General features: G+C 38.8%; 3 protein-coding genes across 6 annotated transcripts; all 3 read right to left on the minus strand.

Annotated features, from left to right (window-relative positions):
• Positions 1–24,134: 24,134 nt before the first annotated feature.
• On the minus strand, positions 24,135–150,906 carry Fyb1 (FYN binding protein 1). Of its 3 annotated transcripts, none has more exons than XM_042690558.1 (19): positions 150,810–150,906; positions 102,378–103,524; positions 67,560–67,716; positions 58,569–58,615; positions 56,784–56,803; positions 56,273–56,307; positions 54,823–54,943; positions 52,842–53,001; positions 52,056–52,200; positions 46,308–46,330; positions 45,083–45,149; positions 43,881–44,018; positions 42,176–42,201; positions 38,918–38,984; positions 32,526–32,625; positions 31,564–31,726; positions 27,883–27,916; positions 26,092–26,123; positions 24,135–25,301 (listed from the first exon to the last, which is right to left on the minus strand). In XM_042690558.1, the coding sequence occupies exons 1-19, from the start codon at positions 150,810–150,812 to the stop codon at positions 25,279–25,281; spliced, it is 2,508 nt and encodes an 835-aa protein (XP_042546492.1). In that variant the 5' UTR covers positions 150,813–150,906; the 3' UTR covers positions 24,135–25,278. The 3 variants fall into 3 exon arrangements, with proteins under 3 accessions (XP_042546492.1, XP_042546491.1, XP_042546493.1); XM_042690557.1 differs by lacking the exon at positions 150,810–150,906 and adding an exon at positions 111,228–111,410; XM_042690559.1 differs by lacking the exons at positions 43,881–44,018; positions 150,810–150,906 and adding an exon at positions 111,228–111,410.
• Positions 150,907–164,537: 13,631 nt separating this feature from the next.
• On the minus strand, positions 164,538–184,586 carry C9 (complement C9). Its single transcript, XM_042690599.1, has 9 exons — positions 184,490–184,586; positions 183,944–184,088; positions 183,570–183,717; positions 177,423–177,561; positions 173,240–173,500; positions 171,196–171,436; positions 169,665–169,805; positions 167,940–168,118; positions 164,538–164,765 (listed from the first exon to the last, which is right to left on the minus strand). The coding sequence occupies exons 1-9, from the start codon at positions 184,538–184,540 to the stop codon at positions 164,538–164,540; spliced, it is 1,533 nt and encodes a 510-aa protein (XP_042546533.1). The 5' UTR covers positions 184,541–184,586.
• A 23,203-nt stretch (positions 184,587–207,789) lies between these two features.
• Positions 207,790–259,309, minus strand: Dab2 (DAB adaptor protein 2). 2 transcript variants are annotated; one of them, XM_042690497.1, is made up of 15 exons: positions 259,050–259,309; positions 230,612–230,804; positions 229,398–229,537; positions 228,179–228,277; positions 225,797–225,928; positions 225,174–225,254; positions 224,776–224,802; positions 224,504–224,557; positions 223,827–223,889; positions 217,714–218,352; positions 216,545–216,707; positions 211,511–212,134; positions 210,842–210,951; positions 210,085–210,151; positions 207,790–209,515 (listed from the first exon to the last, which is right to left on the minus strand). In XM_042690497.1, coding segments are annotated over exons 2-15 (2,292 nt in total). In that variant the 5' UTR covers positions 230,703–230,804; positions 259,050–259,309; the 3' UTR covers positions 207,790–209,513. The 2 variants fall into 2 exon arrangements, with proteins under 2 accessions (XP_042546431.1, XP_042546432.1); XM_042690498.1 differs by lacking the exon at positions 217,714–218,352 and having other exon boundaries at positions 259,050–259,301.
• Positions 259,310–288,358: the final 29,049 nt, after the last annotated feature.

Genomic DNA, 288,358 nt, shown 5'->3' on the forward strand with positions numbered 1-288,358 from the left:
TCTGCCAAGGGCCATTTGGATATTTATAGCATCATTTATATGAGTCATACAAAATAATTAATTTAGGCAGGCCACAGACAGCTGATAAAAAGCATACATGTCTATCTCATTATTTACTAAATGACTTACAGGGCCTTATACAACCCATGGGGCAAACTTTTCCCACTCTTGCTAAATCTAAGCCATGTGTACATTTTGTGAAAGAGTTTATAACTCTTTAAATTCACTTAACTAAATATATAATATATAGTCATATGCTAAAGTGGTAAGAATCCTTCTAGAACTGATTTGTACAACTCCCCATTTTCTTTCACTATACCTTAGATAACTCATGCCAGTGTAACCTACTGGCCTAAGGAAACTCTATTGTCAATTAGTGAATGCTGATTTGGGGGAGGAATGGAGGGTTACCAAAAAAGTTTCCTTCAAACTCCACTGTGCTGGGGATGTAGCTCAGTGGGAGAGTGCTCTCTAGGGATATAAGCAAAGCCCTGAGTTGATCCCCAGCACCAGGAGCTGAGAGCCAGGAGAAGAGATTCTGACATCAAAGTGAGGAAAAGGGGAAACTGGAAAAATTAATCTCAAGGACAAATGTCAGTAGCATACCTGAGATCAGAAGATTAAGCCAGGACTACTAGGCAGAGAAATAGAACACAAGACATTCATTATGCTCAAGATCATGAGGTGTATCAATGTGGACCCAGGTTGGTAGCGCCCCCTGGCATCCATCAGTAGCAATTACAAATCCTTTGAGAAAAGCATAGAGGTTACACCAACTCCTAGAATCTAATAAGAGTTCACATCCAAAGGTTGTTAAACATTCCAGGGAAAAGTGATTGGGCATAAGAATCAATAGATAAGAAATGTACTCATTACTCATGTAACTGTAACCCCTCTGTACAGTATCTTTACAATAAAATAAAATTTTAAAACAGTCAAAAAAAACCCATTAAAAGTTCCAGTACATTTTTTAAAAAAGAATCAATAGACTTAAAAATTGACAAATTATATCCTAAGAACTTGACACACTAATGATCAGAACCAGAAATAGAATATGAAGTACATTGTATGTGAAGTGATTTTACAATGCTATGAAATGGAAATGATGAAAAAATGAGTATTGGACTTAAATTTCTACAAAACACAATTGTTATTCAAGGTAAGTATAAGAAATGGGTTTAGGTTTGGATAATAGATAGAATGCCACTGTGACTTTCAGGTAAAAGAAACTGAGTTCTACATTCGCTCTGGCTTTCTGCATGGAAACCCTTTTCAAAGTCCACTGCAAAGTTGTGAAAAACCAAACAACAGCAATTTCACTAGATGGATGAAAATGGCTGAAGTACAGAGATAATGAAACAATTGCTATTGGAAGAGAAGAACACTAGAGAGGAGAGTGCTTTTCAGAGCAGGAGCTGCAAAAATCTGCACATGATCCTCTTGCTGATTTAGCTGAATTGAAAGCTGTACAAGCATTTGGTTTGGATCTGTGAGACCTGGCACAGAACAGCTCTTAGGGGCTGTAAACTGAACCAAGATTCTGGAGATGACAGATTGCTGAAAAATATTACGGTTTCAAACAGCAAGTAAAGACACTTTGGTGAACACGCTGGGCATTTGATTAAGACTCTCCAAAGGCTGTAATTTAGAAAAGAGTTGCACTGAAGCCTCCCAGATGGGCATAAGTCAGGGAAAAGGATACCTTAGCCCTGGAAGAATACAGGCTACTACAGACATACCCAAATCACTGCCTGAAAGCAAGTCTCAGCAGGATCAGGGTGATCTGCCAATTAATTTACTAACAGGGAAAAACTAAGCCCATTAAAAAGAAAACATTATACCAGCTCTCAATATAGCACTTATAATGTATAACTTGTACATTGTATAATTATACATTGTATAATTTGTAACAACAAAATTATTCAATATTACTCATCCTCGTGAAAACAAAATAGTTGATAAAACATATCCAGGGAGAACAGACAATAGAATCAGCAGAATGTCAGAAATATGATGAAAGATGTGAATGTAATGCTGGACAAAAATGAGTGAGCAGATGGGGCTCTCACAATTGCTACGCATTCTATAAAAAGGAACTGATGGAAAAAAATTAGACATGAAAAAAATACAGTATCAGAAATGTTCATTTTTATGATGTAATCCAATATTCACGAGATCTTATACAGAATAAAGCATAAAAAAGATAATGAGCAAAAAAAAGAAAGTAGAATCTCAATGTCCCATTTTTTTTTTTTTTATCAAGCAGTCTAAGATATAGAATTGGAGTCCCAGAAGCAGTGGAGAGATACATTAGGGAAGAAAAATATTTGAACTAATAATGACTAAAATGTTTCAGATTTGATACAAATATAATGATCTAATGATATAATCCAAAAAATCCAAATGAATCACAGGCAGGATAAACATAAATAAAACCAATCCTAGGAATATAATGATTAACTTTTCAATATCAAAGATAAAATCTTGAAAGTAATTAAGACAACTATAGACAATCTGGCTATTGGACAAAGTAAGGGGCTACTGATGCCTTCTATTCAGAAACAACACACTCAATGTAGGCATACATAAAATGCCAAAGGAAAAAAGTATCTGAATCTAGAATCTTGTAACTAGGAAAATAATAATAATTCAAAACTGGGGTTCAAAAACACATATTCGCACATCTTTAAAAAAAATTAAGAGAATTTGACACAAGATGTGCACATACAAATGTTAATGAAATTGCTGCAAACTGAAAGGAAATTATAATACTGTATGGAAATTCAGACCTATGTGAAAAAATGTCAAAAAAGTTTAATATTTGGATAAGTAAAAAAGATTTTTTCTTATTTTGATCACTTTAAAAATATCTAAAGCAAAGACAATAATAAACACGAAATGGATCTAGTTGTTTAAAGAATAGAAATACCAATTTTCATTATATGAGGATATGTATTATATATACAAAATGATTCTAAACTTTGGTGAAATAGCAACACAAAGGTGAAGAATAGCAGAGCTGGAGAACGTGTCCTATCTAACTTCAAGCTACAGTGAAAAAAAGATAATTTTATTCTTCTTTTGTTTTGCTTATTTTTAATTTTTTGTCTTTTTGTGATTTGTTTTTTATGTTTTAAGTAATTGCATAAAGGGGTTTCATTTCAGCATGTACAATGCATCTTGATCAATATAAAGCCTTACATCATAAATTTACAGAAAAGAAACATGTAAGTTAATATAACAGAAATAAAGAGCTCAGAAAAAATATATGCAGAATTATTTTTCTGACAAATTTCAAAAGCAATCCATTGGAGAAAGAATAGCCTTTTCAACAGTGTTAGCTGAAATGAATTTCCATATATCAATAACAAATCTTTGTTTCCTACACTCTATTAAAAAAATTTCGCTCAAATGGATCATAAACCTAAGTATAAAACTTAGAACAACAAAACTTCTAAAGGGAAACAAAGGAGACAATATCTCTAGCCTCATTTGAGAAAAGGATTTCGTAGCTATGACATTAGAGCAAATAAGCACTTGAAAAGCTACACAATATATAAGATTGGTTAAGAAAATGTTGTACCACTATTGATCATATATTTAAAGGAATGTAAAGTAATATATGAGGCTTATCTACATAATCATGTTTAGTGACATTCTGTTTACAATAACCTAACTATGCAATCAGCCTAGGTGCCCAACAAATGAATAATGGAGAAAGAAAATATGGTACCTGTATACCAAGTAATTCTACACAGCTATAAATAAAGTTGTATCATCTTCAGGAAAGTGGACAGAACCAGAGACCATTATGTTGAGTGAGATAAGCCAAGCTCAGAATGCCATATATTGTATTGTTTTGTTTATTTGTGGAACTGTGCACCATGTAAGTGTAACTATAGGACTCTGTGGGATGCAGGGGAGAAGGAGAAGGAAAAAGGATGAAGGAGGATAAATAATACTAAAATACCTCATATGCACAAATGAATATGAAAAGAATTTCACTGAAAGTTATTATATATTAAGGGGGTGGGAGGATGGAAAAGAAAGAACAATGGAAGGAGTTAATCTAACTAAGTTATAATGTAGCACTACAGCATGGCATGTGACATGCCATACTAAAACCCTTTGTACAATTACTATATTCTAAAAAATGAAAAAAAATCAATGACATGAAAGTAACATAATCTGTGTGGAGAGCAAGTACCAGCCAGGTGGGAGGGTCAATGGAGAGGGTGAATGAATGTGAAGAATAAGTACTTTTTGAGAAGGGAAGAGGGGTGAGAGAAAGAGAGAGGAGTGAGTTTGATGGAGTACCTTGTATACGTGCATAGAGCTGTCACGTGGAGTACGTTGTATACGTGCATAGAGCTGTCAGGTGGAGTACCTTGCATACGTGCATAGAGCTGTCACGTGGAGTACGTTGTATACGTGCATAGAGCTGTCACGTGGAGTACCTTGCATACGTGCATAGAACTGTCACGTGGAGTACGTTGTATACGTGCATAGAGCTGTCACGTGGAGTACCTTGCATACGTGCATAGAGCTGTCACGTGGAGTACCTTGCATACGTGCATAGAGCTGTCACGTGGAGTACCTTGCATACGTGCATAGAACTGTCACGTGGAGTACCTTGCATACGTGCATAGAGCTGTCACGTGGAGTACGTTGTATACGTGCATAGAGCTGTCACGTGGAGTACCTTGTATACGTGCATAGAACTGTCACGTGGAGTACCTTGCATACGTGCATAGAGCTGTCACGTGGAGTACCTTGCATACGTGCATAGAGCTGTCACGTGGAGTACCTTGCATACGTGCATAGAGCTGTCACGTGGAGTACGTTGTATACGTGCATAGAGCTGTCACGTGCAGTACCTTGTATACGTGCATAGAGCTGTCACGTGGAGTACCTTGCATACGTGCATAGAGCTGTCACGTGGAGTACCTTGCATACGTGCATAGAGCTGTCACGTGGAGTACCTTGTATACGTGCATAGAGCTGTCACGTGGAGTACGTTGCATACGTGCATAGAGCTGTCACGTGGAGTACCTTGTATACGTGCATAGAGCTGTCACGTGGAGTACCTTGTATACGTGCATAGAGCTGTCACGTGGAGTACCTTGTATACGTGCATAGAACTGTCCCGTGGAGTACCCTGTATACGTGCATAGAGCTGTCACGTGGAGTACGTTGTATACGTGCATAGAACTGTCACGTGGAGTACCTTGCATACGTGCATAGAGCTGTCACGTGGAGTACCTTGCATACGTGCATAGAGCTGTCACGTGGAGTACCTTGCATACGTGCATAGAGCTGTCACGTGGAGTACCTTGCATACGTGCATAGAACTGTCACGTGGAGTACCTTGTATACGTGCATAGAGCTGTCACGTGGAGTACCTTGTATACGTGCATAGAGCTGTCACGTGTAGTACGTTGTATACGTGCATAGAGCTGTCACGTGGAGTACGTTGTATACGTGCATAGAGCTGTCACGTGGAGTACGTTGCATACGTGCATAGAGCTGTCACGTGGAGTACGTTGCATACGTGCATAGAGCTGTCACGTGGAGTACCTTGCATACGTGCATAGAGCTGTCACGTGGAGTACCTTGCATACGTGCATAGAGCTGTCACGTGGAGTACCTTGCATACGGGCATAGAGCTGTCACGTGGAGTACCTTGCATACGTGCATAGAGCTGTCACGTGGAGTACGTTGCATACGTGCATAGAGCTGTCACGTGGAGTACCTTGTATACGTGCATAGAGCTGTCACGTGGAGTACCTTGTATACGTGCATAGAGCTGTCACGTGGAGTACGTTGTATACGTGCATAGAGCTGTCACGTGGAGTACCTTGCATACGTGCATAGAACTGTCACGTGGAGTACCTTGTATACGTGCATAGAACTGTCATGTGGAGTACCCTGTATACGTGCATAGAGCTGTCACGTGGAGTACGTTGTATACGTGCATAGAACTGTCACGTGGAGTACCTTGCATACGTGCATAGAACTGTCACGTGGAGTACGTTGCATACGTGCATAGAGCTGTCACGTGGAGTACCTTGCATACGTGCATAGAGCTGTCACGTGGAGTACCTTGTATACGTGCATAGAACTGTCACGTGGAGTACCTTGTATACGTGCATAGAGCTGTCACGTGGAGTACCTTGCATACGTGCATAGAGCTGTCACGTGGAGTACCTTGTATACGTGCATAGAACTGTCACGTGGAGTACCCTGTATACGTGCATAGAGCTGTCACGTGGAGTACGTTGTATACGTGCATAGAGCTGTCACGTGGAGTACCTTGCATACGTGCATAGAGCTGTCACGTGGAGTACGTTGTATACGTGCATAGAGCTGTCAGGTGGAGTACCTTGCATACGTGCATAGAGCTGTCACGTGGAGTACGTTGTATACGTGCATAGAGCTGTCACGTGGAGTACCTTGCATACGTGCATAGAACTGTCACGTGGAGTACGTTGTATACGTGCATAGAGCTGTCACGTGGAGTACCTTGCATACGTGCATAGAGCTGTCACGTGGAGTACCTTGCATACGTGCATAGAGCTGTCACGTGGAGTACCTTGCATACGTGCATAGAGCTGTCACGTGGAGTACCTTGCATACGTGCATAGAGCTGTCACGTGGAGTACCTTGTATACGTGCATAGAACTGTCACGTGGAGTACGTTGTATACGTGCATAGAGCTGTCACGTGGAGTACCTTGTATACGTGCATAGAGCTGTCACGTGGAGTACCTTGCATACGTGCATAGAGCTGTCACGTGGAGTACCTTGCATACGTGCATAGAGCTGTCACGTGGAGTACCTTGCATACGTGCATAGAGCTGTCACGTGGAGTACCTTGCATACGTGCATAGAGCTGTCACGTGGAGTACCTTGCATACGTGCATAGAGCTGTCACGTGGAGTACCTTGCATACGTGCATAGAGCTGTCACGTGGAGTACCTTGCATACGTGCATAGAGCTGTCACGTGGAGTACGTTGCATACGTGCATAGAGCTGTCACGTGGAGTACGTTGTATACGTGCATAGAGCTGTCACGTGGAGTACCTTGCATACGTGCATAGAGCTGTCACGTGGAGTACCTTGTATACGTGCATAGAGCCGTTACGTGGAGTACCTTGCATACGTGCATAGAAATGCCACAATGAACACCCATCGTGAAACTGGTAATAATAAAAAATTTTTAATTGTGAAAATACCATATAGAGGGGTTACAATTACATGGGCAAGATAATGAGTACATTTCTTATCAAGCATTGTTGCCTCCTCCTTTGTTTCCCCTTCCCATCCCTTCCCATCTCCACCCCCTCCCACACCCCCCCTAAAAAATTTTTTTTGATAAAGTATGAAGAAGCCAGGCACTAGTAGCTCATGCCTGTAATCCTAGCTACTAGGGAGGATGAGATCTGAGAATTCGGGTTCAAAGCTAGCCCAGGAAAACAATTCTGAGGAATTCTTTATTTTTTGTCAGTCATGGGACTTGAAATTCTGGGCTTGGGTGCTCTCCCTTCACTCTTCAGCTCAAGGCTAGCGCTCTCCATTTGAGCCACAGCGCCACTTCCAGCTTTTTCTGCTTATGTGGTGCTGAGGAATCGAACCCAGGGCCTCATGCACGCTAGGCAAGCACTGTACCAGTAAGGCAACTTCCCAGGCCAGCACCACTTGTAATTCTGAGGATTTCTTATCTTTAATTAACCAGCAAAAACCTGGAATTGGAGGAGGAGGAGGAGGAGGAGGAGGAGGAGGAGGAGGAGGAGGAGGAGGAGGAGGAGGAGGAGGAGGAGGAGGAGGAGGAGGAGGAGGAGGAGGAGGAGGAGGAGGAGGAGGAGGAGGAGGAGGAGGAGGAGGAGGAGGAGGAGGAGGAGGAGGAGGAGGAGGAGGAGGAGGAGGAGGAGGAGGAGGAGGAGGAGGAGGAGGAGGAGGAGGAGGAGGAGGAGGAGGAGGAGGAGGAGGAGGAGGAGGAGGAGGAGGAGGAGGAGGAGGAGGAGGAGGAGGAGGAGGAGGAGGAGGAGGAGGAGGAGGAGGAGGAGGAGGAGGAGGAGGAGGAGGAGGAGGAGGAGGAGGAGGAGGAGGAGGAGGAGGAGGAGGAGGAGGAGGAGGAGGAGGAGGAGGAGGAGGAGGAGGAGGAGGAGGAGGAGGAGGAGGAGGAGGAGGAGGAGGAGGAAATGTTTATTAAAATGACCATGATTTACTACTGCATATCTATTGAAATGATTTAAAAAATAAAGGAAAATACTCTTACATGGTTGGTAGATTGGGCAAGTAAAACAATTCAATGACTTGGGATGGAGTTGGGCAGTTGGTGCTGAAGTTAACATGCTTTACATACAGCCCAGCAATCTCAAGTCTAGATGTTTACAAAGTAAAGTTTTTTGTTGTTGTTATTGTTGTTATTGGGTCTGGTCATGGGGCCTGAACTCTGGGCCTGGGCGCTGTCCCTCAGCTCTTCAGCTCAAGGCTAGCACTCTACCACTTAAGCCACAGCGCCACTTCCGGCTTTTTTCTTTTTGCTTATGTGGTGCTGAGGAATCGAACCCAGGGCCTTGAGCATGCAAGGCAAGCGCTCTACCACTGAGCCACCTTCCCAGCCCCGAAGTAAAGTTCTCACAGGTGTAATTTTGTGTTTATAATTGCCCCAAACTAGAAACAACCCAATTATTCTTTGACTGTGGTATCAATAGACAATTTATGGAGTATTCGTTCAATTGAATACTATTCAGCATACACACGTGTATGCGTGCATGCTCGCGCGCGCACGCACACACACACACACACATACACACACACACCAGTGATCACAAAGCAACAAGGATGAATCTCAAATGCATTATCCTAAGCAAAAGAATTAGGATTTTAAAAAGAATGTCTATTTATAATTCCATTTGCTTGGCATTCTGGAAAAAGGCAAATTAACATGATAGAAAAGACATCAGCATTTGCTAACACCAAGAGTGGGAAAAGCGCTGACTACACCAGGACACAGGGTCATTTTTAGGAATGATGGAACGGTACTACTTCTTGTTCATATTAGTGACTCTATGACTGTGTTTGTTAAGCTTAGACAACCATGGTTGCAGCTCGGTGGTGGCATGCATGTCTCCTATGGGTGGAGCCTTGGGTTCAGTCCTTAAAAGGTAAAAGGAAAGAAGCAAAACAAAACTAAAGATAGACAATGGGAATTTTATATCAGGTAGGCAAGAAAGCTGGAGTAGTACTATGAGGGAAAATAGACCAAGTGGAAAAAATATAACGAGGGACTTAAAAGTGCTCCTAACCTAGTAAAATAATGTAAGGAAAACTTAAAAGTATAAATGCTTCTTTATTTAATAAAGCAGTCTCATATCTCAAACATAAAATGAAAGAAATACATAAAATGACTAGCGCAGCTACCAGTAGGAGTTTCCAGTACATTTCTTTAGTTATTGTGTATCTGGCAGAACCCTTTCCTGATGCATATTGTTCAAACTTGATTTCCATAGAAATCAAGACAACAACAACAAAATCAAACAACAACAAAAGAAAAAAACAAGCACAGAAGAGAAAGCAAATGGAATTCCCTAGCAAAGATTTCCAAAGAATTTGCTCAACTGCTGGCATCTCATATCTAGAATTCTAGCTACTTTGGAAGGCTGAGATCTGGGGTATCATGGCTTGAAGCTAGCACACAGAAAAGTTTTCTTAGATTCCATTTTCAAAATAACCAGCAAAAAGCAAGGCTGGAGGTATGGTTCAAGTGGTAGAGCATCAGCCTAATAAGTAAGCCAAGCAACTATGAGGCCTTGACTTCAAACTTAGTATGACCAAAATAATGGTGATAATGATGATGTTACTGATGATGATAAAATGGATTTCATCACAGACACATCAACTTTTAATCAGGATAGGAGATATGAGACCATGACTCAGTCAGCATTGGAAAACAAAGGTCACATTCTACCTATGCTTTCAAAACAAGGAAAAATTCTCACATAAAGTCTTCAAATGGTTTGGAAATTTCCTGAAAGTCCCATTATACTATATCTTCATGGCAATTTTCTGTGATGTAATAATATTGCTTAAAAAAACAGATACAACATTGTGAAAGTATTCCTTACTTAACGTACATAAACTACTACTTCATTTGTTGACATAGTCATGAAGCTTTAATATTATTGGTTTTCATTTAGTAATATATCTGTGTTGTTGAATTCTTTAAATTTTCTGTAAAGGGCGCTTAGAAAATTCACATTAGCTCACCAAATAGCAAGCAATGCTTACTATGAAAATAGTTACTTACTATGAAAAATATAGTCTTGGGACTTAATACTTAATGCTCCAACACTTAATGGTTATAAAATATAATAAATATTTGTTGCCACTGCATGTGTAAACATTCAATTGTTTTCTCTTAAATCTATAGTATATTTTCAAATATTACTCTCTGCTTTTTACTTCTTCTGCCTCTACTCTGGGATCCACACCCTTACTTGGTTTTTTTGCTCAAAGCTAGTACCACTTAAGCTACACCTCCAGTTCTTCTTTTTTATTTTTCTAAATATAACATGTTGTTTTGAATGAAGCAATAGACAGGCTTTTTTGTTATTGCCTTATTGTATAAATATTTCTATTACTAAATTGAACTTTGTAATTTAGACTTGCTCCGCAGATTATATTAATGGGATCTACAACCATTTCTATATCAGGAAATATTAATAACTTCCAAAGTCCAATTTGCATCTTTCAGTAATAGGATGTCACATATAGCTTACCATCAAGAATAAAGACAGTAATTACTAGCCTCCCTTGCAATTCACTGTGGTCATTGATTGAATTCTGAGTGTTTGTGAATTATTGTTTAGAATTTTCAGAAAATGTCCTTAAAGTAAGGAGCTTATATGTCCACTTTCATACTTCTTCCTTCTGGATGGAATATGCACCATGAAGTTAAGTTTGGATTTCATCCCTCAGAAGCAGTTTGTGGCAACAATATAGGGAAGCTTATTAATGCAGTGACCAAGGTTTTTTATTGGTGGATAGTCATATAGGTACCCTTTGCCTACCATGAACCAAAATTTCAACAATAGAAGATGTTCGTCATAAGCCATATTGATTATGCAAACAGTCTAGGTGCAGTATGCCACTCTTACCAGTTCTAGAAAAAGGTAGAAATTCCCCCAGATCCAAGTCTCCTGATACTGGTCCCATGTCAATTTTCTTATTTTAAGGTTATCAGTCTCAGGCCTGAGATTTAACTATTTTTCTACACACAGCCTTACACTGGAACTTTGCTGTCATGTTGATAACAGACAACTCAACATATGGTGCTAAGAAAAAGACAGATTGAATGCTTAGAGGCCAAAAATATCAAATATTCACTATCGCAGCAATTCTTATACCCATTACAGTTTAAGAGGATTGGCTAACTGCCATAGATTTCATCCTGAATTTCTAAGGGATACATCATTTTCAGGAGGAAATACTTCTTCCTCTTAAAAGGACCTTCTCACCTGCCTGCTAGGCAAGGAAACACAATTTAGAGATATTGCTGCAAAAGTTGATGCAACAACTATATAACAGTTATACACACCTGCTCTACCTCTCAGTGTGCAGTGATTGAAGCAGATCCTTTAGTGTGCAGGGAGTAGTGTAAGTGTTGGTAATCCACTTGTGTGTGTGTGTGTGTGTGTGTGTGGATATTTGATATACTACCAGCAAAACAAGATGGTGACTTTGTATTGTTATGACTATGTATTGTTATATTAATCATTCAATTAAAAATATTTTCTTCTTCCAAAGCTGATATAAGTTCACTGAAGCCCAAAATACCTTTCATAAAAATGAGTACTGTTTTTTAAAATTTGGAAGTGTAATCTTTTTTAAAACTCAACAAGCACTGGATTCTTTGATGACCACAAATCAATATATATGTTATATATAATATATCTTACATATCTTAAGATATATATAATGGCATATGATATAATATATGGCATATAATATATAATTAAATATAAATATATAAATGGCAATATACTATAGTCTTGATTTGGAGCCTAGTCTTTGTAATGTCTCTGACAAGTCACTTAAAAACAATTTTTTCCACCATTATTGGGATTTGAACACAAAGCCTCATGCTTGCTAGACAGATACTCTATCACTTGAGCATATCTTGATTTTTTGCTGGTTAATTGAAGACAAAGTATTATGAACTTTCCTGCCCAGGCTGGTTTTAAACCATGATCCTCAGATCTCAGCTAACTGAGTAGCTAAGATTACAGGCGTGAGCCACCATCATCTAGCATGCAACTTTTCTGCATGCTTTTATATTCCTGATGGAACTTGATTTGATGGAAATTGCCTTTTATTTCCTTTTTAAAGGGAGAATGCTAACTACTCTTTAAAATGTTCTCAAAGCAACATTATTACATTTAAAAGGTTATTTAAAAAACCAGCTGTTGGTGGGGCTGGGAAGGTGGCTCAGTGGTAGAGCACTTGCCTTGCATGCATGAGGCCCTGGGTTTGATTCCTCAGCACCACATTAGCAAAAAGAAAAAAGCCGGAAGTGGCACTGTGGCTCTAGTGGTAGAGTGCTAGCCTTGAGCTGAAGAGCTGAGGGTCAGCGCCCACTTCAGGCCCCAGGAGCGGACCCAAAAAAAACCCAAAAACCAAAAAAAAACAGCTGTTGGTAGCTCATGCCCAGCTAAGATCAGCTCTTCAGGAGGCAGAGACTGAGAGGGTTCAAACCAACCTGGGAAGAGAGTTTACTAGACTCCATCTCCAAAAAAATCAGCAAAAAATAAGGCTAGAGACATGGCTTTAATGATAGTGCAGCAGCGTAGCAAAGAAGCTTAAGTTCCAATACTAGTACTGCAAAAAGTAAAAAGGTGTTTAAAAATTAACTTAGTCATTGAAAACAGACCTTAAAGTATCAGAGTATCTAGTATCTAGCCCCCAGAAGGCTAGACTGGAATTTCATTCTTCTTTTTGGCTGTACTGAGGATTGAGGTCCAGGCCTCATGTCTGTTAGGCAGTTGTTCTTACACTTAAGCTAAACCTTCAGCCTTCTCATTTTTCTTAAATTTGGGCGATCATGTTGATGACTAACTTTATGCTATAATAATAACTTATGAACTTGTCAGAGTTGCAAAGTTAAATACTTGTGACAAAAGGATTGGAAAGAATAAAGGATATTGCACCATCTGAATCTCTACTTCGGTGGAAGGGGTAGGTAGAAGAGCCTTGGGCATAGCACACATCTAGCAATTCAGAAGATGAGATAAGAAGTGTTTCTTTGAATACAGAGTTAATCTTTTAGACAAGTAAAGGAAGTCTTCAGGGATCCAAAGATGAAAAATCTAGACACCAAAGTGGCCAGCTGCAGCAGACACAAGGATTTCTGCCCCCTTTGACAATATGGACAGCCAAGACCTTTGTACAAATGTATTTTGTAAATTAATTAATTACATGCTTCATTAAAGAGAAAATGTTGCTATGCTGCTCAGAATGGCGTACATACTCAATCTTCAGGCAATCTTCCTGTTCTAGCCATCAGGGTAGGTAGAACTACAAGAATAGGCCAATATACCCAGCGAAGGAACTGGAGTTTTAAAGGTAATTTGGGAAACATAAAATTTCAAGGCTGTGCAAAAGTGAGAAATTAACACAGATACTGTCCTTTAACAGACACACATACAATGTTGTTGTTTACTGAAACAAGTTTTTACTTCATAGCCCAGTCTGGTCTCAAACTCTCGATCCTTCCTGCCTCAACCTCCCAAGTACTGGAATTGCATACCAACAGGCCCTGCTGACCCAATATAAATTTTGTTACTTAGGAAATGTTAATGTTGCAAGCTACAATAATTTGGGATGCTGACAGGATGCTAGTAAGCCAGGATGGTACCATAATTATATGGAGGATCACTTTAGGGTCTGTTCCATAACATATGCTATTTGGGATCATTTCTTATTGAATCCTTGGAGAAAATTTACTTCTAATTTATTCCTGAAGATATCCTTGGTATGTCCCTAATCTCTTTGACAATGGAACCCAGGTAAAGGTGTCATTTTTGTTCTAGCATGGGTTCTGGAAACAGAAAGATGCTGGACCTAGGTGGAACCATCATTTCTTCCTAACCACTTCCTGAATTGCTTCTACTTCCTCGCTCTTTAGTGAAGCGTTTTTTCCCTCTTCCTTCCTTCCTCCCTCTCTCCCTCCCCCTCTCTTTCTTTTTCTTCCTTCCTTCCTTCCTTCCTTCCCTTTCTTTCTTTCTTTCTTTCTTTCTTTCTTTCTTTCTTTCTTTCTTTCTTTTTTCTTTCTTCCTTTCTCTCTCTCTTTCTCTTTCTTTCTTTCTTTCTTCCTTTTTTTTCTTTCTTTCTTAGAATACTCCTTCAATAAATCTCTCATAGAGAGATAGACTGAATACTTGTGATTCCCTCAAAATCATATATGGAAAGCCAGGCTTCCTGTGGCTTCTGCCTACCTCCTAGCTACTTACAAGGCTAAGATCAGAGGATTGCAGTTTGAAGCCAGCTGGGACAGGAAAGTTGATGAGTCTCTTAACTTCAATTAACCACCAAATAAAACTAGAAATGGAGCCATGGCTTAAGTGGGAAAACATCAGCCTTGAGCAAAGAGCCAAAGGAGAGTGGTCAGGTCTTGAATTCAAGCTCCAGTATCAGAGCACGCATGTGCACACACACATACACACATGTTGAGACAAAATGATGGTATTTGGAGAGGGGGGCTTTTAGGAGACTGTGAAGTAGAACCATCACAATCAGTAATAGGGTTTATAAAAAGCCAGAGTGCTTAGCTCAATCTTTTTCTACCAAGTGAGGGTACAAGAAGCTGGCAATCTGAACCCTAGAAAGGAGTTCTTGCTGGAGCTTGACCATACTGTCATGAATGCCAAATGGCTATAGTATTGTGAACCATGGGAAAGTAAATTTCTATTATTAGCCACATTATCTATGGTGCTTTATTACAGTAGCTTCACCTTCAGTTCTTTACTACCATGTCTACTTCTACATTACAAATAGAGGCTTTTAAAAAATTATTTCTCCTCTGGATGATTAAAAAATGGAAGTGTCCTTTGTGTGACCTAGTTTTCTTATTTTACATATTTCTTTAGATCTTGGAGGTTAGGTAACTACCAGAGCTGAATAAATCTCTTTTAAATCTATATAGATTAAAAATGAGAAACCAAAAGAAAACTCTAGTCCCCTGAGGTGTGTAGGAGGAAATGGGGATTCAGTGCTTTACTTAACACAGCTTCTACCATTTATGGTAACGCTCTGACAAGCATATTGTATTCACTAAAGTATAATAACTTAATTTCAGTCAAACTTTAAAAAGGATTGCTTTCAATACTGCTGCTGGAAGACTCGACAGAGAGTTTAATGTTTCATGTCTGATCGCAGATGTACTAAGATTCCTACATAAAATTTTTCGTCAATTTAATAAAAAGTTTCTTAAATGTATTGTATTATCTCAAAAACCTATTTCTAGGAACTTAGATGGAAGGGTTGCTACTGGTGTTCATAGAAGTATTTCTTTGTTCTCCTTTGCTAGAAACCTGGTCCAACAGTCTACATTAGCTACTGAGTTTTGTTCTCAGTTGGGCATGTCCCAAACCACAGTTTGACTTTAGAACTCTATCTAGATTTGAGCTAGTGTTTGTAACATCGGAGCTGCTGCAGAATGCATGTTCAATAGCATTACTTTTTATGATCATTTTCTCATAATGGCTTTCAATGGCACTTGGAACTAAGAAACATGGAATCTGTCTCTCCCAGACATGAAGTACATTTTGTCCATCACTTAATATGAAAAGGCTTGGATGTTGCAAGAGTTAGATTGCTAGGATAACCTGTGTTTCATCTGATCTGTTTCTCGATAGAAATGGCAGAGGTTGCATACTAAGTACATGGGCCAGGTCTGGTTTTTAGGAATGTTTTGTTGGATCTGAATACCACAGTTAGGAAAAAAATTAAAGGACTGAGGAGTGTGGCTCCCGTGGTAGAGTGCCTGTCTAACAAGCACAAGACTTTAAAAACAGTACTATGAAAAAAGAAGAAGGGACAATTAAATCAACAGTTAAAAAATGGGCATTTTAAGAAATAAACCTTAGCCAGGCGCCAGTGGCTCACGCCTGTAATCCTAGCTACTCAGGAGGCTGAGATCTGAGGATCACAGTTCAAAGCCAGCCTGGGCAAGAAAGTCCGTGAGACTCTTATCTCCAATAAACCACTAGAAAACTGGAAGTGATGCTGTGGCTCAAGTGGTAGAGCGATTGCCTTGTTGAGCTGAAGAGCTGAGGTACAGTGCCCAAGCCCAGATTTCAAGCCCTATGACCGACAAAAAAAAAAAAAAGAAAAAAGAAATGAACCTTGATATCAAGCTTCTTTTGAAAAACTGGAAAATCTTACCCACAAAGGACCTATAATTTATCTAAGCTGAGTCATATGTGTGTAAGACCTCAATAGGAAACATGGCTAACTCAAATTGAGAAGCTGAATGAAGGAGCTGTTTACAGATGCCTATACCACTTTTCTGAAAACCACAAGGTAAAGAGTTATATACCTTAGGGTTTGTAATCCTAGGGGTTATTTGTAAGGGATGATCCCTAGAGTTCAGAGAGCCAGTACCCATACGGAGAAACCTGTTGGACAAAGCTGGAACCTTGGAGTGAAGAACACAGCTTGTGGTGACCCCTCTGGAAAGATACTGAAGAAACATCCAAATCTCCTATTATGTGTCTTTGCTAATGCTCCTGCTGAGCCAAATGGACACCAGAAGTTGAGAGCCTCATCAGGTGACCATAAAGTTTAGTCCTAAAAGGCACAGAACAGGTTCTGGTAGAGGAGGATCTGTGGGGCCAAATAGGAGGCATGCCAGCATAGGCTGCAACTGACCTCTTTAGACAGAACTCACATTCTATAGTTTGTCTCAATCCCCACCATTCTCTACTGTGTCCATATCAGAGTTGAATATTGGTTGCCATTGGGTTCATCATAAACACAAGTGTTATTTTGTAGGCAATATCTTTATCAAAATTGAGTGGGAAATGATACAGGGCCACATTCTTCAAGAAAACAGAGGAAAAGATATATGAGAAATATTACCTCATGTTTACAGAAGATATCTTACTACAAATAAAAAATGTACTCTGACTTGGTCTGGGAAGGTGGCTCAGTGGTAGAGTGCTTGCGTCGCATGCATGAAGCCTTGGGTTCAATTCCTCAGCACCACATAAACAGAAAAAGCCAGAAGTAGTGCTATGGCTCAAGTGGTAGAGCACTAGCCTTGAGTTGGAGAGCTGAGGGACAGTGACTAGGCCCAGAGTTCAAGCCCCATGGCTGACAAAAAAAAAAAATACCCTGACTATATCACTCATGAGGTCAAGTTCATTTCTTTTGATTGCTTTTTTGAGTTTTGTGTTGGGAAATTATCTTTCTACCCTTAAGTGTTACCTTGTTTGAGAATATATAGTTCTAGGTAAGTTATTGTTGCTCTGGGAGCTGAAGCTTTAAGACCTTCTCTCCCAAGTGAGCAGGCACATGGTTTTAGTAAGTCAAAGCAATTCTTTCTCTGAAACTTTTACTTGAGCTCCTCATAGGCAATTGCTAATTCCTGTTGCCTGTAGTCAAGAATTCTGCCTGCATTATTGTCTAAACTGAGCAGGAAGACCATACATAGACTGCTGTTTAAACAGGCCTTTTGACATTTGAAAAACTTCTTACTCAGGTGATGAAAAAAGTTATAGATGAATTGCTTACTATGAATTAACCCCCAAAGATGACCTGTTAAGTATGTATTATTTTACCACACTTAAAGACAAAGATGAAGGTTGTGTCTATGTTCCATCCTAATTTAGAAGAATGTGCATACAGTGGGGTCTGGTGGTACACACCAAAAATCCCGGTAGTTGGGATGCTGAGACAGGGATTATGAGTTTGAGACAAGCCTAGGCTAAATAGTGAGGCACTGTTACAAAAAAGAAAAGAGAATGTACACATAGACAATTATTCTCCCCCAGAGAAACAGAATGAACTTTCACTGTTACAGAATAGATTTCTGTATTAGGAAAGCCATGATGATTTTTATCTATAATGTAGCTATAGGAAATGTCACACACAAAATCAATGGGCCATACTATAAGCTAATACTCATATGTAGGAAGATCTGATTATTTTATTTATTGCTTTATGTTTGTTTTTAATTTAGGTGTTTTTACATTACTCTCCATTATCAGCAGACAAATAAATGAAAGGAACAAAACTATCGAGTGGATACAGAATGTAGAATAGTGAACTAGCAAGCAGGCTGATGCTAATAATAGAGATCTGAGGATCCAGCTCAAAGCTAGCCTGGGAAAACAAATCCAAAACACACTTATCTCCAATTAACTAGCAAAAAGCCAGAAGTGGAGGTCTGGCTCAAGTGATAGATCTTCAATCTTGAGTAAAAAAGCTAAGGGAGAACATGCTAGTACTGAGTTCAAGCTCCAGTACTGGCACAAAAATGTAATAATAATAATAATAGATAATATTGGAGTCCTTAAGACATGGTCCAGCTTAGCATTTAGCAAATATAATGTGACTGAGTTAGAAAACATACTTGAATTTATAGTGTATTTCTGTCTAAACCTATTCTTTCAAGATCCTCTATTCTCTCAAATCTCTCATATTTTTTTTTCATCTTTCCATCTCAACTGGTTCTTTCCCATCACCTTTTGAATAAGCTTGTCCTCTTGACTTTAGAAAGTAAACATTTTCTCAGGACAACCTAATTTTCCCATATGCCCATCACTCACCTCATATTCCTCATAATCTGTGGGAGGATTTCTAACAAGAAGTGTCCAATTGCATCTCAGTTTTCTAACCTCCCATTCCCCTCACCATCCATTTGAGGAGATGTGCTCAAGGACTGTTTTCAAGGATGGATTTGCTGCAGCAGAGGGAGGAAAGTCTATAGCCAGCTTTTATCAGACTGAGCCGTCCAGGTGTGCCACAGCTGTAATCATTCCTGGGTGGTCCACATGTTAGGATGAGTAGGATGGGCTGGGTACAGTCTTTCCATTTTACCCTGAAGGAAGATAACTGATACGCATTTATGCCAGAAGCCCTATTTGGTTGGCTGAGCTTTGTCATTCTTGCATTGTGGTTAACAATTTTTTCCATTCAACTTTGCTTCCTCTGCTTCTTTTCACTGATATTAATGCTAAGATAGATGTTGTACTTCAAACTCTATCCCAGCATTTGCTTTGAAAGTCCAGCTAGGATAACAATTATGATCAACTTGGTCTTGATTGTGTCAATAAATCTAAGATAATCATTGACTTTCATGGTGATAAATCTAACAGATTAGCAATCAGACTAAGTAGCATTTGAAACAGCAATTAAGAAAAAACTTTGGACAGGCACAGGTGACTCATGCCTGTAATCCTAGCTACTCAGGAGGATGAGATCTGAGGATCACGGTTCAAAGCCAGCCCAGGCAGGAAAGGCCATGAGACTCTCATCTCCAATAAAGCACCAGAAAACTGGAAGTGATGCTGTGGCTCAAGTGGTAGAGCGCTCGCCTTGAGCTGAAGAGCTGAGGGACAGTGCCCAGGCCCAGAGTTCAAGCCCCATGACTGACAAAAAGAAAAAAGAAAAAAAAAAAAGGAAGACTCGTAAGTGCTGACAGGATCAGCAATCCTTATACATACTACTCATTTGTTTTTCATTATCAATTGAATAATTAAAGGCTTAACATATTATGTAAAGTATAAGAATATAAAAACAAATAAGACCGACTCCTTGTTTTTGTGGAAGCTCTGTTTAATGACATCTGATTGGATGTAAAGAATGAAAAACCAGAAACAGAGCAGGTTCTGTGTTTCAGGCTTGGGTAATGGGATGATAGAGATATTCCTGAGTGGCCTGGGCCATGGTGGAGGGGTGGGGAGGAGGGAAAGTTCCTTTAACAGGCAAGGAGGAAGATTACAGTTGGTAGTTTTATGGATTTGTGATGCTTGTGGAATATCATGTAGAAATAACTTTAGAGTAATCGCGCCAGAAACCAAATTACAGTAAGAAGATGGTTAACTACAATTTGGGAATATGGTGATGGATTCATAGAGATGGAAGATTCCCAAGTTTGGCTGTGTATAAAAAATTGAAACTCATTAAAAATGGATTCTGAAGTTTCTCCCCTAAATTCCAGTTCCTTTGACTCTGGAAGAAGCTGGATATTTTGGGTTCTCTAGATGGTACATATCAAGATGGGATGAAATTACAGGGGCTGCCTTTTGGTGGACAGGGAGGAATATATGTGTGAGAAGAAATGGGGGAAGAGCCAGGGAGGGTGTATTGGAGGGAGCCACGTGACCTGTGATGCAGCTCTGCCCCCAGTGAAGACAGAAGACAGCTCACACGGTGCTGTGGAAGGCAAGGAAAGTTTAGCAAACCGCTGTTGGGAAAGTTCTCAGAATAAAGTTGCCCCCGGGGACTTCTACATCATTTAGCATCGTGCCCTGTGCCAGCATTGGTTAGAACATCCTGTAGGAAGCCTGGTGCAAACATGGTGGTGGCTTTCAGAAAACAAGAATCTGGAGCCTTTGGTCCATTAAATTTCTCATAGCTGTAGATCTCTGGGATGTCTTTTTTTTTTTTTTTTGGTCGGTTGTGGGGCTTGAACTCTGGTCCTGGGCGCTGTCCCTGCACTCTTCAGCTCAAGGTGAGCACACTACCACTTGAGCTGTGGCGCTACTTCCGGTTTTCTAGTGGTTTTATTGGAGATAAGAGTCTCAAGGACTTTCCTGCCCAGGCTGGCTTTGAACCGAGATCCTCAGATCTCATTCTCCTGAGTAGCTAGGATTACAGCCATGAGCCACCAGCGCCCGGCTTGGGATGTGTTCTTTTAGCTGCCACACATGTGCTACAATTTCGAGACAGTGGGATAGAAAAGTAAGTTTGAAATGGGTTGGAATTGGAGAGATATTTGGGTTCAAGGGAAGGTTTCATTTTTTCATGTGAGATAGGTTTTCAAAATATTTTTGTAAGCCTACAGAGGGGACTACTTACAGTCCAAAAATTTAAAAAAGACAGGAAGGAAGGAGATTGAGTAGAAGAGAGGGTGGGAGGGTGTGTGTGTGTGTGTGTGTGTGTGTGTGTATGTGTGTGAGAGAGGGGGGGGAGAGAGAGGGAGAGGGAGAGGGAGACACACAGACAGAGACAGACAGAGAGACAGAGAGACAGAGACAGTAAGACAGAGAGAATGGGAAAGAAGATGGGAAGAAATGAGGTTAAGGGATATGGCTTTGAATTTGAGGTATGATATTTTATTCTTCTCAGTGTCTGGACATGAGTTAAGATTGAAAGCTGAAGGGTTAATCAAGATTGTACACTAAAAGGAAGTGCACTTAGTTTTCTTGGTGAACACAAATATGCGGCAGAGCATGAGAGGCAATGGTGGAAAGTTTGGTCTTGGATAAGAAGTACCTCAGATGCTGAGGCTGAAAAAAACCCCAAGTGAGAAGGGGTGCAAAATGCACTTCTGTAGGCATGGGATCAAGTCAAGGAGAGAAAAGCTGACGGCTTCAACACTTTTGCAAGTAAAAGACACAGTTATTGGAAGAGATTCTTTTATTGTTGTTTTCTTCATATGACAAATTTTGCACACAACCGATAACTAATCCTCTATTGTACATTTTAATATTTAAAATATTTTAAATTAAAATATTTCATAAGTCATTCATAGCTATTTACCCATTTCCTCCATAGACATATAAATAAGAATTCTACAATAGTCTCTTTTTAATTTGGAATTTTATAAAGTGGACATTGAATTTAATTCATATACTTTCAATCAGGTAAAAATTAAAGAAAATATACTCCAGCAGATTCCATAATATTTATTACCAAATTGAACATATAAGAAACATTTAGAGGACTGGGAAGGTGGCTCAGTAGAGCGCTTGCCTTGAATGCATGAGGCACTGGGTTCAATTCCTTAGCACCACATAAGCAAAAGGAAAAAAGCCAGAAGTGGTGCTGTGGCTCAAGTGGTAGAGCGCCAGCCTTGAGCTGAAGAGCTGAGGGACAGCGCCCAGGCCCAGAGTTCAGGTCCCACGACCGGACCCCCCCCCCCCAAAAAAAAATTTAGAATCACATAATTTTAATCTAGCAATAAAAGAAATTCACCAAAGGGTAGATGCTGACTAACCCTATTAAAAAATAGACATCAGCCGGGAGCTGGTGGCTCACGCCTGTAATCCTAGCTACTCAGGAGGCTAAGATCTGAGGATCGAGGTTCAAAGCCAGCCCGGGCAGCAAAGTCCACAAGACTCTTATCTCCAATAAAAACCATTAGAAAACCGGAAGTGGCACTGTGGCTCAAGGGGTAGAGTGCTCACCTTGAGCTGAAGAGTGCAGGGACAGCGCCCAAGCCCAGAGTTCAAGCCCCACAACTGAACAACAACAACAAAAATAGACATCAAAGTAGTTTTCAGTTGGAGGGAATTATTGAGATGAATAATTTTTTTCCAGTCCTAGGGCTTGAATTCAGGGCCTGGGCACTGTCTCTAAGCTTCTTTTGCTCAAGGCTAGCACTCTACCACTTGAAACACAGTACTACTTCTGTTTTTTTCTGTGTATGTGGTACTGAGGAATCAAACCCAGGGTTCATGCATTCTGGCAAGCACTCTACCACTAAGCCATACTCCCAGCACCAGAGATGAATAATTTTTTAATGTAGAGAATTTTGTAAATTAATTAGTATAAATTTGCTCTATTTTCTAATTTCAAAGCACTTAATGGAAATCCCACTTTACTCCTATGGAAGTTTTGAGCTATCTGAAGAAGGGCTTTGGCCTAGCTAGCTCTATCTTGTCCCTTTTGCTACTTTAATCTTTTATTTTCCAAAGTTTTCATACCTACAGTCACCTTGGGACACCCTGAAGGACAAGATAACAAATAAACATCTTGAGAGAAAGTCAGAACTGCTGCTCAGATAGGCAACGCCCTTTGCACAACATGACCTGATGTCTCCCATGTACTGGACAATAATGAACTACTGGAGCATATCTTTGATCAGAGAAACCTAAGTACATACTCTGTGGCCATGGAATCCAGGGAGAATGAGATTACTTGCTAGGTGTCAATGACTCCTACTATCACAAAGTTGTAATCGTCCAATTCTGTGACTGTTGTCTGTCACCCATTACCATACAACATCATTGTGACTGCAATGATTTATAGGTATTTCTTACTCTCTTGCCAAGATTGTCCCTCTGTCTTCCTGTTGGAGCCATGTTCAATTAAGTCTTTTTTCTCTGCTGTTCCCCAATGGGCAACTCTTTAAACTGTCATGTAGGGACTAGTAGTTGAACCTAACTTGGTTGGTACACTTGGATGGGGCTTTTCACCAAAACTCTGGGCTCAACTTTAGAATTATCCTTTTTTGTGTGTACTGGTCCTGGGTCTTGAACTCAGAGCCTGAGTGCTATCCCTGAGCTTTTGTGCTCAAGGTTTGTGCTCTACCACTTAAGTCACAGCTTCACTCCTGGCTTTTTGCTTGTTAATTGGAGATAAAAGAGTCACAGATTTGGAGCTGGGAAGATGGCTCAGTGGTAGATCGCTTGCCTTGCATGCCTGAGGCCGTGGGCTCGATTCCTTAGCATCACATAAGCAAAAAGAAAAAAAGCCGGAAGTGGCGCTGTGGCTCAAGTGGTAGAGTGCTAACTTTGAGCTGAAGAGCTGAGGGACAGAGCCCAGGCCAAGAGTTCAGGCCCCACGACTGGACCGCCCCCACCCCCTGTCCCCAGCCCAAAAAAAAAAAAGAGTCACAGATTTTCCTGCCCTGGCTGGCTCTGAACCATGATCCACAGATCTCAGCCTTCTGAGTAGCTAGGATTACAGATATGAGCCACAGATACCCAGAAAGAATTTTCCATTAGAAAAAAAAATTTAGTTGAGTCATCTTTTAGAAACGCCAATGGGTCTTTGTAATATTAAAACCCAGAGAATGTATTAATTATCATTTAACCAATATGCTATAAAGATAGAAGCTTCTGAACCACAGATCCAGAGTTGGGAGAGAATGATAAAAGCATGACATAAGTAGAAGTGAAAAATGTTGAGAAACCCTTAGTTTAATCCTGTAATTTATAGATGAGGACATAGGATCAATAACATATTTAATGTTACATCCTGGTTTAATAATAGAGAAAAGCAGTTTCAAATTCATTAATTTCATATCTTAGAAGTTGTGAAAATTCATTCATATTATTTATTCTTAGAGTTTTGTGTTTTATGTTATGGTGTTAAGTGTTCTAAGCACTTGAAACCTAATGTCTCCTATATGGTGTCTGCTTTGAGGATGAGTTGGTTTGAAAGGGGTAGCCTAGCTCAAATACATGGATCTATCTTTTGCTGACCAGCTTACTAGTAAAGAGGTTAAACCACATTTTAACCTCTGTAGAAGTAACTGAAAACCAAGCAACAATATTTAAGAGTTTTCATAAAAAAGAAGTGCTATAAAAAAAGCTAGAGCAGTTCCAAGTTTCATTCTTCACTTCTTCATAGATATAGGGAGTTCCTCATCTGTGTCAATTCTAATTACAATAAGGACATGTGTTTAAACAGAGCACATAATTAGATGTTAGCACATGGATCCACAAAAATAACACTTTTCTATACTTAATCTTAGATGTACACACAGCATGGATAACATTCTTATGAAATAATTAACATTTTCACAACGAACGCCTAGGGACAAACTATATGCAATAATTTTACTGCTAGAAGTTGTAAAAAAAATTAACCCACCAGCAGGAGAGGAGACAGATAATTTGAATAGATATTTTAAGATTAAATGATAGGTTTTTTTTTTCTTCTCGAAGAATGTTTTTAAAATTTCCTTCCTGATTTTTTTCATATATTTTTGACAGTACATTTTTCCCTCTTTTTTTCTTTTACTTTGGAAGGTTTGTAAGAGAGATAGTCTAACAGTATTGTAAGGGAGTGTCTTTATAATCATCGCCAAACTGAAATAATTCTTACCTGCCATTAATATAATCTTTTGAGATACTGATTAAGATGTCATTTTCTAAAATTAAAAAAAATTCAAAGCCTTATAAAGGTAAGCAGAATTTCACAGCAAATGGCAATACATCATTTGTGGATTTGTTTCCCATAATACCAGAAACATATATCAATTTAAACCAGACTTTGTGTTGGCACCTGATGAAGACAGCAGAGTGAACAGAGCTGAGGGCTAGTCATTGTCATAGATGCAACCTGGAAGAAAAAGGCACAGATTCAAGTATACAGCTGTATGAAATGCGCATGTTTCTCAGCGTCCTAACTGATTAGAATTGCAAGCAATATATACTCTGGTGTACTTTTTGAAAAAGAAGCTAGATGAAAGCCTATGTATTTAAGTTTCATTGTCTGGTATTCAATTCCAATAACTTTTCTGGACAGCTTTATTCTTCATCAGAATAAGAAATCTAAGATTATTTTATCTGTCACAAATCATATTTTGATAGTCATGCTAAATAAGACTGATTAAATATTAGCAAGTATCCTACATTTAATAGATTAAAGGATAAAGTGATTAGCAAATAGAAGGGCATTGGTGGCTCATGCCTATAATCCTAGTTACTCAGGAGCCTGAGATCTGAGGATCATGGTTTGAATCCAGTATGGGCATGAGATTCTGATCTCCAAGTAATCATTTAAGAGAGCCAGAGTAGAGGTGTGTCTCAAGTGGAGAGTGCCAACATTGAATGAAAATGCCAAGGGAGGGTACCCTGGCCTAGTATTCAAGCCTCAGTATTCAGCATAAAATTTCACCAAACAGTTGTACACTGTTTAAATAAAATAATGCAAGGCTTTTCCTCTTAATTTTCAACTCTGTGAAAATATTTTTTTCCCTTATGATACTAGGTCATTTGCTTTTCCTAACATGTTTAAGTGACTGAAACTCTTATCAGATGGGATGGCTCCAATTAGTCAAACAAGCCCTTATCAGTGTTTGTATAAACAATCAACTCACTGTTACTGCTCTCTGTGCTGGCTGACTTACCATCAGCAATGTCATCATAGATCTCTCCATCACTGTAAAGATGGAAAATAATTTCGATGTTAAAAGATGCCTTCCCAATATTAAAGTCATGTTATACGGAAAGGACAATTATTATTATTATAGAATGTAGACTTCTAAAGAAAGAAATTGTACAGTATGCATTTATAAGTGGAAAGAAATTTCATACTCCTTTCAACCTTTTCTTTCATTGGTTTTGTCTAATCCTGTTTCATTTTTCTAAGAATAAATGAAACATGCTTAAAGAGCATAGACTGCCTCACTCACTCCTCCTTAGACCTTACTTTGGGCAGAACACACAGCTGTGCTCACTAAGAAAACTGTAATGAGCTACCAAATGAATAGTCATGTGCAAAAATCTATCATGAATTTTATATCTATTGATATTAGATCTATGCTTTTACTTGCATTCATGATGAAGGAAATATAATACATTACATTGATATTTTCACATTCTAACTATCCCTTGCAAATACCAATTTTAGAGTCTGTAAATGTTATTTGTAGAACAAGTAGCCAAGATAGAGTTATCCTGGAGACTCTTAACGCCGTATGAATTAAAGACACACTTCCGAATTTCAGAACTGTGAGGTGGCTTCTTCACTTAGGCCAGACTCATTCTTGGTGTCTGTCTGATCTCTGTGCTTTCTCACAGAGCAGCATCAGGCCCTTCAAATGTCTGCCAACTGTGGCAGATGCTGTGAGTTCCCTATGTCTTCTGTTTGGATCCTTTCTTTGAGACTGGGGGAGGATTTGGCTAATATAAATTTGACGCAAATGCAAATGGGACAGATTTTCCTGTCATTCCTTTCATACATGTTTAGACATTCATTCAAGTAGGTGGTGAACCGATAATGACTTAGACAATGTATTGTCTATATTTTTTTCTTAATCTGTAATAATCAGCAAAGAAGAGGTTGTCCTAATTGCTGCACATTCTTTCCATACAATCTGTACCTTCCACAGAACAATGCCTATCCTTGTGATTAATGTTCTAAGGGAAAATAAAGTGCGATTCTTTTCTTTATTGAGTGTTGACTAGTTTTCTGATAGAACTCTTAATACTGACTTGCCATTTTCTGATTGGCATCAGGCTGCGTAAAGATAAATGATACATGAATCTTTGTTGTATTATGATAAATTCCATAAACTTTTGTATTGATAGATTAGGCTTCCTGGAGTAAAATCTTAAAGTGTTTTGGAGGGCTGCATTGACACACTAGTACCAGATTGTGGCAGACTGTGACAATGACTTCTTCATAAGAATAGAGGAATCATTGACTGCTATCTTCTTCTTTTTTCTGTCATGCTTCCAATAAAGACAACATAATAGTCTACTATGCATGGTATATAGATAGGAATAACCTTAGCCAGGAGCTAAACTATAAACTGTTGGTGAGTGATATTAGTTTCTACTGTATAGACATTATTTGGACTGTAATTAATTCATTTCCATCACTAGATTAAACATTAAATAAAATGCAAAACATTAGTGATAAGGTGTGGCTTTGACCAGAATGCCTTCAGTGTTTGATGAGTATACAAAATGATAATCTATATAATCATGGGCCAGAAGAACTTTTTGCTTAATCCAGAGTGGCATTTTATGCAAATCTCAACTGTATAATCAATAATACCATACTAGTGTAACATGGTTTTAATATAGCTATGATGATGTAGTAGTTTGCATTATTTGATTCTATTAGAAAACTTTCAGAAAGACAAGCACAAGATTCTTTTAACCAGAATAGTAATAGGAGGAAAGAGGCTTACTTGTCTACCAGATGACTCCGAAGGACAAAACCATCTATAAAGAAAAATACAAATAAGTTTTATTTACAGATGTAGGTTTGAAAAATCATTATTTCAGTTAATGTTCCAAATAAAATGTAACCACCACTTTTAAAAGTTAAAGTTTAAAAAAATTTCTAGGCTTTTAGATAATTTACTTTCTAAAAGTTACTTATACTAAAATGTCAGGGATTATTATTAAGGGCACTAAAATAATCCTTTATTTGACCTATGTTCTAATTAATAATGTACAGTTTATTTACCTTGATTTCATGAACTAATTCTTAAAAATATATTTTTAGGGTTCTGTAACACCTAATGCATTGTTCCCTCTATCTTCCCTATTCAACAAGTCTAAGGAACTTTTGTTGATGATTTTTGTTTTTTTTCCATTGTGGGGCTTGAACTCTGGGCCTGGGTGCTGTCCCTCAGCTCTTCAGCTCAAGGCGAGTGCTCTATCACTTGAGCCACAGCGCCACTTCCAGCTTTTTCTGCTTATGTGGTGCTGAGGAATGGAACCCAGGGCCTCATGCAAGCACTCTACCACTTAGCCACCTTTCCAGCCCCATGAGCTACCTTCCCAGCCCCAATGATTTCTTTTTTGATGATGCTTTTGCTCTTTTTGTTTCTCTGATACATAGATTTCAGTGATTATGAGTATTGTTTAAGAAATAATAAAATTTAATAAGAAAACAATAAGAAGAATATGAAGAAAAAAGATCAAGGAGATGGGAATGTGGGATGGTACTGTGCTACTGTATTTCAGTTCCCTGATTATGTGATAATTTAGGGCTTATTAGCTTACATTACATTTGAAGGAATACTGGCTTTAAATATAACATTTTTTTCTGTTTAATAGCTTTAAAAGCTTCAAAAACTTCATTCTATTAAAGACATGATTCATGGCAATGTCAAACAAGTGACTTACCATGCTTATTTAAAGTCTCCCCATTATAGTTCCTAGAAATAATGTGTGTTTTTATTTTACTTTTTTGCAATAGGACTATGATCCATTTTTCTTGTGTGGTTCATGTACATTCATTATAGGGGATTTCAAGCCCCCCAAACCAAAATTACCATGGCTCTGTATCATGAAGTAGGTGTGCTGTGTTTAGTTAGCCCTATAATATTTTGACTATGGACACACTAGAAAGTCTCACATATAAAATTATTATTTAGAAGCTTCCAATTCAGAGAGGAGAACACAGTGACCTGAAACAAATGTCTTGAAATATGCAGTAGGGACAGTAAGTTAGGAAAGTAACACCCCCCACCCCATGTGTCAGCTAAAAATTTTCCCCCAGTGTTTGCTTACCACAGTGCAGATGCGACTCAGGACTAATGAGTGACTCACCTTTTAGAAGGATATTGTGAATATAAAGTTGCCAAGAAAGCAGAATATCTTGGGAAAGTCATAAATTAACTTTATTTTCAGCTTTTTTATATTAAATAAAAAATAATGATGTACAACCTCCTCATCATTTCACTTGTGTTCAGAAACAAAATAAAGTTACTCAATTTGATTTCATTAAGCTTAAAAACCATAAAATCCTATTTATAAGATGATTTCTTTGTTGCTTTGTATGTCCCTTCCCCACGGTATAACCCTTGTTCTCACTGTATTTGATGTTGGTATACTTTGTAGAAAGGAAGGGAAAAAGCAAATTGATTAAATAGGGATACAGGTGGACCCATTGCAACAATGAGATGTACAAGACGTTATGTCGAAAAATGAACTTTACAACTTTGGTGGGGGTGGGGGTGGAGTTGGGGTGGGGGGTTGGAGGGTGGAGGGGTGAGGGGATGGAAAGGGATGGAAGGGGAAACAAAGGAGGAGGCAACAATGCTTGATAAGAAATGTACTCATTACCTTGCCCATGTAATTGAAACCCCTCTGTACAGTATTTTCACAATTAAAAAAATGATATATACTTAAAAAAAACAAAATCACATCATATATATTTACCCAGGTATTAATTTGAAGAGAAAATACTAACACAATAGAAAGAAACAACATGTGGTATATCATATTTAATATAAATTATGATTTGGGGTTTATGAAAATATTCTCTCTATAGTCTTTAGCTTTTGGTGTTTAATATGAGTGACTTTAGAAATGTTTTAATTGGGGCTGGGAAGGTGACTCAGTGGTAGAGTGCTTGCCTTGCATGCATGAGGCCCTGGGTTCGAGTCCTCAGCACCACATAAACAGAAAAAGCCGGAAGTGGCGCTATGGCTCAATGGGTAGAGTCCTAGCCTTGAGCTGAAGAGCTGAGGGACAGTGCCCAGGCCCAGAGTTTAGGCCCCATGACCGACAAAAAAAAAAAGAAAAGAAATGTTTTAACTTTCATTGAGACAGGCTCACATTATTTAGGTCAGGCTTGCCTTACTAGGCTACCCTGACTCAAATTGCTGAGTGCTGGAATTAATGACATGTATCACCGCATATGACTAGTGGAGCTTCTCTTCCCTTTTTTACTCCTCCCTCAGTCCCTCTCCTCCAGTTTCCTTCCCTTCTTCCTTCCCTGTCCCCTCCTCTTCCCTCCAAGCCTCCCCCTCTCTCGCTCCTTCTCTTTTTTCTCTTTCTCTTTTGTGGTGGAGCTAGGGCATGAAATCAGGGCCTGGGCATTGTCCCTTAGGTTTTTCATAGACTTCCCTGCTTGGGCTGGCTTTGAACCTTATCCGCAGGGATCTCAGCCTCCTAAGTGGCTAGGATTATAGGTCTTAGCCATCACCACCAGATCTGAGTCTCAAATCTTAATATACACTGCTCCTGGCTTTTTTCTTCTGTACCCACATTCCATGTTTTCTTTGAAAAGCCAAACCACACCTCCTCTATCTTAACTTTGTATTAATTTTCCCCCATGCTGGAGTCACTGTGCATTATTCTTGAAGCCATTTTAGTTTCTGTCCCTGAGTCACCTTCCTCCCATTAAAATTAAATTCAGAGCTCAAGTTTATATGGCAACCATGTTGGTTATCTAATTTCAAATATAGGAGAACATAATTTTAGATTACTCATTCCTCAGTTTTAAAAGAGCTTCCTTTTAAAATTCAACAAGGCAATTTCCATTCGTCAATTCTCATAGCTGATAAAGCTGAAGGGGACGGGGATTATCTTGTGTTTATTTAGAACAATATGTTGCATCAAGAACATCCAAAGAGGAAATGAAAACAAATGGTCATGCAAGGTAAGTAAACTATAAATTCTAGGTGTGATATATGTCATAAGATTTTCAAAATCAGGGCAGAGCAAGTACCACTCACTGCTTGGACAGACTTGTTCTTATGTGTACACGTAAACAAGTGAAGGAAGAAGTACTGGTCACAAAAGCCACCTCCTCACCAGAGCTCATGATTTACCCATTCCAAGACATACTCGCTAACTTCAATTTCAATACACACACTAGGATTTTCAGATGCTGGTGAATTCTAAAACACTATTTTATGAATATTTGCATTTGACACCCATTATATAACTAGCAGTTGGTAAATGAAAAGACAAAAATAAAACCTACTGACTTCAGTAGAACAAAAATCTCATTAAAAATATTTCCTATAATAAACCACAGAGCAAAATCAGCAAAACAAGGTGATTACTAGAGTTTGTTTGGATAGTAAATTCTGGGATGCCATGAATATAGAGCATGAAGAGTAACTTACATTTCCCTTCTTCATTCCTGCAGAGAACTTTTATATCATCTGTGCTTTGTATAACTTCAAGGGATTCCCCAGGTTTTATCTGTAGATCCTTCGCTCCCCATTTTTTAGAAGTTAAGGAGGGCACAACTTTGGTTGAATATAGAACTCTAATTTCACCATCATACTGGAAAAACAAATACATTAAAATGATTGATGTGTACTATTATAGTAACTCATTTACTGACAAATATATTAAGATCTTTACTAAATAAATAGTTCAGTGTTTTCAAATGGTAATATGAGAACATTGAAGAAAATTGGAAAAAATCAGGGGAAGTAGTTTATCTTAACCTTACCAACTTTGAATATCAAATGGGGTTGAGAGGGATGGGGGAAAATGATGAAAGAGGTGAAACTGATCATGATGGTATTATATTCACAATCAGCCTGGTTGAATGGCAACTCTCCCGTACAATTACTTAAAGCTACTGAACATAAATTAAAATAGTAAAAATACTTTTAGATTATCATTTTGTCAAAGTTCCGAGACATCTATAGTTAGATGATTGCAACATAATTTCCATCAATAAATTAAAATCTAAAGTAAGTTTTGAGGGAAATAAAGGAACTGTGATAGATAATTGTAGCATGTATTTTGATATTTAAAGTTAATTGAATTCTTTTATTAGTGCTTATAACATTGAATATACTGGGTACTAGTGGCTCACACCTGTAATTCTAGCTAAGGAGGCTGAGATCTGAGGATCAGGGTTCAAATCTAGCCTGGGCAGGAACATCTGTGAGACTCTCTCTCTCCAATATTCTCTCCAATTAACCATTAGAAAATTGGAAGTAAAGCTATAGTTGAAAGTGGTAGGCTAGCCTTGCGAAAGAGCTCAGCAACAGCAACCAGGCCCTAAGTTCAAGTCCTACGACCCACAAACAAAAACAAAAACAAAAAACAAAAATTGAATATGATATACCTTAAATTTTTTCCGGAGGTCTTTTTCTTCCTTTTCCTGCTTTTTTAGCTTCTTAAGGTCCTTTTCTTCAGTCTTGGGCTTTCCAGTGTTGATTGCTTGACTTGGGTAGCACATAAAAACATAAACAAAATTTTGTAGAGATTTAACTAAATATTCAGGTCTTGCTCAACATTATTTTAATTATTCTTAGAAACCCAGTACCATTCATTATAATAAATAATGACCCTTCATAATATGGAAAGGATTTAAAAGATAATACTAATTATGAGTCACAATGGAAGTAAGAGATTCTCTTAATGAATCCTATAAAATATCTGTGCAGTACACAGTGGTTTTGTGATTTAATCTATACTTAAACTTCCTATATATTCAAACTTTCCTAAAGGAGTAAATCCAAAATTAATTGGCTAATGCCAATTAATGCTGGGAGAACTTTTGGGCATTTACCCAAATGATCACAAACAAGGCCATTCTGAAGCTACCAGTACAACTATTTTTATTGCAGCATTATTTACTATACTAAGATATGGAACTAACCAGATGCCCCTCAGTAGATGAATGGATCAAGAAAATGTGATAGATATATATAATATATCTATATCTATATCTATCTATATATCTACTATAGATATAGATATGGAATTCTATGCCTCCATCAGAAATAATGACACTGCCTCATTTGTTAGGAAATGGAAAGACTTGGAAAAAATTATATTAAGTGAAGTAAGCCAGGTCCAAAGAAACATAGGTCCCATGGTTTCCCTTATTTGCAATAACTAGTATATGTCTAGAAAAGGTCAAAAGCTATTTGTATATGACCATATAAGATGATGCTAAGAAAAATGAACCCCAAGATAGGGACACAAGAGGTTTTATCTTTGTTGCTGTTGTTTTTAATGTACTTATAATGTACTGTGTGATTTTTTTGTTTCTCTTGTATGTTCTTCCCCCATGGTATAATCCCTATTTTGACTGTATTTGATTCCAGTGTCCTGCATCTTGTATATACATTTTTCTAATTTGGGGAGGGGAAGGGAAATAACAAAATGTTAAAATAAGGATACAGGTTGATCCATTGTAACAATGAGATATACAAGATACTATGTTGAAAACGAACTTTACAGCTTAGGGGGTGGGAGTGGGGGGAGGGAGAAGCTGGGGAGGTGAGGAGGGAAGAGATGGTAGGGGAAAAACAAAGGAGGGGTAACTATGCTCGGTAAGAAATGTACTCATAACCTTACTCATGTAACTGTAACCCCTTTATACAGTATCTTTGCAACTATAAATGTGTGTGTGTGTGTGTGTGTGTGTGTGTGTGTATACATATATATATATATATAAAAGAATATTAGGGAAGTGGCGCTGAGGCTCAAGTGGTAGAGCACTCGCCTTGAGCTGAAGAGCTGAGGGACAGCGCCCAGGCCCAGAGTTCAAGCCCCACGACTGACAAAAAAAAAAAAAAATTAGGAGGGGATAAAAAAGAAAATGCTGGGAGACGTAGTTCAAATAGAATGGTACATATTAAGTGATTTATGTAACTGTAACCCCTCTCTATATCAATGTACAATACAAATAAAAATAAATTAAAAATTGATTTTAAGGCTTCTAAACCATATTGGTGGTTAACATTTTCATATCTATTTAAAGTAGATCCAGCAAGGTAAAGATTGTAGCTTGATGGTAGAGTGCTTGTCTCATTTGTATAGAGCACTGGGTTTGGCTCCTAGAAACAGAATAAATAAACAGACAACTAAGCAAGTAAATACACTAAATGGAGTCAGAGTAAGAGGAAAGAATTGTTGGTTAATAAAAAAAACAAACAAACTTAGGAGCAGGGCATTGACGGCTCACACCTCTAATCCTAGCTATTCAGGAGGCTGAGATCTGAGGATCCAGGTTTAAAGCCAGCCTGGGCAGAAAGTCCATGAGACTCTTATCTCCAATAAACCATCTGAAAACCAGAAGTGGTGCTGTGGCTCAAGTGGTAGAGCGCTGGCCTTGAGCTGAAGAGCTGAGGGACAGCCCAGAGTTCAGGTCCCACGACTGACAAAAACAAAACAAAACAAACAAACAAACAAAAAAACCTAGGTAAAATTAAGATCTTAAATACTGCATACGAGATATTTCTTCAAGAATATAGCTAATGCTCATTCTTATCTTAATTGCTTTATTAAATTATCCACTTGAATGTGTGTATGAGAAAGCTACATTCTTTTTCTTAAAATTTTTATTTATTTTTTATTGTGAAAATACTGTACAGAGGGTTTACAATTACATGGGCAAGATAATGAGTACATTTCTTATCAAGCATTGTAGCCTCCTCCTTTGTTTCCCCTTCCCATCCCTTCCCATCCCCCCCACCTCCCTACCCAATCCTCCCCCCCCCCCCACACACCAAAGTTGTAAAGTTCATTTTCCACATAACGACTTGTACTTCTCTTTGCTGCAACGGGTCCACCTGTATCCTTATTTAAACAACTTGTTTTCCCTTTCCCCTCCACAAATTATACTGACATCAAATACAGTGAAAGCAGGGGTTATACTGTGGGGGAGGGACATACAAAACAACAAAGAAATTATCTTATAAATGCGTTAGAAACAATCGCATGAAAGAAGAAAAAAACATTTGAATACATATCGTAGGGTTCATTTCCCTAACATCACCTTATCTGACCTTTTCTGCTTAAGGGAAACCATGGGACCTATGTTTCTTTGGGCTTGGCTTACTTCACTTAATATAATTTTTTCCAAGCCTTTCCATTTCCTAACAAATGAGGCAATGTCATTCTTTCTGATGGAGGCATAGAATTCCATTGTGTATATATACCACATTTTCTTGATCCATTCATCTACTGAGGGGCATCTGGGTTGGTTCCATATCTTAGCTATAGTAAATAATGCTGCAATAAACATAGTTGTGCTGGTAGCTTTAGTGTGGTCTTGTTTGTAAACATTTGAGAAAACGCCCAAAAGTGGGATTGCTGGGTCATAGGGGAGTCTTTTGAGGAACCTCCATACTACTTTCCAAAGTGGTTGTACAAGTTTACACTCCCACCAACAATGAAGTAAAGTTCCCTTCTGTCCACATCCCCTCCAGCATCTGTTGTTATTAGAGTTCTTGATTTTTGCCATTCTAACTGGGGTGAGGTGGTATCTTAATGTTGTTTTGATTTGCATTTCTCTTATGGCTAGGGAGGTTGAGCATTTCTTCATGTGTCTATTGGCAGCTACATTCTTTTTTAAAATTATATTTTTATTACCTTTAAGTAGTTGTACAAAGGAGTTGCCATTCAACAAACCAGTTTCTAAATACAATGCATCTTGATTAATATCATCCCAAGAAAAATATATTCTAAGTGCTTTACTCAATTAACGGATTTAAAATTTGAAAAATGATGCCTCAGTCTAGACACTGACTGCATCTCACCATGTCAAATGGACTATAAATGATCGCAACAGAAATGAACAAGCCAAGTTAGTACTTCTGCAGCCTGTTTCACCAAGGGTCATCTGAGAAAGAGCTTTTTCAAATATAATGCCCTTGCCTAGTTCCTAGAAATTCTAGTTTAATTACGATTAGTTGATTTTAAATTCTAGATTGAACATTTTCAGTGCATACATACATATTTAAGAATCTTTCCAAGCTGGGCACTGGCGGCATATGCTTATAATCCTAGTTCCTCATGAGGATGAGATCTGAGAATCAAAGTTTGAAACCAATCCAGGAAGAAATATCCAAGATACTCTATATTCAATTAGCTACAAAGAGCCTGAAAATCTAGCTATAACTCAAGTGGTAGAACCCCAGTTTTAGGCAAAAAAGCTGAGGGACAGTGCCTAGGTCTTGAGTTCAAGCCTCAGTACCGGCACACACAGACAAAATTAAATTTTCTCTATTGTCACTAATTTATAACTAGAGTTGATATCTATTCCCTAGGGTTAGGGATGGATGTCAGAGAAAGGCTGTGAATCCATGGAGAAGGGGTTTTAACAAACAAACAAATTAGAATATACAAACTAAAACACTTGTGAATAGGATACAAGTTAAATAGTGATTTTTAAGAAGATTATCTAAGATGAAGCTTTATTTGTGGTTTATTTAACATGTGCAATATGACATTTTTGATCCTCACTATTCACTTTGCTCACTGTGAAAAGAATGAGCACACTGCCTTTTCCCAGGTTCTGATTCTGCTCTCAGGACCTCCTGCCCTAGAGGGTTCTGGGACTTGGGCAATTGCTAACTCAGATTAGCTCTTTGAGACTAGCAGATGATATATGAATGTTAAAAATGCTCCACAAGCTATCTGTGAAAATAACTTATTGAAAGTGATAGAATACACTGATAATAAACAAATGGTTTCTATCAGATCCAGTTCAATCAGTTGGAATTTGTTTTGCTAGGAGAAAAGGTCCTGTGAGTGAGGGGGTTCTGGTAGAGCTGGTTTAGAGGATGTGGTAGTATTTCTACAATAATGTAAATCAGAAAAAGGCATCAGAAACTATCAGAGATAAGAACAGCTTCCTGATGGTGAGGAATATTAAAATGGGAAGGTGTTACTGAACAGTCTATTTTTCTCTCTTGAAGACCTGAAATGGGGGCGGGGGACGGGAATCTCTTTCCAATTTTTTTGTTTTGTCTGTAGAAATTGACCTTCATATATGAATGACTGTGGAGTTTGTCCTCAGGTTCTTTCCTGGTGAAACTGTGTGGATAGCTCAGTAAAAATAAATACTTGGAGTTCTCTCAGGCATTCCTTATTTCCCTTCATCACCCCACCCCACTCCCTAACCCTCTCCTGCATTCTTTTTTTTTTTTTTTGGTCGGTTGTGGGGCCTGAACTCTGGGCCTGGGCACTGCTCCTCAGCTGAAGGCTCAAGGCTAGTGCTCCACCACATGAGCCACAGCACCACTTCCGGCTTTTTCTGCTTATGTGGTGCTAAAGAATCGAACCCAGGGCCTCATGCATGCAAGGCAAGCACTCTACCACTGAGCCACCTTCCCAGCCCCTCTCCTGCATTCTTAAAGTATAGCTCAGAAGGCTCTACTGCCTGTGTCCCTTTGTGTTACCTTTGTCCTATAACAGTTAAATACACCATAATTTTTTATTCTTTTCTTTTTTCAAGTTACAGGAGTGTTCCTACTTTTATACACAGTATATAGCAACCACCTCATGTATTTATTGGAATATGAGAAAACATCCTACGATATTATGTTCCACCTGAAAGACTTTTCAATACTGTTTTATTAACCAATGTTAACAAATTTTAAGCGAGAATTAAGTTGAAATGTCAGGTCAGCTGAAGAAAGTTACTGTCAACTTAGAAAATTTGAATGAAATTGATGAGAATCTGATACTTTTGTGAGAAAAATTACACTGTAAATTCCTTTAAAACCACAAAAAGGTGGAGATGGAGCTGTGGCTCAAGTGGTAGAGTGCCAGCTTTCAGTGGAAAAGCTAAGGGACAGCGTCTAGGTCCTGAGTTCAAGCTCCCATATCAGCATTAAAAACAACAACAAAAACCATGAAAACAAACTCCAAATCCTTCCTTCTTCCACAAAGAAAACCAATGTAGTAGAGATTGAGGTGCTTTGAACAGGAAGATGAGGGCTGAGATATAAAAGAAGTATACTGAAGACAGAAATTGCTTGAGGAAAAGGATAAGAATAAAAAGGGGAGATGATTCACTGAGATCTTTTGTGACCAGATTATCATATATAGTTTGCCAATGAGTGAGTAAACTAATGAATGCAGACAATAGTGAATCCCTAGCAGGGGTTACTCAGGGAACAAGGATCAGTACTAGAAAACCAAGGGAAGGGGACTGAGGCGAGCAGGAAGAAGGGTTGTGGTAGAGAGGAGATTTAGGACAATTGGCTCATACATGTAGCAGAAAAGTTAGAGCTGGGTTCACAAAGAGTCACATTTGGCCAAGTGAGGTCGTTCATGTCTGCTATCAGGAGGTAAAGATCAGAAGGATAGTAGTTCAGGTGAGCCCAGGTAAAACAAACAAACAAGTAAACAAAGATTTCATCTTAAGCTGGGAGTGGTGGTATGTATCTATCAACTAAGGTATGCAGGAGTTATAAATAGGAAGACCACTGGCCAGGCAGAAACATGAGACCCTATCCAAATAAAGAATGAAAGACTGGGAAGGCATGGTGGGAAAGTATTTGCTGAGTAAGCACCCAACAGTACTGTCAACAACAACAGCAGCAGCAACAAAAGCCTCTGGAAAAAAAGAAAGTCAAAAGAAAAATAATATTAGAAGGAAGAAAGAACAAAATGGTTGCATACATAGACAAGTGTCCCATAAGGTTGTTATGTTGGTTGCAATTTCCTGTATAATCTCATGTTAATACTTCATTGTAATGAAAGCATTTTAATTACCATATCTCTGCTGGTGGAGGAGGAAAATCAGAGGCATCCACGTCATCATAAACTTCTTCTCCAATGTCTAGCAAAAGATAAAATATCAAAGCTTGAGATACAGTCAATTTAATTAATTAATTAATTTTTTATTTTTTGTTGGTCATGGGGCCTGAACTCTGGGCCTGGGCAATGTCCCTCAGCTCTTTAGCTACCACTCAGCCACCTTCCCAGGCCCTAATTTTTTTTTTTTTTTTTTTTGAGACAGCATTTCTTCTATGTAGTTTGGTATTGTCACAAACTCACTATAAACCCAGACTGGCCTTGAACTCACGATCCTCCTTTCCCTGACTCCCGAGTGCTGGGATTATGTATAGTATAACCAGATTAAATTTTTTTCCTTTTTTCTTTTTATTGTGAAATACTGTACAGAGGGGTTACAATTACATGGGCAAGATAATGAGTACATTTCTTTCCCTTGGGTCAGGTCGTGGGGCCTGAACTCTGGGCCTAGGTGCTGTCCCTCAGCTCTTCGGCTCAAGGCTAGCGCTCTACCACTTGAGCCACAGCACCACTTCCAGCTTTTTTTTTTTTTTTGCTTATGTGGTGCTGAGGAATTGAACCCAGGGCTTCATGCATGCAAGGCAAGTGCTCTACCTCTGAGCCATCTTCCCAGCCCAATGAGTACATTTCTTATCAAGCATTGTAGCCTCCTCCTTTGCTCCTTTGTTTCCCCATCCCATCCCTTCCCATCCTCCCCTTCCTCACCCCCCTCCACCCAATACTCCTCCCCCCCACCAAAGTTGTACAGTTCGTTTTCGACATAACGACTTGTACATCTCATTGTTGCAATGAGTCCACCTGTATCTCTATTTAAACGATTTGTTTTTTCCCAATTTTGATGTGAACAGTCACTGATGTTTTTAATACAAAGCTGCCTCTTGGACAGTAAGGAAGATTTCCTGGAATCTACATACATTTCTCTGAGAACCATGGTTTCTCACAGGGAGAGGTTTTCATTTCTAGGTATGTTCAATTTCTCTCAAAACCAAAAAAATCAAATCATGGCCATGATTATAACAATCAATATCTAGAAGAAAAAAACAAATCATGGAGCATGACTGATGATATGAACATGCACAGGGGTGAGGAATGGATAGGATGGATGGATGAATTGGTGGTGGCAGCATTAGTAAATTGTAGATAAAGTGTCTGAAGACAGAAACTGCTTGAAGAAAAGGATAAGAATAAAAAGGGGAGATGATTCACTGAGATCCTCAGATAGTATTGACCTTACCAGTGGAAAGTGGAGATTGAAGTTCAAATTCATTTGGGGTTTGGAATATTGTGATAACATATACCATCCTGTTTATCTATCTATATCTTCCTCTTTCTTTCTTTTTCTCCTTCCTTCCTTCCTTCCTTTCTTTTTCTTTCTTTCTCCCTCTCTCTCTCTTTCTTCCTTCCTTCCTTTCCTTCTTCCCTTCCTTTGTTCTTTTTTCCTTTCCCTCCCTCTATCCCTTCCTTCCTATATTCTGTTTTACTTGTTGATCTCTTTCTCACTGATTTTAATATTACCGTGATATTAAGACTACATTGCTTTCAAACTCCCTCCCTTCCTTCATCCCTTTATCTCTACATTCTTTTTTGTCATTCTGCTCCTCATTAATTTTAATATTACAGGGATATTAAGACTGTATCACTTTCAGACCAAAAGATTATTTCTACAGATATTTCAGAGACCAGTAGGTGATGAGATACAGTTTTGGCAGAAAACCCACTCAATGATCTTTTCAGTGTGTAGATATGTTTCTTTCTTCTAGACTTCTTATAAAGTTAGGAAGAATGTTCCCTCTCTATGCTCAATATGCTCCACAACAAACTAAGTTGAACAATAAGTTTTAAAAAATTGCAAAAAATTTAGGAACGATTATCAGAAAATTTAAATGCTCTCTAGTGTACAACGAATCACTGTATTTCTCTTTCTGTGAATAAATTCCTTAATTTCACAAGTTTTAACTTTTCTGAGCTATATGAAAAATTTGTAATATTTCAAAAGGGTAAAAATTGCCATTTCATTCAAATACACTTGAAACACATTTGAGAACAACAGAAACAACAAACCACAAAACCCACATTAAAAAAATGAATTGAGTACATTTGTTCTACTTCTTGACTGCTCTTTGCAGCATCAGTTTGTATTGATTATGTGTTATATTGATTATGATGCAAGCATACCATCAGGCATAGATCAACTTAAGTTAGTAGGTCCTTACATTTTTTTTTTCAAACTCATAAATGCAAACCAAGTTCTGATGTCAGTTAATGACTGAAAGAATAGATGACCTCGGTGTTTACTTGATCTTTTAGTATATTTATAAATACGAAAAAATAAGCTCTTTGAAAGCCCTTGAATATTCTTGGCTGACAAATATTTTAGTTTGTTCAGATTAAAGTTAAAAATAGTCTTTGGAAGATCTGTCTCAGCAGAGGTGAAAAGGAAGCTGCCTGAAACTATACAAAGAAAAAAAAAGCATTGCTATATTAAACATCTCCAAGTACAATCTGAACTAGATTTGTGAAAAATGAATGAGTTTGGGTGGGAGCCATGGTGGGTGTTGATGTTCTTCATTTGCCACATATCCATAATACCATAATAGTTGCTGGAAGAACACTTTTAAAGCCATATGTCTTTAAAAAGTTTTCTCATTCTGCTTTATTATGAGCAATGGTGGCCATCCATGGTGAAGCGACTTGCCTAAAGTAGCATTGTTTTTTGAATCAAGCCAGGTTCTGGTGGATCTGAGGATTGTGATTCAAAGCCAGCCTGGGCAGGAAACTCTGGGAGACTATTATCTTCAATAAACTGGAAATGGTGCTATAGCTCAAAGTGGTAAAGCACTAGCCCTGGGCAAAAAAAGCTCAGGGACAGTGCCCTGGCCCAGAGTTCAAGCCCCATGGCCAGTTTTTTTTTTTTTTAAAGACATATTTCAACCATGTCCAGTGCTTCCTACTATCCTACCTTCAAGAAGTAAAGATGTAAGATATACAATCTGTTTTTTAAAATTACTTACTCGGGCTGGGAAGGTGGCCTAGTGGTAGAGTGCTTGCCTAGCATGCATGAAGCCCTGGGTTTGATTCCTTAGTACCATATACACAGAAAAAGCTGGAAATGGTGCTGGGGCTCAAGTGGTAGAGCGCTAACCTTGAGCAAAAGAAGCTTAGGCACTGAGTTCAAGCCTCAGGCCTGGAAAAAAATAAATAAAAGAAATTACTTACCCAGTTGTTTAGGAGGAGATGGGAAACTAGAAAGAAAATGAGAATAAAATTATAATCAGAGTAATATAAACCTGAAAATGAATTCCTTTATGTAGGCTAGGTATAAATGGGCAATAGCCCAGAGGCATAAAGTGGTGGTTAATTATCTATTGATCAGCATTCCTTTCTTATCCTCCACTTTCCACTCAGTTAGTTTCTTTCCATCAGTTTGGTATTGGGCAGACTATTTCTTGAATCCCAATGCTGACTCCCCCAAATATCAAGAGTCAAGAAATTACTCAGTTGGTTTATTTTTCTCACAGCCATTAAGCCAATGTTTTTCAGATCTGTTCTGAAGTTTGGGAATCTTCTCACAGCAGAGTAAATTAAATGGATTCTTTATTTTGGAGTTCTTGTACCATATACAGGTCTGGCTGGAAACTGCTCATTTGTACTGAAAGAGGTCATAGGAATATGACCAAGTTTTTCCATATGCACATAGTTACCCTGAACAAGGAAAATGGAGAATAGGAAAGGAATAACCACCTAGGGTGAAAGCTTATGGACAGAGTCATATGAAACTAGGATTAAGTGGAATTTAGTTGCCACAGAAAAAGACCATTGTATTTGTTACTTCCTGAGTTATGACTGCTAACTATACACACATACAGAAACACAAAACACACCTCTGAACACAGGACAAGAATGACGGGTTAAAGTAGAGTTTGAAGGATCATTAATCCAAGTGACTCAAAACCAGAATTAGATGGTGTGAAACTGAAGCAGAAAAGAACAACCTTCTTTCCAAGTCAAGATTATGTGTTATATGTGATGTTCAAGAAGACCTGGTGTGGTGTTTCCTTAAAATTTCCAGTATATCATTTACTGACTGCTATTTACAAAAGGGTTAGAAATGAGGAATGCTATTTGAAATGAAAAACTTACAAAAACCCTTTTTTAAAATGTGGTGACATTAAGTACACATAAAAGAGAAAGTTTTGAGTTTTTTTGTCATGAAACATGATTCAGATCTTTTCAACTCATATGAAAGGAATTTGTGCCAGAGGGTAAATTCGAGGGGGGGGGGTGTAGGGGAAAGAATGGAAAAAGAAAGTTCAATCTCAGTTTTTATTTAGACAAATGAGATACTGAGAATAATTTTAGCATAGGGGAAGTGTAATTCGAATGGAATTAATGTATCATTATAATGGAACAGTTAGAAAAACTGTAGGTACTATGTTCCAGGAAAATGAAAACTCTTGTCCTACATTTCTAGTGGGGTGTTTTGTTTTTGTAAGCAAATCTGTGGTTTAAAGCATACTCACAGTAAAATACTATGCAGTTGCATATAGTACTGGAATTAAAACTGTAACATTTAGATGTGATATTGAAGTTAAGAAAGTCCTACTCAAGGGGCAGTGTTTGTGAATGAATGTGTGTCTGAATGTATGAGAAACAGTAAGCCTATGTATACATGGGTGTTTTCACACAAGTTCATGGGAAAAGAAAAAAATATTGAAACACATGATGCTTCTTAAATAATTGGGGTCCTTTATGCAACGAATGCATGGGTTTAAAATCAATCTAAGATGATTAATAGAAAAAGAACATTAAGATGGTCTCAGCCTACTAGGATTTGATTATTGGTTATAAAATATTAGTAGTATTAAATTAAATTAATGTTAGTAGAGCTATTGTGCACTGAATTTGGTTGGTTGGCTCTTACGATGAACCTTCATTATTGTCTGACTCAGAGACTTTAGGTTTCTTTCGAATACTTTTCTTTGTGTCATCTTTTCCCTTTAACTTCTTCAAAATCCCCCAGGACCACATGCTAATCTTCTCTTCATCCTGTAGTGTGGAACTTCGGAGCATGCAGGCATTGATCAGAATGTAATAATCAGTAGAATGGGAAAACATTGTGTGGACATTCAGATTTTTAATAATTCAAGTGCATGGATCATTCAGGCAGTAAATTATTCAGAGAATTAAACAAAATGGTGCTATTAAGCTCATATATCACAACTTCTGAATACTGTTGTTACTAGGAGAGTTTTGTTTGTAATACTTAGGGAGATTTTTTTGGTTCTTAAAATATGAAGTTAAGTCAGGAGTCAATTTCAAATAACAACTCAGTATTGCTTATGATTACAATCAAGCTAATTGGTACATCTTAAAAATATAAATGTGAGAAGAGAAATTTTATTATTAATCTAAAAGACTATTTTATAAATTATTCTTACAAATATAAAGAGATTTCATTTTAAGGTAGACGATTACATATTCAGTATCAGTTCTGTCACTTATAACAACAGGTCTCTGTGGTAGAGAAAACAAATAGCAATTGTGTTGTTATATAAGAAATAGCCATATAAGTGACAAATTCTCTAGAGATTTTTATAAAAATAAACGACTGGCCGAACACTAGTGGCTATAATCGCACATACTCAGGCAGCTGAGAGCTGACGATGATGGTTCAAAGCCAGCAGACAAGTCTCTGAGACTCTTTAATTAACCAGCAAAAAGGGAGAAGCAGGCCTGTGGCTTAAGTGGTAGAATACCAGCCTTGAGAAAAAAAGCTATGGAATAGTGCCAAGGCCCTGTGTTGTCGCCCAGCAAAAAATAGACCAAAACTACTGTTTGATAAAGAAATTATTGGAAAATTTTTGGGAAAATAGCTGCAACCCCTATACCTTATTCCTTCTTCCTATTGCTTCTTTTGCCTTAGTGACATTCTTGCAAACAATGCACCATTTCATTTGAAGTGTGCTGCAGTCACACACTTAATTTACTATTGTTATTAAAAACACAGAAATCATTTTGGAATGTAATTAAAAGCACCTTTTTTACTTTTTAATCTAGCTGGAAATCAAAACTAAATATATGTATATTCTATTTTGCAGAATAGTGATTCAGTATTATTCTCACCCATCGTGAGCATCTTGGTCTTCTATTCCATCATAAATGTCATCATCTGGTTCCACTGGGAATATCCCTTCATTTGAAGTAAGGAGAAAAATCTTCTGTTAATTTTATAAATCAGTCACATAGAGGTCACAGATTTGGATAATAATCTTGCTATTTGATTTCTTAGTAAATATTTAAATAAACCTTCTATTCCTCCACTCTCAGAACATAGGTAAAATAATTGTTTTAAAATCATTTTGTAAAAATTTTAGAGCTGAAATTATAAAAAAGGAACTAGGTAGGCACCCTGGACTTATGATGGGAAAGGGCAAAATAGGCATTAGACAAGGTAAAACTGCACAGTAGATAGACTAGATATTTACCATGGAAAAAAAGAAGTGAGGAAGTGATAAGAAAGCTTTAGTTAAGGGGGCTGGGAAGGTGGCTCAGTGGTAGAGTGCTTGACTCCTCAGCACCACATAAGCAGAAAAAGCTGTAAGTGGCGCTGTGGCTCAAGTGGTAGAGTGCTAGCCTTGAGCTGAAGAGCTAAGGGACAGTGCCCAGGCCCAGAGTTCAAGCCCTAATCCTCTCTCCCTCCCTTCCCCCCAAATTAGTTAACAATGAGTGAGTAGATAGAAAATGATAGTAATCAAGATAGTGAAGAAAATCAAATGGGATGAAAAGTAATCTGTAAACATCAATGATAGATGAAGAAATAAAAGGTGACATTTAGTATATCCAGTTTCAGATTAAAAAACTCTTGCTTCCTTTCATTCCTTATGCTATGCTCTTCAGGAATCCTGCTGTTTGACAAACATTTATTGATCAAATATTTATTGTGCACCTCCCATGAGGAATATGTATAGTGACCTTGAAATTTATTTTTTAGTAGAAAAATTTGAGCCTTTGAAAAGATTGGTTCAAATTCCTCAAATTATTGCTGGAAATCTAGCTATGGTCAGGGCAGTCTTGTAAACTGTCATCCATACAAGGACATTTCAGAATGTGACACAGATACTTAGGATACATGGGATGTGGGGTCAGTCCAGGATCCATAACAGACTCAGAATAAAAAGGTGACTCTGCTCATCAGGTCTAACCAGAATACAGGCCGTTGACTCATAGACCCATAATTTTTATCCACTGAGTTTCCCCTCATTTTTGACAAACAAAAATGTCATAATATACTCATAAATGGGAAAGACTTGTGAAGAAACTTGTAAGCAATAATGAGTGCATGGCTTACCTCCACTCCCACTGTGACTGTGGCTAGGAAAAAAAAATCAGAAATATTTAATATATTTAATATATATAGCTCTCAGAAGGACAGTGTATAAAAGATGAATGACATTCTAAGTAAAAGTTATTAGGTGAAGAGAACGATTTTTTTTTTTTGTTAGTTGTGGGGCTTGAACTCTGGGCTTGGGCACTGTTGCTGCGCTCTTCAGATCAAGGCGAGCGCTCTACCACTTGAGCCACAGCACCACTTCCAGTTTTCTATTGGTTTATGGGAGATAAGAGTCTCACCAACTTTCCTGCCCAGGCTGGCTTTGAACAGCGATTCTCAGATCTCAGCCTCTTGAGTAGCTAGGATTACAGGCGTGAGCCACCGGCGCCGGCTAAATGGTTTTTTGTTTTTTTTTTTTTAAATCACAATAGAAGCTCAACACCAAGGCAACATGATAAACAATTGAAAAAGGAATCAAGTTATAGCACTACTTATAATACTCAAAACAACAATTTTACTGTTTGCTTTTAACACTTTCCCATGAAGCAGTTTTCAAATTCTATGTTACATCATTCCTAGATAGACCACTAAAATACCAGCAGAGTCATATTGTGCAATTACCATTGCATTAAATTCAATTATCTCCCATTATCTTATAGCCACACTATTTTAATCTGAGTCTGATTTCTATTTAAAATAGAAATCTTCATTTTTTTTTTAATATAGCATGGTTCATGGTTCCTAATTCTAGAAAGCTAGTTTATTTATATTTTTATTTACTTCCATAATATTCTGTATTTTTACTGTTTCCATTTTTTTGTTTGTTTTTGTTGGCAGTGGGGCTTTAACTCTGGGCCTTGGCGCTATCCCTGAGCTCTTCAGCATAAGGCTAGTGCTCTACCACTTGAGCCACAGTGCCACTCTGGTTTTCTGGTGGTTTATTGGCGATAAGAGTCTCACAGACTTTTCTGCCCAGGCTGGCTTTGAATGGTGATCCTCAGATCTTAGCCTCCTGAATAGCTAGGATTATGGGCGTGAGATACCAGTACCCAGCTAAGTATTTCAGTTTTAATAACAATCTGTTTTAGCCCTTATCTCCTGCTTCAGAGTCAGTTCTCTGAGAAGAAGGAACACACGGATGATGAGGAAATATCTCAGGAGTCATCTATCTGCTCAAGGCTCTCATTTTACAGAAAAGAAAGTCACATTCTAAAAAATTCAGTGACATGACCAGAATTGCCCAGATCCTCGGCTGCACCCCTCTAATTTTGGCCTTTGCATCATACATGAGCAACAGATACCAGTTTGATGTTACAACCATCCAGGAAAATTATGTATTCATACCTGATTCCTTAATGTTAAAAGCCAAGCAGAAAAGACTTATCTGATACAAATTTTCAGTTAATAAAACCATAGTGTGGCCAAAGAAGCTTTGTAGAAAAGTATGCTATGGACATTGTGTTTAATAAAGAGGAAATTTGTGAATAAATGGAAGTACAGTTTCTTCTTGCTTATGTGACCATTTTATATCCATTTTCCCTGGGACCTCTCTCTGTGCATATATACATATATATGATGTGTACATATGTGTATATAAGTGCACACATATAATATGGCAATAAACAAAATCAAGAACAAAAAAAAAAAAAAAAAAAAAAGAAGTCGGTATTAGAATTAGTTACATCTCAGATGGTTATTTTCCTGGCAAGTATGATTCCTTTTGGAGGGTCTCATACCCAAACTCTATTTATTTTTAGTTTTATTATTTAGTAGATGTACAAAGAGGTCGCAATTTCATAAGTCATATTATGAGTACACTGCTTATTGGTCAAGGTCACTCTTCATCATGTCCCCTCTTTCATTCTTTGTTTTTTTTTGGGTCCGGTCGTGGGGCCTGAACTCTGGGCCTGGGCGCTGTCCCTCAGCTCTTCAGCTCAAGGCTAGCGCTCTACCACTTGAGCCACAGCACCACTTCCGGCTTTTTTCTTTTTGCTTATGTGGTGCTGAGGAATTGAACCCAGGGCCTCATACACGCAAGGCAAGCGCTCTACCACTGAGCCACCTTCCCAGCCCCCCCTCTTTCCTTCTTACCCTCAAGTTATGTGGTTTATTTTTACACAGTGTACATTAAATATAATGACTGCATTTGCTCACCTGTCCTCCCTCTATTTGTATGCCTCCCCTCACTTGCTCCTCCCCCAACACGTGTCTGCTTCCTTGTATTCATTTGGATAAACAATTAATTGTTCAGAGGCATTACACCTTTGGATTCCTCCTCTAAGTATATCATCCTTCAGTCAGTTTGTCTGTATGTATATGAATATGATCCTGTACACATTATAAATCTAGCTTGTAGAGAAGCATGAGCCGTTTGTCTCTCTGAGTCTGAGTTACTTCACTTTATATTTTTTTTCTATTAAAGCCATTTTTTAAAATGCTATCCTGGGGCTTGAACTCATGGCCTGGGCACCTGTCCCCAAGCCTCTTTGTGCTCAAGACTAGCACTCTACCACTTGAGCCACCGTGCCACTTCCAGCTTTTTCTGGGTAGTTTATTGAAGATAAAGAGTCTTGTAGACTTTTCTGCCTGGGTTGGCTTGGAATCACCACCTGCAGATCTCAGACTCCTGAGTAGCTAGGATTGCAGGTGTGAGCCACTGGAGCCTGGATCACACTCAAATCTTAAAGAACAAAGTTGTCAAGAAAAAATAAGATACAAAACTGTCACCCATTTATTATTTTTTTGTAAAGCAATTCTTCAACTTCCTTATACAGTTTATCTATAGTGTAAAACATTTGACAGGTAATAGCAAAGTGATTAGAGGAAAAAATCTGGGTGGGGACAGTATGTGTTTGTTGAGAGAGGAGAGAGAGAGAGGGGAGGGGAGAGAGAGGAAAGCTTGCTGTGTGGTAGAAGAGAGATCCTTGCAGATATAATTTCCTTTCTTACCATGTTTCACAGTCATTACAGGTACTTTCATTAAGAAGAAAGAGGGAAGTATAGCTATCAGGGTCCACAAGTTTTTGTAAATTTTTAACATTGTTATTATAAAAGCAATGTACAGAGGGGTAACATGAGTAGGTAATGAGTTCATTTCTTTTTGGACAGTGCTATCTCTTCCCATACTCTCTCCCAGTTTTTCCCCCATATCCTTGCCCGCAAGTTGTATAGTTCATTTTCAACACATTGTATAGTGAATACTACTTCTGCATTTGCTCATCCATTGTCTCTCTTATTTCCATTTCCTAGGCCTGGCATTTTTTAAGCCTTATTCTGCTCTCAGATTTGAAGCACACATCATTTCTCTCATGCTAGGGGAATTGGGAAAGAGCAGGTGGGGAATTTGAGGGTGCAGGTGGCATAAGAAGAGGACAGAGACAAGATGGAACCTTTTCTTATTCCTGCCAGGTAAAGCAGCTGGCTACGTTTGCCATCTACTCTGTCTACTAAGAACAAGATCTGTTTGTGATGAGTACTGTTCTGGCAGCAGCTGTTGGTTTTTAAGCCAAACATGTATAGAAGCAGTTTCCTTCTTAATTTTCTTATTAAATATGAGCCCAAGAAGATGGATGTTAGCCAGAATTATGACACTATGCTTCTCATTAAGTAAAACATTGTCTTTTTTGTGCTCCATGTTTATGAGTTATGATATATATGGGCTTTATAAAATTGAAAAAGGTAATAGCAACAGTTCTGGGTTATGTTAAATATCAGTTATGGTTAAGTAATTTTTTAAAAAAGAATGTTGTTCCTACCAGTAGCTCCGGTCTATAATCTTAGTTACTCCGAGGTTGAGATCTGAGGATCAAGTTTTAAGATCGGCCTGAGTAGGAAAGTCCAGGAGACTTTCATGTCAAATTAATCAGCAAAGGGCTGATTAAAGGTGGCTCAGTGGTAGAGCTCTTGCCTTGCATGCATGAGGCCCTGGGTTCGATTCCTCAGGACCACATAAGCAAAAAGAAAAAAGCCAGAAGTGGCGCTGTGGCTCAAGTGGTAGAGCATTGGCCTTGAGCAAAAAAGCTAAAGGACTCTGCCCAGACCCTGAGTGTAAACCACAGAACACACACACACACACACACACACACACACACACACACACACACACACACACACACAAGAAATGTAATTTCTTTTTGTAAGTTTATTTTTACTCGTACACATACCAGTACAAATCTGTCTTTATTAATACAAGTGGAACTCTTTAAGCCCTCCAAAAGGAATAAATGAAAAATAAAGTATATTAAAATGAAGTCAACATTTCTGGACATACTGACATCCAGAAAATTCTGTAAATTGTAGAATATAACTGCTTAGAATTTCATCTGAACCCTTATAACTGGAATTTACTAACTCTTAGGAACTTCAGACTCAGGGGCATGCATTGAATATTTTGATATACATTGCTCACTTCATATTTAGAAGATGATAAGAAGGCATAGCAAGATTTTATTCACTTTAACAAGATACAATTGCCAGGAAGAATGCAATAAGCTTAACTGATAACATAAGGTAAAAGATCATGAGAGAAATTTAATTCTTCATATGACTTATAAGAAGCATAATACATTTTAAACTTTAAGAACATTACTAGCTTGGTGGTTCTGCATTTGTAAATGGTTGGTAATTTTAAGATTCTTCTTTATATTTGCATCATAAAGTGTGCAAGTATACTTTTAAGCAAAAAGATTACATGTTTACGATCACAATAGGAGGGTTTCTCAATTTAGAAAGCAGGCAGTGAGGATTCTTAACATAGCTGGACATTTTTTTCTTCTTCTATTTCCTTCTAGTAGAGAAAATTATGCCTTTTACTATAAAGAGACTACTGGAAGAAGAGGGACAAAAATTCATGGAAATAAAAAAAAAAAAGAAAGAAAAAAAATTCATGGAAATGTATAAAAGAGGGAAAAAAATGAAAATGAAAATCTGAGTTAGACCAGAGAGACAGAAGAGAAGAAATGGAGAGCAAGGAAGCTGAAGAGTGAGAAATGAAAGAAGGAAAGTTGTTAATGGCTTGAATTTGAACAGTGGCCCCCAAATTGGTGGTGGTAGTAGTGAATTTTCCTGGTGGATGTCTTACTCTTTTTGGAGGAGAAGTCATTCTAATAAAACAGAGCAATGTACAATGGGAAGTTGGACATGGAGTTGATACCCAGGGATCATAAGGAAATGTGTTTTTACTTCTAAAGAATACATTGGAACTGTAGTAAAAATGCATCTCTATTCTGTTATATTTTCGAAGAACAAGAAATTTATTTGGCCTCAGATTTCATAGCAAAAACCCCCCAAAAAACGAGATCTACCTTTCTATTTTATGCATCGTATTTTACCAAATCATTTTTGCCTTTGGTTTATCCCTAAGATCAAACCATAATGTTATAAAAGTATTTTATAATAACAATACATATGACATAACCTAGAAAATGGCCTGTTAGAACATTTGATTTATGTAAGTAAAATAACAGAGTAGGGAGTTTCAAATGACCTTTCATTCATATTGAGGTTATTCTAAGTGATGATTTACTGTGGTTTAAAATTGCATTTTTTTCAAGGTCTTCTGAATAGTAAAGAAACTCTGAATTTTATCTTATCTTACATTTGTTTTATTGTTCTCATTGTAGCAACAGGCCTATTCAAGTCATTCATCAAGCAAAAGCCTGACAGAGAACACTAGGGAATATGGAAGGGTTGTAGTCAATCAAGACAGACACCTAATCTCTGGCAAGGAGATAGTTGAGTCTGGGATACAGAATGTAGGACACGTACCTGTTAATAGCATCCTGTTCTGCCACATCATCATACACTTCCTGGTCATCTTCAATAGGTCGTGATGAAAGAGGACCCAGAGAGTTCTTTTTCTGTCTCAAAGAATCATAGTCAATCTCCACTGCGGTTGTTTTAATGTAACCATCTACCATAAAAGGAAAAGACGGGGGTTTAGGTAATTGTAACTTAAAACATTTTAATGCTATAAATATAGTATCAGTTGTGCACATGTTTCCCCCTGCCCCTTTACTACTAAAAATAGAGCTCAATAGTAGAATACTTGCCTAGGTGCCCAAGGCTCTGGGTTTAATCTAAAGTAACACACACACACACACACACACACACACACACACACACACACACACACACTAAGGTGGCAGTTTAATAAACATTAGAAAGGATTTCCACTTAGTTATTTGCTTGCAATTCTGATATATAGACCGCCTATATGGTCTCTATTTTGCTGTACTCTATTTGTACTTACCAATTATACTTTAGGGTAAGCTTATTGTCTATTTTAAAGATTCAAAAGTGATTCATATGGACCTTTATTTTCTTTTAATACAAATGAAGAATTTAATGACCTTTGATCTTTCCTGGAGGAATATTTAACTTTCTATTGCTTTGCATGCAAAAATACAGATGAGGTAAAGAAAGAACTATACTTGTCATTTTAGATTGTCCTATGTCTATCCACTCCAGGAACATATTCCTAACTTGAGGCTTACAGTTTTGTAAGAGTATTTAAAAGAAAACCTTTTGAGACTATAGGCGAGTTAGACTCACATGACCCTCTTGTAGTTCTGCCCAGCCACTTTCCTTCAGGGTTGTCTGTGATGCGGATTATTTCAATTTCCTCTCCTTGCTTGAAGCTTAGTTCATTCTTCCCCCCTTTGACATCACAGCAGGCCCTTGCTTGATGGATGACTTGAACAGGGCCTGTTAGCTACAATGAGAAAATGAAAGCAAAAATGAAACAAAACACAAAAACAAAAACAGGCTTACTTATCATTCCGGAAACCTTTAAGGAGTGCAATTTTGAAAGATAAACTCACAACTTGATAGCTTGTTTATATCCAACATGTAAAGGTTTCAACTAGGAATTGAGAATGTCATTCCTAGTGAATGTTTTTATAGAGAGAGTTAGAAAAAACCAGAGAGTCCAAACAGAACCAGGACATAATAGGTTCTCTGCATTCAGGAAAGAATAGCACAAGAACCCTGCATGAGAACTGCAAAGGCAGCCTATACTGTTTATGTACAGTCCATGCTGAGTGCTATGTGTTTTACTGGGATATGTGGAGGTCTCATTGGTAGATGGAGATCCTCCTTTAAGTTATATAGTCATAAATTCACTTTTCAACTCTTATCAAGGTAATACAGTTGGACAAGCTTCTAGAATTTTTTCTAGTGATTTGAGTTCTACACTTTTTTCTTAATAAAGATGTAATTTGAGTGAAAAAGTAAAATAATGTAAAACTTACTTCTCCCAAAGATATGAAGAAGGACCTCACAATTCCTTGAAAATTGTAAACAATTTCTCAAGAAGTATGTTATATAGAGTTTATTTAAATAATTAATTTTTTACTTAAAATATAAACTTTGATAGACCTGTATTGTGTGTTAGTAAAATATTTCACTATCCACACTGTAATTATACTTTTGCTTTTATATAGTGAGTTATTTCCAATACTTAATGAGAAGCTACAATAGGTACAATAATCCCTGTGCAATATTTTAATACAATAAAGAACTTTCTAGAAAGATAACCTGTTTCTTATTTTAAAGAACAGAATATGAGTCTCAGCAAAGTTAAATGATAACTGCAAGATTACATAACTCCTATGAGGGGCTAGCATTTAATTTACATCTACCCAACTGATTCTTAGCTGGATATTTTCCTTGTAACTGCTTCTGAACTCCCATTTTTTTTTGTATCAGTGCATTGAGAAGACATAAACAAATCACATTCTTATCATTTCTATGGAGGAATATTTAAAGCAAACATGCTATGAATTCTTCTTAAAGTGAACTAGTTTTGTGATTTAGATAATCACCCTAAGTGTATCTGAGATGCTAGACACATATAAAATTGGATATGTCATCAAAGATGGCAAAGGTAGGGAGTCTTACCTGGGAGTAGAGACTTTAGCTGCAGTAATATTAGAAGTTGCACAGTTATGGAGATCAAGGAGGACAGAGTTCAGAAATTGAGATCCATAAAAGGAGTACAAAGCAGCAGGTATTGGAAGTTAATAAAGGCAAACATGAAGATCAGTTTCAGATACCAGCAACTGAAGTAACTCAAAGAAGTGTTACCCTGGATAGGTCTGGTTCTTCCAGGAGACACTGTGTCACTTACCTGACTAAATTATGTGCTTACAGGCCACCCATCCTCATGTGTAATTCTATACTCATGGCATAAATAGGCCACTAGGAAATGCATAACTAGGTGAACTAAGTTGAAGTTCAGTAATTGAATATTCATTCATTTAATCAACAAAAGTTTCTGGATACCCAGTAACTATATACCCTCAAAATATATTTTAGTTGGATTTTATTATATATATATATTACATATATGTACACATACATATATATTTTAGTAAAGGATAAGGTAGCATATTGGACAAAGAAAGAACTGTCACAAAGATCGGTCTTGTTTCAAAAAGAATGGTTAACTATTTCTCTAAGTATGTATGTTTTTAAGTATGCTGCCATTTTTGTGTGAAAGTTACAAAAAGGTATTACTTCAAGGAAGCCTTACTTTAAATTTCTTCTTTAACTCTTGTTCTTTCTTTTCTTTTTCTTTCTGCTCCTTCTTCTCCAGTTCTAATCTTTTCTTTTCTTCCTTCTCTCGTTTCTTCTCCCGTTCTTTGGAAGCTTCTCTGTGAACATAAATTGTCAGGAGTCTCTGTACGTGCAAGTGTGGATGAATGGATCAGGTTTCACTATTTTATCCTCCACAAAAGGGGACCTTGCAGTGTAGGTGAAGGTGGGCTTTTAAAATCCTAGGTATGTGAGATTATTTTCAAAGGTAATAGAAGGCAACAGTTGAGGATGCCTTCTAGGGACACCCCCAAGAATATCCCCCTTTCAACTTGTGCCAATAAGTGGAAGTCACTGTGCAGAAAGGGTCCATCCTTGCTGCATGCGGGTGTGTATTTCTCTCTTTCATGGGCACACATGAGCATGCATTCACAGGCATTCATGCAAACTTTGATTCCAAACCTTTAGCTAGAATTGGTTGAATAAGAATGAAGTACAGGGGCTGGAAAGGTGGTTCAGTGGTAGAGCGCTTGCCTTGCATGCATGAGGCCCTGGGTTCGATTCTTCAGCACCACATAAGCAGGAAAAAAAAAAAGCCAGAAGTGGTGCGGTGGCCCAAGTGGTAGAGTGCTAGCCTTGAGCTGAAGAGCTAGCGCCCAGGCCCAGAGTTCAGGCCCACGACCCCCGCCCCCCAAAAAAAGAATGAAGTAGAAAGCCGGGTGCCCATGGCTCATGCCTGTAATCCTAGCTACCCAGGAGGCTAAGATCTGAGGATTGAGGTTCAAAGCCAGCCTGGGCAGGAAAGTCCGTGAGACTCTTATCTCTAATAAACCACCAGAAAACTGGAAGTGGCACTGTAGCTCAAGTGGTAGAGCGCTCGCCTTGAGCTGAAGAGCTGAGGGACACGCCCAGGCCCAGAGTTCAGGCCCCATGACTGACAAAAAAAAAAAAAAAGAATTAAGTAGAGAAAATGAAGATATCTAAGCTGAACATACAATTTAAAATATTCATTTCTACTTTTACCCCCTTTCTCAGGTATTTCTTAGTCCATCTAGAAACCTGTTTGGAGCCATTTTTTCCCATACATTGTTCAGGAAGCTGGAACTTGGCATCTGAGTGATGTGTTAAACTATATCTCATAGTACCCTGTGCCCAGGGGAAGAACATAATAAATTCATGTGCTCAGGGCATACTAAGAGCAAGAACTATTGATTCCCATGTCTGACTCCCTCTCTTGAGTCTTTCTACTAGTCTTCCTTCCTAGAATCCTCAAAGAAGTAAAACAACACAGGAGTCTCCTCTGTTTAGATAATGGGTTGTTACTACATGCCAATCATATGAACACAAGTTTTTCTTTCTAGTATTGTTTTAAGCCATCACTTCCTCTTACAAAATCTCATGTTCATCTTATAAGAAACATGTTCTGGTTAGAAAAATAGAATTCATACATGTCTTCATATGTTTCTCCTTCACTCTCTTGTTCCTGTCAAGAAAAACACGGAGACTAATTAGATTAGATTGTTCTGAAAGGTAACAAAGATACACATATTGAATTGATACGATATTTTGTTAAGCCGTATTTGTGAACTTGTATAATTTGCATATACAAATATAATTTGTATAACTTGTATATATATACACATGATTGTCTCTTTTTTTTTTGTCTTGTGAGATAGACTAAGAAAGCAGGTACAAAAGACTGTGTCTTTCATGTCATGTCATCCAGATACAGCAAGACATGAGTTCAACACTGATTACTGAGTCAGTGTACTGACTGGTGTCTTATGTCTCAAGCAAGTTACATAAAATAAGATTGTAATTGGCAACTGTCACCATTACATGTATAATTTTTTTAGTTGTTTGGTTTGTATCTGTAGGAAATAAGTCACAAATAATTGTTCAATAGTTCTTAAACTTAGCCATATAATTTAAGAAGAGAAATTAAAAAAACAATCTGACCTCTTCTAGGTTTCCAGTACCTAAAGGATTAAAATAGAATAAACTTAATATACTGCAATTAAGAAACACTTTAATGTATGATTATTAAATATGACATTATTTAAAACAGTTGAAAATCCAATGTTTTATAGTTGGCGGAGAGGTACAAAGTAGAATATGTGCCTTAGATCCTCATTGTGATTCTTTTGATACCTGTAACCTGGTACAAACCTTTTTATACATTTTTATAAAATAAAGCAAAAGCTCCAAAAAATTAACACACTTATTCTTACCCTATTTATAAGGCAAATACATTGTTTCTATGAGCTTTCATGGAACAAAGTATTACCAAAAAAATCAAAAGTAATACATACTCTAGATTTGCTTTCATGTATGAAACAAATCTAATTACATTTTAAAATATTTTACTACTCAAGAGTTTATTGTAATACCAACTGTACCAGATATCAAGACATATTTTCTTTTTTTAAAATAAAATTATTATCAAGGTGATGTACAGTGGGGTTACAATTACCTAAGTAAGGTGATGATTACATTTTGTGTCTAACTTGTTACCCCTTCCCTCATTTTTCTCCTTCTTTCCCTCTTCCAGATCCCCCTCCAAGTTATATAGATCATTTCCAACATATTGTTTTGTGAATATTGCTATTGCATAGGTTCCTCCTTTTCTTTGTCTCACCATTAAGACATATTTTCTTATTAAGAGCAATAATATATTAAGAACAATTATAAAGTTCGTTTTCAACATAGTGTCTTGTACATCTCATTGTTACAATGGGTCAACCTGAATCCTTATTTTCAGCATTATGTTACTTCCCTTCCCCTCCCCAAATTAGGAAAATGGGAGGAGGGAGGGAAGGGATGGTAGGGGAAAAACAAAGGAGGAGGTAACAATGCTCGATAGGAAATGTACTCATTACCTTACTCATGTAACTGTAACCCCTCTGTACAGTATTTCTACAATAAAAAAATTAAAAAAAAAAAGAACAATTATAAAGCTAGGCGCCAGTGGCTCACGCCTGTAATACTAGCTGCTCAGGAGGCCGAGATCTGAAGATCACAGTTCAAAGCCAGCCCAGCCAAGAAAGTCCATGAGACTCTTGTCTCCAATAAACCAATAAAAAACCAGAAGTGGTGCTGTGGCTCAAGTGGTAGAGTGCTAGTCTTGAGCTGAAGCTAAGGGATGGCGCCCAGGCCCAGAGTTCAAGCCCCACGACAGACAAATAAATAAAATAAAAAAGAATAATTATAATAAAAATGTACTGTTGGTATAAGAATGACAACAGGAACAGACTAAGGACCTTAATAACACATCAAACAGACATATGCATATTCTATACACACACATATAGAAACCATATGGTATAAGAGTGGCACTGAAAATTAGTGAAAAACAATGAACTATTGAGAGTATGGCAAAGAAAAACCTGGCTCCATATTCAAGGTAACAAATCTAGATTCCTATGATGTTGTCAAAGGGGATTGCAAAAAACTCAAAGGCCCAAATATAAGTGATAGAATTCATAGGAAATAATATGAGAAAACAAAAAATAGAGTAGCCAATAACGTACTGTTCATGTAGATTATGTATATGTATGCTCATGACATGCACAGTAAATACATGAGAATATTAACTCATGTTAAGGGAGAAAAAGTAAGGCAACAAGTCATGGAGATTCAAGAGAATAAAAGAAGGGTCTTGAATGTTGTATCATTAATGACATTATGAGAGTGATTGATTTAAAGTTGTATACCAGAGATTAAAAAGAAAAGATTGCCCCTTACCATCAAAGTGCACGATGCCATCTTGATTTTCCTCATTTACAGGGCTTCTAAAATAAAAGAAGAAAAAGTGAAATTGAAACAAATAAAGGTTCACTGTAAAATGAAGAAGAGAAAATAAAACATTATTGTTGGAACTCTCCTCCCTTCCCTTTCTCTCTCCTCTCCCTCCCCTCTGATCTTTCTTTTTCCTCTTCAAACTCACTCTAAACTACTTAACTCCAATTGGTCTTTTTGTTTTTTTGGGTCGGTCGTGGGGCTTGAACTCTGGGCTTGGGCGCTGTCTCTGTGCTCTTCAGCTCAAGGCAAGTGCTCTACTGCTTGAGCCACAGGGCCACTTCCCATTTTCTAGTGGTTTATTGGAGATAAGAGTCTCAGGGACTTTCCTGCCCGGGCTGGCTTTGAACTGCAGTTCTCAGATCTCAGCTTCCTGAGTAGCTAGGATTACAGGCGTGAGCCACGGGCACCCAGCTTTCAATTGCTCTTAATAGCACAATCAATACTCAATCAATAACCCACAAATCCTTAATGATTTATGCAACCCTCCATTTTCCATCCTTATTTTTAGACTGATTGGCATAGTTGGAGAAAATTACTAATTTTTTAGTCCTCTGGACATTACAAATAATTGGTATCTTCAACTTTACCCTCCAGTCTATTCTATAATCTCATTACTCTTCTAATCAACCTTCTATCACATCATTCCTTTCGATACTTATTCAAAACCCTTACACTTTCCTAAATCTGTGATCCTTTCTTTTCCCCTATAGTCAGATAGCTTGTTTTTTATTTCACTGATAAAAAAAAGCCAGGATTGGATATGAATTCTCTTAAGAAAATAATCCCCATAACCTGCAAACTTGTTTTTAGTTATAGTACTCCTTACTGTCTCTCTTCCAAAGTTCTCCCCTTCTGTGTTCTCAATTGCACCTGAATTCTCAGCAATTGTGTTTCTTCAACTATACCTTTTCTTCCATGTGCTGTTATTTATATTCTCCTTCCTTCTTGTCTTAGCGCTAAAGTTATTCTCAGCTATTAACAATAAACATTTCTCTTTGCCTTTCTGTATCCTCTATGTTACAAGACAATAATCCCCTTTTCCACAATCAGGCTAAAAAACCCCTACTATACTCATTGACTCTCCTTGCTCTCCTTTCCCTCATTTCTTCTTTGGCCATAATCTGTCTGATATTGCCACTTCTAATTACTCTAAAAAAATCTTAAATCATCTTAATTATCTCCTACATGCCTCTCGGTTCCTTTCATTTCATTGCATTGGTAGCCCTTGTCAGTGTTGGTCATTTTGTCCTTCAACTTCTTTGGTTTGTTTAAAAAAAAAAATCTCTTGTCTCACTTCTTGTCTCTCTGGCCACTGTCCCACAATTTCCTTTGTGGCTTATGGTGTGTGTGTGTGTGTGTGTGTGTGTGTGTGTGTGTGTGTGTGTGTGTGTGTGTGTGTGCGCGCGTGTGTGTGTGTGTGTTTGTGTGTGTGTATGTGTATCTTCTTTTTTTCAACTCAAGAACTGTCCTTGAATCGTTTCATACAGTCCGGCACTTTCATAGATTATCTTAATGTTGATTTCTGTTGAAATTTCTATCCCAGGCCTTTCTTCTGAATTTCAAATATATATATAGATATATATGTATATATCTATATATATATGCATCTATATCTATATTTACATACATATATACATATATTTATTTGAATGTTCTTTAGCTAGTTCCATATCAACATTTCAGAAACTAAGTTCTCCCTTTTCCATGATGGCTTAAACCTGTTCTGCAAAGTACTTTTACAAAATTCATGAATGTACTTAAATTTTCAATATATAATTTATCTAAATTTGCAGATAAAACCATTGATTTGTGTTTAGTCTGAGCCATTTGTGTTGTCAAATCATTAATCAAAGATTCTTCTTGGAAATAATTCTTATTTAAATCAAATTACAAGATGTACAAGTAGAAAAAGTTATAGAGTGGAAAGTTAAGTTCCCTTTTTTTTTTTTTTTGCCAGTCCTGGGGCTTGAAAGAGCTTGGGCACTGTCTCTGAGCTTCTTTTGCTCAAGGTTAGCACTCTGTTATTTGATCCATAGTGCCACTTCCAGCTTTTTCTGTGTATGTGGTATTGAAGAATAGAACCTAGGGCTTCATGCATGCTAGGCCACTAAGCCATATTCCCAGCCTACAATGGAAACTTAAGTTCTTAAAGCAAATTAGGTCTTTGCATTACTAACTTCAACGAAATACATGTTAGTTTAAAAGATGTAAATACTTTGGATATCAAGATTAACTGACAGACTACTGACTGAAGTCTATTGTTGTTTTCATAGCGTATATGTTTTATACAATCAGCACTTACTATTTACAGTTTTATTTCTCATTTTCCCTCTTTTTGGATCATGATCTCACCTATTAATATTGAGAGCACTCTCTGGTTTTCTGCTTCTGCAAGCTTAGTCTAGGCTTCCCTTCAGTGGACTAATTCACCCTTCTTGTCATGTAGCCTGCTGTAGCCCTCCTATTCCCCCAGCCTCTCCTAAACACTCTCCTCTGGGAAGTTATCCACCCCCTCCCACCCCCCCCCCCCCCATCCCTGTGGCTTCTGTGTGTCATACCATCATCCATGACAGCCATTACCCTGAACTACTTTATAATTACTCAGTAACAGCTTGCAGGTCCCTTGTCTAATAACCAGACTACAAAACTCTCAGGAAAGAGATTGTCCCTTTCTTATTTCGACTGTCATTTTTACAAAACGACTGGAATAATTTCTCTCATAATAGGTCTTTAATATTTTCTTTTATTTATTAAGTATATATAAACAGCATACTTCCACAGCTGTATACAGTGCTTGTAAGCAAGTTCATCTTCTCTATTGAATTCCCTTAACCTTCTTTCCCTCCTACTCCCTTTTTCTCAAGTAGTACTTGGTGGATTTCATCATGCTTCATTCCCAATACAGTCTCCTTTCCACCCCTCTCTCCAGTGAATGACCTAGATAGCCCTACCTTTATACTCATGTCCTATCATTATTGTTATCTAAAATGATTATCATAAAAATTCTTTGATTTTTAAATGAGTGATGTAACAGTAATGCCAAGAGACTTAACTAACTTTTATTACTGAAAAGTTATTTTCACTTGTGAAAAGGGTTTGTTGTTGTTGTTTTGGTCGGTTGTGAGGCTTGAAAACTCGGCCTGGGCGCTGTCCTTTAGCTCTTTCAGCTCAAGGCTAACGCTCTACCACTTGAGCCACAGATCCACTTCTGGTTTTCTGAGCTGTTTATTGGAGATAAGAGTCTCACGGACTTTCCTGCCCAGGCTGGCTTTGAACCACAACCCTCAGAGCTCAGCCTCCTGAGTAGCTAGGATTACAGGCATGAGCCACCGGCACCTGGCTGTGAAAAGGGTTTTAAATCTAAAATACCAGTGTAGTTCCTAAATACTTGGATGAATAAGACCTTTGTGAAATGAAGGATTTTGGCAGAACACACTCATCCATCGTGTATGCCCCTGTTCTTATGTAAAATATTTATTAACCACAGGCAATGTTTGCTTGCACATGTTTATTCATAGACCCAACATTATGGCATAGGAATTTTAGTGCCATCTAATGTAGGTCTGAATTTATAATATGTATAGTATTAAAATATTCTATAAATATGGAATAAGAATGGCAATACAAATATGGCAATGACAGTGGAGAATAAAAGAGAAAAATATGAAAAAGAAATCATTACAAATGTGCTGATTCAACCCAGATCCAATTGTCACCAGTTGTTCAAAGTACCCCATGCACTGAGAAAAGCTGCAAAGAGAGATTAGGAAGAAACAATGGAACCAGTCACAACCAAGGACAGAAAACGGAGTGTGTGTTTAGAGGGAGGGGAGGGGAGCAAAGGAGAAGAAAAGGAAGCTTATCATTTGGGATAATAAGTTCTTTCAAGAAACCCTTTCCTGATGGCTCTCTGTTGTTCAACCACAACATATAGAATTAAAGAGGAAAAGTGGAATTACTTTCGTATCATGATCATCATTTTTAGGAAGCTAGTAAGGTTCTATTTCCTGATAGCTAAAGATAGAAAACTGTTGATACTTATAATTTACTTTCTGTTCATGAATTTAGCTTTTAATTGCTAGAATTTTTTCTTCTTCCTTTCTTCTTGAGAAAGAAAGAGGCATTTAAATGTGGTTCTATATCTGCCCTTATCAGGAATTAAAATTAGGAGGCCTCTCCCTTTTTATGCTTATCTTATGATTTATGGCAAAGATTTCCAAATAGGTAAGAATGGACAACTGATAAGAGCAATCTCAAGTTCTGGAAAATTGTTAGAATTTATAATTAATTAAAAGAATATAATGGTAAATCCTTACCAAAACAAATCTCTTAAGTATGAGAGACTTCAGGGGAACAACCATTCATCCTTTTCTAACTTAGTCACTTCCTACCATTTATTATTTCTTATTACCTCACTTTTCCTGTCTCATTACTATTATTAACCATGTAATTTGTTTTCTATCCTGAACACTCAACCACTGGTTAATTTTCATCCAAAGAATTCGTTATGCTGTTAAAAAAATCACAATTTATTTTAAAAAATGGTACCCAGAAATTATACTGGAAGATGCTGATTTGAATATTCCTCATGATAAAAACTGGCTTTTTGATCCTTAAGTTCTTAACATGTCTGAGTAAAAATAGCAGAAAATACAAAGACTTATCTTTTGACCACTAGGTGGGGAAGCAATACAATTTAAAAATACATTTAATATCGGCTTCAAAGACTGTTTTCAAAGTTATTTATGATTTCTGATTCTTTCCTGCCTCCACTCTTCTATACTTTCAAACTGTCCTGACCTGAATGAGATTATTATAAATTCTTTGTGGGAACAGCTTCAGAAATAGGCAGATCAGGCAGCAGGTGACAAAGAGTTTCTGAATTTGTTGAAATTCCTCCCTGGAGCCCAGCTCAAGAGTCCATGCATGAATTGAATGCACCCTACCTAGAATTCTGAACCTTACCAATCATTTAGGTTTTGAGAAACCAATCCCTTACCAGTCCCTTTGGTCCTTGGTGTCAACAGTCCTTCCCTTTTTACAATGATTACTTTTTCATCTTTTTACTATCAGCTTACAAATATGTTGATACTTTTGTTTTAAACTTTTAAAATAAGATTGTCTTGATCCCACTTCTCTTATCTGCCCCATGTTGTTGTTTTGCTTTTTTCCTTTGGAGAGTGTCTAGCTGGGCACTGGTGGCTCATGCCTGTAATCTTAGTTATTCAGGAAACTGAAATCTGAGGGTTCAGCACCAGCTAGGGAAGGAAAGCCCATGGAACACTCATCTCCCATGACACAGAAGTAGAGCTGTGGCTCAAGTGGTAGAGTGCCAACTTTGAGTAAGATAGCTAAGGGACAGTGTCCAGGCCCTGAATTCAAGCCCCAATACTGGCACAAGACAAAACAATAACATCAAAGGGTGTCCATTTGAGCTCTTCCCAAGTCCTCTCCTTCCATTCTTTTTTAAGGCTCTTTCTAGCAGGCCCATATAGTCTTCTGACAATTTCATACGCATTGACCATCACAGTCTTCTCTTGCTTGTTCTCAACAGTGTCTGACCACTAAGGTACAGGGCGTGACTCAAACTGTATTTATCGAGTAAATGCTTTTTAAAGATTAGATCTTGACTTGAGAGTGGCCTCTGATTAGAGAGGGAAAAACACTTCTGGGCTGCCATAAACCCTCTTGAAAAACATCCATGTAGGTTTTGTAAAGGGTGATGATGAAAATAAATGTAGAACTGCCTGCATCTCCCACCTTTCTACCTGAAGGCCAACCTGTGAATTCCCCAGTCACATTCATGTAACACAGAAGCTTTTGAACCTGAGTACTGAGACCCATTTTGCTTTCATTTCCTCTGTTTGTTTGTCTAATTTCTCTTCCTAGGGAAATTTTCTAACCTACATATTTCCTCATTGTGGAAATAACTTGAGCATATTGATAAAGAGCTTTGACACTTTCTTCTTTGGGAAAAAATGCTTATAGATATTCTTAGCATTCACACCTTCTCTTTTCTCCATTTTATAATTAACTTTCAAAATTTCTAGCTATAAATTATTTGGGCAATATAACACCCAAGACTTTTTTGCATGTTTATTTTTTTCCTAAGGAGATGTATTGTTTGAAACTGAAAAGTTTAGGCAAATCTAGTTATAACAGGAGTCCTTAATAAGTTGGAACAGGGATGGGATTAAGTTTATTGTTATTGGAGAATTTTGTTATTCTCTTATGAAAACTGTTTTATAAATAAGATTTTTTTTGTCTCTAGCTGCCACTAAGCTCTTTCAACTTTGTCTACCTTGTAAGAATTCCTTGCAAAGCTGGAAAATTGTGTGTGCTGGTACTGGGGCTTGAACTCAGGGATGGGGCCTTGTCCCCGACCTGTTTTGCTCTAGGTTATCACTCTGTCATTGGAGCCCCAGCTCCACTTCTGGCTTTTTGGTGGTTAATTTGGGATAAAAGTCTCATAGACTTCCTGCATGGGCTGGCTTTGAGTAGTGATCCTCAGATCTCAGCCATCTGAGTAGCTAGGACTACAGGTGTGAGCCACTGGCACTCAGCTGCATTTGATTTTCTTTTAGAAGAATTTACTATTTAGGTTCACCAGTGATTTGTCTATAGGAATTCGGTTCCATAAAGTTCTATACATTAGTATCAAGTATTACCTAATTGATAAGAAAAAGCCTTGTTTTACTTAGAGTAAATAAACAACATGGCTTGTGGTGAACACCTGCTTTGGTTCTGGGCCCCTGGTACTTTGCTAGCTGGTCTTCAGACGGTGCCTATGTGACCAGACTCCACTGGCAATTTTGGCACTGTCTCTAGACTTCCTTTAGAGGTAGTAGAAGACATGCACTTCATTCTCATAACTAAGTGAAGGCACACGCAGGGTGGACCCCCCACCCTTTCACCCTTCAGGCTTTTGGGAACACAGCATCCGAAGCCTGTGTATGGACATAGTTGCTGTTTGTACCTTCTTGTTACTTACAAAACCCAACCTCAGCCACTGGTGCTACTTGATCCTGAGTCCTTTTAGAGAATGGGAAAATACATGGGTGGAGTGGAAAACTGAAACAGTGGGAATGGTGCTGAGTATTCACCCTTTCCAGAATTTCTACAATCAAATAGTATGCCTTGTCAGTTTTCAGGATTCATGCTCAAGTCATTCATTAACATTTCTCACTAGAATTACTGTCTTCAGAAGCCTCACTGAAGCTAGTAGCTGGGACATGGTTACATAAGATTTATAAGTTCTAAGATGGAAATCTACTGGGGTAAATTTATCAGGGTAGAAAAAATTTAGGAAGAAAAAGTCCATGATGTTCTACACGTGAATGAAAATAGTATACATAAAAATTAGATACATGGAATAACATATACTAATTAGTTATTTTCATTAAACTAATTCTTAACCTTGCATGTCAGTAGTCAGATGTCCTCTATTCTTATTTAATAGTGATATCTCATAAAGTGTCTTAGTCTTTACATTAGCATTAATAAACCAAAATGCCTGGATGTACTGCTCATACAAATGTACAAGGCAGGTGGTGCGTAATATAGTAAGCACAAACCTTCTCTAAAACCTCCAATTACTAATTTTAACTCCCAACCCCTACCAGGAAAGCTTAATAACGTGACAAACGGTAATGGCTACCCCTGGCTAGTATGTTTTCAGCCTCTGATGTAAACTGCAATCATTCTATATTTAAAGAAATCACCTGCTATTCTTATTAACCATTTCAATTAGATGGATTTCAATTTCTATTAGAAGAATAGTAAGTATCTTTATTGTTAATGTCATCTATCTAGTAGAAAGATTTAAAGGAAGGAAAATCAAGTTGTATTTTATCAGTTGTGATATCATTTAGTTGTGGTAAAGGGGAATTATGTAAAGCAATTTTCTGAAAGAGGAAGGGAAGACCTTGCATATCTTCCCATAACAATCTATGCGTACTTGGGACTGTGTGAATATTTCTTTTTGAGATTTCCTTCTATTTCAATCTTCTACTTGTTTTTGCCTGGCTTACTTGCTATTCTGGTAAATCACACATTTGCTGTGCATAACATCCCATAGAGTTCTGACATTTCTAAAAAACTTAAATACATAAAGGCTTGAATGAGGCTCTTCTTAGGCTTCTGACAGCTGGCAAAAAAATTCTGAAGGAATTTGCATTTCTTTTCAATGGAAGCAATTTAGTATAGTGTTTTTTTCCCCCAGTTAGTTGAGACAAGGACTCCCTGTTGTAGCTCAGACTATGTTTGTGAAGGCTCTGTAATCCCAGGTGCTGGGATTACAGGTATCTATGGCCACTCCCATGAATATAGTGATGTGAAGTACATATTTATCTTGGTTTAAATTTCTACTGTCTACTACCATTTGGTCCTAAAGGTTACTTGGCCCTTCTAAAGTTCCATTTTGTGGTCTGTGAAATAAGTATACTATATCATTTGATATAGTAAATAGATATATAGATAATAGATGAGATCCACAAATGCCAGTACATTATAGGCAGTCAGTAGAAGATTGTGACAGTGGTGATGGTGATAACGATCATGGTAAGGTAAATGGTGATGATGATGATGGGAATTATATTGGTAATGATGGTGATGGTGATAGTGGAGATGATGGTGGTATTGCTAACCTCAAAAAAAGTCCAGAACTTAAAAAAAAAAAAGGTGGATATTTATTTCAAGTCCTTAAAAGGAAAAGCTCACTTCAAATGAATGCAGAGGAAGCTCAATATGTAACAGATTAACAAAGGTTGCTCAGATTTGAAAGGGAGGAGAGCGGTCCCCTCAGCCAATCCTTCTCCCTGACAGATCCTTCCCAATGTCCCTAGAACTTAACCATGGAACTCTCAATACCCTGCATAGTCTGAAAATCTGTGGCATGACATGGGTAAAGAAATGGCAACATTATGTTTGGCTTACTTGAGGTCAAAGGAAGGCTTAATATTTCTGGGAGGTAGGGTTGGAAGTGGCGATTGTGTTGGGTGGGATGGTGGTAGTGGTGGCTGGCTTGCTGAGCAGGACGGTGGAGTTGGTGGCAGGGAAGTTGTGGAGTAAGGCGTCTGGCCTTTGCTGGTGCCTAAGAAGCAAAGCAAATACAATGAATTCAGACAAATCTCCAGAGTGAAAAAAACCACCATTCCAATTATGCAATCCTTACATATGAAAATGTAAGGACCCCCCCCCCCAAAAAAAAGAAAAGAAAATAGAAATAAAAGTGTAATATCTATAAGCAGACGATAAAAACTAGTATCTTTTTCTAAAGTGATGAAAAATAAACTATATTTGTAAAATCATGAAAAAGGTGATACAAAGTTGATGTGGGCTTGTTCACAAAATGCATAATATTAAAAACAAAATTTACAAAATCAAAAAAAGACAAGAGAAATTTTTTTTGTTTTTGTTTGTTTGTTTTTTGTTTTTTTGGGTCTGGTCGTGGGGCCTGAACTCTGGGCCTGGGCACTGTCCCTCAGCTCTTCAGCTCAAGGCTAGCACTCTACCACTTAAGCCACAGCGCCACTTCCGGCTTTTTTCTTTTTGCTTATGTGGTGCTTAGGAATCGAACCCAGGGCCTCAGGCATGCAAGGCAAGTGCTCTACCACTGAGCCACCTTCCCAGCCCCTATTTCTATTTTCTTGAATCATAAATATGTTACATTTTGTTTTAGTCATGGGTCTTAATATTTCCTAATATGAGTAAGTCATATACTTTATTAAAAATTATAATATAGCTGCGCTCTGGTGGCTCTAACCTATAATCTTATCTACTCAGGAAGTTGAGATCTGAGGGTCATGATTTGAATCCAGCCCTGGCTTTAAAGTCCATGAGATTTTCATTTGCAATTAACCACTAAAAGCTGGAAGTGGAGCTGAGACTCAAGTGGTAGAGCACTAGCCTTGAGCACAAAAGTTCAGGGGCTGCACCTAAGCTCTGAGATCAATCATTCAATCACCAGGACTGGTACACACACACACACACACACACACACACACACACACAAAATTATAATATCAATGTTAATAGATACCTTTCAATAGGTAGGTTGTTGCTTTCTTATTTTTAATTTTTGCTGGTATTGAAGTTTGTACTCAGTACCTCATACTTGTTCAATCGGTTTGCTTGCTTGTTCAACAGGCATGTTATCATCTGACCTATACCTCTTTCCCAATTTTTGATGGTTATTTTTTGGGATGAACTTTTCTGTCTGGGATGGCTTTAAGCTTCCATCCTCCTTGTCCTGAGTAGTTCTAATTATAGGCATGAATCAGAGGCCTCCAACTTGGTGCTTTTAAACATTTTGGTACAAATGCATGCTTCTGAGGAATAATTTTTCTCAATATTAATAAATATCTTTCCAGGTTAAATTCAAGATAGTGTTTAGTAGATGAAGAATTATTTTTCATATAGAAACCATGATTAAACTGCTACATGTTCTCACTGGTTTGTGCAAACAAGGCAGACAGTCTCAGAACAATGGATTGGAGTAAGGTCATTAGAAAGTGGGAAGAGAAGCCAGGTGTGGTGGCTCATGCCTACAATCCTAGCTATTCAGGAGGTTGAGAGCTGAGGATCGCAGTTCAAAGCCAGTCCAGTCAGGAAAGTTCATGAGATTCTTATCTCTGGAAGTGGCGCTGTGGCTCAAGTGGTAGAGTGCTAGTCTTGAGATGAAGAGCTGAGGGACAGTGCCCAGGCCCAGAGTTCAAGCCTCATGACCAACAAAAAGAAAAAAAAAAGAAAGTGGGAAATGAGTAGGCATGGAGAACAAGTTAGATAAGGGGACCCACTATTGTTAAAAATGAGCAATAAGCTCATTGGCTTACATAGCACAGTAGAATAATTACTGGTTACAGCAATCTATGATGTATTTCCAGGTGTTTTTGTTTTTGTTTGGGTTTTTTTAGTTGTTACTGTTTTGGTATTCTGGGGCTTGATTTCTGGGCCTGGGTATTGTCCTTGAGCTTTTTTGTGCTCACGGCTAGTGTTCTACCTCTTGAAACACAGCTTCACTTCTAGCTTTTTGTGGTTAATTGGAGCTAAGAGTCCCACGGACTCTTCTGCCTGGGCTTGCTTTGAACTGCCATCCTCAGATCTTAACTTCCTGAGAGCTAGGATTACAGGTGTGAGACACTGGCACCTGGTTATGATGTAGAAGAGATAATGCTCAAACACATATGAATGATTGATGCTTGAGAAGATAAATGTACTTACAACCCTGAGCTGATTATTATTATACACTGTACATATGTATTCAATTACCATACTCTACACCAAAGAAGTACAGATATTAGCTTTCAAGACAAAACAAAACAAAGTATTAAATACTTGTAAGCTGTCTTTTTTGCTGTAATTGAAAATAAATTCTATCAGTAGACACGTTAGGTAAAATAGAATCATTTTAAGTGCTTGAGAGACAAGGTTAACAAGTCTTTGACAGATATCAACTGTACCTTTATCAGTTAGAACATGAGTTTTCTCATTTTAGTGTCTTTGTCAACACTGACATTATCATGTTATGAACTTTTGATCATATTATGGAAAATATTCTACCTTCCTGTTGTAAGTTAATTTCATTTATTATCAAAATATACCTGCTCAGGAATTAGCATATTAGACAATGCCAGGTAACATTTAACAATAGCCAGATAATATTTAACACTAGTAAGAAGGAAGTATTCCACTTTCTCTATTGCAGATAATGACTTCCAGTATTTTATGTGTTTCTTTTGTTTTATTGTCATATTTCTCTCACCTGTATATAGCTCTGGCTTGATTAAAGATTTCAAAAATTAATTTTCTATCTGGTAGACAAGGAATTTTGCTCTCTTTTTCCCTTTTCAATAAAGAAAGTCATAACTGTTTTTGACAAAAATCTGAATTCATTATTTATATTATGATGACTACAAATATTGGGCTTTGCTGAGTCAAACATTATACTATGATTACATTTCCTTTCTCATTTAATTTAATGTTTTTCTAGAGTTAATAACTGCCTCACTTGGTTATTTGCAAAGTCTTTTTTCAGATCTCCCCCCACCCCCCACCAGTTTCCAATGGTTTCTTATATTTCTTGTCACAGAAACAATATACTTGTCAGACATTTAATTTGGAGGAAACAAAAGAGTGCATCTTACATAATTATTTGCAATACTTGTGCTGCTCTGAAATTTTGCAACACAGTACCGCTCCTGGGGTTTTTCTGCCACCATCATGGCTCTGATATTCTAAGAGAACAAACTGTGATGGAAAGTACCAGAGTGTCAAAGGCTTAAATCCTAGTTTATTTACCTTCCGAGTGACATGGATCATCCACTTTCTGGTTCAATGTGTAAAGCAGAAATAATAATAGTTGTGTGAGACTTGTGAGACAACATGTCTAAAACATCTGGAACAGTGCTTATTGCCTGGTAAATTTCACGGCTTGTTTTTCATCCAATAGCTATTTCCAGAATACCACTCTACATCCAGCTCTGTGGTAGCCCTAGAGAAATCAGACAAAATCTATGCTCTTAGGGATTTAAGGAGACAATAATTAAATGAACCAAATGCAAAGAAATTGTTATATCAACTGTGGTGGGAGTTGCTATGCATGGTAGAAAGACTAAGTACTGTAATTCTACTCGGCAGGCATTCTGCTCAACTCTGAACTCAGTCACTTCACTATAGTAGATTAACATAGATGTGGTAAGAATACTTTTTTCTTGTGGAAATTGGAAACACTGAAATAAGACCTTCATTCATTTTTTTATTGTTAGAGCTGAGAAGATAATGGAGAAAATGATAACAATGCAGCTTGGATTTGTGTCATTTCTGCAGTCACTCTGAAGGGCATAATATGGAGGAAATATTTTTGGTAGTTAAAAATATTTGGTAGTTAGGAAAACTAAGTAAAGAGCTAGCCATCAATAGAGGTGCAGTTAATGTCTTATGTTTATGACTTATCTGCTATGTTTTGCTGCTTCTCAGGGCAATGGAATGGAAATTATTGGACCTATTAAGAAACTTTCCTAATAGCTGAGTATAATTATGCTTCTTTTTGGCTTTGTACTTTTCCTCTTACTCGGATTTTATAAGGGAGTTTATAATAAGAAGGAACTGACTTTAGAGAATATAAATTTTACACATATAGGTGTCTTGGATAGTAAATATATTATGCTTCAGAACTGGGATGTGGAAACTAGATAGCAGGAATGTAGACCATCAGAAGCTAATAGACAACAGGCTGTCAAAGATAAGACCTGGAAAAAAATTTCCCCAAGTATTAGGAGGGGGGAATTTGAAATTAAATCATAAAAGGACTTAAGAGGTATAAAAAGGAAAGGGTAAGTTTGGAATTGGTTAGTTTGAAGAATTAAAAATGCAAAATTTAAGAGATAGCACCTAAAATTCTGTGCTACTTACTGATCTTGTTCCCAAGTCTTGGGAACAAAGATTTGTCTTGGTAGACCGTGGTCATTTAGAATGACAAGAGCATGCTGGGATATGAAACCCCCAATACAGCTGGCAGAGCTGATGTCCTAGTCAGCTCAGATGGCACAGCTCCAGTGGGCTCATAGGATGAGTTTGTAAGCCATTCCCCATGTTCATTCCAAGACAGAAGAAGGATCTGTGTTCTGAGCATTTTAACAGGAACCCAAGCCTTGAAGAAGAGATAATGCACATTTTCTAGTAAGTAAGTAGAAGCTTAGAGTAACTAATACCAAAAGTAAAAGCACTGACTGTTCATAGTGGTTACAGAACAAATGGGTTGAGAGGAAGGTAAGGATGTTGCAAAACTCTTTAGAACAATAGATTTCAACAGTTTAGAGGTAACAATCCCACTCCAACTTACCTTCCCCTTTATTTCTCAAGTCATGCTCAGGATGGCCTGGAAATGCTCAAGGCCAGGATAGGTTTGCCAGGAGGAAAAGAGTAGGAAGAGACTACCTTGAGTCAGAGGTGATCCAGCGGTTATCTGGCCCTGCCCTTAAGGGTGGTTCCAGGTTCTCTGAGACACAGGATACCCAGGGAGGGAGGTAGAAGCTAGAGGTGAAATTTCATCAGGATCTAAAACTCTGTAAATAGAAAAAGGGAACTAAGGGAAAGGAAAGAAGACTTGGAAAGGAGGACTGTACTGGAATGTGTAGCAAAGACCCAAGGAGGGGAGTAATAGACTGATAGGGAAGGGAAATTGATTATCTCATTATTTTTGCATTTTATATCCTTTTGCCAACCAACATACCATTTCTGAATGCTCTGGCAATACTGTGGCAGCACAAAGTGCTCTGAGGACTCAGGAACGCTAACCCAAGGGTTCTTTGGTTTGTCTTTTGACTAAAAAGGCACCTACATACATTCTTCATGCCTCCCAAAGTCTAAGGTTTGCTTGAGGTCTAGTTTTCAATTTTTCTCTGAATCTATGGATTTCTTTACAAAGTCAATGGCATTACACCATACTGTTCCCAAATGCCACAAAACTTGGTAGGCTGGAAATGATCACAATATGTGTAAATGTATCTGTAGGAAAAATCCTTGCTACGTTAAAAGAATTAACAAGATTTAGGGAAATATCATTTAGGGAGATGGGACTAATTCTAGCACAGATAGTTTTATCATAACATCATTAATGTACAATTTTCTAATTTATCATAATTTTGTATGTCTTTGGTCTTAATACTTAACATTAAAAAATAATAAAATATCACAATTCAATTTGCAGTTTTTACATGAGGTTGAGGAACTTTTGTCCCATTTGTGTGAACATGTCATTTATGAAGAACATTAGAAGTGTAACAATTTATTAAGATTAGTAACTGGAGAAATGAATATTATCTCTTATGTGATTGGAATTTGATCTCAAAAGAAGAACTTATAAGACAGGAATCTAAATAAATGTTTCTATGCATGTTAAAGTACCTTAAACATTTTCAGAGGAGCCTCAACAGTCTTCAAAGGTAAAGACTTGAAACTTTTGGGTCACAGACATAGAAGATGTAGTTTTACAAAAATTTTCTTTGCTTAATTTAGAGTCTTTAGTTTTTATCTTCAAAGGATTTGTAAGTCACAGAGGATGGGAAATTTTGAAAACCAACTTATCTAAAACAAAGTTTTGTAACAATATTAGTAAGAAAGCTTAAGTTTGGAAAGCAAGCTGCCAAGAAAATGTGGGTCAGTTTAGAAAAAAATCTATCAAAAATGGAAAGAAAAGTAATAATGAAACGCTACTGTTGCATAAATAATGAGAGCTGAAATTATGATGAAGGGGAAGAGGTAGAGATCAAAGCAAACTAATGATCAATGAAAGAAAAATAAGTCAAGAAAATCTTTGATCATACTTCTCATCGTAGACCTAACTGTCATAGCCATCACTAAATATCGCTTTTAATTCTTAAAAAATATTCTTACTCAATAACTTTGTTGGTTACTCAATTATGTGTTATCAAAAGAGGTAAGTTATCATTTTAGGCAATTTTGTTCATCTTGAATTCACAAAATAATATAAAATGCAAATAAACACATATAAAATTCAAATTAGGCAATAATTTGGTGAGAATGCTGACTTTTTAATATCTATCTATCTATCTATCTATTTTTGTGCTAGTGCTGGGGCTTAAACTCAGAGCATGGGCTTTGTTCTTTTTATTTTATTGTAAAGCTAATATATAGAAGAGTTACAGTTATGTAAAGGCAATGAGTATATTTCTTTCCAAATAGTGTTAACTCTCTCTCATTTTTCTCCCCTTTCCTGACTCCTCTTCCCCTAAGCTGTAAAGTTCATTTCCAATGTGTCCAGTAGTATGGTCGTTCATTGGTTCACCCTTTGTCCCACTGTTTTGTTGATTTTCCTTCCCTTCCCCCAAAGACAAAGGGTACCAAAATCAGAATAAGCCAGAGGAGAAAAAAAACCAAAAACAAAAGACTAAAGAAATAACTGAAAACAGTACACACACACACACACACACACACACACACACACAAACACACACACACAACCTCTGTTTCCATATAATGGAGTTCATTTTGATTAGCATCATTTTATATGGTCATATGTACATAGTTATTGGGTTACTGTGATCCTATGCTAGGACAATCCTACACATATTATTACAATAGTTTATTCTAGACTAATTATTACAAATGAGGGAAACCATGGAGCTTATATTTGTTTGGGTCTGGCTAACTTCACTTACTATGATTTTCCCAGGTCTTTCCATTTCCTTAGGAATGGGGTGATGCCATTCTTTCTGGTGGAAGCACAGAATTCCATTGTGTTATATATGTCACATTTTCTTGATCCACTCATCTACTGAGGGGCATCTGGGTTGATTCCCTATCTTAGCTACTGAGGGGCATCTGGGTTGATTCCATATCCTAGCTATTGTAAATAATACTGCAATGAACATAGTTGTGCTGGTAGCTTTAGTATGGCCTTGTTTATGATCATTTGGGTAAATGCCCAAGAGTGGGATTACTCGGTCATAGGGGAGCACTATGTTTAATTTTTTTTTTTTTTTTTTTTGTCGGTTGTGGGGCCTGAACTCTGGGCCTGGGGATGCTGTCCCTAAGCTCTTCACCTCAAGGCTAGTGGTCTACCACCTTGAGCCACAGCGCCACCTCTGGGTTTTTCTGCTTATGTGGCACTGAGGAATCAAATCCAGGGCCTCATGCATGCAAGGCAAGCACTCTACCACTTAGCCACCTTCCCAGTCCTATGTTTAATCTTTTGAGGAACCTGCTTACTGCTTTCCAAAGTGGTTGAACAACAGGCCTTTAATCTTTTCTTCAAGGCTTGCTCTCTATCACTTGAGCCACAGCTTCACTTCTGGCTTCTTAATGGTTAACTGGAGAAAAGAGTCTCATGGACTTTCCTTCCTGGGGTTGGGAAAGGGAAACAAAGGAGGAGGCTACAATGCTTGATAAGAAATGTACTCATTATCTTGCCCATGTAATTGTAACCCCTCTGTACAGTATTTTCACAATAAAAAAATAAAAATTAAAAAAAGAAAAGAAAAGAGTCTCATGGACTTTCCTTCCTGGGGTTGGCTTCAAACTGGGATTCAGCTCTCAGTCTTCTGAATAGCTAGGATTATATGTATAAGCCATTAGCACCAAGCTATTTCCCCTTTAAAAAGATTTTTAAATATTAAATAATTTATGTTTAACATTTTAAGGATCCTAAATATCTAAATAACTTTTTAAAAAATGTAATATATAAGGAAAGTTCTTCCTCAGGTGCTTGAAAATTACAATGTGCCTCTTTCCTCCCCTAAGAGCATACCTTCTCTAAGAACATTCCTACTCTAAGAATCTATCTCTAATCTATGATGGAATTGTGGTCCAGAGTGGACTATACATAAACATGAAAACCTATTCAAAAAACACAACAAACACCAGAACATAATGGCTGAATATCTCCTCTTCCAGTGCTAAAAGTTTACATTCCTAATATATATAGGTGGAAAGTTCACACTAGAACCCACACTTCAGAACCTTCCTATGACAAGTTTTTTTTTTTTTTTTTTTGGTCGATCAGGGGCTTGAACTCTGGGCCTGGGCATTGTCCCTCAGCTATTCAGCTCAAGGCTAGCACTCTACCACTTGAGCCACGGTGCTACTTCTGATTTTCTGGTGATTTACTGGAGATAAGAGTCTCACAGGGCCTGAGAAGGTGGCTCAGTGGTAGAGTGCTTGCCTAGCATACATGAAGCCCTGAGTTTGATTCCTCAGTACCACATACACAGAAAAAGCCAGAAGTGGGTATTGTGACACAAGTGGTTGAGTGCTAGCAGTAGTAAGCTCATGCTTTGAAATCAGGTGATCTGAGGATCAAGCTTAGTTAAGTTGACATTATGCAGGTCTTTCTCTCTTGTTCTTTTAGAATAAGTATTTTTAATTACATAAATGATCTCTGACTCATTTCTAGAAAAAGCTTCACAAGACAGATAAGGTAGAATTTCACATGACCTCTTGTAGAACTTTTTCTATGAGCTTTCTATCCTATCTTATGTATGCGTGTATATGTATATATGTATGTATATATAGATATATCTGATTTTTTTTTTGTCAGTCGTGGGGCCTGAACTCTGGGCCTGGGCACTGTCCCTCAGCTCTTCAGCTCAAGGCTAGTGTTCTACCACTTGAGCCACAGCACCACTTCTGGCTTTTTCTGCCTATGTGGTGCTGAGGAATGGAACCCAAGGCCTCATGCATGCAAGGCAAGCACTCTACCACTGAGCCACATTCCTAGCCCAATATATCTGATTTTAAGAAATGACAAAGCAAGCTGGGCGCTGGTGGCTCACACCTGTAATCCTAGCTACTCAGGAGGCTGAGATCTGAGGATCCCGGTTCAAAGCCAGCCCGGGCAGGAAAATCCATGAAACTCTTATCTCCAATAAACCACCAGAAAACCAGAAGTGGCGCTGTAACTCAAGTGGTAGAGCATTCGCCTTGAGCTAAAGAGCTGAGGGACAGAGCTCAGGCCCAGAGTTCAAGCCCCACGACCAAAAAAAGAAAGAAAGAAAAGAAATGACAAAGCACTAAATGCTAAACATTGTGTTGCATCTTCTAGGCCTCTGTCATTCTTTGTAAGTGTGCCATAGTGTTTGCATGATAGGCAGCTGGTTTGTTTAGTCTTTCTTTCACTGATTAAAACAAGGATGCAAGATCAGCCCGTTCACATGTTCTTCTGCATAAAAGTGAAGTTGTTTTCTGGAGAAGATAACTAAATGCAGAATTACAGAGATGAAGGATATGTATGTTTTATGTGTATGTTTTATGTTTATTTGGGCTCAAAATTCTATCTCCTTTGTGGGGTTTCTTCAATTTAGACTTGCTGAAGCCTAGATATCTCTCTATGGCCTTTCTCTTTCACTGGACAGTAATTCTTTTTGGAAGTCAGTCTTGGGATTTTTAATTCACACTTGCTAGGCAATATACCATGACCCCGGATCTCTCCCTAAAAATGTAAAATGACTCTTAAATGTCACCAATATAATTACTTGATCTTTCTCATTACAAATTTAATCTGTAAAATGACATGGCTCATGGCTCATGCCTGTAATTCTAGCTACCTAGGAGATCTCAGAATATAGTTTAAAGCCAGCCAGGGAAGGAAAGTCTGTAGGACTCTTCTCTCCAATTAATTAGCAAAAAGCTGGAAGTAGAACTGTGGTTCAAGTGGCAAAGCATTACCCTTCAGCAAAAAATTCAGGGACAGCACCCAGGCCTGAGTTCAAGTGCCAGGACCAGCAGCGCGTGTGTGCGAGCGCACACACACACACACACACACACACACACACACACACAACCCTACCTCACAATTCATGGTGTGACAATTCTATTAGTTAACAGGCAGTGCCTCCCACAAGCTCAGAGTGGACCCTATGAACATTGATCACAGAAGCCTTAGATAAGGAAAGTCTAGCAGAATTACATGTGTGTTTCTATCATTTTCTTATGGTGCTGATAAAATGTAGCAATTAATAAGTTCAGTAAACCTGTTTTTTAAACTTAAATTTATATTCTACTTTTGATTAAAATGCCATGGCCAACTGTTTGAATCAGTCAATAAATACTTCAGGTTATAGTATTTTAATAAAAAATAGAATACAATCTGATATCATCTCAATAACTTTGTGTAGTGACTCTAACCTCTAATGTCAAATAACACTCAGTTTTGGAATTATTTTCCAAATTAGATTCTTAAGTCTTGCTACTGCAGTATTAAAATTAAAATACTGTATTTACATTTACTGTTGTGAACCTAATCTTCTGTGAAGTCTAAGCATAACAGTAATCTGTGAGATTAACACATAATTAGTAAGTATTTAGCAATCATTCATGGTAATTCCTCTTTCTTGTTTGTTTTTTTGATAGGGGAAACAGTATCAGGACTTGAACTCAGTGCCTCACATTCTTTTTTGGCTTATTTGCTGGTACTCTATCTCTTGAGCCATGTTACCCAATGAGCTCCCTTCAAATAGCTTAGCACGCTCTTTTCCTAGGCAACACTAAGCCCATGTAATAAAGTCAGTAATAATCATCCTTTACCCCCCTTTACCTTGAAATGGTACTTCTCTGGGGGCAGCTACCATGATGTAAGACAGCAAGAGCCCCTTAGAGTAACCTTCAGGTCTGGGCAGCTGCAGGGTCCCTTATCTACTATTTGCACAGCAACCATAAATCTTAGTCCACTATGATGAAGCCCCTGGTCCTCACATCCACACCAGGGTCTCCCCCTCCTAGCCCCTTCTAGGCCCTCCTAGCCTCAGTAGGTTATATAGGTCACCTCAGACAATGGAATTGGTCTTGCCAAGCCCTTCTCCGGCAATAAAGCTTTTGTTTGTTCTTTGTACCTGGATGTCCATGTGGATTTCTTGCAAAGTCTAATATACTCTAACGATCCATATCTCTACTCTTAGTTTTACTGAGTAATTGGAAACAGTCTCATGTACTTTTCTGATGGGGCTGGTTTTGAACTGTGATCTTCAGATCTCAGTTTCCTGAGTAGTTAGGATTAAAGGCGTAAGCCACTAGCACTGAGTTCTTCTCGTTTTTATTCCCTACATCAAATACATGAGACATTCCTACCAATGCTACTCTGGAAACACATTCTAAATTAATCTACTTCTTTCTCCTGCACCTCACCACTCTGGCCCAAGTCTCATAATCCAGACAATCATAGTAGTCTTCTATCCACTCTTTTACCTTCATTCTTATTCGACCTTATGCTCCACACAGCAAAAATGAGCTGTAAAAAGGAAGCCAAATCGTATCTTCCTCTTCATAATGGCTCCAAATTTAATGGCTTCCTATTACAAATTCCAAACCTGGCCTTCTAGGAGCGATAAAGTTTGGTCTGTGCCTGCTGTTCTAGCTTCACTCTGAACCATTTATCCCGCCTTCATCTGGCATTTCACCTATCTGAGTCTCCCTGTGTCTTTAACCACATCAAAACTGTCCTTTCCTAAGCACGTTAGAGCAGATCCTCTCCCCAGATCACCCTTCTCTTACACTATGTTGTCACTGGACCTCCTTACCATTCATGAGTCTGCATAGATACCTTTCCAGAGGACTTTACTTACTGATCTGATCTAAACTAACTTGCTTGCCAGCTCTTCAGTCATACAACTACACCATCCTGTTTTCATATTCTTCACAGTCCTCAGCAGTCTCTGAATTTGCTCATTCATTTACTTGTCTACTACCTACTACTCCAGCTAGAGTGGAAACTCTATAAGAGTCAACACACATATATTATTCTGTCATTATATTCTTAGGCATAAACACACAGTAGTGACTCATAAAATATTTGTTGAATGGATATGAGATTAAGTAGACTATCTTCTTGTAAAAAGAATATAAATGGTCTGCCACAGAATATAATATTATTAGGTAGATTATTAAATTTAGATTTTTGTCAGTCTTTTTGAAAATGTGGGGCAAATAAGAATTGCTCAGACACATATTTAATAAACAGATTCTAAGGACCCATCTTTAAAGCTTCTGATTTAGATGCTCTTAGATGAAGCCCAGAACTCTACATCTTGCTTAGAATTCCAGGGAGTTCTGATACACATGACCCTTGGATCACATTTTGAGAAACACTCACTTTGTTTCCTCTTTTTAAGGAAGGGGTTAATCTCAATCTGGCTAATAATAGCATTAATAACCTGATAAAGTATGGATTAAAGTATAAGGACATGTTTCAAGTAGGCTGCTTAACATCATTAAAATAACCTGGAGACAGCATTTTTCCATTTATTTTATTATAGTTTTAAGAAAATAGTTCTTACTCAGACCAGCAGCCTCAGCATCACCTGAGGATTTTTTTGGGGGTGGGGGTGGGGGGGTCCGGTCGTGGGGCCTGAACTCTGGGCCTGGGCGCTGTCCCTCAGCTCTTCAGCTCAAGGCTAGCGTACTACCACTTGAGCCATAGCACCACTTCCGGCTTTTTTTTTTTTTTTTCTGCTATGTGGTGCTGAGGAATCAAACCCAGGGCCTCAGGCATGCAAGGCAAGTGCTCTACCACTGAGCCACCTTCCCAGCCCCACCTGAGGATTTTTGAGAAATGAAAATCACAGACTCATCCAAGACTCACTGAACTAGAAATTCTGGATCTGGGATAACAACCTTTGCTTCACCTAATGCATAGTAAAGAACATCTGCAGAATGAATGATGAGTACACATTGTCTTATTCAAACCTCAACATAAACACATAGAAGGCTATGAAGATATGGGTCACCTCAAGAAGTTCTTGTATAGCTGAAGTAAGAAAATTGTCTGGGATGCACTTTTAACACCACCGGCCTTCCTTCATGTCTATAGGCTGTTCTTTCAAAGTAAGTCACTTGAAGTTAATGCCTTTTAACTTGTGTGTGTGACGCACATGCACATGCACATGCACATGTGCACATATGCTGATACTGGAGCTTGAACTCAGGGCCTGAGCACTGACCCTTAGCTTCTTTGATCGAGGTGAGTACTCTACTTCTTGAGCCACAGCTCCATTTCCAGCTTTTTCTGATGGTTCATTGGAAGTAACAGTCTCACAGACTTTCCTGCCAAGTCTGGCTTCCAATTGCAATCCTTAGTTCTCAGCCTCCTGAGCAGCTAGAATTACAAATGTGAGCGACTGGTGTCTGGCTTACTTATGAATTTTCTTTTTTTTTGTCAGTCATGGGCCTGAACTCTGGGCCTGGGCGCTGTCCCTCAGCTCTTCAGCTCAAGGCAAGCGCTCGACCACTTGAGCTACAGCACCACTTCCAGCTTTTTCTGCTTATGTGGTACTGAGGAATTGAACCCAGGGCTTCATGCATGCAAGGCAAGTGGCTCTACTGAGCCACCTTCTCTGACTTATGAATTTTCTATCCTCATGCTTCTCATAGAGTTTTCCATAAACAAACCTGCTAATTCTTCCTGAAGGCATCTTCCTACTTTGGCTTAAGACTTTGAACTGCAGAGGAGATAAAAGAAACAAAATGTAGACTGAGGGATGAAATAGCTTAGGTTAACCTTAACGACATCCTTCGCTCTTACCAAAAATAAGATATACAGGGTCCAGGTACGTTTAATGATTCTCTCAAAACACAGAGGTTAAAAAAGTGCTTTCTTATTTGAGTCTGAAGTTCTTTTTGCCATGATATGAAACTAAAAGAGTTCTCTTTCTAGTTTTCTTCAAAGCCTCTAAAGTCGAACTTCTTCTTTTGTAAGTTTTCTTTCTTAATGGTGAAATAAGAAACTGAGAGACAAACTCCCTAGCCCCACCAAAAAAGAAAAAGAAAATGAGCAATTAATAAGCTATACAGTTTAATATAAACAGGCAGGTTTTTACAGCCTTTTTTGTGTGTGTATGTAAAGAGGTGTACCTTAAGATTCCCCAACAGTTATGACTTGTATATGTGTTTGCTTGCTCACACCTGTGTGTATATGTGGTGTGCCTGTACACACTGTGAGTCAGTCAGACTGGTCACTAATTTCCCAGGAGCAAGAAGAATTGCTGTTCATCAAATCTGCAACCTGGAGGAAAGGGAAGAGACTGAGGATTGCAAAAAAAAAAAGTACTATAAAATGAAAATTTGCCCAGGAAAATACTATAGTGTCAGTTTAGTATTCTTTGTGGAGAATCCAAGAAAATTTAAAAGGAACTCAAAGAGATAGGAGTTTGACAACAATGGGACTAGACACCAATCCAAAAGATGTCTCTTCATTGATAGGTGGCCTTGCTCTAATCAGTGTGCCTGGTTGAAGTAGACATTCTTCTGAGATGAGACTGTCTTGTGTGAACTGGAGCCTGTAGGTGTCTGGTGGTTATAATTGCCTAGGGACCTTCTGAATCACGAGGAGGAAATAATCCCTGCATTCTGAGGACTGTAAAAGGAAAAACTGCCATGAAAGTATGTAGATTGCTTCTGTCTAATTTCATAATGGGTGCAGCTCTTACATGCCTTTTACGTGCAGGCTCTCTGAAGTGTACAATGTTCCTGAGAGGTTTTAGACTAGAACTCGAACTGCCCATTGTGACTACCGCTTAAAGAAGACTGATCAAGCCAGGTGTGATGAGAATACATTTCTGTGATCCCAGCATTCAGGAAGTTGAGGCAGGAAGCTCAAGAATTTGAAGCTAGTCTGGGCTACATAGCTTGGTCTTAAAAAAAAACAGAACAAAACAAAACAAAAAACCCCTAAGCTCCAAACCAACCATCTAGCCAAACAAAGAACAAAAAGCATTGACCAGAAATGAGCCCAAGAATTAATCTCTGAGTGACTCCAAAGGGGACTGGGACCAAATGGGGACAAAGCAGTCACACCTCCTAAGGAAGTATTTGGAGTCATATGGGGGTGAAGGGGAGAAAGAACTATGCTTAGTTGCCACATTGAGTTGTAGGTGTTACAGTTTTTCAATGGCGACAGATCAGAGAGACTAAAATTGCTGCAAAAAAAAAAAAACAAAACTGCAGAGTTCTGAGCTATAAGGAGCAGCGCGCACAGAACATGGAAGAACTCATCTTATGTGTGAGAGGCAGATGTGTGAAGTGCTCCTGGGGCAGGGACCTGGAACAAACAGATCATCCTCCTTCACAGGCACTATCCACCACCCGCAGCTCACAGTGGCCTTTCACACTGGCCTGCAGGGAATTCCAGGTGGATTTTGCTCCTGCTTAAGAACAGAGTTTTTAGAAAGGCTTTATGCTGCCACTTAGGTTATCATTCTGAACCAAATCTAGACTTTACACATGTAAGTAAACACTTAAGAAGCTGCCACTTTGGATGATGATATGATCAATTTTCATTTGACACTAATGATCTATTTTTCATTTGACACTCATGATCTAGACCTTTGAGAGTGTCTGTCTTAGCGGGGTCTGTCTTGGCTCATTCCTGTAATCCTACCTACTTAGGATGTTTAAATCTCAGGAGCTCTGTTTGAAGCCAGCTGGGCCAGGAAAGTCCATGGGACTCTTCTTATCTCCAATTAGGCACCAAAAAGGTCAGAAGTTGGTGTGGCTAGAAGTGGTAGCAAGTGGTAGAGCTAGCCTTGAGCAAAAAACAGCTCAGAGACAGTGCCCAGGTCCTGAGTTCAAGCCCCAGGACTGGCATACACACACACACACACACACACACACACACACACACTGGTGCCAATATTAAAAGAGATAAACATTATTTGCCTGGCAAAGCAGTTACAAATTGTGGGAATAGAAACAAAGATGGGCATCTTAGAGTTTTTCAGAAATGGTACTTTTGGTGAAAGATAAAAAGTAAACTTAAAAATAGAAACACAACTTCCTGCTTTTCTGAAGCAAGTTAGGTACTAGTATTCTGTTTGGTTTCCCAAGCTCATTTTAATTGATACAATGTAGGCAGCTAAGGTACTATATGGGTAAAAGCATGACCAGGCAGGAGCAAAAATGGAAAGGCAATTTCAACCAGGCATTATGGACCTGGGGGAAGAACAGTTACCCTTTTTTTCCTATACATGCACTTTCCTAGCCCAGCTCAGAAGTTTTTGTACTGGCAACCAGGTAATGTTGCTTTTGAAGGCTGTTCAAGCAGACATGGCCCACCCATTCTGTTTCTGACCATCTTGGATTTAGTAATACCTCACATGGTCCTGCAGCCTGGAGGTGGGAGACCTGTGTGGTTAGCTGTGGCTAACCTCTGGAGTTGATTGGTTTTGTTGCTTCTTTGGGGGAACTAACAGACTTGAGGATTATCACCTACTCTTCCTTTAAATCTCTTATCTTTAACTCCGGAAGGCAGTCAGTCTAATCTCATTTTGCAAACAAGAAGGTGGTACACTAGGGTTTTGATACAATTGGGTTTAGAACAGGCTCTCCTCCCAACCCCCCACCCGTTCTTATTTTTCTTTCTCCCCCTTTCAGTGGGGAGGTTTGCAGCTTAAAGTCAGGATTTGTCTGCTGCTTTTATGCTCTGGGATAGGGCTCTACCATTTGAGCCACAGCTCCACTTCCAGCTTTTTGGTGGTTAATTGGAGCTAAGAGTTTTGTAGACTTTCCTGCTTAGGCTGGCTTTAAACCACAACCCTCAGACCTCAGCCTCCTGAATAGCTAGGATGCCATGGGTGAGCCACAGGACCCAGCTTCAGAATCTCTTAATATTAAACCCAATTGTTTTTGTCCATTTTGATAGCCCTCAGGCTGGTTAGATTCTGCAGGACCGATAGTGCCAAGGCTGCTGGTTGTGATCATGGAAATAGGGAGTCACTCAGCACATGAAATAGATTGTTTCCCCCAGTGACTTTTACAAACTTTGTTATTGATTTACTTCATTTTTTTGAGCTTTAAATTTGATATATACAAGAGTACCTTTAAACTGCTCAGCTTCCAGTCTCTCTCATGACTTTGAAGTTGTAAGATCAACAAGTTCGTGAGCCTGGTGAGATAAAGCCTCTTGCAGCTCTGGCTCTGAACAACAAAGTTGCCAAGCCCTCAGAAACTACACCAACACCTACTTCCTACTTTACTGGGGACATATTTTTTTTTTGCAAAGCTGCTCTTCCTCAACTTCCCCATCTGAAGCAAATGAAGATGTAGGAAAATGACTTCTAGTTCCTTTGTATACAGTTTCTGCTCTGTGCTGTAAAACAGCTTTCCTAGCAAATAGAAAATACTTTCCCCAGTGGATTTGAACTGTAAATGTTGCCTGTTAGTCTGCATTTCTCTCTTGTACATCACTTCTTCTGGTTAGTTTCTGGAGATACTACGAGAGAGACTATGAGAGATACTATTGAGATACTTTATGAGATATTATTGAGAAATACTACAGAGATCCTATGAGAGAAAAACATGTGCTCTGTGGTCAACCATGATTTGGAATCTGTTGCCAGATGCACTCTCCCTTTGATATTCATTGTATTTGTAATGTTTTCAGGACCTTATAAAATAAAATTAATTTTACTTTGCTCACTTCGCAATTTCCCAGACATAATGGAATCACTTTCCCCCTGTAACATATAATGTACACAGTATTTCGACAAAACTTTTATAACAGGTCAGCAATACTTAATTGAGAATTAATATTTGTTGACTGTATACTGTATATATACCTTATAGTGATTCTAGCTATTCAGGGGGACTTTTTTTTCTTAAGTCTCTAATATTATAATCCCCAAATTAAAAATAAAACATAGAGTTCAATGTTGGCTCTGCTTCATTCTAGTTGTACTGTTTATGTAAACTACCTAATCTCCGAGTCTTAGCATCCTTGTTGCAAAATGAGGAGAATTAGAATAGACCATAATAGAAGATGGTGAGAAAGGAAAAAAGTAAGTTGTAGAACATCCAAATAAAATGGAAATAGATGAGCAATAGTTAGGATTTTTTGTTGTTGCTGTTGGTCGTGGAGCTTGAACTCTGGGCCTGGGTGCTATCCCTCAGCTCTTCAGCTCAAGGCAAGCACTCTACCACTTGAGCTGCAGCGACACTTCTGGTTTACTGAGTGGTTTATTGGAGATAAGAGTCTCGTCGACTTTTCTGCCAGGGTTGGCTTTGAACCACGATCCTCAGATCTTCAGCCTCCTGAGTAGCTAGGATTATAGGCGTGAGCCACTGACACCTAGTCAATAGTTAGGATTTTTATGGCACCAAGATTCAAAAAACATAGAAGTCAGACTGGGTACTGATAGCTCACACCTATAATCCTAGCTACTTATAAGGCTGAGATCTGAGAATTATGGTTCAGAACTAACCCAGCAATGGAAGATTTTTGTGAGGTGAAAAAGCCAAGCAAGAGAGTGAAGCCCTGAGTTCAAACCTCAGTACCAGCAAATAAACAAAAAGAAAAAAAGGAAAACATCACCTGGGATATTGCCATTGGGAATGATCATCCCTCCCCCCATCCCCTACAGGATTTTAAAATCAGGAGCTTTTATTACTTCTTAGGCAGGCATTCTACCACTGAGCCATGCCTCTAGCTATTTTTATACTAATTACATTAGATAGGGTTTCATTTTCCTACATTCTAAAATACTGTTAGATGATATTTCAGATTTCTCACTATATTTGGGATGACAAGCACATACATTCATGCCTAATTTCTTCTTGTTGATCTAGAGTCTTACAGACTTTTCTTCCCTGGTTGGCCTAGTATCCTTGACCCTCTGGACTTCAGCTTTTCAAGTAGCTGGGGTAACAGGCTTGTGCCACCATGCTTAGCTACTGATTGAGAAGGGCTGGCCTTGAACCACAGTCCTACAGATTTCAGTCTCTTAAGTAGCAAGGACAAGAACTGGATAGATCTGTATTCCAATATAAGAAACAAGGAATAGAGTAAGAAAAAAAGAAAACACAAGATGTAACCTTTCTTTACATGACCAGGAACCAGGTAATAAATACAAGGGTATATCTTTTTTTTTGGTCGTTCATGGGCTTGAACTCTGGGCGTGGGTGCTGTCCCTCAGCTCTTCAGCTCAAGGCAAATACTCTACCACTTAAGCCACAGCACTACTTCCAGTTTTCTGGTGGTTTATTGGAGATAAGAGTCTCATGGACTTTCCTGCTGGACTGCCTACAAGCGTATATCTTTTTAGCAACCTTTTACTTCTCAAATATTGCCACTTCTCCTGCTGAGACTCTACTGAAAAGTTCACTTCCTAGTATCTCCAAGCTCTATTCTTTCCAGGCACCTGTATGTGAACATCCCTTTCCTCCAGTTCCTTCCCTATCCTCTGTCATTTTCTTTCCCTTGCCTGGTTTGGTGTTCTCTCTCTCTCTCTCTCTCTCTCTTTTTCTGGCTTAGCTTAAGTACTGATTCCAATAGGAAGTCTTCCTCTCTACTCCAGGAACCAGGAGAGTTCCAGTATTCTTTACTTGTCTTACTTTGGTCCTCCTATTCACATGGCAACTGGATGTCCATTTATTTGTGGCACTTAATACAAGTTACCCTCTAAGTGGGTAGAGACCCACCTGTCCTATCTCTTTTGGATCCCTAGGGATCTGTACATAACTTATTATCTGCAGGGTGCTTCATCAGTATTTGTTATCACATACAACTGCATCTTTCCCTAGTGGTTTTCCATGTCCAAAATAACTCCTTATTACAGTTTCTTTCATTCTAGTACATGAGTAGGAGATTTCATAAGTCTATACTGTCATGAAAGGGAAGATGTTTATGCTCAAGCTCTCTTCCCCTTTGGTCCTGTTTCATTTTCATATTCCCACCATGCCTACTAGTTCTTTTCCTAACAATTAACAATTACCTTTTTTTAGGGAGAGGCCTTGAGACAGGGTCTTACTAAGTAGTAATCTGGGCTAGCACTGAATTTATGAATCTTCATGCCTTCTGCCTATTGAGTGTTGGAATTACAGGCATGTCTGCCATGTCCAACCACTAACACTTAATTCTTATTCTGTGCCTTTTGTCTTTACATGTTAAGAAGGCATCTCTTCTACTGTGGTCAACATATACAGTGGAGTATTGGCCTATGACAGAACGTCCAACAGGAAGAATGACCCAGTTCCAGAAAACTACATGGGTAGAATTCTCATCATGACTGTGGTTATCCATCTAGTTACCTTGTCTCTATGATGGCCTCAGATGATATTGCTGCTATTATCTCTCTACAGAGGAATAAGGTCTTCCTAGTGCATACTGGGTAAGTACAGAGAGAACGGATCAACCTAGCTTAACCTCAGTGATAGAAGGACAGAGGCAACTTGAGAGGCTGCCGTCTATTATATACCACCCCTGCATCTTCTTTGCTAGAATTTTGTCGGTAATAAATCCTTTTACTAAAGCTGTTTTTATATAGACTATATTTTGGTTTTTTAGTAACCATTTGTACAAGCCTACTCTAAGGCATCCCTTAAAAAGAAGGAGTTTCTTTTTTTTTTTTTTTGTCGGTCGTGGGGCTTGAACTCTGGGCCTGGGCGCTGTCCCTCAGCTCTTCTGCTTAAGGCGAGCGCTCTACCACTTGAGCTACAGCGCCACTTCCGGTTTTCTGGTGGTTTATTGGAGATAGGAGTCTCACAGTCTCTCCTGCCCCGGCTGGCTTTGAACCGAGATCCTCAGATCTCAGCCTCCTGAGTAGCTAGGATTACAGGCGTCAGCCACCAGCACCCGGCTAAAGAAGGAGTTTCTAAACTAGCCCAAAACAAGTTATTCTTGACTTTATAAAAAATAAAGAAAAAACTGACTTGTTACTTACAGAAGAATTAATTCAAGTCTAAAAGAATTCAGTTTTCATTGTGCATAAGAGTCTCTTGGACAAGTTATTTACAATGGTAATACTTAGACACCAAATCACAAATCTCCACGTGAGCTGGTGTTTCAGTAAATGTGGAAAGGGAGAATGAGTGTCACATTTTTGTGAGTGTGTATGTGTGTGTTGGTCTTAAGGCCTAAACTTTGGACCTTGTGTTCTTACTGGCTTCTCTTGGCTTTTTTGGCTAAAGGCTAGTGCTTTACCATTTAAGCAACAGATCCATTTCTGGTGTTTTGCTCTGAATTATAGAAAAGAGTCTCACAGATTTGTCTGCTTGGGCTGGTTTTGAACTACAATCCTCAGGTCTTAGTCTCCTGAGTAGGTTTATGGGGAATGAGCTCCTGGTGTTAAGCTCAAGTTTATAACAAGTGTCTAACCCTACTCCGGTGAAGTCTGTAAGTCACACTACAAGAAATGCCATTTTGAGGAGTAATGGGTAAAAAGCATGTTTAAAAATTCTTTTTATTAAGCCGGGTGCCGGTGGCTCACATCTGTAATCCTACATACTCAAGGAGGCTGAGATCTGAGGATCACAGTGCAAAGCCAGCCCTGGGAGGAAAGTCTGTGAGACTCTTATCTCCAATAAACCACTAGAAAACCAGAAATGGTGCTGTGGCTCAAGTGGTAGAGCGCCCACCTTGAGCTGAAGAGCTGAGGGACAGTGCCCAAGCCCAGAGTTCAAGCCCCACGACTGACAAAAAAAAAAAAAATCTTTTTATTGAGGGTTCAATTCCAGACCTTGTGTTCTTGCTTGGCTTTTTTTGTTTACCTGGAACTCTACCACTTGAACAATGCTTCCAGCTTTATTTCTTGCTAGTTATTTTGGAAATGAGGTTACATGGACTTTTGTGCCTGAGCTGCCTTTGAGTCATGATCCTCTAGATCTTGGCTTCCTGAATAGCTAGAATTACAGGCATGAGCTATTAGCTACCAAGCCCAAAAGGAAATTTAATAAAAGGTGTTAGGTAAGAAATTTTGAAGTAACAGAGATATATATGCTTTAATGACAAACCCAGTCCTGTTTAATAACATGGAAGAGAAGGCAAATTGACATCATGAAAAATTGATTTTCTGGGTTAATTTTCTGATAATATATAGTGATTATATTGTTCACAATAACTATTTAAATCAGACAATGGTCAGAGTTTTGAAGTAAACTATTGCAATTCTATAAATTTATTAATGAAGTATGAAACATTTTTGAAATATTTTGCTTAAAATAGACAACAATCTTGAAATTATAATTCAATTACTTTAACCTAAAATAGTTTGATCTATTTTCTCCTACAAGAGATATATTCAGTTAATAAATCTGGAATGCTGTTGCCTGTCTAAATCATTTAGATAATTGTGATATGAAATTTGAATTTGAAATATTTACATTGGATGGTAAGAATGTTTGAATTGGATGGCATGTTTGAAAAACTCTCACAATTTCCAGAATTTGTTATCAAACATGTTGCTACTAGTTAAAACTGGTCTTGTACTTAAAATACTGTTTGTTCAATCAAGATACTCAAGTAACTTCAGCAATTTTCTGGTGTGATTTAAAAACAAATCTCTTTTACTCCAAGCTATTTTCAAACAGAAATACATGTTGGATGTGCTTTTTAAAACAAGTCCTCTTTAAGAAGCAAGACATGATAAGCAGCCTGTTATGACCTATACAGTAATTGTATATATTTTGTTATCAAATATTAATTAATGGCTATCCAGTGGATATGTTTCAACATCAACATATAAATATATATGTATACATACACATATATATATATGTATATACATTTTCCCCTGAGTTCAAGCCCCAGTATCAGCACTAAAAATATTAAAAATTTAAAAAAGAATATATAACTTTTAAAATTCCAAATAATGGGAGGGAGGAATGACATAGAATAGGAGGGAAAATAATGGAAAAAATGAGGATGGGGTGACATTGAATCAAGATGCACTGTGCTAATAATCTGGTTTATGGAATTGTAACCTTTTGGTACACTACTTAATAATGAAATTTTAAAAATCCAAATAATTGCTTATGAGGTCCTTTAAGGGATATATTTCTCAAAGCTGCATTTTCAGATGTTGAAAGTTCTTTCAGGTTGGGAAGATACTCATTATGCTAATCATTTTTCTTTTTTTGTACTTTTTTATTGTAAAAATTCTGTACAGAGGGGTTACAGTTACATGAGCAAATAATGAGTACATTTCCTATTGAGCATTGTTGCCTCCTCCTTTGTTTTCCCCCTCCCATCCCTTCCCTCCCACCTTCACTATATTGTCTCCAAGACAACATAGTGTCTTGTATATCTCATTGTTACAAGGGTCAACCTGTATCCTTATTTAAGCATTTTGTTTTTTCCCTTCCCCTTCCCTAATCATTATTCTTTAACGCTTCTTCAGGATGGCTGTGTGTGTGTGTGTGTGTGTGTGTGTGTGTGTGTGTGTGTGTGTATTCACATGTATACTGAGGATCAAATCCAGAGCCTCATACATTTTAGAGAGGGAATTTATCAGGAATTCAATGTATATCCTATAAAATTAAGAAAAGTAAGAGAAGGGGTAGTTTAGGAGGGGTGGGTGAGAATGTTGAAAGAAGTGACATTGATCAAGACGCATTGTAGTCATGAACTGTTTTGTTAAATGGCAACTCCTTTGTACACTATGTAAAGATAGTAATATTTTTTAAAAAAGAAAATACAGCCGGGCGCTGGTGGCTCATGCCTGTAATCCTAGCTACTCAGGAGGCTGCGATCTGAGGATCACGGGTCAAAGCCATCCCAGGCAGGAAAGTCCATGAGACTCTTATCTCCAATAAACCACTCAGAAAACTGGAAGTGGTGCTGTAGCTCAAGTGGTAGAGCACTAGCCTTGAGCTGAAGAGCTGAGGTACAACACCCAGGCCCAGAGTTCAAGCCCCATGACAAAAAAAGAAAGAAAGAACGAAAGAAAAAAGGAAAGAAAGAAAGAGATAAAAGAAAATCCAATGAGCTATTTTACTGTTCTAAGAACTGTAAGGAAGCCAAGAAAAGAGATGAGTGTGGTAGTCTATGTGCCTTTCTTTACCACCACAGACAGTGTCACCCCTAGAAAAACACTCTGTTGCTAGGGCTCAAAAGCTATTGTGCACAGGGGTGCAGCTGCAGAGAGCTGTGGATTGTTGTCCAATGCACAGTGCAGGTCCTTTCTTTGGGGAAAGGAAAACCTCTTATGGTTTTTGGTTCAGGGTTGTTGTTTTTTTTTCTAAAACCAGATGCAGCTTCTTCAGTTACTATTTCCTGATAGAATCTATTGCCATTGCATGCTCTAGGTGTTGTTTTCCACGCTTTGATATGTCAGACAGAATCAAATATGTATTTTTTCTTTGCTGGCAATTAAGACAATAGAGAAAGTAATTTATTATACATTTACCTATTAGTGGTTAGTACTGAAGTTATGGTCTTTTGTTTTGGGGTGTTTTTTCTTTCTTATTTCTCATATGCTAGAAGAACAAGTAATTTGGTATTCTAGATGGTTCCTTTTGGCTATAGAGCCATGACATAATTATCATGGTTGCGTCTTCTACAAGAATAAGAAAATTCTAGATATTTTTCTAAAAGCAAGTACTTAAATTTCTGCCTCTCAAGTATATCTTGTTCTTCCAACAGCTGGGGTATTTTTGTTTGTATGATTGTTTGGAGAAGTCAATTTCACTTTTTTAAAACTAAACAACATATAAACAAGAGACATTTTATAAGCTTATGACTACATCATATCAGAAATAGTTTCAATTAAGGTAAAGAATGCCACCTATATGGCCTAGAAATCTAGCCCCATAAAAAAGAGTTTCATCTGACTTGGCTTGGAAATTGTCTTAGTAGTCAGTATATAGAAAGGCATCTCTGTCCAGTGAGTAAACTGTATTACAATGCATACCTTTGTGCAATTTTCCTAGCTAATTTTAAACTTGAACTATTTAAGTCCAATTAAAGTAAATTAGGAAGAGTTGACTCGATTATTAGAGTCATATAAATAGTTATTTGTTTAACAATTTTTTTGCATGTGCTGGTCCTGAGGCTTAAACTCAAGGCCTGGGGGCTGTCCTTTAGCTTTTTTGCTTAAGGCTAGCTTGCAACCACTTAAGCCACAGTTCCACTTCTGTCATCTATTTATTTGAATATTTACTTATTGTCCTTATTTTCTGAATAGAGTCCAACAGACTTTCCTGCTCAGGCTGGCTTTGAACCAAGATATCAGAGTTTAGCCTCTTGACTAGCAAGGATTACAGGTGTAAGTCACCAGTGCTTGGATGACTATCAAACTTTTGTTTGCGGTTTGCTTTCCTTTCTGGAGAAAATTTCACTTTCATCTTAATGCTTTTAATATTTAAAAAAATTATAGAATATGATGGTATAGACTAAAAATCATCTCATAATACATTCCATACTCAGACAGCAAGTTAGTCATTATTAAGCCATCTATTTGTGACACAAACAATCATAACTTTGATGCCACAAAAATGCCATCAAATCTGATATATGCCAGTCATTTCAGTAGTATTTTCATATATCTTTTTATCTACTTAAAAAACATCAGCTTCATTCTGCTGACCATAGGAAGAGTTCCCACAATAAGATAAATTTTGTAGTGCTGCCCTAAGCAGTGTTTTATGGAAATTTCTGACCTCATAACTGAGAAAAGTAAGAGTCTCTGACAGTGAATATTGTTGTGCAGATAATTTTCCTTGTAAGTTAATTGGCAAGTGTCAACTATTACTGAGCTAAAATAAATAGAAGAATAGCTAGTGTCTGAGCAGAAAGAAATTTGAAGGTCACATTCAGTACCAAGCAAGGAATCTGGAACCTAAATATGTAGAGCTATCTTTTCAATGGCAAAGCAGTGTAAGCTCCGAAGAGAAGAATTTGCTTCCTTCACAGGCTGGCCTTTAAAGAGGGAAAAGTTGGTTTGTTTTTTTTCTGGCTCACTCTCCCATTCATTGTTATATTCATCCCTTACCCTAAGTGTGTATGGATTGATTGGTAAAACTAGGACTGCTGTCAGTCACGTACAGGTTAGTGGCAGGCAGACCCAATACCCTATCACCACAGCAGGACTTTCCTCTGTTCCACTTTGATTGTGCTCACGACTCCTCAGAGTAGGAAAATGGTGGGGGTAGTTGTCTGAGTAATTCTGAACAATGTCCTTGGCCATGGGCTGGATAAAAGGCTCATGATAGATATGCTTTATGAACGGGTAAATTGACCACTCTTTTGGAAATATTGATATTCCTTAAGTTACAAGTAAATTGTTCTTAGGTATTATTAAATAGGGAAAGACCTGCAGGTTGTCTCTCCTCCAGTTAACAGAACCAAAATACGGCATGATAAACAAACAACAACAACAACAAACTCAAACTTGCTGAGTGTGGATGGCTCACACCTGTAATCCTAGTTACTTAGGAAGCTGAGATCTGAGGATCTAGATCTCACCTTAAACTCAGTGGCCACACCCTGAGTTTGAGCTCCAGGACTGGCACCAAATACAAAACCAAAAAGTAAACAAAATAGAAATCTCACTAGGCAACCACCTCATAAGAAAGGGAAAAGGAAAATGACCTCATGCATAAACTTTTTTTTTTTTGGTCAGTTTTGAGCTTGAACTCTGGGGCTAGCCGCTGTCCCTCAGCTCTTCAGCTCAAAATAAGCACTCTACCATGTGAGCCACAGCTCCAGTTCTAGTTTTCTGAGTGGTTTATTGGAGGTAAGACTCTCACGGACTTTCTTGTCCGGGCTGGCTTTGAACTGCAATCCTCAGTTCTCAGCTTCCTGAGTAGTTAGGATTACAGGCATGAGCCACCAGCAACCGGCTAATGCATAAACTTTTAAAAGTGCATCAATCAAGATGCATTGTACTTATAAACTGAATTGTTGAATGGTAACTCTTTTGCACAACTACTTAAAAGTAATAAAGTATATTAAAGGTAATTAAAGATAATAAAAACTAAATTTAAAATGTATAGGATACTGGAAGAAATAGAAGCTTCTGTTGCCATAGGAGACACCAGCTCCCTACCTGGTCTCCAGTTCCAAGCAGTCTATAGAGGAAGGACTAGGAAAAAGAAAATCTGTAAAGTCTCTTTACTGGTCCCATGGTGTTGAAGTGGACTGTTGGGTGAATGAATAGCCCTGGGAAGAGGAAGGGAAATCCTTAAACATGAAGCAGCCCACAGGAGAGGCAGAAATAGATCCAATGCCAATGTTGGCCTTGCCCTGGTAAAGGCTCCAGAATGAGATCTCCAAATGGAACCCAGTCCTTCAGACCTGTACAACTAGGGTTCATTCTACCCAAAAGCACACTGACAGTCATGTTCAGAACTGAAGCCACAGTTCTGAGGGGAAGACAGATTCATCACAGAGGATTAGAACTTGGAGATGTGCTTGTCAAACATTCTCCAGATCAAAAGAAATGGTGTGATCTCTATACATATGGATCAGAAAGTCCCTGAGAGCCTGGGAACAGAGCAGTGAATCATCTCAGGAGAGAACTGATGACAGAATGATTGACATAGATATATCCTGGTTGGTTTCTACAACTTAAAGGACAAAGATTTTTTTTCTGAGAATCCAGACAGAAGGGCAAATCATTTTCATAGGGGGAAATTCAAGCTAGACTCAAAGACTTCTCCACAATGCAATTCAGTGCCAACATTTTAAAATAGAAGCCATGCAAACTGCTTATCAAGCGATAAGAAAATTGTATAAAAAAGGAAAATTACATTAAAAAATCTCAAAGAGGCAGTTGGGTTATGAACCAGCAGAAAACAGTCTGTTCAAGAGAATAGAGTATTGGCAGAGGAGCAGGTTCATCTTAGCAGAGAGGAGATACACAGGAGATAGCGCAGGGAGGAGGGACTCCTTACCTAAGTCTTGACCAGGGACATGTATATTAAAAGAGTAGATGTCAACTGGGTGATGGTGGCTCATACCTGTAATTCTAGCTATTCAGGAAGCTGAGTTCTGAGAGATCCAGTTCAGAGCTAGCCTGGGGAAAGAATGCCCATAAGACCTTTATCTCCAATTAATTACCAAAGAAAAAGAAAACTGTAAATGGAGGCATGGTTCAAGTGGTAGAATGTTAGCCTTGAGAATGCAAAGCTCAGGGACAGAACCCAGGTCCTGAGTTCAAGTCCCAGACCAGCACATACATACAAGCAAAAGAAAAATGAAAGAGTAGTTCTGGATTATACCAAGGTCTTTAACATACATATACCGCTCAACCCAGGTAAGCTGCTCACTAGTAAGTGGTTCCTTAGGCATTTCAACGTGGAATAAAAAGAAGATTTAGACAATTTAGGGGAAACTTCATTACCAGGGACCAAGAAGGGCTCACGCTAGTGTTAAGAATGAAGAGCAGATGTCAGCCGCATAGTGAACTCCAGTTTCCTAGAGAAGGAAAGCCTGGAAAAAAGTGGTGACGGTCTTGTTACTAATGCAAGTTGGACCACATCATTGGGAAACTTCCAGTCTGTGAACTGAAGGGACTTTGCTCCTGATTGTCAGTGTCCTGAAATAGCCCAGATTTTGAGATGTTTCACTAGCATGTTCTAGAGTCTGCTCTTTTATGCTTTTCTTTCTTTCTTTCTTTTTTTGTGGTGCTGGTGATTGAACCTAGTACCCTTGCACGTGCTGGACAAGTGTTCTTGAGCTATAAGAGCAGACTCTTCCTCCTCCTTTTCTTCCTTTTTTGGAAACAAGGTCTCATTTTTACTTTTTTTCTGGGATGGCCTTGAACTTTTGATTCTCCTTTTTCTACCTCCTGATCAGCTGGGATTAGGGGCATGTACTTCCCATCTAGCCAGGATCTACTCTTTTAAGTCCCTTGTTACATTCTAAGCACACAGTGCGATATTAATTCTTGGTGAGACCTTGCTATAATAAAGCCAGTTATCCTCAAACTTGTTAAATGAATTTGAGTGTGGAAATTTGTCCTATAACTCTCTTGTATTACAAATGAGTAGAAAATACTACCACACTTTTATAAAAGTTTTAAGTTTATGAATAACTAATAAAGTTATATTAAGAAATTATATATTGTGTTGACAAGTGCAGAAGGCTTACACCTGTAATCCTAGCTTAACTTAGAAGGCTGAGATCTGAAGATCCTGGTTCAAAGCCAGCCAGAACAGATAAATCTGAGACACTGTTATCTCCAACAAACTAGCAAAAAGCAGGAACTGGAAGTGTGGCTCATGTGATGGAGCTCCAGCCTCAAGCAAAAAAATCTAAGCAAGAGTGTAAGGCCCTGAATTCAAGTCCCAGAACATGTGCATGTGTGTGTGCATGAGCACACGAGCGTGCGCGCGCATGTACACACACACACACACACACACACTCAATACTATTTATAAAAAGATAATGAAGGGAAAGAGGGAGACAACAGCTTTAAGGTACGTGGAAAAACAAAAAAATCTTACTTATGCCTAGAAGTAAGTTACTTGCTATTGAAAAAAGCATGGCCTTATTCCTGTTAACTGTCAAGGTGCATCATGAATCATTTTTTATAGTTAATGTAGGGAAAATTGGTCTCATGTTCTCTCTAGTATTAAGAATAAGATTACTGGGCGCTGGTGGCTCACACCTATTATCCTAGCTATTCAGAAGGCTGAGATCTGAAAATCATGGTTTGTAGCCAGCCAAGGTAGGAATGTCCATAAGACTCTTATCTCCAATTGACTATCAGAAAATCAGAAGTGATAGAGCATTAGCCTTGTGTGAAGAAATACGAGGCAGCGCCCAGGCCCTGAGTTCAAGCTCCACGACTGACCAAACAAAAAGAATAAGATTAGAAAAACACTTGAGCTGAATATTTCCTAGCAGGTTTTCACTAACTCCTACACACAAACCAACAGTTAGGCTTAGGGTTCTTCAAAGATTGAACTTCGCTAGTGAGGCCTTCCAGGTACTTGAGAAACAGTCCTTGCACACACAATTCAGAACCCAAAGGGAACCAAAGGAATGGTTAGTTCAGAGAATATTTTGATATTTTGGATATTTTTGTAAGTTGAGATCTTTGTATTCTTAAATGACTCTGAGAAAAAAGATATTAGTTTCTGTGTTCAGGAAGCAGTATGTTCTAGACAATCGTATCATTTATAAGGGAGTGGGCTACTTATATGAGCAAGCCAGATGCTCTTTTCTCTATTCATTTTGTGTCCATCTAGTTGAGGACAAGGGCATGAGTGTTATCAGAAGTTATCCAGTAATTGCTAAGCTTTAGAGAATATTAAAATTGCATATCCAGGTTAATTGCTAAGCCTTTAGAGAATATTTTTTAGAACACATTTTTTATTAAAGCCTACAATCATTGATTTTTTAAAAATCATTGATAATTTAAATTCTTAGTTTTTCCTGAATCTGGACAAACAATACTACTAACAACAATGGATTCTACAACATTGTTAAAATTGAATATAACAAATTTGGGAGACACGAAATTCTAATAAAATAGGCTTTTGTGGGGGAATAACTCTAGGAAACAAAAAGATTATATTGTATGGTATTCCAAATGAGAAACTGGTAAGCTCTTAATGGAGCTTCTGGTGTTATTTATAATCTAACAAACAAAACCCCACATTTTAACTGAAAACCATAACAAATCTTTAGGTGTCATCTGTGCTGGATTATTTACTTATCTACTTATCTACTTGTTTATTTATTATGCTCTTACTGGAGCTTAAGGCCTCTTACTCTCTTTTGACATTTCTTTTCACTCAAGGATGGACATTTGAGCTACAGTTCTACTTTCAGCTTTTATTTTGTTAACTAGAGAGATGAGTCTCTCAAATTGTCTGCCTGGGCTGGCTTTGAACCTCAAACCTCCGATCTCAGCCCTCTGAATAACTATAATTACAAGCATAAGCCTTGGTGCCCAGCTATGCCCAGACCCTTAGAGTCTGTGGCAGCTGATCTAGAAGAGCTTTTTTTTTTTTTTAAATGGAAGCTGCTAATCTAAGCAGCTGCAACCCATCATGGTCCACAGAAAATTAGGGACATTTCTTTTTTATTTTTCCAAACTGAAGTTCATGGAGAAAATGAATGCTATCTGGAAGCAATACCCCTGAAAAACTACCCTGATGATACCAGTCTTGGGATAGCAGCAATCAAGCCTGGCTTTCCTGCTCCCGCTTCTTTTTCTTCTCTTGGTGGGACTGATGTTTGAACTCAGAGACCCGCACTTGCTAGGCACTTCACCACTTGAACCATGCCTCTAGCATTATTTTGAGGTAGGGCCTTTTACCCTAGGCAGACTGCACCCTAATCTTCCTACTTAAGAGTCCCACTGTTGCTGGATGTCAGGCACAGGCTACTGAAACCATGATCTTCCTGATCTCAGCCCAGGTATTCAATGCCATTAAAGAAACGACATTGAAAAAGGAAGAGGTAAAGCAATTTGCCTAATGTTACATAGCTATAACGATGATGCTTAAAACCCAACTCTGCTGACTCTGAAATTTGTTAAAGGACAAATAGCTCTTATATTAGTGTCTGTACTATTAATATTAAAAGTTAATAACCTAGATATTGCAACTGGGCTTAAAATGAATTCATGAAGATTGCTGTACTTGATGAGTTATTATAATTATTAAAATGATAACTGAGCCAGATGTGATGGGCACACACATGAATCTGGAGGTTTCAAAGAGTAGGATTTTGAATTGACCAGTCTAGACTACAAAGAGAGACCTTGTTTCAGAAAACCAGTCTGCAGTTGGGTGCCGGTGGCTCTTATCTCCAATCAACTACTCCAAAAATGCTGGAAGCGGCACTGTGGCTCAAGTGGTAGAGCACTAGCCTTGAGCGAAATGATGCTCTGGGACAGCGCCTAGGCCCAGAGTTCAAGCCGTAAGACAAGCAGAAGAAAAGAAAAAGAAAAAGAAAACCACTTTGGGAGTTAGTGAGCCTATTAAAAATATTAACATCATATGCGTGCATTTGTAATGGTATGCAAATATTCAATATACATAAATAATATACATATACACGAAACATAATTATACATAATATACACCAGCAGGATATGGATGAATCACTGAAGATTTAGGTTTTAATCTTGGATCTGTGACTTTGGGTAAGTCACATCTCAATGCCTCCCCACTCACTGAGGAACGAGGGAGATAATTATACTTAGTGAACCCTTAAAGTCTCCATCTAAAGACTGCAAATATAACATGCCACATGTGAATATATATGCATACTTAATAAATTCTTATGTGCTGTAGGATGATAAATACAATCTCAGAACTGTTTATTCAGTTACAACAGAAATTTAATTCTTTTCCAGCTCTTCATCTGGCTATTACATACCATGAATATGTTCTTTTCAAGTTGACTACAGTTTTAAACCTTTTAAATAAGTGCTAAGTTACCTACCATAGTTTAGGAAACATAGCAGGCAGCATTCGTAGTCTGTTGACCAGGCCTTTAAAATACTTTCTGTGTTTAAGCCAGGCACCAGTGGCTCACACCTGTAATCCTAGCAACTCAGGAGGCTGAGATCTGAGGATCACAGTTCCAAGCCAGTCCGGGCAGGAAAGTCCATGAGACTCTTATCTCCAATTAATCACCAGAAAAACCAGACATGGTGCTGTGGCTCAAGCTGTAGAGTGCTCACTTTGAGCTGAAGAGCTCAGAGACAGCGCCCAGGCCCAAGACGGACAAAACGAAAAACAAAAAACCTTTCTGTGTTTAGAAAATAAATGTCTTTTATGACACAGGCACAAAATTATTTTTAGTAGCAGGATTTCTACTAGAAAAGCTTTAGAAACAAACTGACACAATATTTTAGTAACTGAGTGGCTAGTCTAATTGATTAAATACTGTGTTTCTAAAGCTTTTCTATACAGTTCTGATACATAAGTCAGCAGAAACACAAGATGAGAGATGAGGAGATATATCCTGTAGTGTGAACTCGATGCTAGAAAATGGGTAGTCATGGTATGGTTCCTAAGGTGCTCTCTTAATGGAAGACTCGATCACTAATCTGTGTACCAGCAAAGACTATACTGGTCCTATTGTAAATTGCCTTCACAGAGAAAAAGGGAATAAACAACTGTTTGGCCCAGAGATGCTTTAATGAGACTATTATTTTGCTAGGAGACTAACAGAGTTGATAGTCACTTGCAAGCATCCTTTTCCTACCTCACAACATATACCAATTGTATATTGCTTGCCAAAGGTATTCATCATCCAGGCAGAGAGAGCTTTTCTCATTATGGTGCAGGGTTACAAATCTTCACCAAGTATCAAATTCCACCACCTACCATCATATTACTGTGGCAGCACTAACAGAAAATTAAACTATCTACCTGGAAGGAGAATAACATATCCCTTCATTTGGCTCATTACTCTAGCTGTGGTTCTACATTATGAATCAGAGATGTTCAAAACAAATTCGGCCAGGAAACAAACAAAAAAAAATCAAAGGACCATCTCCTGAATCCTATTCTTCTATTTGAATATTAGACTCAGGAAACGTGAATGCAATTACCTGAAATCGTACAGAAGAGGTTTCTTATCCTGTGCATTGTTGGCATTTTGGCCTGGATAATTCTTTGAAGTAAGGGGCTGTCCTGGACTCTTTAGGAAGCTAACAGACCTTCTGGACTTCTAGTGGCTAGGTGCCAATAGTACTCTCCACTTGTGACAGTTAGAACGGCCTCTTGCATGTAATCTTAGCTATCCAGGAGACTAAGATCTGAGGATTGTGGTTCAAAGCTAGTATGATCAGGAAAGTCTGTGGGACTCCAAAAGGGCCAGAGTGGAACTGTGACTCAAGTGGCAGAGTACTATCCTTGAGTAAAAAGCTAAGGGAGAGCGCACATGCCTTGAGTTCAATCCCCAGTACTGGCATCCAAGAGACAAAAGTAAAACAAACAAAAACCCTGCTTTGGAAGGAAGGCAGGGAAGAATGGCCATATGATGGGGTGAGGGTGAATTTGTTCTAAGTGCACCGTGTGTAAATATGGAAATATCTCGGTGAACCCACTCATGTTACATTATGTTAACTTAAAAAAAAAAAAAGCTAAGTTTATTCCAACAAGGATAAATGGCTTTAAAACAAAGAAAATAACAACAATAAAATCCTCCCCCAAATAATAGTTCTCCCTTTGAGAACTATTGACTTAAAAGATCGCTTATATTTCTGCATTTTTGTGTGGGGGGGAGAGGGTTAGGGTAACACCTTAATCTCATTCAGCAGAAATAAGACCCAAACTAAGGAAGTAAATACAATGCTTTTCATTAAGCAAAACCACTCATCAATCAAAGGGGTGTATTTCCTTCCTCCCACCACCCCGGTCCCCTTGAAAAACCCAGCCCACCTAGGCATTTTCTCATAGAATGTTACAGAGAACTCAGACTTCCTATTTCCTCAGAGCTCCCATACCAACGAAGAAGGTGCCAAAGAAAACTCATGGCATACACACGACCGAGACATTAGGGAATTTTTCCTTGCTCTCAACTCTCCCTCAGAAGCTGTACTAATTAGCAATGAGAAAACAACTTACTGTTTGCAGAATCAGCTTTTCGGAATCTTGTCAGGTCGACATGGGGTGGTCGGCTGGGTTTTGGCGGAGGTGGACCCAAGGTCACCAAGGAAGGCAGTGGCTTCTGCCTTGGGGTGGTAGCATTCTTGTCTCCCTTCTCCTTCTCTTGGCTTTGAGCCCACGGCTTCCCCACTGTCAGCTTGGAAGGGGCCTTAGGAAACTTGGCAGGAGAAGGTCCCAAAGCTGCTTCCTCCTGGTGCATTTTGCTCAGGAAGATGTTCTTGGTAGCGTCTACCTTCCTATCTTCTTTCTTTTCTTCGCCATTTCTAGAGAATCCTGGGCTTCCTCTGCTTGCAGCAGGTTTCAGAACAACTCCAGGAAAGGGTGAACTGGATGTGTCAGCCCCTTGGTCCTTATTTTCTGGATCTTCCCTTCCTGGTTTTGAAGGGACTACTTTGGACTTGACTCCTGGAGGTCCTGGGGGTCCTTTCTTGATGGCTCTGTCATCTTCCTGGGCTTCCTCGGGACTCAGGGTTGCCTTGTGGCCAAAAGCAGGTTTGGGGAAGAGGGGTTTGGCGTCAGCTTCTTGGGATGCCAACATAAATTTGCTTTTAGCTCCAGCTAACTTTGGGAATGCTTGCTTTTGCTCATTTTCTGGAGCTGGAAGAGGAGGCCCCGGCTTCGAGCCGGGTGTCTTTAAGTCTTGGTCTTGGTTCGCACTGTGAAATGACAGCTTATGCCCAGCAGGCCGGGGAAACACGGGTTTGGGATCTTCTTTGGGTACATTGCTGGGTTTAGGGCCTACAGGTTTCAGAAATCCCACTTTTACCTCAGGTTCTCTGGTGGCTGGGTTTGTCAGTGTTCCGAATCTTTGACCCCCTCCACTAGGCTTTAAGGATGGGGGTTTGGGCTCCTTGTCAGGCTTTTCCTCAGTAGTAGGTTTCATTGCCAAAGGTGGCTTTGGGGTCGCAAACTTGGGCCCGGTGCCGGATCCTGTAGGAGGGGAGGCATTTCCTTGGTTGCTGAATAAGTTTTTTCTGGCTTGTATTCCTGAAGGTGAGTTTTGCCCTGTGATTTTGAAGGGCCGGTTGCTGACTGAGACTTCCTCTGTCGGATGACTCCCTGTGTTAAACTTCGCCATGAGAGACTTCACATCTGCTTTTCCATCCTACAAGGATAGGGAACAAAAACCAGCTGAGAGCCCCAAGTCTCACTTGCACCGCTTAAAATGCTACACCTTTAAAGGACTTCCTGGTTTGAGGCCCACAGCATTGCTGATTGGTTAGCAAGATATGAACACCCAAGTTCCTCTATGGCAAAATAAGTGTGAGAGTCTCTTGAAAGGGGCAGGCTCCTGTTGTGCATATTCTTCTTTTTTGTTTTGTCATCCTACTGTGATTTGCTCTTTTTTTGTTTTTTTACCTAGGTAACAACTTTTTCCCCCTTTCTTCTCACTGTTAGTCTCGAGCTATTTGGTTGGATTGACTCTGACTTGATACTTCCCCATTTGTTGTTCATCTGAAAATATACCACATGAATTCTTGGACGTTTTCCAATGGACTATGTGAAATGGAAACTGCACTTGAGACAGGAAGGTATGCTGGGCTGTGCATTTAGGTAGCATGGCTTCCACACCGTGGCCATGCTTAGCATTGCTATGGCTGGTGTTCTCACCAACCATATGTGACATGTAAAGATTCTTTTCACATTTTTAAAGTCTGTTTGCTGTCAGGGGATACAGCATACACTACTAACTTTGTATGACAAAGTAATAGAGTGAGGCGTTCAAATTACTAATAAATTCCCGGTGCTAAGGCTCTACTGTATCTAAACTTGTAGGCTCTAGCGTGTGCTTGCTTTCAGAGTAGGTGCTGCTTACATGGAGTGGATATTTGCAGCCAAGAGAGTAAGGAGTAAGGTCAGGCTAGGAAGTCTTGTTGGAGACTTTTGTTCCCTCAGACTATCTCATCTATTATCACTCTTTCTTCAAGGTCCTGTTAACAGTCTCTCCTTCTTTGCCCAGGGTGAAGCTATTACTTGGCAAAGAAAGCAAGTGTACACTTTCCAGTCTCAATCTCATTTTCTGTAGGGGATTCTGTGGGGTGCTCGGTCCTTGGTGTCCAAGGTAGCTATTCTTTTTCTAGTTCTTTGAGCGATATTTGAAAATTTAAGGTTTTAAACAAACTGAGCCTGGTGACATATGCCTGAAATCCCAGCCCCAAATTCATTGCCAACTTGGGCTACATAATGAGACCCTGTCTCTAACAGAAATACACAGATAAATATAGCTATAGCTACAAATATCTTTATGTGTACCTAAGTCTGTATATCACCACGATAATCTTTTTCTACCTTAAAATATCTCAAAACACATTTTTTTTGTTGTTGTTGGTTGTGGGGCTTGAACTCCAGGCTTGGGCACTGACCCTCAGCTCTTCAGCTCAAGGCGAACACTCTACCACTTGAGTTACAGCACCACTTCTGGTTTTCTGGTGCTTTATTGGAAAGAAGAGTCTCAGGGGACTTCACTGCCCCAGCTGCCTTTGAACTGCAATCCTCAGATCTCAGCCTCCTGAGTAGCTAGGATGACAGGCAGGAGCCACCAGCGCCCAGCTCAGAACACATTTTAAGAACCATTGTGTAGTGTGTAAAGATGTGCGCTCTATTCTAGATTGTTCCATCTCATTCTTGCAGACACGGCAGCAGAGTGCAGCATTTAACTCTCATTTCACAGGAAAGGAAACTGAGGCTGAAATGGCAGGAAGGTGCCATGGAAGGAGTAACAGAACTTGATTTGACTCTTAGTCCACTAGTAAATAGTCTCATCCACAGTTAGACTCTTAGTCTACATTTCATCATCTGCCAAATGGAAACGCAGCTGCCATGTTCTGTATATTAAGAGAAAATTTATAAGATGCCTACCTCAACCCCAGCATGATCTTCATATAAGGAAACCATTAAATAACATGTTGAAAGGCTCACAGGCAAACCTGGGCTGCTAACGGCTCCAAAGTCCAGAAACCATCTCATTCCTTTCTGGCTCTCAAGAACACCCATCACAGGGTCTGACACCCTCATGGTTCTAAGATGCGCTTAAGGAATATAACATGGAACTGAGTACTTTGCACACTGACTTGAAGAGAAATGGGCAGGCACTCATCCCCATTTTAAACTGTAGTGCATATACATTTGTACGGTGGTGGTGAAGGACGTAGGCCAGAGGGAAAAATTCGAATCAAAGCCTCAGTTTCTAGCTTGCACGTTGCGTCATTAGCTTGTTCTCTTGTATCAAAGCTTTATTTTCTAAGATCGTATTTTCTTTCTTGCCTCCCTTCTCAATTTTGTATCCCCACGATTTCCCCAGATCCTCAAGCAGCCCCTCAAGGTATGGGTGTAGAGGAGGAAACAGGGAAGGCCAAGCCCTTCCCTGAGCATCTAGGGCTCTCACAGCTGCAAACCCAGTAACGTTAGCATGAGAAGCATAAAGAAGTTCCACCTGCCAGGGCAGGGAACGGAACTTGGTAGTAAAGCATATGCTCTGCACAGGCAAGCCTTAGGCTTCAAACTCCCTAGCACACACAAAAAAGCACCAAACTTAAAATAGTCCTCACCTGGAACTAAGTCTATTTCTGAGGTGGATTTCTTTGATTCGAAACCTTTCCTGCATTCTGATATAACTAACATTCTAGAGCTATAATTTATTTTAGATTTTTAACACTTCGCATTGACTCAGGAGGCAGGTGGCCTCACGTGAATTTTATTAGCTATTTGACCATGGGCATGGAACATAAACTAGTTTTATATCTCCATCATAGGCAAAATAATGCCTAGTTATAGGGCTTAGAAAAATTAAATGAGGGGCTGGGAAGGTGGCTCAGTGGTAGAGCGCTTGCCTTGCATGCCTGAGGCCTGGGTTTGATTCCTCAGCACCACATAAGCAAAAAGAAAAAAGCTGGAAGTGGTGCTATGGCTCAAGTGGTAGAGCACTAGCCTTGAGCTGAAGAGCTGAGGGACAGCGCCCAGGCCCAGAGTTCAGGCCCCACGACCAGACCCTTCCCCCAAAGAAAAAGAAAAATTAAATGAGTTTATATTTTAAAGCATTTTAAAGAATATTAATACTTAAGAAGATTTCCTATTTTTTTAAAATACAGAAGATAAACCTTAGTAATCATCCTGTCCTCTTCGCTCACTGCATTGGGAAGGAAACGGGATTCTGCTTTGTTCTAGAAACTTTGCATCTTAGAGTTTGTGGGGGGAAACCCCTTGAAATACCCTAACCCATTGTCCAAGTCCATGTCCTGTTTTTAATTTAGAGAATGTGGAAGTTGTAGATTTGGCAATGAAACTTAAGTGCTTGGCTGCCAACCCGGGCCAGAGAGGACCTGTGGCATCTAGATTAAAAGCACAACCTCTGAAATCACGGACTTAAGTTCAAACGTTGGCTCTTACTAATTGTGTGACCTAACTAGTTTCTTAACCTCTCTAAAACCCAGTTTTATTCATCTCTAGAATGACAATGATAGCCATATTTCTCAAAGGATTTTAAAAAAAATTTAGACAAGGTCTCACTGTGTAGTCTAGACTTGCTGCCTTAAACTCTGTATTCTTCTACCTCTACCTTTTGTGTGCTGGGATTACAGTATGTATCACCAGACCCGGCTTGTTTCTTTGATTGCATGTAAAGTTCTTAGATTAAAAACTGCCTGTAATATAATCCACTGATTTTTCTGCCATCACTGTCTCCCATTCACTAGTTACTTCCAGAATATCATTTTTGCCAGTTGATCAAATTTGGAAGTGAGAAACCTTCCTAACGTTAAGCCAATGGAACTAGAATAAGCGTATTCACGGATAATATACTACCTGTGATATCTGACCCACCCTTCCTACTGGGTGTTGAGGAATAAAAATGAGCAGAAGCCCATGAAGAAAGAAAGAAAAGGGCAGCTGAGCTCACACTGACATGTCTGACAAATTGCAAGCTAAACTCCAAGACTATTACAACATAAACATTCATAGCAGTAGGGTTGGTTGATCTTATGATCATTAGTAAATTTGTTAAGAGAAGGTTTTTCATCGCCTTATCTTGAAAGGGGCTAGGCTTATTTTTTCCTTAGTGGCCACAGTGATTTTTAAAACACTTGCATTTCATTGCAGGTTGAATAACCATTTCTCCTAGATCTCTTTCTAAACACAAGAAGGTAGTAGAGGTACCAATAGAGAGACAAGTATGTTAGTCCATTTAACCCCTGCAGTTCATCCACTGGTGACAGTGCAATCACACGCCCTCATTTACCAGTACTTTGTAAGTTTATACCTGTTGCTTCCAAATAGTAGTTGCTCCTTTACTCTCAGAACCAATCAGCTTCAAAGAAGAAACTATATAGTGACCTTCCTCAGTTTCTCTCTCTAGAGGTAACTGACACCAATTTCTTAGGTATATTGATGAATTAAGCAGATGTAAAATATTCATAAAACACATATCTTCACAGACATGTTTGCCTCTTTGCCTACACAGAAAGCTCTGCTTGGCACCTTGTTTTTGTTGATATTTACCTGATGTACAGTAGAAGTTGTGATTGTTTCATATTTGTGAAATTCGAGTGTTAAGATTTTCAGTATTAACTCTGCTTTTCCCCTGGTCAAATGGCTTGTATTGCTGTATATTATTTATAGATTCTTTTTTGCCAGTCCTAGGGCTTGAGCTCTGGCCATGATTTTGGTCCCTGAGCTTTTGTGCTAGCAAAGGCTAGCACCCTACCACTTGAGCCACAGCTCTCCCTCCTGTTGTTTCTGTGATGAATTGGAGATGAGAATCTCATGGACTTTCTTTTTTTTTGTTTTAATTTAATTTTACCGTCAAGGTGATGCGAATCTCATGGACTTTCTAACTTGGACTGATATTGAACTGCAATCCTCAGATCTTAGTCTCCTGAGTAGCCACAATTACAGGTGTGAGCAATGGGCATCCAGTTGTTTGTAGATTGTTTTAATCTCTTAATGTTTTAATGATTGACCTTCCACTTATTATAAGAACAGGTATTTCATAATCTAATGACCTCAGGGTTTACAATGGTTTAGGTAAAACAAACATTTCATCTCAAATTACTTGAAATTTATTTTCCAAAGTCTTTTGTAGCAATTCATCGTTACCCTCACTAGTTACATAATGGTATGATGCTTAGCTCAAACTATTCATGTCCATTGCTATGTAATTGTACGGGTATGATTGTAGAAATTCTCTTCAGAGAAATCCACTTTCCTTATCCCCCATATTTTGTCCTTTCTCAGAATTATATATGTTTTATTTTTATAAACTTACATACTTGCCACAGGCCCTGGTACTCTCCAATCTTTCTGCTCTTAGCAATCTACATAAAGGCAATGAACCAAGGGTCCAGGTAAAGGCTGAGGTGTTCACATCCAGAAAACATGTTCTTTTGTAGCCAGTGTATCTACATAGTTATATATGGAAAACTAAACTATGCCATCAGTTATTGGGAGTGAGGGGCTTGCTTTGGGTTTATTGTGAGTATTCAGATGTCTAAATATCTTTAGGGACTTAAGTTCATTCAGGCCATCTCAGCTGGGGCATACGTGGGAATACCTGGAGACAATGTTCCATTGACATGACCAGTGTAGAGGAGAGGGAGAAGAGCATCTATTTGTAGAGACCTAGGATGCTGCGTAACCTCCCATCCTAGAGTGACCAGGGCCCCAAAACATTGATTGAGATAGTTCTCCTGCTCTTGAATCATTACAAACATCATACCAGAAAGTCTGCTTTTAATTTTTTAAAATAGACTACACTCTAAACTCCCAATAAGATTGTATATAAACCCAATGATATAAAATGTTACAACTGCAGATGTTTTTTAAAGTTGCATGCCTTTGAAAGACTCATCTTCAGTACGTGTTTTAAAGCACAACAGAAATAAAAACCTATAAGCTGTAGTTAACTAATGAATCTAAGACAATGAAGCCAAATTTTACCTCTGTAAGATGTGTTTGTGTCATGTTTGCAGTTAAAGCAAGAGGAGACGGAATCATTCCTGAGGATGCTATTATGAAAGAAGAGAATAAAATATCTCCACTGGATGGCATGTAATACTGCATCATTGTGTGATGCAGTGAGTGATAATAGTTTTCCAAAGCTGTTTCTTTAAAAAAAATCATTGATAAGCTGAGTATGATGGTTCACTCCTATAATAATCAGGAGGCTAAGATCTGAAGATTGTGGTTTGAAGACCTGGCAGAAAAGTTAGTGAGACTTTTATCTCCAATTAACCACCAATAAATAAATAAAGAAAAGAAAAAAAAAAAGAAAAATCTGTAGTGTGGCTCAAGTGGTAGAACACTCATCTTGAGCAAAAAAGCTAATGGATAGTGCCCAATCCCTGAGTTCAAGTCCCTGCATCAGTACCCAAACACAGACACACAGAAGAGTTTTCCTTTTGTTGCTATGTTGAAATAATATTATTGCTCATGACTTAGTTCTTTTCACAGAACACCATTTGTTCCCCTCAGTCCTCAGTTGTCTACATCAGGACTCTAGGTACAGTGGCAGCAAGGCTACCTCACAAATAAAGAAAAAAAGGCTCCCGGAAGCCAGCCCTCCTGTCCAGGGTTTTCCAGACTGTAGGCAGGACATGTGGGAGAGGGAAGGAGGAAGGCAGGAGTGCATTTTGCCTAGAGTACTATGATTGTGTAGACACCACTCTGTCAAAGAGGGACCGGAAGGCCTACCAAAAAGACTGAGAAGACAGAAAGCACTTCCCTAAGTTGGCAAAACTTTAGAGCAGGAAGGATGGTGAAAATATGCAGAGTCAAACAGTTCAAACTTTCACAGAGAAATAGTTTTTTTTTTTTAAGAACTAATTTGCATTGTCTAAATTAAAGAAAGTAAGATGGGTTCCCCACAGCCAGCCTTCCAACATGCACACACACACACACACACACACACACACACACACACACACACACACACACTCATAAACATGCACACATAGTGGAAAGCTATATATTTCCCCTTTAACTAGAAATCTTGGCAGAGGGAATTACTTTATTTTACAATATTTCTTTCTTCTGGGCACCTGTGTCTCACGCCTGTCATCCTAGCTACACAGGAGGGTGATATCTGAGGATCATGGTTCAATGCCAGACTGGGCAGGAAAGTCTGTGAGACTCTTATGTCCATTTAACTGGAGTGGCCCTGTGGCAAGTGGTAGACTGCTCGCCTTGAGCGGAAGAGCTCAGGGACAGCACCCAGGCCCAGAGTTCAAGCCCCACAACTGACAAATAAAATAAAATAATATTTCTTTCTAAAATGTATGGACAAAGGATAGAGCTCAGCGTAGAGTGCTAGCTCTGCAGGTGCATGTGGATGTCCCTGTGTTTGATCCCCAGCAGGAGAAAGTGAGGAAGAGAGGGAAGAGAGACAGAGAGAGAGACAGAGAGACAGAGACAAAGATACATTGTTGTCAGAAATTATATAACAAAGCGAGGGTTAATGAAAACAACCTGAGAATATGGCACTTGTGACAAAAGCCCTTCTCAAATATAGTACATGGCAAGTTCCTATACTGGTAATGAACTGGCAGTGAATTTTTTTTCACATCCCCATTAACAATGTCTCAACATTTAGGTGCTTAATAAATTATAATTCACATACTTAATGTGTATACTGTTTCCTTACTGAAATCTAAAAACTGAGACCTTTTTCCCCTCTTCAGCAGCAGTACACTACTTCCCCCTTCTCCCCGCATCAAACCCTGGGGTCCAGCCTGGCACATTTCCCCCCCCGATTCTATGCATTAAACATCCTGGCTATTGGATGGAGTTGACTTGACTTTCACCGTGGTGGATACATACAGATGGCCCTTGGGAAATGACTTCCACAGCTTCTTCATTGACCCCAGCCATGAATCCAGTCTTCCATCTCTAACAAAACCGCTACTTCGTTGCCAATGGGCTGTGACAGGTTCCAGTAGGCTGGGTCTCTGCGGCTGGTGAGAGTACCCAGCCCCAGTCAACAGGATGTGGGAACTTGACTCTCACCGCGAATTGAGTTCTTCTGGGGGTGGGAGCAGCCTCTTCCCATGGTACTGGGCGAGGGGCAGGGTAGGAGGGGCCGGTGGCGGAAGCTGCCTTGCCAGCCCTCATTGCGACAACTCTCTGTAACGTGTGATGTGGGGACTTTTTTTTTTTTTTGCAGTTGCAATAACGCAGCAGCCAGAGCGAGCTTGGGGAGGTGGCACCGAGTCAGGAGAAGAGATCTGGCACGCATGGGGTCTCTGGGTGCTGTGTGCGCTTGGCCATTTCGCCTCAATGATGGGTCTGGGGACCGTGTCTGAACACCTCTGGTGTCTGGTGCTCTGGGCTGCTCTGGACCCTTCTCCCAGGGTGACTGGCCCTAAGGGGAGGAGACAGTTTAGCAAGCGCAAAGCTAGGCTTGGGGTGGCTCTCAAATTCTGTTGCCTTCTGTTCTGAAGATAAATCCATCAGTGGCACGTCTGCGTCCCCTCTCTTTGAAGACGAGGATCTTGAAACTCACCTCATTGTCCAAAATAGAACATTCAGTTGGTGCAGTGACTCACCCCTGCAATCCCAGCTGTTCAGGAAGCTGAGTTTGGGAAGATTGTGGTTCAAAGCCAGTTTGTGAGACTCCCATCCCCACAGAAAAAAACTGAGCATGCTAGAACATGCCTCGCATCACAGAGAACGAAACGAAAAATAGGAAGTGTTCCAGGATAGCCGAGCAAAAGCAAGATCCTACCTCAAAAATAACCATTGCATATCTAGTATATGTCTGACTCAAGCAGAAAAGGTCAGATAAGGTGATGTAAGGTAAAATGAACCCTAAGATATGTATTCAAATGTTTTTTTTTCTTTCATGCGATTGTTTCTAACACAGTTATAAGATTATTTCTTTGTTGCTTTGTATGTCCCTCCTCCACAGTATAACCCCTGCTTTCACTGTATTTGATGTGGGTGTAATTTGTGGAGGGGAAGGGGAAAAACAAATCGTTTAAATAGGGATACAGGTGGACCCATTGCAACAATGAGATGTACAAGTCGTTATGTCCAAAACGAACTTTACAACTTTGGTGGGGGGGGGGGGGGAGGAAGAGAGGTGGGGGAAGGATGGGAAGGGGAAACAAAGGAGGAGGCTACAATGCTTGATAAGAAATGTACTCATTATCTTGCCCATGTAATTGTAACCCCTCTGTATTTTCACAATTAAAAAAAAACAAAAAAATAACCATTGCAAACAGCTGGAGGCATGTATCAAGTGGCTCAGCATTTCCCTAGTGAATGCAAAGTACTGAGTTCAAACATCAATACTGCAACTAAAATAAAGACCTTCATACCCCTTTCCTTGTTATCTTATAAAATAGCGCTTATACAAATATAATTTTAACTTTGGCATGGCCTTGAAGGCTTAAGTATAAATAATTGAGCAAGTTAAATAGTTGTGTGTTTCTGCAGCCAGGGTGTTATTAGTTCAGATTTCTTGATGTGGATGTATGTGCAGAATACAGAGTAAGATGTAAATAACACAGAACAACAGACACCCTACACTTCTTGCTCTTCTTACTCTAATGTGTCTATCTATCTATCTATCTATATCTATCTATTTATCTATATTACATTAAAACAATGTATATTAAAATATACCTTTTAAAATAAACATTTATTTACATATTTTTTAAATATGCAAACTTTACATTATAATACACTATAAATAGATACATACATGCAGCCTGTATCTGCTTAAGACTACCTAAGTTCTTTTAACCCCGAATTGACAAAATATACTAAGTTAGAAGATGGTCTTTGATTTGCAGATAATTGAAACATGGGTTCAGAGTAATCTGGTCAGTGATTAACTTGGATTTTGGAATAATGACTAATTCGCCCTCCATATACAGAGTTCTTTTCTTTTCTTTGTGCCTCCAACTGTTCTAACCCAGACCTTAATTTCAGCTATTTCTTATGGCAGCTCCATTTTTATATGTAAGTAGTATAAACAGCAGAAGAAAATTCATTTTGCTTAAAACATCTGACATTTGAAATACAAGTGCTTATTGACATGGGAAGCAATGGTACATTAATTTTCCCAGCAGCCTCTACCATTCCAGTCTCTTCCCCCATTTTCTTCCTCCTCCTTGATCTCTCTCTCCCATCCTCTCTCTCTCTCTCTCTCTCTCTCTCTCTCTCTCTCACACACACACACACACACACACACACACACACACTCACATACACTCCTGGGCACTGGATTGCTTTTCTTTACCTGGTAAGAAATCAGAAACTGAAAGTGTCAGGTGGCACAGAGTGGAAAGGCGGGGATGGAGGGGTGTGCCCATCTGTGAGGCTTTCTAGAGACTTCCTTCCCCACATGGGAGAACATCTTGAAGAAGAGAGCAGAACACGAGGTAAGCAAGACAGGTGGCAGCTGTGACTCAGTGAAGTCTCCAGAGTTGGATCAGAGAAAAGTTAAAACTAGACCTTAAATGGAGCCTGTTATAATGACACAAACAAATCAGATTTGGCCTCTGACTATAGAATGTGCGCATGGCCCTTTGTCTTACTTCTCATCCTCCTCTCGCCCCATTCCCATTCTGCCTTTTCGCCTTTTACCCACTGAAGAAATGAAGGCAGCACTTGGCCATCAGAAGTAAGTCATACTATCGCCTCAGCTGCCGCGCGCCTGCGCGCCTTGCACTTTCTCCAGTAGCTGCGCAGCGACAGGATTCTGGCCGGAGGTGAGGAACTTCTCTCACCTTGGCCTCAGGAGCTCCCCCCCCCCCCCCACTTTTCTCACTAAAATGATAACATCTTAATTCCAAGCTTCCCACGGCATACTCTCTTCTTTTAGCACCCAGGCACCCTCTTTTCCCAGGTTCTTTCTTCATTCTTAGGTGCTACTTGTACCTGGGTGGTGAGAATATAAAATTGTGCGGATGTGGTAGGAAACGATCAAAAAATTATTTGATGACCCATCAGTTATATTTCCGGTTCCATATCCAAAAGAGGGGAAACCAGAGACTCAAATAGATATTTGCACATTGCTGTTTATAACAGCATTCCTTACAATAGCCCAAAGGGGAATATCCAGTACCTATTGATAGACTGATGTATGGATTTAATAAAACATGGTCTATACATACATTGGAATATTATTCAGTCTTAAAAAGGAGATTCTAGTGCATGTTAGAACAAACTTTATACTAAGTGAAATAAGCAAGCTACAAAAGGACACTGTGGGATTCCATTTATTTGAGGTTCCTTGAGTAGTTAAATTCATAAAGACAGGATGTAAAATGGAAATTTCCAAGGAGCAGAAGAAAGAAATAATAGGAAGCTATTTTCAATGAGTTCAAAGTTAGCCAAGGTGAAACATTCCAGAGATGGCTAGTAGTGAAGGTTACCCAACCATGTGAATGTATGTCATACCACAAGATTATACACTTAAAACGGTCAGATTGGCCAGATGCCAGTGGCTCACTCCTGTAATCCTAGCTACTCAGGAGGCTAAGATCCTTGGATCGTGATTCAAAGCCAGCCTGAGCAGGGAAGTCTGTTACACTCTTATCTCCAATTAAGCAACACACACACACACACACACACACACACACACACACACACACACACACACAATTAAAAAAAAAAAACAGAAACTGAGCTGTGGCTCAAGTGATAGGGCACGAGTCTTGAGCACAGCTTTAGGGAGTGTTCAAGCCCCAGTCAAGGGAAAAAAAGAAAAGAAAAGAAAAGATCAGAAGATCAGATTGGCAAAATTTCTTGTCACATATGTTTTTATAATAATACAAAAATAAGATTAGTTAAAAAACAGTGCTTGGAGAATTATGAAATTAAATTGAATGGGTTATTTAATTTCATTTAATAATGGGTCAGTGTCAAACATCTAATAGGAATGCAAACAATTACCATATCATCTGAGGTCATTCTCACCTTAGAGATGACCTGCTCTCAGTGTATGCACACACAAAACCATTTGGAAGGTGTAAGCAAAGCTCTCATTGACACATTATTACTTTACTGACAGGGTACATAATTTTGGGCTGTCTTTGAGCTGAAGACAGGGAAAGCTGGAGGGAGGGGAGAAGCACCGTGCATGGCAGCATCACCCCGGGAGAATGCTTTCCTCGAGCTGTGCATACTCTAACGCCCTGACCATTCTGCTTTGCTCCTCTGAAGTTTCTACAGAATCATCACCCAGCAAGCCAGGGACTTAGGGTGAGGGTGTCCATTCTATGGTACCTACCCATGCAAAAATGATTCAAAGCCTTTGGGATCTTGGACTTGACTTGACTTTTATCCTCATATCTTATTGAGCAGCCAAAATTGTTGCAGAAATTCAAAGGCAAGGACTGGAGCACTCCTCTGGTTTCAGCATGTGGAGACGAGATTGAGGTATAGCTGTTGGTTGCTTGCTTATACAAGTTTTCTCTCTATCATCCATACCCACTGTAGTAGGATACATAGTAGCATCCCTCCAAAAGATCTGTCCATGTCTCAGAACTCAGAATGTGAGAACTCAGAATGTAGGGAAAAGATGTTGGCAGACGTGATTAAGGTGATAGAATCATCCTAGTGGTACTAAGTCCAATGCCAAGTGTCTAAAACACAGAAGAAAAGATAGAGGAGGAGAAGGCCATTTGAAGACAGGGAGAGACTGGAGGCAAAAGCCACAAGCCAAGGAAGAGCTAAGGCTGCCAGAAACCAGAGACTGGCCTCGCTGCCTCTCAGAGCCTCTGGGAGGAGACTGGCTGTGCTGATATCTTGACTTCACACTCATAATGATTTCTGTTCTTGTAAGCCACTCAGTTTGTGGTCTTGTGTGACTGTAGTCACAGGAATCTAGCATACTCTCCTTCACAGAACTATCTGCTGCCTTTCCTGTGAGAAATAGCAACTCCGTGGCTGGGATTATTCCTGACCCAGGAAGATGAAGCAGGAGTTTAGGCACAAGCAACATTTGGTGGCATTTAACTTGCCTTAGGAAGCAAGGGCCTTCGCTCCACTGACCAGCTACTAGATAAGGCTTTTGGTGACATTATTAACAAGATATGGACTGAATTTGTACAACCAAGTGGTTTTCATGGTTTTCTAGGTAAAAAGACTGCTCAGCAGAGGTAGAAAAACAGTCCAGCCTCAAGCTTTCTATTTTTTTTTTCTGGGGACTCTTAGACAAGTTTCTGATGAGGCTTCCCATTGACTTTTCATCCTGTTCACACACACACACACATGGTTTAACCTCTGGGGTTGGTGGAGAGAGTTTTTCAGCCACTATTTCTCATAGTCAGCAGCAGCTGTATTAAAAACAACAACAGGACAGGCTGATCCCTGGCTTTCAAGAAAGAGTTATAGTGTCTGAAAAAGATAAAAAAGGCATGAACATCAGGGAATTTTAAATCCCTCATTTTCTAGGAAAGAAACGGGGAGGGGCCTGTCTAAAGTTATACCGTAGGACTAGAATCTGGGTCTCCTACTTGCTCATGCACTGGGATCTCCATGGGAGGCTGTCTAATTCTAGGGACAAGGCTGCTGGTTTACCAGTTCTCTACAACAACATACTCTCAAAAAACAGTCACTCACCTGGCTGGGTGGTATTGGGAAAGAAGGTGTGTGTGGGCGATGGAGGAGGTTACACTGATTAAGATGAATTGTACATATAAACGAACATGTTACATTGAATAACCCTTTTGTATAATGATTTGAAGATAATAATAATAAAGCAGAGAGAAAAAATTCGATCTCACAGAGACAAAAATCATTTTGTTGGATGGCTTTCCATTGCAGGCCATCTGTGAAGAGCTTTAGCATTACTTACTGGTAATTCTATGCAGAAGTTTATCTCCATTTTACAGAAAAAGAAACAGGCACAGCCATTGCATGCATTCACCCATGGTGCGAAGCTGGTTCAGGTAGAACCCCTATTCAAGTTTAGATCTGGTTTCTGGCTCCACAGTCCTAACCACAACGTCAAGAGATAGCTAGTGAGTTGAGATTCACTGTCCCCAAGTGCTTGTTCTTGGAAATGTTCCCTCCATGGAACACCTCAAAGACATATGCAGGATCCTGTCCACATCCCCTGACCTATCCCTCTCTTTAACTTGTGAGATAATTGTGGTAGGAAAAATGATTGGTAAATACTGTATCCAAGTCTGCACTTAGTCTTTTCACCACTAGATGTCAGTATGACTGTTCTGTGAGGCACTAACTTTGAGACCAGCATATCCCAGAATTCTACCAGCTGAATGAAATGGAGGATGGGAATTTCTGGATTCTTGTAAGAAGTGGGAAGAATAGGATTCCATTGGAGTTAAATGGGTCAGAACTTGAAAGTGGTCTTGTGAAGGACATGAAATGCTTCCCAAGATCTTAAAAATATAGTTTACTAATGCTCAAGATACTCTTTTCTGTTATTCTCAGATAGTAGTACAAAAAAGCTTTTTAAATATGTTTTTTATTACAAAAATACTGTACAGAGTGGTTACAGTTACATGAGTAAGGTAATGAGTACATTTCCCGAGCATTGTTACCCCTCCTTTGTTTATCCCCTACCATCCCTTCCCTCCCCATCTTCCCAACTCCTCCCTCCTTCCCTCCCCCCCCCCCCACCACCTGAAGTTGTAAAGTTCGTTTTCAACATAATGTCTTGTACATCTCATTGTTACAATGGGTCATCTCTATCCTTATTTCAGCATTTTGTTATTTCCTTCCCCTCCTCCAATCAAATACAGTGAAAACAAGTTATACCGTGGGAGAAGAACAAACAAAAGAAACAAAAAAAATCACATGGTACATTAAAAACAATAGCAAGAAAGAAAAAAAAATCCACACTTGTGTTTCTATCTTGGGGTTCGTTTCACTTGCCATCATCTTATATGGTCATATGTACATAACTTTTGACCTTTTCTGCTTGTCCTAGAAGACATATACTAGTTATTGCGGATAAGGGTACAAAAAAGTTTTGAACTAACATGTAACCTAAGTGTACAATGCACCTTGACCAGAGTCCAGCCTTCCATCATTTCCTTCTTGAAATAGAGGACCAGCTTATCCAAAGACCAGCTTATCCAAGGGCTGGCTTATCTGAGGACCAGCTTATCAGAGAGATCCCTGGGACATACCATAATCCTTGGAAATTAATGATTCTCTTTAATGGCACATGCTTAAAGGTGTGGTTTTATTGGAAAGAACAGTTTGTCATTCTCCCCTTCATCTATCATTCGCTACTAATTTCTTTGGGCCGTAGATGAATTGAAACTTGTGTCTGACCATGTATAAACATGTTTTGATCTACATAAAACCCCACCTTGCAGTCTTGTCTTAAGAGCAAAGAAAAACAAAGCCATGACTTAGACTTTTGGAGGTGAGTTATCTATTTTTCTATACAAAATAATTTCAGGCTAATGCCAAAATATTCCACATACTAAAATTAATAACCAAGTATTACATGTGAATATATAGTGTATACAGTTTTATCATCTGTGATAAAATGGTGAAGTTCATATGTTAACACACCATTTTTCAGATAAAAAAAACGGAGATACAATAGGTTATGTGGCTCTTTCAAAGTCCCACAACAGGTAGGAAACAGTCAAAGGCCCATTCTTTATAATTACTTTGACTGCCACTCTAGTTGAAAGATGAGAGGGCTTATGAAGTCTTCAGAAGCAATAACTATGCGTACAAGAGAGCCAAAGGCAGCAACTAAGATTGGAGTCACTAGCCAGGCTGAAAAACGTTCTTGGCTTCTTTTCAGCTGTTTGTCATCACTCCTCCAGCCTGTCAGGAGCTCCTCCAAGAAGGCAAGAGTTAGTGGCCGAGTGGCCTCTTCCCTTTCTTTGTGGAGCAATCCCACAGGGTGTCCCACATGGCCACATCAGAAGGTTTGGGGAAATTGAAAGTTGCTCTTCCCCATCCAGAGGAGGCTCATACACACTTGTTAGGAGCCACCATACAGCAAACAGATCCCCTGTGTCAGCTCTGCTACCAGGCAACAGGGCCCAGTCTCTGGTTTTGTTGCAGGACATCATTTAACACCCAGTGGTAACAAAGGAGTCACAAGAGTACTATCCTCTTATCAAAGAGCAAGTGACAAACATTTTTAGCTACATTGATCTGCTTATTGCCCTTCTGGCTTCTTGAGGCTGAGTTTTGGCCTCTGATGTTGTCTCTTCTGTTTTTTTTTTTCTTTTTCTGCCTTTCTTTCCCCTGCTCAGCCTGGACAGTCTGTGCTGCCAGACTGGAGGTGGCATCTTTTCTTGCCATCCACATTTGCACATGCATGTGAAAGAAGAAACGTGGGAGTAGCGGTTATCTGACTCCTGTAGAGCCAGGTGGCAGCCTGGGCGATCTCAGCTACAGGGTCTTCCTGGAGTCAGGGCCAGGACCAGAGCCGCTCCTACTTTTGCTCTGCTTTCAGAGTCTAAAGATGGTGGTGGCCAGGCTGAGGCCTGGTAGGCCTTGTTGCAGGGGAATGATTGAGTGAGCCGCCCAACCCCCACACCTCTAGTGAGGCTGCCTTAGATGACCAAAGTTTAATTATGTCTTCAGGATATTGAGCAAGAAGGAGGAGAAAGAAGGGAACTAAAATGTGTCTATTCAGCATGCACACTTCTGCTGACATTCCCACCAATCATGTGATACTTACAAGGGGGAAAAACAAGCTTCTGGTGCCTGCCCCATGGTATTCAAGGGGAGCGACCTGCGAGGGCTGGCGTCCTAGACCTGCCTACACGCGTAGGGCTGTCACCTGCAGTGGAGGTCAAGTAAAGATGCTTGTGATTAGAAAAGCCCACTCCACCAGGTGCAATAGTTGGGACCTCACTGTATCTGTATTTTGGGCTGTTCAACTATATTAATTAGAGGGGATCAGTTTATACTCTGTGGAGTCCAGTGGACTCACTTCGAACTGCTTCCCATTAGAGTTTTCTCCAAATCCTGGAAGAAAATGAAGTGTCGGTTGCTAATCTGTGGTAGGAGATTTACCACTGGGACTACTTAGAACATTTTTTTAAAAATGTGGTTATTAACTAAACTTGCCCTACCTTTCTTCCATTCATTCATTAACTCATTCCTTCATTCAACTTATACACCTATCATATGGGCCAAATGCTGCACTGAGAGCAGAAAAGTGAACAAGATCTTAGCCTACATTCATTTGCTCAGAGACATTAAATATCTACTCTGTGGGCCAAGAACTATAATGAGACTGGAAAAATAAACACGTGTCACCAGCCACACAGCAGCTTCTGATCTTGTAAGCTAGGCCAGAGAGGAGAGAAGACCACTGTCCTCCCATATAAATTCTCCCTTTTGTCTACAATAGGGGTTGGAAAATAATGGTGCCCATATCAAATCTGGCCCGCAGCCTACTTTATACAGGCCTTCCGATAAGAATGAGTTTTATAATTTAAAGGAGTGTCACACAAAAGAAGAAGTGTGAGCGGCAGCCAGCTCCTCTCCATTACCCTAGCATTTGGCAAGCCAGAGCCTCTTTTCCTTCCCAAGGAGAGTGGGATCCACACTGACATGATGGATGTCTCGTCTGGGTTCTTCGGGGGCCTTTGGCCATGAGGTACATCCTTTCCGAGCGGAGTCAGCACTTTCTGGAATGTTGACGGTCTGATTTCTGGGCAGGTCTTTGCTTTCCTACTAGCGGTGGCAAAGAGAATGTCAAATGGAAGTCTTTTAGGCCCCCATTCAGCACTGGTGTTTTTCTTTCCATTAGAGCAAAGAATAGAAAATACGAGGGGCATAGTTTTGTTCACGTGCCATCCTTCCTGAAACGCTATGAACTGAAGGTTGGACTGGAAAGAGATACTTGCATTGAGTTTCTGAAGGAAACCAACAACGTAATCCTGGGTTAGTATTTGAATTGGAGGCTTTCATGAATGTTGTGGCTGTTATTCACTGAAGTCTTCCATAGATTACTAGGAAATACCAGCCATTAAAGAAAAAAGAATGAAATTACTCAAAGGTTTCTTTCAAGATCCTAGACCTTCCATCTGCTGCAGCATCGCAGAGAAAACCTCAGTGCTTCTGGATATTTATTAGATGTTCAGGCTTCTCCTCCCCCTATAAAAGCAATTCTAAGCAAATCAACTATATCTCAATGAATAGTGCATTCTTTGTGAACATGAATAGTAGGCTTTTACTCCCTGTTCCTGTGCAGCTCTACTGTGTAATACAAGGAAATGTAGCTGCGTGTAGGGGAATTAGTGTTAGGGGTGTGGTGGACATAGACGGCGTCAGTTTATTCTCAACTCATTACTCAAAGGACCAGTATCCTCTTAAGATATCAGAATGTCCTCAGAACCCCTCTGAATTCAACAATCCTCATCTCATCCCACCTTTCCCTCAACCCCACACTGCAAAGCCTTACTTGAATCCATTTTCTCCGGAAAATGATTACTCTGTGGTTTTGGCCTAGTCATGCCTATTTGGCATCAATATGATTGCTTCTCTAATTAATCTTGTACTTCTTGCTTTTATATTTTAGCAATGATCCTATTTCCTCACAGTGTTAACACAGATGATTAATACTTTGATTGTGTGTGTGTGTATGTGTGAACTCAGGGCCTTAGCTTTTTCGCTCAAGGCTGGCACTCTACCACTTGAGCCATAGCTCCACTTCAGTATTCTTGGTGGTTCATTGGAGATAAGAGTCTCACAGACTTTCATGCCTGGTCCTGGCTTTGACCCACGATATACAGATATCAGCTTTCTGTGTAGTTAGAATTTTAAGCATGAGCCACCACCAGCCATTAACATTCTGGTTCTTAAAGAAAGGAGCAAATAATATGAACCCAGTGGCCAGTGCACCCATCTTTCCCTTCAGGTACTCGCTGGCCCACCAACTCTATGGCTATTTAATGCCTCCAGGGAGATATTTTCTCAGGCAACACATCGTGAGTGCTTTGGGGAGTGCCCAGTTTGGCTCAGCTCAGTGCTGACAATTTCCTTTGCTCCAGAGATTTGGGTGTAGCAGTGGGGGCTGGTTTGGGGTGGGGTTGAGAGTGGGCAGGGGTTCCACGCTGCTTGCTCAGCACGGGAGTGTATTTGGCAACCGAACTCAGGCCTTGCATCTGCCGAGATTAATGGGCAGCAGATGAAGCTGAAATGCACCAGTGCCCTTCTGGAAGCTCACTTGGCACTGCTGACATCGGCTGGACTGTCAACAGCTATGTCTTTAAGCTTGCTGTCTTCTGCATCACTGTTCACGAAGGTATGCGTGTGTTCTCCCGTGACTTCAGGGTGTGCTGTCAGAAACCACTTGGTTTCCAAACATGGGTAAATTAAAGTGAGAATAGACTACGTCAGGGAGGAGAAAAGAAATGGGTTCTGCTTATTTTCTGTAACAGCCACTTCCTTTTCCTCACCTCAAAACGCACACACATGTAGACAAACACAAACATGTGCAGTGCAGAGCTGGACCCGACTTAGTGTGTGTGGAAAAAGTAGCTTTTCTTTTCTTTCTTTCTTTTTTTTTTTGTCAGTTGTAGGGCCTGAACTCTGGGCCTGGGTGCTGTCCCTCAGCTCTTCAGCTCAAGTCTGGTGCTCTACCACTTGAGCCACAGTACCACTTCTGGGTTTTCTGCTTATGTGGTGCTGAGGAATTGAACCAGAGCCTCATGCACTCAAGGCAAGCATTCTATCACTGAGCCACCTTCTGAGCCCCAAAAGTAGCTTTTCTTTATGACCTTCTGCCTGTTCTTTAGAGATCAGCCTCCTCCTTCTAACCTGCTCTGTTGACTGCTTTTCAGGAAACTCTGGGCATCATATAAAACTTTCTACTGAGCTTCTGTGATCCTAGCAATGCCCTATATTAGAGAGACTTAGGTATCTAGCTCATTCTTCAAGGAAATAGAAGAGGCAATCCAAAAATTCATATGGAACAATAAAAGACCCACATAGCAAAAATGATCCTTAACAGAAAGGACAGTGCTGGAGGAATATCAATACCAAATTTCAAACCCTACTACAAAGCCATAGTAATCAAAACAGCTTGGTACTGGCACAAGAACAGACCTGAGGACCAATGGAATAGAATTGAAAACCCAGAAATGAACCTAAGGACCTATAGCCATCTAATCTTCAATAAGGGAGCTAAAAAAAATAGAATGGAAGAAAGACAGCCTCTTCAGTAAATGGTGCTGGCAAAACTGGTTAATCCCCTGTAGAAAACTAAAGCTAGATCCTTATATATCACCCTGCACCAGAATCAACTCCAAATGGATCAAAGACCTCAAAGTCAAAGCAGACACTCTAAAAACATTACAGGATGGAATAGGAAAAACCTTAGGTCTCCTTAGCACAGGCAGGAATTTTCTTCATAGAGATCCAGAAACACAACAAATCAAAGAAAGGTTGGACAAATGGGATTGCATGAAATTGCAGAGCTTCTGCATGGCAAAGGACATAGCTCACAAGATCAATAGAAAGCCCGCGGATTGGGAGAAAATCTTCACTAGCCATACAATGGACAAGGGTCTCATATCTAAAATATACCTGGAACTCAAAAAATTAAATCCCCCAACAACAAATCCTCAAAGAAACAACTGCCCAATAAATATGTGGGCTAAAGACTTAAAGAGAAACTTCTCTGAAGAGGAAAGAAGGATGGCCAATAGACACATGAAGAAATGCTCAACTTCTCTAGCCAAAGATTTTTTTTTAGAATATAGGGTTTTTGTTTGTTTGTTTTGATTTTGTTTTTTTGAGGCAGTCTCTTTGTAGCCCACTCTGAGCTTGAACCTAGGATTTACCTACCTCAGCATTCCAAGTTCTGAATTATAAGCAAGTGTCACCACATTGGCTTTACACAGGGTTTTATTAGTTGGCAAAACCTGAAAGATGTCAGCAAGCTCAGAGAAGGGAGAGAAAAAAAAGCAAACAGTGCCAGCTTCTCCACTTTTTGTGAAGTCTCTTCCTGATTTTGGGAAGGCTCTTTTCCTGATTATTTTTGTCATGCAGAAGAGTGGTCACTGAAAAATTTTAATATATGAATATCTACCCTTAATATGGAAATAGGTACACTCAATATGTGACTATTTACCAATAAATCCTAGGATTAAAAATAATTGCAAGGCTGCATGGCTCTAGAAGAATAGATTCCTCTGTTTACAAATCGAAGCCCAAATGCAAATAGCAAAACAAGCTAAAGACCAATCAGAAAACATCACGTCATTTCTGATTAGCCTAGTGTATGTTCTTCCTACTCTAGCCTCTGTGCATGCTGCCCTTTCGGTGTGCTTCAAACTGCTTCTGGTTCTGATCGATAGATACCTGATTCATGATTGGATCTTTGCTCAAGTAAACTGTGTCTGAATATGTTTATGTTTTTCATTGTAAAATAAACAAAAATAGGAAATGAAAGATGGGAATGCTAAAAGTGTAAGATTTGTAATTATTTTCCTTCTCGCCCAATGAATCTTCGACCCATCAGATCGTTGAGGAAAAGAGAGAAGTCATTGAATCAGAAGTTGGCCCAGGCGTAAGTAGCAGCAAGCCCTGAGCGATAGGAAAATGCAAAGCAATGAGATCACAAGGTGTGGGAGAAGATGTTGTAGTTCCTGGCTCACCGGTGAGAGACCTGTAGACTGGATCTAGAAATAGGAATTTCTCACAGGCAATCTCTAAATTCTCTTACCCTTGTGCCTACTTCTGTCATTCTCACCACAGAATCAACCCACTTTCAGTCAACTTAAAGTCTATTTGTAGTAGATACTTAAAACTACTTTGGCTGAAACAAGTTACCTAGTAGCAGGAGCAAAGCCTGGCATCTCCAGTTCCATTTTGTGTTTGTCATGGCCCTAAGTTGTTCTCAGAGTTATTTTGTGGTCACTTTGGGTTTTGTGAAAAGGAGAACTGATCTATAACATCTTTGTGACAAAGGACAGAAACTGTCCCAACTGAGGCACAGCAGGGACTTGCAGGACAACCACTGTCACGTGACTAGCCTCCAGAAATGAAGATAATGATAGCACCTTCTCTGGAAATCAAGAGAACCTGAATGAAGTTAATGACCAGCCTGGCCACACCTGTAACCAGGACTCTGAAACTATTCATATTTGTGCTCTTCTAATTCTCCCTTTACTTAAACCTAATGCTCATGTCTGTACTCTGAAGACAAACCGAAATGCCGTCTTTTCCCATCCTCAATCCACCGCAGCTCCTTTCTTGATTCTATTCCTTTCCTGATAAACTTTCCTATCACTGCCTACATTTGCAACTTGCCTGAATTCTCCTGCCACACACGGGCAAGGATCTAGGTTGATTATCTGCCCTGACTTTCCCGTAACACAAGGACACAGGGGTGTCTTTCTCTCAAACCACAAAGATACCTATCAGTTGGTTCCACCCATTTGATTTGGTTAACAAGTTTGTTTAGTTAGTATGCGTGTCTCCTTCCCTCTGTCCTTCACAGCAGTGTGGCCTTTGTGGGTTTCTCTTATTCTTGCTCTGCTAATGGGGTCACAGGTAAGGTACACTTTTACCTGAATGTTGAGCAGAGACCACAGTTACCCATTTTCACATGGGACAGACCTGTTGGGGGAGAATCAGTGTCAGACAACTCTCTCTGACTTGCAGGTTCATCTCTACTTAGCATGTCCCTCTGTCTTCCAAGTGTCTTGAATCTAGCCCTTTCCTCCTGCCCTACACACCTGCCATCACTTCCTGCCTCTTCTATTTGGATTAGAATCCTTTCCTGATAGGGCTGCCAGCTGGACCTATGATCAACTAGACCATGCTTGCTTCAAACCTTTCATAGGTTTTCTAACCCTTCCAACAACGTCAACAACAGCAAAAACAAGGAAAACAAAATGCAATCCCTTAACAAGGCACATGAGGTTTTCTGTGCGTACCCCATCTCCACTCACCTGTGGCATGCTTTTCCCTTTTCTCATACCCATGCCTACTTTCTCTTCCTCTTTAGACTCCCCTCAGATTTTACTTACTACAGCAAAGCCTCCTCTGATCTCTCTGGTCCCTCTTAGAGTACTTGTTATATTCTCTGATGACATTTGTTTTACACCTTGGTTTCACGAAAACATTTTTGTTTTTGACAGTACTAGCATTTTCACTCAGGGAAGGTGCTCTGACACTTGAGCTATGCCTCCAGCCCTTTTTAACTTTTAAAATCATGTATTTTGCATTTGGAAACCATCTTGCATATTTGTCCACGCTGGCCTTGGAGCACAATTCTCCTGCCTACATCCTCCCTTGTAGCTGGGATTATGGATGTGTAGCACTGTAATAACTAGCCTATCCAATTTGGAGGTGTTTTTAAAATGCAGATTCTATTTTCAATAGGTTTAGGGTCAAGCCCACTAAGCTGCATTGAAATCGACTTCTTTTCCTAATTGGTTTTCTCTGTCATCCTTAGAATTTGATACAGTGTCAAGTGTTAACACCCTAATAACTACTAATAATGAAGGAAAGAGGTTTTACCTTATCATATCTGGTAAGAGCACACATCAACATGAGCTGAGGCAAAGGCCACAGGACAGAAAATGTGTGCAGAAAATAAAATCCGCAATATACATGGACTTTCAGATGTGTGAACACATACATTCCTGTACACACACACATACACACACACAAACACACACACACACACACACACACACACACACACACACACACACACACACACACACACACACACGCCTTCATTATAAATTGTTTTCATTGCCAACAGTTAAAAGAGTTTTGAAAGCATACAAAATTGGGAAATTTGTTCCAAAAGGTTGGTATCAGAAGATACCAAAGATGGATGTTTATGGCTCAGGCCCACAATCCTAGCTACTTACGAGGCTAAGACCTGAGGACTGCTGTTAGGAGCCAGTCAAGGAAGAACTGTTTGAGAGACTCTATCTCCAACTAACCAGCAGGCTGCTGGACTGCAGGCATGATTCAAATGGTAAAGCATTAGCTAAGAGTGCTGTACCACTTAGAGTTCTACCTTAGTCAGGTGAATGAGAGCAAAGACCCTAAGTTCAAGCTCTGGTGAGGGAGGAGGGGAGGAGAAGGGAGGAGAGAAGGAAGGGAAGAGAAGGGAAAGGGAGAGAGAAAAAGGGACAGAGAGAGAGAGAGAGAGAGAGAGAGAGAGAGAGAGAGAGAGAATATGATCAAATTATAATCAAACGGGAATGTGGTAATCTTTAGTAGAGCTTGACTTGGATAAACAAGGGGCACAAAATAATTTTGAGAAAAACAGAAATTTCAAGATGAACAATGAAATGACACGAAACTAATCATCCATAGGATTGATAATAGTATTGTCATTAAATAGGAAAAATGTCTTTATTCTTAGGACATACATGATGAAGAATTTAAGAATGAATTGGCATGGCATGCAAAACTGACATTCATATGGTTCAGGAAGGAATTTCTATGTTCATCTATAGTGTGGCACAGTTTAATTTAAATGTTTTTTTTTCTTTCATGCATTTGTTTCTAACACATTTATAAGATTATTTCTTTGTTGCTTTGTATGTCCCTCCCCTACAGTAATAACCCCTGCTTTCACTGTATTTGGTGTCAGTATAATTTGTGGAGGGGAAGGGGAAAAACAAGTCATTTAAATAAGGATACAGGTGGACCCATTGCAGCAATGAGAAGTACAAGTTGTCATGTCGAAAATGAACTTTACAGCTTTGGTGGGGGGTGGGGATTGGGTGGGGGCCGGGGGGAGGCTGGAAAGGGATGTGAAGGGTAAACAAAGGGGAGAAATATACTCATTATCTTGCCCATGTAATTGTAACCCCTCTGTACAGTATGTTCACAATAAAAAAAAATCTGGGATGAAATTAACTTTTAGAAAAGGAAGAATATCTCTTGGTTAAAAACTTGGGGCAAATTTAGGTATAGAGATAAACTATTTGCTGTATTATGAAGCTTTTGAATAGATTTAAAGTTTTTTAAATGTGAAAAGCAGAGGGATTTCACATAACCATTCAGCTATCTGACTGTCTGTGAAAAGTCTGGATCCCCAGTGTGACAATTTGCTGTGGCCCCAAAAAGCCTAGTGTTTGCTGTAAGCACTCCCCCGAATCCCTTGCCTGGTTCCAGCAGGTGCTTGCTTTGAAACCATAATATGTAGGTCATGAGCCTCTGGAGTTCTCCTTCTGGCTGGCTCTTCATCGAACTGTTTCTCTTGAAGCCTGATCTGAAGTTTTACCTTGAAAGAGTCAAATGGCAATCAGGGAACCAAAGGCTTGAGCAAGATCTGAAACCTTCCTCTATTCTTGATATACAAATCAGTTGCCACGTTGGAAAAAGAGATACGAGTCTCACAGATTTTCCACACTGCGGTGAACCGCCAACCTCAGATCTCAGCCTCGGGAGTAGCTAGGATTACAGGTACCTTGCAAAGACTGATTTTTGAGTAAAACAGTAATATTATTGGTATTATTATCAGTAATATTATTGGTAACAATAATGGTAATGATAGGGTTTCAATTTGATATACTGTGTAATTTTCTTCATTTTATCAGAAAAGACTTCAAGTATAAATGACAAAAACCTTACACATTCTTAATCTTAGATGTAGTGTTGTTTGTGGTATGTTTTTACCATTTTCCAAATTTCTCAAACATATGGACCAAAATATTGTCTCAACTTCACTCCCCTTCTTTTGGGACAAAGATTTCCATAAATATTTGTACTGTGGATAATGCTAAGCTTGGAAAAGCAATGTGCTTAGTCTTTTTTTCTTTTTCAGAACAGAAGGAAGAGGAAGTCAAACCATAAAGCTCAGGTTTCCCTGGACACTAAGAACCACATCTTTTAATTTTAAATCACCAGGGCCAACATTTGGGATGTGGTATTTCCCCTTAATTCTCCAGCAGCTGAAGAAAGAGGTTAGAAAATGAAAATACAAGACAAAATAATGTGTGAAATCTTTCTTCCATAAGATATTATTTTCCTTCCTTTATATATATATTTTTTTCTGACACTGGAAGCTAATAAAGCAAGATCCCACTCACTTATGAGGTAATGTCCCATCTTGTTACATTCTGGAAGGTCAAAACATCTAAAAACACAACTGTAATCCTGCAAATGATGGGCCCTTTGGAATTCTACAATAGTGCCTTCTCTCATTATGAAATTAGTTTGCTCATTTGTACACTGTAGTAATCAACAATGCAAAAAATATAATGATAGAATCCAAGAGTTTCCTGTCCAAGTGCCAGAAGGCCTCACTTCTCTGAGTGAGGGTGTGGCTATGACATATGGACAGGCTCCTGACTGGCCATCATGGTCAACAGAGGCTGTGTCAAAGATCCTGGAATTCAGGAACCTATTACTCAGGTGGAGAAATGAAGACAGCTCCTTGCTTGTACATCATGCAAAGCTAATTCATCTTGTAATTCCAGACTCTACAGGAGATGACCAATTAAAAATGGAGAAAATCTGAGGCAAAATTAGCTATTGGCTGTGCATAAAGGAACAGCAGAGGGCTGGGAAGGTGGCTCAGTGGTAGAGTGCTTACCTTGCATGCATGAGGCCCTGGGTTTGATTCCTCAGCACCACATAAGCAGAAAAAGCCAGAAGTGGTGCTGTGGCTCAAGTGGTAGAGTGCTAGCCTTGAGCTGAAGAGCTGAAGGACAACGCCCAGGCCCAGAGTTCAGGCCCCACAACCAGATCCCTCACCCCCCCCAAAAAAGGAAAGACTGCAGAAAATATTCCTCACCTAAGCTTTATCAGTTTCTACATCAGCTTGCAGAGAGTTTGAGCAAAGTTATTTGTAACTCAAGATTAAGAATTCATCAGCTAGGGGTGGGAATGTGGCTCAGTGGTAAAGTACTTGCCTTGCGTGCATGAGGCCCTGGGTTCGATTCCTCAGCACCACAAAAGCAGAAAAAGCTGGAAGTGGCACTATGGCTCAAGTGGTAGAGCACTAGTCTTGAGCTGAAGAGCTGAGGGACAGCGCCCAGGCCCAGAGTTCAAGTCCACGACCGACCAAAAAAAAAAAAATCTATCAGCTGGCCTGTAATGTTTCCGGTATGACCAAGTCCATCCTATAGTGAGGTAGCTAGGATAACAAGGCAGTATATTAAATGTGTTAAGAAATTATACATTGGAGTGGTGGGATCAAAGACCAGAATAGTAAACTGTGGGAGGAAGTGCTGTTAAGGAGCTTAGAAGCTCTTCCATGGACAGATGAACTGAGTTACATAGACTCTTTCACAGAAGGTCATGGGAAATGAGACAGGGAAGTAAGACTAAATTCCCACAGAGGCAGCACATCTCAACCATATCATGTGAAGTTGCATTTCACTCACTAGACCACTATGCTATTGGCCTAGGTATGATGCGTTTGAAAAGATGTCTAGGTCAGAGTTATTACTGAAGTAATTGCTGACTATTAGATAAATAGTAGGAGTTGCAAAATAACGCAACACAGATTCGGAATAATAATGTGACATTACTTTTCTCATTTGTTGTAATTAGACTGTGCCTATAAATCTACAAGTAAACACACTGGATGGTAAAAGACAAAAAAATTACACTTGGACATGATAAATTATATGGATTCTAAACGTTCACACAGTGAGATCAAAGGAGGATATTCTTAGGAGAGGATCACAAAGGCTCAATAGTTACATGCATATATATGATCATATAAAATGATGTTAATTGAAATGAACTCCAGGCAATGGAAACAAGGTTTTTGTTATTTTGGTTTTTGGTTTTGTTGTTTTCTCCTTTGTCACTGTGTTTTGGTTTTGTGTCTTTTGTCTTGTGTGGAAGTTTATGTATGTTTTGGGGAGGGTAAGGGGGAACACAGAAATGGTGGGACAAAGAGTGAAGAAATGCAGCATTGATACTGACTAGACACTGTTTTGAAAATGAGCTATACAGCTTGTGGGGGAGGGGTCAGGAGGGAAAAACTGGTAGAAAACAAAGAGGTTAACACTGTTCACAAAGAAATGTACTCATTATCGGACTTATATAACTGTAACTCCTCTGTATATCACCTTTTCAATAAAAAAATTAAAAAGAAAAGTAATTTCAAGACTGACCAAGCCAAGAGACACAGAAGAACTATACATGTGTGGGGCTGGCTCTGAGTTTCCAAGAAATGGATCTATATGGAACAATGAAAAATGATGAGCTTTTATGAAGCCAAAGATAAGAATGGCTTAAAGAAGAAACTGATAGTGTATCACCAGCACTCAGGAGGCTGAAGTAGGAGGATTCTGAGTTCAAGACAAAATTAGGATACAAAATTGGACTCCAGCTCCCCCTCCCAGAACAGGCACACCAAAAGAAAAGAGAAGAAAAAGGAGACTGAAAACTATTATTTGTGAGTATACAGGTACTAATTCCTTTTAATAAACATTGTATTCTTGCACAAAAAGGCATTCATTGAATGTAACTTTTTCTTACATATTATTAACACATGTGTACTTAAAATATAATTCATGTGAAACTATATATGCTACCAAGAAGATGATTCCAGGTTCACTTAGGCAATAGGCTGCCCATTCTCTTTGTAGTGACCCACAGAGGATAGACAGCGTGTCTCAGACATAGTAGCTCTGTGCATCGCGCATTATCCTACCTCAGCCCCCACTGTCAACAGTTTCCAACCACGTTCTGAATCAAAATTAGATCCTCATTTACAACTATTGTGAGGGTTATATCTTAAAGTAAACATTTTATGAGACAAAACAGTTTGGCTGCATCTGGAACAAGCTAGTAAGTACTTGGCTGTGCAAATGAATGGTTTGTTTTAAGAGAGAGAGGAGGAAAAAAAAGTAAAACTTAGATGTAGCCTCCAAAAAAGCTGTGGTTAATTAGTTGATTGGATGAAAATTCATGGGAAGCTTAGAAACAGGGTTCTATTTGCATATTTTCTCTCTTTAGGGAATTGTTGTGTAGAAGCCCATTTATCTGATACCATACTCCCCAGCAATGATCTTTGCCCTTGGTTTCAAGATGGGTGAGTGCTTAAAGGTTATTGGAAGACTCAAAGAGCTCCTGATAATGTGGGTAATAATGAAGTGAACTTTCACCATTTACTTGTTTAAATTAATACTATATAATCACATATTAATAACACTTTTATGAAAAGCATATTTACCAAAATAATACATTAAATGAGAGGCAGTTTTGCAAATTAAAAAACAATCTCTGTTGTAATGGAAAACAGCTGTAGGCTCATGCTTACTCTTCATTCACTCTTATGACATTGCTTGGGATGATATATTTGAAGATGCACCTCACAGAGATTATGTTATTGAAAAAGGGAAGAATATCTTCCTAGCTTCTTCAGATATGTAGGTGGTCCATGGGTGATCTCAATGGACAACCCACATGAGAATAAGATAAAAGAACTAAGTGGTACATTAATATTGTGCAGGAGATATTTTGGAGCTTTAGGATCGCCTCATAGAGAATGCTGATTCCCAGAGGTCTTTAGACTACACTCGGGGATCTGGGGCTCTGGCCTTTCTCTAGCTTATATGGGCCGGATGTATTTCCAGTAGGTGTAAGGTTTTCTGCATTTGGACTCCAAAGGTTTATCTTTTCAGGTTTCTTTTTGGTGTTAGTAGTACTGGGGCTTAACTCAGGTCTTAGTACTCTCCCATAGCTTTTTGTCTCTTAAGGCTGGCACTCTATCACTTGAACTATAAATCTATCCATCTTTTGGGGTAGTTGATTTGGGGATAAGAGTCTCATTGATTTGCTTATCAAGGCCAGCTTGAACTGTGCTACCCAGATCTCAGCCTCCTGAGTAGCTAGGATTACAGATATGAGTCACTAGTGCCTGACTCATCTCTAGGCCTTGAACAGAATCTTTCCTTTAGCTCTAGTCATTGCTTCCTCCCTGCAATGCACAGATGTCAACTTGTCCTACTGTGTGTGAAACTATGAAGTGTCTGGGTAAAGGGTACAGATTACCATCATTTTATACACTAAAACATAGTAAAAGTTATTGCATTTGTACCTTAGTCAAACATCAGTGACCCATAAAAGAGTTAACCTAGGCGGGGAGACTTACTTGTAAATATCTGGAAATCTTAGTTTACTTGTATGTATAGATGTGTGTAGGCATATGTGCATAAGTATATAGCACATAGACACATCCATGTATACATGTATGTGTGAGTTCATTTCTGCTTATAAATTTACATCTTAAATATTTGTGGAAGTATATATTTATATTAGCTAATTTACATAAAAGCATTTGGTGATTTTTAATTTCGGAGCCATGATGAAACTAAAGAAAGGCTGACATGAACTACCTTCTGGTGACAAGAAGCTCACATTCCTTGAAATACAAAGAAACAATTACAAAAATCACATGCTCCATCACACCAACTCTGTATTCAAATTAAATTCTGGGAAAGAAAAGGGGCTGATGTGGCTTGTGGAACTGTGTTCCTATTCACACTGAAACTAGGAGTGACATCAAGCCACATAGACTGTCAGAAAGGCTATGATGTGGAGGGAATTCCAGGGAATACCCCAAGGAACAAGTTTTTCTTTTCCAAGCAGAACAGGATCTTAATACTTTTCTTGAGAAATGAACAAAGGTGACATTTTTTCCTTTTGGGCATAGAAAGGGGTTGGCACATATGTCAAGAATAAATAGCTCTTGGCTGATTTGGTGCAGATGTCATTCACAGCTATGCAAGCAGGGACAGAGGGGAGTCAACAATCTTCCACAGACTTACATTTAAGATTTGGGCAGAATCCATGAAATGTAGACTCCTTGTTGACAGAATTGTTTGTTTCTCTTTCTGCTGCTTTCACCTCAGGTGGTGGGGATTAAAATGTGTTAGTGCGGGATTAAACTGGGGGCCTCAAGTTTGCTAAACAAGTGCTCTACCTCTTGAGCCATGTTCCCAGTGCTTTAGCCTTCAGGTTTTTTTTTTCAGATAGGGTCTCATGCTTCAGCCCAGATGGCCTCAGGTCTCAATTCTTCTACCTCTGTCTCCTGAACAGAGGAGACTGCAGGCTCAGGACCTGGACAGTGTTCATTAGCGTTTTTTTTTTTTGTGGCTGGCACTCTACCACAGCTTCCTTTCTGCTTTTTGGAGGTGAGTCTCGTGGACTTTCCTGCCCTGTCTGGCTTCAAACTGTGTTTCTCAGATCTCACCTCCTGAATAGCTTGGATTATTACAGGTGTGACTACTGATGCCTTACAGTCTTTACTTTTTTTCATATTGTAAGGAGAGTTAACTGAGTAGCTACAAATGAGTAGATATTTTTTATTGTGGACCCATTTGTTAAATATTGAGCACATACGAGGCACTAGTGTTAGGTGAAGTTTTAGGCTTTTTTCCATAATTTCTTAATTTATTCTGAAAGAAAAAATCTGCCAGTTGAGCATATAGATCAAAATATTTTCTGAAGATTAAAATCAATTTATTTAGAGTACTTTTGTGTGCTAATCTACTGGCCTCAATCAAAAAGGCCAAGAGCTGCTATTGTTGGAAGAAAATACTAAATGAGGACAATAAAGTCTCTGTAGTAAAAGAAGGAATGATTACTAGGGTGTGGGAAGAGAAAAATATGAGCCCTCTACCCTGAAAATATTAATAGGCTACTGCTACAAAAACTACCATCAGATCAGTCAAGTGTGTTAGTCTAGGTCCTTCTTTTTGCTGGAAGGCATTTATGTATAATGATTTGTTTGGCAATTTTGTTATTTAAAGTGCAAGGCTCCAATAAACTCACCTGAAAGCCCAGAAGGAAGTTTTATCAAGCTGAGGATTTGCATTCCTATCCCTCTCAGGTCTACTCCCCTAGCCCTCCAGAGAATCTTCTTTAACTTTGTTTTACTTTCTAGGGTCTTATTCCACTTCATTATTACTGTTTTCTCTATTGGAATGATCTCAGTTCTTTTGGGTAGACTCTAACACATCAATGAGTTTCTTAGGTTTGTTGTTAAGTGCTACACTCTAGGACTAAGTACATTCTAGGATTAAGTATAAAAGATAAAATGTGTTAAATTAAGTTATAAAAAATAAAACGTGTTTATTGTCCCGCAGTTTTGGAATGTGTATGGAGTGGAGGGACAGATGAAGAGATAAGAGGAGAGAGAGACCGAGACAGAGAGAAGCAGAGAAAGAGAGACAGAGAAAGACAGAGAGAAATTTAATCTGTATAAGCATTGTATTTTGAGATACAAAATATCTATAAATCTCTGCCCTAAGCAGGCTGCCAATGAATACCTACCAGTGTTCATGTGCATGTGGAAGTAGTGAAGAATGTGGCTGGTTAGCCTTTCCAGAGAAGGAAAGGAGATGATTATTGGTAGTTGGTACACAGAGAGTCTGAATCTCTGAGTCATTTTATGAGCTCACTTCTCTGTCCACTAAACCATGAGGTTGTAGCTTTCCAAGGCTCACATATAATACTTCTCTTTCCTCTTGTATGCTAACCAGCAAATATGGAGAACACATTCTATACAATAAATGTCTTATTATATGGTTACAGTTCAGGTTCGGGCTACTGCTCACAAGTTCTTCTCTACCACAACGATAACTTGGCCTGATTAGCTAATTGCTTCTCCAATGGTATTTTTAAATCCCTGAGTTTGTATCACAACTCCTTTCTACCAATTTCTTCCCTTGAGAACAAAGTACACTGCTACATACTCTTTTCCCATGATTCTCTATCTTATTTCCACAGGCAATAATAGTTCCAAGAGTTCCATGAGATTTTCATAATGGAACAGTGAAAATTGAAGTGCATGGGAGGGCGCAGACTAGACAATGTATAGTATTATTTAGTCATGGAAATAATATTTGGCTATGAAAAAGATGTTTCAGCTTTATGTAAAGTAAAAGGGAAAGATGAACATATTCAGAGTCATATGATCACAGGCAGTTTGAGGAAGAATGGAATACAGTATCATTTCATTCAAGGTAGAATAAAACAGGTTTAGGGCCTGGGCCTTGGAACCAGACTGCCTGATATGTGTACACTGACTGCCACTTTCACTGAGCCTATTTGGAAATTACTTAGTGCCTCAGTTATCTATCTGAAAGTGGGAATAATATTTAGACTGTGCTGACAACAATGACACATTGGATCTTGATATTTAAGTACGTAGTAGACTCTCAGTATTTGTGACTCAGTGGTTCCAAGGACACTGGTATTCAGGAAATAAAAAATGCTGAGGGTGCATAGAGTTCTGCGCTGCACTGTGAAGGCTTGCTTCATTTTCCCCATCATGCCATCCTCCTTTCCACCAAGGACATTGTCTTTCAGTGAATTTCAAAGTCTCACTTTTATCTCTTCAATGAAGCACAGGCACTTCTTCTTGCTTTTGGGCCCCATTTTCTTTTTTTTGGGGGGGGGGGGGGAAGCATATTGTTTCAAAAGTAAGGTCAAGAAGACACTCAGCAGACCACACAGGGACTTAGGTGCATTAAGGATGACAGGAGACAGTTTATCTGCATGAAGGCTTGCGTAATGCATGTGCAGAAATTAATCGTTTCTTTTTCTTGATGTTTTTTAGACTTTTTAAAACTATGTGTGGTCAAAAACACTCATATTAGCATGACCCCAAAATGTATAACTGACCAAACGGGACTTTATTTTTTGTCTAATGCATTATAGTTCTCAGATACTAAGTTTTGAAATATTTTAAACTATTTTCATCTATTTATCTATATCTCTCAGTACAATTGATAGTATATTCAGCATCACATATAGGTCATGCATGCAACATGCATCTCTACATAATTTGACATAGGATAAGATCTTTAATTCTTATTTACAAACACAGTTCAAAGATGTGTGTGATGGCACACACCTATAAGTCACAGTTCTCCGGAGGCTGAAGTAGAAGGATTGAAAATTTCAGGCTAGCATAAGCAACACCTTGTCTCAAAACAAACAAAAATAAATGAATAGATTCTAATATTGCATTACCTTAAGCTTGCTCTAACTGTAAGATCATTAGGTACTCATAAAGAAAAAAATAATAGAATGCAACAAATTGGGTTTGCCATTCCTCTGAGTCTCCAAATTAAAACCCTATGTGGTAAAGACTGTTACTAAAAAAACAAATAAAAAACCACTACTCTCTCCATATTGAACACTTTTAATCCTAAGAGAGTATTTAAAGGCAATTTTCTTTATGTATCAACTATGACCTTTCACCATTAGATAGTGAAGTAAACATAGCTAGAGCTAATTTTAGCAAACTTTCACTCACCGAAGGCTGGTGGTGCATGGATCAAGTATATGCCGGCACCATACTGTACTTTTAGAAAAGTTTGTGCTGAACTTAAGAATATTTGCAAGTTTGCTCATTGGCAATAAATAACTCCTTTTCTTGCTTTAGGTTTACTTCCTTGTTTTCTCAAGGAGCCTGTTTTTCCTGTTTAGAGGTCTTGGGGAGTTTGATCCAGTAGCTCTGAGGGAGTTACAGCCAACCTGTGGTTGAGCAAAGAGCAAAGAGATTTATTTAAAGGACCCTCTCCCCCAGGTTCTGGTTATTCGCTGGATGGCTGAGGTGTCAGGCTGGAAGGAATAACTCTACCTGTTATCCCTCTCTAGCCCTCAACCCCTCCATCCACACTCACTCATACTTGGGTTTTTCTTTCTAATAGCCCTGAAGAAAGTCAAAAATGTTGCCCAGTATTGTTCAAAACTTAGCTGCCAAATTTCTTTAAGAAGTAAGAAGTTGGAGCCTCTCAAGAACATATTTTAGAGGGATAAACATCTTCTTGATGTTAAAACTGAGGTTTGACAAGCATTTGCAACCGAAGCTTGAAACATCTTACATAACACAAGTCAAAATTCCATGAAGTGAGCAGAGCAAGCCTCATCGTGGTGTGATATGCGAATCCCATGAACAAATAGAGGCTAGTCATTATTCATGCTTTCCCTACATTCCCTGATGCTACAGGGAGAAGATTCTGTGCATAAACAAGACATTGTTCATTAAAAACCACGTGAGCCAGGCATCACGGCTCATGCCTGTAATCTTACCACTTGGGAGATTGAAGCTGGAGGATCATGGAATTCCAGGCCACAAGCATATATTTCCTCCACAAACATATGTACTATCTATGTGTCTATCTATGTATCTATCTATGTATCTATGTATCTATGTATCTATCTATGTATCTATGTATCTATCTGTCTATATATCCATATCTCTCTCTCTCTCTCTCTCTCACACATATATACTTATACATGACTATATATACACATAAATACACACATATATAATCCTATTTATGTGGGAAAAATACGAGCACTTGAGATGGATGAACCCAATCTGATTTTGGACCTCAATAATTAAAAAAAATTATCAGTGCTGAGAAGGTCTAAACCATTTTAAAGAAAGTTATCTTAATTTAAAATTTTCATGGATGAAAGGAGCTCCTAAAATTGTCAACATTTTTGTTGGCATTTCAAAAAGGAAGTGTACAGAAGATTTACTTTGATACTCTGAATTCCATTAACGTGCAGTTTTAGACTCTTGGCAGACTTTGAAGTTGTGCTCATTGGACTAGATGTTGAATATTCTAAAAACAAACAGGTCTCAGTAACTTAGCTCATCTTCAAGAGGGTTTCAGCCTCTGAACATTGTATGTTGTTAGGACCACATGGCCATTTCTGGGCGTTTTAGGTCTGTCTTTAAATAATATTAAAAACTATAGCTAAATATAAAGCAAGTTAGATCAGCAGTTCAGGGTTTACATCCAGACAAGGCAGAATTAACAGACTGTCCAGAGGTCAAACAAGTAGGTTGGCAGAATGATCATGAATTCCTCACTAATACTTTCAGAAGAATGTGACTTATTTTTTTGCTATCATGAAAGTGAACTATAAAATAGGTAAACAAAATCAAGATTCCTGGGAGATTGCAGTGAGCTAGTTTTCCCAGAGCAAAGTGAAAACTGAATGGGAGGTGTATGTGGTGGTACCAGGATCACTATTTTTCTTTCTCTCTCTCTCTCTTTCTTTCTCTCTCTCTTTCTTTCTTTCTTGCTTTCTCTTTCTTTCTTTCTTTCTTTCTTTCTTTCTTTCTTTCTTTCTTTCTTTCTTTCTTTCTTTCTTTCTTTCTTTCTTTCTGTTTGTAGTTCCTCATTTGTCAAGAGCTATATTTGAAATATTGGACTTACATGTTGGAAAGAAGCTTGAATATGACATCGATACATCTATTCAACCCAAACCAATATTGATTAATCTTCTGACAAAATTAGTATTGGATTAGGGGTTTTTGAGTTAGAGACCAGCTAGCCAAAGTTCTGCCTTCAAGGATGCATATTCTAGATATAGGAGGCAGATCCAGGATTGACCTGGTAAAATAAGATTTCCTGGTACTACAGAGACACAGCCAGAGCACAGAAGATGGATACTAGTTGTTTTAGATGAGGAGGCGTTAGTAAAACTTCGTTAGAAAAGGTGATCTTCGGGCTAGGGTTGTACATCTGACATAGAGCATTTGCCTAGCAGGTATGAAGTGTGGATTCCATTTGCCAGTGCTTAAACAAAGAATAAACATGGTTTCAAAAGAAAATAATAGCTGGGATCCAGTGATTCTATGCTTGTAATCCTAGCTACTCAGGAGGCTGAGATCTGAGGATGGAGGTTTGAAGCCAGCCCAGGCAGGAAAGTCTGTAAGGCTTCTCTCCAATTAACCACCAAAAAGCCAGAAGTGGTGGCACTGTGGCTAAAGTGTTGAAAAGAAGCATCTACCAGATGCATAAGGCAACATCTTTGAATATTTCTCTGTTTAGGAACAAAGGTACTGTTGAGGACCAAGTCTGATGTAACACTGTCCAGTTTGGTAGTCACTGACTCCATTTGGCAATTTAAGCTTAAATTTGTTTACTAAAACTTAATGAGATTAAAAAAACTCTAGTACTTTAGTTGTGCAAGTCATATATCAAGGACTCAACAGCCACGCTGCCTTGTGGTGAAAGCATTGGGCAGCGCAGACACATCGCTTGTCAGCACAGAAATCCCTACCACGAAGTACTACCAGTGTGCAAGTAGCCAGCACTGTTGGAGTACAAGGGCCAAGGGTTGGGGGATGGAAAGAGCCAAGGCTAGGGATAGACATTGTTTCCAAGCATGGAGACTTTACTTTTCATGTCATGGGTTCAGACCTTATGTACTAGACCTTCTTTTTGGGAATAGTACCAAGTGCTAAAAGAAATATGATTTTTCATGCTTTTATATTTTGGCATTAGGATTACTTGAAAGCAGGGTGAAGATTAATATTTTTTTTCTGTGAAGGGCTATCTAGTAAAATTTTTGGCTCTCAGGGACCATATGGTTTTTTGCCAAAACAATACAACTTTACTATTGTGGCATGAGCCTAGCCATCAACAAAACATAAATGAATGTGCATGGCTGTGTTCCAATCATACTTCTATTGTAAAAAATTTGACAGTGGGCTTGGTTTGGCCTACAGGCCACAGTCTGTTGACCACTATGCTCGGCTGATAGGAACCATATGTGAGTTCAAGCCCAAAAGTTATATAATTAGAGGTATGCTTAGAAAGTGCATTCTAGTAGCACAGTGAGGATGGATTTAGGGAGTGTGAGGTGAAACACTTCTGTAGTTTAGTCCACTGGAATTCTGCTGTAGTCTGCAGGGCAGGGTGGGAGAATAGGCAGTGTTATATGTTTATAAAATGCGTGTCAGCGCATGGTGGCAATGGGGAAATATGAAAAGACAGAAGACGATGGCTGTCCTCAGGAAATTATAGAATATAGGAGATTTGCAGACCGGGAATGTTACTATCACCTTGAGTCAGGTGACATTTGAGGTGTCATCAGCAGATTCCGGTCAGCTGAAGCTTCAAAGGAGACAAAGTCTACCCAGGGAGGTAGGCAGATGGGGAGGGAGGCAAAGATGTGACTTGAGCATGCCAAATAGAAGGGGCAGGTTGCAAAGACAATGTGAGTTGTTAGAAAAGCATGGACGAGCTGGGTGGGGGATTGGGGATGGGAAAGGAATTGTGGAAGTCGAGGGAAACTTTCAAATGCCATTAAGAAGAATAAATGACTCCGTTAGGTTTCATGACCGGTTTTAGAACTTGTCCAAGTAGGTTTTGCCAAACCCTTTTTTGGGGGGAATAGAATTAAGTATAAGTAATAGTATTAGTATTTGGGTTCTTATTTTATTTCTTTTGGTACTAGGATTACTTGAAAACAAAAAAATGAGTAATATCTTTTGAATTTTACCTTATACATTATATTCAAGCTCTATTTGGGGATGGAATGATCGGAGATTTAGTCTTGTCACTTCTGGTGTGATGGTACAAACAAGTGAGTTTTATGATGTGAGTATTGCAAAGTGGCTAGATAGCTTTAAGTGAAGACAAAAATTGGGCCTTATTTTATAATAACTGTTCTTGAAATGTTTTATTCTGAAGCTACCCTAATAAATAAAGTATGCAATAACTGGTTTAAGATAGAATCACACTGTTTGGTACTGGTGGCTCATGCCTGTGAAACTAGTTACTTAGGATGCTAAGATCTCAGGATTGTGGCCCTAAGACAGCCCAGGCAGGAAAGCTCATGAAACTCATATAGTCAGTTAACTACCAGAAAAGCTGGAGGTAGAGTTGTGCATCAGTGGTAGAATGCTAGTCTTGAAAAAAATAGAAAAGCAAAAAGAAGCTCAGAGACAGCACTCAGGCTCTGAGATCAAGCCCTATCACAGGCACAAAAGAAGAAAAAGAAAAAGATAGAATTGTGCTATTTTGTAAGTGTTCCATTTCACAACTTAATGGTCAAAGAATTAGTCATCACTTCTTGGAAGCATTTCACATGATTTATAACCACTTTTGAAGAGGTTTATAGCAGGGACATATTTTGCATGCTTTTGTATGAATGTATCTCACACAGATGTTGAGTGTTGGTGGGTTGTTTACAATTCTGTTTAAAACTTGGAAAAATTGACAAAACCAAGTTAATGGTTTTCAAGAGGGTTTGAGAGAATAAGAATGATTTAACCCTGAAACAATTGCCTAATTTTGAGCATGATGGTGTGGGACACACAGTTTGTGGAAACTTCAGTTTAAACTTCTGTCAACCACATGAATGGAAAAGTAAAGCGGAATGACATGGACAACAATCATAACAATAATGCAAGAGGTGGGTGAATCAAATCAGTATTCAATGCACTTATGCAAAATAGAACTGGGGAACCGGAGGTGATGAGTGGGGTAGGAACAGCTAGTGGAAGAACTATGGAATGGTGACACTGATCAAGATGTGTTGTACTTACCCAAATGACCACAAACAAGGCCATACTAAAGCTACCAGTACAACTATGTTTATTGCAGCATTATTTACCATAGCTAAGATATGGAACCAACCCAGATGCCCCTCAGTAGATGAATGGATCAAGATAGTGTGATATATATATATATATATATATAAATATACATATATATTTATATATATAAATAAATTCTATGCTTCCATCAGAAAGAATGACACCACCCCATTTGTTAGGAAATGGAAGGACTTGGAAAAAAAAAAAAACATATTAAGTGAAAGTAAGCCAGACCCAAACAAACATAGGTCTCATGGTTTCCCTTATTTGTAATAATTAGTATACCTCTATGACAATATTAGCATATGAGCAGAATAGCTCAATAGCTATGAACACATGACCATATAAGATGATGCTAAGCAAAATGAACTCCAAGACTTGGACATAAGAGGTTTTTCTTTGTTCTTTTGTGTGACCCCCCCCCTCCCCCCTCCCCCCCCCCCCCAGCCTATGGTTTATCTCCTGTTGTCACTGTATTTGATGTTGGTACCCTGGGTATTGAATATATGTTTATCTGAATTAGGGAAGGGAAGCGGAACAAAAAAAATGGTGAGACAGAGGACAAAGGGTACCAATGCATCAGTGACACTCACAAGACACTATGTTGAAAATTATCTGTACAACTTGGGAGTGGGTATGGGAGGGAGGGAAACACAGAACACAATGAGGGAGGAGTAACAAGTTCAACAAGAAATGTACTCACTATCTTACCCATGTAACTGTAACTCCTCTGTACATCTCCTTGACAATAAAGTTAAAACAAATAGATGCGTTGTGCTTATAAGTGTTGACTTGAAACCCCTCTGTTCAACTACTTAAAGATTAATAATTTAAAAAAACCAGACAATAAAAAACCCTAATAGTGGCTTTTCCATCCCAGAGACCCACAGAGTCACCAGAAATTACAGGAACAGACAACTGTAATGGGAAGCAGTTTACCAGCAGTGGCTCTATTCTCTGGAGAGGCTGCTCTGTATCTGTTGAGCACCCCTATAACTAAACCCTGATCTGAAAAGTCCCTGTGAGAGTGTACATATCTGCTACCTGAGGGCGGAAACGTTTCTAAAGGACAAGGTATAATCTGAATTCTATATACAGCAATATTTTCTAGAAATCAAGCTAGATACCCTGTACTGGTCTCCTTTTTTTTGATACTGAGATAATTACGACTAGAATTTCAAGTAGAAAATTGTGCAAACACTTAAAAGGACAATGTACTTAGAAAAATTTGCATAGAAGAGGCCATCAACAAATATTGTAAGAAGGGGGGCAATAATAGAAGGGAAAAGGAAGTTAAACCTTATTAGATAATAGAACATATTATATTGATTGAAAAGTTATGACAATAATGCAAAAATATAGTATAGGTGACTAAAAAGAACTTTATATATGAGCAATAACAAAATTGTGGCAAGGTAATAAGCAAGCAGAGACTATTCTGAATAAATTCCAAATAGATTCTACAATTAAGAAGAACAGTCTACAGAGCAAATAATATAGCTACTCAAGAGCTGAGATCTGGAAGATCCAGGTTTGAAGCAACATCAGGCAGAAAAGTCCGAGACCCCCCCCCCCCCATCTCCAATTGCCAGCAAAATACTGGATCAAAGGTATAGTTCAAGCGGTAGAGTGCCAGTTGTGAACAAGAAAGCCAAACAAGAATATGAGGCCCCATGTTCAAGCCCTGGTACTAGGATGCACAAGCACCCCCCCCCCCCCCCACACACACAGAGTACAAGATCCCAAACATAGTTTTATACCCATGAAATAAAATTGTTCTGGGTATGAGGAGACCCAGAACCTTCCCTGTTCCCTCAGAGATGAATGCCTACCACTCATCATGTGCATTGGAGAAATGGTAATGACAAAATCTAAGCAAAAAACTGAATGAGGAGGTAGGTGCCAGTTGCTCATGCCTGTAATCCTAGCTATTCAGGAGGTTGTGATCTAAGGATCTAGGTTTGAAGCCAGTCCAGGTAGTGAAGTCTATTGGATGTATTCCCCTCTCCCACATTTTATTATGAGAAATTTCAAGCACATGGAAAGGTTGAAATTGAAGTTGAAAGTGAATTTCAACATGTTCACACCCACACCCTACAATTATTTTCTACACTTACTTTATCACATCTATACATTTATCCATTCAACTCTTTTATTTTTTGAAGGAAGAGATGCATTTCAAAGTTGTCTATAGGCCTCAATATCCCATTGATGGCAAGTTTTAATCAACCTAAAATTTCCTCTACACCCACACACTCAAGACTAGCCCAGTACCTCCTGTGAGGCTGATATACCCTTACATCTCATTTTCTGCAGCACCTGCTACTTTAAACATGCTTCAAATTAGCTGCCTATCTCAAAGAAAAAGTTCACCAAGCCCTATTCTGACGCTCTAGATTCAGAACTGTGTACTTCATTCACCTTCCATAATTAAAGTCAAAAAGGGAAGCTATTACTCTGGGGTCACCAACTCCAATGTTTTTAGGAACTAAGCAGAGAACACAAAGAGTGACTTGTGTAGGATGCTTGAATGAGATGATACCGGACGCTGACTCAGCCTTACTTCTGAGGAAGCAAGAGAGGGTGGGAAAGCTGAGAATTTACCAAGGAGGCAAAGTTCCCTCATTCAACCTGTAGTTCCAAAGAGCCCTGAATTGTAATTGGCATCTCTTCTTTGCTCTCCACTGAATAATGAACACAGAACACTGTCAAATGAACCCTTTCTTTGTAGGTATTTGTATGTGCAGTATTTATGGCCACTCAATTAAAAATAGATCTAGTGCTGTCCAAATTTTTTTTTCAAAATTATATAAATAATAATGAAAATAATAACATAAAATATTGCAAATGCAAAGACCAAATAATTTTTCATAGTTATTCTAGTTTTATCAGTCTCTTAACCCAAAAAGCCATTATCCCCAATATCCACATTAACCACTGTCTATAATAAAGCCAAAGAAAATAGAAGCCGGCTTCTCACTGATAACAGAATAGGCCTAGTATCAGTTCCTAAAAATACCCATTTGGGGATAGGCGTGACATAAATTAAATAGAAGGACTTCCCATAAGGGAAGTTAGAATAGTGAGAAAAATGGGCATGTAGGAGACTCAAGTGTGGAATATTTATTTTTATCACCCCTAACTAGCCATGAAACATACATCTTTGTGCTACTTTTTGGAAACTCCCTTTCTTTCTCCTTGTTCTGCTTGGCAAATTCAACAATACCTGCTCAGATGGTTTAAACAAAACCATCTGCACTAGACATGCTTAGGAGCTTCCTCAGATGGACAATGATTAGAAATCAGAAGTCTCAATTTTCCCTTTTCTTTATCTGCTTGATAATCGACAGTTTGGAAACTTCCCCACATCACCCTCCCTCACCTCCATGGTGACTAATTGAAGCAGTATATGTGTTTCAGCATTGGCTCTGCTACTCTGAAATGCTGTCTCATTTGATTGTGGGCACTCGTGATAAAATTAGTTTCTTTGGGTTAAGTGTCCTCTTGTGATAAAGTAAACCCATTCTAGTTCTTTTCAAAGTTGTAGGGATAGCATTTCTAGTAGGGGTTTTTTGGACTGTGTCCATACCTCGACAAATCAAAATGTATTCATGTGTACTCAGACTCCCAAATGTCTTCTCAAACTGTTTTTACAAGATTTCTCTGAAATTTGTTCATATCAGTGTCTGTTATAGACCAAATTCATAGGGTGTTTATGTCAACACCACTTCTTTTAATCTTGGCTAGAAATTTACATAAACATTAAATTCAGGATTAGCTTATCAGTTTTTGGAGCTCAAATCTGAACGCAGAATAAGTGATTGTGAACTCTGATTTTATATAACCCCTGTGTTAAAAAACATATAGTAAAATTTTGAAAAAATTATGAATAAGTTAATTTATATCAATGTTCTAAAAAGTATATAGTATTTGGTAGAGTGTGGAAAGTAGGATTTATGAAGCAAAATTCTCATGTAAACATAAGCCTTATCCTTTCATAATAGCAAGAAAATAGAGTAAATGACCTACTATTGAGATTACATTGGGATAGTCATTCATTATCTTGCCTTTCTCCCTGTGTTATAGATTGCCTAGGAGTGCTCTGTATTATAGCAATGGAGGAAGAGCAGGTGTTATTGATGTCTAGTTGGTAGAGCCCCATAATGTTGATAAACTTTTCATAATACACAAAAATGCTGAGGTTTAGAGACTGAACTAGATAGAGTCCAGAGCCAGGAGCCAGGCTAGCTTAGTAGTGAATATGCTAAATACCCAGAACTGTTGTGAGTAGGAGATCAGCTGCCCAGCATAACAGACCCAGCCTTTGGCAGGAGGCCTGAGGAATAAGCCATAGAGATATATCAGCACAGCACTAGTGAAGGAGTGAAGTCACTGGTAACACAACAAATGAACATGAGGTTGAGCGGAGTGGATTAACCATTTAACCCCTTCTGTGAGCCTTGGGTGAGGAAACCTAAAGCTAAGAAGCTTTTTGCTTGCCCATTCCACAGGCATTTTTTACACTCTAGTGGGCTGAGCAGTCTGAAAAATCCCACAGTGGCCGTGGCAGAAGCAGCCATGATAGCTGATACCCAGTTCAGCCAAAAAGGGTTATGTTCCACCTAACTGCTCTTTCCACTATGCAGAATAATGCAAGGAAGCACAGATTTTGAGACAGTCAGAATTGTGCTTAAACTTCAGTCCCAGTATTTAGTAGCTGTGTATCTGGGAGCAGGTCACACAAGAGACTTATGTAGTCAGATACAAAATGGGAGACAGCAGTGATTGTCTACAGAGTTGGTAGGGGTCTTACTGGGAATAGTCTTTCTTAGGGACCAGTGCTGACTGCCAGGATTATTCTCCTCTTGTGTTATCTGGAAGTTTCTATGGCTCCTTAAGAAGCTATACATTTGAGGTTGGAAGGAAGGAGATCAACATTCCTCAAGTGTCTGATGTGTCCTTGCCCTGTCTTAGATGTTTTGTATCTCACTATGTACAACAATTATCATCAACATCAGCATCCTTGGCTAAAGACACAAACTCAGAGCTTAAGTGATGTCTGAAAGAATACAACTAATATAGAAAATCAATGTATAAGAAACCAGATTGCATTACGATGTATTTAAGGAGAATAAACAGGGTCTTTCAACAGTTGTAGAATGTCAAACCAATGTTGAAAAGAGAAAATAAAAGAAACTACTTCATTTTAAAGTATAACCTTGGGCTGGGAAGGTGGCTCAGTGGTAGAGTGCTTGCCTTGCACGCATGAGGCCCTGGGTTTGATTCCTCAGCACCACATAAGCAGAAAAAGCTGGAAGTGATGCTGTGGCTCAAGTGGTAGAGCACTAGCCTTGAGCTGAAAAGCTGATGGACAGTGCACAGGCCCAGAATTTAAGCCCCATGACCCACCAAAAAAATAAATAAAAATAAATAAAGTATAACCTTGACCATCTTCAAAGATAGGCATACATCTACATGCCACTGATAATAAGCAAACTTCACATGTGTTGTAAGAAAGTAACTTGTTTAAGACCTAGAAATGGTTTGTTATGGGTCTTAGCATACCACCCAATATGTTTACTTATAGATTTATAGATATAATCTATCTACCACAAATGAGGAAAAACATGCACCTATTTCTCTGAGTCTAGATTATTTTACATAATATAGTTTTCCCAGGTCTTTCCATTTCCTTATGAATGATATAATATCATTCTTTGTAATAGATGAATAAATTTCCATTATGTATATACACCACATTTTCTTAATCCATTTGTCCACTGAGGGGCATCTGGGCTGAACCATATCTTAGCAGTGGTGAGTAGTACTGCAATGAACATGGTTGTGCTGGTGGCTTTAATATAACCTTGTTTGTAATCAGACATTTTTATAATAGTTCTATTAATGGAAAATGATCAGGCAATACATATAAAAGAATACTGGTAACAATCTTGTATAGCGGAATATTCTTTATATTACTTTAAAAAGAATAAAAAAATGATATGTCCAAATCTATTACCATAAAATCTTCAACACTATGGAAAATTTGGCATAAATTATAAAATTATAATTATATTTAATTAAATATATAAAAATATAATTTTAAGATGGTTTATCATGAAATGACATGCAAAGTTAGATTTCATTTAAAAAATTTTAATAAAAATCAGAAGAAATGGCTTATAATAACACAGAAACTCAGGTTTATAAAATATATATTCTAAGCTGGGCAGCAATGGCTCATGCTTGTAATTGTAGCTGTTCAGAAGACTAAGATCTGAGGATTGAAGTTCAAAGCCTGTTTGGGCAGACAAATTTAAGTGACACTCGTTAACCAGCAAAGCCAAAACCGAAGCCATGACTCAAGTGGTAGAATGCTAACTGTGAGCAAAAGAGCCAAGTAGGACCAAGGAGGCACTGAGTTCATGCTCTAGTACTAACACACACACACACACACACACACACACACACACACACACACAATGTAATTCTAAAAGAATCTATTAACTTAATCATTTTCATTAGATAGTAGGACTATAGAAAAGGTTCATTTATTCATTTCTGCATATCTATATTTCTAAGGAGAATTTTTTCTTAGTAATATGTGTTACTTTCACAATAAGAAAGCAGTAACTATTTAAGAAAAAGCATTACTTATCTATTAGACTAAATCTCACTACCCAGTTGAACTTTCTTTTATTGTGTTCTCTTGTTTCCCTTTCAAAAATCCATGTGCTGTAGCTCTTTGTAAAGCACAATGCCATTGTTTTGAGGAGGAGGTCAATTTGTTTTCTAAGAATCCTAGACCCAAAGATTCCGTGGAAGATACTACAGGATATTATAAGTCACATCTCCACTGGTGGTAGCTTCCTCTATGGGTGGACACAGGGACGATTGTGTGCCACCATTTTCTGCACCACTGTGTACTTCCCTTCCTAGACTCTGCAACTCTAGCCCCATTTCTCTTCCTTTTCCATCTATTCCCCATGGCAAGATTATATCCTCTATACTTTCCCTAGCCTGGCTCAAAGATATTCCAGTCTACAAAGATGAACCCTTCTTCTTCCCTATTCCATCCTCTCACTCTTGTCTTCTTATTGAGCACCAGCGAAGGAAATAACCCTCTGTACAATATGAGAATGGACAACACATCTGTAATCTTTGGGGGCTGGTGAGATGGAGTATGAGAATTGTATGGGATGGGTATTGATTGTCTCCTGGACTCAAGGAGCATAAATACACATATATTCTGGGAGCCGATTTTATATAGATAAATAGGGGGAATGTGAGGATGAAAATAAGTGCTGTAGTTCAGTTACTTTTTAGAATAAAGTAGGTTTTATGGTGCATCTGGTAACCCTTTCAGTATTTTAATTGCATTTTTTTTTTTTTGGTCGGCTGTGGGGCTTGAACTCTGGGCCTGGGCGCTGTCCCTCAGCTCTTCAGCTCAAGGCGAGCGCTCTACCACTTGAGCTACAGTGCCACTTCCTAATTGCATTTTTTTTTTGTCTTTTTGTTTTTGATACTTACTGGAGATCAAACCAAGGATGTCACACTTGCTGGGCAGGAGCTTTGCCACTGAGGTATATCCCAGCCTTTACTCACTATTTTACTGTGTATCAAATGACTTTCAACTGACTTTGGACATACAACCTATCCTTAAGATTGAGACTATTCAGGCACTGTTCTCTTTTTATAATTAAAGTAATAAAATGCCTTTTTCAAGCAAAATAATGTTTCTTCTAAAAAAATCTCCTGTGTTATCTGAACGGCACTCAACCACCAGAGAAGTCCTCTTCTGAGATTCAAAGTGACCGTCCTACAAACGTGACTATGTTACTGGCCTGGCACCCAGCACTTTGAAGAGGCAGACAATTCAACTTTTCTTTCTGTCAGACACTGTTCTTCCTCTATTCTGACAACTAGACATAGAAAAGGGAACTCCTTTCAACGGGTATAATAATGATACAGCAGTTTCTTGTGCCGGGAGAAAAACAAGCAGACAAGTGAAAATTCCAAAGACTTGGTAGACTTGGCCAGGAAGTGCCCCATTCCCTCTTCCCCTCTGCGTAAGGAAGCGTAGCAAGTTCTCCAGAAGACCAAAGTGAGTTATAAAAGCTATCACTTACCATTTTTGTTGTTGTTGTTGAGAAGAGCTGAGGTGCCTGGCACACAGTGACCCTGAAGATGCTGTCACTCGGGCAGTGAATGTGCAGCTTAGCTCTGAAGAGTGTACTTCCTTTACTGAGCTGTGTGGTCTGGCCAGCCTTCACACATTGATATGTTAGGATGTATTTGCATGTTATCTCAGTCTTCAGAGTATTTGTATAACTGGGCAGATTTATCTTGTTATTTCGTTTTAATAACACAAGTACACAACTAGCTGAAATTTTAAAGTCTGCAAGATTGACAACACATTTCAATAAAAGTGCCCAACTATTAAATTCTGTATACATTTACTAACCTGCTTTATTTAAAAAGCTATATTTGGGGATAGATGTGTGAGTTTGTGTGTGCATGTGTCTGTGTGTGTGTGTTTATGGGCATGTATAGGAAATTTTTTATCTATCTATCTAGGACCTATACTAAAATATTACTAATGTTCTATTTGGCCGTAGGTGGCATATACTTTTCTCAGATTCTCAAATTTTCTATTTTAACTTCATAGGACATAACTACAATCTTAAATAAGAATAAATGGACCATGATCATTTTAATCAACAAGTCTAAATATACTAAAACCCATATTATAATGTTTAGAAGGTATAAATATTCATAAGCTTATTGTGGAATGCCATTTATTTCATTCAGAAACTAGATTACATGTCAATCTGCATGTTAATTTGGAGATAGTTTTCACACTGCCAAACTTCACATTCCTCACTTAGGGGGAGTTGTCCTCTTTCCCAATAATTTGTAGTACCTGTACACAATTCTGATACATTAGAATTAGCTCCTTTGTTTTGAATACATAGTCTGATAATAATTTCAAAGGCAAAGGTTATGTTTAGTTTCCCTGTAAAGAAAAAGAAGCTAGCTGATTCCTTAGTTTGGGGTTAAAAGTTACATGTTCTTTTTAATTAATTTTTAATTTATTGATTGATTGATTATTTATTTTTGTAGGTGATGGGACTTGAACTCAGGGCATAAGTGTTGTCCCTGAGCTTTTCTGCTCAAGGCCAGTACTCTAGCACTTTGAGCCATAGCTTTACTTCTGGTTTTGTGGTGGTTAATTGGAGATAAGAGTCTCATGAACTTTCCTGCCTGGGCTGGCTTTGAACTGCTATTCTCAGTTCCCAGCCTCCTGAGTAGCTAGGATTACAGGTATGAGCCACTGGCACCTGGCTTTCTAGATCAGGTTTTAAGTAATTTAATGTGTCTCCATGTATGGCTGCCACATATTTTCACTTTGCTGAGCTATTACTAATGACTACTGTGTTCAGAATCCTTTTTTGCAAAAGAAAAAAGGTTGGAAGTGGTGCTGTGGCTCAAGTGATAGAGCGCTCACCTTGAACTGAAGAGCTCAGAGACAGTGCCCAGGTCCAGAGTTCAAGCCCCACAACCCTCCCCTCCCCCCCAAAAAAGAATAAAGATCTACAAATGATGTATTTATTCCTTAAGATGAAAACATTTTCAAATCAACTTGGGATTAGAAACATAGGCAGTGCCATTGCTGGAACAAGATAGAAATCCCAGCGAGGGAACAAATTCTAGCGGTAAAAGGAGCCTGTGAGTTACCCTGAATTTTTCAGGTATGTTTTAAATTAAATTAAATTTTATTTTATTGTAAGGGTGATGTCAGAGGGGTTGCTCCTCCCCCCGTAAGTTGTAAAGTTCATTTCCAACATAGTGAATGTCTTGTGACTATCGCTGTTGCATTGGTTTACCCTTTGTCCTTTGTCTCACCATTTTGTTGTTCCCCTTCCTTCCCCAAATCAGACAAATGTATATACAAGATATGGGGCACCAAAACCAAAAGCAGTGACAACAGGGGATAAACCAAAGGGGGAAAAATGAAAAAAAAGAAATAACTTCATACCATACATTAAAAAAGACAACAACAACCGAACAAACAAAACCCTCTTTAGGTATTATAAAGAGAGATGATACTTGGGGGGGCAGAACCAGAATCTAGCTAGGTAGTCAGGAATCTGAAATTGTACTTTCTCTGGCTCATAACAGACAATGAATGCATAGGGAAGGAAGATCAAAGCAAGTCAGAAGTATGGAAGCCACACTTTTAGATATAACACATTTTCAGACAATGGCCTTGAAAGGGAGCCAGGAGTTATTCTTGCCCTAGAAATCATCTGTTGGAGCAGAATATTACAATACAGTTCCCATTAAGGTTGAAAGTGCAGTCCTTCACCCAGCTTCACATTAAAGCCACCTGAGAAGCTCTTAAACTATCTCAGCTCCTATCTTTCCCCCTAGATCATGGAATTAAACTATGCCCCGTAGGTGATTTGAATGTGCCTACTTGATTGACAGCCTATGCCCTAAAATGAAAAGCAGGTGACATTAGTAAGATGGAAAACAGATCACCAGGCTAACCTCGCAGAAACGAAGTCATAACACCTGATTGTTAGCTATGTTACCAATATATTTTCATCATGTATTACAAAGTATTTATTTGTAATGATCCTATGATTATTTTCTCTGTACCAAACATTGAGTCAAAGGTAACATATTAATAAGAATTTTACAAAGCACTTGTTAATATAATCAGCTAGATAAGTTTAGCTAGGAGTACTCTGAATTTCCATTCAGTCTTCGAATTCCATATGAACATATATATGTTCATTGCTAAACGGTTAAGATAATTTTTTTAGTTGTTACTGAAATAAATTCAGCTGTCTCTCAAACACACTTTGGCTAGAATAAGAAAGACAAGGCCCACAGGCCAACTCTAAAAGTTAACCAGTATAGGTTTTTGTATAGTGTTTTTTTTTTTTAGTTTTTACCAATATACTTTTACATTTAATACTTGGAACATAATTGCTTTGTTTCAAAATAATGTCACCTAATCCATATGTTAGTGTATTTCCTGTGAGGTCAGTTGAGTACATAACTCCGAGAGCAGGAAGATGAAACAGGAAGAGATGACGGGCCACATGGCAATGTCAGGTATTGAGATTAAGCCAGCGCTGTGTGCGTTCCTGTTAGGGAGAGGGAGCTTAGCTCAGAAAATGCAAAGTGGTTCGAATTCTTCAAATAGTGGAGCAGACACTCTCCCTTCATATATTTGCATCCTAGAAAAGTCTTTTTGTTCAGGAGATGGTGAAATGAGTCTCTCTCTCAGGATACTCTCACCCAGGATACCGGCAGAGTAGAAGCTGTGAGGTCTAGACACATTGGTTGGTGACAGGAAACCAACATAATTTAAGTGAATTTATAAAGAAGTAACCACGAACGAAGCTGAAGCAGCACGAGTGATCAGGTCTTTTAAAAAATCCTGTCAGAAACCCTGCTGCATTGTTGGTGGGAGTTAAACTTGTTCAGCCACTTTGGAAAGCAGTATGGAGGTTCCTCAAAAGACTCCACATAGAGCTCCCCTATGACCCAGTAATCCCACTTTTGGGCATTTACCTAAATGATCACAAACAAGGCCTTACTAAAGCTACCAGCACAACTATGTTTATTGCAGCATTATTTACCATAGCTAAGATATGGAACCAACTCAGATGCCCCTCAGTAGATGAATGGATCAAGAAAAATGTGATATATATATATAACGGAATTTATGCCTTCATCAGAAAGAATGACATTGCCCCATTTGTTAGGAAATGGAAAGACTTGGAAAAAATTATATTAAGTGAAGTAAGCCAGGCCTAAAGAAACATAGGTCCCATGGTTTCCCTTATTTGCAATAACTAGTACATGTGTAGGACAAGTAGAAAAGGCCAAAGGCCATGTACATACGACCAGATAAGGTGATGTTAAGTGAAATGAACCCCAAGATAGGGACACAAATATCTTTTTTCTTTCTTGCTATTGTTTCTAATGTATTTATAATATAACATGTGATTTTTTTTGTTGTTGTTGCTTTGTATGTCCCTCCCCCACAGTATAACCCCTGTTTTCACTGTTTTTGATGTCGGTGCCCTGCATCTCTAATTCGAGGAGGGGAAGGGAAAAACCGAAATACTTAAATAGGGATACAGGTTGACCCCTTGTAACAATGAGATGTACAAAACACTATGTTGAAAACAAACTTTACAACTTCGGTGTGTGTGGGGGGTAGTTGTGGAGATGCAAGGGAAGGGATGGTAGGGGAAAACAAAGGAGGAGGCAACCGTGCTCAATGGAAATGTTCTCATTACTTTGCTCATGTAACTGTAACCCTCTGTACAGCATTTTTACAATAAAAAAGTACCAAAAAAACCCATCAGTGTTTTATCTACTAAGCTTTCAAAAGGTACATGGTTGGAATCGTTACCATAGAAGGCTAGAAACAGTTATTAATTCTTACAAAAGTTTATCTTTATAACCTGAGTGACTTACGTCTGAGGGAAAAAGGAATGAGCACCTTCTGTATATTTCCAGCGTCGTACACATGGACGGAAAATAGGATTTAGGAGAATTGAGAGATCTTGGGATCATTCCTTTCCCGAAGTCTCTGCTTCTAGCTGGCTCCTCATTTTTCTGGACTTCTGTAAACTACCATAAAACAAAAGTCTTCTAATGCATCTGTCTTTTATGATTCTCTGATTGTGTTTGTATCTCTGGTTTGTATTTCCTGCAGCAATGGTTAATGTTCGTACTACCTTCCTTCACCTTAATATCATAGAGTAGCTTCAACAAAACAAAACTTCTTTGTGCATAGGTTCTTTTTAGAATGTGATTAAAGAAATATGTAGTTTACATAGTTATACTATATCACTCAGCCTGTCTTGAAGCCCATTACTTTTGAGACCTGCAAGAGAAACCTTGGGCATAACATTGCTAAATGTGTGAGATATCCTTGCTCTTTGATGATGAAATTAAAACAGAACTGTTGCTAAAGGACCCCTTCAGTTTTTCTGACTAGGGAACACTGTCAGATGAAGTCATCGTTTTATAAATTTAGTTCTTTTTTTTTTATCAACATGCATTTGAACAGTGTCAATAAAAAAAATTCAGTCTACAAGTGCACTTGTAGAAATAAAAGGAGATTCTAGTGCTTCTCTTGTTTGGTTTGAAATAACCACATGGAAGTAGCAGGAAGAAAGAGCATGGTTAAGCATGCAGTATGGAGATAATCAGGTACTTTCTTGGCCTGGTCTTTTCTGTTTCACTTTTTGTTCTAAAAACAAAGCTAATCTTCCTATTCTGTTACTTGCTATTGAGAAATGTTTTAGAGCATCAAAAATCTGGAAGACATAACTTACTAATTAACTTAAGTGAAAAATTAACTTACCTTTCTTTCCCCTCCTGTATTTCAAACAGGATGAGCAAATTGCATTTAAACTCAAGAAGGATGGGAACAATTTAAACCCAGACAAATGTTTACAAAACATTCAAAGAACTCCTGAACGAGGACAACGGAAAAACAATCCTTTAGCAATCCGACATCCACTCACCTTAGAAAGCAGAGACAAAGGTCACAGACGAGAAAAGAATTCCATGTCTGTGTTACTTTGCTTTTTTCCTTTTGTTGTTTTATTCATAATCTGTGTTCTACTCTTTGGTTCTTTGAGAATGCAAAGCTTTGTGAGTCTTTGGGTCTTATTTTCTCCTCAGCTATTTACTTTTTCAATTTTACGTATTTTTTTCCTTCAAAAACAGAAGCTAAATGCAACCCTTTTGTACTGTTAGGTCTCCAAGAAACAATTGGTAGTTAAATTATTAAGACTGATTATTACAATTTATTGATGTTAATTTGTCCCTTAATGAGTAGAAGAAAAAAAGACCCGAAAGGTGGATCTTTCTCTTTCATATTCTCCTTATCCTCTTATCCTTTTCTTTTTTCCATCCCTTTCTTTATTCCTGCTCAGTTTCCTTTCTTCCTATTTTCCTGGTAATGGGAAGGTTAGCACAGAGAGGCTGGACAATAACCAGAAGTGCCTTGAGATTTCACAGATTCAGAGAAGATGATGAAATTAAAGTGGTCAATGTTTCCTTTGTCCTGTCTCAATGTCAATTAAGTGTAGGTGAAGATATGTTCATTTGCGTGACCTTTAATTAAAAATTTAAAACATAATTTGTTAAATGATTTAGTGTCATTCCACGTCTATTTTCTCTAGTCCATTACAAGTTGATTGACTTTGTCAAGCTATCTCATGACTTTAAAAAATCACTAATTGATGAAGGGTGCCAGACGATTAGATATCCACTTACAAGAGAATGAAGTAGAGTCTTTTGCTGAGTCTATAAAAAAATCAAAATAGTTCAAAGATCTAAAAATAAGACAATAAAGCCATAAAGCCCTTAGAAGAAAACCTTGGGTCTAATGATTTATTATCTTAGGCTCTACATAGAAAATAGTTAAATTAGACTGCATCATATTAAAATATGTTTATGCATCAAGTGACACTATTAAAATAGGAGAAAACATGATATATATAAAACATGATCTATATGATAAGGGATTAATATCCAGAATATAGAAGAACGTCTGTAACTGAACATCAACATAACAAATTATCTAGTTTAAAACAAGGAAGAGACTTGAATATGTATATTTTCCCAAAGAAGTATATAAATTGACAATAACTAAATGAAAAGTTCCTCAATATCCCTGATAATTTGGGAAATTCAAATTAATACCATATTAAGATACCACTCCACAACCATTAATTAAAAAAAACTTAAAACAGAAAATTGCAACTATTGACTAGGATTTGAAGAAATTGGAACCCAGGATATTACTAACAAGAACATACAATGGTACAATTACTGTTGAAAAAAGTATGGCACGCCTCAACAAACTGAATGTAGGTTAACAAATTAGTCAACAACTTCACTTCTGGATATATCAAATGGAAACAAAAGCAGGTAGTCAAAGAGATAATACACACCCAATGTCACAGCAGTATTATTCAGAAAGGAAAAGGCGACCCAAGTGTCTATCACAGATGAGTGGAAAAACAAAACTGTGACCGATCACTATTTGGCCTCAAAAAGTAATTACAATCTGACATATGGCCTAGCATAGATGATCTTTGATACATTATGCTCAATGGAATAGGTCAAATCGTGCAAATATTCTGTGGTGTCACTTACATGAGACACCTTCAATAGATAAATTCGCAGAATGGTACATAGTGGTACCTGGGATTGGAAGGGTGGACAACGAGGAGTTTCTCCTTCATAGATGTAGAGTTTCAGTTTGGGAGGTTGCACGACAATGAAAATGTCCTGAATGCCAGTGAGCTACACACTGAAAAAATGCTTGAAATAGTACTGTATTTATATTTCCAATGCTAGACATAAAATGTGCTTATACTCTCAGTGTTGGGCATACAATTTTTTTGAGATAGAGTCTCATTATACATATGCCAGGCTGTCCTCAAAGTTGTGATCTTCCTTCTGCAGCCTCCTGAAGTCTGCAATTACAGACGTGTACCACCACCCTCCATCAAAGTCTTACATTTTATGTTATACTGGCAGCACTAGGTCATGACTTTGTTTCCTCCCCAAATTCATACACTGAGATCTCATCCCAAATATGGTAGTATTAAGAGGTAGGGCCTTTGGTATGTGGTTAGGGCATGAGAATGGAGCCCTAGTGAATGGAAATATTGCCTTTAGAAAAGGGGCACAAAGGAACTTCTTTACCCCTGCTACCATGTGAGGACACAGCAGGAACATGGTATCTGTGAACCAAAGAGCCCTTAGCAGCATTAGGACCTGCTAGCATCTTGATCTTGGACTCAGCAGGACAATCTCTAGAACAGCAAGAAGCAATTTTTATTGTTTATAAGACCTCCAATTCAGCGTAATTTGTTACAGCAGTAAGAATACATTAAGACACTTCTTCCGACAGGCAAACAAGCAAACAAACAAATAAAACACTGAACCCATCAATACTTTAGAGGAAAGTGCTAAAATACTCTGCTATATATCACTATTGACAACTTTCAGGCTGAACTGCCTTGGCTATCAGATGTTAACAGGTGTTAGAATTAGTATTTTGACCCATAGCCATGCATAATGGCAATAATAACTTGCCGTATATTTCTTTTCTCTTGGAGGCACAAAGTTGTCATAAATGATCTCAGTCAACCAACACACCAATTCTATGAGAAACACTGTTAACCCCCTGTATGGTTAGGGCTTATAGATTTAGTAACTTGTCTTTGCTAAATAGCCATACTACTCCTATCTCGTGTTCCATTCTGCTACACTTAGCAGGGTGACAGTTAATGAAAATAAGACTGGGGTGTAGGGAAGCCCAGAGCTACTTGCTCTGTAAAATCATGTGCATATGTGAAAATATTTTAATTTATGAAAAACTAGACTGAGATAATTTGCCTGTTTTTCATATGTAATTGCTGGGGACTAGCTAAGAAGATGCTTTTGTTCAGTACCATTGTAGTCAAAGGCCTTTGTCTGCCACCTGGAACACTGGTTAGTCAGCAGGCATATGTCCACCATCCATAATAACATGAATGAACAACCTGAATCTTGAGTAAAAAGGAGAGAAGAGATAAAAGGAGGCCCAGTAAGGCTGACATTTTCTTAACCCTTTAAGCCTTAGGAAATAGGAATACTTCTTTAGCTTCTCTAGATCATTTAATAATGACCCCTAGTGGTAATGATTCAGTGTAATGGTTCAGATTGTGTGGTATGAGCTTCTGGGGTCCATCTGCCTAGATTAGACAACATATTTCTCCAGACAACAACGCAGATGGGGCACGGGAGGCCTTGTATCCAGGAAAACCATATCCTTTTCAATTTCTAGTGATCCTCCCTTTGATTTAGGGACTTTTCTGCATTATAATACATCACAGAGGTGTCATTTCTAGCATGTCAATGGCGCACCCTGCTGGAAAAATGCTTTACCAGATACATCACCTTTGCCAAGGAGTGGGAGGATTTTACAAGCAATGAGCCTCGGAGTGGGTGTGTAGGTGCACAGCTTAGCATTAGAATGCTTTCCTAGCAAGTAGGAGGTTCTGGGTTCAATCCTCAGCCTGTGCACCCCCTCCAAATAAGTAAAATACCTGGAATATGCCCATCATGACCAGTGGAAAGGAGTCTAATAAACCACTAAGCTGCTCCTAGAGGGTTGCTCCAAATTCTGCCTTTCCTGCTTTGACCTGTCTCATTTATAGGAGTAAAAGCAATCCCCAGTAGTTACTTTATTGACTCTCCTTTGATCCTGCGGCTACTATATAAAAAGTTCTCTTAATAGTGGATTAATACCAGAGTTCACATTTATATGCATTTACAAAATCTGGTTTCTAATTCATTCAGTATTTTGGTGGTAGAGGATAAGACTTCGGTTCAGCTCTCTGGGCAAATTTAATAACCAGAAAGTCTTGGCATTTCCATTTTTTTAAAAAGACCTTTTTCATATCACATAACACATATGTATTAAAATGATCTCATGTCTGATCATCTTTCTGTTTTTTAAAAACTTGAAAATTATTTTTTTAGATTTTGCTCTTGAAATTTGTTGTCTGAGTATTTTATATACTGTGATAACTCAGTCACCATATGCATTCTTGAGAATTTCTGTGAACTAAAAAAAACCTAACAAGATTTATAGATGCATAAAATACGTTGTAAGAATAACAGTGAATGATGACATGGTACATGTTGTTGGCATTTATTGTATGCATATGCATATATATATATATATATTTGGTTTAGTATATTCCTTTTTGTTTTATGAGTCTTTTTCATTATTCATTCATTCTTTCTTTTCCTCTCTATCCCTACCCTTTTTCTTTTATCTCTTCCATCTTCTCTTTTATTTTTTTTATTTGTACCTTTAATATCTCTCTGTATGATTTTCTTTCTTTATTCCCCCTCCTTTTTTTAGAGTTCTTAGACTTTTTCAAAATTCCTCAAGTCCTGAAGATTGTGACATCTAATGAATAAGACAGTACAGCCAGTTTTAATCATCTCCTTGTTTGAATAGCCTTACCTTATACAATTCATGTGGCTAGGTATTAAATTTGAAGGTACAAAATTTCCGGGTGGGTTTTATTTGTAAAATAGAGGCAATTGATTTAGACTAACAATGCTTGGCTCCAAAACAGCACACTTTTTTTCAAGACATGTAGAGTTAAGTGGGACAGCTGAACCTAATGAGGGCAGAGTGCTGTGCATGGCCAGAACCTGCCAAATGCATGCATCTACATATAAATGAACAACCAAATGAAACAACTATGTAAATAAGAGCTAAATTGCATGGCATAGGCTTGGGAATGGAACTGGCAGAATATATTAATCATACAAAGCAGTCTGGCAATTACTTTAAAGTCTTTTAAACCAACGTTCTGTTTTTAATTTAATTTTGTTTTATTAACAAGAGATTGGCATTGCCTGTGGGAAAAAGCAGTCCTGGCATATTTTACTGCTGATTTTCATGAGAGAATAAAAAATGGGAACATTATAGGAGTTTAAGAGGAGAAAAACAGGCATTGTAGACCTATGAGAGAGAAGATTGCAGAGGTTGGTAGAATTTTCATCAAGTGTGTCACTTTTTACATCCCAGCAAAGATGATGTCCAGCGGTAGAAATTTAACATAGAAATTTCTGTTATTATTTTCCTTCTCTGGGTCCAGAGAAACCACGGCTCCATTTTTTTTTTTTTTAACAAGGAAGGACTGGTGAATCTGAAAAAGACAAAATATTATTATCAAATGTTAATGATTAGGAGTACTTCAACTTTGGGTCATCCTCTCCTCCAGGTATTCATTCCTTCATCCTGTCTACCGCACATTATCGTACTGTGAAAGTGCTGGGATTAGAATGATGAGGGTAAAGATGTAATCATAGGTGTATTTCCAGGCTGGAAGTGGATACTCATCATGTGTAGGGTAAATGTAAGGAGTGTTGGTATAGCAGAGTTAATGTGTTCATAAAGCATCATGGAGAGCTAGTTCCTGGGGAAATCAGAAAAAAGCTATTTGGTTTGATTCAGGAGAGGAGTCGTTTTGGTTTTGCTTTGTTTATATACCCTGGCTACAGATAATAATAACTAGTGGATGAAGAAGAAAGAAGAAAAAGAAAGCAAGGTGAAGAAGCCATACAAGTTCTAGTTTAATTGACTCAAGATGGACATTTGTTTTACTTAGTGTTTTTCTTTGTTGTTTGTTTTGAGACAGGATCTCATCATATAGCCCAGATTGGCCTCAAAACTTATGACTGTCTTATATCAGCCTTTTAGACTCTGAAATCATAGGCATGTGTTATCATACCCAGAGCCTAACAGCCAGTTTAATGATCACTGATCTAAAAGAGAAAGAGTGAGGCTGGAGTAGTCAAGAGAAGACAAATTGAGAATCATTCGAGGCTAAATAAATAATATGGAGATAGAAAGAAATTATGTTAGGGGTTTTTTGTCTCATGATTGATAAGAGACAAGCCTCTATTGTGTTTCCTAGAGAAACATGGATGCCTGGAAGAGCTTCCTTGTGGGGAATAAAAAAGGTGCAGCAAGAAAGATTTCATTGTGGTCTAATCTCTCAGCAAGGAACTGATAGGCCATCCTGACTTAGGTATAAGAATTCCAGTAAAAGACACAAGAAAAGTAGCAAAGTATATTGGAGGAGGGAAGATTTTCTTACTTAGGAAAACAAAATGTAGAATTTGAGCCAGGAAATTTGCATTTAAAAGTGATGAAAAGAATCTGACATCTCAAGAAGCAAGTTAACCCTAGAAATATCTTCACTACCTAGGGAAGATAGATTCCCATAAGAAATAATTTCCACTAATCACTAACCTAGTAATTAAAAACTACTAAGTACTAAAGAAAAAAATACCCTAATAGCAAGTTGATAGACTTAGAAGAGAATTGCATGACAGAAACAATAAGTACTGGGAGAATCTTTAATGAGATTTGCCCATGAATATATTTAACACATTTGAAGATAAGGTGAATATGACTGAAGTACATTAAATGAATATACGGAATTGACAGGGTAACAAATACCCTGTGTACAATTTAATATAACCAATTAACTAAACAAAAGAGTCAGGGCTGGGAAGGTGGCTCAGTGGTAGAGCGCTTGCCTTGCATGCATGAGGCCCTGGGTTCGATTCCTCAGCACCACATAAGCAAAAAGAAAAAAGCCAGAAGTGGCGCTGTGGCTCAAGTGGTAGAACGCTAGCCTAGAGCTAAAGAGCTGAGAGACAGCAGAGTTCACGTCCCACGACCGACCCCAAAAATAAATAAATAGATAAGTAAGCAAAGGAGTCAGAAAAACCCGGTTGTCTTGGAAAACAATAGTATGAAACAACATCAAAAACAGGCTTGAAAAAGAACCAAATAGAAATTGTAGAAATGTAATTTCAAAAGATTCGCAAAAGTGAAAAATTAGACGTTCAAACAGAACAAATCACTAAGAAACCATCCATGTATAGAGAAGGAAAAAGAAAATCTAAAAAGCTAGACAACCAAAGAACAGGTATTCTGGGAGAGTATAGATGCTTTTGGAAATGCCACACACTAGACTGATTGACACCTTAGCTAAATGAGAGACAGAGTTAGTACGTATTTTTGTAAGCCAATAATTTTGAAGTTCAAGTTAAATTGTAAACCATATTCTATCCCTTTATCAGAGTTTTAAAGCATGTTTACTAGGAAGTTACAAAAAATACTAAAAATTTTACCATAAGAAATAAACATGTGATTGATTGATAAATCTGAGGCTTCAAACCTTTGTTTGAGGGAATCACTTACGTGTTTCAGACATTTTGTTACAAGAAATTGTGTTTGCCTAGGGATGGGAGTTGTGATGACCCTGGAATGTAAATCTCATGAACTAATCTTGAGATGACTAGGGCTAAATAAGATAGTTAAGTTCACTTATCTATCAAGATCCTCTTGGTATGAGATAGCTAAAGCCATTCTTTGTATAAACTAAATTACTGATGCCAGAGAATTTGCTTTAAAATGCAAGGCAGAATCATAGTTTTCTTCAGCCAGATGTTTAGTGAAGTTAAAAATAGAGAATAAACAGCTAGGAGCTGAGGACTCACACCTGTAATCCTAGCTACTCAGGAGGCTGAGATCTAAGGATCGCAGTTCAAAGCCAGCCTGAGCAGGACAAGTTCTGAGAGTCTTATCTCCAATTAACACCAGAAAACTGGAAGTGGCGCTGTGGCTCAAGTAGCAGAGTGCTTGCCTTGAGCTTGAAGAGCTCAGGGACAGCACCCAGGCCCAAAGTTTAAGACCCACAATTGACCAAAAAACAAAAAAGTAGAGAATTGCAACTAGCTTTTTTTTTTCCCCCTAGGAGAAGAAATGTGATACAAAGTACTCTGTTAGATCTATTACTGCTTTTCTAAAAAAATCAAAACAAAATAAGACAATTGCGAAGTACATATGTTTATATCTACTGCTTTGTACATTACATATTGGATATAATTCCACATAAAGTATGTAAGCTATACAGTGATATTTCTTAATTCTAGAGTAGCTGGATATTTACGTTCTTAAATGTTTTCTTTAAGCATTTTTATAACTATATTATAATAGTTCTGATTTGCTTTCCCATACTTCTGTTCAGAAATATAAAGGTAAAAGATGTTAAAATGACACATAAAGGCTGCTTTATCCATTTTCACCACTTACTCAATCTTTACTTCTTATATGGATAATCCAATTTACTACAAATCAATTTTAGAACTCATCTTCATATTCAGCTAGCCCAACATGATAATTTATGTTCTTTATAACATCAGAATAAGGTCTCACCTTAAGACAGTTGATGCTTCTTGATTTCACAGGCGAGCCCCTTGAAGGCGGATGGGCAGGAACACACGCACTCTCCGTCTAGCAGGATCACAGTACCTCCATTTTGGCAGGGGGAGCATTTTGTTGGACTGAATTCATCAACATAGTCTCCAATGGCTCTTTCCAAATTTTGTTTCTTTATATGTGCATCTTTTATATTCACAGGAACCAGATTATACATAGGAGATAGCTACAAGAAAGCCAAGTAGTACATGGTAGACCTTTTTTCTACTGAAGCACTTGTAAAATGCTCTTTCTTCCATCATTTATTCACCAATTCAACAAAAATTTATTGAATGCTTACTATTGGCAGATGTGATGCTCACAGTTAAGAACATTTAATCATCAAAATTAGTCATGATGCAGTAGGAGCTAGTGACCCACACCTGTAATCCTAGCTACTCAGGAGGCTGAGATTTGAAGAACACCATTCAAAGCCAGCCCAGGCAGACAAATATGAGAACCTCTTATCAGGAAAAGGCTAGATGTGGAGGTGAGACTCACAGGGTAGAACATCAGCTTTGAGTGACAAAGCCAAGTAAGAGCTCAAGTACCTGAGTTCAAACTTCAATTCTCTCTCTCACTTTCTCTCTCATACACTTACACACACACAAATCAAACAAAATTAGTCATGATGTCTGCTTTCATGGAGGTCACACTTCAAAATCAAAAGGATGAAAGAAGGCAACTGATGGCAAAAAATTACCATTAAAAGAGTAAGAAGCTTTAAACAGGCAAAGTTATTTGTGACACTTTTAAAAGAGAATGGACTCATGTCCAGACACATCAACAACATCTACAGTTAGCACAAGTATCCACTAGTGGAGTTTTCATAGATGAATATACAGAATTCTAATTTCAAGCATGTTGTATTCATTTGGGAGAAACTTTCTTCCCAACATTGCTACATTGACATGAGTATCGTAAGTGTGTGGTGGAGCAATTTTGATTTTGTGACAAAAGGAATTTATCTTGTTTCATCCTTCAAGGGAAAGTCAAGGCCAGATAATCTTAGATACAAGAATAGAGAGTTACAGAGGAAAGAGAATTTAAAGGGAAAAGAAAACATAAATGATATTCAAAGATATAAAGATGAAGGACAGCCGGTAGCAGCAGTTTCAGAGCAGGCTCAAATTCTGGAAGCAAAAATCCCACAACTAGACAAAAGAGAACTAAAATGCATTTCTTGAAGTTTTCTAGGGAAGTCACATCTTTTTCTAATAAACTTTGGCTTTCTACTAAGAAAATAATATTTTTGTTCCCTATGCTCCCTAAGTTTTATTTTTCTACCATTTGTAGATATGTTTTCAGTGGTTTTAATCTATCATAAAACTTGCTAAAGCACAAATAAATGGACATAGCTTGATATTAAGCCCATTTAGATTTCTTTCAGACATGCAAAATAATTATACTGTATGCAACAGTGTATGCAACGCTGATAAAATCAACATTATTTTTCATCCTCATAAACTGGAAGAAGAGGAGGAAGAAGAGGAGGAAGAGGTAATTCCCAACCATATATAAAAAATGGCCTGTGGGACTCTATACGTTTCATTTCTTTTCACATCATTTCATTGATGTGAAAAAGGCCAGGCTTTTCATCTTGGAAAATTTATACTGATAGTATAGGAAGACTATCTTCCTACATGGAGGCATAAGCAGTTGCTTCTAAGAGTGGGAGTCCATCTAACAGGATGGTGCCAATTGAGTTGATAAAGTTTTTGAATAGCTTTTACTACAACTAAAACTATGCTTTATTTGTGTGAGACTGAAAATGTCATCTCTGGACTATTATCATGGCCTCCCTGGAGAACAGTCTTTGATGCATCTGAACAAGGACCGTTAGGTTTGCTTTGTAGAGACGAGAAAATAAGCCGCTTTTGAAGTCCATCCAGATGTAAATGTCTACCTGAATCAACATTCTTCCCTTAGGTTAAGTCTTCCACCATAGATTTAACTTACTGTGTTCAAGATAATGCATTTAAAGGTTGGAAATGTAGCTCAGAGCACTTGCCCTGGATTTTCAGGGCCCTGGTTCAATCTCCAGCTCTGCCAAACAAGGTCATGAATTTAAATAAAATTTAATAAGGGAAAGGAAACTTCTGAGTTTATTTTTATATAGAAACCTACTAATGTGGTCATTTGTTTTCTCCCTCTGTGTCCTACTTTGGGAATATATTTGAAGTCTTACAGATACAAATGGTTGTGTTTCTATAGTCTAAAAAAAGAATATTCAGTTTTCGTCTTTTGAGCTCTTCCTTCATATAAATGAGTGTTTTTGGTGGCTTCACTTACTTTGTAAATAGATTGAGTAAATAAAGTTTTATTGGTACTGTCAATAGTAGCATTTCTGAAACTCAGGCTAATCACACTGAAATACAAAAATAAAGTTAACCAAAAGGAAGAAAATTATAAAGCAGATGTGGAAAACTGAAAACTACAAAAGGAAGTAGAAGAAAAAACATTTTGTAATAATATCAGGGGTCAAAGATGAAATAAGGAAAAATATTTACCATTTTTGGTTAGTGTGGAGAGATGCAGCTAAGTAACAATGGTATTCATCTCTTTACAATGATAACATGTTTTTATCCCTTAGAAATAAGCACAAAAGTGAATTCTAAGGGATTTATAAGTTTAAAACTACTACAGTTACGATGGAAAAGTGGTACAGCTGTTGTCCCATCTACTCAGGAGTCTGAGACAGGAGAATTGCTTAAGCCCAAGAGTTTCAGACCAACCTGAAAAACATAGCTTAATCCTTAAATAATGAGCAAGAGGGGCTGGGAAGGTGGCTCAGTGGTAGAGCGCTTGCCTTGTATGCATGAAGCCCTGGGTTCGATTCCTCAGCACCACATAAGCAGAAAAAGCCAGAAGTGGTGCTGTGGCTCAAGTAGGAGAGTTCTAGCCTTGAGCTGAAGAGCTGAGGGACAGCACCCAGGCCCAGAGTTCAAGCCCCATGATAGACAAAAAGAAGAAGAAGAAAAAAGAATGAGGAGAAGGACGAGGAGGAGGAGGAGAAGAAGGAGAATGAGGAAGAGGAGGTGTAAACTCCCCATGATAAGAATGTCTCATCTTGCTTTCATAGAAATTTTATGATCATTCCTTAAAAACAAAACAAAACCAAGCAAAAAACCTCTTCAATGAGGTTCTCCTGTATTAGAAGCGGTCAGGTGATATGCAGAGGAAACAAGGGAGAACCAAGGGCAAGGGCAGATGGGAGTGAACTATTGTTTGGCATCGACTTTGTACTACGCATTTGAAGGTTCACATCTCTTTCACACGATGCCAACGCTTCATGCGAACCAATGGTGGCTCTAACAAGAAAGCATTATGGTCTTTTATTTAAGAATAAAATACTCCTTACTTTTTGACTGATGAGCACGGGAGCATCGCTTAGGGAAGAGGCCCAGTTTACAAAGTCAGTCACGTCAATGGCCTTGGCTCCTTTGAGAAGCTTTTGCTTCAGTTCGAATGCGTATTTTCCGGTTCCTCCTCTTATGAGGGAAATCACATCATCAATGAAGTTCTCACGGGTGATATTTACTGAGAAGAGAAGGAAGACTTTCACAGATGTATTCATAGTTCTATGATCTATCACCAGGATGCCATTTGGTACACTTATATTGAGTATTTTTGGTATAAGTTTAGTACATTTATTGAATTTTAATTATAAATATTAATTATGTAATTTTCTCTCCAAAATCTTTTTCTCAGCAGCCAGTTGTAGACTTCAATCATCTCTTCTTTTTTCTAGATAAAAATGATACATATGAAAATAATGTGGTGGCACATCCCTGTAATCTCAGCATTTGGGCTGAGATAGGAGGATCATAATTTTCAGATCTGCTTGGGCTCATAAAAAAATGCTGTCTCAAAAAATATGTGCAGTTGCTGGGTGCTGGTGACTACTAGCTACTCAGGAGGCTGAGATCTAAGGATTGTGATTTGAAGCCAGCCTGGGCAAGAAAGACTATGAGACTCTCATCACCAAGTAACCAAAAGGCTGGAAGTGGAGCTATGGCTCAAGTGATAGAATGCTAGCCTTGAGCACAAAAGCTTAGAATCAGCTACCAGGTCCTGAGTTCAAGCCCCAGGACTGGCAAAAGTACAAAAAAAGGGTACAGATGATTTAAATATATTGAGAATTCATCGTTTGTCATCATATGTATACACACAGACTATGTAACTTGTAATTTTAAAAAAATTATGCAGTAATTTGATATTAAGGAAAGATTAGGGCTATGAGGTCCAGAGCATGTTTGGGCTGAGGAGATGGTTTTGTACGTCTCCTTTGTTAATAGACATGAAGCTGTCACCAGGCCATTCAAACCCTTGTAAAATTAAGGAGGGAATAGGAAACGTTTTTACAAGGTTCCTTGTCTTCTATAAAATAAATATGTGAATAAACAAATACAGACTGTATGATAAATACACATAATAAATATAATTTGCATAATAAACATAAATTCACAATGTGCCCCTTGTGAATGACAGCCCTGAGAGCTGCCCCCAATGACCTGTGTGATCATATATAAAAGTATTATCTGTGACACGGACAAATATCTGTGTTCAGTGTGGTTCAGAAACTGCTGCAAAGATAATATACTTCTTTTGTTTGCTTTGTTGTTGGTTTTTGGAGACAAGGTCTTGCTATGGGTCCCCGGCTGGCCTTGAACTTGTCATCCTTCTGAGTCCACCTTCTTATTGCTGAGATGACAAGCATGCACCACCATGTCCAGTTTAAAAACAGTCCTTAAGCAATTTTAATTTTTCTAAATAGAGTAGACAATATAGAGAAGGCAGGAGGACGCAAGGGAGAGGACAGTGCCTTTGATACCTGTCCCCAGAATTACTATTCATTTATTTATTTATTTTTGTTGGTTGTGGGCCTGAACTGGGCTTGGGCGCTGTCCCTCAACTCTTCAGCTCAAGGCCTTTGAGTCAGAGTGCCACTTCTGGCTTTTTCTGCTTATGTGGTACTGAGGAATCCAACCCAGGCCTCATGCATGAAAGGCAAGCACTCTACCATTGAGCCACCTTCCCAGCCCATCCCCAGCATTATTAACCTATTAAGTTAGGCCACACTTACCGATTTTACCCTCACCCCTCTTCACACAATCATTCTTGTTAACTGCTCCTTTGACTTCAAGGCCATCAGAGACTCCAGGAATACTGAGAGATACATCCAGACTGTACCCAAGACATCTTTTTATGTCACTTACTTCAATACCTGTTTTAGGCATTTATTTGAAAGGAATTAGATGATGTTTATTAACCTCCTAAATAAATTCCAGTTTTAGCTATTTTGTAACAAATACACTTACAGGGATCCTAGACATCATTATTGACTAAATTCAAATACAACATTTATGTCTGCCCTGTTGCTTTGTCTTGTCTTTGCATAAGAATCTACAGGATTTCTTTTGCTTTTACTTGTCAGTTTAGTGGCAAAGATCATAATCACTCACAAAATAAATAATTAAAGCATATTAACAAGTCACTTTGTATCTACCTGTCATGTAGGGCAAAACATACTGGTAACAGAACTCCAGAGCATGGCAGTATTGGGGATGAACTCAAAGGCTCTTACTTGCTAGGCAGCGGTGGGGAGGGGTTGGGAGGGGTGGGGAGGGGGGGGGAGGGGGGTTGGGAAGTGCGGGGGGGGGGGGGGGGGGAGGTGGAAATCTACCATGTGATCCACATTCTCAGTATCTTTGCTTTCAGATAGAGTCTCAGACTTTTTGCATAACTTGGTTTCAAACGCTCTTCTGCTTTGCCTATGCTGGCTTTGAACTCCTGATCACAAGGAATCTTTTTGCTCCCAGGTGCTGGTGGCTCACGCCTGTAATCCTAGCTACTCATGAGCCTGAGATCTGAGGATCATGGTTCAAAGCCAGCCTGGGAGGAAAGATCACGAGACTCTTATCTCCAATTAACCACCAGAAAATGGGAAGTAGAGCTGTGGGCTCAAATGGTAGAGTGTTAATCTCAAGCAGAGAAAAGCCCCAGTACACTCACTCAGATAACACACACACACACACACACACACACACACACACACACACACACACACACAATCAAGTGTTGCCAGAACCTCCTCAAGATGGACTTCTTTCAACTACCACCACATTACAACTATCATCATATGAGCTAAAATTAATTTCCATCATTGATTTAAGAAGCAAGATTCATATGATATTACTTCTTCCTCTCCTAAGAAAAAAATTATATAAAAATTCTCCTTGTAATGCTGAAAAATTTGGAGGATAGCCATCATATGTAAGTTGAATGAGGCTAATGTTTAAGTAATATGCTGTGTAAATTGTAATTCTTGAGCTTTCTTTCACCTTTTATATTATTTTACTCATAGCAACATCTTCGTCTAGCAGAGGTTAGCTTGTAATGCAATCACTGATACTACTGAGTCATTATGTTTATTCAAGGCAGATATTAGTGTGCTATTTGCTAGGGTTCTAGGCGACAAGGGACACCTGAAAGTTCTTTCCAAGCAGACATGTAGATCCTGTGTTCTAAAGGCTTTCAATATTGGAAGATGTGAACAAGGGAATGATGTTCAGTCAAGATAATATTTGTAGTCAGAATTCCAATTCAAAGCATACCTTTCTCTTTCATGGAGGCTTTATCCAACACATACACTAGTTCATAGAGTCCTCCAACAGCCCCTGAGCTACTATAGTGGGTTCCATAGGTTTCCAGAAACCCGAAGTATTCTCCCTTTGCATAGGTGGTTGGCAGAGCTTCTATATCATCCAGGAAAGTTTGTGTCAACACAACATTGCGATTTCTCATCAAAAATTTTCCCAGCTGAACAACTCCTTTCACATACAGAAACTGTTTTCCCTTTGTTGGAGAGGAGTTGAGAAGAGAGTGATGAGAGACAAAGGGCAAAGGATGAACCAATGCAACAATACTCACAAAACAATGTATTAGAAATGAACTGTCCAACCTGGGGGCAGATTAGGAGGATGAAAAGTAGGAGAAAAATGAGGGAGATGGTAACAAGTTTGAGAAGAAATGTACTTAGTACCTTACACATGTAACTGTAACCCCTCTGTACATCACCTTGACAATAACATTAAAATTTTTAAAAAGCACATTTATTTCCAGAGGAATAGAGTATTCAGTAGTGACCATGAGATACCACTTTCTTCCACTAGAGAGACTAACCACTAAATATGGTCACAGTCAATTGTTGCTAAGAACTGCACAGCAAGTGGAACTCTCAGACATCACTGGTCCAGAGTAGGAAATGGTGTCACTTCTCTGGAGGGCTGCTTGGCAGTTTCTCATAGTCTGAAACACATCTACCCATGAGTTCCTAAGATTAGAGAAAACACTGTCCATGAAAAGACCCATAGAAGAACTTTATAGCAACATTATACAGAGTTAGCTTAAAACTGGAGAGAGCTCAAATGCCCATCAGCAGAGGAGTTCATAATAAACTATGGCATGTCTGTACAATGACATACTAGCCAGCAATCAAAATAAAAAAAAAACAACAACTGATACATACAACAAAATAAATGAATATCAGAAATATGTTGAGTGGCAGAAGTGATACCCAAAGGAATATGTACTGCATGATTCCATTTATATAAAGTTCTAGAACATAGAAATCTATTCAGTGATGATAATCATGAAGTTCTCTTAGTGTGGTCAAAGTGTTCTACATCTTGATTGAAGAGATATGCTCTATATCTTTGTGCCTGCGAAGGTGTATCGAATGATCAAATTCATAGAAATATTATTTAAAGTCTTTGCATTTTATTGTAAGAAAAATACACCTCATTAAGTTGATGCGAAACTACTGCCAACAGGAGGAAATGTACACATATAGAAGAGTCAATCTTTTCTTATTTTGTAGATGAGGAAACTGATTGAAAGTTATCAATTAAGTTATTTACCCCAAACCCCACAAAGACTCTCCTCCATCTTTACTAAGAATGTAGATCTGTAGTTGCTCTGTTTTTTCCCTACGTTTTTTTTAGACTTTAATGAAACAATATTTTAAACTATGAATCTCAAGTTCATCTCCACAATTCAACAGTTAAATATTGCCAAGGCCAAGGATGACGCTTTTGATTTCCATGAGAAAACTAAGGCAGTGAACCTGGTACTTCAATGGCTTTTCTTGTTCTAAGCCAAAACTAAACTGCAAGTTTAGCATGATTTTGTAGATGGATCTTTGGAGGTTCACCTACCATTGCTATAGTTAACATGTGATAATTGTGAGGGCATTTAAAATATTTATTTCTTTTTAAATGTACATTTTGCTGCATAGGAACATGGAACTAAACTTTTTGGATTCTAGAAACATGTTGATTATGTAACTTCAATAAATAATCAGAATTCCTCAGTTTAATTCTTTATGATGATTGGGATGATTGCATGATTTAAATGGTCTCTAACTACAGGCTTAGTCAAAAGGAACAGATTAAATTCTTGGAAAACATTCTCTGCTCATTAATACTAAACATCTTATTATTATCTACTCTCTAGGGTCCCATCTGAGTTTTCTCCCCTTGCTCTTTTTACTTCCTGGTGTTTGTTCTAGCGACAAAGTTGCTCTAAATTACTATAGAACATGCTTGTTAGTGTGAAATATATTTTATGATAGTCTTTTTTATTACTTTTTGCTCTTACCTTACTTGAAGAATATGACCACAATCGTTTGTAAGTTTCATTTTTGAAATATGAAAATTTCAGATCACTGGAGAAATGTTCAGACTTTGAGGACTCTTTCTTTTCAGTAGTTTCTTCAGCATTATTTTTGTTTGCTTCTGTGGGTGTTAATTTTATAGCTAAATTTGCATTGAAACTTGATATCTTCTCTTGCATGATTGTAGTGAATATTTCAATCTCTTCTTCATAATTTTCAGTCCTGAAGTTTTTATCAACCTTAGTCTAAAAGAATATAATGAAGTATGTTAAACACAAACAAAAATCAATTATTTAAGAGGCAATAGAGTATAGAAATGGGGCATGAAAGTGATGGCCATGCATGGTACTCAAGACTATAAACCTAACTACTTGGGAGAGGCAGAGATTAAGAAGTTGTTGTTTAACGCTAGCCCAGGCATGAGACTTCCTTTCAATCAGTGCCTGGCTACGGTGGCTAACTGTAGCTGTGTTGGCCTGTTATCCCAGTTGTGAGAGATGTACAATGGCTCATCACCGTGACACCCAATTGTCATCCCCGGAGAAAGCATAAGGAAGAGGATCCCAGCCCAGGCATAACGGGAAGTCCTACCTTGAATGTAAGAAGGAAAATGATCTATCCCACTGAATCCTTATAGAAACCCTTGATGATGTATCCTTATTTTCTAATCTAGAAGTTGAACCCTATAATTCCATATATATATATGTATATATATATATACATATATATATATATATACATATATGCACACACACACATATATATATTTAACCACATGCTCCTGCACAATCAAGATTCAGAGTATAAACTAAAAGAAAAACATAAAAATATCTTAACATCAGTAACAATGCGAACACATGTCAAAACTTACAGAATCCAACAAATCCAATTCTAAGAAGGAAGTTTTTAGTGATAGATGCTTATATCAAAAGATCTTTGTTGCAATGGGTCCACCTGTATCCCTATTTAAACGATTTGCTTACCCATTGCAACAATGAGATGTACAAGTGTTATGTCGAAAACGAACTTTACAACTTTGGTGCGAGGGGGGAAGGGGGGTGGAAGGATTGGGTGGTGGAGCGGAGGGAGGATGGGAAGGGATGGGAAGGGGAAACAAAGGAGGAGGCTACAATGCTTGATAAGAAATGTACTCATTATCTTGCCCATGTAATTGTAACCCCTCTGTACAGTATTTTCACAATAAAAAAAAAAAAAAAAAGAAGATCTTGCCGGGTTCTGGTGGCGCACACTGTAATACTAGCTACTCAGGAGGCTGAGATCTGAGGATCACGGTCAAAGCCAGCCTGGGCAGGAAGGGCCATGAGGCTCTTATCTCCAATAAACCACCAGAAAGCTAGAATTGGCACTCTGACTCAAGTGGTAGAGCACTCGCTTTGAGCTGAAGTGCTGAGGGACAGCACCCAGGCCTGGAGTTCAAGCCCCATGACCCACAAAAAAAAAAGAGAGAGATCTCAAATAACCTAATATTACACCTAAAGAAACTAAAAAGGGAAAAATTAACTGAGCCTAAAGCCATTGGAAGAAAGAAAATCATAAAGATAAGAAATAAATAAAATAGAAAAATAGAAAAGATAAAGAACACTAAGAGCTGATTTTGTAAAAAAATAAATAAAATCGTCAAATTTTTAACCAGATCCATATGCAAAAAAAAAAAGAATAAAAGACTCAAATAAGTAAAACTGAAAAATGGGACATTGCTATTATAACTAAGGAAAATAAAGGATTATGCACCAGATTAGATATCTTAAAGGAGATGAATAAATTCCTAAAAGTATGCAATCTATGAAGATTTAATAAGAAAGAAATAGAAAATCTGTTAGGTAAATAATGAGTAACGTGACTGAATTAGCAGTGGCATGTTTTCCACAAAAGAAAATCCTCTAAGAACCTGAAGCCTTACTGTTAAGTTTCGCAAAACACTTGAACAACCAATACCTATCTTCTTAAAACTTTTTCCAAAGAAAAGTAGAAACGGAAATATTTCCAAATTCATTCTATAAAATCAGCATCACTCTCATATCAAGCAGAGGGGAACATCAGCAGAAAAGAAAATTATAGGCTGAGATCCATGATGAAAATGTATGTATATGCTCAGTAAATTACAAACAGACTCAATTAAATGATGCATTAAAATGATCATTATCACTATCCAGCCAGATTTACTCCTAAGAAGCAAGGTTAGCTCAAATTTGCAAGTCAGTAATTTTTTACACTGATGAAATAAAAAATTAAAAATGTATAATTATTCAAATGTATGCATAGGTCACATTTAACAAGCATCAATATCTTTTATGATTAAAAAATAAAAACTTCCAACAACTTAGGTGCAGAAGAAAAGTAGTCTAGCAGAATAAAGTCACAGACAATAAGACCTAGCGAACCTCATATTCAAGGGTTAAAAAGAATCTTCTCCTGTGAGATCATTATCAGTATAAGAATGCCTACTTTTGTCACTTCTTATTAACACAGTAATAGAATTACCAATGTCCCCTTTCTAAAAATCTAAAACATTATGAAGTGCTGAAGCATATTTCCAGGGTTGTGGGTTGATGGAATGGTGCTTACTCAAGGCCAATCCTGGGAGTTTCTCACTCTGTGTATCACACAATCATCACTTTGTTTTTTCAGTCAATGATCACTTCTATAGAGCAGCTAAGAATCTGGTCAGAGTGCTGAAGATAGGAGCATTGTAAGATTCAGATTTAAGAACTCAAGATAAAGTATCAACAGCACAACAATAACCTTTGTCTTGTCAATGATGACCAGGGTTATTATGTATGGTGTTTTCTATTCAAGAAAATATTTTTAGGTAAACTATTATCTCATAAAAGGTTTTTGCTTAAAGGAGGTAAGCATAGTATAGAAATATTTACCACTCAAAAATTTCTTTTGGATTTGTGGGGAACTGATTTTATTCTGGACTTAGATACACAAAAATATAACACTGTTGTCACTTGCAAAAAGTATTTTAAATCAAATGGTCTAGGTTGGAAAGTTTTTAACATCCACAGCAGAGCAAGGGAGCTTCAGTTTGATGTCAACAATAAGAACATCGTAATAACCAGAGAAGCTAGGAACTAACAAGACCATTTCAAGAAACAGAATATTATAACTTGGTTCAGAGTAAGCTAATTACTCTTCTTTATTATCTCTTACTTAGATAAAAGAAGACATTTCTGACGGGAGTAAGTATTACCCCCTTTGAATGAGAGGTCCAGTCTAGGGATGCTTGAAGTGAGCAAAAATAGACACATTGTTTCCTCTACCTATGAAAATACTGAAGGAAAATCAATGGGAGAAGAGGTTTCCCTGGGGGCAGGTATCAAAAAAAGAAAAGTTAAATAATATGGTAACGTGAAATCAGTGAAAACATAATTTTCAGTTATTGCAGACTCTCAGGTGAATCTTTGACAGGTCAGCTATTAGTCATATCTTTGTTCCTAGGTAAATCTTACTGGGGGTATGAAGGCCTGTGTGTTTGTTAAGAGATCAGCAATCTCACTTCTGGGCATTTACCCAAACAATCACAAACAAGGCCATACTAAAGCCACCAGATAACTATGTTTATTGCAGCCTTATTTACCATAGCTAAGATATGGAACCAACCCAGATGCCCCTTAGTAGATGAATGGATCAAGAAAATGTGGCATATATACACAATGGAATTCTAAGCCTCCATCAGAAAGAATGACATTGCCCCATTTGTTAGGAAATGGAAAGACTTGGAAAAAATTACATTAAGTGAAGTAAGCCAGACCCAAAGAAACATAGGTCCCATGGTTTCCCTTATTTGCAACAACTAGTATATGTTTGGGACAAGCAGAAAAGGTCAAAAGCTATGTACATATGACCATATAAGATGATGCTAAACGAAATGAACCTCAAGATAGGGACACAGAGGTTTTATCTTTATTGCTGTTGTTTTTAATGTATTTATAATGTACTATGTGATTTTTTTAGTTCCTTTTGTATGTTCTTCCCCCATGGTATAACCCCTGTTTTCACTATAAAAAAATAGAGAGATCCAATCTGTCTATACTTCCTCTTCTTCAAGTGAGTTTTATGTTCATATTAAATTCTTATTGTGCATGTCCCATTGTATCTACCGTTAACCTTAGCTAAAAGCAGAAATAATGCCTTGCTTACTTCGTATGCCAGAAATGCCAAGTTCCAAGGTCTCCGGTAGTATGTTAAAGTGTTTCCATCTCGAACCCGGTCACAGAGCCCATTGTAGTACTCATTGTCAAAAGGTGTGCCTAGGGGATCCAATCCCAAAATGTTGATCCTGAGAATGAACAGAAGAGGGTCAGCCATGGACGTGTCATAGCTAAGGCAAGGTAGCCTACTGTAGCCAGAGACAGTCTCATGTCACCATCACCCAGAATGTTCTGGGAATTATCAAGAACTGGAACATGTTTGTTGAGCTCATTGTAGCTGGCAGAAATTGTACCTTAGGAGGGCCTTACAAATGTTTCAGCAAAGAGGGCATGGGTGAGAACATAAAGAAAGAAATGCAGTAAGTAGTATATGTAGGGTGCCTTAGTTCTAGAGTCTTAGCTCTACTGCTATAGCTCTTACTACCCTCTCTTAGCGGACTAACAGCCAATGTTGTAACACAAACAATTTCAATTACTGGAAAATAGAGCATCTCAGGGGGACAGTGAAACATATGCATGTAATTTTTCATCTATGAATCAACATTGGGACTCTTTTTCTCTCCCCTCCTTCTCTTTAAACTTAAACCTTTTCTTCCAGCTGTCTCATAGCTTCTCAAAAACCTCATTCCCCTCAGGCTTATGTGATTCCTATTATGCTTTTCAAAAGAACACAAAAATTTCAGCATCTTAGTAAGGAATTCACAAAAATTCTACTTTCTTTTTACTCCAGTAAAATCCTTCCATTTGGCAAGCTTTAATTCATAAGCAGGAATCTTATTCAACTTTTCTGAAGAAGTTAAGTTTGATTTATAGTTTCAAAACAGTACAAGCACAGGAAGTAGTTCTTCATGAAGGATGCCTTTCTTAATTTGAAGGACATAGTCATTGCTGTCTGGGTTATCTGTGGAATAAGTGGTTTTGAAACAAGCAGACCAAGATGGATCTTCTACCTATCACTTATCTTGACACAAAAACATTAGTTTAATAGGAAATAAACTAATTACCTTACTCATGTAACTGTAACCCCTCTGTAGAGTATTTTTACAATAAAAATATTTTAAAAAACATTAGTTTATCAATTGCTTTAAACCAGGTTTTTAACTCTTATGAGATAGATTGTAAGTCTAGATATTGACTTCTAGAGAAAGTTATTAGAGTGTAGATGGTTTATCAATACCCATTTATAATGTAAGAAAAATAATCAAAATCTTATTGTCAAGAATTAGCTTTAAAACTATGTTCATATAAATAGTATAATTTAATAAATTGTGAATCCACAAAGAAGCTAAACATTATGGTTCAACTTTAAAGGAAAAGAAGTGATATGTCAATATCTTTTTCAAGGTTGAAGTGCAGATAAAATTAACTATCTAACATTGCCCACCAAAAATACCTTTCTGAAGAGACTTTAAGCCTGAAGATCTAGGATCTGGCTAAAAATATTAACTATTAAATTGAAATTAGCAGTTTAGTTTCTGCTTTCAGGGATGAATATTAATAATCTAGGATGATCCAGAGTTCAGTGTCAATGCTATTACTTCTTTCCATTTTTACAGGTATGAATGATGATAAACTTTATTGAAAGGAATAAGTAGGCACAAATAGAGGAATTTTATCATAAAATACTACCAAATTTTTAATATTTTTCTGAGTTATTTAGCAAAAAAGATTGCACACAAGGAGAATGATGAAAGGGATGACATTTGCCACGATGCCCTGTACTTGTGTTGACTGATAATGCCCTTGTACTACAATTTAAAGAATAAAAGCAATGTGAAAGAAGATTGGATGCTGTTCTTTTATTTTCATGGTCTATTAACCAACAATTGACTAACATGCGTTTGTTTGTTTGTTTGTTTACTGATTGGTTTATTTATTATTATCTAGTGTCATGAAAGCACTCGAACAATGAGCTATGTTCTCCTTCCACTTGATTAGGTCATCTTTCAATATTTAGGATTAAAAAACATTAGAGACTGTTTAATTTCCAGAGCATCAGAGTACCCAGATTTGGAGATGGGTCTTGGCTTTTCAGTCCTGTAGTAAAATCAGAGGTGATTTTCCTTATAGAGGGAAATGTACAAAATAGAAGAAAGAATGGGCAACTTGAATGCAGTTTAGGTCTTTGAATTTTATGAAAAGAAAAGTACATGTAGAGGTTGAAAATGTGTAGTTAGTTAAAAGTTATTAGTTGAGAAACAGTTGCTTTAAACTTACCGTATTTTCCCCTGTAGAAGTTCTCTATACCTCAAAGCAAGCATACCTTCGATCTAAGGTTATTACTGTATAGAACTGCAAATCGATGGTTTAGCTGGATTCATCTGGAAAGTTAACAATGAAGCTGATCCACAGCCTATAGCACAACTAAGGAAGAGATGTTTCAAAGACTTTTGACTCCATTCCACTCCTACAGAGACATCCAGGCTAGCCTTGAGTGAGCCAAGTTTTTTTCTGCCTAGAAATAGGAAAATTTCTCATGGACAGAAAGTAATCATCTGGGAAGTTTTTTTTTAAAGTGTGCTTTTTGGCATGACCTAGACGTACTTGCTTCCACACCTGCATCTAGAACCATAAGTAGTTCCAGTTTGCCAAGTAAACTGGCAAGAGAGCTCCCTTCACACACGTGGTGTTATGCTTAGATCACACAAAAAGTAATCCCTTGCATATTGTACATCATTTACAGCTGGTTTGGATTTATGGGGTTGTCTTTTTTTTTTTTTTGATGATGAATGCAAGATGGGTTGGAAAGTTTCCCTAAACATGTCTGGGGGATTTCAGATGCCTGTAAGAGGCTGAAAGATTTGTGATACAACTGAATCTTCCTGGCATACTACTTTGTGTGAGATATTTCTTTAAATAAAAATATTAGTTAATTACATGAAGCTCTTGGGATTTTCCTATTCAAAAGAATCCGACTCCATGTGGTTGCAGATAGGATTCACTGAGTTTATTCACTGAACTGGAGCAGTTTAAAAGCATATTGCTATGATGTGGTTGTTTATTCCTTCACATAAAGTACCCAGTTCTGTATAAAAGCAATGGGGATTTATAGTAATAAATATTTAATATCAGTAGTTTTAAAGGTTGTAATAAATACAACCTTCCATGTTGTTCTCCTGAAATATCAATGAGGAATTTATACTCCTATATGGGTAATAAATGATTATTTCAGGAGTGTAATTTATTTAAAACTAGTTTTGTTTTGTAGATAACATACTGACTTTTGGACTCTAGAGTGGTCTGTAGGACATATAGATGAAGGTTTTAAAGAGACAGGTAAGGTAGGGCTGGGAAGGTGGCTCAGTGGTAGAGCGCTTGCCTTGCGTACATGAGGCCCTGGGTTCTGATTCCTCAGCACCACATAAACAAAAAGAAAAAAAAAACATAAAAAAAGAGAGAGATAAGGTAATGTGGTAGGAAAATACAGTTTTAGCTGCATTTCCACATATTAAAACAATGACCTCATTCAGTTATTGTTTGCAAAATGAATATAACGAGAATGAAAGAATGTGTAATTTTGTGGGCAAAATGAATATAAAACATTCTTCCACCACCTCACAGTATTGTCACACTTTATAGAGATGAGATGTGCAAGAAGGTTTTGTGCAAGGACCAATGGGCTTTTTGAAGGCTAAATTTGTAACATACTTTTTTGCTCTAGTAACAGGACATGTAATTTTAAAAAAATGTTGATGGATTGATTCTATCAGGGTCACTTCTGCAGCTGCCCTTTTCTGTGGCTGGGTCCCCTCTTCTTAGCTTGAAGGCTCAGCTCTGGGATCTTCCCCAACACCAACCCTGACTGCGGTAGAGCCTGAGGTATCTCAGGATTCCTTGCCAGCATTCTGGGATGTCTCATTAGGAAATACTTTGGCAAATTCTATCTAACAAATTTTTCTTTTCCCAACAAAGGAGACCAACAGATTATGAATGATTGTTTTTTTCCTGCATAGTGAGCCAAAAATTTTGTAGTCTTTTCCTATAGGATGAAATACAGATTTACAATGAATGAGACTAAATAATCCCCTGATTCAAGCTCCTTTGTTTCGATTAAAGATAAAATTGTTTTCTTGGCCCCCAAATAAAGCAAAATAAAATAGCAATGGGCTTTACTATAAACAGACAATATCTTTCTGAGAAAGCAAAAAAGGAGTTGTGGCTCATTCAAGCCGGCAGTGATTTGGTTGTCAGGTTTTGGACAAGTCCATACTACTTGTAGCCATTCAGTAAGGGGCACTGCCCAAGTCAAGGACCAGGAAAATCCATTTGAGTCAATTCTCAAGGCATTGTGGGTAATATCTAAATGCTTCTTGTACAAGGCTTTATGAAGTGAATTAAGTATGATGAAATACTCTATCTGTTTTCAGGTGCTTGATATCCTAGAATTTTGTTTTTATTTTGATTAAAGAAGTAGAAGAAAGTTTTCTCTCATAGGTGGAAAGGAGATCTATTTCTAAGTATACAAGTAAACACATGTAGGTTTGTATGTAAGTGCACACAAATGTATTAAATGAAGTACAACATTTTCAGGGGAGAAGTCAAGTGGTATAATTCCTTAGGAAAAAAAATGAAGTCAATTCCAACAAAATAAATGACAGAAAACTGATACTTTACAAGTGTGGAAGGAGGTTAAAAGGAGGGGAGCAGAAAAATGAAGGGAGGAAGAGGTGGAGAATGCAGTCATAATACTCAATGCATAGCCTTTGGAATTATGAAAATTGGCGGGAGGAATGGGGTTGGGAGGGATGGGGAAAATGATGAGAGGAGTGATATAGATCACAATACAATGCACTTATAAATTGGCATGGTCAAAGTTACCCTATTTCTATAACTTTAAAAAAAAGTACAAGTTTCATCTGGCCAAGAGAGGGGAGACATCTTCATGTTAGCAAATCCTGATACAAAGATTTAATATCTGGAACTTGTAGTGCCTTGGTATTGAGCTTCTCAGCACTACTGGCATTTTGGGTCAGATGCCCTGTGTGTTGTAGGATGTTTAATGTCACCTCTGATCTCTACTCACTCCCTGCCAGTAGCACCAACTCCTCTGTCCTCATATTATGACAATCAATATGGTCTCTAGATATTTCCATATGTTTCCTGGGGAGGAATCACCCCTGGTTAAGAACCCCTATCTTAACTCATCTATCAGTCTTTGCTCTTTCCATCTCCTCCATATTCTTTCTTCTCCTCAACCCCATTCCATGTTCTGTCTCTGAAGCTATTATAGGAAATTAATTATTCTTACTTGTTGTCAGTTGTCACTATTTAAAAATCCATATGTATAAATTTTTACTCATTACTTAATCTACCTATGTGTGTCCCTCTAAGCATTTAATTCACAAAGTAGGCACTGAAACTATAAGAATAAAAAGGCACATTACATTAAAGGCGGTGAAATAGAACTGCATTACTTAGGCCATCCTTGAGATGCACTATGACTATATGGAACAGAATAGAACAGAGCCTCACATTTTTGCCATTTTCCCAATTCCAGAGCACTATACTGCAGCATAGTGTCTATCCTGTATAGTCCTGAGTGTTAAACTCCAGGAGCTCAAGCACACACTCAGTCACCTGTTTAGAGCCCATACGTTTTATATGGAGAACGAGAGAAGTAGAATCTCAATACTACCACCATCTGGCATCAGCACTTCTCTTCCGATCCCATTCTTTCTGGGTTAATTCCAGAATGCTGAAACATTCTGAAATATATGGATTTCTGGGTATCCATCTAAAGGAAGTTCCATTGAGTGATGACCTTCCTGGGAACCAAGTATTCCAATCAAATTTCTAGACCCACTGTGGATGATTCCATTCCAAATGTTAAAATGTCATGACAGTGTTGTTGTGGTCTTCCTGCGGTTTGTACATGAGATATTTCACATCCACTTGGACTGAGAAGTAATGCCCTGATCATCTTGTCTCCTCCGGAGGCCAAGCAGTTTAGAAAAAGTAACCCAAGACATGTATTTGTTTTGGGCTCAAATGTCATTCAGAGAGGATCTAAACCCAAAGGTCATATAAGCTGTACCCACGGGACAAAATCTTTCATGCCTCTGACAGTGAGGGAGTTGGAGATCCTTTCTATCTCTCTACTCATTTTCATCCTAAAAAGTCCAAGTGAAATACAAACCCAAAGCCTGCTGTTCGTGCCAGCTCAGACTCCTCTACCACTCGGTCACGGCAGGGTGGACGGGGGTCACTGTCACATAAATCCTCGTCTGAAAAGTCTCCACAGTCATTGTCACCATTACACAGAAGTCGCCTCTTTATGCACCTGCCTGTGATCAAAAGGAGCAAGGAGACTATGTCAAATATAAGTTGTCTTTTTCTTATGTTCTTTAACATGGCAGGCAATGTATCAGGCAAACCCATTTTAAATCTCTTTGCAGAATAGAATAGATAGATGCCCTTGCTGGACAGTTGGAAATGTGTTCCTAGAGACATGATGGTGTGTGTATTTAGCACCAAGAAGCCCACAGGGAGCAATTGGAGAGCCAAGATTACCTGTACCACATTGAAAGTCATTTCCACAACCATCCTTGGCTTCCACGCAAGCCACAGTGGGCACACATGCTTGTCTATCTCCTAGGGCATCATGGCAACGTTTCCCATTAAATTGTCCAAAGACTTCAATGCTTCTTGAGCGAAACTGCACAAAACCAGCTGGAAAGGTTAGGCTGGCGAATGTCAAAGAAAGATGGCAATCTAAAACAACACTCACACCATTGTAGCCAACTTCCCCCACTCCTACCCCACGGTGCCTAAAATACACCCCAAATGAACCCATAGTTTTATCAGAGAAGTGACAGAAGCAGCCATGGGAGTTATTCAAAGTTGAAGTTTTTAGAGTCTCTTGCACAAATGAGTTCTCATGACATTCAATCTGCTGTATAACATTTGGCATTGTTCATTGTGTTACCCACAAGCATAGCAATAGTTAGCTTTCTTTCTTGGTTGTGAGGGCCCCTGGATGCATCATCATTTTCCTGGAGATATTAGAAATCTAGTTTCCCACTGGGGAGGTTGGGAGGAGTGGAGATGAATACTCACTCTTTGTTTGAGGCAAGGATCACACAGGGACCACTCACTCCAGGGGCTCATTCTACAGTCGATAGGGTCTATAGACCATGGATAATCATTTTCTTGCTTTGGCGACGGACTATCATAAAGAGCACAAAATATACCAGTTTATAATAACCATCATGGGAACCAAAAAGTCTTCACAAACCACCCCATTTCCTTTTACCTCTATTCCTCTTTCCAAATCATGCTACTGATCCTTTTACTCAGATCTCAACTAACAACTAATTATATGCTGCTTTGTATTTCAACTCATCTTTTTGTTTATTGTACTCTAATTTTTAACCCAGCAACAATCATAGGAGGATGAAGAAAACTAACAATGTGTCCTGGCAGATACTTGACAGCGATTATTATTACATTTTCAGTGAAATGATATTTCACTTTTCTTTTTTGGTGCATCTCCTTTGCCTGGGAATCTGGCAAAACCTGCAACTGCCTGGCTCTCTTGCAGATTTGAGCAAGCCAACTCAGCCAGTCCTATTACCCAGCGCCTCATACATTAGGCTTCTCCTTTCCAGGATTCTATATATATTCTGTAAAAGTGGACTCCATACCACTTCACATTCCACTTAACTCACTTAACTGTGAGTTTTCTTAGTTTTAGTATCAAATACTTTGGCATTTTTTGCTTACCCTCCCATTCCAGACATGGCACCCAGTGGCATTTTTCTGGTTTTGAATTTTCTCTCTTGGCTCACCATTTAGATTTCTTCTAATCACAGTAGCATCTTGAATAATTATCCCTTTGACAGAAAAGAGAAACCCCCCTCCTAAAAAAATCCCAAACAAGAATCCTACAAACACCCTGACTTTATTCCCTTGACCTAGCACCCTGAAGCGTCTTTGTACCAGGGAGATGCCCAGGTTTTGCCAGTCCTTCCATCTTAGGACTCTGATCAGCCGAATACGTTCTCCATGTTCAACTCCCCATCCCAAACAGTTCCTCTCCATTTGTCATGCAATGTGTTCAAATCGGTGACACTCAGCAATTTAATCAATGAACAGTTAATACCTCTCCCTAATCATATTTTCTCCCAGATACACCTCTCCCTCTTCCCCTCACAATAATACATCTTAAAGGAATTGCTATTAATATATTTATACTCCTTTCTCATCCCTGCCTAAGCCTTCATCTCCTCCACTCATCTTTAACTATTTCTAAATCCTCTACTTTTAGCCTAGTGTCTTGAACAAATCATCTGCAACTGATCTCTCACTCATCCTTCTTGCTCACTTCTCAACCTTCCTCTCCTGTTAACGCTTTTGCTGAAGTCATTGATGACTTCTACTGGCTGCAACTTTCTTACAACATTTGATGCAATGGCCACTCCTTACAGAATGACACTGGACACCTCTTTCACATCCTCTTTCTTCTCTGCTCAGTACACTACTGCTGTGAGAAGGTTCCTTTAGTCCTTCAAGTGTAGTGTTTTCATTAAGCTTCTGTCATCGTCTTTGTTTCTCTCTCCGCCATGCTTTACCCAGAGTTTTGGTGTGTGTGGATGATATCCCATAGATGAACTTTTAGTCCAGACATTTATTTTAAAGCTTTAAGTTTTGGATATAATTCCTAACTGGACATCTGTACTTGGAAATCTTCATGAGCTCTATTGAACTCAACATATTCCGTAAGGCAATCATTATTTTTCCTTTGCTTTCAAATCCACTCCTTCATTTATGCAGTTACCCTAGTCAGAGATCTAGGTGTTATTCGTCGAATTCTGAATTTCCTCATCCTCATCTCTGACATTTAATCCACAATAAAAACCTGTTGCAGAACATCTTACAAAGAAACTCTCCAAACAATCCTGCCTTCTTCATGTCTTCCAGATGCTTCTCTAGTCTATACTTGCTGTATTTCCTAGATGAATTTAGTCATTTTTTCTTAGTTTGTATAACACTTCCAGAGGATGGTTTAGAAATACAAATATGATGTTACCGTTCCCTTCTGAAAACACTTACGTAGTACTGGGTTTAGAACTCAGGGTTTTACATTTGCTAGAATGCACTCTCCCATTTGAACAAAGTCTTTAGCCCCTGAAAGCCCTTTTGTATTTGCTGACTGCTGTTGTAACAAAGCCTAACTTTTTCTAGAATGGTATAAACAATGATTCCCAAAGGTATCCAGAATCCTTGGACTCTGTGTTGAACTCACATGGCCAAAGGCATTGCACATGTGATTAATGGAAGATTATCTGGTGTTTAGGGTAGGCTGATTCTAATCAGCCTTCCCTAAAAGGCATTCAATGAAGTGTAAAGACAGAAGATATGAAGAAATTGAAGACATGAAGAATGACTCAACTCACTTACAAATGCTGGCTCTGAAGATGTAAGAATGGTTCTATGGATCAAGATACACAGAGAGGTCCAGCATCTGGGAATTCAAGGTAACTGATTCCTCTCTAGAGCATCCATTAAGGAATTCAGCCTGGCTGGCACTTTGATTTGGCTCAGTGAGACAAACTTCACATTTCTGATATTTCAGACAGGAGAAATGATAAACTTGGTTTAAGCCCCTAAGTTTGTGGCCATTTGTTATAGTTGGAATATAAACCTAACAACACTTGACCTAGATATCTCTATACACATATTCCTTTCCCAACTTTCCAGCTTCCCTTTTTTTCACCTACGTTTTAGCAACATTAAATGTAACTTCAAGAAGAGCCATTTTCCAATATCTTCAGGTCTTTAACTGTTCCATTTCTTATTCACCACACTGATTTATCTTGGACATATTGACTTTTATCTCCTGAGAACCATCTTGGTATAGTATTTTTCTGTGTATACTGTTGCTAGAGCACCATGTTTTATTCCCTATCTCATAAATACCTTGGCAAAGACACATTTCATTTAACTAATTTATTCCCCCGTTCATGCATTCAACAGATATTTATTAATTGGCTATTATTAGCCAAGCAGGGGAGATACAACAATGTTCAAAATAACAAACCAAACCAAAATTTGTGATTCCCCCAACCTAATGGCTTTAGCTTACAAAAACAGTGAGATTGGGAACTTTCAGGCTGTATTCAGCTTGCATATGAAATACATGAAACATAGATCTTGGGAAGTGGTAATTAAGTGAAAGATAAAAATAAGGGTATTTCTTGCCCATATAGTCTTGGACAAAGCTATGTTTTTAATTCTTTCCATATGTTCTCCTGATGAGCCACCCATATAGTTTTTTATGCAAAACTTGTCTGTTACGGTTGACCCATTGTAACATGAGATGTACCAGGCACTATGTTGAAAATGAACTTTACAACTGAGGGTGAGGGGAGGGAGGAGGGGGGGAGGTGGGGTGTGAAGGGATGGTAGGGGAAAAACAAAGATGGGGGTAACAATGCTTGATAGGAATGTACTCATTAGCTTACTCATGTAACTGTAACCCCTCTGAACAGTGTCTTTAATATATATATATATTTGTCTGTTACTAAGGAAGCCTCCATAACTGGAGATGCCATTCTTGTAGGCCTGAATTTTGTCAACATCATCCAGAATATCAGGAGTCCTGTTTGGATTCTAAAAGTACAGGTTAAAATATATTACATAAGATGGGTGCTGGTTATTTACATAGTAATCCTAGCTATTCAGGAAGCTGAGATGAGGATTATGGTTCAAAGCCAGCCCGGGCAGGAAAGTCTACAAGACTCCTTATTTGAGCCACAGCTCAAAGTGGTAGAGTGCTAGCCTTGAGCACACAAAGCTCAAAGACAGTGCTCAGGCCCTGAGTTCAAACTCAGGTTCAAGCCCTAGGTCCAGTATATATATATAGTATGCATGTATATTAAATAGGCTCCCAAAACTCTGAGAAGAATCTGCTTTGCTAGAAGAAATACTAATGCATATCTGAAATCACATGACTGAGAAATTCTCTGTTAGGAACTATCCAGGGAAGGAAAGCCTATCTGGAAATGATCAGTCTCAAAAGGCAATGACAGTTACATTCTATGTCCTCTAGCAATAAGTCTCAGTGTAGTGGTAGCATATTATAACGTTCACCTATTTGAAATAGGAATTTGGACTGGGAATGTAGCTCTGCAGTTGGGAGTTTGCCTAGCATGCACACATTCTTAGGATTATTCCCTAGCACCACAATAAATAAGTAAATTAATAAAATAAAATGAATATAGGAATAAATTGTGATGTCCATTTCATGCCAATTAAACCCAGCTAAGGATGGGTTGCAAGTGTCCATGTTTTTCTAAGGCACTTGGATGATTCTCATGTCCGAACAATGGGATATACCGCTTGATAACACCTGGTACAAATCCATGATAACTGAAGGGTGAAATTCATGTAGGTGTGGGGCTCATCATGTCAATGTTATCTAAACTTGAAGCCACTATTGGCTTAAACTTGTCATTGATCTGGGCTCTATCACTGGTTTCGGAATTACATTAAGTTTTATCTATTAACATCTCTATGGATCTTTTTTGTATTTTTCCTGTTACCTTGAACTGGATTGTCTGTTCTCATCTATTAGATGATTGGGTCAGTATTTTGTTTCATTTTTCTGTACAGTGATTGCTATCTTGGTGGTTTTGACCAATGCCATAGTATCTTTATCTTTTTTACCTGTTTTTCTGATCATCTTCCATAAATGAGAGTTCAGAGGATCTCAGACAGACTAGGTCATTCATGATAGGTCAAACCCATTGTAAATATTCAAGAGTGAGCCACAGTCCTCTGTGGGCTAAACCTAGAACCCAGCCAGTGGTGGAGGCTTAGGAGAAGGGCTATTTATCTGTGCACAAGGAACTTAGTAGACCTTACTTCAGGGAGGCTGGCATTGCCTGTAGACTCTTCTCTATTGCTCATTGCATGTTGACTGTGGATATATTTATTCACTTTCTTCTTAATTTCTTTTTTTGGGGGGGTCCAGTCATGGGGCCTGAACTCTGGGCGCTGTCCCTCAGCTCTTCAGCTCAAGGCTAGCGCTCTACCACTTGAGCCACAGCGCCACTTCCGGCTTTTTTCTTTTTTTCTTATGTCGTGCTGAGGAATCAAACCCAGGGCCTCATGCATGCAAGGCAAGCGCTCTACCACTGAAACACCTGCCCAGCCCTCCTTCTTTTTTTTAAATTTTTTATTGTAAAGATACTATACAGAGCGTTACAGTTACATGAGTAAGGTAATGCGTACACTTCCTATTGAACATTGTTACCCCCTCCATTGTTTTCCCCCTACCATCCCTTCCCTCCTTACCTTCCCCGAGGTTCTTTTTTTTTTTAATTGTGATTAAGTGATTACATAATTTTCCAAATTTCACAGTGTTGTGGAATAATGATGCTCATTTAAAGTCACAAGTTCATTCTAACTTTCCTGGAGCAAATTGTCTATCACAGTCTATAACATATAACGGTGTACATATATACACCATACATGTGATCAGCAGCATGGGGATATTTAGTAGTGGTTCGACCAGATGAGTGGGAGTTCTTTGTTTCTTAAGTCCTGTTAATTTTGTCGTATCACCTAACATTTTGGATTTAGCATCCACTTATCAGGGAGGTCATGTACCATTTGTCTCTTTGCTCTTGGCTTACCTCACTCAACATGATTCCTTCTAGCTCCATCCATTTCCCTGCAAATGTCATTAGTTTGCCATTTCTAATGGCTGCATAATATTCCATTGTGTATAGATATCACAATTTTTGGATCCATTCATCTGTGGTGGGGCATCTGGGTTGTTTCCATATCCTAGCTATTGTGAACAGTGCTGCAATAAACATGGAGGTGCATGTGTCCTTGTATATTGGTTCCTGTTGTTCAGGGTAGATGCCTAGAAGTGGTATGACTGGGTCATAAGGGAGGTCAATCTTTAGCTTTCTAAGGACCCTCCAGACTGCTTTCCAAAGTGGTTGTTTAAGTGTACATTCCCACCAGCAGTGTAATAGGGTTCATCTTTCTCCACATCCCCTCCAGCATTTGTCGTTGGCTGATTTGTGGATGTGGGACATTCTGACTGGGGTAAGGTGGTATCTCAGGGTTGTCTTTATTTGCATTTCCTTCACCACCAGGATGATGAACATTTCCTCATGTGTTTCTTTGCCATTTTTATTTCTTCATCTGAGATGTCCCTCTTTAGTTCCCTTGCCCATTTAGTAATTGGTTTGTTAGGTTTGGGAAGGATTAGTTTCTTGAGTTCCCTGTATATACAGGATGTTAACCCCTTGTCTGATATATTGCTGGTAAATACTTTTTCCCAATTAGTTGGTTGTCTTTCTAGCTTGGTTGCGATAGATTTAGCTGTGCAGAAGCTTTTTATTTTAAGGTAGTCCCATTTGTCGAGTCTCTCTCCAATTTGTTGTGACCCTGGGACTCTGTTCAGGAAGTTCCTTCCTGTGCCTATTAGTTCAAGTGTCTCTCCTACTCTGTCCTGCAGTAGTTTCAGAGATTCAGGTTTAATGTTAAGGTCTTTAATTCATTTTGAGTTGATGTTGGTGCATGGTGATAGGCTGGGGACCACTTTTAGTTTTCTGCATGTGGCTGCCCAGTTTTCCCAGCACCAGTGGTTGAAGAGGCTGTGTTTCTTCCATTGTATGTCTTTGGCTCCTTGGTCGAATATCATCTCCAGCCCCTCCTTCTTAATTTCTTACTTAAGGACTCTTTTCCTTAAGGGCTTGACTTGTACAAAGTACTTAGTGAAAAACACTATGTTTTTATCTTTGATCTTTTTATTGCCCTCCTGGATTTGATGTGATTTCAGTCCCTGAATGATCTACCATTTCCCACAAGAAAGTGCTTACCATAGATCTAAAATACACTGGGATATGATAACTTATACAGGACTCTAAGCATTCACACACAGTGAGACCAAAGGAAGATGTTCCTAGGGGAAGAACACAAAGGCAAAATGCCTGTGTGCATCTGAATATAGAAAATAATATTTATCAAAATTAACTTCAGGAAATGGAAACAAGAGGTCTTTTTCTTCACTGTTGGTTTTGTTTTCTTTTTGTCTTATTTTTTCACTTATCTGTAAATGGGGCCCTGAAATGAAGGGACAATGGGTGAACAAATGTAGCAATGGAACTCACTAGATACTATGTTAAAAATGAACTATACAACTTGAGAGTCGGATAGGAGGGAAAAAATGGGAGAGAGTGAGGGAAGGGAAGACATTGTCCAAAAAGAAATGTACTCATTACCTGACTTATGTAACTATAGCTGCTCTGAACATCACCTTTACAATAACAGAAAATGTTTACCAATTACAGTGGCCCTGAGAGCTATACTTACATCCCGTGTTTTATTATACTCATCATATTATATTATTGCTCATTATATTACTTATTTTGGCAGCTAAAACAACATACATTTTTTCCCTACAGTTTGGAGAGTGAGATCAGGTGGAGTAGGGACAATTTGTTGTGTGGCCTGACGCCTTGGTTTACATGCCAATCTACTCAGAAGTCTTCTTTTCACATGTCTTCTTTTTCCATATGTCAATTTCCTTTGTATGTAATGGCACTAGTTTTATTGAATTAAGGTTCATATTAATTAATTTTTACTTAACTCTTTAATACATTAACTACAAATACAAGTAAATTAACAGAGGGCTAGGACTTCAAGGTGTTGATTTTGTGAAATACACAATTCAACCCATAACACTCACAAATATTTGTGATTAAATGGAACTTTGAATTTGTTAGTCTTACTGGACAAATATCTTAGCTCAATTTCCCATTAAAACTTTATCCCATCTTTAAGTAATAAAGTTAAATATAATTAGTTTTGCTTTATAGATAGAAAATCAGAATGGAGAATTGTGCTACTTATTCCAAGTTAGACTGCTATCTACATCTTTGTACTGTCAGTGTGGTTTGGTCCTTTCCTCATTGTTTTAAGCATTTATAGCTTCTTCAAGAATTTGGGTATGTACCAGCCTGATGACTTTTAGATATTTTGAGATCCAATGAATTAACAAGAATGCAATTTATGTTTTTGATATGATTTCCTCAGGTAAATATCCATCAATTGGACAACCTGATTCTTGCTTACAGACTAAGCTTGCTTACATTATGCTTACAGATAAACGATGCCAAATGGGGCAAAAGTAAACTGAAAATTGTGTTGGCACCTGGCTGCTTTGTATTTATTGCATCAGGTGTCTGACACCCAGAGGCACAATAAAAGCAGAACTCAGGGATTTATAGGAGACAATGACAAGTTATGCCAAAAACACGTTATTGAAATAAATATACTGCATAAATAGTAGGGAAGTGATCTTGAATGACTCCTTTCACTCTTCTGAGCCCAGTACCATTTCCTCAGCCTTTTTAACTCACTCAGCAGATAATCCTTACAGCCCAAGAACTGCTTCATGTGTTCACCATTCACCACCTGCCCTTACTCTGATAAGTCATTAAACTGAGCCAGTGTTTGTTTAAAAAAAAAAACTTCCTGGATTCTCTGATGAAATGTGTTTGTCAAGGACAATATATCTCTCAGTGTTTCAACTTAAGCTTGGAAAACATTTCCTGTTTTTTGTTTTGTTTTTGTTTTTTTTGCCAGTCCTGGAGCTTGAACTGGACCTGGGCACTGTCCTTGAACCTCTCTGTGCTCAAGGCCAGCACTCTATCACTTGAGCCACAACACCACTTCCGGCTTTTTCTGTTTATATGGTACTGAGGAATTGAACCCAGGGTTTCATGCATGCTAGGCAAGCACTCTACCACTAAACTACATTCCCAGCTCCTGGAAAACACTTCTTAAATCAAAATAATGTACATCAAGATGGCAGGAGGTCTAACTCTGGCCTAGAGATGCGTTAAAGCAAGAGCTATCCTGACATAAAGAGAAGATTCCAGATTCAAAACAAAAAAAAAAAACAAAACCTCAGCAGCAACTCACACTCCAGGACACTGTGATCAACTAAAGAAGGAAAATAAATACTATATGAAAGAATCCTTTTGACAAATAAATGAGATAACATTTCTCTTCAGTGGAGAAATGTAAGCTAATCTGGGACTGTATTCTTCACCCATAGACTCTAAACCTGGTTTGTTAAGCTCATGCAATTCATTCAGATGAAAAGACAGCATAACAGTCGGATGCACTGCATATTTTTTCCAGGATGTTTCCTGATTTCCCAGTCATGTTTAAGAGCTTCTTTTAGGTGCTCCCAGTGAGCCTGCATTCACCAGCCTTTAATAAGGGCCTGCCATGCACAAACCAGAATTTGTTCTGGGAGGAGACTACCAGAAAGATATTCTTGCTATCATGGAAAAATGATACAGCACTATATCAATATACAGTAATAGGTAAGACATATGGATACAGAGGAAAATCCAGCAGGATAAGGGGGAAGAGGATACATTAGGGCACGAGAGAGTGAGAGTGTGTGATGGGTTAGGGAGAGGATCCTCTCACAGGAAGTGTGCAACGTTAGACTTGAGAAAGATGATCTATGTGTCCTTCTTTTGAAGATGACTGAGCCATTGTGACTGATGAACTGAGCAGAGTGAAGAGGAAGTGACACTGCCTTGCTTTCAAGGCTAGATTAGAAAAGGCTATGAAGTTCTGCTAGGTTATTTGAAGACATTTGCTTCAGAAGCCTTTCAGCAATGTGTGGAAACCCACCCTGAGCATCCACTCTAGAGAACAAGGCAGAGGGAGAGGGAGGAAGAGAGGAGGAGAGGGAGGGAAGGAGAGAGAGAGAGAGAGAGAGAGAGAGAGAGAGAGAGAGAGAGAGAGAGAGAGAGAGAGAGAGAGAGAGAACAAGGAGGGAGAGAGGGGGAGGGTAGAGGAGGAGAAGAGATGGAGAGTTAATTATGAATGCTTAGTTTGAGTCAAGAACGCTTCTTAACTCTTTACATTTATTATCTACTTACTTCTTGCATATGTCCTATAAAATATCTCCCACAATTATTCTCACACGATAGGTAACGATCTGTGTCACAGCGATGGCAGGTTACACAGGTTACTCAGTGGCAGTGCTGGGGTTCAAACCCACATACCTGCTCTCTGGCCTTCCGGCTCCCAGACTAACTCCCCTGGTATTTGAGAAGTAAAAAAAAAATACCTTGAAGTTACATAAAATACCTAGGTAACATCCCAGTTATAGCTTGAATTGTGTCTCTCTTAAAAAAAAAAAAAGATGTTGCAGTCCCAAAGCCCCCGTTCCTCAGACGTGATCTTAGGAAATAGCATCATTCTGAGGTGGTCAAGTTAAAATTAAATCACACATAACTGGTTTCCACATAAAAAGGGATATGTGTGTGTGTGGGGGGGTGGTAGTTGTGGAAGTGGGAGGAAAGGGATGGAAGAGAAAAACAAAGGAGGAGGCAACAATACTCGAAAGGAAATGTACTCATTACCTTGCTCATGTAACTGTAACCCCTCTGTACAGTATTTTTGCAGTAAAAAATGTACAAAAAAGGGATATGTGGGCCTCTGTGGTATAGCTCAGTGGTACAATGTTTGTATGACATGTGAAAATTCCTGAATTTAATCCCAGCACTGAAAAATAAGTACCTATAATGAGGCAGGCTTGGCATAATGTAGCTTCAAGGTAAGGTACGCTACTGGACACCAGCCAATACCAGAAAGTAGGAAAGATCCTATAGAGAGCCTGCAAGGGAACATGGCCTTGTCACCATGTCAACTGTGGCCTTCTGGTCTCCAGACTGAGAGATAATAACTGTCTCTTGTTTGAAGCCATCTGGGGTACTAGTTTTGGAGCTCCCAACATGAATACAAACATCTCACAGATGAGGGGACCAAGACATAAAAAGGCCAAGGCTCTTGCTCCTGCTAGTACAGTTGTTAAGAAATGGCTTGACCTGACCTGGAGAAGCCTAGTTCCAGAAGAATGCTCTGTTCTACTTGAATATATATTTTTAGAAATCATTTGCAGATTGTAATTCTTTAACTATTATTCAAGATAACTGTTTGTCTTCTATCAAGATGGAAATCTTTGAACACTCTTGACCTCACCCTCCAGCAAAGAGGAGAGCACGGGGTGTTCAGAGGGGGCCCACCCTGCCTCGTTCTCCAAGGAATGGGTGGTAGGGCACAATGCCCAGGGGAACAGGCTGTACAGCTCCTGGGACAGCCAGCGCGCTGCCTGGTCCTCCCGAAACAGCTGCGTGTGGCCCAGACCCCCAGGGTGACAACTTCAAAGTTAACTGCATAGCCTCTCATTTTTAGATCAGTGCAAGCCACAATCCAGGAATGTATGTTGTTTGGATTATTATCTTTTAATTTAGGAAGGGTCAGGTTATACACATGAAAGCTAAAGCAACCTTCAAGAACTCTTTCCAAGTACACATTCCTTTTGTGCCCAGATATCTAGAAAGTGAAAATATTTTCCCAATGGAACAAGGCTGAAGAGATAATATGGGAAGAGGAGATAATGGGTGAAAAGCCTGGGCCCAGCACTTGCCTCAGGCCCTAGGGGAATGTGGGCAGGTCCACTCCGTAAGCCCCTTCCTGGAAGATGGCAGCCCTGTAAACAGCCCACGGGTTTGGCAGGGGGAGCCCACACTGAATGGTGGCTTCTATTGATGTTGGGATACAGACAAAGAAGGGCTGGAGGGAGGAAGTAGAGTCCTTAACAGTTTTTGGTTAAACCAAGACTCAAATGACCAAAGGAGAATTGAAGTCCAGGCTTAGTCCTGGCAGAGAAAGTATTCAAGGTCATGTTTTCCCTCAACTAGACCGTGTAGTCAAGAACATTTCAGTATTTCTATACTGTCTCCAAACTGTGCATTGAATCACACAGTTCTTTGTCTTTTCTGGTGCCTTTTATGTGACCATAAACTTCAGCATTACTAAGAGCAGCATAAACGTTCATATCTGTCCAATTAATTTATTTCCTGAATGGGCTTCCTATGTTGTCTTACTCTGTTTTATATTGCTATAACAAAATACTTGATGCAAGGTAATATGTAAAGAGAAAGTTAGCCAAGTGCTGGTGGCTTACACCAGTAATCCTAGCTACTTACGAGGCTGAGACTTGAGGATTGAGGTTTGAAGCTAGCCCTGGAAGAGAAGCTTGAGATTCTTCAATCAACCAACAAAAAGCAAAAAGTAGAGATGTGGCTCAAGTAGTAGATTGCCAGCTTTGAGGTTTGAAAAAGCCAGAGAATGAGGCCCTGAGCTCAAGCCCTAATACTGGCAAATAAGTAAGGAAAGAAAGAAAGAAAGAAAGGAAGGAAGAAAGAAAGAAAGAAAGAAAGAAAGAAAGAAAGAAAGAAAGAAAGAGAGAGAGAGAGAGAGAGAAAGAATTAAGGAAGGAAGGAAGGAAGGAAGGAAGGAAGAAAGAAAGAAAGAAAGAGAGAGAGAAAGAGAGAGAAAGAATTAAGGAAGGAAGGAAGGAAGAAAGAAAGAAAGAAGGAAGGAAGGAAAGAAGGAAGGAAGAAAGGAAGAAAGGAAGGAAGGAAGGAAGGAAGAAAGAAAGAAAGGAAGGAAGAAAGAGAGAAAGAGAGAGAGAGAGAAAGAATTAAGGAAGGAAGGAAGGAAGAAAGAAAGAAAAAAGGAAGGAAGGAAAGAAGGAAGGAAGAAAGGAAGGAAGGAAGGAAGGGAGAAAGAAAGATTCATTTGCTTCACAGTTTTGGTGGCTGAAAAATCCAAACAACTTGATGCTGGCATGCAGACAGGGCCCTATAGGCTGTTTTTATAACATGGCCAGAAAGAATCAGAAAGAGAACCAGCCATGGATTGCAGGTCACAAATGTGAATAAGGAAGCAAGCAGTGTATAAAGAGCGCAGCATTCTCCTCCCACCTGCTCGCTCTTCCTAAGCCTGACCTACTCCTGAGCACCAGCGTTAATCCATTCAGATGTATGGAGACCCCATGGCCTAACTACTTTGTACTAGTTCTACCTAGCACTGCCACATCAGGGACCAAGCTTCTAGCACATGAACCTTGGGGCACACTCTCAAACCATATTCAAACCATAGCACATGGGCTTTCGAGTTCAGAGGCGGATAAGAGAAAAAGGAAGACAAGGATCATTTCTTTCTAGAAATGTGGCTAGTGGGATGGCACCAGTAATTCTTGGAAGGGGAAGAAATAATCTCTAAGTCTCAGGATGTCATTTGGAATACAAATAGAGTATATCAAGGAAAAGAAGTCAAATGATTAACTTTTGCCTAATGCAAAGGGCAATGTAACTAATAGTTAAAAAGTGTCAGGCATGTAGATAAAATGGGGACAAGATTAGTTTCTATAATTTTAAACTTTTCGGACATCATGCACCAATAACCCATATTTATTCTATGTTAGGACAACCAGCTTTATTTCATAATTGAAAACTTATAGAGTATCTTGTTCAACATTTGAACGATTCATCAAGAAAAAATCCTCCGTCCCCCTCTGACAGCAGGAGGTTTCCACAGAAATCTTACAGACAAACCCTCTGTCTTTTCTTCTTTTCAAAGTTTAAGTTCTGAGCAGGTTTTGTATATCACTACTTGGCTTAGCATTTTTGTCTACATAGCTGATAAGACATAAACCTGGAGATAACAAATCCTACAGTGAAATTCCAGAGACAAATGGACTGGCCACGAACTCACCTGGGAGTAGGCTCTACAAGTGGAGTACTGATTTCTAAGATGCACATTGCCAAGGTGAACCATCTGCCCAAGGTCATCCTGTTCCTGCTAGACAGCTCCCAGGATCCGTTAAGCACTATTTTGCCAGAAGCCAATGGGCAGGGAACAATTCTTGCTTGTCAGTGTCCAGGGTTTTTGTTAATTTGGGCTGCCTGGTGCCAAAGTCCAACCAAAGGAGAGTCATTTTGTAATTCTTGGTCCCCTATTTTCCCATATTGACAAATACCTCTGGGCAATGAACCAAAATGTGAAAGCCACTGAGATTAACAGTTATCCTGTGTGAAAATGAAACCGAACAGATCCACAATCAAACCAACAACAAGAACAGAAATCCCCAATTCTCACCTTGGAAGACTCTGGAAGGGGGGCTGAAGGAATGATAAAAGGACTGTGGAAGAGTCTCATGGAGGCATAAGCCCAGAACAAGAAAAGGAACAGAAAGGAAGGCGTGCTACTGCGTCACATGTGAAAAGCAGTGGTGGGGATTGTTTCTATGTGGGCAAACTTCTTTGTAACATTTGCAAACATATTTCTTTGTAGGCACAGCGGATCCTGTGAGGAATGTATGTAAAGTCCCCAAAACCGTTCACTATATTCTCTAAAAAGATGTGGCCTCTTCAGACTCAGAAGCTTTACAGACTATGAGAATGACACTTTGCCTCATGAAGGTCAAAATGTGTTTGTGACTTTATCTAAGTATCACTGTCCCACAATATTGTGAAATTTATGTAATCACTTAATCTCAATAAAGAAATTTTTTAAAAATGGTGTGGCCTCTTTATTTCAATCCCACATTTCAGCAAGATAGACGCTGCGATGGAAAATTTTGCTCCACCCAAAGGAAAGAATGTTTATCTTATATTTTCACATTCTCCAGGACTTGTGGAAAGAGTTGGGTGTTTGGGAAATAGTTCAGAATACGGACCCTGCCCCAGGAGCCCTTTTCATGCTAACAGAAGTTGGAGTGCTTGCAGATTCAGTTCAAACCCAACAGCTGTACTGGAGGTCTCACATGGTCTCACAGACCCTATGAGTTATCTATGATCATTAGACTTGAAGGCGGTCAGCCTAACATGAGAATTTATGCTAATCAGACTTGCTGCTGATTGATTAGATTTTATGATTAGTTGAACTCAGTAAATAGATGGGACTAGAGATTGAAAACTCACTTTTCTCTTTAAAAACAATCTCACTGGAGCCGAGAGGTAAGGGGAATTCTTGGCTGAGGGGTATGAATAGGAGGTGATTCTGGTTTGCTTAGTTTTATTTGTTTTATCACAATGATTCGGGCTGGAGTTTATCTCTGTATTTATGGCATTCATATGATGACAGTACACAAAGTATTAAGTGCTTTCTAACACATGCATGCCCTTAACATCTATCATGTACCTGACATATTTGCCCTGTTCTATTGTTACCATCTGATTTGTTGATTTCACTCCAATTCAGGTATATTTGTTATTATGGTGTAAATATGAAATGTCACTCACATTTATGTGTTGTACACTTGGTTTCTAGCCACTAAAGGTATTTTGGACATCTGTAGAGAGGTGGAAATGGTAGGTGGTTAGATTCTGCCTTTCAAGCTTAAACCTGGCTCCTAGTCCTCTCCTCACTTTCTGCTGCCTGTCTAGCATGAGCTAGACAGCCACCTCCTCCCTGCCGCCATGATGCTGTGCTTCACCCAAGGCCAGAGTTAGTGGAACAAGGACCATGGACTGAAATCTCCAAATCCATGAGCTAAAAATCAGTCCTTCTTGCTTTCAATTGTTTATGTCTGGCATTCTGTTATAGAATCATAAAATCTGAGAAACAAACTTGCCTTCTGGAACTTAGGACTTTGACAGAAAGATGCATATTTAGGGAATCAAATTGTATTCAAATTTACCAATCCATTAACAACATAGAAACTCAACTAAACCTTATACAAAATAATGCCTTGAAAATCTTAACTGCTTCAACTTTTCTCTTTTTTAGATTATGCTTTTTTATATACTACAGCTTTGAGACTGAGCTTGAAACTTCTTGAACAAGCTATTGACTCCGTGAATCCCAAAGAAATGGAGACAGCTGAGGTTATGATGTGGAAAATGTGAAGATTGCCTTTGTAGCACCGACAAATTGTCAGAGAGAACCAGAGAGAGTTTTCTAAGCAACGTTTTGGGTTCAATTTCTAAAATGAGGACAACTTGTTGAAGCTTGAGAGCTCTTGTTAGCACATAGCACAGCCCTAGGTTGGATCCTTAGTCCTAGGGGGAAAACAAGGCTCCAGGCAAAGACATGTTTCTCTCTTTGGACAACTTTAGAAGAATAACTTTCAGACTTTTACAATATGGGGAAGCCAAAATAAGTACCTGTGTATGTGGTCGGGCAGAGACAGAAGCAATAGATCTGAGTGACAGATCTTGGTTATCATATTGCTCAGCTGTCAAGAAGTTCCCCTTTTGAGGAGGCAGGGGGAAGTGAGGTATCAGGCTTGTGGGAAGATTTGCTACAGCTAGAACAACACAGTCCTAGAGCTGAGGGCAAAGTAGAGAGGAACCAGAATCAGAGCTCAGACTCCTTCTTGTCAGTGATGACCAAAGTAGGGTCCAAGGAGGAAGAATTACCAGACTGCATCACTCCCAGATGTGTGGAGAGAAGGCTAAGTTTTTCAGCTAGAAGTGTCAATGCCAGATACCAAGGGGCAGTGACCAGGTAAATGAGATATACAGTGTAGAGATTTGTACGCACCAGAATATGATACAAGAACCCTGCTGAGAATCCCTCACCAATATTCTTCTCTATAATCTAGAAAAAAAATATTTTGGAGACGAGCAAGAAGGAGAGAGGTTTCAAACATCAGGAGTCCTAAGATCTGATGAGAAGTTGGGACTTATATCCCACAAAGTAGAGACTTGTGAAGATCAGATTAAAGAAAGAGAAAAAACAATGTGGATGTACTTTCTTGCTCTGCTCGAGTATAGTGTAAGCAAATTTCTGACCCCATTTCTGAGTTCATTTGTCTTCTCCAGACTTGGTTGGTTAATCCTTCGATACAAATGGAGCTAGTGAATAATTACAGGAGATTTGGGTCAGGAACTTAATCCTGTCTTGGTCTTGCATTATCTCTTTTTTCCACTTTACTGATTAGTACTTTTTTCTTTCTTTGTCTTTGTGCTTTTCGTTGATGGATCACAGGACTCTGCCCTGCTTTGTGTTCACCTGCTTAGTTTCTAATCTCTACAGTTCAAATTAAGAGACAAAGAAAAAGATCACCACTGATAGGGTTTTGAACCCTGAAGGTGTTAGGAAGAGAATTTAAAGAGCACTGTGCAAAATGAACTATGTTTAAAAAACAAAACTCTGTGCTTTTCAGTGTACAGATTTGATATAGTTCAATAGGAACATGGTATTTGGTAAGACTTAATTTTGAGGAAAGTTTATGTCAGTATTATGTAAAATGTGTATGTGTGTCTGTGTGTGTGTATGTACGAACAGTCTTCCTCAAGGCAACATGCCTAGCTTGACTGTGAATAGATGTAAGATGTTTTTCTATTTATAATGTAGAAGAAATTAAGGACAGATTTCTTACAACCTATCTCTTATCTTAAGGAGCCTACATACAGCCTAAACACAATACATTTACACATACTGATGGGAAATTCCTAAATTAGCAATGATTAAGTATGGGGTTAAATTGATATGTTGCCTTTATAACAACTGGAAAAACAATCAAACTTAAAAGCAACATGGAATTTATCCTGAAACTGAGCTAAGTGGAATCTGAAGGCTAAGTGGAGATCAACGTGCCTAATTAAAAATGGCTAATAGCATCTTAAACCAATTTTTGTTCTTCTAGTAAGCATAAGAAAAATACATGTGAAGAGAATAAAATCTTATAAAGATAGGATCAAACTATATTATATTCATATATGGAAATATCAGAATGAGACCTCCATATTATATAGTATGCACTAATAAAAAGTGGAAAGATAATTTAAAAAAACAAAACACCTGACCTGGGCTCTGGTGGCTCACGCTTATAATCCTATTATTCAGGAGGCTGAGATTTGAGGATCGAGGTTCAAAGCCAGCCTGGGCAGGAATGTCTGTGAAACTCTTATCTCCAGTGAAACCACCAGAAAACTGGAAGTGGTGCTGTGGCTCAAGTGGTAGAGCACTAGCCTTGAGCTGAACAACTTAGGGACATTGCCCAGGCCCAGAGTTCAAGCCCCATAATTGACAACAACAACAACAAAAACACCTGAGAAAACAGTTTAAAAATAATAAAGATCTGTGCATAAAGGTGATGCTGTCAGTGTTTGGAGGTAATGGAATGGTTTAACTTAAGGTTAATTATCCTGGAGCCTGGGTTGAGATTTCTTTTCAGCCATCTGGCAACCTTGAACACATTGCGCCATTCTGTAAAATGGAGGCAGGTAGGCAACCATCCTAGAGTTGATGAGTTATGCATTGTAAGGCTCTCAAGACAGTGTGTACTCATAGTAAATTCTAGGTAGTTGTTCCCTATTAAGAGTCAATGACTTCTGTGGACTATCCTTGAATCCACTGCTTTTTTTTAGAATGGGCCATGTTATGCAATAAGATAAAGTGGAGAACCTGGAAACATCCAAGCACCAGTGATTTATAATCTTCCTCCCAATGTCTTTATAACAGAAATTAACACCTCTTTTTTAGTTTAAATTGAGTTAATATTGAAGATTATTATATACAATGGCATTGGCTCCTTTCTGCAAACTTCTATTATTTCAGGTAAGCCACCTGATAACACCGCATACAGACCTGTTCCCTGTATTCTGAAGCTTCCATCCTCTAGCCAAGGTGACTCACTGTTGGTTTTGCTGACTATTTTCTCATGTGCTTCTCGTGTGCTCTGAGGGATCAATGGAGCCAGATCTGCATCTGAAGATGGCCTAACTCTGGGTTAAATGATCACTTGTGCTGATGGGAGATGCATGGCTTATCTATCATCCATTTCCAAGACTTTCTCCTCAGGACTTCCATCCTGAGTGTGCATCTTGGACATTAGTAGCATAGGCCTTGGAGCTCAGGAGGGCCCCAACAGTAATTTGCTGTTGGCTCCTGGATTCTCAAACATTTTGTGTTTGAACTTCAGGAAAGAAAGTCTAAGGGGAAAAGTGGAGCATGCCACCAAGTAGAGGGAAATACGCAGTGGCTCCTCTTTCTATACACACCATTTGCACATGTGTTGTCCATTAGCAGAAAATTAAGAGGCCTCATGGGGATGAGAGGTCTGTGTCTCAAAGTGAAGTGAGTGCAAGTGTGTTCATTTTTTTTTAAACTGATAGAGGGATTGGGGGCTCATGCCAGCAGCCAGAAGGGGTCACACTTTCAGCTTGAAGAGAAACTTGAACACAAGTGAGCAAGAAATGCTGTCATAGCTGGCTTACTGGTTTTAGTTCCCTGCAAGTAATGACACAGAATAAAAAAAAAGCAAGCTATAGTTCTTTTTTGTGCTTTACTACTTACCATTCGTCCAACCAGTGATATATAAGTAGAGAGCTTTGGTAGTGTGGATATGCATCAAGAAGCAAAATAAAAGCAGTTGAATCAGTGTCTACTTCTCTGGTGAGAGGAGAATACACACACACAAACATATACAAGTAGTAATATACAAGTTAGTTAATTTGGAGAATTTCACATAGGAGTTAAACTTTAGTGATAAAATTCATGTTAATAGAGTAACACTTACAACTTGCTTTATTTAATGCCATTAAATAACAAATAAAATGTATTATGGAAAAATCTAGATAAAGATTGCAGCAAATAAAAGGCTTTTTTTTTTTTTTTTTTTTTGCCAGTCCTGGGGCTTGACCTCAGGGCCTGGGCACTGTCTCTGAGCTTCTTTCTTGCTCAAGGCTAACACTCTACCACCTGAGTCACAGCACCATTTCCAGCTTTTTCTGTCTATGAGGTACTGAGGAATTGAACACAGTGCTTCATGCATGCTAGGCAAACACTGTACCACTAAGACACATTCCCAGCCCAATAAAAGGTTTTATAGAGGCCTATTCATGGAGGCATTTCATTCTGCATTGTGAACAGTGGATCCTCGTGTTTATTTGGCCCGCATCCTCACAAATCATGTGGCCATCCCTTCCTCTTCCTCAATTATTTCGACTGCAGAAGCTGGTAAAGATAAAAACTTGATGTCACAGCCTCTATTATATCTAGCAGTAGCCTTGTGACCAAATTCAGGCAAATGAAACATCAATGAAGTTTGTTGGCAATCCTTGAGGAAAGTGGAAATGACTGGTGCAGGAACAGTCTTTGGGAATGGGACCACATTGAATACCAATATATATTTGAAGCTATGCAGCTATCTTGTAGCCACTAGGCAATAAACATGAAAACAGAAATTCAGAATGTATACTGGCCAGAGTGCAAAGCTGAGTCTATGTCCTGTAGAGTTGCTGAGCAACCAGCAGCAGCCATCAACCTGGACATTTTGTGTGAGGAAATATATCCACATATATGTACATATATACGCATACATGGATATACATACATATATGTATGTGTGTGTATATATCACACATTGAAATCTTACCTAATGGAATGGTATTAGAGGTAATTAACTTCTCTAGGTATCTAGGTTTAAATGAGGCCATGAGGTCAGGAAGGCTTACCTTCCATAATGGGATTAACATAATTAGAAGAAAAGTAAGTGACTAAAGGTGAAGAAAACTTAAGACTCTTTATCAGAAAGCTTACTGCAAACTAGGACCCGAGCTTTCGCTAGACACTAGACCTGTAGAAGCCTTGATCTTGGATTTGTTTTTTGGGGTTTTTTTTTGACTTCTAAAAGTAGGAAAAATAGATGCTTATTATTTAAGCCAACTCAGCCTGATCTAGGGTGCTTACTAATTTTAACCACTGTGAGCCTTTCCGTTACTGTAGTAAAGACGTGGGCTGAGAGTTATCTACTTGAGCCCAGAGTCTTTTATCCAGAAAAGACAGCCTGTAGCTTCCAGGCCTATCATTTCCTACTGTCAAGGTCCCAAACCAATCTGCTAGGCCAGGGATGGAAGCAAGATGCAAATGGCATGTCCATCCTTCTATTCTCTTCCTTTCCATCTCTCTGTTAGTTCCTGTGTCCAATACTTTCATTTCAGTTATTCCCAACTTTCATTATGATCAGTCATTATAAGAAAGTTCCAGAAAGAGACAGCTTCAGACAATCCAGAATATCTGTGACTCAGCTCTGGCCTAGTCAAGGTCGAATCTTTACAACAGCACTGATTCTAAGTCCTTTTTTTTTTTTTTCCAAGATGAAATGATAATGATTGAAGTCAATCAAATGGAAAAAAATACTGGATAGAAAACTATACAACCCATTTCAGGATGGAGGAATAATGATGATGACTTTCAATGTTGAATTTCTTCCTCTTTTTAAAAATGTAACAACCTTCTTTGGTCACTAAACTACCATTCTCTCTAGAGACTACCACGTGTGTGATTTCAGTCTATTGTAAAGGTTTAGTAATTAAGCATGCAATTCCAGCAAAGCAAGGGCAAATGAGGGGCTGCGCCACTCATTAGGTGAGATGACAAATGGTTGGCCTTGGCCCAGCAATATGACTGTAATTAGGACATGTTAACAGAGCTACTCTTGGTAGAGCCTTGCTCACATCCATGTTTGGCAGAATAACTTAGAACATGAGTTATAATTATTTTTAGAAGAAGAGAATTATTTCAAAACATGCCATTTCCCAGCAAGCGTTATTATTTAGCAATCTCTTCCAACGGGAATAGCTTAAATATTTACTAGGGACTTTTGAGCAGCGCTTATCGTTCACTGGAAGGCTTTGCATTAAACCTGTTCCAGACATATGGGTCAGAGTTCTCACTCATCAGGTTATTCCAGGGTCAACCAAACTCCTGAGTTAGCTACAGGCTCTGTATTTTCCCCTCGTTTTGTCAGCACAGAAAAGACACAGACTCACCTTGTGTTTGGCTTGATGGAAGAGTCAGCAATTGCTGGCTAAAAAGAGCTCCACAGTATAACAGAGAGAAAATGCTCCCTGGGCAGTTGGAATACATTGCAACTGCCTTTAGGCTCAGAGAGAAATTCAGCATGAGTTCTAACAGCACTGGCTCCACATCACAAAATTAGGGCATCCATAGAAGGAAGTATGTTGAATAAACGCAGGATTATCTTAAGAGAGTCAACACCTTCTCCCTTTACATTGCCTTTGTGTGAGATATTTTGGGGGTACATTGGTGGCAACAGTTTGGCTTTTGGCTTAGGCATTTTAACAGCTAAATTAATGCCCCTTTCCAGGATGCTAGGGCTCCCACATGACATTGAACTTCTAGCACTTGGGTCTGAATACCACTGCTACTAAGTCTGTTTGCATTTTGCAGGGCATTTCAGTGCATCTCCCAATGATTGGCCAAAAGCAGTTTCTAGTTCACTGAAAAAAAAAACAACTGTCTTTGGGTGCATGAGCAAGAGCCATTTGCCAGCAAGGTCTCCAGGATTATCTACATGGAAATAACGCACAGGCATACAGCACTTGCATAAGCCCAATAATGTCTGCAACATATTCTCATCAGAAGCTTTCTTGAGCTCCTCCTCAGCTGGGATCACTTCCATCTCTCCAGGAAGCTACTTTGTGTAGTCTATTTTTCTGTGTTTTGCTTCACTGTTGTCAGAGAGGCCAACCCTTTTAGTTAATGGGAAGAAGGTAGTAATGTTAAATATGGCATGAAAGTATGTACTGCAAGATAACTCCCCCTCCCCGCCAACAAGCATCTTACTCCCCAGAGTAAAAGCAAAGCCTGCTCTGGATTGTTCTGCTTAGAGGTCTGAAGGTTTTGTTGTTGTGTCTTTTTTTTTTGCAGTGCTAGGAATTGAACCAAGGGCCTTGTGTACACTAGGGAGGAGCTTTACCACCACCCTCCAGCCTTCTTCATTTTCCTGAAATGCCTCACAACCTTGAACTTTTGTAACAATCAAGGATGTCTGAGTGTACTAATTTGAAATACCTGTGATCACTGATCTTCCTTCCTGACACTGTAGCCTTTCTGAGTGGCAGGCCATAGCCTAGATCAGTCCCTTAAAGGTCAAACATGAGTGAGCAGGGGAAAATAGAAGGTAAAAGATAAGGACCAATAGTGCACTTATGACTGATTTTCATACATTGAGGGGACGCTGAAGGAGCTCTTATCCATGGATTCCACTGAATTTCCAAGAAAGGCCTGAGTGGGTTTGAGAGAGAATAGCAATTTGCTGATCATCTTACTTCATGTATTTCTTCATTCTCTTCATCTTTCTATCTAGAACAAATTACAACTAACACTTCCCCACTTGTCTAGTCATGGGTATTATGAATTATAACTTAGTTAGACATATACATACATTTTAATCTATCATTATATAGGCATATGTGAAAGATATATCCCAGTACAGGAGAATGTATGGCAAATATTCATCAGATAATTGAGGAATCACTTGCTCAAGTCACTTAGTCCATCTATCCAGCACCAGCAAAATAATAATTCTCATTTGGCCAAGTGTCATTAGCATAATGTTCTGTTAATGAACTCTTTGAGTCTGATACTCAAATAAGTTATTTTGATCTGTCAGATAAATGTTGCTGAGTACCTACTGTATGGGTAGTACAGTTGGCTTTGTTGAATGTCAGAGTAAGCTGATAGCAACCACATGAAAGTATGCCATTCCAGTTTATTGAAACGAGTAAATTTATAGCTTTCTTTGCATACAGAAAAGTGCACAAGAAAATAAGTATGTACAAAACAGTTGTGTGGCTGATCATCACTTTCAAAAAAGTTCAACTACCTAGAAATAGTTACCTCCAGTTTAGTACTTTTAAGTATTTGGACTTATAAAGGACTATTTCAAGTCTGTGTTTCTAATGGACTGAGTAGGAAGCCAGCCAGAAAATTATGCCATAATAATCAAGTACTACAATTAAACATAAAACCACAGGACTTCAGCTTGGAGTACTTAGCGGTGATCAATAGAGGTTCACAAATCCACCTTCTTGTTTAAATCCTGAGCAGTCATTCTCTTCTTCGACCAAAAGGTGGCATTGGATGGGGTCGATCAACACCCACAAGAAAAAAACCTGAGCATTAAGAGATAACATTAAAAAAACCCCAACATTAACAAAACAAAACTCATTTTGGCAAGAACGAACCCTTCACAACTGTGCTAGCAATATAAGTGAAAATGAACTGGGAACATTTCCAAAGTTACAAGAGGAAAAATATTGCAGATATTTAAATTTTCAATAATAACCCTAAGTCGCCTGTTCATCTCCTGTTTGTCTTCTTCATACTAGCTATGAGATTGGGGCTTCAAGCAAGTTTTCTAGTTATTTTATAAAGGCCTAGTCTGACTCCCAGTAAGGATCTGATGTATTTGGCACAGTCATATTTAGGCTCATGATGTGTTTGTTATGTTGCTCTTCAGAATATGATCCTTCATTGCTGAGTTGAGTTCAAGTTCTTCTCCATATTAGCTGCTCATCTGGAACTTCAGCTCAAAGAGTATAGTCTCCTGCTCCATGGTGGGTAGGGGGTAGGGTACAGGTTGTGCCTATTTGCCATTCTAGTTCTTGGACTAGTAATGAGATAGAAAGGAGGCTCCGGATCTGTGAGTCCTTTCACTTTTTTTTTTTTTTTTTGCCCCCACTAATATCCTTATGAAAGGTAGGTGATGCTATATGAACCAAGAATGAAATAGATGGGCAAAAAGATTCAGAGGGAAAGATGAAGAGAAATGAACAATGCTTTCTTTCCCTCTTCTGCAATATAATTAGCAGATTAGAAAATAGCCTTGGATTTGGGAGAGATTAATCTTCAGAGAGAGGAGAAATAACATATGTAAAGGTCATCAGATGTATTAGATCTTAAAGTGTCTGAGGAGAAGCTAGACTTGCCTCCATTTTTATTTTTAAAACTCTCTATAAGAGACTGAAAGAAGGTATGTTTAAAGATGGCACCTTGCTGTATCAGAGTCTTTAGGTTTTGCTTTAAAATGATTTTGTTTGGAAAGGATTTGGACATTTATTCAAGATAGAATGGTATAAGGGCTTGTGGTTGCTCCATCTCCAACCAGAGATCAAAGGTAGAGTGTTCTGGAAGGTTCTAGGAATGTAATAGGTGAAGTTCTGTAAGGAAGCTACTTGATTTACATTGAAGCTAGAGAGTTAAGATTTTAATTTAGGTAAAGCCATAGTTTCAATTTAGCTTTAGCTTACACAGAAAGTGAAAGGCATTTTAAAAGTGGAAGAGGCAACAAGAAATAAGGCAATGGATAATATGTCAAAGTTGGAACAAGGCCAGAGGTCAGGACAGGTCTGGCTATTAGCTTTGTCCTTGGCACTTAAGGCCAATCTTTGTGTTCTTCAGGCTCATCTGCATTCCAAGTTCCTAGAGAAATATGAAAGAGGAGAAAAAAAACAACCACACATGGTTAGATTTCTGGAATAATAAGAATGTGTTAAATATCAAGTCACTATTGTAAATGTATCCCCTAGGGCTGAAGATTGAAAGATAATGAATCAGAGCATTTAATAAAGGGATAAACACAAAGGCTCATTAATATTAGCTATTTTCTTCCCCCAGAGTGCTCCTCATTCAATGTATTAATTTAAATTGTTGTTATGTGTCCATATTATCAATTCAATGGTTATAAGCATGTATGTATGGATGTATATATAAGAACAAAACAGTGTATATAGGATTTGGTTTTGTCTAGTTTCAGGTTATCTGCTGACTACATTACTTTTTTTTTTTTTGATGTACTTAAAAATTCTTTCCTTAACTGCCCAATTTAGTCATTATTGAATTAGGTAAGTATACAGTTCCACATTGGTTACTCCAAAATTACAGATATTTAACCTTTTCCCAATTTAAAAACTAAGACCTCACCCTCTCCCCTCATGACCTTCTTTCTGAGCCCTTTTTGATGGTGGGGCTCAGTAGACTCTTTTACTTACAGAAGGCAAAAGGATTTCCAAAACGGTCCCTACACACATCGGAAGATGCAGGTTGAGGAGAAGCCATCTAAGAACATAAAATCATCCAGTCAACATAAACAGTCATAATTTCAAAAAACACCTTTAAATCAAGACCCCACATTCCTTTAAACACACACACACACACACACACACACACACAAACAATCACTATGCAGGCATTTGTATCATTCTAACGTGACTCATGTATGTTTTTTACTCAAAATTGAAAGTAAGGCAAGGAAAATTGTTTTGATGACATATGCGATCAGAAGTGGGAAATTAAGAACAGAAGCCTTTAAGTGTTTTTTGGTTTTGTTTTTTTTTTTTTGGTCCTGGGGTTTTAACTCTGGGTCTGGGCACTGTCCCTCAGCTCTTAAGGCTAGCACTCTACCACTTGAGCCACAGCACTACTTCTGTTTTTTTCTGAGTGGTTAATTGGAGATAAGAGTGTCACGACTTTTCCTACCCCAGCTGGCTTTGAACCTCGATCCTCAGATCTCAGCCTCCTGAGTAGCTAGGATTATAGGCGTGAGCCACCAGCGCCTGGCTTTATAATGCATGTGTTCTATACTATTACTTCTCAGATTATACATGAATGGGAACACAGTGACTATAATCAAGGGTCCATCTCAAATAGACTCCATAAATAAAAAGCTGTTTATCCGTGCGAGGTGAATTCAGGAAGTAGCTCCATCAGCAAACACGCTGGGGTACTGGATTCTGGATTTTTACTTACTGAGGGCTGAGATGAGCTGAAGGGGCCTTTAGAGAAAGGGTTCTCGAATGCGTTCTCAGCAGATTTGGTAACTGGCAGGGCACTTTGTCTGGGAGTTGGCTTTGGTGGTTCTAGAAGATGACAAAACCAAGCCATCAGGAGACAACTTCCCCCTCAGAATAGCACACATTGTCTTCTAGTCAGCTTATGTTTTAAACAAACATGGTATCATACTTGTGAAATTGTATTAGTAGAATAAAAATCACCATTGCCACCTACAAGGATTCCCAGTGATTACTACAGGGACACGCTCCCCCTCTCCTTCTCCTTCCTTCTCAGAACAGGAAGCTTGTATATTCAGAATTCCCTCGATAAAGGACACAGAATATAGTTAAGGCTAATATCTAGCTCACCAAGGCCAGGAATCCTAACATTTCAATAGCTCTGGGAGGCCCTTTCAAGAGCTGACACTAGAGGGCAGCAAGGGGCTAGCTCTAAGAATTAGCTATGATTAAAACAACAACAAAAACGAAAGGTTGCCTCTAAACAGCGAATGGTTAAGTTGCCCCTAAGCCTAAATACCAAAAAGAAGCGAGGTGGTTGGAAGAGAGTTCTTCGGAGGGACTTTCTGCAGTATGACAGTGGAAATATTTGTTGGCACAGAACCGTACAGAATAGTGGGTTGCTTACCATTGATCTTGCTCAACAGTTGGTTGGCATCAAAATCATCATGGTCTGCGTTCTCCTGAGGGATGCCAACTTTACTGTTGAAATAACTGGAGAAGGCACTCGATGTCCCTGCGGGAGGCTGCTCTCCTTTCCTTGCCGGTACGATGGGTGGTTGCCGCAGCTGAAAGTCCTTAAACATTTCTTTCACCTCTTTGACTTCTGTATCCCCGAGCGGGTCTAAGGCAGTGAAGGCGTCGCTGGGGATGTCTTTTGGAGGACCAGTTCTGGGAGGGGGCTGAGGGGGAGTGGCCAGAGCGGACAGCATAGAAGATGGCTGAGTGGACATGGAAGCAGGGGGGAAAATATTGCTCTGAAAAGGATTCCCCAAAGGGCTTGTGGATGACCAGGCATTGGGTGCCACAGATGGAGAAGAGCCCCAAATGACAGGGGCTGGATTAGTTGAGGCTACAAAAGATGAAGGCTGGCTCCAGCCTTGAAGAGCTTGATTTGTACCGAACACTATCGGTTGACCAAAACCTGATGGTTGAGCACCCAGCATAGCTCCGGGGACCGTTGTAGTGGGCTGACTGAAGACCACAGGCGTGTTCCAAGGTCCAGCTTGGGGGGGTGTAACTGGCACACCAGCTGATGGAAGAGGGAGACAAGGCTTGTCAGGAGACAACAAATTTGCAGGGGATTCTGTTTTTGCTTGGTTAATTAGCATATATCAATTGCACAAAAGAACGGCATTTCACGGTGACATTTTCACAGATGCGTATATCATACTCTGATCCCTATAGGTTAGTTAGTTCAAACAGTACAGCTAGCATTCAAATACTAGTTGTATTAAACAGTACAGCTAGCATTCAAATACTAGTTGTATTTCAAAACTCCCGTTCTTCTTACCACATCTTTTTGACTTTCATCGTTGGAAGGGCATACAATCCCTAATATAGGTCATGGGGGGGGGGGGGGGATGAGTTCTTAATGCAAACACAGACACACATGCACAACACACACAAACACACACAGACACACACACAAACATATATTTACTGATGTGTTTCAAATAACTAGAATAGCCTGACAATATCAGAAAAGTGATTTGTTGGGTGAACCTATTTGTATATTCAAACCACACTGACTACTAAGCAGTTCTGTAAGATAATCTATTTGGCTTTTTGACTCATTGATTTGATCTTTTCATTTAGCAGCTGGCTTCTGTCAAGAGGCTTATGGAAAACAGCTATCACGCATGTGCATGAAGCATGTGCATGCTTCTATCCCAAAGAAGCTATTTCAAAGTTTTCTTGCTTTCTAACACTGCCAAAGTTGACACAGCTATATAAAGAGAAGATAAAATTTAGCCAGTGCCAAGATAGTTTTAGACCTTTATAAATAAAAACGGAGGAAAGGCTGTTACGCTGGGAGAGCTGTTTCATATAAAAGTGCTTCCTGCCTGTGTCATTCACAAACCCTTGCCAGAAGTTACAACAGAATATTGAAATAAGAAAGGAGGAGAGAGAAGACAAGGAGAAACAATATCCTTCTCTGGTAACTTGCACGTGATCTCTCTGGGTGAATGGCTGAATTGCCAACATCATTGCCATGTTCATTTGGAATTAAAAAATCCAAATCTCTCTAGCTGACCCTTTCTCTGGAGAGACTTGTTCCCGGATCTCGTTCTAATATAGAGGACATTTTCTTTCCTGTCTCTTCCCAAGTGTATTACTGAGCCAGTTAAACTGTCACCACTAACAAAATAAGCCTAAATTCAGTTTCCTATTTATTTGTGGTGCTGACGTTCTGCCCTGAAAACCTACTACTTGCTTTGAGGTTGGGAGCACAACATTCTTTTGGTAAGTTTTCTTTCTTTCTTTTTCTTTTTTTGGTTGGTCGTGGGGCTTGAACTCTGGGCTTGGGCGCTGTCCTTGTGCTCTTCAGCTCAAGGTGAGTGCTCTACCGCTTGGGCCACAGCACCACTTCCAGTTTTCTAGTAGTTTATTAGAGATAAGAGCCTCACGGAGTTTTCTAGTAGTTTATTAGAGATAAGAGCCTCACGGAGTTTCCTGCCCCAGCTGGCTTTGAACCGTGATCCTCAGATCTCAGCCTCCTGAGTAACTAAGATTACAGGTGTGAGCCACCTGCGCCCGGCTTTTGCTAAGAGTTTTCTAACTGACATGTTGAATTAAAACAAACTCCTTTGTATAACTACTTAAAGATAATAAACATAATAAGTTTAAAAAGTGTTTTCTAATCTAATAAAGACAAGGCCTTCAAGATAGGCTTGGAAATTACTTTTGCTTCTAGAATGAAAAATATTTTGCAAATGGAAGTTAAAGGGTGGTTGAGCAGATGTCTTGTCTTGGATTTATGTAGTACTTGACTCTTCTGTTCATCTGGCCAGGAATGTATCTGTCACATTCACAGAGAGTGGCAGATTTTAGAAAAGGTTACCTTCCTTCATCAGTATGCTTGTTTTCATGGTAAACTAAATCAGTAAAGAATATAATTAAAGGTGAGAATGTCTTAATAATGCTACCCGAGACTTTAAACATAGTAAACTCCCTCCTATTCTGGCCCACTATGACTAAACAAGGCATAGGATTGGTCTTTTTAATAGTATCTTAATTCAATACTGATTTCACTGTCAGAAGTTAGTCTTCATTTACATTCAAGAAAATATATAGACTTCCAGAAGACTACTTCTCTTACATCACACATATAGGTCCTAAAAATGAGTTTAAACAAAAAGTTTTTTGCAGTTTATTTAAAATTTATTAACTGAATAGAGGGTTACTCACTAATGATATCTACCAATTAGATGAGCAAAATAAAATAGAATAGAATAAAAGGCTAGGTGCTAGTGGCTCTTATGTGTAATCTTAGCTACCCAGGAGGCTGAGATCAGAGGATTGTGGTTCAAAGCCAGCCCAGGCAGGAAAATCCACGAAACTCTTATTTCCAATTAACCATGAAAAAGCTAGAAATGGAGCTGTGGGTCACATATCACTAGGCTTGAGTGGAAAAACTCAGGGACAGCACCCAAGCCCTAAGTTGAGGCCTCAATTTCAGAACAACAAAAAAAAGAATATTATTGTCTTTCATGTTGGATTACTTGCCTTCCTTGGGAAAATGCATGCCTTTAGTTTTCAATCATATCAATGAGAGTATTATTTGTGAGCAAGACAAATGTATCTTCCAGGAGTTAAAGGCTTTCCCAGTGTATATTTAAAGTTAGCCTTCATTGCCATCCAACAGATTGTAGCCATTGTGTTTCTAAGACATTTATGACCCAGCTGGAGAAAACAGGGCAAGGATTAAGAAAAAGGGGAGTGTGGCATAAAGCATTAATTTTATTACCTTCTGAAGCCAGATCAAAACACAGGGTAACAAGTCAAAGCTGAGGGCTCAGCTTTCTCTAATACCCACTCCCCACCCCCCAAGATTTGCAAAGGAGACAGTCTCCCAGCTGGGTCTAGCGGAAGCCAGACCTACAACCTTCCATGGTTGGCTGAGGATCCCTGCTAGTGGACAGGGGCTATACTGTGGGGCTCAGTTTGAGTTCCATGTCCAAACTTGGAAAGATCATCAGTATTCTGCCGTTGTATACCCCAAGGCCGCAACAGGGGCGCCTAGCCAACAAGCTTCACTTAGTCTGAATAAATTAACAGTTATAGGGTCCAGCTGTATTTTCAAGCTCACTTGTTAAATATTGGCTGTAAAAATTCTTCAGGGCATTGATATTAGACTACAAAGGTCTGTGATGTGATCCAGTCCCTGACACACTGCATGTGAGTTCTCTGCCTTTTTCTGTGAGAGGAGGACATCACTCTCATGGAGAGGTAGAGAAAAAAGAGCAATGAGAAAGTAGAAGCCCACAGACACACGAAGTATTGAAGGAGAGCCTCTTGATGGTAAATGCCCGGAGATGCTCGGAACACATGGGCTTCACACATTCACCTGGATTTTAGCCACTCAGCAGTTAGGAAATGAACACCTCCTTCTTTTGTTCCCCTACTTCTAAGATGATTAAACCGATTCAGTGTGACATTGCAGGAAAATAACACAGACACATAGACACAGACACAGACACACAGACACAGACACAGACACAGACACAGACACAGACACAGACACACACACACACACACACACACACACACACACAGATTTCGATAACTGTCTCTATAGGAGGCAGAGAAAGCCAAGATCCTTAGTCAAATTTTACTAAGGGAGAAAGAGTCCATCTTCATCTCTTGTCCCCCACCTCTCAGGCTAGATTCTGAGTTTGCAGATATGCCAAGAAACATAAAAACAAAGACAGAGCCCAGCAAGACACCAAAGGCTATTTTTTGAGATTTCTGAAAACTATACCAGAAAAATGTGAAAAGAACTGGAAGCTGGGGACTGAGTAGCAGGACAAGCCCTCAGACCAAGCCCCTTCACCATTCGCCTGCAGGAGGATGCTCTGGGGCCCGCATGAGCCAGAGACACACTTATCAACCAGAAGCCATGTACATCCTGGATATCTGACAAAATTCCATCACTTCCCTTAACTTGGTGTTCCTTCCAACTTCAACTTAAACCATACCCATATAATGCTTCAAAAGGGGATGGAGGCAGTGGGAAGAGGTAGCTTTCCAATCATCATGGCAAATGACAGAGAAAGTATGAATGTTACTGCTTTTCCAACACAGACAATGCAGTAGACTCTCCCATCTCACCTCTGTTTTGTCACAGAAACTAGTCTGAGTTCAGAATTCCTAACAACCCCCAGGACAGGAAGCCACGGCTAGTTTTTCAGGTATATCCAATACTAAAAAAACAAACTAGGATTTCTGGTCATGTAGCAACTCGGAAGCCAAACTCCAGTTACAATACAGTTCAAATAGGGGTGGCACAGAAGTAAAAGTTTTCAAAAGAAATGCTTGGGATCTCCAGTCTTGCAATCGTGGGAACTTCCATGGAGGACAGGAAGTGCCTCCTTCCTGAACACATCATTTCCTGGTGAACGTAGCAGAGCCATTCCTAACTGTACCTTGAGGAACCTACCTAGACCTGCAAGGGTCCCCACTGGGGCAGGAACACTTGTTTTGAAGAGATCCAGAGGGTTGGTCTGTGGGGCTGCAGACTGTCCTGTGGGTGCCATCTGGGCTGAAGGTTCGGGGGCAGGAGGAGCAAAGATGTCTGATGCAAGCAAGTCATTTGCTGAAGACTGACAGGATAGGGCCAGAAAGGGAGGGAGAAGAGTCATTCAGCAACAATGACATAAGCTTTGATCTGTCTCTTATTCTTTATCACAAACTTGGGATTCACATAAACGGATTTTTTTTCTATTATTAAAGTTGATTACTATTATCAAAACAACAGAAAAAGACCAAAGGGGAAATAAAAAATGCCAATCACCTCAATGGGTTAACTACTATTGGGTCTCAGTGTTTGATAGCACCTTGGAATTGGCAACGGAAAACCTATTTTTGTTCTTTTTACATTTTTATTGGTCTGGTCTTCTCATTGGCTTAAAGCTTGAAGCCAGGAAAGAAAGGACCACTATACATTAGTATTCTAAGTAATTTTGATCATTCCACATAGGGTAGATACACTTTAAATCGTTAGACAGACCTGCATATTTCTACAAGAATTTCTTTAAAAAAAAAACAACTATACGTATAAAAACTGCATTTTGAATTGCTTTTGGGTGACACTGGTGAGAGGTCATAGTATCTTAGTAAAGTTTCTTTGGAGACAACGGGGTTATTAAGTCAATATTTAAAAGATGAAACAGGCTAGAGAATGTTATACCAGCCTCTTGGCATTCATTAATAGTATACAACAGATGTGCAGGGCAGGTGTTAGTGTGGGGATGGGAAAGGGGGAAATCACAAGAACTCTTGCCCCTCCCCTCCCAGAACGTGACGATCAAACTTACCAGCAGTATAGAAGCATAGCAGCATTAAAAATGAAACAAAACAACAACAACTTGTGTTTAGTATTAAGTGACAAGGCATGCAAACAGAAAGCAGTGAGAAACGCTACTGCAAAGCTCAGAAAGAATGGCGATTAAGGGGAAGCAGTCCTGGAGAACCAACGTGCCTCCTCCACCCTCTAGTTCACAGCCACACGGGAAGCCACAAGCGCAGCAGGGAAGAGAGCTTGCATCACACCACCCTTTGGTACCGAGCATGCGCTCTGCTAATGGATAGGTGGAGAAGACAATTCACCTTAGCAGTCCTTCTGCCTCTTCCTGGTTTGGTACTTTGTGGAGGTGGGATAATGGCTATGGAGTCATGTGGAGAGGACTGGACAGGGCTTTCCAAGTCCTGCTTTACGCCATTCGATACGGACAGTCCTTTGAGGGGGCTTCCCACAAAAGGGTTCGGGGAAGATTTGGTATGGAAGCCGTTCTGTTCTCTTTCAGATACCCCATTTTGAGTTCTCACTGCTGGCTGGCTTGGCCATGGGCCAGCCTGAGATTCTTGTTTGCCAGTCCGGTTAGAGATCTGGTCAAATTGTTGACCAAAGTAATCAACATCACCATTCAGGGGCCCATTACCCAGGGGAGTAGACAAACTATTCAAATTCTCTTTCTTCTGCTCTGGAGATTTGAGAGAATCAAACGAAGAAGGTGTCGATTGGTCTGCTTGTGCAAAAGGATCGTCACGGAAAGGATCAGGATTAGGGGTGGGAAAGAAGTTGAGATTGGCAGAAAAGGCATTTTCAGGCAAGAAGGCTGCCTGAGGCTTTGGTCGCGGAAGAGAGCAGGAGGTGATGCCGTTTGTTAAGAATGGATTTTCTTTTAAAGAATTCTGATTGGTGTCGATTTCAGAGTTTAGATCCACTAACAGGATATCTTTGCTTTCCTAGCACATTTGGGAAGGAAAAAAAAAAAAAGAAAAGAAAGAAAGTGTTAGTCCATGTTATGACTTCAAATGAGAAAACCACATACAAATGACCACGATTATCAACATTCCCATTAGATTTGGTCTTGAGAAGCTGGGTGGCTGTTAACCCTTCTCACCCACTGCTCCCTCAAAGTGCTTATTGGCTCTGGACTAGTTCTCCTGCCCCTCTCTCCCTCCCTCCACAGAGTTGTTAACCCTTCATTAATTACAATCCCTGCTCACCTGAGTCCCTGCACACAGCTCATTATCAGTCTCCTTTCAATTCTTGCCTTTGACAGTCTTAAGAGAATTGATTGTGTTGATACACAAAATCATTGTGTTTGCGACTCAAGATGTTTTTTAGTATACTTTGAACTTGAATGTGTGAAGTGACTTGGCAACCTTGGTCTTACCTGACGTGTGTATTGAGTCATCTACTGAATGCCTATTAGCCTCTTAGCAGTACCTTCTTCAGTGAGTGAATTCATTGCTACATATTTTTTCATATTTTATAGTTTTATTTGCAGTGTTGAAAATTGAACTCAGGGATTCACACATACCACACAAGCATCCTACCACTCTGCATCTTTGTCAAGTACTTTTCCCTATAATTGACTCAGTTCTATCCTCTGGATGGGGTGTTGATCAGGGGACTGAACTCTGGGCCTGGGTACTGTCCCCCAACTCTTCAGCTCAAGGCTAGCGCTCTACCACTTGAGTCACAGTGCCACTTCCATTTTTTTCTGCTTATGTGGTGCTGAGGAATTGAACCCAGGGCCTCATGCATGCAAGGCTACCACTGAGCCACCTTCCCAGCCCTGGAGGAAAGCTTTTTAACTTTTTGATCACAGCCAGCAAGCAGGTCTCCTGAAAGGTTTATGGCTATTGTTGAAGGCATTAGCCAAGTTGTACTAGTCATCTAACCGTGCCATCTCTTTGGCCACATTCTGTCTATATTGTCCTATGAAAGCGATTCAGATGTCACACAAACTCTTGTATACTCTTTCGTGACGTGGCTTACAGATGCCTGTGTTGCAGGCAGTGATCTTAATTATTCAGCACTGGAGTGAATTTGTTACTTTTGATTTGTATATAACAAAGAGACGTGAGTTTAAGATGTAATATTAATATATATCAGGCACAATGACTCCTGGCTCATGTAATCCCAGCTATATTGTAGACACAGATTGGGAGCATCATGGTTTGAAGGTAGCCTAGACAAAAAAGCAAGATTCTAGCTGAAATATAACTATTGCGCAAAGGGTTAGGGGTATGTATAGTGGTAAATAAAGCACCTATCTAGAAAACTCAGGATCCTAAGTTTAAACCTAAGAATTGAAAAAAAAAAATCGATCTGGAAACTATACTCTAGACTTAATTCTATTTTCCCCCTATCATACCAGAAAAAGATTAGATTTTAATTATTTGTTATCTTCATTATTATCTATTTTTTTTTTCAGGATAAAAATAGCAAACCTGATAAACCTAGCACATTCTTTTTTCTTTTTTTGTCAGTTGTGGGGCTTGAACTCTGGGCCTGGGCACTGTCCTTGAGCTCTTCGGCTCAAGGTGTGCACTCTACCACCTGAGCCACAGTGCCACTTCTGGTTTTTTGGTAGTTAATTGGAGGTAAGAGTCTCACGGACTTTCTTGCCTGGAGTTGGCTTTGAACTGCAATCCTCAGATGTCAGCCTCCTGAATAGCTAGGTTTATAGGTGTGAGCCACCAGCACCTGGCTCACTTCCTTTATTTTAATTAGTGACATAATTGTTATTCTCCCTGGGATAGGAGGAATCACACTGACAGACCTTTTTGACTGACTCTGATTCATTAGTTCTTAATTATGCTAGTCATAGAAGGTTACTAACAATAAACACTGCTCAGATAAAGGGGAGTAAGGAAGATGTCTAGCATTATTTGATCATGGGAAAAAAAAACTTTAAAGGAATATTAACCTTTCAAACCAGTAAGTGTAAAACATCTCCAATAGGGCTCCTTGTTGTTTAGAGAAAAGATCAACTTTGAAAAACAAAAAAAGTTCAGATCCTATTTTATATCCATAGAAGAGATAACAAAATCAGACTTAAAATCTTTTCTCTTTCCTTACTTTGAATCATAAAGGCATAAGCCAGATTTCCTCTTTATAACTAGAAGCCAGTCAAAAGAATTTGTAATTTACAAAATAATTTAATCAACGAAACAGATTGAATAACCTATCAATAAAAAGATGTTTAAGTAATCAAGACATAGGGCAGTGTGAATTATAAAAGCTTGTGATTTCAGCATTCATTCATTTGTTCTGTGCCACCTCTAGGTTAGAACAGATGGGTGTTCACGGCTGGCAGGGTTCTCCTTTTCAAATACTTCCAAAGAAGTTCTTAGGACACCAAGCAGGAGCCACAATGTTAGACTTCTGAATAGTCACCCTATAAGTAAAATGTATAAGGCTCTCCTCAGGTTGGTGTGGTTAATCCAAGATCAAGAGTCTACATCATAGACCGTGACAGGTGAGACTCCTCATCCACACCTTGATCCTTGATCAGAACTTTATAGCTTCTGTCCTTGACTGCCAACACTACCCACTTAGCCACCATTCAAGAAACAGGCCCTTAAGACATGAAACTGAATTACAGGCTTTGTTCTTTCTTTCTTTCTCTTTCTTTCTTTCTTTCCTCTCTCTCTTTCTTTCTTTCTGATATGGGAAAGGGAACATAAAGCCAATTGGAGGGTGTCTGTACAAAGGCTTTACTCAGTTCTGTAGCTCTTCTTTGGGTTAGCTAACCTCCTGTAACCATTTCAGGTGCCAAACTGAGGACTTCGCTACTCAAAGCCTTCCTGCTACTTCTCACATGTTTTAATATAAACTTCACTAGGCCAGCTGTCAAAATGACCTGCCATTAGCATCCAACTTGATGCTGGCTACTATCTATTTCCTTATACACTTCAAAGGTGCAACTCAAATTCAGGTTCCTTACAAAAACTTTTCCTATTAATTTTTCTAGTTCAGTTTTATGCACTTGTCTCTTAGGGGGTACATACAAGTATATTCATATGGCTGAACTTGGCTCTCTGATTCTATCCCTTGGACCAGATGTAATTTCCTTAATAGTGGATCATGCCTTATATACTTCTCACATGAGCAGTGATTTCAAACTGTCAAATGTTTAAACATCAAGAGCATGCTCTTCCCTCCTCTCTTTCTTTCTGAAACAATGGGAAATCACAGTGCTCAAGTAGATTTCCAAAAGAAAAAGTATATTCTAAGTCTGTAGGATGTCACTTAAGTTTACAACGTAAGTATTATTTGAAATGCACAAAAGGCTAGTGTAACAAACTAATAACGCTCTAAAATATAGATAATTTTGATGACTCTTTCAATTCAGAAGCATCTTCTAGAGCAATTACTGGAAGAACTGAGTATTTTTAACCATATTGGTTTTGTCACATGGAGAGAAATCTATTTTATGACTTATGAATATGGAGTCAATATGTAAGAACACATTGTCAGAACCTAACCAGTGCATAACTATCCCTGTTAAGTTTTCTCCTACTTATCAAATACTATCTTTGAATTTCTACAAATCAAAAATTCTTAGGCTAAAAGACATCGATCGAAGACATCTATATGAGGATCATTCACACTGCCTTTCATTTCCTTCTGCAGAATATTCTGGAAATCTTCACAAGCAGGTTAACCAGTCAGCTCTTCCATGCCTTGTCCTTGTAATTCCATTTCATGTCTTCAGTGAGTGTCCTCTCTCTATACTTGGGAGGTAGGTACATTATTCAGGTATTGATTTCCCTTGGGGAGGTGGCTGCTAATGCAGGAGAGGGCAGAGTTTGAAAATCAAAAGGATCCTAAAACTAGGATGGCTCTTTCATAGCCATTTAATCTAGCATTTCAACAGGTTAATCCAAAGGCCAGAGACTCAGAAGTTAAGAATGTCTGCCCAACAAACACAAGGTCCAAAGTTCAAACTGTAGTACTTCAAAGAAAAAGGAAGGAGGGAGGGAGGGAGGGAGGGAAGGCAGGAAGGAAGGCAGGAAGGAAGGAAGGAAGGAAGGCAGGCAGGTAGGAAGGCAGGAAGGAAGGAAGGAAGGACAGATGGATGGACGGACGGAAGGCAGGAAGGAAGGAAAGAAGTAAAAGAAATAAAGAAAAGAAAGAAGTAACAGATGCTGAAGAATGGACATTTCAACAGTAAGTCAGGATTCAATGCTGAAACAGCTTCTCTGTGACAGGCACCATGCAGTGTGATTCTCACATCGTGAGGCAGAAAGAACTGCGTACAGCCCTTACCCCTCCTCAGCTGACCTAGGAGCTTATGCAGTGGGGTTTCACAGCCCTGGCTTTCTGTGCAGGACTCTGGAAAGTGAGACTCTTCCTCCATCTTCAACCGGCTGCGTGAATCCTGTGACTTTCTGGGTCATGCAGACTTACTTTCCTGGCATTTTCCTTGGTATTTACCCTCAGCTAGGTATTTTCTAGAGCAATTATCTGTTTGTCCAGTGATCACTTTCTTGCCCTTCATGTTCAAGTCTATAAAGTCTCTTCTTTGGGCATCATCTGAACCTGCAGACTAGATCATACCCTGTAACTGATATCAATTAATAAGTTTTGTGATTAGTTCTAAACACTGATTTCTGCTAAACAGTAAATTCCTTGACCACAATATGTCATGCATCCTGATTACTGCTATGCTTTGCCAATAAAAAGTACTCAAAACACTGGTAAGTATATGTTTCTAGAAGTCATTCAAAATTATGTGAATATTCTCATTTGAAGGCAGTTTTAGTAGGTCTGGAGAGTAAGGTGTAAGTCTTGAATCTGGACTTTGTTCTCAAGTAAATGAGGGATTTTTTGTCTGAATCAACACTTTCTGGTCTATAAAAGAAAATAGTGTCCTATTCTCACACAGTCGATCTACAATATTGAGAAGATCTGACATATTATAATGTGTTATCAAATATTAATCATTTTCTAACAAGGACAGGCTTCAGTTGAATATAACTGAGCTTCTTATGTAAGTCATACTTTATGACACTAAATGTCACTAAGACATATGACACTAAATGTCATTAAGAAAGAATGAAAAACATTAAAGAGGCCAGAAAGCTTCATGATTAATCATATTTCCTTCTAATAGGCTATGCCAAGGATTTTTGCTCAGCTGCTTCTTCCAAACTGAAATAGCACCAAGAAAGACTACATTGCCTGATCCATTGCTCAGATTTAATCTCTAAGCACTATTATTGTTTCTGAATGAGTTCTAATGAGTTTCTATGGCGATTTAAAATTCAAATGTGTTCTAGCAGTCATTTACATTTTATGTGGAAAAATCAGCAATCCATCTTCCAATTTCCAATGCGATGCTCAAGATTTGTGGTTAATTTTCAGTTTGAATTAGAGATGTCATTGCCATTACATTGCAAATTTAAAAACAAACACTTACTGTTGGACTATTTAGGTCAGGAGGTGTAGACATGTCCCCAAACAAATCCATCTGGTCAACACCCTTAAAAAAGTATTTGGATTAGATTCAGATGTGTCTACCAAAAAAAAAGGATTACTTTGTATATTGTTGTCATCGTTGTTGTCCTAAACCAAGGAAAATAGTTGTCAAGACTGGCCTTGCATTCAACTCATTCAAATTTGATATTGAGACATCACGAAGTGTATACATGTCCCCAGACAAATACATCTGGTTCAGATAATCTACTTAAAAGATTCTTTTGTATACAGACACATAGCTGCAATGATTGGATTTTCATATGGATTTGGAACACATATGTTATTAGCAACATCTATATGAAAATCCAAGTTAAGTGAGTAAGAAACATAAAACTTCTCATATAAGCTAGGTACTGGTGGCTCATGCCTATAATCCTAGCTACACAGGTGGCTGAGGTTTGAGAATATTGGTTCAGAGCCAGTCCAGGCAGATAAACCCAAAAAACTCTTAGCTCCCACTGATCATCAAAAAAGCTAGAACTGGAGATGTAGCTCAAGTGTAGGTTGTCAGCTATGAACACAAAAGCTAAGCCACAGTGTAAGGCTCTGAGTTCAAGCTTTTTAGTACCAGCACACACATGCACACACACGCACACACACACACACACACACACATACCAATTTCAGTTTGTTGGTTTGATCATCAACAGTCATTAGGGGCTCGCTTCCATTCTGACAAAAAAAAAAAAAAGATGGCGAACATTTCAGTATTTGTTTTTCTTCCATGTCGGCCTACGAAGCAGTTATGATATTTGCATTCATTATTTAACTTTTCATGACTAGAGATATTATAAACAGTAATCAGCTGGTATGGGGAAGTGTGGGCAGGTAGCAAGCAAGGGTTTATACACATCACACACAATTTGTAGGAAGTAAAGATGGGGTTTTACCTCCAATGCTTTGTTGGCTTCTTCAGCCTAAAAAAGAAAGATAAAGATATGTCTATAGGTTTTCAGGCATAAGGTAAGACGAGTCTTGTATTTTTTCTTATAAATCCTGGATTTGTGAAGAATTTCTAGATTTAAACAAGGTCGATCCACAAGTTAGTCCTAAATTAATATAAAGCTTATAGGGAGAAAAGATTAGAGCCAGGGCCCAGAGATCTGAAGTGTCTACCATGCGTTGGTTGCCCTATTAGATTTTCAAAAGAAAAATTATTAGGACAGATAATTATATACTTAGAAGAATGCTATAGAATTCAACTCTCTAGGCAGAGCATATGTAGGCACAACATCAAAAATAGTCCTGGATACAATGTTTAATAAACTTTATATCAAGTAGTACTTACCTTTTTCTTTTCTTCCTCCTTCTTCTTTACATTATAGATAACTTGGAAAAGGTCTTTCAGATCAACAACTAATGGCTCAGCCTGAAGTAAGAGAAAGCATTACTAATAATGTTTTATCCTTGATATTTTCTTCCTTTGTCTCCTAGCCATTCTCAGGAGTGGTTTCTGTTTTCTCTTAAGGTTCCTCCTATCTTCACCTAGTGTGGACCTCATCTCCCCCATCTTCACCTTCAGATGCATAAAGAATAGCAGTGCTGATAAATGGAATCTAAATGTTCAGGAAAATGGATATCACAAGTGGATTTTCCAGATATTTAAACAAAACATGACTATTTTTGCAGTTCTTTCAAGGTTTCTGGAAATACTTCACGATTCTCTTAAATTCAGCATGAATCTTAGAAGGCATTCAATTCTCAAAATTCTTGAGCTACATTCATGTGTGTAAGGGACATCTTTAAAAGTCTTTTTAGGCTGTTAGCCATTCTCTGAATTATTATTTGCTCATGCAAATATTATTAGTCTAAGGAATTGCTTCCAACAAATTTTCTAAGTGAGTGACACACAATCCTGCACTCACTAAAGGATCAATCTCCAGGTGTCTATACCTCAGATTTAGAGCTTACCTGTTGCCCTGTTTTTATGGCAAAAAACTGGTGCTGTCCTTCTCCTCCACACACGTAACCAAACGCCCGGTTGTCTGTCACATCCCGGGCAATGAAAGAAATCTTATTTACTGGATGTTCATGCTCTATTACCTTTAAAAGGAACATAAAAAATGACTCATTGAGAAGAATAGACTCTGTTTGTATGCTGGCATAGTTAGGCATCAGATTCACATATGAAGGCATACTAAGAAGTTAAAACATTTAAATAAAGACATTTTAGTAGGTGGTTGAAGGCCAAGCTACTCTTGCTAGAAAAGTTTCCAAAAAGGAAGGAGGTTGGGGGGGAAAAAAAAAACCTTCTGTTTCAAAGGCAGAAAACCAAATTAAAAGGAACTCTCTCTAGTCTGAGATTTTAATGTCCCATGCAAAGAAGATTTGAGAATGTATACAACAAGGAGAGCATCTAATCCTTAAACCAACCCAAGTTAGCTTGAGTGTAGTGATGCACACTTATTACCCCAGCTTCTTGGGACAATAAAGCAGACACCCAGGCAAACTAGCAAGATGAGGTTTCAAAGCAAAATAAAACAAACCAAAACGTTCCAAAAGCAAAATAAAAAACAATGAACCTTCCTAACTCAATGACAAAGTTAAGTAAACATTCTATTTATTTATCTAGAAAAGCGTTCAGAAGGATCCTATGTTGATGGCTGATGACACCATCACTGTCCAAAGTGGACAGTGTATAGTATGTGTGTGGGGATGTGTGTGGGGGGCGGGGGGGAATGTCTAGTAAATTCTGGAAGTTACCAAATGCTATACTCTGGTTTCTCTTCTGATCATATAAATCTTTCGCCTTTTACCAAATGCTGTCATCAAATGCTTTTCTATTGTCTTAGATGATCCGTCTCATTAAAATCCTAGGAATTACCTGTGGCAACAACTTTAATGTCTTAGTCCTGTGCTTGTGAGGCAAAACTCACCACTATTCTCCAGAGAGCCTGAAACATGAAAACTAGGAGTTGGAGGGTGATGAGGAAGACAGCAATGCCTACGGAGGGGAGAGTGAGTGAGTGCCCTGGATGTCCTGGCTCTGAGACTGGCTGGTAGGTCTTGCAAGTCAGAGAATGGGTCTCTCTAGGGAGGGATGAATAGCAACCAAAGATCTTCACACACTTTCTTGACAGGAACTAAACTTTTTCATTGTTTTGAGACAGAATCTTACTGTGTAAACCATGTTGGCCTATTGTGATCCTACTGTTTTAAGAATAGTTGGCTCAGTGGTAGAGCACTTGCCCTGCATGTCTGAGGCCCTGGGTTCGATTCCTCAGCACCATATAAGCAAAAAAGAAAAAAGCCGGAAGTGGTGCTGTGGCTCAAGTGGTAGAGCACTAGCCTTGAGCTGAAGAGCTGAGGGACAGTGCCCAGGCCTAGAGTTCAGGCCCCATGACCGACCAAAAAAAAAAGGAATAGAATATATCACAACAATGAAAGCATGTTTTTATAAGCATGATTTTAAGTGATAAATATTACAATGTTATGTTGAATAGAAGAAAAACCTATTCCAGAAGGCCTGACAATGGATAAGGATCAGAAACCAATCCAGCAAAATAAGAAGGTACATGATTCATATGTGATAGAACAATAGAAACCACAACATAAACAAGATGACATTCTTCGGGTGAAGAGGCAAGGAAAAAAGCTCTTTAAAAAAGCTAGATGGTGGGGCTGGGAAGGTGGCTCGGTGGTAGAACGCTTGCCTTGCATGCATGAGGCCCTGGGTTCGATTCCTCAGCACCACATAAGCAAAAAGAAAAAAGCTGGAAGTGGTGCTGTGGCTCAAGTGGTAGAGTGCTAGCCTTGAGCTGACGAGCTGAGGGATAGCGCCCAGGCCCAGAGTTCAGGCCCCATGACCGGACCCAAAAAATTAAAAAAAAAAACTAGATGTCATGTTTGACAAGAAATATACTTATTACCTTACTTATGTAACTGTAACCCCTCTGTACATCACCTTGACAATAAAAAGAAAGCTAGATGTTACAAAATAGTCCTACATTCACATGTGACCAATATATTCAAATAAGATAAGACCCCATGCACAGACCTATGGAAGATTCATAAGCAGGTATTGGTATCTGTGTTTCTGTGATCGATATAGCTACCTGTGGGCCTGTATCTCTTACAGGAAGTGAATTTCAAAACAGCATGTCAACAGTGTGTCTTGACTCTCGACCTTCTATTCTACTTTTGGTCTATTACTACTGGGAAAGTAAATATCAACCATTATCATTATTATTTATTATTATTATTATTTTACAGAACCTCAAGAAAGAAAATATCTGAAATTCAAGTAGCCAGATTCCAGTGGTCAGAAAGATGCCAGTGAATGCAAATCCTTACCCCAGTTTTTTCATCAATTATTTTTATCCCAGAAAGAGAAATGTTGACCCAGATCCTTTGCTTGTGTTGTCCCTGAGACCGACCAGCTGCTGCCATTCCCTGGTTAGGGAAATAAGAAAAAAAATCTCATTTAAAGTACTCTATGACACCTTCATATTCCAATTATAAAAACTGTAGAGACTATTGGCTTTATTTTCTGTTTGTCATCAAAGAAAGGATCAGTCATCAGAATGACAGGATGGAATAGGAGATACTGGGAAGGTCATTTCTTCCTTAGTTGTGTGACCTGAAAAAAAAATCACCCCAAGTCTTGTGGCCTCAAAAGAGTCACTGGTAAATAAGTATAATGGATCTGGCTGGGCATCGGTGGCTCATGCCCATAATCTTGATTACTCAGGAGGCTGAGATCTGAGGATCATTGTTCAAAGTTAGCCTGGGGAGGGATGGCTCAAATGGTGAAGTGCTAGCATTGAGTGAACTCAGAGCACCTAAGCTTAGGTGCTCTGAGTTCAAGTCCAAGTACTGGGAGCAACAAAAAAAAATCTGTCTGTCTGTCTGTCTGTCTATGGAACATGGACTAGAAGATCTTTAAAGAAGTTTCTATTGTTTATTGGGTACTAATTAGGTTCACATAGCAATATAGTAAAGAAATTTAAAAATTCAAAGCACTCAAGAGCTAACTCAAAAGAAAACTAGTTTCCAGGTAAAATTCTGAATTTTTTTGAACACCTTTACATAAGAAATACAGTATTTTATTTCTTTCCATGCAAAGGAAGAAACATAGCAGATAAAACCAATATCTATAACTATTTAGTGAGGAGTGAGAGATCTGGTTTGTCCAATGGCTTTGTCTACTAAATGAAAAAGCACCTTGAGTCCAGCTATCTTTGATTAAATCGGGTCTCTAGGACAGTTATATAAATGCACAAAGTAACTCAGGGTTTCAGAAGATGAGACACTGAGGGCTGGGGATATGGCTCAATGGTTGAGACCTGGGTTTGACTCCTAGTAGTACTCTCTATTAGTGTACGTATCTGTCTGTCTGTCTATCAATCAACATAGACACATATACACATACAAAAGGATAGATACATCATTAGATAAATTATGCAGTTAGAAAACTTAAATAACTGAGACACAGGTAAGAGAGATTTCAAATAGGATTTCTTCTCATGAATGCTTGCTTAAGATACAAACAAACCATCATCTTTCCCTTTACCTTAAGTTTCATCATAGAGTCTTGGCTCATTTTATCTCCTCTTGCATCTGGAACATCATCAATACCAATTAGCTTGGCCTTATATTTTACACCATCACCTTTGAACCTGGCCAGTAGATATTCATCTGTCTTTTCAGAACCTGAACAAAAAATATAAAGGAGAAAAGTTATGTTTAAGTGTCTCTTGTAGGTGTGACCAAATGTGTTCCAAAGTCCCCAAAATGGGAATAATAAATACACCAATTGCACTACAATTAATTACACATAGGATATTCTGCCTGTCTTATTTTTCTTTTCCATTGAATATGGAGTTGAGGTTGGGAGAAAATAAAGTCTAAAAGATGAGAAGCTCATGGGAATGCATAAGGTAGGAGGTGAGGAGAATATTTGTCAATGTAAAGAGGATACATTTGTTCTTAACAGGAGGTAAATAATCTGCCGAAGAATTTGGAACTGAAGGACAAGGGAATTTTGAGTAAGCCACTGAACAATAACTGAGATACTAATCCCATCTTTGCAACTTCTTCTGCTCCTCTTCAAAAGCGTATGCAGGGGCTGGGAAGGTGGCTCAGTGGTAGAGTGCTTGCCTTCCATGAATGAGGCCCTGGGTTCGATTCCTCAGCACCACACAAGCAAAAAGAAAAAAGCCGGAAGTGGAGCTGTGGCTCAAGTGGTAGAGAGCTAGCCTTGAGCTGAAGAGCTGAGGAACAGCGCCCAGGCCCAGAGTTCAGGCCCCATGACTGGACCACCCCCTCTCCCCCCCAAAAAAAAAGCTTATGCAATTTCATTCCCAGAGCTAAAGGGCAGAAGTAGAAAGCTAGCAAGGACTCTAACACTGAGTACTAAGTCATATATAAGATCAAAAGAAGAGGGTCTAATAAAATTAGGATCTTGATTTCTTTTTTTCAATCATGGCTTAAGTAAATAAATTAGTAAATATACTTCTGAAAGATAAGCACATAATGAGTAACTGTACCAGTAACTGAAGAAGACATTATGAAAGCCTGCCATTTAGATCTAAATTGGTATAATAACAGATTCAAAGGTAAGTCTTATTGCCCTTTTTTTTTTTCAAAGTTCAATACCCTGCTGAATTTGAACTAATGTGGCAATCAGGAAAGAGCTAACTCTTACTTAACCCAGAATTTCACATTTCTTTTTAGAGGGAACCACATCTACCTCCCTTTACTGGCCTCCAGAGGATTTTTGCATACCTTTCTTCTTTTCCTTCTTCGATGGAGCTTTTGGGGCAGCCTGTTGGTCAGGCTGACCATTGGTTGCACTTGTTTCTACTTCGTTAGACATGGCAAGAAGACAAGCAGCAAACCCAAGCACCAACAGACACTCAGTGACACCAGGCGATTCTCAATGGGCAGTTCTCAAATGCACATAACCTATGACACACACCTGTGGGCAGAGTTGAGAGACACAATGAGAGCAGAACATGGCATACCCGGGCTTGACGCTGTTGAGGTCTACAGCTAGTGATTATCTGCCAGAGTTCTACGGACTTCCGTTTCTTCTCTTACAGAGCAAACTCTAATATCAAGGAATTGGGTGGGGCTGCTTTCTTCATGATTTCCAAAATAAGAAAAAGTGTGCTTAATAGCTTTTTCTTTATGCACTTGATCTCTGGTAGCATTTAAAAGCTACCCTGCACAGCAGCTCATGTTAGATCTTTGGTACAATGAGTTCTATTACTAAAGGTAGGGACTGAGGTGGTGTGATGAAACAAACCTATAATGTCAGCCCTCAGCAGATAGAAGCAAGGAGGATTATGAATTTGAGACCACCCTAGAGCTAGTGAGCTCCAGGTCAGGTTGAGCTAATAATGATATCCTGTCTCAAAAAAGTTTGTGTATTGGGCTGGGAAGGTGGCTCAGTGGTAGAGTGCTTGCCTTGCATGCATGAGGCCCTGGGTTCGATTCCTCAGCACCACATAAGCAAAAAGAAAAAAAAAGCTGGAAGTGGCGCTGTGGCTCAAATGGTAAAGCATAAGCCTCGAGTTGAAGAGCTGAGGGACAGGGCCCAGGCCCAGAGTTCAGGCCCCACGACCAGACCCCCTTCCCCCCGCAAAAAAGTTTGTGTATGTGTGGAGGGGGAGGGGGAGACCAAAACTCATGAGGCTTCAGAGCAAAAATAGAAATACATGGAATATTGAGTTTGGTAATCTTGCACCTGGCATCTGAAAGTGGACGTTAGAAATTAAGGATAAGCCTCAGAGGTAGAGTGCTTGATTCTCAAAACCACAAGGGAAAAATATAAAGGTAGTTATTAATTTTATCTTGGTCACATTGATGAATATTTTTAAAATATAAAAAATAAGTTAAATATATATAGTCTCCAGAGCTATACAAGCAGTATACCTTAAAATATCTGTTTTTTACATTCACATTTACCAGAGAAAGGATTAATTTCTCATTATCTGTTGTGCAATTCATTGAGTATAAATACGTTTATGTTCTACTTTAGTACTGGCATCTCCAAAATAGTTGTGTTATATGTTTTCAAGTAGCTCCCCCGGGTCAGAGTATCACAGCAGGAAAAAATGAATAACATAGTCACTGCCATCACACAAAAGTGAACCATTAAGTCAGGTGCTGGTGGCTCATACCTGCCATCTTTGCTACTTAGGAGGCTGAGATCTGAGGATTAGAGCTTGAAGCCAGGCCTCTATCAAACTCTTATCTCCAATTAACCACCAGAAAACCAGAAGTGGAGCTGTGGCTCAAAATGTTAGAGAACTAACTAGCCTTGAGCACAAAAGCTCAGGGATAATGCCCAGGTCCCTAGTTCAAGCCCTACAACATACTTCCCCCCCTCCAAAAAAAAAAAAAAAAGTGAGCCTCTGTTTCAAAAGACTTTTTTACTTCCTAGTAGTCCAAATTTAGACAGGTTTAGAAAAAGCTAGAATGGAACTTCTAGGCCTGGAGTCCTAAATCAAAGAAGAGCTTTACAACCCTCCTGTATGGCTGACTATTGGCTATAGCACTCCTCTATCATGAAAGACCTCTCCACTCTATGCTATACCACCCTTCTTTACATGAACATTTAACTGAAAGACTACATTCGTCACCTGTGAAGGTATATTGTTTGTTAAATATCTAAGAAAAAACTGAGTCTTGAGTTTTTACACAGGTTAAATTGCACTTAGTCTGATTTGTGTCAACATGGTTCCTTGAATGTTGTAGTTAATTCCTACCTTTTTCAGTTCCTATACAGTCTTTCTAGTCTTAATGAAGTAAGGAGGCCAGGTCTGGCCAGTGCCATATTGGCCACATGGTGGATTATAGGTCTGGCATCTTGTCTTCATGCTGGGGAAGGATCCCGCCCCCTCTTTGTCCCTCCCCCCCCCCCCCCCCAACACCTGCCTCCCAGGTAATGGGTGTGCCTGGACTCCTGGAGGCAGGGCCAGGCATTTGGCTGATAGGTTACTGAATCTGTCAGTCCAGTGCCTGGGACTGGGAATTTCCTATGGATCTGTCCCCTGCGCCAACCTATTTAGGCCCGGACCAGCTAGCCACATGGACTCCATGCCACGTGTGTCTCTGTGACCATGTCCTGTGTCCTGTCTCCTGGCTAGTCTCCAATCAGCATGGCATCCCAATTCAGCTCTTCATTGGAGCTGGATTGGCTTGTTGGTATTGTTCTTGTTATTTCTTTCCTCTTTAGCATGTTTCCTGGCTGTGTTATGTGTATTTGCGTGCTGCAGGCCTTTGTAACAACTGGTGGCCTGTAGCCTGTTAACTGTATAATAAAGACCCCAATATTCTATATTTTAAAATGTGGGATGATTTACCTTACAACATTAACAGCCTTTATATACACAGATGCATACACGTTCATGGACATACACACATACATATACACATAATATCTATGCAGATATTACCAAAATAATCTAGTTAGATTCCTGACAGCAGACAGTCAGGGAGGTAGCCTATTTTCAGACAGAAGTCCATGCCAGACTTAGCTGGGGCTAGATACTACTAACCTTGCACTTGAATTAACTATCCATAGTGGCCCTATGAATATGATGATGTAGCATTTGTTGTTGTTGTTTTCCATTTCTAAGAGTAAAGCCACAGCACAGAGATTTCACTACCTGGGAGTGGTGGAACCAGGCAGAACCACATTGTCTGGTTCAAAACCATTGTTTCTTGCTGTTCTGTGGATGCATGTGACCTTTGAACTCCCATGCTAACTATAGAGCTTCTCTATTATATACCTATCATGCCGGGTCCTGATCCCCTGAACTTTTGAATATGACTGTATTTGGGAAAGAAGTCTTCAGCATTACAAACAAGTTAAAGGTTTCGAAACAGACTGTTCTGATTTTAAGGCGTGCCTTAAATCTAATGACAAATTTCCTTATTTTGAAAAGGCAGAGGAGAGCGAGGCACAAAGATTCACAGAAGAGAAAGTGATATAGAGACAATTTGAGCCATGGGCCAGAGGAGACAAATGGGGTTGATATATAGACAAAGCAAAAACAGCCAAGTATTTCCAACACCAACCAGAAGCTAGGCCTCAGGCATGAAATCGGTTCTCTCTCAGAGACTCCAGGGAGGATCAACACTGTCATGTCCAGGTTTTGGACTTCTTGACTTCATGACTGTGAAAGAATAAATCTTTCCTTCTCTAAGCTACCAATTAGCTGGTAATAATTTGTTAGTGCAGCCACGGAGAATAGGTACTCCTCCTCTATTTTGTACGCCTTGATTAGCTTTAGGGGTTCCCAAATTTATTTCTTGGTGCCTTGATAGATAGTTCTTCTAGTCATTTATGCACTCTTCTAATGTGGGGCTATATTTATTCTCTTTGATTTCATGGAATTCACTCCAATCAAGCAGGTATCTGCCCATGTTGACAATATAAGGAAGTGAGATTCAGCTCTTTGCTGAGCCACGTTGACATTCATTTTCTCTCATTTCTCTTTCTCCTCTATGACCCAGTAGCCATCTGACTATTATTGCATGAAGATTTCAGGATTAAATATTGAAAACTAATGGCTTCCTTACTCTCTGCCTTTTCCTATTTTCTTCCCTTCAAAGGACCGTTCACATCCACTCGGAGTCAACTTCACCCACTGACAGATCTCCTAATCAGACCCAATTACTTTTCCTTTTCCTTATGGTGGGGTACCTCCCTACTGCACACACAACATAATCATATTTGGGTTGTTTCTTTTTTTGTGTGTGTGTGTGCGAGAGCATTTCCCCCTTACTTGTTTTAACTCCTATGACAACCTTGAAGGCCCAGTCCATGACTTTTGTTTACTAAATGAGGATGATACAGATTTATCTTGAATGGTGACGTTTCTCTAAATATTAGAATAACATTAGAAACTTTCATGTTAAATCTGAAAATGATTCCCCTTTTAATTTATGACAAAAATTTGGACTTTCATGTTGTAGAAAGACACTTGAGAATATTTGGTTCCTTTTGGTCTTCAGCCTCATTTCCTTTCATTACTATCTACCCATCCCAAATGCCTTGTTTCTTTTGGAATGCTATGTGGTTTTCATTCCTTACATTCTGATAGTTGCTGAGCTGCACCTGCCTACATCCTTTCCCCCAGTTACCTGAAGAGAGTAGATAGGACTTCTTCCTTCTCCCTATAAAGACATATGACCCTCACATGGTTTTCACCAAAACCTATTTCACACTTTCCTCATCTGCCCTCTGGCAGATGGAAAAACACTATTTTCATATAGAAGACACTCATGTGAATGGTGATCTGAGCCATTTTGGCGATGCAGTTTCTTCCTTGCTTGTTATGTGTTATTTATTTGGGGAAGGGGCAGTGAGTTCTGCCAATCTGGATTCTAGGGAGAGATTGCTAAACTGAGAATGGGAATTACACATTCCTGCTGGAATCTCACAAGCTTCTCTTGCCTTGAAGCTCAGGGAGGGAGATTCTGTACTCTCAACAGCAGTTCAGCACACAAGCAGCAGGCGTTTCTTCTTATAACAGCCAGCACTTGTGACCTAGCCCTCTCATGCGCCCTTTGGACATACCAGCACCCAACCAGCCCCGGGGCCCAGGTCTTCAGGAGGACATCAAGTCTAGCATCAGCCCAGTGGCAGTGTCTTTCCTTTTTCCCCCTTAGATCTAGGATAAAATTTTCTTCCTCCTCTTCTTCTCCCCTTTCCTACCCCACCTGTTTCCTCCTTCCCTTTCCACTCTTCATTCTTTTTTTTACATAGGCTCTCACTATGGACTCAAGCTGGCCTCTGAACTCCTGATCCTCCTTCTTGATCCTCATGAGTACTGGATTATAGGCATGTGCCACCACACCTGGCGTAGTTGTCTTCTGTAGTTTGTTTACACAGGGATGAATTGGTATGTTGTCTACCTAATAACAACTTTATACCTAGTTAAGGCTTAATATTAGGGTCTTTAAAAATAACTGATGAGTACTGGACTTTAAGCAAGATAATGATAACACACATCTGTTTTAATTTGATAGCCTGAAGAACTGTGCTTTAAAAATAACTTAAATAGGAGCTGGGAAGGTGGCTCAGAGGTAGAGTGCTTGCCTTGCATGCATGAGGCCCTGGGTTTGATTCCTTAGCACCACCTAAACAGAAAAAGCCTGAAGTGGTGCTGTGGCTCATGTGGTAGAGCGCTAGCCTTGAGCTGAAGAGCGGAGGGACAGTGCCCAAGCCCAGAGTTCAAGCCCTATGACTGACAAAAAAAGAAAGGAAGGAAGAAAGAAAGAAAGAAAAAAGAAAGAGAGAGAGAGGGGGAGAGAAAGAAAGAAAGAAAGAAAGAAAGAAAAAAAAAGAAAGAGAGAGAGAGGGGGAGAGAAAGAGAGAAAATAAAGATAAATATGACAGGTCCCACAGTTTAAGTATTCATCTTTATATATTTTTTAAAGGTCTATATAATATGGCATTCAGGGCTTTGTCTATGTGCTTTAATAGAGCACACCTCTAATTTCTTAGTTGAAGAACAAGAACTATAAGAATGTGTGACCGGACAGAGCACATTCTATTCTCCATGCAGAAAGCACCTGGAATTTCTGCACGCTACACACAAGTCTTCTTGCTTAAGTCAATGCTACTTTGAGTTCAACAATGCATATGTTGACAGAAAAGAAAAGATGGCTCTAACCTGAGTGAAATCACTGGAGGAAAAAAAAGCAACCTAACTGTTAGTTAGTTGTCTGTCTTGGAAGCCTGAAGCCATACTTTCCTTTAGGACATTATTTCTGACAAGAAATGTCTTAGCTCATTAACCCTGGTGATTTGTTTTATTCAAAGCGATATTATAATGAACGGAAAAGTATCACAAAGCACTTTGACAGGCTGAGATCCCTTCCTAGAGACTTACATTCAACATTCAAAGGCATAATTCTTTCAACCATATTACATAATTACCATTTGAGCTCATAAAACATTTACAAGGTTTTACAATGAATTGAGTTTTGGAAAGGGACCAACTCTGGAAAAGACATCCTGACAATTTCCTTTGATTGCTTTCTCAAACTAGGGAATTGTTGAAGGAAATACATAGTTTGCGTTAAGCTATGCAGCATGTTTCGAAGCTCTACTGTGATAAGAATTTTCTTACAAAAGGGAATGAGTGAGCGTAGGACATGAGGGAATACCAGTCTTTCATAGATTGGATTAATTCCCAGTCCCTTCTGATCAAGGAGCACAAAATTAGGAACCACACACCTGGAGCAGGGGGTATGTCACCAAGAGACAGAGATTAGAAATGAAAGCTCAAAAACATATACAAAACTCACACAAGCAGCTCTCCAGCTAAACATAGCTGGTGTTTATTCTAATTCTCTAGGACAGGCAGTTTCCTTCATTCGGAGGCTGAAAAGAAATTGAGTAACATATCTGGAAACAAATGACAATCTAAAGTTACTCTACAACCTTGACTCTCCTTAAAGCCATATATGGAACAGGAAGGTATCAATGAAGTTTTGATAATTTTTTTTTAAAAGCCACCTTCCTTTGAATGATGGTATCTAACTAGGATTTCTGACAATATAAACCTTCCTGAAATGTGCGAATGTCTTCCTTCCATGAATCTATAGTCAGATGACTCAGAGAGAGATTTTGGAGTTTGCAACCTCTTTCTTGTTTTGTTTTGTTTTTAGAGGGCTTTAGGGGATATACACTGTAGGATTTAGAAGGTCATCTTATAAGGAGCACGTTCTTTGCACTAGTTAAAAGTCAGCTAAAGTTTAGTCCCTAAAGCCATAGTATTTTTCCAGCCTGGAAAACCTACTATAATGGACAGTGGAAAGGTGAGACTTTCTAGAGACAAGCTTGGCTGACACCTTCTTATACTTGCTTGTCCTTCTGACAGTAGGTCTGTCCTTGGTATCAGCAATGATACTACACAATGGTTGCAAGAATCTGAAGCAACATCATGATATAAGTTTGCCAGCCCAACCCTCTCCCTCTCAGCATGCCTTTGTACCTTAATGATACAGAGAAGGCAGGACTTTTCTTGGCCAGTGTCAAAATTCCAGTAAAAGGAATAACTGGAATTAAGGAATTAATGGTGACCCCATCCTACCAATAGTAAACCATCAGATTTTAAAGTTAAGAGGAATGGTATGAACACCTGATATAGTCAGCCAAAGCTGGAGGCGTAGAGCAAACACTTGTACTAGCAAGTATAAGGCCTTGAGTTCAAATAATAGTCATGCCCAAATAAGACAGATAGACCTCCACATCCATAAGTTCTCTAAATGTAAGTGCAGATCACAAGCTACTTTCTATGAATATATGCGTAAAAATAGAACAAAGAAAGAGGAGATTGTTTTAAGACAGGAAAAGAGAGATTAAAAAAAAGGAGTGACATGAGACAAGGCTGGTTGCATATATTGACTACATGTGTGGAAGCATCACAATGAAACCTCTTTGTGAAACTAATGCAGGTTAATAAAAATTTAATGAAAACATTTAGAAAAATACCACCTGTATTGACCCTGTACATTTTTTTCTTATCGTGATTCCTTAAACATACAGCAAGTATTTCTGGAGCACTGCATTACATTACGCATTATAAATCATCTAAAAATTATTTGGAGTAAGTATGAGAATTATGAAGTTTATATAAAAGACTATTGAACATTCAAGGATTTTAGAATTGGAGGGGCCCCCACAGATACCCAAAGAAGAATGTATATGAAGTGCTTAAAACATTTATCTCAAAAGCCCTACAAAGCAGATGGTGTCTCCATTTTGTAAGTTAGTAAAATTATAGTCAACAAACAAGATCCATCCCTAAGTAAGCTGCTGAATTCAAAATTGAGTACAACATGTTTTGTTTTTCTTTAATAATATGTTTCTCTCGATTTTATATTTGCTTAAATCCCACTCATTTTGACATGTATTTTTGAAAGCTTTAGCTTTAACGTCTCACTTAAGTTTTCAGGAAGAACCATCTAAAAAAGATCAAGGAGAGAGAATTGAGAGACCCGAGAACAAAGCAACACAGGCATCTTTGCTGTGTGCCAGTACTTTGTACTGGATGGAGAACTTGTTTCCTCGTCCTCTGGAATGTGCTGCGTGTCTCCGCTGAAGTGCTGAATAGGACATGTGAAATATTAAACACTAAGACAGACCTCAGGTCCAAAAGGGCAGCAGAAGGTCTGACCACTATCTCCTACCTAGCCTTCTGAGAACAAGATACTACCTGAGACACCGTGGCCTGAGTAGGATAAGGGGCAGAGACAAAACAAGATTAGTTATAGTGGGGATATAGGTCCGCGGGAATGCACTTGCCTAATGTATTTGAGGTTCTCAGGACTATCATCAGCTTGGTGAAGACATGCAACTTTTTAAAGAAAAAATGAAACTGAGAGGAGTAAAGGGTGTATGGTTTGTCTGATTATTAAGTAGCTGATTAGATGAACGCTGTTCCCAGCAAACTCTACATCTCAGAATGGGACTCGCTGTCCTCTTGTGAGATTGTTCAATATATTTATCTATACAAAGTTTATCACTTGGAGATGGAACCAAGAATATCCTCTTGGCTTGGGGATATAGTGCAGTGGTAAAGCAATTGCCTAGCATGCATGAGGCAGCACCACAGAAAACAACAGCAAAAACAAAAAAAGTATTACTTCTCTTTCATAAATATACTAAGTGAAGAATAGGCAAAAAGGTAACTGAGTAATTTGAAAATGGTATTTTATACATGATTTGAAAGTTATCTTTAAAGTATTATGAAATAGTATGTACATGAAACAAAGAATGTCACATGGTCAAATTCTGCTCTTTTTTTTTTGGCCCATGTGAGACTTGCACTTGGTCAAACTGCCCAGTCCATTTAGATGCTTTGGCTAGCTCTGAGACAGAACTGACAGATCAAAGAACTTAAATTTAGTTCAGTACACAATCTACTATGCAGTACCTATTCTTCCCCCTTCCCCTTTGCTTCCTTCTCCTCCTCCTTCTTCTCCCTCCTGCCCTTCTTTACCCTCTCATTGTTCTTTCCTTCCCTTACTTCTTACTTACTTTCCTTCTTCCCTCCCTCTCTCCTTCCCTCCCTCTTCCTCTTTCCTCCTTCTCTGTCTCTGTCTCATTTGTCTTTTGCTGTTTTTGGGTTTGTCTGTCTCTCCCATTCATAACATGAAAGACCACTTCAATGGAGTTATGTGTACAAACTCACAGCCATTGTATTAAAACAGCTGAGTAAAAATATGATGACAAAACAGATCCTAAGCTTCCTACTTCAGTTAATAATCACAGAGTGGTGGGGAATAAGTCCTGCTGTGCCCTTCTCCCTAGCCTTCCCCACTTCCACAGGACCAGTGAGAACAACCCCTCGCCTTGGCTATCTGAGCACTTTCCTCAGGGGTTAGAACCCACCAGGTGTTAGTGGTTATCTATCGAATCATCTACATTTGGTGACAGCCACACATCCAGCATCGGGACACAGTGACAATAGCAAAACAGAGTCCACAGGGCTTGTATGTGTAGTTTTGCAATGATAGTCAGAAAGTAGACAGAAACGCACATGAGAAATGTTTTCAAGAGTGTTCATTGGTAATTTCTACTCAAGGATGATTACAGGCCTCACCTTAAAAGTCTATCTACACAATAAAAATAAATAAATAAATAAGTCTATCTGATAGTGTAAGAATTAAAGCATGCTATTTAAAAGAATCAGCTTATTAAACATTAAGCTGTAAATAAAGAGCCATTTACACTCGTAGAAATATTTTATGAAACATACCATGTCCTGGGAAACTTTAAAAGCAAGCAGGTAATCTTAAACTTTCCCATTTCCAGAAACTAGTGCAAGCAATACTGCCTGAGATTTGGTTTCTTCTTTAATAGCCTAGCTGAATTATATAAAATCCCAATGTGGTTTTCCTTTCCAGGCAGAGTCTTAGATTTATATAATCCTCAAAGCCACTGCTTAAGTGTTTCCCTACCTTTTGTAACTCATGTTTCAGAGATGTGCTGAGCTTTGAAGAATTTGAAGGAAGAAAAATCCAGCTGCCTTGTAACATCAGCGTAGAGCAGTCGGTCTGGAGTGGGTACAGTAATTACATACAGAAAGGTAGAACTTCTGTGTTGTTACATTTCTATATGTAGACCCAAACCCTGAAATAGTTCCTGTAGCTATATAGACTCAACAGGAGATCTGTTTAAATTACCTGGTTTTGGCATGTGGTGTCTGGATGCCAGGCAACCTTCTGGTAGAATATACTCTTTGTTTTATCGTTCCGTCTACCTATAAGATTGATGTTAACCTTCCAAGAGGAATTTTGTCATTGGCTTGCATTTCCTTTTCTGATCTGATCTATTCTAGTTGGGTGAGATTTTTGCAGCCAACTTGGTATTTTGTTTTCATCTTCAAGAACATTGGTGGCCCTGCTAACTCCAGTGATTAATAATAACTTTTTCTTAAAAACCACTTACTGTGGATTATGGTTACTGTCATCTTTGGTGTTTAGTATATTAAATATCACTTTAAGAACAATTCTTCATGATTTAGTTTATTTCTCTTAAAGTGGACTTGATTGCTTTAAAATAGGAAAAAGAAAATAAGAGTCATTTAAAAAATATTCAGGAGGTTGGATGTGTCTATAAAATATGTATTTAGAAAAACTCTGCTGAAGGGCTGGGAAGGTGGCTCAGTGGTAGAGTGCTTACCTTGCATGCTTGAGGCCCTGGGTTCGATTCCTCAGCACCACATAAGCATAAAAAAAAAAAAAAGGTGGAAGTGGTGCTGTGGCTCAAGTGGTAGAGTGCTAGCCTTGAGCTGAAGAGATGAGGGACAGCGCCCAGGCCCAGAGTTCAAGCCCCACGACCGGACCCCCAAAAAAACAAAAACAAAAACAAAAAACTCTGCTGTGTAGTGCACTACCTGTGATTCTAGCACTCAAGAGGCTGAGGCAAGAGAATCATAAAACTATAGTCTTAAACTGCTATTTGAGAAATCTGTGAATCATAATGGGTCCCTATCTCTAAACAGACAAACAAAAGGGATCTATTGATCTGTAAGATTTCAGGTTATAGAGAACCAGCAGCCTGAAAACCTCTCTCCTCCCACTACCAGTGTTTTGGCATGTTGAAGGTTAGGAAGGTTCCAGAATGATACTACAAATGCCAGGAGATCTTTTCCCAAGAAATTAAGACATTAGGCTCATTTGTTACCTTCTTACTTCCTGGCAAAATTAGATAGATTAACCGGTTAAGAAATTCCTACCAGGGCTGGGAAGGTGGCTCAGTGGTAGAGCACTTGCCTTGCATGCTTGAGGCCCTGGGTTCGATTCCTTAGCACCACATAAGCAGGAAAAAAAAGCCGGAAGTGCTGCTGTGGCTCAAGCGGTAGAGTGCTAGCCTTGAGCTGAAGAGCTGAGGGACAGTGCCCAGGCCCAGAGTTCAGGCCCCATGACCAGACCCCCCCCCCCCCCAAAAAAAAAAAAAAGAAAAAAAAAGAAATTCCTACCAAATCTCTGGTTTTGATTTATAACTTACCATGCAACTTGAGATATTATTAATATTACCTCAATTTTGAAAATTTGCAACACAAAATCCAAAAACAGTTCTGAAATGACTAGCTTACTTACCCTGCAATTTTGCTTACAGTCACTAAAAACAATACAAATCTCCAAGAAGCTACTGCAGAGTGAGCACAAGAGGAACTGAGCTGGCAGAAATGCCCGATCATGAAGTTTGAAAAGGTTTTTTAAGGTCCTCTGTGTGTGAAGAGAGATTTTAAGACAGGGCCATTCATGTGTGATACCAAATATTACAGACTGTTGCTAATCTATAAAAGCAAAATCTTTCAGGAAGCCAATCTCCATTATACTTCTGACAGTTCCTTAAAGTGACCTCTCCAAGTAAGAGGGAAATAGAGGGCAGTGTTTCAAAGAATTAAGAATTCTTGGGGAAGGGGTGGGGATGGGGAATCTCACACACACACACACACACACACACACACACACACACACACACATACACGCATGGTTGACTGCTCTTCTTTTGTCTTTTGTGGTTGTACTGCTCTTAGAACTCAAGAAAAGACCTGACAGATTACCTAAATGTGTAAAATATATATATATATATATATATATATATATGATTGCTGTATATATATTATTTCATATATATGAAAGTACACAATAAAACCATTAAAAACAAGAACTGGAGAGAAAAGAACTAAGAAAGAATAGTATAGGTACATTTGATTGAAGCATAATACATGTATGTAAGGAAATGCCATAGTGAAATCCCTTTGTACAATATATATAAGATAGATTCATAGAAAACATCCTGGTTATGGACACCATTTTTCAAAAGCTCAAGTTCTGCAATATTAATTATAGTTCTTCTTTTTTAAAGATAAACACCTCAGATAACATTAAATAATGCCTTTAAGAATCCCAGAAAAATACTAGTTTTCTTTCCTTTCTTATCCAACATATATTTCTTTCATTGTAAATCTAGACATTGTTCTACAAGATTGAAGCAATTCATATCTTAAATTTGTATTAACATGCAATATAGTATTTTTGCATAAACCTTATACTGTGAGCTTGATAACTTAGCTTGGATATTTTTAATGACCCTTCATTAACCATACATGGCTTCAATGAACTGCCAGTTGCCAAAGGGCTTAACTTATTTTAAATGCAAAATTTATATACCAGGACAGTTTACTTTTCCTGGTTTTCTAGACTATAAAGACACATTTACTGAATTTACATGCTGTTTTTAAAAATGCATTACTCAAAATAATCTTCATCTTCACATAGTTTTAGAGTGAATCTACTATTGGGTAACTTCTATTGCTTTCTGGCTAAGTGAGTCTTATGGATGTTAATAGTGATGTTACTGTATTGCTTAACAGTTGAGCTAAAAGTAATCTTTATGAGTAATATTCTGTCTTGTAGTTATTCAAATATTTGGCTAGAAACTGGGCTGAGTATTTGTTCTTTATACTTAATTATTATTTCCAAATCTGCCTATCACTTGGAGTCACACAAGTCACTTCAATTGTCAAGGATTGACTTTAGGGCAAACAATTAGTTAAACAAACAAACAAAAATCTCACTTAGCAATGGGACATCTTCCTAGAGCAAGAAAATGGCATGAATGTGCTGAATAAAAACTATTCTAGTTGAGTTTCATTAGCCTTGTATGTGGTTAAGCAAGGACTTACCATGGCATTGACATTCCATAATCCTGTTTTAACAGGAAGAGAACTGGCAGGGATGGTTTCTTATTGAATGTCACTTGGCTAGGTTTCAGATGAGACTTTTTGGCCCTTTATGAGATTTTCCTATTTATATTAAACTACACAAAAATCTTCTGGTTAGAATACACAGGAATGTCAACATCTATGAGTCACTATAAAGGAAGTTTCCATGGTTCATAAAAATGTAATATTTAAGCAAGATGTTTCATTCAATTTTCTGTTCTTTTAGAGCAGGCTTCTTTGTCCTCTGAACTATGAATGATCTTTGCAAGATTCTACACCTGCTAAACAAATGACACTTCAATACTTCACTATGGGATAGACATAGGTGATTGGATTAGACGTAGGCCAGTCTGTGGCTCTCTTAGGAGCCCTACTAAACTCATTAAATAAGAGTGACTTGAACTTGTCCTTGAAGCATTAGGCAGATTCACCCACAGTAGTATTTATTTATTTTTCCTATTATGTAGACATTTTTAGGATCAAACAATGCAATTATGTTATTTGTTTCCTTAGCTGAACTCTATAGCTATAAGCAAAGACAAGTCCTCTTTGAAAGTCATTATTAAATCCTTAATCCAATCTTTATTAAAATGACTCAAAATTGCAGGCAAAGAGGTTAAGGCAAATCCTCAGAAGATATTGACCCGGCTCTTCCACACGCCATGGAAATCTTACAGTGCAGCAAAATGTGAAATTAGAAAATGTCTGTAGTTGGGGCTGGTGGCTTAGTGGTAGAGTGCTTGCCTAGTGGGCGTGAAGCCCGGGGTTCTGTTCCGCAGTACCACATCAACAAAAAAGGCAGGAAGTGGCTCTGTAGCTCAAGTGGTAGAGCACTAGCCTTGAGCAAAAGCTGCTCAGGGGCAGTGCCCAGGCCCTGAGTTCAAGCCCCAGGACCGGCAAAAAAAAAGGAAAAGGAAATGTGTGTAGTTGCAATGTTTTGTTAACTAGCAATGCCTCAACTGACATAGTGTAGAAGCATGTAAACAATTAGTTGCTTCAAGGAAAACAGTAAAAAAAAAATCAACAACAAACAAACAAAAAAACTACACCAACACTCTGCTTCATCCCTCTAAAATAAGCAAAGTTCTACATTTAAGATTAACTATTAGACATGGGTACAAGTAAAATTTTTTTAGTCTCCACAGTGTTCAAGGTCCTTACCCTAAATTCCATTTTATCCCTGAACCCTCCAAATAAGAAATTCTCTTGAGTAAAAAGGAATTTCAATTCTTGATTTTGATTCTCTTGATTCTTCTTCTGAATATGTTATCTACCTCACACTGTGCCTAGCCTGCTTCAATAGGCAAATGCTAAGTCAACAGCTTACCATCCAAGATGGCCATCAGATTCTACTCTCAGGCTATGAGTATTAGGAAAAAAAAAACCCTAAAGGCCTTCAAACGCAGTCTTTTGTGTTCCAAGTATGTGGAAGTTTTTACAGTGATAGACAGGAAATAAGCTTCACCCTGAAAGTTGATGAGGTATGCCAGCAAATTAATTAATATAATGAATCTATATCCCTACTGTGCACCAATTCTTCCAGAGGTTGGGATCCATCTATAAACACAATAAAGCTCTTTTCCCTTACAGTGTTACAGTCTGGACAAAATCTGTCAGCCTAAAGGTTGACAAGCTTTCAGAAAAGAGACACAGTTAGCAGAGCTAGTTAAGGTGGAAGAGCAGGAAGTAGGGTTGGGGGTAGTTTGGATGGGTTCTTTAGAAATGCAAAAAGAATTGTATACTTTCTTTTTTTTTTTAATTGTGAAAATACTGTACAGAGGGGTTACAATTACAGGGGCAAGATAATGAGTACATTTCTTATCAAGCTGAGTTGTATACTTTCTAAACGTTTAAGATTAAGTAGTTGTACAAAGAGGTTACAATTCCATGTCAGGCTATGCATCTTGGTCCATGTCAGCCCTTCTTTTATCTTCCCTCAGTTTGAGTACTTTATTTTTAGAAGTGAAATTTATTGAATGTGTATTATATGCCAGGAAGTCAGGTATTACCATTTCTCTTTGGTTGAAGAAGAAGCCAAAAGAGCAGAAGGAAAATAACTTTCTGAAAGTCACATGGTCTGATGCCAATGGTGCAACTTATTTGCTTTAAAATAGCATAGACAAAGGAAAATAATGAAGCTTGTTCTTCAAAAATAGGTGCAATTTGCATTAGCCAGAAAATCCACTTGGGAAAGAGGATTTCATAGCAATGTGCAAATGGTATTCATGTCAGCTTAGCTTGTATACTGGGCTGGTGTTGGGTGATGGCAGAGGAAACTTGAAAGGTGGGTCAAGCTGGATTGCGGGGGTGGGGGGATAGGGGGGTGGGGGGGGCTGGGGGGAGGGAGTTACAGCACCATGCTTTGTCTAGACTGTAGCAGAGAGACATAGAGGTTTGGAGTGGTAATGTGGAGGCTGGAGTAGTGACAAATATGAGTATAGAGATGCATCAAAGAGCGAAATAGCTTTGTAGTATGACAGCTGCATAGACTGTCCCTTGGCGTGAATCAATGCCACTAGTTTCTTTTATTTAAATACTTGGCTTATCTTCTGGAAAACAAAAAGCCTTTTAATAAAAAGGTTAAGGTCTAATGATATGAAATGTCACATTCAAGGTTATCTCTTCATGACAAGCTGTGGTGCTCAGTGACCCTCAAACTTCAAATAAAGCACATCCTACAAGTGGCTTTTAAAGATATTCAAAGGTCACTGCATCTTGCATCCTTTATTTTAAGATCTATTTCTCCTAAGAAGAAGTACTTCTAATATCAGCATTAAAAACATCTTATAAATGATATTGTATTTGGAAGCACACGTGCCTCAAAAAATAAAAAAAGGAAGATCTTTTGTTAAAGGGAGCTGAGTAAAATAGTGTTACACCCTTTTGGTTTTTTGTAAATAGAATTACAGCATTTCGCAATTTCTCACATATTTATCATATAACTACTGGAAGTCTGAATCGATCAGTGCTAGGAAAGGCTGCTGAAGACAGTTGCAGATGTGAAATACAGTATGATAGAATAAGTAGAGTTTGAGTAAGTGATATTAAGATGGCATATGCCTTTATTTAATTTAATTTAATTAATTTATTTATTTTTGGCCGGTCATGGGGCCTGAACTCTGGGCCTGGGCACTGTCCCTCCGCTCTTCAGCTCAAGGCTAATGCTCTACCACTTGAGCCATAGCACCACTTCTGGCTTTTTCTGCTTATGTGGTGCTGAAGAATCAAACCCACAGCCTCATGCATGCAAGGCAAGCACTCTACCACTAGCTACCTTCCCAGTCCATGCCTTAATTTTCATTATGAAATTCCTCAGATACATGATAATTTGTGAGGCATCAATGTTTAAAATGTAGGCAGTGTTGGAGATACTGCTCTGTGGCAGAGTACTTGCCTGGCATATTAGCACGCTGAGACCCTAGGTTTGTCCCTTAGCATCCAAAAGGGGAAAGAAAAATCAATAGGTTGTTGTCTATATTTTAAGGTCCAGTAACATTCAGTGGAACTCCAAAGCCAAGAAAATCTACAGATAGAACATACAGACATCTGCAAGAGAAGAGAACATTGCACACCTCCAGCTGTTGCCATGGCCAGCTCAAACATCATTAACTGGTACTTACCTGTCCCAAGTTGTTGGGGAAAGCGCCTAATAAATTCAAAATTCAACAGTAATTGATAAATCAAAGGATGACGACATGAAAAAACAACACTCTGATGATAAGATTTTGTCGTTGATCAAGGTATGAATTATTGGTTTATAGCCTGGGATTCTTGGACACAGTAGAGACTGTGCAAACAGTAAAGGGTTAGCAATCGAATCTCAGCTGTTTAAAGAACCTAACAGACATTACATCTTAGCCCACAATACAGCTGTACTTGACTTTAAAAAAAATCAAGTTTCTTTGATTTGGGAAGAAACTGTGTGAAGTCAAAGCAATTACCCATTCAGCCCTGAGCCAAAAGTTTTATCTATTATCTCTACTGAACTGGTTATTTAATCAACAATCTTGTGGTGGGTATGTTTTAAAAGCAGAAACAAAAGACTAAAGTGTGATCTTTGGATCAAATATCAGCTTGAAAACTTTTCCTTGCAATTGTATTAGCCAGGTGCTTGCATCCACCAAGACTGATAGACATATGGGTGAAAATGAGTCTTCCATTGCTAGAAGTTAAACCATAACTTGGAAAGACCACACCATCTGGAGAATTTCAGTAACAGCTGTCTGCCATTCTCAGGCCCTGAGCAGATATAAACTAGAACAGCACATGAATATTGTTCATTATTAATTAACTTAACTTTTTTTTTCAAAAAGAGGGCTTGGAACTGTTTTTACTTACACCAACAGATGATAAGACAAGCGAAGGCTTTCCATTTTGTTCACTCTATAATAAATTATGGTTAACTTTGTAAGTGAAAGTGGCTTAAGTTACTCATTTATCTTGCCATCTGGTTATTGTTTTCAAATGCCTACTATGGTCAAAGCACTCTATTGCTCTTATATTTGGCATCAAGGCAGGCATGATCTCTGCTCTCAGTGGGTAGAAATACTCTCAGGTATAGACAGGAAGAAAGAACAACCAAGTAATAATTATAACTGATGCTAAGTGTTTTGAAGGAAATGTTTCTAATTTGGATAGAAAGCTTCTTTCTTATCATTGTAAGAGAAAACAAAATAAATACTCCTTCGAAGAATTCATTTCAAATCACTCTCTTATTGATATCAACCATGGAAAGCTATCACTTTCATCTTACTATCCTTCAACAGTTTATAAATTATAGATTGAAGCATTAGGTGGGGGATATTTGCATTCCCTGTTTGCTGAGTGTCCTGTAGCCATTTTGCTGCAGGAAGTACACCTTTCTGACAACACCTGAGGAAGGAGATAATTGTGTGATACACAGGTCATTAGAGATTATCACTTGCAAAGTTATGTGAAAAGCCCAAGTTCTGAGCCATCACCATTTCCATTCTGAGAGAATTAGGAAGGGAATATAAAATCACACTTAGTTATGTCACTTTTATCAAGAAAGTGATCTTGGTAAGTTTCCATAAGTCCTGGCTGTATGCATGAAGTGTAAGAATCCAGATTCTAAAATACAACATAGTTACATCCATTATTGCTGTAAAAAAGAGTCCTTGTCTAGAAAGCTGGGTGTTTGCATTGCTATTCACTAACTGGGAATGGACTTTGGAATTTATTTTGTACATTGTTGTGTTTAAGAGGGCTATGATAGTATAGGCTGTATCGCTCACCATGAATCTAAGACTTTGCTACTTTGCTATAGATTATTTACATGTCTGCTCCATCTAACAAGCTCTACTGGCCCATGTTTCATAATGACCCTCTATTTACATGTTTCCCTTCATCCCTACAACACATTTCTTTATAAAGAGTTTCAACAAAGCTCCCTAACTTTGCCTAAGTAGGACAAATACCACGCCAAATTCCCCCTCCCCAATAAGCTGTACCACCTTGTATCATATGCATAGTCCTCCACTGCCCATCTGACTCACACTGCAGTCTATTTTTACCTTTTGTACACACACAGCACAGATACTCCTTATTAAACTTGAAACACCTCAGGTTGAAAAGGTATGAACTTTATAGGATGCATTTTCTTCCAGGCTTTCAAAAGGATTCCTATAAGAATAAAAGTTGTAAGAAAGTCTGACTGCTCCTAAATTTTGTGCCCTGTGGGTCAAATTTTCCTGATACTATATTAAGCAGGTATCACTGTTGAGTCTCCTATGCACACTTTGAAATTTAGAGGCCTTTCCAAACAGGCTACAGATTATACAAATGCAGAGCCACCTGTGCTATACAGATAGATCGTTCCCTTCTCTTTTCCCTGAAGACAGACAAGAATATACCAGGCTTCTGTTAGTGTCTTCCTTCCCTGTTAACACTGACTTTCTTCACTTACTTATGTGTCATTTAAAGCTCACACAAGATGTGTAGTCTCAGGGAGATTTCTACTGATCCCTTATGAGCCATATTATTTTTTCCACACTGGCTGTAACTTACCACTTGCCTCATGTAAAATTCTCCTCTCAATTCAGCAAAGCTTTTGAGGGTAGAGAATAATTTGTCTGCTTTTCTAAGGGCCTACACAGTCTGGTAAAGAGCAGTGTACTTTAAAACACTGAGCAACACACAATGAAGTGAGGTGGAGCATGCCTGCAATCCTGACGCTCAGGAGACTGAGGCAAGAAGGTTCGAGACTAGCCTTGGCTACATATTGAATCTTGTGTGAAAAACAAAACAAAACAAAAAAGCAATGAAACAACAAAGATGAATATTCTTTTGCTCATTAATTAGATTTAAATAACTTTTACTTTGTTATCTTTTAATGGAATATACTTTTTTAGTTGCTAATCAGTCTCCACTGGAATTCATGCATCCTCATAGCTAGGTTAACTCCTCTGAGTCAACATGTAACTTTTCTGCTTAAATGAAGGGGTCTGCTTAACAAATACAAATCTGAATTCTTAGTCTGATATCTATGGGTTGGTATAAGTCATCTCTTCTTTCCATGCAATAGGGTCTCATAGCTCTCTGCCACCTGTGTTCTCACTTGGCCAAACTTTCAAAGTTCAATCTTTGGTCAAAACCTTTACTTGCTCACCTATGTGATTTCTTTGTGTTACTTCCTACACTGCATCTTCTCAACTGACCTTTGCTTATCTGACTTGCATCTTTTCCTTAAAGGCCAATCCCAGTGACTCTTCCTCTTAAGCTATATAGCACCCTTGATCCCTTAGTTATAATAAAATTCTGCCAGGGGCTGGTGTCCCGCACCCATAATCTTAGCTTCTCAGCAGGCTGAGATCTAGAGATTATGGTCTGAAACTAGCCTGCATCTATGAGACTTAGCCAGAAGTGAAGGTATCCCTCAAGTAATGGAGTGCCAGCCTTAAATGAAAAAGACAAGCAAGAGGACAAGGCACTGAGTTCAAATACCAGAACTGGCACAGAAGTAAACGAACAAACAACTAGGTGCTACATAAGCATTTATATTCTTCTATAACTTTTTTTGTAGACAGCACTTGACATATGTCCTCCAGCATTTGTAAGGTCAATATTTGCATCCAATTTTCAATAACAACCTTTTTTTTTTTATCATTGAGAACTTCAGAGAGCCAGATAAATCAGAAATCTATCCCTCCTCAAAACAAACCAACAAGTTATCAGGCAATTAAGCAAACAACTCTACATCAAATACACTGTAAAAGGTACCTTGGACATGAAATAAATTTTTTAAATAGTTGTTTAAATTGAAACTATAAGCATGTCTTCTGAGTCTTACCTATAATTGAACCTTGGTCCAGGTAGAAATGAAAATGGAACCTCAGTATCACTTAACTATTGATAGATGAGCCTGTCCCATTAGCTACATATTTGCTTTCTGTTTCAAAAGTGAGATCAAATAGAACCAAATCCAATTTTAGAGGACAAGGGGGAATAAATAATTTAAGGAAATATAACAACAGCAACAATAAAACATAAAACAATTTACAGCAATAGGATCCAGTGCTGATATAATTAAAGTATAACCATGACTTTCCTTAAAGCATAAACATTGGAGCACCTACTATGTATAATCATTGTGATTTCTGATCTTCTGGCTAGCAGAACAACTGTATGGTTTAACAATGCAGCCAAAACCCACCTGGTTCAGTGTTATTCATACAATATGCCAACCATCTGGTATATATTCAAACACACTTGGCTTATTTCTATTGCACTAAAGGTTAATCAAAATCACAAAATAAAAAACTGCACTACCAAGATGAGTTGTATTTATAAACTGATTTTGTTGAACCCTCTTTGTAAAACTACTTAAAGAGCATAAAATAAAATGTACTTTAGTCTATAAATTATATATCACAAGCAATCAGAACAGAACTTAGTCCTAATCAAACATTTAAAAATATGAGAAATGAAAGCTGAATGCATTGGTATGCATTTGCAATCCTAGCACTTGGATGCTGCGAAGTTCCAGCTTGGGCTACATGCTGAGTCCCTCTCTCAAAAATTAAGGAAGAAGAGAAGGAGAACGAGTAGGAAGGGGGGGGGGAGGAGGGGAAGGCAGAGGAAGAAGGAAGGCAAGGAAGGGAAGGAAGAGAAGGAAGGAAGGAAGGAAGGAAGGAAGGAAGGAAGGAAGGAAGGAAGGAAGGAAGGAAAGAAGGAAGGAAGGAAGGAAAGAAGGAAGGAAGGAAGGAAAGAAGGAAGGAAGGAAGGAAGGGAGGGAGGGAGGGAGGGAAAGAGGGAGGGAGGAAGGAAGGAAGGAAGGAAGGGAGGGAGGGAGGGAGGGAGGGAGGGAGGGAGGGAGGGAGGGAGGGAGGGAAGAAGGAAGGAAGGTTTGTTGAGTCCAGTCTGGAGCAAGGAAAGGAAAGGATTATTTTTCAATTTCCAGTTTAGAGGGTATGGATTAACTCTAGACTGTTAAGTAGATTTAATTGTCTTGCCTATATTACAGTGGTAATTTAAAAGTTAATGTTCATTTCTACTCATTCATGAATGAAGTGCTGCAGTATTCTATTGGAACTCACATTCAATAGTTTCATGACTTTAAGGAAAAGTGGTCAAATTTTCAGCGTAAATTCTCTACAAATTAGCTTGTCTAAAACTCATCAAGGAGCCGGGCATTGATGGCTCATACCTGTAATCCTAGCTACTCAGGAAGCTGAGTTCTGAAGATTGCTGTTGAAAGCAAGCCGGGGCAGAAAACTCCAGGAGACTCTTATCTCCAATAAACCATTCAGGAAACAGAAGTGGCTCTGTGACTCAAGTGGTAGAGCACTTGTTTTGAGCTGAAGAGCTGAGGGACAGTCCCCAGGCCCAGAGTTCAAGGCCTATGATCAACCAAAAAGAAAAAAACAACAACAAAAAACACCAAAAAATGAGAACATTTTCTAATATCACCTTAGTAAGTGCCTCAGTTGCTCTAAGGAATCTTGTTTTTGTTTTCCCTTCTCTTTTTACCTTCAAGGCAACTCATTTTACTGATGGAAAAAATGAAACTCAAATGTTATACTTCTTCTCTTGTACAGCAAAGCTGGCTTGTGGACATGTCATTTGTAGTTCAGAACCCAAGGTCTTAACCACTAACCTATCTCCTTAAAACCAGAGCTCCAATTTGCTACTGAAGGATCACACCCTTGTATTTTTCAGTCTGAAGTATGATCCCGGCCAAACATCAGTCTCTGTGTAGGACTAGTCATTCTTAGGATGGTTTTGCAAGGTGGGTGTGGGACTTAAGGGCCAGAAACTCTGAGTAGCATTTCTGAGAAATGGGAGAGCTGTAATTCCAGTGAAGGTCTGCTGATGGTTAGACTTTCTGGACATTGCTTCATTGGTTTCTTCTATGATTTTTTTTCCCCCACTGCAAATGTGGCATGATACTTATTATTCAGATAAACATGGGGATTCTGTTTGTAAAGTTTGAAGCTTGAATCCTAGCTCTACCACTTAGAGCTAATCATATTAGCACTAAGAAATGTTTTTTTTCTCTTTCCTGTTATTTAAAGTCAAGTCAAACATAAGGCTCCATAAAAATTAAGTGCAATAGACTCATTTATGGGGGGCCTTCATCTGTATTCTGGACAGAGCATGAAAAACAAAACAAAATATTTTATGGGTTAGAGAAAACCATCTGGTTCAAGGGTAGTGGTTTACTGGAGTTAGAAAAAAGGGTAGGTTTACTGGAGTTTAAAAAAAAAAATAACTAAGACAGTCTCCTAATAAATGGAGATTAATTATACTCTTTAAAAACTTGAGCAGAGGACAAAAGATTTAGAAGTGGAGTGATAAGACAAAACAAAGGCGTATATTGGTATTCTTTGGATTAAGAAGGCAAAATTTGAGATATTGGGGAAAATGACCAAGTTAGATAACTGTACTTTTTTATCTTTCTACATTCTAAGATTCATCCATGGTGTTTAAATGCTTTTGCTTCATTATTTCCATGACTAGTTTAAAGCATTATTTCAAATATTTTCTTATACTTTCCACTGAACAACTGAATCATAAAAGTGATTTATAGAAGTTACTTTTAGGTCACATGAGAGCTTGTTGAAATACAGCTGGCCAAGCCTTCCTCTGAGTTCGGTTCAGTAGAGCTGGCATGGGGACCACACTCTTAAGAACCACGGCCTTAGAAATGTTTTATCTATGAAACACACACTGAGCTAAGTGTCCAATCTTGAGAGCTTGAGAGTTAATTTGCTACATGTGAATTTATGTATAGTCTAAGCCACATAAAATCTGTCACATGAGGACCCAAGCCAATGCCAAAGTAACACTAAATCAGATTGCTGAGCAAAAAATAGAGGCACATTTTATCAAGAGAATGTTAAAAACATCTCCACTACCCAAATGTATTCCAAGTTTAGCTGTATTTTTTTATTTAGTTAGTTTTTTACTTTTGAGGTGTTGAGGATTGAACCCAGTGCCTTCATTCATGGTAGTTAGGTAGCCTAGTGCTGAGTTCTTGGACAGTATTTCAGGCTCAAGTTTCTAGAATTACTGCTTCCTACCTTACTCTCTCCATTCATTTTGTGGTTACCTGAAAATCTAAATGACATTCGTCATCCATTCTGCTTCCTGGTAACATTCAGTTCCACTGCCCCATTACTCAGAATTCTTACCAGCTGACGTCAGCTAAAGGTTACTTTCCCCCAGATAGCTTGTGTCAGTCATGATAATAGACAGAAATTGCCAGGTGGCTTCTATATTGAGGCAATAATTTCTTTTTGAAACTGTGTAAGCCTCCATGTTTTGCTATCTAGATAGCGTAAGAATTAGCAAAGGGGACAAAGTCCTGGGCTTCAAATAAGTTTGAGGGATAGGAAGAGGGTAATGCAAGTAGAGAGGAGATTCTACTTCATTTAGTCATTTCCATTTTTTAACCAGGAAGCAATCTGTTCCGATTCTGCTTGGTCTAGAGGCAAGCTTCCTTCCAGGGTTGGAGAAGGATGAGGAAGGGGGAGTAACCATGGCAACCTGCCCAGCTATGTGGGCAAGGATAGGATGAGGCCCTGCACATCCTGGGAAAAATGTTCAATTCTAGTCTAGTTTCTCAGTTTAGTCCGGGTGGTCCCTCCCTTCCCACTTCCTTGGCTAGACTGCTGACTTCAGTGGAAGGATTGCTCCTTCTCTGTAGGGAGTCTGAGAGGGTGTGGGGAAGACTTAAACAAGACAAGAGGTCATTTTGACCAAACCAAACAGCAGGCTGAGAACAGAGAGTAACTCTCTGTCTGTTCTAGCGTGAACACAAGCTAACATTCTGACTTTGTGAATATTAAGTGCTTGAAAGATTAACATTTTTTTCAGGTAGGTAGGTAGGTGGTATCCTATTTTGATGAAGAAATTCTCCATTTGCTTTCAGTACTCATAGCAATGTACAGTTTAGTTGTTCAGGGGGCCAAAACAAATAACCTAACATCTATTAACCAAGGTATTCTAAATCAATAGATTATCTTATCTTCCCAACAATCCAGGAATAGGCACTATTGTTCTTCAGATTAGAGAAGTTGTGGAGATCATATTTGGAATGAGACTTCAAAACTCAGGTCTTCAGTCACTAACCAATTGTGCTAAGTGGTTACACTGTGAAAGCGAGCCCTTCGTGTCTACACCAAGTATTATTAGTTCTTCGCTCAGCCATTTGTCTGGGTTTTACCTCCCAAATAAAACATGATAGCCTACTTTCCTTCAGAGTCACATGATTAATCTGTGAGGATACTATGACTTAGAAGTCTCAAATACACTTAGGATATGTCAAAGCTAGTCCATCTTAGTGTAACTCTGACTAACCTCTGTAACATTTAGTGGCGCTGCTTCAACTTTAAAATTACACAGCCACACTAGTAAGAATTTTAAAATACCACATTGTGTTATTCAGGTGTTTCATACTGCCAATCTGATTCTGGTTCCATTTCTGTCTGAGGGATAGAAAGTTTTTGTGTTTAGTCAGTTCCTAAACCTCCCTGGCCAGTCACGTTGCAAACTCTCCTTCTAGCTAGGGAGATATAAGTTCTGGCTAGCCTTAGGACAACTTAAACACCTGGAGAACTCAGTGTTCAGTAAGTCGTTGTCCCACATATTTGAGCATCTTAGCTTTGTCTTTAAGAATACTAATAACGCCCCCAGTTGAAAGAATGAAAGGAAACACACACACACACACACACACACACACACACACACACACACACACACACACACACACCACTTACAAAACTAGCCAGGTGCTGGTCACCAGTGTGGTGGCTCACACCTGTAATCCTAGCTGAGGCTAGGATCTGAGGATCTTGGTTCAAAGCCAGCCGGGCAGCAAAGTCTGTGAGACTCTTATAGGCAATGAACCACCAGAAAACCAGAGGTGGCATTGTGGCTCAAGTGGTAGAACATTCGCCTTGAGCTGAAAAGCTGAGGGACAGCGCCCAGGCCCAGAGTTCAAGCCCCATGACCAAAAAACAAAAACAAAACCCACAAAACCCCCACGAAAAACAAAAAAACAAAACAAAAAAACCCAACCAGATCAAAGTATAGTTAGTTGCACACTTGGGCCTACAGACATACAAGAATAGATAAGCAATGAAATAGCAATATATTAATTATCTATTTCTCTACAAACACTCCTACTGGCCATGAGCTACTCAGCAAATCATACATTCCCCAGCTCTCTTAATTCTCAGATAATTCAGGCATGAGTAAGCAGGCCAAGAAATATCACCCTGACCATCCATCCAGTCAGCAACTTCCAGAGGCCCTACACCATTGTCATACCAACCAAGAGCCTTAAAAGCAAAACTCTTCCACTCTAATAAGAGGACTGAAATCCCTCCAACCTTTGGAGCAAGACACCAAATAGGCTTAATGAACAGGAATTTGGACTTTTAGTTAAATTCTAAACCCATAAAGTCTGTGGTAGAAATGTAAACTCTGGATTTTGTCCTTCACATATTAGGAATGGCTTTTAATGAATATTGTCTTCCTTCCTTCACCTCGCTCATCTCCTCAGGTAAAGATCAATTGTGTGTGCTCCGCCATACACAGAATCATCACAGAATGGCAAATGAATACATACTAGAGCTCAAAGGTAGAAGGCATTTTTCCACTTTTCTGCAGTGTAGTTTAAGAATAACCAGTTTCTAGGGCAGAGATTGGATATGAAGGGACAGGGCTCGGAGTAGGAGGAAAAGGAGAAAGTTATTCAGCAAATACAGAAGGAAAGAATCCAGTTGGCCTTAGGAAGAAACTAAGAATCTGGAATCTGCTCCTGCAATATGCTTTGGAAAAGACCATGAGACCTTCTTTGTGCTTTCTCCTGGAGACGTTATATCCAAGGTTCATGAAATGCAGTGTTTCTTTTTTTCAGATACCCAGTACTTTACCAAAAAGGTCTTTCTACAGATACTTAAGGAAAGCCCGTATTCTCAAGACAATGAACTCACAACATTGTTGAGGTTTATTTCCTTCACTGAGGGGAGAGAGGGAAGCTGGGGTGAGTGGGCATCGGGTCAGAGAAGGGCAGCCTAATCAAGGGGAAGAAAGGGGGCATGAGGACAAGCCATTGGTAGCTGCGGGGGGGGGGCTCCCCCAGCCCCTTCCTCCTTCTCCAACTGCCAATAGACCCTTCTGTGTGGGGAGCCCACCTCAAGACTGGAAGCAAGATCAATTATATACCCCATCAAAGCCATTCCAGGAGCCTTATCATGTCAGACATCTCCACGACATTGTTTTTTGTTTGTTTTTGTAGCTGCCATTATTTCAGTTTGAGTTGTCTTGCCTCCTTCTCCCCCACTCTCCTACTTTGCCTGATTGGGGCCAGAAATTCTTTCATTAAGTCACTTTATAGAGCAACAGCAACATTTACTATTCATGAAGTCGCCCCTCCATAATTTTTAAGTCTTTCCATGTGTCTGGAGGCTTGTTCCTGCTCTTCGCATTTCATAGAGCAGATCTTTTCCTTCCAAACACAGAGAGAGAGAGAGAGAGAGAGAGAGAGAGAGAGAGAGAGAGAGAGAGAGAGAGAGAGAGAAGGGGGGGTGAAAGGGGGAAGGCAGGGGGTGGCTAGCGTGGAGATAACGTCGAGACTCTGTAAGTGTTTTTAATCCAGTTAGATTTCCCTTTGGATTCCAAGAGTTCCCTGCCGAATCCGGCCAAGGACTAGAATTCCACGCTAAGGATGAAGTCAAGAAGGAAAGACAAGTAACAGAGACAGAGCGATGCGATGAAAACCCATGAAACCGCTAGCTTGACTGCGACTCGAAGGATTTAACCCATTCATCACCCCCCCCCCCCGATTCTGGACAATTCTCAGTCTCCCCCCACCTCCATCCCGCCCTTCCCAGCCGTTTACAGCAGTCAGGCCAGCGCCATCGAACACCTTCAGGGATTTGGAACAAGCTCCCGAAGTCCCCCGGGCAGATTCTTTCTCAGGAATGCCCGCCTAAGACAAAGTTCACATTCTAGTCCCAGATGCTGTCAACCCGCAGGACCACAGGCACCAGCCAGGTCCCCCCCCCCCCCTCCATTCACGAGTTAATTAAAATGAAATAAACACCTTTCGGGAGTTAAGAAGGTGATCGCAGCCACGCCGGCGTCTTCCCGAGGCGGCCCGCCGAGCTCTTACACACGCGCGCGCACACGCGCACGCACGGGCGCTTGTTAACGCCACATCTGGAACCAGACCTCCTAGGTAAACGCGGTCCTCGGAAAGCGATCGCCCTGATCAGGCCCACCCCTTCTTCTTCCCAAGACCCGCACACCCGCCCTCCTCCTCCGCCCGTCCGTCCCCCCCCCCCCCTCCACCCACCTCCCCCAGGTTCTGCGCCCAAGGTGGAGGTGGGGATGGGAGGGGGCGGGAGAAGTTAGCCGGAGGGGGGGGCGAGGAGGTCGCACCCAAGTGTGGAGCCACCGCCCGGGGACGGGGCGCACCGCGGACTCACCGGCTAGCCAGCTAGCGCCTGGGCGAAGCGCGCATGACGGTCCCGCGCCCGGCCGCCCCGGAGCCTCCCCGGCTGCAGCGGCCGCCGACTCGGTGGGCTCCGCTTAAATAGCCGCGGGCCGGGAGCCTGGGAGCCGCGCGGCCACTCCCGGCGCGAGGGAGATATGGTTCTAATCAGATGCTGGCAGCCCCGGGCGCCCCAGGAATGCGCCGGGATGTTTTTGCTGCCGGGTTTGGTAACTCCCCCTCAACGTGTCTGCCCAGTCTTCCAAACTTAACTGTTTATTAACTCGCGCCGCCGCCGCCGGCGCACGGCGCACGGCGCACAGGGCCGGTTCCGGGGCTGGCCGAGCCCGGCCAGCTGGGGGCGATCGTCGGAGGAGGGAGGACCCCCCCCCCTTCCCCTCCCCTCCCGCCCGGGGCGGCCCGGAGCCCGCGGCGGGGACGGCGCGGGGCGGGGACCCTGCAGGGCGCGGGCGGGACAGGGGGGGGGGGGGGTGCACGTAAGGACAGGAAAGGGAAAACCCGGAGGGAAGGCCTGGGATCGGGGTGCCGCAGCTCCCCGGTCCCTTCGCGGGATCGGCCCCCGGGAGCGGCGGGGGTGGGGGGAGCTTCGAACAAAGAGCCGCCTTCACTCCCCAGGAGGGGCGCGGGGCTCCTGCCCGCCGCTCACCAGGACTGCCCAGGCGGGGTGCTCAGACTGGAGGGCCATCTGTGTGTGTGCGTGCGTGCACGTGTGAAACAAACGCGCCCCATTCACGTCTGAAATCGAATCCTGCAGACGGACGCCCAGCGATGCGCTGCCCACGAAACGTGTCAGCACGCCGGGTTAACCGACGGGATCAGATCCATTCAACCTACCGCAAGGAGCCCTTTCCTTCTTCCTTTCCTACCTATATTTTCAGGTCTAGAAAACTTATCTGAAATGAGCGCGCTCTCTCCATTTTAACCCACATTTTCCTGTCTAGAAAAGTTGATCTCAAATAACCTCTCTCTCTGTCTCTCTCTCCTCTCCCCCCCACTCTCCCACTCTCTCTCCCCCACTCTCTCTCTCTCTCTCCTTCTCCCTCTCTTCCTCCCCCTCCCTCTCCCCCCCTCCCCTCCTTCTTTCTTCTTTTTTTGTTTATGTGCTCATACTGGGGACTTGAACTCAGAACTTCTCCCTCTTTTTGGCTCTTTTCCTGCCCAAAGCTGTCACTATACCTACCACTTGAGCCAGAAGGATACTTTCAACTTTTGGATGATTAATTGGAGATGAAAATCTCATAGATCTTTCTGCTCTGGATGGCTTCTAAATGTGATCCTTGGATCTGAGCCTCCTGAGCCAGCTAGGACTACAGGCATGAGCCGCCAGCACCCAGCTCAATAAGTTATAACTCTGGTATAAACGAAGATGGTATGTTGGATTCCCTTGCAGTGTGTCGACATTCCTGTGTGAACAACACAGGACTTTATCTGCATAAATTACCATGGTGTATTCTGTGCCTTCAGGAAAAACAACAACAACTATGAGATATGAGTAATAAAGTATTATCAAGACTCAACCTAGGTCTTGCAAAGAATAGTGAACATTTAGAAACTAGGAATTAATTTCCTTTGTATTTTGAAATCAGGAGCAATATAAAACGTTCACAGACGTTCTGGTGCATGTCAAGAATGATGAAATTATTGTTGTGAAAGGTGTAGCTGTTTTGTTTTTTTTTTTAAGTTGGGGGTAAAGTATACAAACCATAAAAATGCCAAATTGTGTCTTGTGTGGGAAGGGGTTATTCTCTTATTGTGTAAGCATCACAATGGACTTGCATCTTACTGCTGGAAACTGAGGGTTCAAATCGGGCTTAGGCACACCAAGGATGTATTTTGTGGTCCATGCTGAGCCCCGGATTGCAAAGCCACTGTGTAATTTGGGGGAGCTCAATGTGAGTGGCAGGCCCAGCTCGCAAGTAGGTCAGGCTTGGAAAAGCCAGTTTTCAGCATAGCACAGCTGCCCCTTTGGGCCTCTCCTATTCCTAGGCCCATCCTCCGACACCTGGGTATGCAGGAGGGGAGGGGTGCTGCCAGTCTTCCAAATTGCTCTGAGGTAATTTGCTATGATTAAAAAATATATATTACTTCGTGTGAATGAAAAAAAGGTATATGAATTCTAGTCCTGTGAAGGCATTCATAACATTTAAGTGGGAACTTCACTTCTGGTACCTCTAGGGATAGAGTGCTTTACTTCTAAAATCTAGCTGTGTAAAGGGAGGGTTTTTATTTCTAAAGTCTACATAACTTGAGGGATTAAAAATAAAAAAGGGCAGCTGATTTCAGGCAAATAGGGATTTTGACAGTACCCCCAAAAAATGGATCTTTTGAACCTTAATGTGTAATGTTTTCTCAACTCAGAAGTGCTTGCCTAAAACTATTTCTTAAATTCAAAGACTTAGCAGGAAATATTAACTTATGTTTACTCTACCCCACCAAATGGAAGGGATTTGTCTAAGAAGCCCAAGAAGGAAAATGATTTCATCTGCTTTGAGCTAAAGTTTGAAGAGCAGACTTTGGTGAAAACAGCTCATTTGTGAGCAGTGTGCATACACATACAACACAAAATGGACACCTCTTAGTTTACACAGGAATCCTTAAAGTTGACAGAGGAGAACTCTGGTTCCAAGTATATTTTTATATCTCTAGGGTGCTGATATTGCTTCTGGCAGTAATTCAATGTCCTGCTCACATTAAGAGAAAGAGAGGGAGGGGGAGGAGAAAGAGAGAGGATGAAAATAAATTTAACTCTTTTTTGACTCCAGGAAACACTATTTCCTGCCACATGTAAGTTGTTCACTGTTTAGTAGGGTTTAAATGAATTTCCTTGCATCTGATGAATCACATCAAAAGCCCACCCAGACATTCACCTGCTGAAACATGATGTTTTCTTATCACCATTGAAATTCATGTTTAGAAAATTAAGAAGAAGCAAATCAAGTTCAATGTGTTAAAAAGTAAAGTCCCTAGAAGACAACTATCCTTTGCATAAAACCTGCTGTGAGAGGGAAGGGGGGAAAAAAACTAAAAATAAATGGACTGCACTCCCAGCCTAGGAAAGGGGTAGTTAATCCCGTGACAGTTTGCCGAAGAATGCATGGTTTATTATTAAAGTAATCTCTTAAGATTTTCCTGGAATGTGCTTCCACAGCAACTCTGCCTGTGCAAGCTACCCTATGTGTGTGTCTTCTCTTCCATAATTAAGCTGTTTTCCTCCACTCAAGATCTAATACTTTCTTTCCTTCTACACATCTTCTTTATCTTATTTTCTACTGTTCTTGTCTTCCTTCAGCTTCCCATTTCCAATCTTGCCATTACCTACAAACAATAGATGGCACTTGGGACTTAGACACAAAGGAAACGGTGTACTCTGCTTGAAACTTTAATATTCAAGCTGGGAAAAGTGGCCTATGTCGACAGAACTAGCTGCTCTAGTTCTGCCTGAGATAGAAGAATCCTTAAACCTAGGAGTTCAAGGTCAGCCTGGATAACTTCCTGAGGCCCTGGTGAAACATACACACATACACACACCAAAGAAAATGAATATGGTCTTGTTGAAGGCATCTAACGAGGGAGGTCACCTTCCATTCCATGTCATTGAAAAGAAAAAGTAAGAGAATGGCTTGGGCCAATAAGAAAATGTTCTTTGGCCTTGACTGGACTTGAATATAAGGAGGCTACAATGCTTGATAAGAAATGTACTCATTATCTTGCCCATCTAATTGTAAGCCCTCTGTACAGAATTTTCACAATAAAAAATAAATAAAAATTAAAAAAAAGAAATGGATCCTATTAGATTTTATCTACCTGTCTGTCTGTCTAACTATCTATCTAATCTAATGTTTGTTAAATATTTGGAGAATAGACTTTCTGTTTTGCTGGTTGCTTTCATTTATTTTTGTGCATGCACACACCTGCCAGTACCCCATAACTCAGTCCTCATTTCCTGTGCTTATAAGATTAGTGAAACTCTGGTGGTAGAACATGATACCTATAAAAATTAGAAAATTATGAAATCAAATGTATTTAAAATTCAATATTATAGATTTATATAACCAATTACACTATTTACTTGTACATACATACCTTTACATATACCTATATGTATATATAGATATGAATAGAATATATATATATATATATATATATACTTGAATGCATATACATGTGTGTGAAAATTTTTCTTTATTGCTGGTACCAGGGCTTGAACACAGTCCTCCTGCTCATTCATCTTTCTTGTTCAAGAGTGGTGATCTGTCACTTAAAGCATGCTTTAAGAATAAATGGTAAAGTGGAAAAAGTACTTTATCTAGGTGAATAGCTGTCTTATTTGGAAAGCAAATTATGGTCTTATTATTATTGTCATTGTCTTATTTGGAAATAAAAATACACTGTAAATTAAATACATTAAATACATATAGCCCTGCAAGAATATTAATATACTTGCTGTTCTAACTAAGTCTCATGCAGTTCTCTTTCTTAGTAGTAAGAACCTATACACTGGAAATGAAGCAAATATTTAACAAACAAGACTGTTAATTGCTGAATTGTTCACATTAGTAGAGGCCTAGGAACAAGGTGTGCCTATCAATGTGGAATGACTGAATAAGTTATGGTTCATTTACAATGTGAGATCTTATTCAACAATTTAAAGAATAAAGTAGAGTTAAACCTTGTAATATAGAAGTAATTTATTAGGTTTTGTTGAGTGAGCAAAAGAATATAGAAAGGAATTTAAAATATGTTCCTAATTCAGTAGGACAAAAAGCAATATCTACAATAAATGGTGTGTGTGTGTGTGTGTGTGTGTGTGTGTGTGTGTGCTTTTGTTTAAAAGGGAGGCTGGAGACTAGATTGAAACAGATTACTATTGTCCTGGCAGAGATAATAGCATATGAAGAAAGAGAGAAAAGGATGACAGGCTTGCAAAAAAATTGAAATAGTCTCTATGGTGCTATGGATACACTGATTATCACTGTGAAATGATATTGGACAGGTTTGTGCAGCTTCAAAAACTCATAGTATATGATTTTAAAATAAGGAAAAAGGAGATGTGGAAGAAATTCCAACTTCTACAAGGGTTTTTATCTTTAGATCTTTCAGAAGTGAATATTCATCAGTTTTCCTAATAGTCCATGCTAGCTTCTAGAGCAAGCATTCTCAAGATTCATAATTTATAACAATCACCTTGGGCATTGGCTGCAAAGGCTTCACCTACCTCCCAGATATCTGTGATCACATGTGAGTGAGTATGAGTGTAATACCTGGGAATTTGTGTATTCTCTTGCACTTTGGGGTCCTGATGCTGTGGCCTTCGGAACCACTTTGAAAGTTTCTCATCTCTCCTGAGGTCAAGGACATTTATTTTGTTATTCTATGTGGAATAGACACACTGTGGAAAGGGAAAGGGATCTTCTTGTACAATGAGAGGTCTAGTAGGGAGACGCAGCTACCAGCTGTCATTACCCACTGGCCTTTCTCTTTTTCTGAGCCTTCTGGTAGGATCCTGGCTCTAATGAGGATGTCCCTCCAGCCTCCTCATTAGTTACAGTTTGTTTTTGAAGACAGATCTGATAGTAACCATTTGCATAAACAACTATGTCCATAGTTGGACTTACACTCCCCACCCTTGGTGGAATGAGAGACACTATATACTGTTAAAGAGACCTGAGGCATTTCTGTAAAAGCATGGAGAGATTCACTGTGTTTGAACAGATGGAGGCAATTCTTCAACTCTACCCTGCTCCCAGTATAAAGTCACACTGAAAAAGAGAATAGAAGTTTATAATTCTTAGGATAAGGTTGTGCAACCCCGAAGTCAACCTGCATCTCCACTTGGCGCTTTGAAAGCAGACACTACCTATTGAGTACCCGATGAGAAGGTGGGATTTAGGACTTAAAGTCCAGGCTCCATATCTATGTTGAGATAGGCTAGCCATCTAGTTCTCTAGGACTCACTTTCCTAATCTCTAAAATAAGTATCTTCTAGTTTCTTCTCCCAGTTGCTTTCAGTGGGCAAGTCAATGAATTTGAATTATTTATTACGTGATTTTTTTTTTTTGTTGCTTTGCATGTCCCTCCCCCACAGTATAACCCCTGTTTTCACTATATTTGATGTTGTTATAATTTGGGGAGGGGAAGGGAAAAGACAAATTGTTTAAATGGGGATACAAGTGAACCCATTGCACCAATGAGATGTACAAGATGCTTTGTTGAAAAATGAACTTTACAACTTTGGGGGGGGAGTAGGGGGGGAGAGTGTAGTCGTGGAGATGAGAGGGAAGGGATGGTAGGGGAAAAACAAAGGAGAAGGCAACAATGCTTGATAAGAAATGTACTCATTACCTTGCTCATGTAACTGTAACCCCTCTGTACGGTATTTTCACAATAAAAAACTTATTTAAAATAAGTTTGGGAAGTTTGGAACTCTACAAATGAAGCAATTTAGAGAGCATGTGACCATACTTTATTTTGGAAAACTATTTTTTTTCTTGGTCAAATTGTTCATACCACTCAAATCAGAAATTCCATCGTTTCTAAGTCATGTGTTTCGACAACTATGCACTTCTGGCTGTAGTGAAATTTGCTATGGTCAATTCTTTAGATGGGAGGATCTCAAACCTGATTTTCTGAGTAACTAAAATTGCTTCATTGGGCCAACTTTATTATCTGCTGAAATGGAGATATGGAAAAGAAAGAAACAGTTAATATCAATATTATTTATTTCTGTTACTGTGATTGAGAAAGGAGCCTGTTGACCGACAGATGTCCAGTGTAATCTAAATCCCTACTCCAGCACTCCCAGGTGCACAGGATTCCCTGCGGTTTCTGGACTGGTCTAGCAACTTCAGTTGTCAGGTAGAGCAATCACTTGTGAATTAGGAGGAAACACCACCTGTTTTGTACCCTCAAAGCTCAGGTTCAAAGTTGCTCTTTGTTTTTTTGAGAAGGATGTCTCTATATTGGTCAAGCTGATCTTGAATTTCTGTACTCAGGGATCTTCCTGCCTCAGCCTCTTGAGTAGCTGCTCCCAGCTTTAAGTTATATCTTTTAATTTGAAACTGGAAAGGATCCATTTTCTAGATTCCAGGATTCTCTAATGTATAAATTACCTTGAAGCTTATGTACACATGGATTCTTCTAGAAAGGTCCCTATTCATTTCATTGGGCAGTCAAAAGATCCTATAGGACAAAAACAAAGCTAAATTCCATTGCTCATTCTTCCTATTCATTTTTATCTGGAGATTTTATCTGAGTCTTTTACTCCAATCTGATATTTATTCTCTCAACATCATTGTCGAACAGGTTAGGCCAAGCAGTCTTGTTTGTAAGGGGGAAAAATGTTAGGTCAAAAACTCTTAATGTCTTGTGCTTCACAGGATTACAGAAAGAGCGGGAATTATAACCCAAGTTGCCTGGATGATCTAGAATAGTTTGGCTCTTGCAGCCCTACTCTGTTCCGTAAGTCTAGTGGTTAGTGGAAGCTTTTATGGTTCACTGTATCTTGTGTTAGCTGTAATTTTCTCTTTTGGATACTCTTACATGGGGAAGACATTGGCTAGTGGAAGGGCATTCGAGCAGGGCAATGATACACTGAGGTGACTCCCCTGCCTAATAAGCCTCAACAAATTTTTGCTGGTTTTCATACCTAACACTGCCAAGGGCTTTGCTCATGTGGCCTCTCTACAGTGGGATTGTGTAACCAGGTCAAGAGCAGCCATGAGTGGGGGAGGGAGATGTGTGAATAGTAAAACACTTTTTTTTTTTTGTCAGTCATGGGGCTTGAGCTCTGGGCCTGGGCGCAGTCCCTCAGCTCTTTAGCTCAAGGCTAGTGCTCTACCACTTGAGCCATGGTGCCACTTCCGGCTTTTTCTGTTTATATGGTGCTGAGGAATCAAACCCAGGGTTTCATGCAGGCTAGGCAAGCACTCTATCACTGAGCCACCTTCCCAGCCCTAGAGCTCTTTTCCAATATCAGAAGACTTGTCATGAATAAGTGAATACCACTTCTTCCTTTGGCCAACGACAGTAGGAAGAGATCATTTCCACTTGGAGTCTCAGGATGTGCCTTATATGAAAATAGGATCTTTGTTGATCTTGTTAGTTTAGATGAGATTATACTCTTGTTCCCTTTAAGGACATTTTAAAATCTGCTTTTTGGTCATAGTGTCTTGGCTTCTCATTATATTCTATTTTGCATGTAGTACAAGTTAGGACACAGGTGTGTCTAGGTATAAAGGCCAGCTCTGTAGTGTAATAATTATGTGATATGAAGAATATTGCTGAATTTGTAGAAAGTGAGGGAAATATCAGCACTTCCTTAAGAGTGCTGTTAAGCAGAATGATGCAAATTAATGTGTCTAAAACGTTTATTGTAGCATCTATCATGATGAGGTGATGAGGATCGCGTGAACTTACCTAAACATTTAGCAATTAAACCATTTTTGAGATAGGATCTCATTATGTAGCTCAGGCCCACCTTGAACTGTCTCAGTCTCCTAAGTGCAAACATTTCTGAATATGATAAATAAATTGGACCATTTGCTTACCCTAAAACTTAGAAATTACACTTCTAGAACAGCCTTAGAGGAATTTTCATCCATTTCCCTTGAAATATGCCTTAAGACTTCTTAGAATAGAAAAAATTGAAGTCAACTTAAATGTCTATCAATAAAAGCACACTGTGGTCCGTGAATCCATGGGGAATAGGATGATAATATGGAGGGATGGCCCAGGGTTGTATATGTCAGCATGGTGGACTGTTAGTAGATCAAATTATGAAGAAGACATGAAGTTTGATGACATTTATACATGTATAAATACAAATGAAATGATTTACTACTTACTCAATGAAATGTTTGTGTAATTGTGGATAGAACAGAGGTGATAAATCACAAATTCCAAGTTGCAATTACCTCTGGAGAGAAGGGAGGGGAATAAACAAAATGGAGCTCCAATCATGTTGATTGTGTGTGTGTTTGTGTGTGTGTGTATGTGTGCATGCATACATGTGTGCGTGTGTGTGTGTGTGTGTGTTTCTGTGTTTATGTGTCTCTGGATGTGCTTATATTCATCTCTGTTAGTTTAAACTATAAATTGATTTAGAATATTTGCTGGCAGGAGATACTTGTGGAGATAATCTAAAATAGCCAATAAGCCTCAACATGTTTTTACCTGTTTTTCAGACCTAACACCACATAAATAAGCTACTCTGTTTTCTCCCAATGATGAAGAAATTAGTCACTTTGGTTTCTATCTAGACTGATTAAACTCTTAGGCTCTTTTGGTAAAAAGCAATAGGCTCTGACAGGCTCAGCAAAGGAAAGCTTACCATATACCCTTGCTGGCAGAGGAACCGGACTTCTGCAAACCCACAGAACAGAACACTACTGGGTGGCTGTTGCTTCCATCTCTGTGGGAGAATCAAGCTTACTGCAATGGTATCTGTTGTAGCAACTCCATCTGGGAACACCATACCAGGTGTGGTTTTTGGAAAGGATTGAAAATCAGGGTCTAGAAATACTGAAATTGCAGCTGAAAATTCTAAATCTTGTAGTCATTTTGCTGAGATCAACCAGGGAATGGTCTATCACAAACTTTTTTCTTTTTGGGTCCAGTCGTGGGGCCTGAACTCTGGGCCTGGGTGCTGCCCCTCAGCTCTTCAGCTCAAGGCTAGCGCTCTACCACTTGAGCCACAGCGCCACTTCTGGCTTTTTTCTTTTTGCTTATGTGGTGCTTAGGAATCGAACCCAGGGCTTCATGCATACAAGGCAAGTGCTGTACCATTGAGCCACCTTCTCAGCCCATCACAAACTTTTTAAATGAATTTATCTGAGATTTAGATACTTTCTGTTAGTACGGCTTAAAATGAACATTAAGCAGGTTGAAAAAGCTCATGTTAGATACAACTCACATCCAGTATGCTAAGAATGTTACTCTGTCTGCCTGTCTCTCTCTCTCTCTCTCTCTCTCTCCACACACACACACACACACACACACACACACACTCTTCATATATTTTTGTGATCAAGTTTAAGTTATAAGCAATAAAAGGCTGACACTAAGATTTCTGAGTTAAAAAAAGTCCTGATTTGCTGTATTTTGGAGTTTCTCTGTGATAAAACTTCTACCATTACTGAACGTGGAGTCAGGAAGGGGTGAGTACATGGCTCCCTGAGCACCAAAGTGGCTCTCCCACACCACTGGCTATGGGATAGGGAGCAGCCTCTATTCCTGCAAATACATATTTTGCCTACTGAAGAGTCTCCTTTCATCATATTCCTGGCCAAGAACAGTCAAAGCCATTAACTATATACTGATAAGTGCAGTATCTCAAATGAAGTCTCTGTGGAACCTGGTGTTTAAGGGTAAGATCAGCAAACATGGATTCACATTTTGGCTCTCTCATTAACTATTCCTATAACTTTTGATAAAATTGCTTAACTTCTGTGCCATTTAAATATCATCTTTGCAGGAGAGGAGATGATATTTGTGCTACAGATTAATTGTGAGCATGAAATAATACAATAATACAATAATAGATAACCCATTTCTGGAAAAGTCTAGGCTTGATAGAAGCCACTCCTATTAATTGCAGATTAAAAAAGAAACATTGAGGTTCTCATTATTTTAAGATTCTCACACAAAAAAAGTTAAGATGAGATCATGCAGGTTTAGGATTAGTCTAAATCCAATCACTGGTGTCCATATGAAAGGGAAAATTTGGACACAGGCAGGGAAGAAGGTCAAGTGAAGGTAGAAGTAGAGGTTGGAGCAATACAGTCATAACCCAATGGATGACACCAAGGATTGAAAAAAAAACAAAACACAAAAAAAAACAAAACACTAGACAAGAGTAGGGAATTATGGACCAGTCTTTTCCCTTCAGCCTTTGTGAGGAAATTGTCTTGACCTAATCTCAATTTTAAGCTATAGCTTCTAGAACGGATTTGTTTTAAATCATTCCATTTTGAGTAATTTTGACGGTAGCCCTAGAAAACTAATAGAACCATTCTAGTTCACATTTCTACTTCACTTCCTTAACTGTCTTTCTTGTCTTACCTTGTATCCATACTACAGAGCTAGATGAGCCCCAAGGTTTCCTCAAGCAGTACATTTCCTTATCAGGAAAATATGTCCTCCCCAAACATAGTGCAGATTTTCCTTCTCACTTAATCTTCCAAATTAGAAACATTTGCCCACATATGAGTTTACAGTACCAGTTAAATTTGTCCCTGTAGGACAAATTCTCTATTTGATAAAATAGCTGCACATAGTCTTGCTATTGGATCAATAGTAATTGGCTAAAACAAGCAAGAAAGGGGGGAGTATGAGAGAGGAAAGAGCATAATATTAAATAATTTGAGGGTTAATTAGAGGATTAAGTAAGTATAGAATATATTCTTTCTCTCATCAATTTAATTAAAGTGCAGGGAATCAAACTCAGGGCCCTGCATATGATAGGCAAGAGAGGAGATAAGCCACATCCTTAGCCCTAGCGCTGCTTTATTCTGTACTTGGCAGTGAGACATCCAAATTGGTTCTTTCCATGTGACACTTGAAAAAAAATCTCTTTGGTGGGATACATTATGAATGAAGCTAGCTATGAATTTAACTTGAGGTATATGGAATCTATTCGAACGCCTAGAGGTATCTACCAGTTTAGAGAAAGCACATGGAGGATCAAATTAAATGATGATAACTGATTACCCAGCATGTCGACCAAATTCAGCATGTGGTACATTTTACCAAACACATGATTTTCTTTCTCCAATTCAATGCATTAACAAAAGGGTGTGCAGTAGGAAAGATATAGACAAGAGACCAAATAAAACATGCAATTCTATGACTTTGAAGATTCTGATTCTAGCCTTGGAACAGGAAACTTTAGTTATTGAGGACACCAAGAAATTATTATTAATTCTTTAAAATACATGTATATGTCATTTTTAGCATACTAGAATTGTGTAGTAAAAGATTTGTAGGTGAAAATGCATGATACATTGACTTTTCTTCAAAATAAACTACCCTGTATTCCAAATTGAAGAGAAATCAAACAACGTTGGTAAAGCAGCGCGACTGATAGTCATAAATTGGATTCAAAATACAATTTGACTTTGTTGAGTCCCTGAAATTGAGCATAATAAAATAAAGGTCACTGTTCTCATTTGATTTTTCATAAAGTCATTCACTTATGGTTTTCCATATATTCATTGGGTCCTGAAAATAACAAGTCGTAATTTCATTTTCTAAGATTTCTTTGATTGATCTCAGAGAATGTCCTATGTTGAATCATTTTATAGAACAAACAAACAAACAAACAAGTAAAAGAGTGTTAGGCTTTAGTTACCCAACTGCTCTCCACTGGTGGACCCAGATCTCTGTGTGTGCTGGAGAAGATCCTCCAGGGTTCAAGGATCAGTAGCGTTCTTTTAACCATGGGGCCCAACCTAACAAATCTGTTCTGTTTTATCAGAAAGTACAGGTTAGGGGCCCTTGGAGGCTCCACTCTTTCTCAAGTGCTTGTTTCTCTGGGTTACTGATTTAGTTTGAAGTCAGATGATTTACCAAATCACCCAGTCTTTCCTGTCTGCTTCACACCACAAAGGGCAAGAAGAACAAATAGGTACAAAGTCTGCACCTATTTTTTTCTAGGGCTTGTGAATCCTAGAAATACTCCTAGATTGCTGTCATGTGATTGTGTGATGAGATGAGTCTTGTTTTTCTTCTGCCTGGCTTCAGGAAGCCAGGCTATTGCTGTACACAACTGCAGGTCGAGTAGGACATGGCTACAGAAAGCTGGTCTACCTCGTGATGGTACTGCTGAAATTTGCCAGGAGGGAGTGTCTCTTTATCCTCCTGTTGCTTAAATATTACTAGCACCTCCACCTGAGGGCAGAGACCAGAATGGGATAGAACTCAGCCACAATGTTGTTCTTGCTCAAGATGATGTTACTGTTGAGCCATTTGTATAAAATTTTAATGTTGAATTAACTTCAAAAATATTACAACATGATTCTCAAATCCTTCTTGCAAGTTAGATGATTGTGTCTGCTTCTGTCTTGCAGATGATAAGATTAATTGATTAATCACCCTAATGTGAAATAACTATATAACTGTCTGCTATATTTTCTAATTACAATGCAGGTTATCCAAAATATTGTAAGTGGATCAAAAAATCACTTTGGAACCATTTGAAATGAGTGGTAAAACTTAGTCCTTTTAGAAATTATCTTTAATAGTTCTACAAAGAGGTGTCAAATAGACATGTCACTCTAGTAGTCTTCTTTCTTTAGAGAACTTTCTCTGTTTAAATGTATTTCATATGATGTAAAAGTGAGACCCTCCGCTTTTCATTGGCCATATTACTGGGGTTAGTGTAAGTCTCAGAGTGGAGTTAAGCTAGCAGTTATGCCCTGTGAAAACACCTTACCGAGGGGAGATGGGACTGGGACCAGCAGCATTTCTTCATGGCCATCTGGATCTCCTTAGCTCAGGAATGCCCAGGAGTCATTGTAGTGTTGAGCAAAACTCAGAAAGAGACACAGACTTCAATCCAAGCAAGAAGAAAAATGTGAGGGAACAGAGGTAAGCCAGCAGGAAAGTCTTGTTTACAAAAAAGTAAAGCCTGTTATAAATCAAGTGGAAAGCTTACCCTTCGTATTGGAAAACCTTATGGGTTGAAATAATCTTTTTGGAAGGTTGGTACTTTCCATTTCTATTGAATAGTGTACAGACTGAACTACCATAGAGAAGTCCAAGCCTGCTAAAAATTTGAGGACCTTAAAAAATAATAAAAGTATTGTGTTAACAAAAGAAGTAAGCAAAGATACGTATCATTCCACAGAATGGCTCCTCTTAAAATTCAAGATACATTACAGAACACAAATTCCAACGGGGAAATAAGATCATAGGGTAATTTATTCATAATGGAGTAGGCTAAAAGTTGATATTCATCAGTGGAAAACTTATTTTTTTCTGCCTGAAGGAGGAGTATTCCGAACGTGGATGTAGTTGACCTGGAATCTAATACTAGCACAATTATATACCCAGCCCTGAGGCAGATGATTAATCAATCTCAAATTTTTAGTGACACATTAAAATAATGTTTGGCATTCTCCTAATTTGAAAAAAAATTGTCCTGCATAATGTTACAGAAAGAAAAACCAATCACCACAGAAAGGTTACATGAAAAAAATCTATTTTAAAACAGATAATATTCAATTTTATTGTAAACATAGTATTGAACATATCAAATCCTTGCTTTCAACTGTTTTTTTGAAAATCTTAAATATTTTTCAGGTAGGTACTAGGTTTAAGCCTAAGGCCTATATAATGTCAGGCATGAGCTATACCAATGAGTTACATTGCTCGCCTCTGAGGTAAAAATCATCTTATACTTGGAGGTGTTAGTATAGTTTCTTTCTTAACACTACTTCAAATTACAAATACAAGGCCAGGTAGAGAAACATGTTATTTGGTTAATAATAAATGATTTCTATAGAGTTGGAATAAATGCACCTTAGAAATTGGCATTATGAAAGCAGATTATGCTTTGAAAGCAAATTTGAAAGCAGATTATAAACCACTTAATAATAAATTTAGGTCATTAAATTATTTCTTAGCCACTAAATAATATGAATTGGTAAGAAAATGTTCTCAATATCAGTTTAACAGATGTTATGATGTTTTAAAACTATATTCACATATAATCTGGTTTCAGTTACAATATAAATCTTCTGTAGATCCAATTGCTAGATCATAAAACTTTGATGCCTGATAGTCTATCAGACCTCCTGGGAAATGAGTTTTCTTTTATTAAATCTACAGGCATTTATTGGAGATTAAATAGACATTTTTACTTTTCTAATATCTGTAGAATATGTCATAAAATTTGTTCTGGCTTAAATCCAGATTTTAATTTTTCATATTTTTGTCTCTTTAGAATCAGGAGAAGTTGCATTTTCCAGTAAGAAAAATAGGTTTTCTCTTAAAGTTATTGTTTTGGTCAAATATTATCATGCATGCAACTGATTTAATAAAAGAAACATTACATTACTACTACTTTTTGGAACTTACTAAATCCACTCATTGTGTTGGGAATTTTTGGTTTAACACCATAGTTTTCTTTCTCTTCATCTTTATGTCCTTTAGGAAGTGGACTGGGGTTGGGAAAAAATATTCTTATAAAAATCACAAAATCAATATGACTTACTACTAAAAGTAAGCATAATAATGATGGTTTGGAAAGTGACACCCTGCAGAACTATTTCAGTCATTCTGCATAAGACTTGAAACAACATTTTAACAAATCTCAACTCTGGATAAAAGCAGGAGCACTGGGCATCCAAACAATGCTGCCTCTATTAGGAGGTAAACCTGAAATGAGATGGAAATTATGGTTGCTTTCACTTCCCTCCCTTCACACTTCTAGGGGTGGAGAGAGGAGGGGAAGGGGCTGTAGGGGGAAGCTAGCAAGCAAGCTGAATGAAACAAAACTATGCCATATTTTAGGAACATTACATGCAAATGTATGTGTGGTTCTGATTGCATGAATGTGTGTCCTAGATTTCAGCTAGAGAGTATTTTCTCCACTATTTCAACACCAGCCTGAGACCAAATAATATTTAATCACTTCCATAAAAATGCCAGAATTACAAAAACATGCATGAAAGAGGCAGCAATAAGAAGAAAGCATGCTATATATGTTGTAGCTGACCACAAACGTCATTCACAAAACAAGCAAGCAGCCCAGCCAGGAATTTTTCAAATGCTTTTTTTTTTGGTCTGGGTCCGAGGGGGAGGGGGGAGGGGGGAGGGGGGGAGGGGGTGAAAGATGGGGAAGGACTCATGTAGGGGGGGGCGGGGCCGGGGAATTAACTCCCATAGAAAGAGCTTCAAATTAGAAAAGGAAAATGACAGGTTAGAGTGGATCCATTTTTACTAATTTATTCCTAAAGACTGCTTTTTGAACTGAAATGCAAATTCCTAGGGACTGATTATAAGAAAGCATCATAAATACAAATATTAACTCAGCATGAAGACGCTCTTCACAGCCTGTTTTCATCCACTGTGTACTGGCAGACTAGGCTGTTCCTACCTGGCCATCTTCCCTAGTTTTGAAAGCTTTTCCACATTGGATTCAGTACACTTCTCCTTTCAGTGTGTTGAGGGAATGGACAGAGATTATCCAACAGGAAATACTGGAATAGGTTTTGCAAGACTTCTATTTCCCCATCATTGGCTGGAACAGGAATCAGAACTACCATGTGGGCAGTCCTGAGCTGCTGAGCTTGGCTGAGAGCTTTGAGGCCTAGGCATTCAGTCAGGTTAACTTGAGCTACATCTGGGGAAAATTGAACTGGACAGATTCTGAATAACTCCTGGAACCACAGCCTCTCAGAACCTTAAAGAATTCAGGCTCCTCCAGATCATCCAGTCCTTACAGTCACTTCTATAGTATGTCTCCCTGCCCCAAGGGAGTTTTCCAACTTTCCCTAGGAGAATTGCAGTAAAAGGTATTTCCTGAGGCTTTGTGTTTTTAAATATTCAACCTTACTTTGTTTGAATAGCTTTAAGATTTTTTTCTCATCAAATGCAGATATACTGTTGCATTCCATCTCTGTTAGCCAGCTATAAGATTTGCTTACATTTTTAAAAGTTTGGAGACACTGCATAAAACTAACCCAGATGTGAACTGATGTTTTTTGAACTTTGTGGAACCTTGAGTTTTCTTCCTGGCTCTGAGAATACTTAGAGATGACTTAAAGGACTCAGAATTCTGTTGGTCAGTTACTCGAAGGCCCCATATGAAACCTACCCAAGCAAGTGCTGTCCCTGTCTGGGAAGGTCAGCCTGTCAGCTTGCTGACAATAAACTTGGCTGTACGTGACTTCATGTCCGCTTCGTCTTCTGGGCTGAGGCTTTCAGTAAGTTTATCTGTTTGGGAGAAGGGTAGGGTGTGCACAGAAATGTGGGACAAAGGGTGAACAAATGCAGCAGTGATACTTACTAGACACTCTGTTGAAAATGAACTATACAACCTGCGGGAGAGGAAGGGTCAGGAGGCGAAAACTGGGAGAAATGAGGGAAGAGGTGACACTCTTCAAAAAGAAATGTACTCACAACCTGACTATGTAACTATAACCCCTCTCTACATCCTCTTTACAATAAAAATCAATTAATTAATTAAAAACATGAACTATACAACTTGAGTGTGGGATGGGAGGGAAAAACTGGGGGAGATAATGAGGTAAGGGGTGATGTTGTCCAGAAAGAAATGCCCTCTTTACTTGATTTATGTAACTGTAACTCCTTTGAATATCACACACACGCACACACATATAAACTATACAAATTAAATTAAATTCCTATCAACCAGGGATGCCTATTGTTTCTGGTGATGAGTAGTAGTATAAACAAACCTACTGTACCATGGGTTGTATAAAACCATAGCACATAAGGCTACATGCAGTATATAATGCTTGAAAAATGATAACTAACAACTATGTTACTGGTTTATATATTTGCCAATATTATATTTGTATGTGTTATTGTTGTTGCTGTTCATGGGACTTGAACTCAGGACCTGGGCGCTGTTCCTGAGCTCTTTTTGCTCAAGGTTAGTGCTCTACCACTTTGAGCCACAGCTTTACAATCAGTTTTTAGTCGTTAATTGGAGATAATAGTCTCATAAGGACTTTTCTGCCTGGACTGGCTTTGAACCACAATCCTCAGATCTTATCCTTCTGTGTAGCTAGGATTACAGGTGTGAACCACTGGTGCCCAGCCTAATATTATACTTCTTATGATAATTTTATTGTATACTCCTTACTAAAAGTAATTTACAGTATGCTATCTATGCCATCTGACAGCAGCTTCATATCTCATGTCGACCTTGCCGCTTGATGGTCCTGTTTCCTCCTGTGCTGTTTAATCCTGTGTGGTTTTGTTCCTTAAGGCCATAGAAGCAATAGACCATATAAATACACATATAAATATTATATATATACACACACACCTCAATATACTTGTGTCCTACAGCATGCTTGTTTCATCCTCACATTTTTGATCTTCCATATCCAGTCAGCTAGAAATGTATGGTTTTCTCCTTCTTGTCTCTGTTGGCAACCAAATCCTTGCTGGTATCTTGCTGATATCTTTGTCACAACCTTTTCCGTGTCCTCAGATTCTTATTATCTACTCCAAAGCTTTCATCAAGACATTTTCAGTAAAATCTGTTCCTTCTTTGGGGGAAGATATGGCCATATATACACGAAAATTTAATTTTTAATTTGATAGTCTTTCCAGGTGCGGTTCCATTTAGAGTTCATTTATTGATTGAGAAAGTGACAAGGAAAAAAGGAAGAATTCAAACAGTGCAATTCAAACAGTAAGCAATGCCTCCCACAAAATAAAGATGCTGTGACCCTTGCTGGTTCAGGGTTCATTGGTGCAATGACAAATAAAAGATAATATGCCCTTCTCAGCCAAGAGTGGAAAAGTTAACCTTCATCTAAATTAAAATTTGGCTGTCTGAAATTTAATGAATAATTCCTTTGAAATACTGGTGAAAATACTTTGAGAAAACTGAGTAAGAAAGTTGGAGTGGAAGTGAACATTTCATTGGTTCAAGTATTCCTGACCTATAGCTTTTCTGTTTTATTCTGTGACTTTAGTTAAGACCCCATATATAAAAAGAAAAGTGTTGTCTAGGAATTATGGTTAAATACCCTAAAGTTTGTAAGATGACTTTTACTTCAAATGTTGTGTTTTTATATCTCTCATGTAATTGAACATTTTATAAATTTACAGGTTAGAAAATATATTTAATATATTTTAGAAAATGTTCACTTCATGTCTGAGCCTGAGAATTATTGAGCTAACATATTGCAAATCTAAATAGTAAATATAGTATTTAATTGAAAATTAAATTAATTAAACTCAGTTATTTACCCTGTGTCTTTCCCTAGTCACCTCTAAATTGCTATTAAGTGACTAAGAGCCTATAAATCTAGGACAAAGAACAAGAAAAAGTATTCACTGGGTAAGTGACTTGGATGGCTTAGTGAATAGTCCTTAAGTTACTCCTAACTACCTAATGGTATTGAAATGTGGAAGCTTTGTCAAATGCTCCCATTCCATAAAATTGTCAATTGAATAAGCTTCCATATATTAAAAAATGATATGAGAAGAGATATGGAAAAAATGCTGTTTGTACAAAATACGAGATTTCATTTTGACATTTTCATGCATGTCCATGATCTTCTATAATACTTTTGATACTGTAATTTTGTTACTTTTGGCTCTGGTTTTGCTTTAATTACTACTAAACTTTATTTGTAACACATCTTTTAATCCCTTCTCAAACTGTTCAAAGGAAAACTTAAAGGGCTTTAATTTTTATTTATTTTCTTCACATTTTAAGTTTGGCAACCAAAAGTAACCATTGTTACTTTTAATAGCTTCTATCAGTTACATTGGGAGTGATTTCATTGTTACATTTCCACGTGTTTACCCTGTATTCCAATCAGCTTCACACCCTGTATCACACTCCAACGGGTTTCATTTTAACATATCACTGAACCTTGATCAGACTCAACCACCTCTCTCTTCCACTCAGCCACTCTTTAAAGAGCTTTATTATGTCCAAAAGAAATTTTAAAATCTTAAAAAACTAACATGGGAGGAACTCTGACAACAGACAACTACAAGAATTAAACATGATTTTTTGGGGGGGAGGGGAAGTAGAGATGAAAGGTGAGGAAGAAATTACTGTTTTTCATGATCAGCCTTTCCAGCCAATGATTGCATATGTAAGATTTTATTCTTCTATGGTAAAAGTAAAACAAATTAAGAAAGAACTAAACTGATCTTGTCATGTTATCCTTAAGCACTTCCCTGTCACGGATTTCCTGGGAATCAGTTCTGAATGCCTTTGTACAATATGCAGGCCATTCATGAGCTGGTCCTAGTTTAGCTTACTCCTTCCTAGCCTGCAGGTTCATGGCACCCTTTATATTTGCCAGAACATGGTGTTAAAATTTCTCTTATGGGCTGCTGTTTCCTCTGCTCATATTGTCCACCTTTCTCTTCCTTTTCTGTCTTGTCCTCATGAATGGCTAATTCTACCTTCTCATCTTCGAGATCTTGGCTTAGCTGTTCTCTTTCTGGACAGCTCTCTATGACCAACTAAAAAACCAAGTCAGGTCACCTTCTCTTGTGCTCCTGTGGAATTCTTTTTGCTTGGTACAATGACAGTCACACTATTGTAATTCTCTGGTTAATTTTGGAAATACTCCCAAAATGAAAGCTCCCCAGCACAAAGACTGTTTCTTGTTTATTTCAAATCTCCAGCATGTAAGTAAGTGCATGTAAGTCAAAGTGAGTCAAAGTTACTGGTCTCAAATACACAACACTATTTACGATACTATCACTTCTTTTGGTTCCAATTATCATGCTTCATCAGTTTAATATAATTTTGTTCTTTATTTTTTGTTATTGTTGAGGTGCTAGGAATCAAACCTAGAATTTAAATTATATATATCAGAAAAACTCTATTTTGGAGCTAAAGTTTGGTTATTTTTCACATTTTAGTTTCTCAAATTAGAACATGTCATATGTTTTATGACATGACATCATGATGTAGGTTCTTTAGTAACTTTTACTTTCATGGATTCACTTATTCAAAAAGTAAATAAGTCTGGACTTATTAAGTCTGATGAATACTGAGATCTAAGTTGTGTAGATTTTTTTAATTGGCAGCTTCTCTGTCTCTCTCTCTCTCTCTTTTAGTGAATCTTAGTGCATCTTATAATAAAGAGAGTGTTGGAAGTCAGGTTTGATGGTACGGCCCTGTAATCCCAGCACTAAAAAGGCGGAGCTAGGAAGATCCTAAGACTAAATCTAGCCTGGACTATGTAGTCCTCCTATAAACCAAGATCAAAACCAAACAACAAAAAAGAGTGTCTAAGAGTCAGTAACCTTGATATGTTTAAGTTAAGCATAGACATAATCTTTGTTCTAAGTATGTGCAGGAACAGAATGAAATTGGAGTTAAGAGTTGGACTTATATAGAGTGTGAAGGTTAAGAAAAGCTTTTTGGCTGTTTGAGAGAGAGGAGGGAGGCGTGGTGGCAAAAAGAAAGTTGTTTCTTTTTCAAGTTAGTAAGATGGGTCTGTAGGCTGATGAATCCCTTCACCTAATACACTTCTAAGCTGTGAAGGCAAGAGACTGTTTTAACTCATTTTTGGTAGCATTGAAACACCATGTTTTATTTAGTTAGGTTCACAGGCCACCCTGCAAGGAGGAAACATTACCAAGAAGGCAAACAAGGCATCTAGTTTCGGTACGTATCACCAGTCAGTTAAGAAAACTTGGAAAGTAGAATTCCTCCATGTTCTTACAGGCCATGATGCCCAAACTCAAACCCAAAGGAACAATAGTTGGGTAAAACCCCTATTATAGCAGAACCCATTCCCAAACCAGCTGGTTTGGCTGGTTGAATCACGCAAGGAACAATATTTAAAAAGTATTCTTTAGAGGAATAGCAGACTGTGGGGAAGGGAGAACTCTACTGTTGAAACACCCGTGAATATTCGAACAGGTTTCAGTCATTTCACAGAATTGGGTGGAAAGAAAAGGGCAGATTGTGAACAAATTAATAGGAAATATCTTCAGATAAAGATACAAAGGATAGAGTGCAAAATGAACTCCCTCAATGAGTAAAGAAGGCTCGTCCCCTCCCCCCAATAGGATTTAATTGCTACTTCAATTGTACTATACCTCATTTAGATTTTTAACTTTTAATTTGGTTTTGGTTCTAATGATCACGAATCTCATTCTCCTTAGTCCTATACTTTCTCTGGGTTTATTCATTTCTATATGGACAGCTATGAGTAGCTACAAAAAGCACCTGAAAACAGAGATAGTAACGAGCAAACCAGTTTTGGAAACATGAATTGTAGAAGGGACTGGATAATAATTGCTCTTTCTAATGCTGAGTAAACTGATCTTTGGCATGAAACTGCTCACTCCCAGGAACTGAAATAATTGTTTCCTGGTAAGAAAATCCCATTTAAGTGCATGAAAAGAAGCCCTTAGTTTGCTGTTGTTTTGGTCACAGAGATATATCATTAATGTTCACACATCTTGGCTAACCATTAGGTTTTAGTCAAAAGCTATTCATGGCTACTACCGTGAAGGTAAAAGTTCTATTATTATTAATATTTGATGATAAGTAATTGGAGGATTTTTTACATCCTCTGCTCTAAATTATTTTGAGGCCTTAATTTTAAAGGGAAATGCTCTTTAAACTATAGAGAAGTGGTCTCCTTTATGACTACAAAGAAGGAAATGAGTTGGTTGGGCCTTCAATTTTCTGAGCCACGGCACTGTACAATCAGGGGACAGAATAGCTTAGAAACTGAGGTCATTTTGTCTTCTTAGAATTACATTTCTGGAACACATTGAGTCTGACTTTCTGACTATTAAAAGTGCAGGAGATTCCTGGTTCCTCTTCTCATCAGGACTTTTGAGGGCTCTGAGATGCTTCATATTTCATAAGGGCATCATTGTTGTGACCAGGTAGAATGAGTTTTGTGCGCATTGGTGTAGCAAGCAAACATGTGTCTACAAATTGAGCATTTCTTAGACAAAGATTGCCATTGTAGCCTCAAACATGCCTATTTGTTTGGGCAAAGGGAGTGTTTTGTGAAGAAATGACAGGCTGACATATATTTATTAATGTCTCTCATACTGTGTGGCAAAATCTGGCTGAGTAACTGTGAATGGAACAATTTGTCACCATTTTATGGAACCTTTTCATACACAGAATCCATGTCTTTGTTCAAGTTGAATACAGCAGTGAAATTTTCTAAACGATTTCTTGGGCACCATTCCCATAAAGTTTCCCCTGTCATTTTCAAGGCTTTCAGTTCTTACTTATACACTAAGGAGACTGTCTTGTTTTACATTTTCTTTTCCAGTAGAAAATATTTTTGTCTGGAACATTCTGGGAAAAAAAGACTTGAATCTTAAAAGAAAAATTGTGGAATTTATGTTTCTAGGCGTGCTGTTCTTTTTCTTTTTAAATAAAAAATGCCAGTCACATTATGAGAAGCATTTTTGTGTGACAAGTGCATCTGTAAGAATCAATGCAAACAAGAATGTAGATATTTTTTAAGCATGGGGCAAGTCCCTTAATGACTGTGACATCAATTGTGACATCATTTTGACCTCTTTTGGCCTTGTTACTTTTCCTAAACATCGTTAAATATCATTAATATTTACTGCTAAAACCTAGTAATGTTATAGCTACTACTCAATTAAAATAGAGTCCAAAGAGATTACTAAATGTGAGTACTTGTTAATGTTACAATTACATATATCTATGCAATATATAATCTGTATATATATATTATATACTATGTAACATATATGTTTTATATATGTAATTTTATGAAGTGTGGCTGGCTGACAAAAGACAAAATAGTAAACATTTTGAGGAATTAGAAGGTGGTATAGTATCTACTTTATATACATCAGAACTACCTTATACCTGGAAGAGTTGCTTTAGGGAACAGTGGAGTTTTTGTTTTTAGAGGTATTTAAGTAGAGACTGGAACTCTTGCTGGAGATAATGTTAAAATGACAAAGTCATGTGCTGAAAAGTCTCAAAGAACCCTTCACAATATAAGACTCTATGAAATAAAACAATAATTTCAGAGACCTTATCCTTTAAATTCATGTTATGAACCAAAAGGAAATCTTCTGAGTGGAGAAGGAAAGATGGTTCAAAATTATTGAATGCCAAATGTTCAGGCTAGAATAAGCAGTTTATACAGCATGGTATTTGTTCTCCAAATGTTTATACTCAATGAGATCAGAACCCTAAATAACACTTAATCATGCCTAGATTACTTTACCACAGCCTTATTGACTGACCTTTTGGTTTTCTCTAAGTCCAGGATGGGTAGGCCCTTTTTATATGGGTGGAATAATGCTCCCCCCCATTCACCCCTACCCCAACAAAAACTTCATAGCACCTTAAAATATGGCTTTTTGGAAATGGAGTTGTTGCGGATATAATTTCAGCATAATTAGGAGGGAGTTGGTCTACCTGGTTAGGAGAGAAAAGCAAGACGTTACCTCAAAAATAAACATAGCAGCGGGGCACCAATGGCTCATGTCTGTAATCCTAACTACTCAGGAGGCTGAGATCTGAAGATCATGGTTCAAAGCCAGCTTGGATAGGAAAGGCCATGAGACTCTTATCTCCAATAAACCACCAGAAAAACAGAAGTGGCACTGTAACTCAGGTGGTAGAGCACTCGCTGTGAGCTGAAGAGCTGAGGGACAATGCCCAGGCCCAGAGTTCAAGCCCCATGACTAACAAAAAAAAAACAACCCCAAAACCCAGAGTGGTTGAAGCAGTAGAAAATCTACCAAGTAAGAAGTTCTGAATTCAAATCCCAGTAGACCTCTCCACCAAATACACACACACACACACACACACACACACACACACACACTTCCAAAAATCAAGAAACAAAAAAAAACATTCCAACAAGGATGTGCAATTTTGGTAAATTATAAACATATATCAATATCAGACATGAAATTCGTTGTGTTGCATATAAATATAACTTCTCCCAATGAAGTTCACATTTTGTTTTCTGTATCCTTGTTTGTGACAAGATTTTGCTGAGTCTTAAACTTGCTCTGAAGCCCTGACTGGTCTCAACTGCTGCCTCTGCTTCCAGAGTATAGGGATGGCCTGCAGAATTAACCGTTACTAATAATGCTCACATAACTCAAATGATAGTGGGATCATCGTTTCTTTTAAGACTGAAATCCAAAATGATTCTATCTCCATCTTGAATTCTTGTTTCTTCAGTAAATCCAGAGGCTGGATTAGGGAGCAATTGGGGAACTTCATTTCCTGAAGTTCCTTCTTTCTGTTTGCCCCAGGCCATTCTAGACCTGAATGAAACCCAATTCCTTTGCCACTGCCTAAAAACCTCGGTACAAATATGCAGAATCAATTTGACCATAAAGTTTCAGGGAAGTGGAGGAATCCTATCACAACACTAAGGATGACTGTAAATAGAATGTGGCTAACACTTTTCACAAGGCACCAGCAGCACCTCATTACTGAGATTTCCTCACGGAGTCCTGTACTACAGGCTGTGCTGCTGCCCTCTTCCTTTTTAAAAACTCATTTGATACACTATATTTTAGAAAAGAGTTCTCATCTTTTTAACCGCAAACAACCTTTCTTTTTTTTTTTAAACTATATTGTATTTTTATTGAGATAATTTACAAAAGAACCTCGTAAAATAAACTAAGTAATACAATAGAAGGTAGAAGGCATTTGCTTCATTTTTCAACGCATAGATTGATGCAACTGATTCCTGGATTGCTGGATTCCTGGACTGATGTGTCATAGTTTAGTTGGTGGGGTTTCTTCTTTGTTACTGGTGCATAAAATAATGGTGTTCTTGAGAACTGAACGTGTCTTAGATTAGATGATAGATGCTAGTTTACCTCCTAGAACTGTCTAAACATTGCTTTTAGAGAAACACAGATTATCTGAACTGAAAGAGCCAGTTTTCTCTTGAGAAAATAAGAAACTGAGTCCCAAGAGGTGGACAATTAGATGAGGATTATATCCTGTGGTTTGTAAAGGCAAAGGAAATGTATTTACATCAGAGAAAATTGTCTTGCCTTGTGGACAAGGAGTAAAAATAGATAAAAATTACATAATGTCTTGATGACCTAGTATTTCATTAAAACCCCTATGATTGCCCCCCCCCCCCCCCACTGGAAGGACAATAAACAGCCCCAAACAACCTTTCAAGTTATGTAAGTTTATTTTCCTAAAAAAGGATAGTTGCTATTCTTTTAGAGAAACTCTGATGCAACGAAACTGTCCATGTAATATACCTTCTGTTCTCATCATGGAACACTCAATGTTCCTTTTTTTTACACCTAGGAAGCTCTTGTTTTATCCTCACCTGATGAATATGTGTTTGTGTTGTGTTGATATTGTAGATGTGTTCATGGTTCTATTTTGAATACTCTCGATTGCTTTTTCCTGTTCATTTCCCAGTTTTCAAAATCAATATTTCTACTTCAGAAAGAGATGTGATATATTCAGGAAGATATATGTATCTTGCTGATCTCTACCTTTACTAAGTTTGAATCTCTTTCTCTTACCATAATCAGAAAAACAAGGAAGAACTTTGCTAAGTCGTCCTCCAATTCTAAAATGAGTTCTTCCCAAGGAGAAAACAACTAATGAACATAGTCTGATTTGCTTTTCTTTTCTTCTTTGTATGTTTTACTAATTTTTAGTTTGCAATGAACTTTCATTTATATTTCTCAACCTTTATTTATTTTCATGCTGATATTGGGTCTTGATCTCAGAACCTGGGCACTGTCTTTTAGATTTGCCTTTCTCAAGAATGGCACTCTACCATTTGAACCACAGCTCTACTTCTGTTTTTTTTTTTTTTTTTGAAATAAGAATCTTATGGGGTTTTCTACCCAAGATGGCTTTGGACTGTAATCCTCAGATATCAGCCTACTGAGTAGCTGGGATTACAGGTGTGAGTCAACAGCCAGCCCTCTGTTAATTTCTGAATCTTTCAGCTAACTTTCACTTGTAGTAAGAGATCTTTTATTGTTTGAATTGCCTGGTATCTTTCAAATACTAACAGCTAGATTGGAGCCATCCAGGAAGTTGAGATTCCATAGGAGTAGCATGGGAGCCCCTTTTTGGAGAATTAAAGACATGCAAAATATAATTAAGAGGTTAGACAGCAGATTGAGAATGTGGCTTAGTGGTAGAGTGCTTGCCTAGCATGCATGAGGCCCTGGATTCAATTCCTCAGAACCATATAAGCAAAATAATAATAACAAAATTATATTAAAAAGAAGCTAGAAAGCAATCTTAGGATAAGATACTTCTTTGGAATGGCAGTGTAAATGCACTTAAAGAGGATAATGGGGTTGGAAAAGGGCTCTAATGAAGACAACACTGGTCCAGATGTGAGGAGAAGTACATCCTAGAGTTATAACTGCAGGAGGCAAACTAAAGAATAGTGTATGAGTTCCATGAAATAAATATTATGCTTGGCCATCTGAACACCAAATATCAAAGGTAGAAAATAGCGATGATATCTTGGCGTGTCTGTTATTGTGAATACCTGAGCCATTCTTCTGAGAGTCACTATCATTACGGGCTCTGATAAGGATGGAGGAAATGGAAGATAAATTGTTAAAACCATTGTCATATTTGGGATCAGTAGATATTTGCACATTCTTTTTAGACAATGTATTAACTATGACTGATTTCCTTGGGAAAACAAGTCTGCTAGGCAAAGTTTCTAATTAGCATCTGTTTCACTTAGACTATGTGAATGGCAAAGACCATGCAGGCCATCTGTTATGCATAATTATTTGAAAAGCTGTCTACATTAATCAAATTAATTGTGTAGAGTTAGGCTTCAGGTTTATAGACTGTGTTTTAAAAACACATGCACAAGAAAATGTTTCTTCTTGTTCTTTTAAAAAAATGTGGTTATATCTAATGACTTTTCCCCTTTCAAAGCCCTGTGTTTAGAGCAATCATTGATGACTTGTAATGAACCATTTCCAACCTCATTCTCATCTTAGGCAACGTTATTCTAATACATGGTTTCAAAAAGAAAAATTTAGGTCTGGGAAGGTGGCTCAGTGGTAGAGTGCTTGCCTTGCATGCATGAGGCCCTGGGTTCGATTCCTCAGCACCACATAAGCAGAAAAAGCCGGAAGTGGTGCTGTGGCTCAAGTGGTAGAGCACTAGCCTTGAACTGAAAGGGAAGGGATAGCACCCAGGCCCAGAGTTCAGGCCCCACAACCAATAGAAAGAAATAAAGAAAGAAAGAGAGAAAGAAAGAAAGAAGCATTTATAATCTGAAATTTATATTGCTAGCTCTACATTCTTCCTTACACTCCACACTCATATATATACATTCCTTACTGGGAGATCCAAAAGGCTTTTTAACCTAACAGGTGCAAAGTTGTTCTTAATTTTTTTGTTTCATGGCATCCTGCTGACTCCTTGTTCTTCCTGCTTAGTTGATGATTCCAGCATCTACATGGTTGCTTGGATAGCATTTTGAAAGTCACCTTTATGTCTTTTCTTTTTTTTCACCATTAACATTGATTTTTCTTTTTTTTCACCATTAACATTGATACTACTAGTGAGTTGAGTCAAATCTATCTACAAAACTCTTTGTGAATCTGCTCACTTTTCCCCATATCCCTGGCTGTTATTTTGGACTGTCTTCACTCCTAATATCTGGCTATACCATTGAGACAGAGTAATAACTGAAGAATACTTCTTCATACTTGAAATAATAATTGATAAAGATTCTGCATCCATCTAACTCTCTGGCCTTAACTCTGGTCACCTTTCCCTTCTTGTATGATGCCTGTAGCCATATTGGCTTGCTTTCTCCTTGAAGATTTTCAGGTTATTCCTAACTTACTGACCCTCTAGAGCCTCAAACACCTGGATCCATTTGGTTCCCTATTTCTCATACATCTCATTTCTTCAGTTGAGTCTTATTTACTTCCCCAACACAGTGACGATCCACCCAGGAGAATGGAGTTACTTCTAAGTGTATTAAACAGATGAAATATAGTATTTTTTGTTGGCACGGCATGCATATGATCAAAGAACTGTGAAGTTAAATGAGATAGCAAAACAAACCCTGCGATTAGCAATAGCAGAGAGCTGCAAGAACAAAAAGAGGCGATGAATTAACAACTGGAGTTCAGAGACCACAGCAGAAACTAGGACTATAGCGATTTCTCAGCATCCCATCTTGCAGTCTTACATTAGTGATTCCAGTAGCTAAACCCAGACATAAATTAGCTGATATGGAGAATTGAGAAATGTAACTTGGCAGGACCAGTCCCATCAGGGCAGAGAAAGCAGAACATGGCAGAGAAATTAATCTGAGCAGAATCAGACCAAGGATGTGTATACCACCCAGATTAAAGTAGTTCCCCTAGCCAGATAGATATATTCCATCCCATCATGCCATTTCTTCTTTATTTATTTTTATTATATCTATATATTCCTCTAGCACCTGGCATATTTTAAATGTTCAGTAAATGAATACAAGAAGTTTTCTTCCTATAAAGTTTTCCCCCTATAAAAAAGGATATGTAAAATATTCCTTTAGTAGTTCTCCAAGTCTGACTAGAAAGCAGAGGTGAGTTTTTTTGTTTGTT

This window comes from Dipodomys spectabilis, unplaced genomic scaffold (genome assembly GCF_019054845.1).
Source record: "Dipodomys spectabilis isolate Male_0828 unplaced genomic scaffold, ASM1905484v1 ptg000138l, whole genome shotgun sequence".
Classification (NCBI taxonomy): domain Eukaryota; kingdom Metazoa; phylum Chordata; class Mammalia; order Rodentia; family Heteromyidae; genus Dipodomys; species Dipodomys spectabilis.

Coding starts and splice junctions, on each gene's coding strand:
- Dab2 (XM_042690497.1), bottom strand. CDS start 230,702: ATGTCTAACGAAGTAGAAACAAGTGCAACCAATGGTCAGCCTGACCAA. Junction 223,890..224,503: donor AAACCAACAAACTGAAATTG/GTATGTGTGTGT, acceptor TACTTTTTTAAG/GGTGTTGACCAGATGGATTT. Junction 216,708..217,713: donor GAGGCAGAAGGACTGCTAAG/GTGAATTGTCTT, acceptor CTATCCTGTCAG/TCTTCAGCAAATGACTTGCT.
- Fyb1 (XM_042690557.1), bottom strand. CDS start 111,278: ATGGCTGGGGTCAATGAAGAAGCTGTGGAAGTCATTTCCCAAGGGCCA. Junction 103,525..111,227: donor TCATTTCCCAAGGGCCATCT/GTATGTATCCAC, acceptor CTATCCTTGTAG/GATGGAAAAGCAGATGTGAA. Junction 53,002..54,822: donor AGTTAAAGAAGAAATTTAAA/GTAAGGCTTCCT, acceptor TTCTCATTGTAG/CTAACAGGCCCTGTTCAAGT.
- C9 (XM_042690599.1), bottom strand. CDS start 184,540: ATGAGCCCCTGGAGTGAGTGGTCCCTGTGTGATCCTTGCCTCAAACAA. Junction 169,806..171,195: donor AGCCTCCATGAAAGAGAAAG/GTATGCTTTGAA, acceptor TGCCTAAAACAG/GTATTGAAGTAAGTGACATA. Junction 164,766..167,939: donor CCGTGCTCATCAGTCAAAAA/GTAAGGAGTATT, acceptor GCTTTCTTGTAG/CTATCTCCTATGTATAATCT.